At 41.7% G+C, this 216,195-nt stretch overlaps 1 protein-coding gene across 1 annotated transcript; it reads right to left on the reverse strand.

The window, feature by feature from the left end:
- Window positions 1-63,903: 63,903 nt before the first annotated feature.
- LOC149447572 (proprotein convertase subtilisin/kexin type 5-like) lies at window positions 63,904-214,203 on the reverse strand. Its single transcript, XM_089652432.1, has 16 exons — window positions 214,005-214,203; window positions 200,879-201,082; window positions 184,419-184,487; window positions 177,581-177,623; window positions 175,038-175,183; window positions 165,170-165,364; window positions 160,637-160,723; window positions 158,001-158,199; window positions 155,507-155,730; window positions 152,038-152,280; window positions 111,441-111,686; window positions 105,372-105,567; window positions 100,203-100,408; window positions 88,226-88,326; window positions 76,653-76,824; window positions 63,904-66,401 (listed from the first exon to the last, which is right to left on the reverse strand). Exons 1-16 carry the CDS (start codon window positions 214,183-214,185, stop codon window positions 65,986-65,988), a joined length of 2,928 nt encoding a protein of 975 aa, XP_089508558.1. The 5' UTR covers window positions 214,186-214,203; the 3' UTR covers window positions 63,904-65,985.
- Window positions 214,204-216,195: the final 1,992 nt, after the last annotated feature.

Here is a 216,195-nt window from a genome sequence, read left to right on the forward strand (position 1 = left end):
TGAGCTCCATGTTTTATATCTGCTATCCTGGGAAATATATCACAAATATATATTTAGCTTTCAAACATGCTGTTTATTGCAACAGTTCAGTCTGGCCCCCTGTTCAGCGGAATCCGAAAATCATATATAAAAGCAATATTTCTAAGGCTTTATTTTTTGACAGCTTCCAACTGGTGCTTCCAACTTCCAACTTGGTGCTTGCGCTCATGACATCCCTAGAAACCACTGATGTCACTGTGAGTTCCTGCTACTTAAGCAAAGAGGCGGGAACAGCAGTGACATCACTGCCCAAATATGCCCACTGGCCATGTTTCAACAAAGACATTGACCAAATGTGGCCCTTCCTGCCCCTTCCCTTATATAGCTGATGACAGCTTGGGTAGCTGTAATTGGGCTTGAGCACCATCAGAATTGATTATGTGTGCTAGGTCATCAGATTTTTTTTTTTCAGAGGGTGGCAGGCATTGTGATTGACAATGAATTTTCAATTGGGGGCATTTTTTGGGATTTCTATTTTTGCTAATAAAGTATGATAAACACCCCCAACCCTGCTTGCAGATCCCCACAACCACCAGCCAGTGTTGTGAAGTAGGGGCCCCCTTCCTCACCAACATGGGGACAAGAAGCTTTGTCAGAGTCAGTCCCCCCTGGCAAGGCACCTCCACATGTGGCTGGATATGATTCAAGGGGGGGGGGGTGCAGGGGGCAAGTGTGTAGCCAGTCATAGTGCATGCTCAGATTTAAGGTCTGGGATGTATTTTTAAGGGGTACCTCACACATTTTTATTTTTTGTTTATTTTTGCTTGGAGTGCCACATAAAATCTGTACCAAATTGGATGGATTTCCAGGGAACCTCACTCATTATTTGTGTGTGTGTTGTACCCCCTATAATTCCATACCAGACTTATACGCAACATTTTTTTTTTTCATTTTTGATGTAGGATAGGCTACCAGCATAGTGAAATCTACAAAAAAACACACAAACAAAAAAGGTACAGTTTAAATTGCGGGCAAATGACATTAAAAAAAGACAGCACACAGAGCCCTCCAGAGGTTCTCCAAAATATATAGCTGATCCTTGGAGGGGTCTGTGTACTTTTTCTTTAAAAAACAAAGAAGCTGACATTGACGTGTCATTTGACAACATTTTTTCCTTTGTAAATGTTAGTGCTGCTGCAACACTTTGCGGGTTATTTACTAAAACTGGAGCATGCAAAATCTGGTGCAGCTCTACAGATAAACCAATGAGCTTCCAAAGTTTAAATTAGAAGATGATTGGCTACCATGCATAGCTGCACCAGATTCTCAGTGCTTCAGTTTTAGTAAATCTACGCCTTTCTGTACATCACAGAGATGGGTCCCTTGATAGTCAGGATTAAGGTAACCCCAGGCATGTTATTTAAAGGAAATTGACATTTTTAATGTTTTACTTTAAGCATCACTAGTCTTAGCCAAATGGAATTTTAATTTTTTTTTGCATTGATACATGTTCCCCAAAAGGCAGTACCTAACTCCCCATGCTATTTTAGAAATCCCTTTATCCAATTAACCCTGAAAAATTGGCATTTTCAATTTGTCAGATTTGGCTCCCATTGATTTCATTAGGGTTCAGGTTCAGCCTCTGAACTTCTTTGAAGTTCACCTAACCCTGCTCGAACCAAACCCAGAGCTGCTTGGCTCATCCCTAATTGCAACACTGTATATGGCAATGTGTCATGCTCATACCTGACATCCAGTCTCACTCAGGCATCATTTTAAAAATTTTACATAGTCTGGCTGAAAAAAGACAAAAGTCCATCCAGTTCAACCATTAAAAAAAAAAGTTATAATACTATGCCCTCAGTTGATCCAGAGATAAACAAAAAAAACCCAGCAAAGCATGATCCAGTTTGCTCCTGTAGGGAAAAAAATTTCTTTCTGATCCCCTGAGAGGCAATCGGATATTCCGTTGATCAACTTTACCTATAAATGTTAGTATCCAGTTATATTCTTTGTATCTAAGAAACAATCCAATTTCTGCGGATTTATCTTATTAGTTCCGCATAGCATAGTTCCTGATAAATTTGTACAGACATGCCAAATAGTGATGTATTGCTGTGTACGTACAACCTTTGCTACCAATTGTTTGTTTGAGCATGATTGTTACTCCTGCTTTATATGCATCCTGTATTTCCACATACACTTAATCTCCTAGATTGTAAGCTCGAAAGAGCAGGGACCTCAATCCCCTCATGTTTTGCATTGTATTGGTATTGTTCTGTCACATGTTCTGTCCCCCTCTGTAATGTACAGCGCTGAGCGAACTATTGGCGCTTTATAAATACTGTATAATAATAATAATACACTTAATATACTCCCTGAAAAACACACCCTCCAAATAAAAAAAAAATTGTGTAGGTTGTTTTCTTTTCAAACAACTTTTATCTGAACAACTAATGACTAAAAATTTAAGTTTTCTGCCAACTGTGAAACTGGTAATTTTTTGATTAAATTAATATTGCAGCAAAACCAGCTTCACCTAAATCAATTCACCCATCCCAAATAAAAGGTGATTGCAGGACACAGGCATACACAAGGTCTGACTGGCCCACCAGTGGATAATATTCCTGTGTGCTCTGTCTCTCGTGAGTTCTGGACCTTGTCTAATAGGCATTCAGATCCAAACCTATTAAAACCTTCCTAGAATCCTTATCTGGGCTGCACCACCTAATCAGTACATCAAAAGGAGTAATCCCCTAAGCCCTGTCTACCTCCTACATTAGGACAAATGTTCCAATGAGTATGTGCAATCTGGAAGCAGAAGAGTGACTGGTTCTGTCTACCAGTGGTAGCCCAGGAGGCGTTTCCTGCTCATCAAAAGAGGTGTTAGGGTTCAGGAGGGGAGGGTGAAAGGTATACAGGAAAGAAATCAAAATTTCCAAAAGAAAATATGAGTGTCTAGTGGCTGGCAGATTCAGGGAAATCCATCTACTCAACAATCTAGTTAACAATAGAAGAAATGTGTAGGGTGTTCTGGGATGGAGGACCTTCTAAATTCAGGATAATATATGTCAATTAAACTGGAACATCCGTACAGCAATTTGAACAAGCCGGTATCCATCATGCACTCTCAGCAGCACTCCATATGACGGAAGCAGACTCTGATCAAGATACAGGAAAAGAGAAGGCACTTCTAAGTGCAATATGCATTTATATTTATTAGACACAAGGAATAAAAGCACTTACTAGAAAGCAATACAAATCATCTTGTCAGTCCCAGTGATGACTGCCACTTATTCCTCCTGTGAGGGTTAAAATCCTCTGACAGCGCACTAACCAGTGGTGCAGAATGGTAGATGGTGACTAGGAACTTCTGGAACCATCTTCAGACCTCTGAAGAAGGAGCAACCGTGCATGCTCCGAAACACGTCAATGCCCCTTCGACATCATTTCGGTTGCACTCCAGTGTGGTTCCAAAAGTTCCTAGTGGCCATCTACCGCTCTGCACTGCTGGTCCGTGCACTGCCAGGGGAATATATCCCTCAGAGGAGGTATGAGTGACGTTCACCGCTGGGACTGCCAAGATGATTTTTATTGCTTTCTGGTAAGTGTTTTTATTCCTTTTGCCTAATAAATTTTCATAAATATTGCAAATTTTGTTTTATGCCTGTAGACTGTATGATACATTCCCAAGATGCTGAGAAAAGAATTGGATGCCAGGGACAATGTAATTACTGTGGCATGTGCAGAATGTCATGAATGACCATCCATTGACTGGAGAGGAATGTCAGATTGAGAGGTCTTGAGAGGACTTATCATTGCTGGAAGAGGAGTAAAGTATGCTATGATAAGTTGCACAATATGGCAGGAGCCCACTCCGCACTCTGCAGAAATGAGTTCCACTTTAATGTTTGGTTCTATGTATTATAAAGCTGAATGAACTGCAGGAGTGACAATATCTTCTGGTTATCATTTCCTTTTGATTGACAGACTACAACAGAAACAGTGTAATAGCTGAGTTGCTGCAACCTAAATTATCACAAAAGACCTTTTGGGGATCACAAAAAAAAATAAGCCTCTTCTAGCTCCAGCTGAACTTCTCATCAGCACAAAGAATCCTGCTGTGTGTCTGCATGCTTCTAGCTTCCACCCCCAAGAAACATAAAATAGCAATACTAGTAGCTCTCTGCTGCATCCTGCACGTATTCAAGTTCTAATCTTCACTGCAGTCCTTTCTGTATATCTGAAAACTAGAGCATAAGAAATTTTTATGATTCCTATTTCTACAGGACCATCTATGCAAACTGAAGAGCCTCTTTCCTGCCAGTACTCTGATGCCTAAAAAATTACCTGTAAACTAACTAATGTAAAAACATTACCTCAACTCCGAAGCATTTAGGAGGAGCAGGTGATGTTGCCCCACCTCAACACTGCCTTCTGGAAATTCCAAAACTTATGAGAAGTCACTTATACAATGGGCTGAAAAGCATTCTTGTGGGATGTTATGTGCCCAGCAATCCCAGGAGGCAGTGGTGACATCACCCACACTTCACAGAAGTGGCAGATTGTGAAATCTTCACTTTTCAAGGTGTTTTGGCATCTAATTAAGTTTGGGTGGCAGGGGGCTGGCAGGAAAGTGGGCCTTGCACTTTTCAGGGAAGGCCTGCTTTAGGTGTGGAATATTATTATTAGATAGGATTTATATTGCACCAACAGTTTGCACGGCACCTTACAAAACGAAGGCAAACAGTCCAGTTACAATACAATTCAATACAAGGGGAATCAAAGGACCCTGCTCGTTAGACGGTCAAGTGACACAAAAGGTAATAACTGTGGGGAATGAGCTGATGGAGAAAGTAAAAAGAGAGTTTATTAGTTAGAATCAGGATAGGCTACTCTAAAGATATCGCCTAAAGGTGGAAAGATTAGGAGAAAGTCACACAGATTGGGGTAAGGCGTTCCAGAGGATGGTATAGCCTTGGAGAAGACCTGGAGGTGACCATGGGAGGTGGTGACAAGGGGGTTAGAGAACAGGAGGTCTTGTGGGGATTGAAGAGAATGGTTTGGTTGGTATTTTGAGACAAGGTTGGTGATGCAGCTGGGAGCAGATTTGCGGATGGCTTTATATGTTGTTGCTAGTATTTTGAGTTTTATTTGTTGGGTGAGTGGAAGCCAATGAAGGGATCAGCAGAGAAGGGAAGCAGTCATTGAACGTTTGGCAAGTTGGATGAGTCTGGCAGGAGCATTCATGATGGACTAAAAGTCTATGTAAAATTGAAAAATAAGCATGAAAGAAAGGGCAAGAGAAAAAATGGTTGTAAGGGTAGACATAGAGCTGGGAGAGGAACCACAGCAAAATATGTAAGTAAAAATATACAGTGTGAGCTTGTATTATTCTGAGAAAAGATTGTTAACTTTAAATTTGAACATTTGTTCTATTACAATACAGGTGCAGTACATTATATACTGTAAGGCTTCCTTTCAAATTACATAGTATGTATTTACTGTGCAAAGCTGGGAGAGAGTGTATTACTGGATTTTAAACAGTATATGCACTTGTTTTTAATGTTTTACATAGCTATACCCTCAAAAGGGGCCGGCCTGAAGTGATCTAGCGGGACTTAATTTTCTGACTAAAGTTCCACTTTAAGTGGGGGTATAAGTATATTTTCCTAAGAACGTGTACCCCTTTGAGGCAGTTGTATAGTACCTGGTGCCTAACTGGTTATCTTCAGCCAGCTAACAGTGGGGCCCAGTCTGTATGGTGGTGCACCTGTTATCGTCTCTTTGATGCTGCATGCAATGAACAACTACATTATGGAGCTGGTAAGCAAATAGGGCAGTCTCGTGAGGTGCTGAACTGCTAACAGTGATGGAATAAGCACAGTTTAGTCACTATTCCAGGTACACAGCAAAGTGTCCTGGGCACTTGTCAATCTGCTGTCCTCAGGAACTCAGACCCCAGTAACTCAGTCATTCAGAAGAACTCCTCTCAGGCCTAGCTCCAGCTTTCTGGTCCTCAATGGCTCTGTCTGGCGTAGGCACAGAAGCCAACACAGGCAGCAGGTCTGTAGCACTCCAGTCCCCAGCAGCAGAAGACTATCTGTGGCTCACTCGTCAGTCTTTGCACACAGAGCACACAGGTCTCTCCAGTTCCTCATGCTTTGAGTCTCGATCTCTAGCTCCAAGCCAGGGAAACCTCTGCTCTCTCCTCCCCTATCAAAATGTCTCTCTGGATCTTGTAGTTTGTAGCCCCATAGCATCCACAGTGCAACTGCATGTCCCAGTGTTCTAGGTGGCTGCATCGTCCAGGAGGGAGGAGAAAAAGATTAGGCAGGCAGACCACACACAGCCCTTTTCTGCTTCTCGATCATCTCCACTATTTGCCAGGAGGGAGGGGGAAGGAGCAGAGAAACACACACAGCTCACAGTTGTGCTGCTCTGTCACCAATCAAAATGACAGCTGAGGGAGAATGAGTGAGCAGAGGATCAAACAGCACCTGGCTACAATTTCTACAGAATCCACCAGCCTGCACATTATGGGACAGACTTCATTACAGGTAAATAATGTGACTAAAACTGTACAGGAAAAAATTTTTTTAACTAAACTTCATCTTCAGGTGTAAATGGTAAGTATGTGCCCTTTATTCAACCTGAGCTAAAGTGATACTACTACTTTGCTCTCAGTGGGCAAAGTACAGATTCACTTTAAATCTGAATCATACATAAACCCTGGAGCAGTTATGGCCCCCCTTCCCCTCCCAGTAGCAAATACCTACCCCATTTTCAGGAACCCACAAATATGTTTTCCTGCCTTAACCCTGGTTCACACTGGATCCGACTTTGAAAATGTGCAACTTCACTTGAAGTTGACCAATTTCAAAGCCGCATGTCAGTGCAACTTCAGGTGCGACTTGGCAGACATATGTGTGACTTCATGTACAGATGTCTATGCAAGCCACAACAGAAAAAACAAAAAATAGCGTGGGAACCTTTTTTTCCTACAATGCGGTGCAAAGTTAGAGTCGTGCCGATTTTAACTGTTCCATTGCCGACAATAGGGTGCGACTTTGTTTAAAATCGCATGCCAAGTTGCACCGGTGTGAACCTGGGTTTAAAGTGCAACTAAAGGCAAAACTTCAGTTTTTGCTAGAACGGCGAGGAATTAGAACACCTATCATTTTTTATTGCTGTCATTGCCCCCTCTCTTTTTTTCCTGCTTCTTGTTATCATTGAAAGTGAAAGTAAAAGAAAATCCCAAATTTTGGGATGACACCAGAACAGTACTGTAATAGAGGGGGAATTTTTCCAATGAGGGCATAATTCTGTTGACTCTGGAGACACCCTAGGTTTCCCTCACTTGGGAGTGATTTCCTCTCACTTCCTGTTTTGACTATGGCAGGAAGTGGAGGAAGATCTCACCAATAGGACAAAAAAATGGACAAGGAATGTAACCCTCCCTTACTTTATCCAAAATGAAGCAAAAAAGTTTTGCCTTTAATTACAATTTAAGGCAGGAAAACATATTTGTGGGTTTCTGAAAATGGGATAGGTATTTGCTACTTGGGGAAGTCCAATTTAGGGTATAGCCAGAGAGAAAAATAAAATAGATTATTTGAGACAGTATCCTCCAGTCTGTCCATGGATACAAATCTGTGGTTCATTGAGGGAACTAGGAACATGAAGGAAAGACATTTGGATGTTATTTCTCCATTTCTTGGAAATGTTTAGGAAATCCATATGTTATGTTATGTTTAGGAAATCCATATGTTATTTTAAAAGAGAGAAACAAGCCAAGGAGATAAGCCACGGGAACCCCTAATGAAGTTATGTGATCAACGTAGCAACATATTGGGCGGAGCTGAGTGAGATTATATGAGAAAATCGGATGTGTAGCGCAAGAGCGGGGTTTGTAGGTTTCTTTTAACACTGAAATATTGTGCCGATCCTTCTGTAGTACACCAGTATATGTGCACCCATACATGTGAGTGTTATTTTTATCTAATAAACTACATTACCTATTTAGATTACTACACTATGAAGGCTATTATTATTTGTTTTGAGCACACTCCAGATAGAGGTCGAATAAGTGGACAAAGGGAGCCATCAGGCCTCTTAAAAGGAACACATACATCCAGGGGCGGACTGACCATTCGGGTGCTCGGGCACTGCCCGAGGGCCCAGGGTCAGTAGGGGGCCCCATGAGATGCCCCCGGAACCTTTCATGGGCTTTTTTGGGTGTGGTTTGAGTGTGGACGTGCAAACAGGGGCCATAAGGTCCCCTATTGCCCGGGGGCCCCATGAGTTGTCAGTCCACCCCTGCATACATCGCAAGATTGGTGGATATTAGAATAATATCTGTTGATATGACCTCAAGCTAATCTTTTCTCCATAAAGAGAATATGCTTAGCAGAAATATATTTCCATATGGGTCCAAGTGTAGTACCCTCTAGTGGGCTACCAGAATAGTGTATGACTCATGGTAACTGTGTGAATCTGTGATTGAGGTTGGGTTATTGCAGGTCAGCTGAATGACGTCACAGATTTTGGCTCTATTACCTCCTCCTGACTCTGGAGGACCATACAACCTTCCAGAAGTCAGTAAGCAGGAAGGAAGGGGTGGAGACCTAATCTGCATGTTTATGGGAGTCAGGTCAATCCCAGATTTGGAGGCCCTGGTAGAGTGGTGGACTGGCCTATAAATATGGGAGAGTCAGACTGACAGCGGAGATTTGGAGGCCCTGGTAGAGTGGTGGACTGGCTTATAAATATGGGAGAGTCAGGCTGACAGAGGAGTCAAGAAGCCTTTCCCCCTTCTTGATGTAGCAAGCTTTCTAAGGACAACGCTTGGCTCAATCCTTTTTCCTTGTCCCAAGAGATCTTCCGAGAAGCCATGAGGGCTGGTGGTGTTTGCAGGTCTTGGAGGGGGAGAGAAGATATCCCTGCATGTAGTTACGAGAAGTTAAACTGATTTTTGAGGGGCTGCTAGTTCCTCGCCCATAAAGGGCTGTTGCTACTGATTTGCAATGACTGACGGCTGTCAAGAAAAGAACAGTCCAGATCAGTCATTGATTCAAGCCAAACTGGGCATCCCATAATCCCTATTTCCCTATCCAAGTTGATTTCCCCTAATAATAAAAACGTAGTGCAGATGTCACGTACCTGATGGGAGACTGAATTGACGAGGTTGGCCTCACTTGTGTCACTAGCCCTGACCCCGCTGACGTTGGAACAGGGGGAGTCTAGGGACCAGGGGGACAAGAGCGCCAGTGGTTGTTGCTTGCGGCTCTTGCAGGTGATGACCTTGGTAGGCAGAGTATCTTCTGATTTGGGCACCGTAGAAATAGACCAGGTAGGTTCTGTGGATTGCCAGATGTGCAGCAGAGCAAGATAGGTAGCCAGGACACAGGACTGGAGCAGAGTCAAGAATAGCTGGGGTCATAAATAGTCGGGCACAGAATCAGAAGGAGATGCCAAAGTCAGGAGCAGAGCCAAAGTCAGGAACCAGGAGCAGGAGAGTAATCGGAGTCGGGTCAGGAACAAGCCGGGTCAGCAACAAAGGAATCATACGGAACTAGCAGGACACGGGGGAGCTAAAGACTAGTCAGCACTGAACCTGAGCAGAGGCACTCCTTAAATGGGCCATCTGGCGCCAATCTTCGCCGTGCGTGTGCACGTGCGCGTTCATGTGCGCGATCGCGCATTCCTGCGCGCATGCACGCAACCGGCAATTTTCCTGCAGGAATGCCTGTGCGCATGCACATTCCCGATCATGATTCTCCTTGCCGGAAATCCCTTACAGCAGAGCTAAAAATGATAATTGACATAAACGTATACAATTGCTACTATAAACGCATATATGTAAAAAATGGAGTGCTAAAAACCAATAAAACTACAAAAACGTTTATCATAAGCAATATTACAACATAGTGAACCACGTAGTGCAGTGCTACATAGGATAGCGGCAATGCGGCTATAATCAATTCACCATAAAGATACTTAAATCTGCATATAGAAAGATGTCCAAGTAAAATGTCAAGATAGTATAATCTCCCAAAAGGGACTGCACACAATCTTAAAATGATGAGTAATGATAAATAGTTCAATGTTGGTGTAGATAATCAAGATAGGGTGACTTTAACTATCCCAGTATGAACATGTAATCCGGTGACGTGCGGGGAATAGTAAAATTGCACACAAAACAAGTGCTGCATGAAATTAAATCTCTTAATTGGAACCCTGGACTTTTACCCTTTTTAGTTACCGCCGATGTGGCCTCTCTATACAGCAGCATTAACCATGGTGATGGTATGATGGCGGTAGACTATTATTTAGATTCAGCAGATAACATCTCTGCAGCTCACAAAGCATTCATCTTGGAATTATTACATTTCGCAATGCGAAAAAACTATTTCTGGTTTAATACAACTTACTACCTTCAAACCAGGGGTGTCGTGATGGGAGCAAAATTTGCTCCCAGTCTGGCTAATCTATTTATGGCCAGGTGGGAGGAGGACATAATCTACTCTAGGGAGTGGCCGGAACTTTTATTTTATAAACGATATATAGATGACATCCTCCTCTTATGGCAAAGCGATGAAGAGGCCCTGGTGAATTTTTTTGGAACAGTGAACAATAACAATCTAAATATCCAGCTTACCTTTTCATATAGTACCGTTGAAGTAAATTTCCTGGATATAACATTATTAAATAAAGGGGGATATCTAACATATGACAACTGCATTTAAAGGGACATTGGCTACCCTGGTCAAAGAGCTCTTTTATATCAGATTTCAGCCTTGCCATCAGATTTCGAGGGCCCAGAGTGAGCTAGTTTGATTGCTAGTTTTTATTGCTCTATGGGGTTGACAACACCTCAGGTTGAAGGTATTGGGTTAACTTCTGAAAAGCAGGCCTGCTAATACCAATTGAAATTCTACTGTATGTGTTGTTTCTTTGCTTAGAGTTGCTAAGAATAAGGATTGTCATTCCAAGTATCAATAACATTTTGTACTGTTTAACCAAGCTTACACGGAAGTTTAATATAAACCTCATATCAGTTTAATTTGTGTGTGAGTCTACTTTCTGGTGGTAATTTACTCTGGTCAAAAGAATCCTATGGTGTCATCAGGGGTTGGGCTTTCAGAAAGGGGTTCAGAATGACAGGGAGCCTGAAAATAACTCAGTGACACCTAAGGGGGTAGTGCTACATGTGTAGATACATTTTGAGCTTTTAAAATATGCTTTTTTCTTAGTTTTTTTTATCAGTTTTTGGGCTAAATAAAATTTGATTTACCCAAGCAAGGGATAAAGCAAAAAAGGTTAACATATATAGACAGTGAAACAAAGATAGGGATGCAGCAATCCAAAGTTGGCTACACAGAGCAGTCACCTTAGAGTCATAAATACGAGGGGTCTTCAAGGCAAATCAGGACTTTTGAGTTTATATAATAAAATAAAAAATTTCAAGGAGTGGAAATTGTATTTATTTTTTGACATTTATACACTTATCCCAGCATTTACTAATGCCTGGAAAGCTTCGGCATAGAAAGATTTGTCAGTACACCTGAACCATCCTAGGACAGCCTGCTTCAGTTTGTTATCATTGTGTTCACCCTTCTCATGGAAAGATTAATCTCTTGTCCAATTTCACGACAGGTTATCGAATATCCAGGATCAGACGTTTCATGTTCACAGGAATAACTGCTGTGGGCTGGGAAACACCACGGTCAGGATCATTACTGACAATGGTATGGCCATTTTTTGCAACGTTTACACCATTAAGATGTCTTACTGTGGCTGAGCATCTCATCACCATACTGTGCTTGAAGTCTTCTGTAGATATCCGCGGGTTCTAAGGATCTGTTTAGGAGAGCTCACTGAAGAGTACCTTGTGAAAGTTGGAAGGTGTGTAGTTGCCCTGGGACACTGAGCTCAATTCGAAATTTGCTGTATTTATCTTACTAAACCATTCAGCATTTTATCCCATGCTATATCCATTAGATGTGCATATCCCTGCAAATTAAAGGAATCCCCTGGGGTCCCCCAGGTCACCAGAACCAGGGTCCGCATTGGAAAATTTCCCCTCTATTTTTTTGGGGGGGACCACCCTAAATTTGGGATTTTCTTTTACTTTTAATTTTAATTATAATGGTAAACAGCACAAATAGAGAGGGTGAATCTCCCTAATGGGAGCACAAACAGCAATAAAAGCCTGAAAGGTGTTCTAATCCATCTCCACTCTGTTCAAAACTTTAAAAAAAAGTTTTGCCTATCATCTTCTTTAAGAAAATCAATCAAAAATCTGGGAGTCTGGATTGGTGCTGAGCGACCAGCCCTGAAGTCTTCAGAGGAGAGACTGTCGAAGATGAAGCAAAACTTTGGACTTTGGAGCCTCATAGAACTTACCATCGAAGGGAAGACACTGGTATTCCACAGCAAGATTCTCCCTGTGTTGCAGTACCTCGCCCAGGCCTGGCCCCCATGGGTCAACACCTGCAAGGCCAGCACCTGCAAGGCGGTGCTCTACTTCATCTGGGGCTCCAAGATGGACAGAGTGAAGAAAGCAGTCATGTTCAAGGAGCCCCTCAAGGGCGGTAAGGGCGTGCCTGACATCGCCACTCAACTGAGGGTGTTCTTTGCCTGCAACTGCATCCACAGGACTTTGCTGAACCGGACTATGGACTCTGGCGGAGACTCCATGTCACGTTTTTTCCTTTTGCCCTTCTGAGGTCCCTCGGATAGGGACAAATGGAACAGTGCCATCCCCTACAACTGGAACACTCCTTGTTATTACTTGGACACTTTTAAATTTATCAAGGAGCAGGGGCTACATGGAGTCAAGCCCAACTTGTGGAAACCAAAGACTATCTACAAGCTGACTAGAGCCAAGGATATTTTGGAGTCAGTTCCAGGCCTGCCTTCAGCCTCTTGCAAGGTGATCTGGAGGAATGTTTCTTCAAAGAGACTTACCAGCAGGCACAAGAATCTGGCATGGATGACAATCCAAGGGGAGTTGCCACTTGGGGCATTTATGTATGCCAGGAACCTGAGCAGATACAGGCACTGCCCTTTTTGCATCATCCAGGAGGAAACTGCTCAGCATGTTTTCTGGGAGTGCTCTTTTGCTCAGGATCTGTTGAGGGCCTTGGAACCGGAACTCAAGGACTTTGTGTCACAGGCAGCCATCACACACTTTGGTGTGTTGAACGGACTTTTCTAGCGTGTGCTGTTTTGTTTCAAGGACACCTTATGATGTGCCAGGAAGCGCCTCATCCACCAGCAGGAGAGGATGTCCATTGAGGACTGCCACAGACTGGATCACAGTCTGCTCAGAGACTATAACTTGATGGACTTTAAGGAGGAAGAGGACATCTGAAGATCTTGTCTTTATCCTTTCAATAAAGCTTCAGGCCTGTGAACCCTGTTTCCCCTCCCTCTGCCCTCCTTCCTAACCCCCATCACACCCGATGCTTATTTAAATTGTTTGTGTTCAGTTAGTAATGTTTTGCATGCTACGGTTCATGTTCCGGTGCCATTTAGGATGTGTGGGACAGGGGTTTAACCCAGGCACTGCACATGTGACATCGCTCCGCCAGGTTACTCTGGAGGTACCTTAGGAGGCCACAATCAGTCTCAGGGTAAGTGGCGTCATGCTTGACGTGATGGTTCGGGTAACTTTTTGCCCCACACACCACGTTAGGCATCATACCGCTGAGTGAATGTATTTATTGTATGATTGGAACGGTATTGTTAAGAGGTGAATTTTTGCGCTGCGTCACAGTACAGGGTGGAATGTACCCCGACTAAGTATCTTGTTTTTTATACTTATGTAAAAATAAAGTATATTTTTCAACAACAAAAAAACACCAATGATTCTGTGTTTTTCTATACTTAGGTTTCTATGCATTACTGTTGAAAGAACTGATCCAAAAAGGTAGAGACTACTCCAAATTAGCTAATATATTTTTACATGCATTAAATACTGTATGCCTGGCCACTACTTATTTAACAAATGCATTTAATTATTTATTTCCTTTAGTGAATTGACTTTTTATGCCATTTATGAGGTATTTACAGAACGTTTTTGCTTTTTGAGGTAAATACCACATAATGGTGATAGTGAGTTGACATTTTCAGCATCGCAAACCATGTTTAGGGAAAATGCGTCAGTGACCTAAGTACCGCATGCGACCAGCTTTAGTGAACTAAGCCCAACATGAGTACGGACTTGAATTCCGGATAGTGACTGTGTGCTGTTCTACTATTGGGCTGCCAGCAGTAGCTCTCTCTCCAAAATTACTCTCCCGGGGTCTCAGACACTGGCCACTCCCCTATCTTCAACAGAATTCTAGTATGTGAGATTTGTGAAGAGTGCATTCCTGCACTGTTCCTGAAGTTGCACTAGTTAGTTACAGCTATGCAATTGTGAATGGAAACCAGTTGACTAAGAGATTTGCCTCATGGTCCTCAGCTGTTAGGTTTTAAGGCTGTTCAGAAAGATACCTCATGGTCCCCAGCTGTGAGGATTTAGACTGTCCTGTCATTGATGTTGCTAGCCGCTTTGGAGTATCCCATACCACCACAATCCCTCTCCTGCTACAAATCCTACATGTAATAAATCTTAAAGGGACATCCCCTAGACTGAGGGTGTCAAACTCAATTTCACTGTAGGCCGCATCAGCATTATGGTTGCTCTCAAAGAGCCGACTGTATCTGTAAGATTGTATAAATGTATCCACTCTTTATCATATCAAACAATTGCCTCTGCATTTGATTTGAGCACCCCACCTCCCCTTACCTCAGATGTCAAGAGTTGCCTCACCATCAGAAGTCAACAGTTCCCACCATCTCTTACATCACAGTGCACTTGCAAGAAGCTGGGGACGGAGCTGGGAAGCAGAAAGTGCAGGGTCTGGAGGAGGACCAGAGGAGGGCTGGAGTCAGCTGCCAGAGTCTACCGAATGAGAACATGGAAGACGAGGGGGTGCTGCAGCTTCACAGAGAAGTACAGAATCTGTAGGAGGAGTTCTATCCTCCTCTCTGCTGCTGACTGCACGGGGAGAAGAGATGAGCCTCTCAATGGCTGCATGTAGAAGCTCAGGATCTGGCAGAGAGCTTCTGTCTTCTATTCTGCTACCGACTGCTGAGACAATGTGGGGGCAGAGATGAGGAGGGTGCTGCAGCTGCGTGAGAGATGTGAGGGTCACATGGAATTGCCTGGTGGCCCACCGGCCCTTTGTCCCCTAGATTGTTTCATGGAGCCAGAGTGAATGGACTGTTGCCTGTTTGATCAGTAGCCTCTACACTGTTTGGGGAAGAACTGGCCAAAATCGGCGGTTCCTATGGGGGTAGCACTACACAGGTTAGATATAATGGCAGTGAGAGCAGGATTATTGATGTTAAGAATTTGACTTGAATTCTATTTTAAGGTGAAAGCTAATTTTCACTAGTACCAGAGCAGATTTACGTCAACAGAAGGTGTTTTCACTTTTCTTGAGCTACACAGTATATAGATATGTATACATACAGTATATTTTATTATTTATTACAGGTACTTATAGAGTTCTGTCAATTTACGCAGCGCTTTACATATATATATAGTATATTCACATCAATCCCTAACCCTCAAAGGCCAATTTAGACAGGATCCAATTAACCTAGCAGCATGTCTTTGGAGTGTGGGAGAAAACACATGCAGGCACAGGGAGAACATACAAACTCCAGGCAGGTGGTGCCGTGGTTGGGATTCGAACCAATGACCCTAGTACTGCCAGGTAAATGTGCTAACCATTTAGCCACTGTGCTGCCCATATATAAATATATACAGTATATATTTACTCACAGAGAATTTTTAAAAAATGTTTCTTTGCATTATTATTATTATTATACAGGATTTATATAGCGCCAACAGTTTGCTCAGAGCTTTACAATATAACGGGAGACAATACAGTAACAATACAGTTCAATACAAGAGGGATTTGAGGGCCCTGCTCCTTGGAGCTTACAATCTAGTAGGGAGGGGCTAGTGGTACAAAAGTTAGTAACTGTGGGAGATGGACTGGTTGGAGGAGTAGAAGATTCCAGTATTAGCTGAGGGCAGGATAGGCTTCCCCGAAGAGACAGGTTTTCAGAGATCGCCTAAAAGTGAGCAGAGTAGGTGATAGTCTGATAAATTGGGGTAGAGAGTTCCAGAGGATGGGGGAAGCTTTGGAGAAGTCCTACAGATGAGCATGGGAGGAGGAGACAAGGGAGCTAGAGAGTAGGAGGTCTTGCGAGGAGCGGAGAGTACGGTTTGGGTGATATTTGGAGACAAGATCGTTGATGTAATTTGGGGCAGAGTTATAAATGGCTTTATACGTTATTGTTAATGTTTTGAATTTTATCCGTTGGGCAATGGGAAGCCAGTGGAGGGATTGGCAGAGAGGGGTGGCAGATACGGAAAGGTTAGTAAGGTGGATGAGTCTGGCAGCAGCATTCATGATAGACTGAAGAGGGGATAGCCTGCGATGAGGTAGGCCAATGAGGAGAGAGTTACAATAGTCAAGGCGAGATATAACAAGGGAGCGAATAAGTTGCTTAGTGGTTTCCGAAGTTAGGAACGGGCGTATCTTGGAGATGTTGCGGAGGTGAAGTCTACAAGATTTGGACAGTGATTGGATTTGGGGCTGAAAGGACAGATTGAAGTCTAGGATTACACCTAGTGTCAGGGCTCCCGGGTATGACCAGAGGTGTGTGACTGACGCAGGGAAACGCAGTGTCAGGGAATGGGAAGATCGCCTCGGCGATCGAATCTGCACATGCGTAGAATCCTGACAAGACATACAGGCAGGCAGGCACTAGGACCCAGGCGCGCCTGTCATTGATGACGGCGCCGGGCAGGCACTAGGACCCAGGAGCGCCTGTCAGGAGTTGGGCGGCCTATTTAAACCCAGCTCTTGCAATGCTCAAGTGCCGTATGGTCTTACCTGTTACCTGTGTTCCTGTTTGATCCAGTGTTTCTGAATACCTTGTTGCCGACCCAGCCTGTTCCTGATACTGCTGTCTTCTCCTGCTCTGATCCCTGGCTTGTCTGACCATTCTCCTGCTTAACCCTGCACGTTCTGATCTCCTGTTAACGAACCCAGCTTGTGACCTGTTTATTCCTCTGCCTGCTTATTTTGTACCACGCTGCCACCACTGTTACCGACCCAGCCTGCCTGACGCTGCTCTTGTGACCTCCTCACATCAGACTCTCACCTGCTATACACCTCCAACGGTGCTTCTACCACAGCTGGGTGAACTCAAGGGCCGCGACCTGGTCTCGGCCTGCTCCAAGTCCATCCCCACCATCAGGGGCCCTGGTGAACAAGCAGGTAGGGACTTAGATTCCGCGCCTTGGGGGAATCCGGTCTGTGGAGTGCTAGAGGCTACCGCTGTAGGATCCCTGACAGAACCATACGGCCATGACAGAGTCTGGAGGAGGACCTTCACCCTGGGAAGAGATGTGCCAACATCTGGCAGCACTCACACGAGCGGTGAAGACCCTGGAAGAGGGATACAAGCACCTGGAGGGACAGGTTCAGAGCCTGGCCGCACCAACACCCACAACATTGGGCTCAGTGGGAACACCTCCCGCCACGGGTTCAGCAGGGCCTTCCACTGGAGCAGCATTTACAATTCCTCCGCCAGAACCAAGAGTACCGACCCCAGAGCGGTTCAGTGGGGATCGAGGGAAGTTCAGGGCCTTCCAAAACTCCTGCCAGCTATACTTTGACCTGCAACCCCGGACCTTCTCTTCAGAATCGGTGAAGGTGGGATTTGTTATATCCCTGTTGCAGGGCGAACCTCAGGGATGGGCCCATCGCCTGATGGAGGCCCACCACCCACATTTGAACACTGTGGCCACCTTCTTTAAGGCAATGGCACAGCTGTACGATGACCCGCATCGAGCTGCCTCGGCTGAGGCAGCCCTCTATTCTCTACAACAGGGACGCCGGGCTGCAGAGGATTATGCTGCGGAGTTTAGGCGCTGGAGTGGAGATACACAATGGAACGACGCAGCCTTGCGCCACCAGTTCCGGTTGGGACTGTCGGAACCACTGAAGGACGAGTTGGCAAGAATAGGGGTTCCAGACTCCTTGGAAGGTCTAATAGATCGTGCGATCCAAATCGATCACAGACTGCGGGAAAGGAGACAGGAGAGGTCCAGCCAGGGGCAAAGAACCTCATGGATGCTGCCAAGAGTACCAGTCATGCCAAGGGTCAGTGTCGGCAATCGGGGCCCAGAGCCGTCAGAGGGAGCCGAACCTATGCAACTCGGCTTGATGCGGCCTTCCCTTTCTACTGAGGAACGACAGAGGCGTCGGGCAAACAACCTGTGTCTGTACTGCGGAGCAGCGGGTCATATGGTGCGCTCCTGTCCGGAGAAATACTGTAAGTCCTCTATTTTCTCTAATATATCTACTGTGTGCACAGGCAACCCCACTCACTTGGCTGTACCTGTGTCTTTTTAGCTCCCAGGAGGAAGCATACAGGTGACGGCTATTATTGACTCCGGGGCATGTAGCTGCTTTGTTGATCTCAGTTTTGCTACCCAGCATCAGATACCGTTACTCACCAAAGAACATGGGTTGAATATTTTCTTGGCAGATGGGTCTCAAATAAAATCGGGACGGTAGATCGGGAGACTCCTCCCATACACACCACAGTGGCGGGACATCACCAGGAGTTCCTCCGTTTGGACGCCATCGCGTCCCCCCTATTTCCAGTCATTCTGGGGCTCCCCTGGCTACGAGCTCACGACCCCCAGATTGACTGGAAGACCGGGTCAGTCCAGTTTCCCTCACAATACTGTCAGGAACATTGTTTATCTAAGTTATCATTAAATACACAGGCCCTACTGGCTGTAAACTCTGATGCCGAGTTAGCCCAAATTGTGCCTGCGGCCTACCACCAATTCTTGGATGTATTTAGTCCACGGGGGGCAGAAGTTCTTCCCCCACATCGAGCATATGATTGCCCCATTGATCTGCTCCCAGGTTCAGAAATCCCTTTTGGCCGCATTTTTCCACTATCTGAGCGAGAACTAGGGGCACTAAAAGAATACATTGATGAGAGCCTCCGTAAGGGATTTATCCGCCCTTCCACATCACCGGCCGGGGCAGGGATTTTCTTTGTCGAGAAAAAGGACGGATCCCTGAGACCTTGTGTTGACTACAGGGACCTCAACAAGATTACGGTCAAAAACCGCTACCCCCTTCCTTTGGTTCCAGAGTTGTTTCAGAGGTTAAAATCAGCATCCATTTTTTCTAAACTGGATCTCAGGGGTGCCTATAACTTGGTAAGGATACGTGAGGGGGATGAGTGGAAAACGGCGTTTCGCACTCGGTTCGGGCATTTTGAGTGTCTAGTCATGCCTTTCGGGTTATGTAATGCACCAGCCACCTTCCAGCACTTTGTCAACGACATTCTCAGGGACTTCCTTGACATTTTTGTAATCGTCTACTTGGACGATATCTTGATATTCTCCTCGTCTTTGGAAGCACATCGGGGACATGTTAGGAGTGTGCTAGAACGTCTCCGTCAGCATGGACTCTACGCTAAAGCTGAGAAATGCTGTTTTGAACAGAAAAGCATCTCATTTCTTGGTCTAATTATCTCCACCACGGGGATCGCTATGGACCCTCAAAAGATCTCGGCCATCCTGGAATGGCCTGCCCCCACGGATAAGAAGGGCGTCCAGAGGTTTATTGGGTTTGCCAATTTTTATAGAAAATTTATAAAGAACTTTTCAGGCCTGGTAGCACCCATTACTCAGCTCACCAAAGTGGGAGTACGTTTCCAATGGACCCCAGCAGCACAGGCAGCTTTTGAGGCATTGAAAAAGCTATTCACAACGGCTCCCATTCTGAACCATCCTGATGCATCATTGCCCTACATACTAGAGGTAGATGCATCGGAAGTGGCTGTAGGAGCAGTGTTATCACAGAGGGTAGGGGCCAAGGAGCTGATGCACCCAGTGGCTTTCTTTTCTAGGAAGCTCTCCCCTTCGGAAAGGAATTATGATATTGGGGATCGGGAATTACTGGCCATTAAGACCGCTCTGGAGGAATGGCGATATCTGCTAGAGGGGGCCCCACATCCCATTCTGGTCTATACCGACCACAAAAACCTCGAGTACTTGAAAACCGCTAAACGCCTCCGTCCACGCCAGGCCAGATGGGCATTGTTTTTTGCAAGGTTTAACCTCCACATAACGTATCGTCCTGGGTCAAAAAACACTAAGCCAGATGCTCTTTCCCGGATGTTTGAGGACCCTGGAGAGAACCCCCAGCCGGACACCATCCTGCCAGCAGGTAGCTTCCTACTGCTTCAATCTGAGCTGTTGTCTAAATTGCAGGCTGCTTCCACCCGGGTCTCTGACCTGCCTGGAGTCTCCCTACTGAATAAGGAGGGACTCTTCTGGAAGGGGGAACAAATCATGGTACCCAAGGAGGTCCAGTCCCTAGTGTTAGGTTACTGCCATGACCATCCCCTAGCGGGGCACTTTGGGATACATAAGACTATAGATCTGGCACGACGCACATTTTGGTGGCCAAACATGGCCAAGGATTGTGAAGCGTACGTGAGATCTTGCCCCATCTGCAACCGGAATAAACCTACCAGAGACAAGGCCTGGGGCCTATTGAGACCTTTACCAATACCTGACCGTCCCTGGAGTATGATCTCCTTAGATTTTATTGTAGAATTGCCACCCTCGCAAGATCACAGCGTGATCTTTGTGGTAGTGGATCGCCTTTCTAAAATGGCCCATTTCCTTCCACTAGCCAAGACACCATCTGCCTCCGAAACAGCCCAAGTGTTCATTAGAGAGATTGTGAGGCTTCACGGAGTACCAAGAGAGATTGTCTCAGACCGGGGGGTGCAATTTACGTCCAAATTCTGGAAAGCGCTATGTGAGGGGCTGGAGATTAAGTTATCTTTTTCGTCAGCATATCACCCCCAGACAAACGGACAGACAGAACGAACCAATCAGACTCTCGAGCAATATCTGAGATGCTACACATCATTCCTGCAGAATGACTGGCTGACACTTCTACCAATGGCAGAATTTGCATATAATAATGCGAATCATTCCGCCACCAACCAATCCCCATTCTTTGCCAATTATGGGTTCCATCCTACCTTCCTGCCAGACTTGGTTCCTGAGAACTCAGTCCCGGCAGCCCAGGACACCTTAGAGTTCTTTACTACCAATAACAAGGTATTACAGGAAACAATGGCTAAGGCCCAAGAAGACAGTAAGAGGTTCTGTGACAGGAGGAGGAAGGGAGAATTGGTCATACACCCTGGGGATCGGGTTTGGTTGTCAACAGCCAACCTAAAACTGACATGCCCATCCAGAAAATTGGCACCCAAATTTGTGGGACCTTTCCCAGTAGAACGCAAGGTTAATGAAGTGGCATTTAAACTGACTCTCCCCGAGTCCCTCAAAATACATCCAGTCTTCCACGTATCATTATTAAAACCTGCAGTTCCAGACCCCTTTTTAGACCGCAGGTCTAGACCTCCAGAAGCTATAGATATCAACGGGGAGGAGGAATTTGAGGTGGAGGCAATTTTGGATTGTAGGAAGAGGGGTGGTCAGGTACAATACCTGATCAAGTGGAAAGGCTTTGGGCCGGAGGAGAATTCGTGGGAACCAGCCCAGAATGTCCATGCCCCCAGATTAGTATGAGAATTCCGTCATAGCCAGCCACAAAGGAGGAATCGGGTGGGCATCCGGAGGCTGCCCGTAAGGGGGGGGCAATGTCAGGGAATGGGAAGATCGCCTCGGCGATCGAATCTGCACATGCGTAGAATCCTGACAAGACATACAGGCAGGCAGGCACTAGGACCCAGGCGCGCCTGTCACCGATGACGGCGCCGGGCAGGCACTAGGACCCAGGAGCGCCTGTCAGGAGTTGGGCGGCCTATTTAAACCCAGCTCTTGCAATGCTCAAGTGCCGTATGGTCTTACCTGTTACCTGTGTTCCTGTTTGATCCAGTGTTTCTGAATACCTTGTTGCCGACCCAGCCTGTTCCTGATACTGCTGTCTTCTCCTGCTCTGATCCCTGGCTTGTCTGACCATTCTCCTGCTTAACCCTGCACGTTCTGATCTCCTGTTAACGAACCCGGCTTGTGACCTGTTTATTCCTCTGCCTGCTTATTTTGTACCACGCTGCCACCACTGTTACCGACCCAGCCTGCCTGACGCTGCTCTTGTGACCTCCTCACATCAGACTCTCACCTGCTATACACCTCCAACGGTGCTTCTACCACAGCTGGGTGAACTCAAGGGCCGCGACCTGGTCTCGGCCTGCTCCAAGTCCATCCCCACCATCAGGGGCCCTGGTGAACAAGCAGGTAGGGACTTAGATTCCGCACCTTGGGGGAATCCGGTCTGTGGAGTGCTAGAGGCTACCGCTGTAGGATCCCTGACACGCAGACTTCAGATATATTATAAACAATGTAATTTATTAACACTAACAATACAAACATAAACGCAGTGCAATACTAAAACATAACACAGTGCAAACAAACCAACCAACCACCCACAGATAACAGTACAAACAATGCAAGCGTCGTCAGGCAGGCCGGGTCAATATCAATTGGGCAGGTAGGTACAGGGGGAGCAAGCGGAGAATGGTCGGGGTCACAGGCCAGGTTCAGCAGGTAGCGGGCAGCGTGGTACAGAGGGTCAGGCAGAGGAGAATGGTCAGACTGAAAGGAATTGGCTCCTCTCGTTCCTTCCTGTAGCTACCGACTCCCGTCAGTCCCCTGGCCCTGATCAATGTCTGTCTACAGGCCTGGAGTCCCCTTTGAGATACAGGAAATTGCACACAGACACAAGGTGGTATCTCAGAAGGAACTGAATTTATTCTTCCGTGTTCAAACTTATATATGAAACTTAAAACAATACATGGAAATATAAGAACCAATCAATTGACAGGTATGCATTGACCAATCAGAATATTATATACGTCAGTAATGCCCAATCATTTAGCATTTATGTTAATTATTATTATATGCGTCAAACATTAATATAGAAAGTAGACAACTTCCCTTTTAGCGCTGGCTATAGTTTATTAATACTCTTGCAACAGGAAAAAGCCCACCGCAGACTTTCAGTCTTGTGCTCGGTAGAAGAAAAAAGGAAGTTACATCTGAAGGGAAAAGAGGAACCTCAGACTCTTATCGAAAGTAAGAAACAGTCTTAAAACACAAATTCATCTTTAAGTACTGACATAAATCTCAAAATGGATTCTTATCTTAAAATGGCAGATCTCAGGTCAAGAGACAATATGGCGGTATGGTAATGCTGAAAGGCTAATTCCTTCAAACCCCCTCTTAGGTCACGCACGTGACCTTACACCTTTTTTACAGGTTGGTACCTGGGGCCCTTAGTAGGTCCTTTATCAAGACACTGATTCCACATGGTTCTAGTAATGGTGGCGTCAATAAGTTTCTGCATTAAACCTCGGATGCAGGGGATACAACAGCAACCACACAGAGTTAATACTGCAGCAGCCATTACTATAGAAATCAGCATAGTTTTCATCAGAGTTCCCCATCTACCAAACCAATTTTCAAAAAAACCAGCTAGTGGATTTTCTACTCCTGAGTTTTCAGCCAATTCTTCAGACAACATTTGGAGGCCTTGAAGGGCTCTAGTAATGCTTCCATCAGGAGCGGTGTTATTGGGGATAAAAGTACAGCAGTAGGAACCAAACATTTTACATACTCCTCCTTTCTCAGCTAATAACATATCAAGAGCAATGCGGTTTTGCCAAGCAGTAAGGGATGTTGCATCAAGTTGGGCAGAGACCCCCTTTAGAGCATCTCTAGTATAGTTAACAAACCTTTGTTGATTATAATAAATGTAATTAATCCAATCCACATTTTTGTTAGGCTGTACCCATATAGCAATAGAGGCAAACCCTGCAGCAATCTGGTCCTGAGCTTTAAACTCATCAGGGACTCCTCTTGGTACACCTATAGCATCTATGTAAACTCTATTATCAAAGGAACCACGGGGTGCATTTCTTTTATACCTTCTAGATCTGGATTTTTCCAAGATGGGCAAGCTTCTTATCCCATCTTCTACCTTGATCATAAAGAAAGGCATGAGAAGATGGGTCAGAGCGCAGCTTCCCTTCCATCTGCTGGGGAGTCTGGCTCTGAGTCTCATATCTCCACACAGCCACCACACATCTGACAGTTGCTGCCGGTGGTCCTGAAACCATTCCTTCCGGTAGCCTTCTGCGGAGGTGCGGATGGTCTTAACACAGTAATTAGGTGGGAATGTACCTAAATCTTTACCCTTAGCATCATCATGTTCAAAGCAGGTAAAATTTCCTGGTACCGGTTTAGAGGCCAAAGGTAAATTTCGTAATCCGGTAACAGGGAACTTCTTAACAAAATCAGAACATTCCTTCTCAGTGATGTTATCTTTATACATTCTAATTAGGCAGGACATATTAGTTTCTTCTTCTAACAAAGGAACTGTGGCAAGTAGGGGGCGGGGATTGGCACATGAAACACAGTCTCCCTGTCCCTTACTTTTAGTGGTCCATCTCACCCATTCAATCCATTCATTTTTGTCAGAGTAACCAGTTTCAATGCTTAATCTGTCTTCTGATTGCATCACTACTCCTGTCACCTCATTATCCAGTCGATTCCTAACTTTGGGGAATGAATTGTCTATGGTATTGACATGGACTCTTGGGGAGGGTTTTACCTGTAATATGAGGTTGGCCCAGGGGTCTGTTCCTGACACAGTTATTCCCAACCTATATTCCCCACTATCTCTGACCTGTGGGTTCCTTATTGTGAAAATGATATTCCCTTGGCCTTTTGCTATAGAGATTCTTTGATAGGTGCCTATGTCCTCTAGGGGAATTCTAGCTGATTGGGTCTCCCATTTATGAGGGTCTGTTGTCCACCATATATTCTCCCAGTAACCACAGGGCTTATTCCTCCCACACATGTACACATTATAAGGTCCAATATCATAAGTAACTTTAGTCGGGTCAAACACCTGGTTTTTAGTCAGAGTAAACACTATGGTCTGATTTACATCCTCAGTAGTCAAGACTGGTGTTTCCTGTAACCCCCATCCCTTATCTTGTACAAAGGACATTCTTCTCATCCTTCTCTTAGTGCGGGTTAGACTTCGTTTCTTTCTGACACTAGAATGTTGTGTACTATGGTTTTGTGTGTGCACTGGTTCTGCATTATCTGGGTCACTAGCTTGTATGGAGGTATTACATATACTCTTAATCACTCCATAATCATCTGGGTGATAAATACAGTTAGTTATTGTCCATACTGGGAGGAACACAGTCAGGGCTGCTAGTATGAGGAAGCAAAATGTCTGCCCAGAGTTCTGTGAGAGCATCAGAAAGGTCATCTTCTTCAAAGACTTTTACACCGGCTTCACTTCCTTTTTCTTCTTCTGTATCTGTGTCTTTGCCTTTGTCTTGCTTCTTAGGGGCTTGGTTCACCCTTTTTACACGGCTGGCATGGATCCAGGCCTTGGAATCCTCAGTCAGGACAGCGGTCCTGGTGACAGCGATCACAGAAGTGGGGGGCCCAAAGGGATACTCTTGCTTCCGATTCCTATGGAGGGCTTGTATCACCACACGGTCCCCGACTTGGAAAGAGTGAGTTGGTTCCTGTGAAGAAAGAGGAAAGGTGCGAGCAACATTTCTTTCAACCTTGTCCAAAGTTTCAATAAGTTTTCTCACATATTCCTCCTGAATCAATTCCAAATCCCCTCTTTCTACCATGAGTGGCTGTCTAGCCCAGGGAGTGGGAAAGGGCCTACCCATTAGAACCTCAAAGGGGGAGTAACCTGTCTTTTTAGAAGGAGTCATCCTTACCTCTGCCAAGACTGCAGGCAGTATTTTCTTCCAGTTTGCAAAGGTACCTCCAGTAGCCTTCCTAATTTTATCCTTGAGGGTCCTATTCATCCTTTCCACTATACCTGAGCTCTGAGGGTGGTAAGGAATGTGAAACTTCCACTCAATTTTGAGTGTTTTCACCAAATCCTGACATACCTTGGCCACAAATGCTGGACCGTTGTCAGAATTAATCTGGAGTGGACATCCCCACCTGGGAATAATTTCCCGTGTAAGGATCCTCACTACAGTTTGGGCATCTTCTTTTGTGGTTACAAAGCTTTCTACCCAGCGGCTAAACATGTCCACAATTACCAAAAGATATTCTTGTCTTTTTCCTTCCTTTGGCATGTGTGTAAAGTCTACCTGTAGGTGAGTAAAAGGTGTTGATGGGTATGTCAGGTGTTCATGTCTTGCCTTGTGAGGATTGTTTGGGTTATTCCTTATGCATGTAATGCATCTAGACACATATGATTTTACCAAAGAGGGAAGGCCAGGAATGAAAAAATCATTATCCAGCAGTTCACATGTAACCTGCCATCCCCTGTGACCTACTCCATGATACTGTGAGATGAACAGAGGTGCACTGGCCTTTGGAATGCATGGTCTCCCCTCTGTGACACAAAGTCCAGTTTGTGGACTCTTTGTCACACCAGCTGCATTCCACTGCTTAATATCTTCTGAGGTAGCATATGTCTGTAAATCCTGCAATGTTTGATCCAACAGTGGCATTTCAGGGGTGAGCATTGGCATTTGGATCATGGCAGGCTGGGTAAGGGCCGCCTCTTTTGCTACTTTGTCAGCTAAAGCATTTCCCTTTGCAATATCAGTTTGTTCATTTGTGTGTGCCCTACAGTGTAGGATAGCAAGGGATCTTGGCAGTTGTATGGCTTTGAGTAAAGCCTTCACCAGAGATGAATGTGAGATGGATTTTCCATCTGCTGCAATAAATCCTCTCTTTTCCCAAATTATTCCAAAATCGTGGCACACGCCAAACGCATATCTGGAATCTGTGTAAATATTTACATCCTGACCCTCAAAAAGCTGACATGCTCTTGTAAGGGCTATCAGTTCAGCGGCCTGAGCTGACTGGTATGGGATGGGTTTTGCTTCAAGTACTTTATCTGGCAACTGCACCACCGCATATCCTGCATGGTAAACAGTGTCAGTGGGTCTCGAGCAAGAGCCATCTACAAAAACATTCTGTGCCTCTGGAAGAGCCACAGAAGACATATCCTGTCTTGGGGAGGTGTCCTGATGAATCAATTCCAGGCAATCATGCTGTGGAACAACTTCATCCTGCTCTCCCTTTAAGCCTAATAAGGCATTTAAAATTGGAGCTGGACCTGAAGTGGGAGAGGTATATTTTATTCTCAACTTAGGGTTTGACAACAGTATAACCTCATATCCACTAAGTCTCTGGGCTGACATGTGTTGGGTATGTATATTCTTGAGTAGAATAGACACATTGTGGGTGGTATGTAAGGTGGTCTCATGTCCCAGAGTGAGTGACGTAGCCATTTGGACCACCATAGCGCTTGATGCTAGTGCTCTGAGACACGCAGGCATGCCTTGGACCTGTACTGGAACCATTTTTGAGAAAAAAGCAACAGGGCGGAGTTTTCCTCCATGCTCCTGGGCCAGGACCCCTGCCATAGTTTTACAATTTTCCCTAGCATACAGATGAAACATTTGATTATATGCGGGCAGACCAAGACCAGGGGCTATTACCATAGCATTTTTCAGATACACAAAAGCATTGCACATATCATCTGACCATTTCACAAGATCTGACATTTCTGAACCTGTGGCTTGTCTCAAAATGTTGTCATAGTAGGAACAATCAGGTATCCATTGGCGGCAGTAACCAATCATACCAAGAAAGGTGAGCATGTCTTTCTTGGTCAATGGGCGGGGCAGACCCATAAGAGCCGCAGCTCTTTTGTGGCTGACTTTCCTTTCACCTTTTGTGAGAACAAAACCAAGGTATTCAACAGTTTTCTGACACCATTGTAGCTTTTTCTTAGACACTTTATGACCACATTCACATAACCAGTTCATGAGATCTACACTATCCCCTTGGCTGGCTGCCCGATTAACACTACAGAGAAGCAAATCATCTGCGTATTGAACCAATACTGAACCATGGCAAGGAGTCCATGGCTTTAAGGTAGCCTGGAGGACAACAGAGTAGACCACAGGCGAATCTACATACCCTTGCGGTAATTTACACCAAGTAAGGGTCTTTCTCCTGTAATGAAACGCAAAAATTGGGCGTGTCTCCTTGGCAACAGGGATTGAAAAAAATGCATTTGTCAGATCAATCACTGTGAAAAACTCAGCATCAGCTGGGATGGAGGAAATGAGTGTTGGTACATCAGGCACTATTGGGGCAATGGGAATCACAAGATCATTAATGGCCCTCAGGTCCTGCACAAATCTGTAAGAGCCGTCCGGCTTCTTAACTGGATTTATTGGGCTGTTGTATGGTGAAATCACCTCTTCAAGGACTCCTTCCTTGAGAAAGTGTTCCACCATGGGCGCTATTCCTTCCTCCTTTTCTTTTGACAAAGGGTATTGTTTGTGAAACACAGGTTGAGCCCATGGCTTCAGTGTGGCCTTATATGGAGTGCAGGAAATGAATCCCACATCCAAGGCACTTTTTGCCCAAACTTTGTCATTAATTGTTCCAGCAGGAAATGAGGGGTCTTCTTTAGTAATCATTGTCATGGCAGGGATGATTGGCATTTTGGCAGAATGAGCCACTATACCACCTCTCCTTGTGGATTTCAAGTTGATGTTCAACTCTCCCATGAGGTCTCTCCCTAACAAATTAACTGGACAATTGGGTATGATTCTGAATGAGTGATCTAGCAGAGTGATTCCCTGTATGGGGTCAAAAATTGGAAGAGGCGGTGTTTTATAAGTCTTGGTCAGTATCCCATTTATTCCCATGGAAGGTTCAGCATTCATTACCTCTCCCTTATAATAATCCTCACTCAGACTCGAACGAGTCGCGCCTGAGTCCAACAAGAATGGGGTTAATTTGCCCTGTATATGCAAGGATACAAGGGGTTGTTCCTTATAAGAGTGAGAGACAAGCGGGAATGCTGGGATACCACCTTCTGGGCACCTTCATTTATTTTGTGATTGTGTCTGCCAAGAGATAGGAAACCTCACATTCTGCTGTGGGAGGTCCCTTTGTGGTTGGCCTGGGGAGGGGCTATGCTGGGCGTGGTCCTGAGTTTCATATGGACATTGATTTCTCCAATGATCCTCAGCCCCACAGTTAAAACAACCCGTGTCCCATCCCCTATTATTCCTCCCTCTTCCCCTAAACCGGCCTCTGCCTCGGTTATTGAAACCCCCCCTTCTCTTGTACGGTGGGTTTGTGTGGGGAAAGGGATCTTCCTGAAAATGAGTGGCCACCGCCTTGGGTATCTCTAGACATCCGGCAGCATCTTTCTCAGTCAATTTCAATTGAAATTGTTCTCTGGTACAAGTGGGCCATTCAGAAATCATCTGTTTTACAGTTAACATGACACTGGGTTTTAGATTGGACAGGAAAGTCTGAATCAGTAGACTATGCATGGTGTCTTGCAATGTCAGTCCTGCCTCTTGTGTCCATGTCTCATTAAATCTTTTCCAAAAATCTAACACAGTTTCTCCTGACTTTTGCTTGCAGGCTACTGCGGTAGGAAGGGAGGATCTAGATTGGAAAGCTCGTTCCATTTCTTCTGAGACCTCTCTCCACATATTGTCCCTACCATCTTCTGTGTTTAATTTATAATTTGTGGCAGTAATGTTGCCTGCTTCTAGGATGGATATGGTCCCAACATTACCCCAATTCCAGGGGGAAGTTTGTCCCAATATTCCATCGAGGATAAGGCGCATATCCTCTTGTGTGTAATTTCTACCTTTACATGCTTTCTTCAAATAGCTCACAGTAGCCGTTGAAGAAACAGTGGGTCTTGGACAATGTTTGACAATCCTATTTATGTCTTCTATCTCAATGGGTTTCTTTAATAGATTGTCTCCTATTGTCATGAAGGGCATCTGTTGTGTATTGGAATCAATACCATATTGGGTATTATGGCGTGTGTGTGATGGACTTAGCATGTCCACTATACCTAGACTATTAGCTGCTCTGAACAGCAGAGAGCCTGAACTAGCGGATTCATCAACAAGTGAGTCATCTGCTTCAGTAGTTGAAGAAACAGCTATTCCCCCTGTCGCTCCCTGTGTGGTAGGACTTTGAACCACACCCTGGGAGGGCGCGGGTGTTTGAACTGTACTAGGCTGTGTGGTAGAAATGTGAACAGCACTAGGTATTTGAGGGGTCTGTGGAAGTGTTGGTGCTGGAGGTGCAGTGGGGTGTTGGACTGCATAATGTCCGGCTAAAAAATCAATATCTTCTTCAGTAAGAGATGGATAAAGTTTTGTGGGCTGTGGGACAGATGGGACATATGGGGGAGGGAATGGCATGAGAGGGTGTGTGGGTCTGTCTATTTCTGACTCTAATGCATGTATTTTAGTGGCATCTACATTTCTAGCTTTGGCTTTATTTTGTTTCCCAGTTTGTCTATGAAACCAGAGAGGGGCAAATTCTAACCAATTTTGTCCACCTTTGGTCATGTATTTCTGATCCCACACAGGATCTCCCTTATACCATGGGAAAGCCTGTTTATCCCCCAGACAGAGACCCCTAATCATATCCATATGAAAAATATCATTGCTCCCATCACGGGGGAACGGGTCAACACTTCCCATGAATTCACTCCAGTCTGCTAATTTATCCACCCAGGGGTTAACTAGATAGTAATCTGTCCCACAGATACGGGCTACATAATCTTTACATGTCTCACCAACATTTGGGGGAGGGAGTTTATCCTTACTTTGACCACTTCCCATTTTTACACTTACAAAGGTCTGTGTTACAAATCTGTCCTATAGGCTGTCCCAAAAAACAGGGGTCAACTTCCAAATGACAATTTACTTTATAAAAATGTCTGGACTTAAGATATTTATTGGGTCTTTCTCTAGTGGTTGACCAAAAGTGGAGATTATAACCTGGATATACAATACTTCTAATAATATCCTGACTCTGACTAACTCCCACTTTTCTAACAATAAGCCTACAACACAATTTGAACAAGACATTTACATAGGCACCCAACTCCGTGTCACCATGCTATCACCTTCTCTAGGTCATCAGCCAATAAGGCCTAGCTAAAGGGGTGGTGCGTCTTACAACGGAAGTTGACAATACCTTCAGTGACCTCTGGCCCATACACTTACCAACTGGGCACTTGTGTCACACAAACAAATTATCTTATACTTCTATGCGATAGGAAGAAAAGCAAAGAGTTGCAGGACAGAATTGATCAGCCCCGGACTTTTCCTGGTTTCTTCTCAGAGAAACTCTTTTCAGCCCCTTCTCATAAGAGACTGTGCAGTTCCCAAAACTGCTCCTGGTCTTTTCCAAAAGACCTTGTGCTTCCCACAGCACTTTGCGCCTGGCCACTAGCGTCTTTAGACGCGAAGCCCGGTGCTACCTAAGGGCATGAGATTTTAATCAGAGCCCTTCCGGCAAGACAGACTAATTGACAGAATGACAAAAAATCTTACCTACCGAAAAGGATGATTATCTCATCCCGGACACGAGCCCCCAATTGAAAGGAATTGGCTCCTCTCGTTCCTTCCTGTAGCTACCGACTCCCGTCAGTCCCCTGGCCCTGATCAATGTCTGTCTACAGGCCTGGAGTCCCCTTTGAGATACAGGAAATTGCACACAGACACAAGGTGGTATCTCAGAAGGAACTGAATTTATTCTTCCGTGTTCAAACTTATATATGAAACTTAAAACAATACATGGAAATATAAGAACCAATCAATTGACAGGTATGCATTGACCAATCAGAATATTATATACGTCAGTAATGCCCAATCATTTAGCATTTATGTTAATTATTATTATATGCGTCAAACATTAATATAGAAAGTAGACAACTTCCCTTTTAGCGCTGGCTATAGTTTATTAATACTCTTGCAACAGGAAAAAGCCCACCGCAGACTTTCAGTCTTGTGCTCGGTAGAAGAAAAAAGGAAGTTACATCTGAAGGGAAAAGAGGAACCTCAGACTCTTATCGAAAGTAAGAAACAGTCTTAAAACACAAATTCATCTTTAAGTACTGACATAAATCTCAAAATGGATTCTTATCTTAAAATGGCAGATCTCAGGTCAAGAGACAATATGGCGGTATGGTAATGCTGAAAGGCTAATTCCTTCACAGACAAGCCAGGGATCAGAGCAGGGTCAGCAGAGAATCAGACAGGAACAGGGAACAGGGAGCAGGAACAGGATACAGGGCCCAGGAGAAACACAACACCAAGGCAGAGTCTGCAGGTCTGAATGTCCCTTAAATACACCAGTATAATTAGTTCCAGGTGTTTGACTGGCTGCAAGGTTGAGTCTCTGATTGCTGGGAGCACCCGCTGGCCAGCCCTGGTACTGCAGCTCATAAGGCAGCTGAGTCCCACTATTGCTGGCCAGTCCATTCCTGACAGTACCCCCCCTCAAAGAGCGGCCTCAGGACGCTCCAAACAGTCCTAGCTGGGCAAAATGTTCCACCGCCCGGGTCTGGTAACAGGTGGGTTATCAAAGACTGGCACACCGGGCAGGACTCCGGGCAGCGGCACACCGGGCAGAGGCACATCGGGCAGGACTCCGGGCAGAGGCACATCGGGCTGGACTCCGGGCAGAGGCACATCGGGCTGGACTCCGGGCAGAGGTACATCGGGCTGGATTCCGGGCAGAGGCACATCGGGCTGGACTCTGGGCAGAGGCACCCCGGTAGCGGCACACCGGGCAGAGGCACTCCGGGCAGAGGCACATCGGGCTGGACTCCGGGCAGAGGCACATCGGGCTGGACTCCGGGCAGAGGCACATCGGGCTGGACTCCGGGCAGAGGCACATCGGGCTGGACTCCGGGCAGAGGCACATCGGGCTGGACTCCGGGCAGAGGCACATCGGGCTGGACTCCGAGCAGAGGCACATCGGGCTGGACTGCGGGCAGAGGCACATCGGGCCGGACTCTGGGTAGAGGCACATCGGATTACCAGGCGAAGCAGCAGGCACCGGGCTACCGGGTGGAGCAACAGGCACCGGGCCACCAGGTGGAGAAGCAGGCAGCGGGCCACCAGGCGGAGCAGCAGGCAGCGGGCCACCGGGCGGAGCAGCAGGCACCGGGTCCCCAAGCGGAGCGCCGGGCGCTGGGCCCCCAGGAGGGGCGACAGGCATCGGGCCCCCAGGCGGGGCGACAGGCATCGGGCCCCCAAGCGGAGCGGCGGGCGCCGGGCCCCCAGGAGGGGCGACAGGCATCGGGCCCCCAAGCGGAGCGGTGGGCACCGGGCCCCCAGGAGGGGCGACAGGCATCGGCCCCCCAGGCGGGGCGACAGGCATCGGGCCCCCAGGCGGGGCGACAGGCATCGGGCCCCTCGGCGGGGCGACAGGCATCGGGCCCCCAAGCGGAGCGGCGGGCGCCGGGCCCCCAGGCGGGGTGACAGGCATCGGACCCCCAGGTGGGGCGACAGGCATCGGGCCCCCAGGCGGGGCGACAGGCATCGGGTCCCCAGGCGGGGCGACAGGCATCGGGCCCCCAGGAGAGGCGACAGGCATCGGGCCCTCAGGAGGGGCGACAGGCATCGGGCCCCCAGGCGGGGCGACAGGCCTCAGGCCCCCAGGCGGAGGGACAGGCACCGGACCCCCAAGCAGAGCGACAGGTCTCGGGCCCCCAGGCGGAGCGGCGGGCGCCGGACCCCCAGGCGGAGCGACAGGTCTCAGGCCCCCAGGCGGAGCGACAGGTCTCAGGCCCCCAGGCGGAGCGACAGGTCTCAGGCCCCCAGGCGGAGCAACAGGTCTCAGGCCCCCAGGCGGAGCGACAGGTCTCAGGCCCCCAGGCGGAGCGACAGGCGCCGGACCCCCAGGCGGAGCGACAGGCGCCGGACCCCTAGGCGGAGCGGCGGGCGCCGGACCCCCAGGCGGAGCGACAGGTCTCGGGCCCCCAGGCGGAGCGGCGGGCACCGAGTCACCAGGCATGACAGTGGGCTCCGAGTCAACTGGCAAGACTGCGGGCACCGAGCCAACTGGTGGAACAGCGGGCTTCGAGTCGTCTGGCAAGACTGCGGGCACCGAGTCGTCTGGCAAGACTGCGGGCACCGAGTCGTCTGGCAAGACTGCGGGCACCGAGTCAACTGGCGGAACAGCGGGCATCGAGTCAACTGGCGGAACAGCGGGCTTCGAGTCGTCTGGCAAGACTGCGGTCACCGAGTCGTCTGGCAAGACTGCGGGCACCGAGTCGTCTGGCAAGACTGTGGGCACCGAGTCGTCTGGCAAGACTGTGGGCACCAAGTCGTCTGGCGGAACAGCGGGCATCGAGTCAACTGGCGGAACAGCGGGCACCGAGTCGTCTGGCAAGACTGCGGGCACCGAGTCGTCTGGCAAGACTGCGGGCACCGAGTCGTCTGGCAAGACTGCGGGCACCGAGTCACCTGGCGGAACAGCGGGCATCGAGTCAACTGGCGGAACAGCGGGCACCGAGTCGTCTGGCAAGACTGCGGGCACCGAATCACCAGGCACGACAGTGGGCTCTGACTCAATTGGCACGACAGCAGGCACCGGGTCATCAGGTACCGGATTGTCTGGCTCGACAGCGGGCATCGGGTCACCAGGTATGACAGCGGGCACTGGGTCACCAGGCATCAGGTCATTTGGCTCGCCAGCGGGCACCGCGTCATCTGGCAAGGCAGTGGGCACCGAGTCACCAGGTACGACAGCGGGCTCTGAGTCAATTGGCACGACAGCGGGCACCGGATCAGGTACCGGATCATCTGGATCAACAGCAGGCTTCGAGTCAACTGGCCTAATAGGATCGTCAGGCTGGATCAGTTCATCATGCTGAGTAGCGGCATCAGGCTGAATGCAGGCATCCGGCTGAGTAAAGGCATCAGGCTGAGTAGAGGCATCAGGCTGAGTAGAGGCTTCAGGCTGAGTAGAGGCTTCAGGCTGAGTAGAGGCATCAGGCTGAAGAGAGGCATTAGGCTGAAGAGAGGCATCAGGCTGCGTACAGGCATCAGGCTGAGTAGAGGATTCAGGCTGAGTAGAGGCTTCAGGCCGAGTAGAGGCTTCAGGCCGAGTGGAGGCTTCAGGCCGAGTGGAGGCTTCAGGCCGAGTGGAGGCTTCAGGCCGAGTGGAGGCATCAGGCCGAGTAGAGGCATCAGGCCGAGTAGAGGCATCAGGCTGCGTACAGGCATCAGGCTGCGTACAGGCATCAGGCTGCGTACAGGCATCAGGCTGAGTAGAGGTTTCAGGCTGAGTAGAGGATTCAGGCTGAGTAGAGGATTCAGGCTGAGTAGAGGCTTCAGGCTGAACCACGGAAGGCAGGTTCACCGGTTTGGATACTGGCAGGATGGTATTGGTTGGAAAGAATTTTCGCTTTTTTCTGGTTTTAACTACTGGAGCACTGCAAGTAAACGCAGGTCTGCAAACGAATGGAGCAGCTGGAGACAGAGAAGAACTGGAGGATGGAACAGGAGAGGGAGCAGTTGCTACAGAGGGCTTCTTTACAGGATTAAAGGCAGGATAGGTGCAGCGAGTGGGAACAGGGTACTGACATGCGGTAGATAGCAGGGCAGGAGGAGCTGTTGGGAATGCAGGAATAGAGTTTTGAGGAAATAGATTAGAAGCAGGACTGGGTTTTTGTAGGCTGACTGAGGCTGGGTGCAACAAATCTGTCCATGTCTGCAGTATGGGTTGAACAAAGCTGAGCTTACACAAAGCCTGTCTGACCAAAGACTGCACTGCGTTTATACAATCTCTGAGTACCTGTGGTGAACATGCAGCATAATGCTCCAAGAAGCAATCCACATCATCCTCTAATAATCATACCAGGGACTCTACCTGGTCTGCACTAAATGGTGGCAAAAATTCATCCCTGCATTCGGGGGTACCAGATGAAGCCAACTCAGCACAAACCTCAATCAATGGCTGCACCTCAGAGAACTCTATGCCCTGATCTACTAGAACATGAGCGAGCCGTATACATTCTAGCAGTTCATCCCGGGTATACTCCTTCAGAGTTTGATAAGCATACTCCCTGTCATCAAACACTAGCAGATATAAATACGCAACCTCATCCAGATCCATCCTTCCCATCAACAAACCAAGATGGATGGTGTGAACCTCCTGCGCTCCCAAGTGTTTATTTAAAACTAAAAATAATAAATCAAATAAATATGTGTATAAATCCCAATGGGAGCTGCTAGCATTAAATCACATACCAGTGATTAAGTAAAATAAGAAAAATAAGGAATGCAGCGCTACATTCAAATCATAAAGGTATGTGAATGTGGGATCCCAAAATATAAATAAATAAAATGTGACAATGTTAACAATACAGATCAATACGTGCTCACTGATAATATCATGAATCAAATAAATAGCTCAAAACATGTGGAAACACAAAAACCATATCCATATATATGTGCATGAACCAAAATTACACATATATATGATGTAATCACACGTGCCTGTTGTGAGGTGAAATAACCATAATAATGGTACAAACAAACATATATCTCAAACTCCAAAAAATATATATTGTTGGTGACAAAAACAGTAAACGGTGCTTCCAAATAATACTGTTAGTGACCACAGGTGAAAAAACTCGTGCAGATTTCTGGGTGTGTACAAATCTGAGAATCCAACCACCATCTGGATTAGCCTCTCACCTCATCCCTTCGACCCTTGCAGATCAAAGAGCAGTAGTGGATCCCTCTCACAGATCCTCCAAGCACCAAAACACTCCAAAGGCAGTTTTCTCAGAGTATAATATTCCCACTATGGCTCTTCTCCAGGAAAAGTTGTAGTATCAATCTCTCAAATGAGACAAAGGAATCCTCCCATAGTGTAGTATATTTAATTATACCATAGGAACATATAGCATATTTACATTGTAACTTACGTAGCAGCCAGTCCAAGAAAAAAACCTCATGCTTTCAGATGAGGATATATCTGTTGGGTGTACAGCTGAATGCACAGGTGTACCAAGATGGCCGCCACGCCGGAAATACGTCACCGCGTTAAGCCGACGCGTTGCGTCACAGTGTCATGTGACTTCATCAGGGCTGTCAATCACAGTGACGATCATTCTTTAAATACCCAGCTTGTTAGGAGGAACCACCCTCATAGGAGGGGTTTTCCTCAGCATAATTCCACCACTACTTCCTGCGGCCATAACACTGAAGACCACTGGGGACTCCTATGTAAATACTGCATGCTAGTGACTACAGCGGGCACATCTATACAGGGATCAACCGAGCACTGTATAATAATGCACCTACTACAATCAATGTACCTAATCCTTATAAAAAACAACAAAATGCCCTTATATCAAATTCCCATTTTAATTAAATTTTATTAAAAGCAAAAAATGTATATTATTTATTAAATTTAAAATTAAAATATAAATTAAAATAAAATTAAAATAAAATAGAATAGACCATCTCTCACATAATTACACATGCTATTATCAATCCTTGTTATAGTAAATATCAGCATATGATCTCTGATTATATATACCAAACCTACAACCAATTATTTTATATAATTATCTGGAAGTATATATATACATGTGCACATAAAGACGCACACATATACACACATTCCAACCCTCAATCTAATCAAAAATTATGTATATTATTAGAGATGAGCGAATCGAACTTGGCGAAGTGGAATTCGTTTCGAAGATTAGGAAAAATTCGATTCCGAATCCGAAAATTAGCAGACTTCGGATGCGCGAATCGAAATTTTCCAAAAATGGCGGCGACATGTGTGGCGACGGAGAGGGGATCTCTGGGAAGGCGCGCAGACAAGGCGCGCTGACCCATAATGCATTCATTCATGACATGTGATCGCATTAGCCAATCAGCAGCCAGCCAGCCAGCACTGTGTAATGGTGGAGCTATAAATCGCGGCCATCTTACAATTCTCCATTAGCCTCCGGTCATTCAAGAGAGACAGACCTCTCTGTATTAGGGACAGAGTTAGGGCCACAGAGACTTTAGGGACACAGAATCGTTACTTAGGGACACAGAATTGTTACTCAGGGACACAGAACTGTTACTCAGGGACACAGAATTGTTACTCAGGGACAGACACAGAATTGTTACTGAGGGACACAGAATTGTTACTGAGGGACACAGAATTGTTACTCAGGGACACAGAACTGTTACTCAGGGACACAGAATTGTTACTCAGGGACACAGAACTGTTACTCAGGGACACAGAATTGTTACTCAGGGACAGACACAGAATTGTTACTGAGGGACACAGAATTGTTACTGAGGGACACAGAATTGTTACTCAGGGACAGACACAGAATTGTTACTGAGGGACACAGAATTGTTACTGAGGGACACAGAATTGTTACTCAGGGACACAGAACTGTTACTCAGGGACACAGAATTGTTACTCAGCGACAGACACAGAATTGTTACTGAGGGACACAGAATTGTTACTGAGGGACACAGAATTGTTACTGAGGGACACAGAATTGTTACTCAGGGACAGACACAGAATTGTTACTGAGGGACACAGAATTGTTACTGAGGGACACAGAATTGTTACTGAGGGACACAGAATTGTTACTCAAGGACACAGAATTGTTACTCAGGGACACAGAATTGTTACTCAGGGACACAGAACTGTTACTCAGGGACACAGAATTGTTACTCAGGGACACAGAACTGTTACTCAGGGACACAGAATTGTTACTCAGGGACAGACACAGAATTGTTACTGAGGGACACAGAATTGTTACTGAGGGACACAGAATTGTTACTGAGGGACACAGAATTGTTACTCAGGGACACAGAATTGTTACTCAGGGACACAGAATTGTTACTCAGGGACAGACACAGAATTGTTACTCAGGGACACAGAATTGTTACTCAGGGACACAGAATTGTTACTCAGGGACAGACACAGAATTGTTACTCAGGGACAGACACAGAATTGTTACTCAGGGACACAGAATTGTTACTCAGGGACAGACACAGAATTGTTACTCAGGGACACAGAATTGTTACTCAGGGACACAGAATTGTTACTGAGGGACACAGAATCGTTACTCAGGGACACAGAATCGTTACTCAGGGACACAGAATTGTTACTCAGGGACACAGAATCGTTACGTTATTTTTGGGGTGCTTATAGAATTAAAGAGTATGTCAGACAACACGCAGAGGAGTGGCAGAGGAGGCAATGTTTCAGGAGCGAGCAGACGTGGCAGCAGAGGAAGGGGTCGAGGCAGCACTAGTCGCAGCCAGAGGCCAGTGCTCCCGGAGTCATCCAGCGGTCGTGTCTCCACCGACAACCCTGCCGTCATCGATTGGTTGGCTCGGTCGTCTTCCTCTTCCCAGGTCACCTCTGACACCTACAGCCAACGGTCGGTGGGTACGTCAGACACAACCGTTAGTTGGCATGGCCCGGGAGCAAGCCCACTGAAATCACGTGTCCTCTACCTGCCCCTGTCCTTTGGTGTTCCCTCACCAAGCGAAGTATCGCATGCTGTGGGCTCAGCCCCACTGTACAGTGAGGAAGAGCTAACAGAGGGCGGTCAGGGACCGGGGGATACATCCGCCTCTTCAGCAGCCAGGCGAAGAAGTACTGGCGAGGAGAGTGGCTCGGTAGCCGGTCTAGAGACAGGTCTGTCTCCTGACCCACACGCAGCCAAGGGGGCTAGTAGTGAGGCGGAGACCCTAATTGATGATGATGAGGCTGATCGCACTTGGCAGTCTCGTCGTCATCAGGCTATTGCTTCCGCATCATCAGAAGAAGAGGGTGCCAGCTTGGCAGCGAGCAAAACAGTCGGTGGGTTGCCCAGGAGGCAGCAGGGTCGCAGCAGTGTCAGTGGAGGCAAACGGCCACGGAGTAGAGCACCAGCTCCACTGCAGCCTACCACCACGGCCAGTAGTGGTGCCGGTGTGCACGGAGGAAGTAGCAGTCAGCCAGTGAGGAGTAGCGGGGGCAAAGTTTCCTACTCGGCGGTGTGGCAATTTTTCGTCAAGCCGCCCGAGGAAGTAAACGTAGCTGTATGTCGACTATGTGGCCAGAAAGTCAAGCGTGGCCAGGGGGCCCATGTTGGGACTACAGCGTTGCGTCAGCATATGCAGCGTCGCCATTCGGTGGCCTGGGAAAACCGTGATAAAGATACGGCGGTTCTGCCTGCCCCAGCCCTCCTCATGCTGCTGCCAGGCACGTAATCTGTCATGGGCCCCTGTACCGCCTCCTCATGCTGCTGCCAGGTCCAGAGTGTCTCATGGGTCCCTGTACGGCCTCCCATTGCTGCTGTCTCCATCGCCACACTCTGCCATGTGCCACTTTCAGGTCTCCTCACACTGCTGGTGGGTTCCATTTTGTCATAGGGTGCTGGCAGATTACGGGCCTCCCATTGCTGCTGCCAGGCCCGTAATCTGCCATGGGCCCCCGTACCGACTCCTCATGCTGCTGCCAGGCCCGTAATCTGTCATGGGCCCCTGTACCGCCTCCTCATGCTGCTGCCAGGTCCAGAGTGTCTCATGGGTCCCTGTACGGCCTCCCATTGCTGCTGTCTCCATCGCCACACTCTGCCATGTGCCACTTTCAGGTCTCCTCACACTTCTGGTGGGTTCCATTTTGTCATACGGTGCTGGCAGATTACGGGCCTCCCATTGCTGCTGCCAGGCCCGTAATCTGCCATGGGCCCCCGTACCGACTCCTCATGCTGCTGCCAGGCCCGTAATCTGTCATGGGCCCCTGTACCGCCTCCTCATGCTGCTGCCAGGTCCAGAGTGCCTCATGGGTCCCTGTACGGCCTCCCATTGCTGCTGTCTCCATCGCCACACTCTGCCATGTGCCACTTTCAGGTCTCCTCACACTGCTGGTGGGTTCCATTTTGTCATAGGGTGCTGGCAGATTACGGGCCTCCCATTGCTGCTGCCAGGCCCGTAATCTGCCATGGGCCCCCGTACCGACTCCTCATGCTGCTGCCAGGCCCATAATCTGTCATGGGCCCCTGTACCGCCTCCTCATGCTGCTGCCAGGTCCAGAGTGTCTCATGGGTCCCTGTACGGCCTCCCATTGCTGCTGTCTCCATCGCCACACTCTGCCATGTGCCACTTTCAAGTCTCCTCACACTGCTGGTGGGTTCCATTTTGTCATAGGGTGTAGAGATGAGCGAATTATTCAAAAATTCGATTCGGCTGATTCGCCGAATTTCAGGAAGAAATTCGATTAGATGCGAATTTATTCGCTACGAAGTTAACTTATAAAAAGGGTTTCTAGGCTTCAGAGAGCCTTTAAATTAGTGCAGAACACTGTACCTTTAATTTAAATGCCCTTGGAGATGAGGAAGGAGAAGGAGAAGGATGAGAAGAAGGAGAAGGAGAAGGATGAGAAGAAGGAGAAGGAGAAGGATGAGAAGAAGGAGAAGGAGAAGGATGAGAAGAAGGAGAAGGATGAGGAGAAGGAGAAGGAGAAGGATGAGAAGATGGAGAAGGAGAAGGATGAGAAGAAGGAGAAGGATGAGAAGAAGGAGAAGGATGAGAAGAAGGAGAAGGAGAAGGATGAGAAGAAGGAGAAGGATGAGAAGAAGGAGAAGGAGAAGGAGAAGGATGAGAAGAAGGAGAAGGATGAGAAGAAGGAGAAGGAGAAGGATGAGAAGAAGGAGAAGGATGAGAAGAAGGAGAAGGATGAGAAGAAGGATGAGAAGAAGGAGAAGGATGAGAAGAAGGATGAGAAGAAGGAGAAGGATGAGAAGAAGGATGAGAAGAAGAAGAAGGATGAGAAGAAGGAGAAGGATGAGAAGAAGGAGAAGGATGAGAAGAAGGAGAAGGATGAGAAGAAGGATGAGAAGAAGGAGAAGGATGAGAAGAAGGATGAGAAGAAGGAGAAGGATGAGAAGAAGGAGAAGGAGAAGGATGAGAAGAAGGAGAAGGAGAAGGATGAGAAGATGGAGAAGGAGAAGGATGAGAAGAAGGAGAAGGATGAGAAGAAGGAGAAGGAGAAGGATGAGAAGAAGGAGAAGGAGAAGGATGAGAAGAAGGAGAAGGATGAGAAGAAGGAGAAGGAGAAGGATGAGAAGAAGGAGAAGGATGAGAAGAAGGAGAAGGAGAAGGATGAGAAGAAGGAGAAGGAGAAGGATGAGAAGAAGGAGAAGGATGAGAAGAAGGATGAGAAGAAGGAGAAGGATGAGAAGAAGGAGAAGGATGAGAATAAGGAGAAGGATGAGAAGAAGGATGAGAAGAAGGAGAAGGATGAGAAGAAGGAGAAGGAGAAGGATGAGAAGAAGGAGAAGGAGAAGGATGAGAAGATGGAGAAGGAGAAGGATGAGAAGAAGGAGAAGGAGAAGGATGAGAAGAAGGAGAAGGATGAGAAGAAGGAGAAGGATGAGAAGAAGGAGAAGGAAAAGGATGAGAAGAAGGAGAAGGATGAGAAGAAGGAGAAGGAGAAGGATGAGAAGAAGGAGAAGGAGAAGGATGAGAAGAAGGAGAAGGATGAGAAGAAGGAGAAGGATGAGAAGAAGGAGAAGGATGAGAAGAAGGATGAGAAGAAGGATGAGAAGAAGGAGAAGGATGAGAAGAAGGATGAGAAGAAGGAGAAGGATGAGAAGAAGGATGAGAAGAAGGAGAAGGATGAGAAGAAGGAGAAGGATGAGAAGAAGGATGAGAAGAAGGAGAAGGATGAGAAGAAGGAGAAGGAGAAGGATGAGAAGAAGGAGAAGGAGAAGGATGAGAAGATGGAGAAGGAGAAGGATGAGAAGAAGGAGAAGGAGAAGGATGAGAAGAAGGAGAAGGAGAAGGATGAGAAGAAGGAGAAGGATGAGAAGAAGGAGAAGGAGAAGGATGAGAAGAAGGAGAAGGATGAGAAGAAGGAGAAGGAGAAGGATGAGAAGAAGGAGAAGGAGAAGGATGAGAAGAAGGATGAGAAGAAGGATGAGAAGAAGGAGAAGGATGAGAAGAAGGATGAGAAGAAGGAGAAGGATGAGAAGAAGGAGAAGGATGAGAATAAGGAGAAGGATGAGAAGAAGGATGAGAAGAAGGAGAAGGATGAGAAGAAGGAGAAGGAGAAGGATGAGAAGAAGGAGAAGGAGAAGGATGAGAAGATGGAGAAGGAGAAGGATGAGAAGAAGGAGAAGGAGAAGGATGAGAAGAAGGAGAAGGATGAGAAGAAGGAGAAGGATGAGAAGAAGGAGAAGGAAAAGGATGAGAAGAAGGAGAAGGATGATAAGAAGGAGAAGGAGAAGGATGATAAGAAGGAGAAGGAGAAGGATGAGAAGAAGGAGAAGGATGAGAAGAAGGAGAAGGATGAGAAGAAGGAGAAGGATGAGAAGAAGGATGAGAAGAAGGATGAGAAGAAGGAGAAGGATGAGAAGAAGGATGAGAAGAAGGAGAAGGATGAGAAGAAGAAGGATGAGAAGAAGGAGAAGGATGAGAAGAAGAAGAAGGATGAGAAGAAGGAGAAGGATGAGAAGAAGGAGAAGGATGAGAAGAAGGAGAAGGATGAGAAGAAGAAGAAGGATGAGAAGAAGAAGAAGGCTGAGAAGAAGGAGAATTCCAAGCCGGCAAAAAGTGTATCTGCAGAGCTCCGCTATTTCTTAGCGGAGCTCTGCAGATACACTTAGCGGAGCTCTGCAGATACACTTTTTGCCGGCTTGGAATTCTTCTTATTTTCATCCTACTTCTTCTTCATCCTCATCCTCTTCTTCTTCTTCTGAGGATGAGGATGAGGATGAAGAAGAAGAAGTAGGATGAAAATAAGAAGAATTCCAAGCCAGCAAAAAGTGTATCTGCAGAGCTCCGCTAAGTGTATCTGCAGAGCTCCGCTATTTCTGACAGTTCTGTGACATTCCCTCCATACAGGGGTTGAAACATTGTATCTATTTGTTTTCATAAATGGAAACAAATAGATACAATGTTTCAACCGCTGTATGGAGGGAATGTCACAGAACTGTCAGAAATAGCGGAGCTCTGCAGATACACTTAGCGGAGCTCTGCAGATAGATACAGCGGTTGAAACATAGGCTATGTTTCAACCGCTGTATGGAGTGAATGTCACAGAACTGTCAGAAATAGCCTATTTCTGACAGTTCTCTGACATTCACTCCATACAGCAGTTGAAACATAGCCTATGTTTCAACCGCTGTATCTATCTGCAGAGCTCCGCTAAGTGTATCTGCAGAGCTCCGCTATTTCTGACAGTTCTCTGTCACAGAACTGTCAGAAATAGGCTATTTCTGACAGTTCTGTGACATTCACTCCATACAGCGGTTGAAACATTGTATCTATTTGTTTCCATAAATGGAAACAAATAGATACAATGTTTCAACCGCTGTATGGAGGGAATGTCACAGAACTGTCAGAAATAGCCTATTTCTGACAGTTCTGTGACATTCACTCCATACAGCGGTTTCAACCGCTGTATGGAGGGAATGCCACAGAACTGTCAGAAATAGCCTATTTCTGAAACCGCTGTATGGAGTGAATGTCACAGAACTGTCAGAAATAGGCTATTTCTGACAGTTCTGTGACATTCCCTCCATACAGCGGTTGAAACATTGTATCTATTTGTTTCCATTTATGGAAACAAATAGATACAATGTTTCAACCGCTGTATGGAGTGAATGTCACAGAACTGTCAGAAATAGCCTATTTCTGACAGTTCTGTGACATTCACTCCATACAGCGGTTGAAACATTGTATCTATTTGTTTCCATAAATGGAAACAAATAGATACAATGTTTCAACCGCTGTATGGAGGGAATGTCACAGAACTGTCAGAAATAGCATATTTCTGACAGTTCTGTGACATTCACTCCATACAGCGGTTTCAACCGCTGTATGGAGGGAATGTCACAGAACTGGAAACAAATAGATACAATGTTTCAACCGCTGTATGGAGGGAATGTCACAGAACTGTCAGAAATAGGCTATTTCTGACAGTTCTGTGACATTCCCTCCATACAGCGGTTGAAACATTGTATCTATTTGTTTCCATAAATGGAAACAAATAGATACAATGTTTCAACCGCTGTATGGAGGGAATGTCACAGAACTGTCAGAAATAGCGGAGCTCTGCAGATACACTTTTTGCCGGCTTGGAATTCTTCTTATTTTCATCCTACTTCTTCTTCTTCTTCATCCTCATCCTCATCCTCTTCTTCTTCTTCTGAGGATGAGGATGAGGATGAAGAAGAAGAAGTAGGATGAAAATAAGAAGAATTCCAAGCCGGCAAAAAGTGTATCTGCAGAGCTCCTCTATTCTGCAGATACACTTAGAGGAGCTCTGCAGATACACTTTTTGCCGGCTTGGAATTCTTCTTATTTTCATCCTACTTCTTCTTCTTCTTCTTCATCCTCATCCTCAGAAGAAGAAGAAGAGGATGAGGATGAGGATGAAGAGGAAGTAGAAGAAGAAGAAGAAGTAGGATGAAAATAAGAAGAATTCCAAGCCGGTAAAAAGTGTATCTGCAGAGCTCCTCTATTCTGCAGATACACTTAGAGGAGCTCTGCAGATACACTTTTTGCTGGCTTGGAATTCTTCTTATTTTCATCCTACTTCTTCTTCTTCTTCTTCATCCTCATCCTCTTCTTCTTCTTCTGAGGATGAGGATGAAGAAGAAGAAGAAGTAGGATGAAAATAAGAAGAATTCCAAACCGGCAAAAAGTGTATCTGCAGAGCTCCGCTAAGTGTATCTGCAGAGCTCCTCTATTTCTGACAGTTCTCTGACTTTCACATTTACAGCGGTTGAAACATTGTATCTGATTCCGAATAAAAACATCTGTATCCTAAATGGAAACAAATAGATACAATGTTTCAACTGCTGTACATGTGAAGGAACTGTCAGAGAACTGTCAGAAATATCGGAGCTCTCTGCAGGGACACTTTTGCCGGCTGATCGGGAAAAATCCGATTCGCGCACCCAAAGTAGGCAAATATTCGGATTCGACGCAAATCAAATTTTTCCTGAAATTCGAATCGAATTCCACTTCGCCTGGTTCGATTCGCTCATCTATAATAGGGTGCTGTATGGCCTCCCATTGCTGCTGCCTCCACCGCCACACTGTGGCTCCACACTCTGGTTTTGGCCTCGTGACTGCCCAAATGAGTGAAGTGTGCGGTGATTCTAAGATCGACGGCACTCATCTGCATGTCATACTGACTGACAGTATTATTTCTCTTCCCCAGCAGACTCCAAAGGGCATTTAAATTAAAGGTACAGTGTTCTGCACTAATATAAAGGCTCTCTGAAGCCTAGAAACACCCTTTTTATAAGTTAAATTCGCAGCGAATATATTCGCATCGAATCGAGCGGGAGATGAAAGTAATATTTATAACAGTGATGGTGTGAACCTCCTGCGCTCCCAAGTGTTTATTTAAAACTAAAAATAATAAATCAAATAAATATGTGTATAAATCCCAATGGGAGCTGCTAGCATTAAATCATATACCAGTGATTAAGTAAAATAAGAAAAATAAGGAATGCAGCGCTACATTCAAATCATAAAGGTATGTGAATGTGGGATCCCAAAATATCAATAAATAAAATGTGACAATGTTAACAATACAGATCAATACGTGCTCACTGATAATATCATGAATCAAATAAATAGCTCAAAACATGTGGAAACACAAAAACCATATCCATATATATGTGCATGAACCAAAATTACACATATATATGATGTAATCACACGTGCCTGTTGTGAGGTGAAATAACCATATTTTTGGCATAATAATGTTTTTTATAATCAAATTAAGGGTGTAGCCATGGGAGCTCGGTTTGCTCCCAGTGTGGCAAACATGTTCATGGCGCACTGGGAAGAGAAGGCAGTTTATTTGAGACCCCCGAAAGAACTTATACTGTTTAAAAGATATATAGATGATATTATAGTATTATGGAAGGGAAGAGAAGAGGATTTATTATATTTTTGTGAAAATCTAAATAGGAATAGTAACAACATTGTTTTATCTTGGGAACATAGTCGAGAGCAGATTAGCTTCCTAGACTTAGATAATAATATCATACAAGATAAAATTATCACGAAGACATTCTTCAAAAGGTCAAATGATTAGACTTAGAAGAAATTGCACTACGCAGGAGGATTTTTTTAGCCAAGCAAAAAATATAGGCCAGAGGTTTGAAGCCAAAGGTTATCAGCAAAATTTAATTAGTAAAGCGATCCAGGAAGTTGGGAATACAAAAAGAGATTTATTTTTGGTAGATCGAGAGAAAAATGAGGAACAAAAAGGAACAACTTGCGATGTGCCTAGATTTCAATGTCCATTATAAGAAAGTGGAGACTATTTTTAGAAGATACTGGCCACTATTGAAAGCTGATCCGGCCCTAAAAGAGATAATATCAGAATTTCCCATTTTTAGATATAGAAAAGCCCCATCATTAAGAGATAAAATTGTTAAGAATGTTCTTGATCCACCTACTAAAACGAATAATGTCACGTTTTTGGATATAAATGGGTTCTTTCCGTGCAGGGCATGTTATGCGTGCAAATCCACAAAAGGAAGGAACAAGAAATTGATGTGTTTTACTTCATCTGTAAGTAAAAAAGAATTCAAGATCGAAGAATTTATTACTTGTAGGACAGAGGGAGTTGTGTACGCACTGCAATGCAGTTGCGGAATGCAATATATAGGGAGAACAAAACGACCTCTTTGGGTCAGGCTCCGGGAACATGTGCAAAACATAAAGAAGGGGTTCCCGAAGCATAGCGTTTCAAAGCATTTCGCCAAATTTCATAACAAAGACCCTAGTGAATTGAAATTTTGGGGTATCACTAAATATAAGAGACATTGGCGAGGCAGCCATAAGGTGCGTACTTTGAGCCAAATAGAGTCAAAGTGGATTTATAATATGCACACGTATTTCCCCAATGGTTTGAATATTGAGTTTGATTTAAACTGTTTTATTTCTGATTTTTGAGGGTAATTGAGATGGTGCTATAGATATATATATATTTATACTATCTTACTATGTAATAATTTTATGCATTATGCATATGTAAACTCATGCTTTCGGATAGAATATGTGTGTGTGAGTTTTTTCGGAGTAAGTCCTTTGTTAGCTGGTGAAGGGTTGGGATGTTATAAATATTCTAAGTAAAATAATATTTTAATAAAATAATAATCTCCAATAATAAATAATAATTTTTAGATTATTTTATTGGTTTTAATTTATTTTTAAAGATAATATATAGAGATGAGCGAAGTATTCAAAAATTCGATTCGGCTGATTCGGCGAATTCGAGGAATTGGTTTTAATTTATTTTTAAAGATAATATACATAATTTTTGATTAGATTGAGGGTTGGAATGTGTGTATATGTGTGCGTCTTTATGTGCACATGTATATATATACTTCCAGATAATTATATAAAATAATTGGTTGTAGGTTTGGTATATATAATCAGAGATCATATGCTGATATTTACTATAACAAGGATTGATAATAGCATGTGTAATTATGTGAGAGATGGTCTATTCTATTTTATTTTATTTTAATTTTATTTTAATTTATATTTTAATTTTAAATTTAATAAATAATATACATTTTTTGCTTTTAATAAAATTTAATTAAAATGGGAATTTGATATAAGGGCTGCCTCGCCAATGTCTCTTATATTTAGTGATACCCCAAAATTTCAATTCACTAGGGTCTTTGTTATGAAATTTGGCGAAATGCTTTGAAACGCTATGCTTCGGGAACCCCTTCTTTATGTTTTGCACATGTTCCCGGAGCCTGACCCAAAGAGGTCGTTTTGTTCTCCCTATATATTGCATTCCGCAACTGCATTGCAGTGCGTACACAACTCCCTCTGTCCTACAAGTAATAAATTCTTCGATCTTGAATTCTTTTTTACTTACAGATGAAGTAAAACACATCAATTTCTTGTTCCTTCCTTTTGTGGATTTGCACGCATAACATGCCCTGCACGGAAAGAACCCATTTATATCCAAAAACGTGACATTATTCGTTTTAGTAGGTGGATCAAGAACATTCTTAACAATTTTATCTCTTAATGATGGGGCTTTTCTATATCTAAAAATGGGAAATTCTGATATTATCTCTTTTAGGGCCGGATCAGCTTTCAATAGTGGCCAGTATCTTCTAAAAATAGTCTCCACTTTCTTATAATGGACATTGAAATCTAGGCACATCGCAAGTTGTTCCTTTTTGTTCCTCATTTTTCTCTCGATCTACCAAAAATAAATCTCTTTTTGTATTCCCAACTTCCTGGATCGCTTTACTAATTAAATTTTGCTGATAACCTTTGGCTTCAAACCTCTGGCCTATATTTTTTGCTTGGCTAAAAAAATCCTCCTGCGTAGTGCAATTTCTTCTAAGTCTAATCATTTGACCTTTTGAAGAATGTCTTCGTGATAATTTTATCTTGTATGATATTATTATCTAAGTCTAGGAAGCTAATCTGCTCTCGACTATGTTCCCAAGATAAAACAATGTTGTTACTATTCCTATTTAGATTTTCACAAAAATATAATAAATCCTCTTCTCTTCCCTTCCATAATACTATAATATCATCTATATATCTTTTAAACAGTATAAGTTCTTTCGGGGGTCTCAAATAAACTGCCTTCTCTTCCCAGTGCGCCATGAACATGTTTGCCACACTGGGAGCAAACCGAGCTCCCATGGCTACACCCTTAATTTGATTATAAAAAACATTATTATGCCAAAAATATGGTTATTTCACCTCACAACAGGCACGTGTGATTACATCATATATATGTGTAATTTTGGTTCATGCACATATATATGGATATGGTTTTTGTGTTTCCACATGTTTTGAGCTATTTATTTGATTCATGATATTATCAGTGAGCACGTATTGATCTGTATTGTTAACATTGTCACATTTTATTTATTGATATTTTGGGATCCCACATTCACATACCTTTATGATTTGAATGTAGCGCTGCATTCCTTATTTTTCTTATTTTTCTTATCTTAACAATCCAAGATGGCTTCCCTGTGCAGCCACTTCTGGTCAGGATTGGCCTTGGTGTAATGTCAGGGCTCCCGGGTATGACCAGAGGTGTGTGACTGACGCAGGGAAACGCAGACTTCAGATATATTATAAACAATGTAATTTATTAACACTAACAATACAAACATAAACGCAGTGCAATACTAAAACATAACACAGTGCAAACAAACCAACCAACCACCCACAGATAACAGTACAAACAATGCAAGCGTCGTCAGGCAGGCCGGGTCAATATCAATTGGGCAGGTAGGTACAGGGGGAGCAAGTGGAGAATGGTCGGGGTCACAGGCCAGATTCAGCAGGTAGCGGGCAGCGTGGTACAGAGGGTCAGGCAGAGGAGAATGGTCAGACAAGCCAGGGATCAGAGCAGGGTCAGCAGAGAATCAGACAGGAACAGGGAACAGGGAGCAGGAACAGGATACAGGGCCCAGGAGAAACACAACACCAAGGCAGAGTCTGCAGGTCTGAATGTCCCTTAAATACACCAGTATAATTAGTTCCAGGTGTTTGACTGGCTGCAAGGTTGAGTCTCTGATTGCTGGGAGCACCCGCTGGCCAGCCCTGGTACTGCAGCTCATAAGGCAGCTGAGTCCCACTATTGCTGGCCAGTCCATTCCTGACACCTAGTACCCTGGCATGAGGGGAGGGACTGATGATTGTGTTATTGATCTTGATGGAGAAGTCAGGGGAGGGGAAATGGGCTGGACGGAATACTAAGAGCTCAGTTTTGGAAAGATTGAGTTTGAGGAAGTGGAGTGACATCCATTCCGATATGTAACTTATTAGGTTAGTAATGCGAGTGGAGACTGAAGGGGTGAGGAGAGGGGTAGAAAGATAGATTTGTGTGTCATCAGCATAGAGATGGTAAAGCCGTGGGAGTTTATGAAGTGACCAAGGGAGGAGGTGTAGATGGAGAAGAGAAGGGTAGATCATTAATGAGTTTTAGTAGGGCAGTATCAGTGGAGTGTAGAGAGGGAAAGCCAGACTGTAAAGTATCAAGAAGGTTGTTGTCGGTGAGGTGGGAGCTCAGGCGATTGTAGACTAAGCGTCCTAGGAGTTTAAAGGTATATGGCAGCAGGGAGATAGGTCTTAAGTTGTTCAGGTTGGTGAGGTCCAGAGAGGGCTTTTTAAGTATGGGAGTGATGTGCGCATGCTTTTTAAGTATGGGAGGGGAAGGCACCAGTAGAGAGGGAAAGATTGAAGATGGGAGTGAGGGAGCATAGGATGGAAGAAGAGGGTGACCGTAGTAGTTGTGAGGGGACAGGATCCAAGGGGCAGGTAGTGAGACGGGCTTCTGAGAAAACCTTAGTGACCTCTTCAGTAGTAGCAAGGTCAAAAGAGGAAAGTGTTGAGGGAGGTTTAGTATAAGGTATGCTAAGTGAAATGGATGTCTGTGCAGTGGAGATGCCCCTATGAATTGCGTTAATCTTGTTTTTGAAATGATTTGCAATCTCGTCAGCAATGAGTGAGGTACTGGGTGGAGGTGGAGGTGGAGAAAGTAGAGAGTTAAAAGTAGAGAAGAGACGACGAGGACTGGATGAGAAGGTATTAATAAGAATGACAAAATAGGCTTGTTTGGCAGCATGAAGAAGGAATTGTATGTTAAGACAGCAGATTTATATCAGGTGAATGCTTGGTGGGATTTGGTTTTACGCCACAATCGCTCCAACGACTATGTCGTTTAAGATTTCTGGTGTGGTCAGTCTGCCAAGGTTGTAACAGTCGGGGCCTGATGCTTCGTGTTGTTAGAGGAGCAAGCGAGTCTAATGTGGATGAAAGCGAACTGTTATAGACAGCAGTGGCCAGGTCAGGGCAGAACAGGGGAGAGATTTTGTCATAGAGTTGGTCAGTTGCAGAGTGGAAAGGAACAGGGTTCAAGTTGTGAAGGTTTCTGCAGGTAATTGTTTGCTGCTTGGAGGGTAGGTGCTTTAAGACGAGGAGACTGTAAAGGTGATGAGATTGTGATCAGAGAGAGGAAAGGGGGTGTTTGTGAGGTTGTGGGGATTGCAAAGATGGGAGAAAACAAGGTCTAATGTATTCCCATCAGAGTGAGTGGAGGACTGTATACACTGTGCTAATGCAAAAGATGAGGTTATGTTGAAGAATTGGGATGTAGCTGGGTTGTTGACATTAATAGGGATGTTAAAATCTCTGAGAATGATAGTGGGTAGTTCAGAGGAGAGAAAGTAGGGTAGCCAGGTGGAGAAATCATCAAGATGAAGATGCATGATTGTATGTTTGAAGTGTAATCACTTTATTGATATTAAATCACTTCCTCCTCTGAGGTCCATGGCCAGATCTGGGAAGTGCTGGATCTGCGCCTCCCCCCCAGATTTCATTTATACCCCCCTAAAGCCCACCCCACTGTTGCTGTTTGTAAAATCACTGTAATTCTGGATGAGAAGGGTGTCGACCAATACTTTGTTCATCTGAGTAGGAGGAAAGGACTGCTGATAAGTTGCTCTGCCTCCTGTCCCCTCCTTAACCAATCAGCACAGCACTGTGACCCGCCCCTTTCCCAGCCCACCACATTTGACTCAGAAGAGACGATGGATGGGGGCAGAAGGGAGCTCCCTAGAAGGTATGATAACATTCACAACAAACAAATCACACAGGGCACTACATTAGTAGATCTATATAAACACCATTAACAATGTGTCACAGACTGACATGTCGGCTGCAGCATCTTCAAGAAGTCTAGTTATCAGTTTGTTCAACTGTCCAGCATGCAGTATGCAATTTAGGCAATGATCACCCTGATTAGGGAACAATTCCCTTCGCTCTCGACTTGCTTGGTTACCTTTCTATTTATTTACACTAGCAAGCTGCACACTGCACACCGGACTGGTGTGCACACTGATCATGAGACTGCTTGAAGACACTGGGGCTGGCGTTACATGAGAGTGTGTTACACATTGCTAGTAATGACTTTCACCTGTTTTTGATAGGGTTCTGTGTAAGCCCTCCATGATTTATTTGATGGTTTTCTTTTATGTTGCCTTTGCAGGATTTAGCCTGGTCAGGCTGGCATCTTCACAGACTTGTATACCATTTACTGCCCTTCTAATTGTGCCTGAGCAATTGACTGTTCATAAGACAGAATTTGGAATTGCCATTAGGACACACTTGTAGTATGTCTGCAGTATCTGATCATCTTCTGTAGTATGCCTGCGGCCTCTGATCATCTCCTGTACTACGTCTGCAGTCTCTGGTCATCTCCTGTACAACGTCTGCAGTCTCTGGTCATCTCCTGTACTATGTCTGCAGTCTCTGATCATCTCCTATAGTATATCTGCGGTCTCTGATCATCTTCTGTAGTATTCCTGCGACCTCTGTACATCTCCTGTAGTATGTCCGCAGCCTCTGATCATCTCCTGTGCTATGTCTGCAGTCTCTGATCATCTCCTGTACTATGTCTGCAGTCTCTGATCATCTTCTGTACTATGTCTGCAGTCTCTGGTCATCTCCTGTACTATGTCTGCAGTATCTGATCATTTCCTGTACTATGTCTGCAGTCTCTGATCATCTCCTGTAGTATATCTGCAGTCTCTGATCATCTTCTGTAGTATTCCTGCGGCCTCTGTACATCTCCTGTAGTATGTCTGCAGTCTCTGATCATCTCCTGTGCTATGTCCGCAGTCTCTGATCATCTTCTGTACTATGTCTGCAGTCTCTGATCATCTCCTCTAGTATATCTACGGTCTTTGATCATCTTCTGTAGTATACCTGCAGTCTCTGATCATTTCCTGTACTATGTCTGCAGTCTATGATCATCTTCTGTACTATGTCTGCAGTCTTTGATCATCTTCTGTACTATGTCTGCAGTCTCTGATCATCTCCTGTACTATGTCTGCAGTCTATGATCATCTTCTGTACTATGTCTGCAGTCTCTGATCATTTCCTGTACTATGTCTGCAGTCTATGATCATCTTCTGTACTATGTCTGCAGTCTATGATCATCTTCTGTACTATGTCTGCAGTCTTTGATCATCTTCTGTACTATGTCTGCAGTCTCTGATCATCTCCTGTACTATGTCTGCAGTCTCTGATCATTTCCTGTACTATGTCTGCAGTCTATGATCATCTTCTGTACTATGTCTGCAGTCTCTGATCATCTTCTGTACTATGTCTGCAGTCTCTGATCATCTCCTGTACTATGTCTGCAGTCTCTGATCATCTCCTGTAGTACAGTCAGGTCCATAAATATTGGGACAAAGACACAATTCTAACATTTTTGGCTCTATACACCACCACAATGGATTTGAAATGAAACGAACAAGATGTGCTTTAACTGCAGACTGTCAGCTTTAATTTGAGGGTATTTACATCCAAATCAGGTGAACGGTGTAGGAATTACAACAGTTTGCATATGTGCCTCCCACTTGGTAAGGGACCAAAAGTAATGGGACAATTGGCTTCTCAGCTGTTCTATGGCCAGGTGTATGTTATTCCCTCATTATCCCAATTACAATGAGCAGATAAAAGGTCCAGAGTTCATTTCAAGTGTGCTATATGCATTTGGAATCTGTTGCTGTCAACTCTCAAGATGAGATCCAAAGAGCTATCACTATCAGTGAAGCAAGCCATCATTATGCTGAAAAAACAAAACAAACCCATCAGAGAGATAGCAAAAACATTAGGTGTGGCCAAAACAACTGTTTGGAACATTCCTAAAAAGAAGGAACGCACCGGTGAGCTCAGCAACACCAAAAGATCTGGAAGACCACAGAAAACAACTGTGGTGGATGACCGAAGAATTCTTTCCCTGGTGAAGAAAACACCCTTCACAACAGTTGGCCAGATCAAGAACACTCTCCAGGAGGTAGGTGTATGTGTGTCAAAGTCAACAATCAAGAGAAGACTTCACCAGACTGAATACAGAGGGTTCACCACAAGATGTAAACCATTGGTGAGCCTCAAGAACAGGAAGGCCAGATTAGAGTTTGCCAAACGACATCTAAAAAAGCCTTCACAGTTCTGGAACAACATCCTATGGACAGATGAGACCAAGATCAACTTGTACCAGAGTGATGGGAAGAGAACAGTATGGAGAAGGAAAGGAACTGCTCATGATCCTAAGCATACCACCTCATCAGTGAAGCATGGTGGTGGTAGTGTCATGGCGTGGGCATGTATGGCTGCCAGTGGAACTGGTTCTCTTGTATTTATTGATGATGTGACTGCTGACAAAAGCAGCAGGATGAATTCTGAAGTGTTTCGGACAATATTATCTGCTCATATTCAGCCAAATGCTTCAGAACTCATTGGACGCCGCTTCACAGTGCAGATGGACAATGACCCAAAGCATACTGCAAAAGCAACCAAAGAGTTTTTTAAGGGAAAGAAGTGGAATGTTATGCAATGGCCAAGTCAATCACCTGACCTGAATTCGATTGAGCATGCATTTCACTTGCTGAAGACAAAACTGAAGGGAAAATGCCCCAAGAACAAGCAGGAACTGAAGACAGTTGCAGTAGAGGCCTGGCAGAGCATCACCAGGGATGAAACCCAGTGTCTGGTGATGTCTATGCGTTCCAGACTTCAGGCTGTAATTGACTGCAAAGGATTTGCAACCAAGTATTAAAAAGTGAAATTTTGATTTATGATTATTATTCTGTCCCATTACTTTTGGTCCCTTACCAAGTGGGAGGCACATATGCAAACTGTTGTAATTCCTACACCGTTCACCTGATTTGGATGTAAATACCCTCAAATTAAAGCTGACAGTCTGCAGTTAAAGCACATCTTGTTCGTTTCATTTCAAATCCATTGTGGTGGTGTATAGAGCCAAAAATGTTAGAATTGTGTCGATGTCCCAATATTTATGGACCTGACTGTATATCTTCTGTAGTATGTCTACCACTAAATAATATGCACATCACTTTGGTGTGTCAGGGGTTGCAGTTGAGGCCTGCAAAACTTCATCAGTTACCCATCACTGAGAGGCAGAATCAAACCAAGCTATATGTCCACAAAATAAATGGAAGTAAACATGTAAATAAGTGTATGAGAGTCAGAATAAGCCCTTTTTGGCTTTCACACTTGCTGCAGTCCCTACCGCTGCTTTATAAAGCGTTCCACAGTGGATCGCTTTGCAGTGGCAACTTGCAGGCATTCAGGAGGCGATGCTGGCTCCTGAATATCATTTTTTTTCCAGCCAAAAGGGAATTTTACATTGGAGTACTGCATTACAACTGCAAGCCAATCCTTTGCTTGTGAATGCAGCGAAGTCCTATTGACATCAATGGGCAAGTTTGAAAGGCGGTGCCACCTCTGAAACTTGACAAGTCAAGTTAAAATTGCCGCAACATGAAGCTAAGCATCAAGGTCACAGCAGTATGTACTCATGTTCATTTAGGTCCGTTTACATTAGACAATTTGGAATCGCAGACAGAATCACAACAATTCTGCCAATGATTTCAAAGGGCCGAAAAATGCGTTTGGGTGCTAATATTCTTTTCTGTTATTTTTTTCAGGTTGTCAGTAAAAAATGTTCTCTGTCAGTACATTTTTTATATCTTGTCAACAAAAAAGATGACAAGGGCTAGCAGCTCTGTCCACCCCAGATGCTGTGCCAGGAGGCTGAACTCCTTCTCCTATCCCTGCACTGCACACAGCCTTGGCACAGGCAGCAGAGCTCTTCCTCCCCACACGGCACATAGCTGAAATCAGAGTCCCTTTCACTTCCATGATCTGCACTGTATGTAGCTGGCTTGTATTTTACAGTTCTGACACGTGAAACAACCAAGTCGGACTGCAGTAGCCAGCTACACACCATGCAGAATGTGTTTGTGTGTAGGGAATCCAATTTCAGCTACAGTATGTGTTGTGTGCCCATTATCTGCCTTGTGAGCAGTGACCCTTGTCCTCTGCCCTACTGACCCCTGTACACTGCCCTACTGATTCCTATACACTGTTCTGCTGACCTCCCATCTTTTGCCCTGCTGACCCCCTGTACAATACCCTGCAAGCTGCTGACCTCCCATCCTTTGCCCTCCTGACCCCCTATATACTGCACTGCAAAATGCTGACCGCCCATCCTTTGCCCTCCTTGCAAACTGCTGACCTTCCATCCTTTGCTCTGCTGATCCCCTGTACACTGCCCTACAAACTGCTAACCTCCCATCCTCTGCCCTGCCGGCCTTCTGTCCTCTGCCCCCCTGACATTTTTTGCTGCACACCCACATCAGACTGGTTAGATCTGTGGAGGTCCACATAACTCTTACAGTAATTTAATGATAAATATTTCAAACATCTAGCATGTCACATTCTAGAAATGCTGCCATTCACATAACTTCCTCTCTTCCACTGCTGAGGCAGAAGCCTATACTCTGGCAATTATTTACACTGGCTGTCAGGGGGCCCTCCTGACAGCCAGTGTAATTAATTGCCAGAGTATAAGTATAGGCTTCTGCATGTCATATAAATGGGACTTTTTTGCTGAATCTTAAGTCGTTGTGTAAGCAGAAAGCATAGTCTTCAAAACAGAAAATATAACTACTTAACATACATAGATAAATAAAAACAGTAAACATAAAGAAGTGTATTTTAACCACTTGCCCACCTGAGAATTTACCCCCCTTCCTGACCAGGACTTTTTGCTATTCGGCGCTGCACTATTTCCACTGGTAATTGCGCGGTCATGCAATACTATACCCAAACGAAATTTAAGTCTTTTTTTTCAGAAAAATAGAGCTTTCTTTCAAAAAAATTCCAAACGTTTTAAGAAAAATTATATTTTTTACTTTCGGCCATAAAAATATATAGTAAACCCAAAGTTAGTTAGAAATTTAGGCCAAAATGTATTCTGTTACATTTTTTTGATTAAAAAAATCCCAATAAGTGTATATTAATTGCTTTGTGTGAAAATTATAGCGCCTACAAACTATGGTATAGAAAATGGATTTACACAGCTTTTACTTTCTGACTGCCTATCAAATTTCTTAAAGCGTTAAATACCAAAACAGTACAAACACCCCCAAATGACCCCTTTTTGGAAAGTAGACACCCTAAGCTATCTGCTGAGAGGCATATTGAGTCCATGGAAGAGTCATTTTTTTTCCACAAGTTTTTGGAAAATAACAAAAATATATATATTTTTTTTTTACACAAAGTTGTCACTTAAATGATATATTGCTCACACAAGCCATGGGTATATGTGGAAATTACACCCCAAAATACATTCTGCTATTTCTACCGAGTATGGGGACACTACATGTGTGACTTTTTGGGAGCCTAGCCACATACAGGAGTCTGAAATCCAATGACCACCTTTAAAGCCTGAAGGTGCATAACTTCCTCATTTCACTTCCTCACTACCTATCAGTTTCGGAGGCCCTAAAATGCCAGCATAGCACAAACCCCCCCCAAATTACCCCTTTTTGGAAAGTAGACACCCCAAGGAATTTAAAAAGAGGCATGGTGAGTATTTTGCAGATCTAAATTTTTCTCGCAAGGTTTTGAAATATAAAAAAAAAGAAATAATATGTTTTTGTTTTCTTTCTTCAATTTCTAAAAACTTGTGGCAACAAAGGAGATCTGCAAAATACTCACCATGCTTTCTTGGGGTGTCTACTTTCCAAAAAGGGGTCAATTGGTGCTATCCTGGCATTTCAGGGTCTCCGAAACTGTAATAGGTAGTCAAGAAGTGTAACGAGGAAATAAAGCCCTTTAAAAGCCTGAAGGTGCTTATTGGATTTTGGGGTCCTGTACTTGGCTAGACTGCCAAAACATCTTTCACATGTGGCTCCCCTATACTTGGAAGAAGCAGCAGAATGTATTTTGGGTAGTAATTCCACACATACCCATGGCATATGTGAGCAATAAATCATTTAACCTCCCTGGCGGTCTAACTAATCAATACTTTGGAATGTCAAAGTGGTGCATTGTTTTGCATGGAAATTTGTTGTTTTATATTGTAGGCCTGTAATTCTTAGGAATAACTCACTTAAATCTGTCCAAACAAGAGTCTAGTAAACATCCCGGGTATGATAAAGTTTGAAACACAAAATCATAAATTATAACATAATAAATAATTATAAAAAAATCATAATATAATAATAATACATTTAATTCAATAATGTAATCAAACCAAAAACACTGAAATTTGAAATAGAGCACCAAGTTCACACATCACTGAGCTCAGTTGCAGAATCGTTTTCAGTGTCTGATGACGAATTTCCACACAAATCACTATCATTCAATTCTGCAAGTGATTCTAATTCACTATCACTGTTTTCAAGCTGGTCTAAAACCGCTATTGACCTAAAGGGACGCTTTTTGGATTCAATGAACACTCTCAGATTTCCAGGCAGAAAGAACGGTAACAGTGCAGGCAGGGCACTGGAAAAAGCACTAGGGACAACATTTTGGTGAATGGTTTGATACAGTAATGTAATACTAACAGATTACAATGTATTGTGTATATCATATTTTTTTAATCTCCCCAGCATTCTGCTCCCCTGCATACTGACACTCACAGGGAACGGAACCCGGAAGATGGATGTCGGCATCGGCCGGAGGACACATCGGGAAGACATCGCGGGATCGCTGGACAAGGTAAGGTTTAGGAGATCGCAGGAGAAGCACTATAGAGTAATCCTGAGCGTGGCTCGGGGGTTACCGCATTTGGTACTGTAAATTAACCCTGAGCGACACACGGGATTACCGCTAGGAAGGTTAAGTGACAATTTTGTGTAAAAAAAAATATATATATTTTTTTTTTTTGTCATTTTCCAAAAACTTGTGGTATAAAAATAAATTCTTCTATTGACTCAACATGCCTCTCAGCAAATAGTGTGGGGTATCTACTTTCCAAAAAGGGGTCGTTTTGGGGGGTGGGGGCATTTTATGCCCAGCATTAGAAGTTTATGCCACACATCACTCACTCTTCTAACCACCTGAAGACCAAGCCTTTTCTGACACTTTTTGTTCACATGAAAAAAAATCTGTATTTTTTGCTAGGAAACCCCCAAACATTATATATTTTTTGTATGCTGAGTAAATAGATACCAAACATTTTTAATATTCATAAGCAGCAATTTAAAAGCCTTTACAAGCTACCATTTTATATTTACTGAGGAGGTCTAGTGCTAGAATTACTGTCCTTGATCAGACATTTGCAGCGATACCTCACATGCATAGTGCAACCGCTGTTTACATACTGGCACGGGGCCAACACTCATGCGCGCGCGATCCTGTGAAACTGAAGGGATGAAATGCTCGTAGCTTCTGATTTTTTAGACTATAGAGATGATTGGCACCATTCCGGTCTCCATTCAGCTCTATGGTCAGCTGGCAGAAACACCAGCTAGATTCTCAGGTTCCTACAATGGCACGGGACTGCCCGAGAAGGCCGTGGAAGGCAGCGGGGGAGGGAGGCATCTTCTCCCGCTGCTTGTAAAAGCAATCCTGCAGTTAATTAGCCACTAGGATTGCTTTTACATGAAAGCCGGCTGAGAAAAACAATATCAGGATGATGCCTGCAGCTGCAGGCATCATTCTGGTATAACCACTGAAAGTCTAGTGGTGTACCAGTACGTCACTGGTCCTTGTTGGGTGTATATGCTATGTTCTTTTTTTTTTTTTAATGCAGCCTGTGGGCTGAATGAAAAAAAGAGAAGAAATCTCTGCCAGAAAAAGTGTGTGGTATACCCACCATTAGAATATACCGCCCTGCATCAACCCACTTCTAATGGTGGGCACACATGAAATGTGCCAAAAAATATTATAAAATATACTGTATATGCCGAAGCATAGGGGCCATCCACCCACTGGCCACCCCAGGCTCCCATGCTTCGGCATATATGCTCTTTTTTTAACTGCGGATGAAAAATCTCATCCAACAGCACTGCACATACCTACTTATGTATATTCTGAGAGCAAGACCCTGTTGCTGTCAGAATAAACAAGTCAGTGCTGCAGCTGAATGACATCCTCTTTTCTCAAGCAGGCTTTTTCCCCCTTTCTGAGATGGGTATTTACAAGCCGTCGGGGGAAGCCGGTGATTAGATCACACGGTGCAACATGCGCCAATTGCAAGATTGTACAAATGTCTAAATAATGACATGCCTGAATAAAAATTGTCCACGTATAAGTGGTACCCCATATGGAAAAAGGATGACACCAAGTCCCAAACTTTCTTGCCACTGTTCCCCATGTAGTCTTGGCATCCAGGGGACTCCACGTGACTATCTTTTCACTCGTAAATCCAAAACTTATATGTATAGCCTGTTGCTCTCTCACAGGTCTTATACATCTTGACCCATATCTGGAACACTTGCTGGGGAGAAATTGTTTGAATACAAGGCAGCCAGAAAAATTAATGAGGGACTCATCAACGCAGATGTGTTGCTGGGGAGTATAGGCATCTACAAATTTTTGGTTAAGGTGATTTACGAGGGGACGAATTTTGCTGAGTCGGTCAAATTCAGGGTCACCCCGTGGATGACAAAGTGTGTTGTCACTGAAATGCATAAAACACATTATACTCTCATATCAATGCCTGGCCATTGCAGCAGAGAACACGGGCATATGATGAATCTGGTCTGTGCACCAATACAACCACAAATATTTTTTCTTAGTAATGCCCATGTTGAGGCTAACCCCAAAAAAACTTTAAATTTGGAAACAGTAATGGGTTTTCATGCGAATGGTCTGTCAAGGTTTGAATTTGGGTTGGTGGCAATAAACTATTGTGCATATAAATTGCTTTGATCTACAATCAATGCATACAAATCTGTGAAAAACAGCTCCAAAGAATCAAGGGGAGTATTTAAATTTGCAGTTTCCACCTGAATTCTGGATTGAGCAGTGAATGGGGGAAGTACGGGTGCTGCAGAATTTGTTGGCTGCCAATTGGGATTTGCAAGCACATCTCTACGGGCCTGTGTGCAAATTCTTGTTGGCTGCAGGACACTATTTGTGCTCACCACCGCACCAGCTTGTACTGCACTTATGGGGCTCGCCACATCACCAAGTGATACTGCAGCGCTGGTATGTGTAAGACCAGGATGTACTAGGCCACTGGTGCTCACCAGTTCCCCAATAAGTAGAGTGGCACTAGTACTGGCACTGTGCTGCATATGAGAGTAATCAAAATTTACCAGCAAGTGATAGCAGAGATCAGAGATCAAGGGGCTAAACGCAGGTGCTGACAGGTGTTGGGGCTGATCCCTCTAGCGCTGCATTTTTGGGGATACTTTACTAATGTGAACGCTGGTATAGTGCTGATCTAATCAAAGATATTGATCTGTTCAGACACTATACTAGCAATGGAGGTTTATTGTGTATATAAGCATGTCCCTGGCAATCAAGCGGTTACATGTGATTACTGCTGCACTGATGGGCAATATGACACTATCTGGAAGGGGTGTGAAAACTGCGGAAGCACGAAATACGTATATACTACTACTACTATAGGGCAGCACGGCAGAGGTTAAACATGTCCAGTAAAAAAAAAATTTAAAAATCAAATTTCGGCATAAATTTAGGCCAAAATGTATTCTGCTACATGTCTTTGCTAAACTGACTTTGTGTCACTGACATCCCCAATGACGCCAATACAGTGATCAGTGCTAAAAAAAAGCACTGACACTGTACTAATGGCACTGGGCAAGAAGGGGTTAACATGTGGGGGATCAAAGGGTTAACTGTGTGCTGGGAGTGTTTTACTAGGGGGCGGGGGCGTGTGCTTCACTGTAAGCACACTGCTCTGGATGGCTGTGCACAGCCATCCAGAGCAGTGTGCCCGCACTGACAGGGAGAAGGACTGTTGGTAAACAAAACAGCCCTCCTCCTCATCGGTGATTCTTGGTAATCACAAGGCATTGGCGGGTAAGCACCGGACAGGACCTGGTGACTGACAGCCATGGCCGTGAATGGCGGCGCAGGAAGGGGGCTCGGCTAACGCGCGCCCCCTACCTGGCAATGCAAAATCACATATCTATACAAGATCGCCCCCTATAACAGTATTTCTGTTATAGGGCGGTCAGGAACTGGTTAAATATTACCATACAGTACATTGGAAATAATTTTTATATGGAGCTGACCACAGTCTTGCAGTATATAAAAATAGAAAGTAGATTCCCTTTAGGCCACGTTCACACCATGGTGCAGAGACGCACGTTTTTCTGCAAGCATTCTGCAAGGGCACAAAGAAAACAATTATTCTATATGTGCCCTGTTTACACCACACAACACTAGTATCACCTGCAGATTTTTTCTGCACAGGAATCTGCAACGTGTATAAAACTCATTGAAACACGCATGAAAACTGGTGTTAGCGTATGTCTCTGCAAGTGAAATATGTGCATCAGTTTCCATCAGTTTTTCTGAATGTATGGTGTGAACGAGACCTCAAAATGTTAATGACAAACATATCTATTTTTAGATCCATAACTAAGGGACAGATTTAAAAATGAGAAAGTGAATCTAAACGCATTAATCTTCTTAGGTTTACCAAGCATCTGCTGGCCTTTCACCCGGAACATTTGAGGAAGGTGCACACTTTCCTAGTGGTGAGTAGAAAATCTGAAGGCCGGTTAATGATACTGCACATTTTTTGACTACCCCGCTCCAACAACAGCAGTGGTAACCTGGATTTGAAATCCAGATGTGCAGAGAATAGAATGTACAGGTGACAATTTAGCTTCACAACTAGGTCAAAATTATTCGAAGCTTAATAAATATGCACCTAAAATATGAAAGGGAAAGTTATGAAATATACATTAAAACCATTAAATTGATATACAGTAACTTGTACACATAGAATAGCATGCATTTTAGAGAAAATGAAATAAGTCGTCAGTATGCAGCAATCAAGATAAGACAGATACAGTACCCAAGGAGTCGATTTATATAATCTGAAAACAAAAGAAGAAATGGAGGTGAGCAGTCAGTCAGTTTAATTTTTCCAGCAAATTAAAGATAAATCCTGATTGGTTACATTGGGAAAGCTCCCCTCTTTTGTTCCAGCTTTCAAAAACTCGCCCCTCTTTAGATAATACCCAGTTTAACATGTGTGCCTGTGATGATTATTGATACATTCAGTTTATGACAACTTGTTTGCTCTTTGCAGACAGTCCAATTGCACTTGAAATTTTACCAGAGCAGGGTAAAGGTGACTCAGCTTCAAGAAAAAGTTATTTAGACATGCAGAAGTTTGTTAAATTCTAGCAGCATATTTCTCCCATGTCACTCAGTGTCCATAATAATGCAGCCATATAAGATTCATTTTTGCAATGACTAGAGGCAAAGTGCTGTACAAAGCTCCTCACTCCATGCAGCTTTCGAATACAGAGTTAAATTTAAGGTGCTAGAATGGCTGAGTATGATAGCTGAATACTTAGCCATGACTGTAAGAATGTAAGAAATACAGGTGCAAGCAATAACTTCATGGTTCCTATCATCTCTACAAAGCTAGTAGGTTCACATACGTGCGATGCGGTATATCGCATGTGATTCGCACAGAAACCGCACCTCATTCCAGTGCGAATCACATGTGATTTGTGTGCGGTGCGATCGGAGCCATACATTTTGTATGCCTCTAATCGTACTGCACCCACACCAAAAACATGCAAGACCCTTTTTTGGATCCGCACTAGAATTGGATCGCATAGGTATTCACACCTATGTGATCTGATTCTGCACATCGCATCGTGTTTTGTGGATCGTTTTCGGGGTGTTGTTAACTTAACATACACACCCGCAGCAGTGTGCATGAACGGGGTGCGATTGTGATGCGGTATGGAATTCGCACTGAAAGTGCTGTGAATTCCGTACCGCATAAGTGTGAGCCAGGGCTCCTAAATCAGATTTTCTATAAAATCTAATATGAAGCCATTGATAGTTATGAGCATTATCTTTTTTTTTAATTCTGTGTCTGTTGTTATCCTTTTTTATAAGAATGGCATGTTTAATGATTTGCTTAAATATGTTTTCCAATAAGATGCAACACTCACATAAAAGTATCAGAACTCTTGCTAATTAGTGTGACAGCAAGGTTCTTACTAACAATAAGGCAGCTTTAATCCAATACAGAGTTTGGAATATTTATATATTATATATATGCATACACACTAAATATGTAGCAGAGAAGTGGGGACCATGAGCTGGGAATAGGGTTGCTGCCTTTTCTGGGAAAATACACTGGTCTTAAAGTCTTTTGCCTCTAAATCCCATTGCAAACAATTTCCTTTGTTACCACCCAAGCTGGTAAAATAGCGGCCAGGTGGCAACCCTAGCTGGGAGCGATGCGCTGTGTCCAGGAACAGTTGCAGGGTAAGCAAAGGGTGAGATGGGAGACAAACACTATAGGAGGAGTGAGATGTGTCTCAGGAAGCCATTGTGGACAGCTGGGTTAAAGGGGCAATTTGGGTAAGAGGGGTTTGGGACCTTGGAGGTAAGGTGAGAGACAGAGAAGCATGGGGGGGGGGGCATATTTGACAAGGAGAGTGAGGTGCTGTGCTGTGCCTGGAGGGATGAAGGGAATGGTAAGGAGTCAGTGTAAGGAAGGATGGTGAAAGGTGAGTTGAAGGCACTGACAAGAGATGGAGGTGTTGTTAGTGGTGGAGAGAAGGTAAGATGAGGTGAGAAGGGAGGGAGTTGCTGTGAATGAGGATGTTAATCTATACAAATACTCAGAAAATAAGATTTAGCACATCTACATCCAATGGCGCTAACACATCTACAGTACATCCAATGATCATATAAACCTTTGTCTTAATTACAAGACAAACACATCATTATTGTTTTTGAGCTTTTTTTAAAAAAAAGTGTCCTATTAGTCCGTTTATCAGATACTAATTTTCTTCCTGCGTCTTGATTTAAGAAATCCAGCAGTAAACTAACAGCAAGCTAATCTGGCTTCCCCATGTGTTTAATACTGAGCTATGCATATATGTTGCTCAGATATATGTTGGTAGGAACCAATGCATACAAATATAACAGAGACATATCATGACATCATACTTTGTTTATACATGCCAATTCCTGCAACACCCTACTATCAGCTGGTCTTAACTTAAAGCTATACTTTTTGTACACCGTTCCATCCCTAGTGCTGTATACTATGTCGCATTCATCCATACTGTCCTCCTCTTCAGCATCAGAGGCATTCTTATGAACAATGGTGTCCTCATCGTGGTATGTCATAGCCCTGGAATTGCCGTTCAGTCTTTCATAGCTTGGCTTCCAACACAGGATCTTTTTGGACTTGGCTTGTTTCATAACAAACACTGCCACTGCCATGATCAATAGCACCAGAAGCAAAATGGGGGTGACAGCAGAATAAGAGACTTTGGGAGGCAATCTGTTGGCCAGCTTTAGGTTCTTCAAGGCAACCTGTTCAGCTTCAACTTGTAAGTGTTTTATGCAAAGTACTGCAAAGGAATGGGCAGAATAGGAATTAGTATTTCATAGGAATTGGTCAATTCAGTAATGCAGTGTGGAGTGAAAACTGTAAAGTAAAACATTCACTGCAACCGGCCAGTACCCATCTTATATCGGGATATTCTGACTGCTAGTTTCAGTGGGTTACTGCACTTTGCTTTGTGCATTCGTTTTCTAAAAAAAAAACACTGCTTTTTTTTTTTTTGTATGATGGTTTTTGACAAACTGACAAATGGAACTAAGCAGGACAGAATTACCTAACTGCAATAAATGTCCACATTAACAATGTTTATCTATTACATAATCTAAAGTTTTCCAAATGCTAACCAATTCCTTTATCACCCAAACAATAAATAAAAACACATCACCCTGTACCCCTAGAATTATTAAAAAACTGCCATTTTCAGGAATGTTCGCCGTTTCCACTGACCAGCCATTGTCTGGGGGAATAATCAAATGGAAATGGTGGAATCACTATTGTTCTTAGCAAAGTAAACAGAGCTGGCGGCATACGCCAGCTTTGCTCCTCTGCTTACCACCCTTTGGTGGATGAATAGGTGGAAAGCAGAAAAGAAGATATCTATAAATTGGTTGTAAACCCCTGAAATGAAAAATGAACAGAGCATATCCCTCTATAACAGGCATCACTTAATGGAGGACCACGGTCTGGATCTGGACCAAGTTGCAGTCCCATCTGGACCACCACAGTAACATCATTCAGGAGCCAGTTCTTTCCCGCACAGTCTCCACCTTCGCTGTCATCTTCACAGCAGAATGCAGAGCGGGAAGAAGAACAGTTCTGGATGGAGGGTGGGAGCAGGAGCTGCCAGTGTTAACTACCAGTAGGTGATTGATTGCTAGGACACAGGCATTCCTAGCAACCATTCACCAGCTTGTTAATATGAATAGTTAACTCCGGCAGCTCCTACTCTGCTGCTCTGTCCATAACTGTTCTGCCTCCCTCTCTCCACTCTGCTGTTATGTAAGGTAGGAGAGTGAAGGGGGCTAAGACACTACACTGTGTGTGTGGGGGGTGGGAGGGGGAAAAGGACACTACTGTGGGGGGGGGGGTAAAGGACACTACTGTGGGGGGCAGAAGACACTACTGGGGCAGTATACACTCTGGGTGGATGTGGGGTGTGGGGAGCAGTTAACACTACTGTGAGGTGGGGGGGCAGAAGACACTACTGTGGGGTGGGAGGGGGCAAAAGACACTACTGTGGGGTGGGGGTGGGCAGAGGACACTACTGTGGGGGAGGGAGGAGGCAGAGGACAGTACTGACACTACTGTGGGGGTGAAGGGTGTGAAGAAGGGGCTGTGGCGTGAATGGGGGTACTGTGATATGCAGGGGGACTGAGGACATTGATGTAAAAACTGGATTGTGACATAGGAGGAAAGGGCTGTGATGTGAAAGATCTGAGTCATTGCACAAATATACAGTTCGGACTTCTGCTAGAAGAAAAATTTTCTGGCCTCAATCCACAGCACCGAATGTAATTTCTGTCTTCTCTCTTCCCTTTGCTATCTGTATGAGTCACTTCTGACAGGTTATTACAACACCACAAAATTTTCGGAGACAGCCCGGTCCCCCACAGATTAACAACCTCAACTGTGCATGTGTATTTGTCTATAAGACTGTGTAGAGGGGGTTTAGGAATTCTCTTCTCTCAGGTCTCAGATTACACTCAGCTCCATATTCTATGCTGTGCAGTGTGTGATGTCGGACCCACCCATTGCCTGCTGGAACTGAGAAATAGCCTTTGATCTATATGTTTTAGAAGGCTGCAGAGGAGAAAGGGCTACAGATAACCAGGTACAGCGTATGTAGGAGGATTTCTATCATCTCTGTGTATCAACTGGGGCTAGTCACTTTAGTGAGTAAAGGTTTACAACCACTTTAAATAATAATAGTGAGGCTTGTGGTGACCTGATAAAATTTATATTAAGAAAATGTGTACATTTAAAGCTATTATTGTCTCAAAATATCACATCCATAATTGTCTTCTTTCAAAAAGCTCTCACTTTTCCACAATTATTTTGTATTCAATTTAAAATCACAAAATAGTCACTATATTTTCTTTGGCAGAAGATTTCTAACCAGTAAGCCATGTGACAAATGTAAATCAATATATTACCATATAAATTATGTCTTGTTAATGTAAAGCTGTAAAAGAGAAAATAATAATTATACTGTGTCCTTGTGTAAGGAAAACATCAAAAATGTTTTGGATGTGATATTATTGCCTAAATATATACAGCTCTACAAAAATTATTTTAGTTTCTTTACATTCTAAGGAAATGCATTTTAGCATTGAAAAAAAAGTTTTGTTTCCAGGTTTGCTAATGATAGTTTTAAAATAACTAGTGCTTTTGCAGGTAAAAATTACACATTTTATTCTGTATTTGAACCATTTGTTTAAAAAAATGTAAATGTTTGTGGGTATCCTTAAGCCTCTCTTTGCACAGCCAGACAACAGGTATTTCTCGCACCAACTTGCATCCAAAGACAATGACCAGACCATGGGCTTGGTTTTGTTATTTTATTAGGAGAAATCAACTTGGACGGGGAATAAGGATTATGGGATGCCAAGTTTGGCTTGACGCAATGGAAGGGGGACACTTCACTCCAATGTACAAAGGCAGATCCTGGACTGTTCTTTTCCTGAAAGCCGACAGTCGTTGCGGATCAGTAGCAGCTGCCCTTTTTACAAGGAACTAGCAGCCTCTCAAAAATCGTTTTACTTCTTGCAGCTACATCTCTCCCCTTATAGAGCTGCTCCCAGCTCCACAGCCTGCAAGCAATAACAGCCCTCCTGGCTTCTCAGAAGATCTCCCAGGACAAAGATAAAGGATTGAGCCCAGCATTGTCCTTACAAAGCTTGCTACGTTTGGAAGTCTTTTCCCTTGTAGATCCCAGAGTGTACTGCTGTACTCACACTGTCTTCCTTGCTCCCTGCTGTCCAGGCCTTGATTCCATCCATTCCTTTTCGCAGAATGTATCCTAGGGGACCCCTCTTAGACAAACAGTCTTCTCAGCATTCCATCTTCCACCCATCTCACCCGTCAGCCTGACTCTACCATATTTATATGCCAGCCCACTACTCTACCAGGCCTCCAAACCTGGGATTGGCTGGACCCCACATGAATATGCAGATTAGGCATCCACCCCTTCCTGCTTACCGACTTCCAGAAGGTTCTATGGTACCCTAGAGTCAGGAGGAGGTTATAGAGCCACAACCTGTTGAGTCATCCAGCTGACCTACAATAACCTGACCTTAATCACATGACGCACACAACTACCATGAGTCACACACAAGGAAAGGAGTTAACCTCTTCCCGTTGATAGGACATACACATAAGTCCTTGGTTGGGAAGGGTGATATGTCGGTCATCTCTGCACCTGCAGCAATGATTGAGATATAATTCTTTAGAGATGGTGATTCTGCATCTTGTAAAAGTAGTCCGAGTGGCTAAAGAGCCACTGGATTATTTTTACAGGCAGCGGAAGGGGGTCCCCGCCGCTTCTTTTACCGGGCTCTCCCAAGTGATCAGGGAGCCTGGTAAGTGAGAGGAGAGGATGTCATTCATCCCACTGTGTGATGTCAGAAACCAGAAGTGACAAAGATTTCGTCATTTCTGGTTTCGGTCTCATGTAAACAAGCCATTACTGGCTTGCAAAAATATTGGATCATCCCTTGTAATAGCAATAGAAGTGATCAAAAAAATTAAAGTTACAGTGTAAAAATAAAACATTTTAAATAAAATAAATAATTATTTTTTTAAAAAATGTAAAGTGCCCCTGTTCCTGAGAATGCACACATCGGTCCCACATGCATATATCAACGGCAATTGTGAGAGCAGTAATTCTAGCACCAGACCTCCTGTTTAGCTCTAAACTGGTAACCTGTAAAGGCTTTTAAAGTGTCACCTATGGAGATTTTAGGAACTGAAGTTTGACGCTGTTCCAAACTGTTTAGTATTATACTCTATTGTGTTTTTGTGCATTACATTTCATTAAAGTGTATATTTTGCAAACAAATTTGAAAAACCTCTGCACAAATACCATATGGCATAAAAATATGAAACACTCACCATTTTACTCTCTATGGACTCTGCTTAAAAATATATGTAATATTTGAGGGTTCTAAGTGGTTTTCTAGCACAAGAACAATGTGCCATCATGTAGGAGAGGAATGTCAGAATTGGTCTGGAAGTGGTTAATTAAAACTAAAGAGGGTTAACTAAAGTTGGTCATAGATGGATCAAAATTCAGTCAGTTCAGCAGGGACCAGCTGAATATTGATCCATCTATGACTGTTCCCGTTCAGGAGGAGTCAATCTAATGATCGACTCCACTCGAAGGGGACTGTTGGAAAATTTGTATTCGATCAGCACAAGCAGCACTGATCAGTGTATTATGCCAGTCCAGCTGTCAGAATGTATTACCATAGCTGGGAGGATTCCTTCATGCACCTCAAATGTGTGGATGTGTTGGTCCCATATGGATGGTTTAAGGCCAGGTTTGCATCTACTGTATATTTCTCTCCCCATGGCCTACTGTTTTGTACTACCTTCCTAGCCTGATCAAATGCTTAGCTCTAGGGCCTACTGTACATTACTGTGAATAGTAAATGGAACCCCAACACACTAAGCAGAAGGACATGCATTACAGTGCATTTCAGTGTGTTGCGTGACCAAAAATTGTATTTGCCTTTTTTGGTGTATTAGGCAGCCAATGGAAATGCATTAGTTGTGGGTACATGTGTGCAGATCATCAAGATGGTCACTTAACACTAGGGCTCTGTACTGCATCCACCTATATTTGTTGACCCCTGGATAAATAAGGGGTGTGAGAGATCTGCCCAAGACAAAAAACTGACAATGCTGACTTAAAGTAGTTGTAAACCCTTCCATATACCCAATGAAGTGACTGGTCTCAGGTGATACACAGAGATGAAACAAATTCTCCTAGATTAGTTGTACCTAGTTTTCTGCAGTCATCTCTTCCCTACATCCATTCAAAGTCCAAAATTTTTAAAGCTTGTCTGAAACTTCAGAAAATGGGGCAGACAACTAACATTACACACTGCAGAGCTCAGTGAGGAGAGCTCTGGGAGCTGATTGGAGGAAAGGGACACACCCCCAACTTCACACAGCATACAGGAACAGAGCTGAGGCTGTCCATCACAGGCTGTGTACTGGAGCTCCCTCCCCATGAGAAATGACTCATGCAGATAGCATGAATGGAATGAGGCAGAAGACAGAAATTACACTTAGTGCTCTGGACAGAGACCTGTACATATTATAGAGGGATATGCTTTGTTCAAATTTCATGTGTGAGGTTCACAACCACATTAAATTCCTACACATTAAATACAGATATATCCCTGGAGGTAGGAGATTACAGTACTTACCAAAATGTACAAACGAATGACATTACTGACCTAGAGCTAAATGAACATTCACTGTACAAAATGAAAATTCAACCCCAAGGAGTTTGATCTTGGAAATATAGATGATGACATCTGTCAGCCTGTGTTTCAAAGTTCCATTTCATAGTTTATATGTAATAAAAAAAACTTGTAAAAAAAAGAAAGCTCCTTATTTTGGAAAACCATTATATTCAGTTCTTAGGTACTTTTTGCAGCTACTATGACCTCAATCCACCAAATACCTAACTAGTTCAAACATAGTTCAATACATTTACAAACAAAACACACATGATATAAAGTCCAAGCACAAGACAAGGAAGTGGTTCTCAGAGGTCATGGTTGAATTAATTTTCTTTTTTTTTCATATTTTTACCTGTATTTTTACCTGTGTAACACACTTTGGGGGAGAAACCAATCATCTTTCAGGTTTTAGGCCCTTTCACACAGGGCAGAATACTCTTTGCTGAGCAGGGAATTTGTTTGTTGTTCTCCTGCTGAGCAGAGCGGGCAAATGACAGGACACTGACACGGCCCGCTGTACTCTATGGGGGGTCAGATGTAAATGGACTGGCTGCCCGTTTATACCCAACTGCCCTCCAATCTGATCCACTGAGACGGATCGCATTGGAGATAGGCAGCTGTAAAAGGACACAAGCCTGTTTACATCAGCTGCTCCACAGAGGAGAATGGGGGGGGGGGGGTCTGCCTGAAAAACTGACGGGCAGACTCAATCAGACCGATCATGTGAAATGGGCCTTTATTGTCAAAGCTTAATTGAACAAGCTGAAGTTAGCAACTGATTGGCTACTATGCACAACTGCATCGGATTCTGAGTGCTCTGTTTTAGTAAATCCCCCCCTTTGTGTACTGTATTTAGAAGAGAAGTAGGACAGGACTACAGATTCCTCTCCTTTGACAAGATAAGGTATATATTGAACTTATTGAACAGACAAGTTCTTTGTCAGGGTTTACATACACATTAACTTTTAATGGCTTCGTTCACATTAGGGGTACTACTTACCACCCTCTGAAAAGCGATCTATGGCACTACTGCTGCCTCCTGAAGACCTGCTTTTTTTCACATTTATTTTTACTTATTTGTAGATCAGTCCTGCAACTGTGAGCCACTGCAGTACAGCCCCATTGAACTCAATGGACGCGTTTGACAGGCAGTGCCACCTGTCAAACTCTGCACTCCAAGTTAAAAATGCTGTGACCACAAAGCCAAGCATTACGGCCATAGCATGTGTACAGCCCTGTCCAGCTGTATTGTTAGAATTTGGGTGGGCAGCCGGGGGTGGGGACCACAGCTCAGCTGCCTATTTTTACCACCCACTGCCTGCCTGTCTTAAAGAGCTAAAATGGTTTTAAATGGCTGTAGGATATTTCACACTCACTACATTCTCCCTCTAATTGTACCTCCAATTTCACGAGATGTTCATGCTTAGTACAGGGTAAGGTAGTGTTTGTGAGATTAATAGCTTACAGTCATTTAAACACATTTACATTTTTACAACAACTGAGATCATTTTGACCCAAGGGCTAAATCTAAATCCACTTAAAACAGATAATGCGGTCTTTTGATATTTATTAAATCTCTGGAACTCCAGGCCAAATGTTCAAATTTAAAGTGCTAAGCTGGAATTGCCCATAAACCCCTTTTTCTTTTGGAAATGATTCTTTCCATGCAGTTCTCAGGGAGAGGTGCATTTATATAAAAGAAATTTATCTGGATTTTTTGTAATTTTTAATACCAAGTCCTTATTGTGATGTTTACTATTGTCTGCTTCCTTGTCCTATTTAGTTTCAACTGGTTAATTGTTTAATTATGTATATTGTTGTATTATCTTGAGCCACCCCTTGTTTTGGGTAAGCAATTGTGCATATATGTCCTGTCTTTTGTATTAAGCATTATGCTGTGAACAAGGCTATTTGCTGAAATGCATCAGCCTGCTTTTTATGTCACTCCAAAGTAATAAATAAAGTCTTCATATGGATTTTGGAGTTGCTGGCTCTGTCCATTACTTTATACAGCTTTGCCTGAAAGTTTCCCGTTGTACTCCATTAAAGTTATTCTTGCAGTACCAGTCCAATGCAGCTGAGACTCTAAATTAAAAAAGAGAATACAGCCACCACATCTAACGATTGGTAAACTGCAATGTGTTATATTTCTGGTTTTGGGTTTAAAACTGTTTTAACATATTGCAGTTTACCAATCACTAGATGTGGTGGCTGCATTAGTTTTCTTTTTTAGGCTTTTTTTCCCCTCTGTTTTAACCTGGTGATCTGGCCAGTAACACACCTCCTGTGTTATAGTGCCTCAACTATGATGAAGAAGCACAGAGAAACCTCTAGACAGAAGCACTGTCAGTCTGAAGGGAGGGGAGTGTTAGATGCATTAGCAGATTTTGATACACTAAGAAATTGAAGCCAATCTCCAGCTAACATGTTTTAATAAATTACAGCAACAGTTATTTTCTTGAGGGATAAAGGATTTATATACATAAATAAAAGCTGATAATTGTAAGCATCCCTATCAGTGGTAAATGGTTTGTCTCACCCCTCTAACTGCTAAATCTGCAGGACAGCTTGTTTTGTCGAAAAACAGACTTACTGGCAGGATCACCAGGTGAAAATAAACAGAAATCCTAAAACCGCTTTCCAAACGCCTGTCTAACGCCTGTTAAAGATCTCCATCTCACTGGTAGCACTGTGAAAGGATTCCAAATATAACAACTTCGCATAAATGACATCAAGTGCAAAGTACTTTTCTTTTAACCTGCAAACAAAATGTGCAAACTAATGTGACATAAGTCCATAAGTGTTCATACAAACAACTATAAATAAGTGATATTTTTCATTTCTGGAGCGCCCAAAACACACCACAGGGGTCCAACCCCTATGAAGAAGTCAAAAGTGCCTGATTGGTCCAAAGGTGGTGAGAACATTGAGCCAATATGCACACCTTATTATGACACCATGAGATGAGCTGTTTTTATCTTATATACGTAGCTTATTAATAAATAAATATTGATTGTATGGGTTACTATACCACTGAAGGCTATCTTTTTCTTTTCCATTTGCAATGAGATGGAGAGAGAAGTGATTTAATGATATGATGCCTGGAAGTTATGGTGAAGCTCTTTCAGTGCCTCTCCCTTTGGATTCAAACTCACCAGGTGAATATGCCAACCATTCTCATGACCGGTATATCTCGCTTAAAGACCTCTGGACCATAACCTTAAAGACCTCTGGACCATAACCTTAAAGACCTCTGGACCAAAACCTTAAAGACCTCTGGACCAAAACCTTAAAGACCTCTGGACCATAACCTCTGGACAATAACTTAAATTAGAGCAAAAGCCTGGAAGCAACTCATATACTTCTATAATCATATACATTATCTTGGTGTTTTCACTGAGAATTACAGTAATTAGTGATAGGCTGAACACCCCCCGTGTTCGGTTCGCGGTTGAACATTCAAACTTATTGAATGTTCAACTGTGAACATCGAACATAATGCAAGTCTATGGGACTCGAACTTGTAAGTTCAAAAGTGAAATAAGGGAAAAACAATGTTTAAAAAAGTACCGTTTTTAAAGGGGCAATCTTTTTTCATTACTTAAAGTAAAAATAAAAATGAAAAATTCCTTTAAATATCATGCCTTGGAGGTCCCATTTAGCTACCTGCAAAGTTGCCCATCTGTACAATGTATAGAACTTGCTCCAGCAGAAATGACATTTAAAAAAAACAAACACAAAAAAAGAACGTGGGGTACCTCCCCTAATCAATGCCAGACCCTTTAGGTCTGGTAGGAAGGTTAGGAGGGAGCCCACAGTAAAATATATTTTTTTAAAGTGCATGGGGTTCCCCCTAAAAGCCATACCAGGTTCTTTAGGCCTGGTAGGAATTTTAAGGGGAACTTTTGGGGAATTTTTTGGCGGAAAAAGTGTGGGGTATATAATGTTTGGGGGTCCAAGCAGAGGACTGGCAGGCCAGGAAAGGGGGGGGACGAGCGAGCATCCCCCCTCCTGAACCATACCCGGCCAAATGCCCTCAACATGGGGGGGGTGATTTTGGGTAGGGGGGCTCCACCCCAAAGCACCTTGTCTCCATGTTGATGGGGACAAGGGCCTCTTCCCCGCATCCCGGGCTGTGGTTATGGGGGTCTGCGGTGCGTGACTTATTGGAATCTGGATGCCTCCTTTAACAAGGGGGCCCCCAGATCCCAGCCACCCCTCTTTGTGAGTGAGTATGGGGGGGTAGTATCATTACTCATTCATCAAAAAAGTGTAAAATGTGAATAAAAACACAACAGTTTTTTGACAAGTCTGTTATTACAAACAAAGCTCCAAAAATAGTTCCATAGTTGTAGTCCATTGGCAGTCATGGCATCCAGCGTTGTCATGACGACGACTTGCCAAATTAAAAAAAAAATTATGCCCACCGACTGCACTCTCCGCTATCTGTTTGGTCAGATGTAGACAATTGGGCGGAGCTAGCAGTGATGTCACCGCTAGCTCCACCTAATTGTGCTGTGGTCAGGTGCATTGCTTTGGCCAATTACAATGCACTCAGAGCGCAGTGCATTGTGGGGTGCGGCGGGCGAATAGCCTGCCGAACTCCCTTACCGTTCATGTGTTCGCAGAACAAACAAATGGCCGATGCTCAAGTCAATCAACAGTAAGTGAATGCAAACATGCTTGGTAGAAACACAGATCTATACTCAGAAAAAAAGTTTTCAAAAAAGGGTCAGACTGGATGAACCATTAGGCTGCCATCAGTCTTCTATGTTTTATTTACATACCAGAATTCAGGTCACAAAAGCAGCAATCGTTCTGATCAGTATGCGAATCACAACAGTTGATGCATCTCATTTCTTCAGGTGACCAAGCAGTATTTGTTTTGCATGTTATACAAAGATTTGGCCCCCCACCAGAACAATGCCTGCATGATGAATCACAAGGCTGGCACACACCCTGCAAAATAAAGGATTAAGTCAATGGAAGTAAACCACAATACAGTGACACTAAAAAACATAAAGTACTTAATGCCCCTGTAATCTATTTCTCATGAAATTGTTTTTTACTGTGGTTTTCTGTCTCTTTGTAATGTTCTCTGTGAGCTTCCAACCAAAATTGCAATTAGTGTCTGTGTATAAATAGTCAATGAGTTTGTTAGCTCTTATGTGGATGCACTGTGCAGGCTAGATACTGTGCAATGGGGAGCAGAAAAGAACTGTCAAAAAGACCTGCGTAACAAAGTAATAGAACTGTATAAAGATGAAAAATGATATAAAAAGATATCCACAGCCTTGAATATGCCAGTCAGTACTGTTCAATCACTTATTAAGAAGTAGAAAGTTCTGGGATTGATGGCAAGATGAATGCAGCATGGATATTAAAAATGTATGTACTTTGTCGCTGTTGCATTGGGCATGCGCAGTTTTAAAGCATGTCATGTTTGTTATCGATTTACTCGGCATAGCAACATCTTTTATATTGTACCAAACAATTGGCCAATATATTGTGTTTTTGTGCATTAAAATTCAAAAAAGTGGGGTTTTTTTATTTGTTTGAAAAATCGCCGCTCAAGTACTGTGTGACATTAAAAATTTAACCCACCATTTTATACTCTAGGGCCTCTGCTTTAAAAAATATATAATGTTTGGGGGTTCAAAAAAATTTTTTTTCAAAAAGTGTCAGAAAAGGCCTGGTCTTCCAAGTGGTTAGAAGAGTGGGTGATATGTGGCATAAGCTTCTACTGTTGGAAAAAAATGCCAGGATAACAACACCCCCCCCCCAAATGACCCCTTTTTGGAAAGTAGACACCCAAATCTATTTGCTGAGATGCATGTTGAGTCAATAGGAGAATTTATTTTTTACCACAAGTTTTTGGAAAATGACAAAACAAAAAATTTTACACAAACTTGTCACTTAAATTATATATTGCTCACACCACACATGTCATGGGTATATGTGGAATTACACCCCAAAATACATTCTGCTACTTCTCCCGAGTATGGGGGTACCACATGTGAGAGACTTTTGGCAGTCTAGCCGTGTACAGGACCCCAAAATCCAATAGGCATAGGCTTTTAAAGGGCTTTATTTCCTCCTTATACTGCCTGACTACCTATCACAGTTTCAGAGGCCCTGAAATGCCAAAATAGTACAACACCCCCCCCCCCCCCAAAATTACCCCTTTTTGGAAAGTAGACGCTCCAAGGTATTTGAAAAGAGGCATGGCAAGTATTTTGTAGATTTAGTTTGTTGCCACAATTCTTTTGGAAAATGCAGAAAGGAAATAAAACGTATTTTCCTTTCTTTTTCTTTTTTTTTCAAAGCCTTGTGACAAAAAATGAGATCTGCAAAATACTCAGCATGTCTCTTACTAAATTTCTTGGAGTGTCTACTTTCCAAAAAGGGGTCATTTTGGGGGGGGGGTGTTGTGTTATCCTGGCATTTCAGGGCCTTGAAAACTGTGATGGGTAGTGAAATGAAAAAATTATGCACATTTAGGCTTTCAAAGGGGTCATTGGATTTTGAGCTCCTAAAAAGTCTCGCCCATGTGGTATCCCCATACTTGGGAGAAGTAGTAGAATATATTTTTGGGTGTAATTCCACATATACCCATGGCATGTGTGAGCAATATATCATTTGAGTGACAACTTTGTGCAAAAAAAAAAATTTTTTTTTTGCAATTTTCCAAAAACTTGTGGTAAAAAATACAATTTTCCATTGACTCAACATGCCTTTCAGCAAATAGTTTGGGGTGTCCACTTTCCAAAAAGGGGGCATTGCGGGGTTGTGTTATCCTGGCATTTTTTAGAGCCTTTGAAATTGTGATAGAAGGTACGGAAGTGAAATGGGGAATTTAGGCTTTCAAAGGGGTCATTGGATTTCGGGCTCCTGTATGCAGTTAGGCTCCCAAAAGGTTTCACACATGTGGTATCCCCATACTCGGAAGAATTAGCAGAATATATTTTGGGATGTAATTCCACATATACACATGGCATGTGTGAGCAATATATCATTTAAATGACAATTTTGTGTAAAAAACCAAAAACTTTTTTTTTCCATTTTCAAAAAATTTGTGATAATAAAAAATATTCCGTTGACTCAACACGCCTCTCAGCAAATAGTTTGGGGTGTCTACTTTCCAAACAGGGGCCATTTGGGAAGGGGGGTGCTATCCTGGAATTTCAGATCCTCTGAAACTGTGATAGGTAGTGATGAAGTAAAATGAGGAATTTACGTACCATCAGGCTTTCAAAGGAGTCATTGGATTTCAGGCTGCTGTGTGCAGCTAGGCTCCCAAAAAGTCTTGCACTTGTGGTATCCCCATACTCGGGAGAAGTAGCAGAATATATATTGAAGTGTAATTCCACATATACCCATGGCATGTGTAAGCAATATACAATTTAAATGACAATGTTGTATAAAAAAAAAAAAATTGTCATTTTTCCAAAAACTGGTGGAATATAAAAAAAATTTCTATGGAGTCAACATGGCTCTCAGCAAATAGCTCAGGGTGTCTACTTTCTAAAAAACGGTAATTTGGGGGATGTTTTTTGACTCAATATGCCTCTCGGCAAATAGTTTGGGGTGTCTACTTTCCAAAAAGGGGCCATTTTGGGGGGGGGGGTTGCTATCCTGGAATTTCAGAAACTGAAATTCCTCTGAAACTGTGATAGGTAGTGAGGAAGTGAAATGAGGAATTTGCATCAGGCTTTCAAAGGGGTCACTGCACTTGTCTTGCACTTGTGGTATCCGCATACTCGGGAGAAGTAGCAGAATATATTTTTGAAGTGTAATTCTACATATACCCATGGCATGTGTGAGCAATATACTATTTAAATGACCACTTTGTGTAAAAAACAAATTGTAATTTTCCAAAAACTTGTGGAAAAAAAAAATCTTCCATGGACTCAACGTGGCTCTCAGCAAATAGCTCAGGGTGTCTGCTTTCCGAAAAAGGGTCATTGGGGGGATGTTTGTACTGGCATTTTAGCATCTCAAGAAATTCCAGTATCTATACCATAGTTTGTAGACCCTATATCTTTCCCACAAATCAATGAATATACACTTATTGGTATTTTTTCTTACCAAGGACATGTAACAGAATACATACCGAACACATATTAATTACACAGATGCTGTGACTGATTAAAGTGGTAATTAAATTCAACTAGAACCTTATCTGCAATAGATTAGCCTCAGAACCTGTGTAATTATTATGTGTTTCGGTTTTAAAGGGATGAGGTGGCAACCTTAGTGTACAGACTGATTTTACTGTTGTTGGTTTAGTAAAACTTTAAAGAGGCTTCAATGGTTTCTGAGCTTCCAGCCCACAACTAGTATGTACGTCAGGACATCTGACTTCACTGTCTGAATGAAGATTTCAGGTCCATAAAGAAGTATTGAAGCCAGAAACTGCCAAGCAGCCTATATATTTGTCTCAGTACATCAATACAGCTGAAGAAGAATCGTATTTTAAATAAGAGTCAATAAACGTGAAGGAAAATAATGCAAGAATTATGCAATAATTATTACAGGCTTTTCATAGACAGGAATTAGGATATAATAGGTATCACAGGTCAATAACTAGGGTGTGCCAAGAACCATTCAACTGACAGTCTATTAAAGCTTATCAGTCTTTAATATATTTCCGGGTTGTCACACAAATAAATGTCATGCAAGATCACACTTGATGAGTGTCAGCTTCCATAGCCAAGAGACTTTTAAGAGCATTTTTCTCTCTTTGTCAGGCATGTTTTTGTTTAGGTGAATGTTAAGCAGGCAGAGAGGACTGGATCTTAGGCAAGAAAACACAGGAAAAACATGTATTGCACGCGTGTTTAAGGTACTTCCGTTGAAGTCTATAGAGCCAAAAATGATTCTGTCCTAAATAAGCTCTGTACTTCTATAGTGCAACAATTGACAGCACATAATAATAATAGATTTTATTTATAGGTGCCTTTCAGAACACCTAAGGTCACTTTACAAAGATAGCAACAGAGCAACAAGAAAAGTAAAAAAAAAAATTAAATTACATAAAACATTAATTACAAAACAAGTCAGACAGAGTATGCTAGTTTAAAAAGATGAGTTTTGAGACATGATTTGAAGGTGGGTAGGAAGTCAATGTTACAGATGTCAGGTGGCAGGGTGTTCAGAAGTCGGGGGGCAGAGCAGCTAAAGGCTCGCAGTCCCATAGGTGGATGGAAGAAGAAGATCTGAGCGTGTGGGGGGTCTGTTAATATGCAGGGGTTCAGAGAGGTATGGAGGAGCAAGATTGTGGATGACTTTAAAGGTAAGTAATAGAATATTGAAATCGATACAGTATTTGACCGGAAGCCAGTGGAAGAACTGCAGAACAGGAGTGGTGTGATTAACCACTTGCCCTCCAGAGGATTTATCCTCCTTCCTGGCCAGGCCATTTTGTACAATACAGCACTGAGTTTCTTTAACTGACAATTGCGCGGTCATGCAACACTGTTCATAAATAAAATTTATGTAATTTTTTTTCTCACAAATAGTGCTTTCTTTTGGTGGTATTTGATCACTTTTGCCTTTTTTCCGCTATAAACAAAAAAAGGCCAACAATTTTGAAAAGAAAACAACATTTTTTACTTTTTGCTATAAAATATATCCAATAAAAAATAAAAAAAATCAAATTTCATAAATGTAGGCCAAAATGTATTCTGCTACATGTCTTTGCTAAAAAAATCCCAATACGTGTAAATTAATTGGTTTACGTGAAAGTTATAGAGTCTACAAATGGCGGTATAGATACTGGAAATGTTATTTGTATTTTTTTTAATGCTAGTAATGTATACTGACATCCCCAGTGACACTAATACAGTGATCAGTGCTAATAAAAAGCACTGACACTGTACTAATGACACTGGGCAGGAAGGAGTTAATATCTGGGGCGATCAAATGGGTACATGTGTGCTGTGTGTGTTTTACTGTGTGCTGTGTTTTACTAGGGAGACATGCTGTGCAGAGAGATACAAAACAGCACGTCCATGTTGACAGGAGAGAGACCTGTGTTGTTTACACATAGGTCTCTCCCCTGTCAGCTTTACTCGATGAGCACTGAGTGCCGGCCAGGAATCGCTGGCCAGGACCCAGTGATTGACATCCTTAGCATGCACCCCCAACCTGGAAATGCAAATCACATACATATATATATATATGTGATTTGCGCAGCCCTGCCGCCCTGTAGCAGTACTTCAACTATAGGAAGGTAGGAAAGTGGTTAAAGGAGGGGGTTCTAGTGATGATGCAAGCAGCAGAGTTCTGAACCAGTTGCAGTTTATGGAGGGACTTGAAAGACAGACCAAAAAGAAGGGAATTGCAGTAATCTATGCGGAAAGTGACCAAATTGTGAACAAGAACAGCAGTGCTGTTGGGTTTAAAGAATGGACAGATGCGATTACTCTTACTTAGATGGAAATATGCTGACTGAGTGACATTATTGATATGAGCTGGCTGGCGAGTTGATTTTTGAACCATTTTTCCTTTATTACTGACATGCGTTGCCCGGTTCACGTAGTCCTTGCTTCATAAGCCAGTTATAGACCGGGGCAGGTGCCATGTTTTATTACACTGTTGTTTTTAAGGTGAGTGCACTGGGCGCCCTGGCTGCCATTGTGCTACATGCTGGGTGTTCTTTGCACTCCTGTACCTTTAAGAGGGGTGGGCTCCCTTCATGTGCACCTGCCCCTGGTCTATCCTTTAAATGCATGTGCCTCTACTATGGGGACTCTCAAATTTGTAGAGTTAGGACCACAGAATATCAGGGTGCCATGATGTGGCTCTGTGGCTTATGTATGTATTTGCAAATGTGTGCTAACTAAACCCCTGTTTTTAATGCATACTGTTAGACAGGTCAATTTGGTTGTTGGCAAGCTGGCTGGCGAGTTGATTTTCGAACCATTTTTCCTTTATTACTGACATGCATTGCCAGGTTCACGTAGTCCTTGCTTCATAAGCCAGTTATAGACCGGGGCAGGTGCCATGTTTTATTAAACTGAACCAGTTGCAGTTTATGGAGGGAAAGAGAGACCAAAAAGAAGGGAGTTGCAGTAATCTATGCGGAAAGTGACCAAATTGTGAATGAGAACAGCAGTGCTGTTGGGTGTAAGGAATGGACAGATGCGATTACTCTTATGTAGATGGAAATATGCTGACTGAGTGACATTATTGATATGAGTTTGGAAAGACAGTGTGCTGTCAAGGATGACACCCAGACTCTTTACCTGAGGGGAGGGAAAGATTGTGGAGTTATCCACATAAACTGAAAAACTGTTAAGCCTGGTCAGGATGGATTTCGTGCCAAAGAAGAGAACCTCAGTTTTACCAAGTGTTTATTTTGAGAAAGTTGTAAAGAACCAGGATTCGATTTCCTGTACACAGTCAGTGAAGGATTTGGGTGGAAGTGTGGTAGTAGGTTTAGTAGACAAGTAGAGCTGGGTGTCATCCACGTAGCAATGGAAGTGGATGGTAAATTTATAAAATATAGAACCAAGAAGAAGAAGATTGATAAACAGAAGGAACTCCTGGACAAATGGAGATGGTTGGGATTTAAAAGATTTGAGTTGGATGAATTGAGTACAGCCAGACAGACAAGGTTTAAACTAGTTCAGGGGTGAGTCAGTGAATCCAATAGAGGCTAATCTGTCAAGGAGGATGTTATGAGAAATGGTATCAAAGGGAGCATTCACATTGAGGAGGATAGTTATGAGACCAGAGTCAGCTGTCATGAGGAGATCAATTGTGATTTTTATCAAGGCAGTTTCAGTGCTATGTCGGGAGCGGAAACCAGACTGAAACTGAATGAACAGGTCAAAGTCAGAGAGGTAAGTATAGACCTGAGAAGCAACAGTTTTTTCAAGGATTTTGGATAGAAAAGGAAAGTTGGAGATGGGCTGAAGGTTACTGAAGTCACTGGGGTCTGCACCAGGTTTCTTAAGTATGAGGATTATTACAACTGTTTTGAAAGATAAGGGAACAATACCAAAGGCGAGAGAGGAATGTATAATATCAGTTATTAAGATGGACAGAAAGTATAGGCAGGCTTTAACCAGGACAGTAGGGAGAGGATCTAACTGAAAGGTAGAGGGCTTGGCTTACTAACCTACTGGTTGGTTATTTCAGTGTCAGAGGGAAGTTTGAAATTTGAGAAAGAACAAGCAGAGAGAACTGGACAGTGACAGTGAAAACAGACAGTGGAAGGGGCTCAGAGTAAGTTGTTTGTGAATCTTTTCAACTTTGGCGTTGAAAACTGTCATTAGAGTTACAAAAAGAAGTTGTAGAGGGATAAGGCAAAAAGAGTCTGGTGGCTTAAATATGCTATTAACTACAGAAAACAAGGCCTTAGAGCCAACTTCACCTGAAATGAATAATTCTGTAAGGTAGGTGGATTTTGCTGCAGACAGAGTGTTTTTATAGTGAAGAATATGGTTAATATACAGTTCTTTGTGAATAGTGAGTCCAGATTTCTTATAGAGGCGTTTCAACTGACGGCCTTTGCTTTTAGTTGAAGTAGTGCTGGTGTGAACCATGGTGCTGTGTGGGTGAAAGACACATCCCGGCATTTTAGGGTGCCAGGGTATTTAGGAGACTGCAGAGGCCATCGTTGTAATGGGAAACCAGTTCATCAGAAATGGATAAAGAGTTTATTCTGGGGAGACAATTGATACCACTGGGCAGAGCAATAGAATCAATGTCTTTAATATTCTGAAATGCAATCACCCGTGGCAAGAGTGTTTTTGGTAATGAAAGGTAACCCTTAAATTATAGTAACTTGTGATTTGAGATTGGTAGATCATCGTCAGTAATATCAGATGGAGCAACATGTCTCAGATGTGAATGGGCCCCATAGAATAAAACAGAAATCTTTTTGTCAAGGGTGGTGAAGACTATTAAAACATGTTGACACACACACACACATTGCACAGGCACAACCCACTGTTGTCACTATTAAAGTGCTGAGCGAACTGTTGGCGCTATATAAATCCTGTATAATAATAATAATAATAATAACTATTAGGAAGCTGTTCCAGAACAATGATGTACAGCTGAATACCCTCACCATCGCAGTCACTAATTATTATATCAACTGGATTGCTGCCCATCAGATTGCCCTGGATTTTATTATTTTGTAATCCTGACATTACCCACTTGCCCTCCTGAGGATTTACCCCCCTTCCTGACCAGGCCATTTTTGCGTTACAGTGCTGTGTTAATTTAACTGACAATTGCACGGTCATGCAACACTGCACCCAAATGACATTTACCTCCTTTTTTCCCCACAAATTGAGCTTTCTTTTGGTGGTATTTGATCACCTGTGCGTTTTTTTATATTTTGAGCTATAAGCAAAAAATGATTGACAAGTTTGAGAAAAAAACAATATTTTGTCCTGTTTCACCAACATAAGATCCTCCCTACTCCCTTTGTGAGTGTTGTTCCCCCCCCCCCCAGTCTTTGCGCTTTTGCTGTGTCTTATCTGTAGTCTTTTTTTTTTTCATCCCCCACATCTCTTCTAATATTCTGCTAAAACTTTGTGAAGTAGTACTGCCTGGACCTTGAAGAAGGGGCCATTCCCCGAAAGCTTGTCCTCAAAATTGTATGTTAGTGCAAATAAAAAAAGTATCACGTCAGTACTCAATTGTTTCTGTTGCAAATGCACTAATACGGCTACAATCACCTCAAGCTAAATACATGGGCAAACTGTAAAATAAAACGTGCAGCCCATATATAGAATCTTACTTGCCAAAACATTTATAAAGTAGTGCATAAAACATGTGCACTGGTTCCAGGGGTTCCTGAGTCTGCTGGGCAGTGGAGTGCAATTCATTCAAACCTATTAAAGCCTTCTATTCAATGCTGATGTTGATGATGGTCTTAGTCAAAGATATATGACTTTTGTATTAGGTTAGTTCACCATCTAGTGGTGAAATAACACATACAGATGTTGGTTTGTGTTTTAAAATAATTTCTTTCTCTATCGCTTAATGTCTATCTATATATTTTTATTTAAGTATGTTTTGACCCAGAAATCAGAAATTACAAACGCACTTTAAGCTTTCTTAAAAGGGAAACATTTTAAGGAAGAATTTTTCTAATGTTTGAAAAACTTAGTCCAGGTGATTTAGTTGGCTAGACATGAAGGCGAAGAACAATTTTTTATTGATATTAATGAAAATGTACTTTTAATTTTTCATAATGTCACTTGCTGACGTGGCAACAACTATTTCAGTACAGAATTCATTTTAATGACAGGTTGGCCTCCAAATATAAATAATCTCTAATAAAGTTCTAAATGAACTGTAATTGTATATTTGTTATTCTTAAAGAGGAAGTAAACTCACTTATTTAACTATTTCGCAAAACAGTTAAATTCAGGGCATGAACAACTGTAACAGCTGCCCGTTTTGTCAATTCTGTAAAAAAATTTCTGTGTGTAGCAGCCCCACCCCTCCTTCCGACACTTACCTGAGCCCCTTCTTGATCCACTGATGTCCACAAGAGCCTTGGTTCACTCCTGATTGACTGAGGCAGTCAATCACAATCAGAAAGCCAATCGGGAGAGGGAGGGGGTGGAGCCAAGTCGTAGCTCGACAGCGCACCTGCTTGGGTGCCCCCATAGCAAGCTGTTTGCTATGTGGGGACCCAACAGGAGGGAGGAGCCAATAACGCTGGCAGGGACCCGAGAAGAGGAGCATCCATGCTGCTGTGTGCAAAACCATTACACAGAGCAGGCAAGTATAGACATGTTTGTTATTTTTAAGAAGAAAAAAACAAGACTTTAGTATCACTTTAAAACCCAGAGGCTGCATTCACATGGGCAGCCAGGGGCTGCCACCAGCTAGAATCAATTAATTCTTGCTGGCTGAGCAAAACACTGCATGCGCAAAGTGTGTGTGCACAATTATTTTATATACAGTATTCATAGATAAGGCAGCAATAGGCAGCATGGATTCATGAAAGACCCTAGTTAAACAAAAAAAATCTGTTTCTTATGAGGAGGTAATCAAAAACTTAGGCAAAGGGGTGGATAAGGATATAGTATAAAGCATTTGGCACAGTTCCTCACACATGGCTAATGTGCAAGTTGACGTCTATATGCTTAGAGAATTTAGGTTGTGAATGGGTAGAAAACTGGCTAAAAGGCCACATTCAGAAAGTAGTGATAAATGATTCATACTCTAAATGGTCTAAAGTTATTAGTGGTGTACACTCAAGGTTCAGTGTGTGGGTCCCTACCTTTTTAACCTATTTATAAATGATAGAGAGTTTGGGATTAAAAGTTCAAATTTCAGTGTTTGCAGATGACACCAAGCTATGTTGTGAAATAATGTCTTTGTAAGATGTCTCCAACTTCCAACCTGACCTCAATGCACTATTTAATTTGACATCTATGTGTAAAATTAGGTTTATTATTGATAAATATAAAGTTATGCACTTGGGGGCTAAAAACACACACATCATACATTCTGTAAGGAGAACTGGAAGAGACAATGGTAAAGAAAATCCTGTGTGTTCTGGTAGGTCATAATAATAGCATGCAATGCCAAGCTGAAATTTCTGACGTAAGTAAAATTCTTTTACTAAAAGGGGTAAAGACTCCAGACAGAGAGAGATATCATTTTACCCCTGTACAAATCATTAGTAAGACCTCATCTAGAGTATGATGTTCAGTTTTGGGCACCACTTCGCAAAACAGATATGGAAGAACTGGAGAAAGTGCAGAGAAGGGCAACCAAATTGATAAGAGGCATGGAGGAGCTCAGCTATGAAGAAAGATTAGAGGAACTGAATTTATTCTCTTTTGAAAAGAGGCAATTAAGAGGAATATGATCACTATGTATAAATACATAGGTGGTCCATATAGTGAACATGACCTCCACATATGGAAATGCTTCCTCACAGTAAAAGCTGTGAACATCTGGAATAGGTTCATCATGAAATAGTTCTGGTCAGCTCAGTAGGTTCATTTAAAAAAAAAAGAGCAGGAGCAGGATTCCTAAATGCACAAAATATAACTGAATATTAACATTTATAAGCAGTAACAGCAGAGATTGTTGACCAGGGATAATCTGATTGCCTCCAGTGGGATCAGGAAGGAATTTGTTTCCTTTGTTGAAACAAACTAGACCATGCATTTGGGGGGGGGGGGGTGTTGTCTTTCGCTGGATTGTGGGTATGAAATTGCATATATGGAGGTTTTATATTTATTTCCTTTTCTTATTGGTTGAACAACAGTAGATGGATTTGTGTTTTTTCTCAACCTATGTAAATACACATATATATATAAATTTAAAACAGTATAATTATGTGGCATGCACTGTATGTGTACTTCCTTACATCATCATCTAGGTAGCGATGCTCCTCACACTGTGGATAACAGACCCCTCCTTTATGGCTGCTGCCTCTGTCACAAGCTGTACATGCTTGAACTGATGAATCTGTACAGAGTGTAATAGTACATGTTAGATACAGGGCATACTAACCTCCAAATCAAAGGTGTAAAAATCATAATTTTTGTCAATAATATTACTTAAACCCCAGAACATAATACATTTTCTGAAAGCAGAGGCCCTGTAGAATAAAAAGGTGATAGTTTCAAATTTTTAAGTACGTGATGTTTATTAAACCCAGATTTTCAGGAAAAATATAATTAAATGAATTTTAGTGCAAAACACACACAATATAATAGCTATATATATCAATATTGTACCGCGCTCGAATATATTCAACTATGAGTGATATTATAAATTTTAAGTGATATTATAAATTGCTAAGTGTATCACCAATAATTCAATAATTATCTGAATCAATTATACTTAAATCCATAATTAATATAAATATATAAATAAATTATAATAATAAATGTAAAAGAATCAATTAATATTTTTAAATAAATTATTGGAGTGAAAAAAATTGTTAAAAAAAAAATTAAAAAAATAAAAAAAAATTTAAAAATTGGAGTGAAAAAAAATATTGTTAAAAAAAAAATTAAAATGTATAAGTAAAAAATAAAAATGGGAATAACAGTTCAGTTCATAAGAGTTGAGATGGTATTGTAGTTCAATCTAATCTGTGTGATGAGTCAGTGTTCACGGCGTGAACCTCTCTCTCCTTTCTCCTCTCCTCTCTCCTCAACACAGCCTTCTCAATAGGACTTTCTCCACTGGCTGCTTGGCTTATTCCTCCATATACGATACATACAGAGAAGGGAAAAGAAACATAGTGTCTTATCCGGGATAACGATTGTTTATTAAGCTTTGATCTCCCACTCACATGGTATAAATGAAAGTAGCGCTTTGTATAAAATGTGTCCAGATCCTACTACAAACAACCTTGCAGGTGTGTTTGTCTTCATTGAATATACTCGCCGTTCCTTCTGTGGATGCGTGATGCGCCCCTCCCCTAAGCGTTACGCTACAGGGACTCGTAGCTTCCTCTGGGGAATGTAGTTTTACATGTCATCATGCACTGAGACTATTTATATCCTACCGGCGCCATTTTTGCTGTGATTTATACGCTCTTCGTTCCTCCTCCATATTTTTGGAGTCCAAACTATGTCTTAATGTTATCTATTGTGTATATACAAAGTGCGCCTCAGCATCCTTCGGCTGCATATTCAATGCTTACACACACACCCTTCACAATTTGGATTGCAATCTCATACTTTTTATACTTTTTCATTGCCATTAAGATTATCATAATCATATCTATATTATCCACAATTTTCATACTTAATCTTTAAACATTTTAATTCATTTGTATACATTTTTAATTAAAACTTTAAAATAAAAATATTAGTTTAGAAATGACTGATTTATTAAGAAGTTACTTAAAATAACACTAAAAATAAATATAAATACAAATAAAAATAAAAATAAATAAAAATAAATAAAAATAAAATTAAAATAAAAATAAAATAAATATAAAAATAAAAATGAAAAAATAAAAAATAAAATTAAAAAATAAAAAATAAATAAAAATAAAAATTAAAAATAAATATAAAAAAAAGGAAAAAAAAAAAAAAGAGATAAAAAATAAATATAAAATTAAAATAAAAGTGAAAATAAAACTATTGTTTATAAATAAAATAAAGCATATTTGAATTTGATTTTATGAGTGCTTAAAAGCGTTAATAATACTAGTAATGCCTTAAAGTTGTTTTTGTACATACTAATCTTTAATTAACGTGTTTATCATTAATTCATCTATATCTCCCTCCTAATATTATACTCTGTGTTTAAAATATATTCTTATGCTCCTTATTCTTTATAATAATATCAATAATCACTTAGGAAACAAGCTAGATCAAATTCCTTATTTAATCCCAATGGATGCAAAGAATTCATTTGATAAATCCACTGGGATTCTTTCTTACTAATTTCTCTAATAAGATTATCCCCTAATAATATTATTAGATCCCCCTAAACAAAACTCATTTTCGTTCTTTCAGGGAATTGGATTTTATAAATGTGGAAGATGCTATGGTTGTACTAGAACAAAAAATAATCCCAGAAATAGAATGTATTTTACTAATTTAACAAGTGGAAAAACATTCAAGATAAATCAATTTATATCATGTGACACCAAGGGGGTAATATATGCAGTGAAATGTCCGTGCAATAAGATCTACATAGGAAGAACAAAACGCATGCTAAAGGAAAGAATAAAAGAGCATGTTCGAAATATTTCAAAAGGATATAAATATCATAATGTATCATTACACTTCAAACTATATCATGGACAGAAAACAGAAGGACTAGAATTTTGGGGAATAGAAAAGCATAAGGCACACTGGAGAGGGGATAATCTTATTAGAGAAATTAGTAAGAAAGAATCCCAGTGGATTTATCAAATGAATTCTTTGCATCCATTGGGATTAAATAAGGAATTTGATCTAGCTTGTTTCCTAAGTGATTATTGATATTATTATAAAGAATAAGGAGCATAAGAATATATTTTAAACACAGAGTATAATATTAGGAGGGAGATATAGATGAATTAATGATAAACACGTTAATTAAAGATTAGTATGTACAAAAACAACTTTAAGGCATTACTAGTATTATTAACGCTTTTAAGCACTCATAAAATCAAATTCAAATATGCTTTATTTTATTTATAAACAATAGTTTTATTTTCACTTTTATTTTAATTTTATATTTATTTTTATTTTTATTTTTTATTTTTTATCTCTTTTTTTTCCTTTTTTTTACATTTATTTTTATTTTTTAATTTTTATTTTTATTTATTTTTTATTTTTTAATTTTATTTTTTATTTTTTCATTTTTATTTTTATATTTATTTTATTTTTATTTGTATTCATATTTATTTTTAGTGTTATTTTAAGTAACTTCTTAATAAATCAGTCATTTCTAAACTAATATTTTTATTTTAAAGTTTTAATTAAAAATGTATACAAATGAATTAAAATGTTTAAAGATTAAGTATGAAAATTGTGGATAATATAGATATGATTATGATAATCTTAATGGCAATGAAAAAGTATAAAAAGTATGAGATTGCAATCCAAATTGTGAAGGGTGTGTGTGTAAGCATTGAATATGCAGCCGAAGGATGCTGAGGCGCACTTTGTATATACACAATAGATAACATTAAGACATAGTTTGGACTCCAAAAATATGGAGGAGGAACGAAGAGCGTATAAATCACAGCAAAAATGGCGCCGGTAGGATATAAATAGTCTCAGTGCATGATGACATGTAAAACTACATCCCCCAGAGGAAGCTACGAGTCCCTGTAGCGTAACGCGTAGGGGAGGGGCGGTGACGTCATCACGCATCCACAGAAGGAACAGCGAGTATATTCAATGAAGACAAACACACCTGCAAGGTTGTTTGTAGTAGGATCTGGACACATTTTATACAAAGCGCTACTTTCATTTATACCATGTGAGTGGGAGATCAAAGCTTAATAAACAATCGTTATCCCGGATAAGACACTATGTTTCTTTTCCCTTCTCTGTATGTATCGTATATGGAGGAATAAACCAAGCAGCCAGTGGAGAAAGTCCTATTGAGAAGGCTGTGTTGAGGAGAGAGGAGAGGAGAAAAGAGAGAGAGGTTCACGCCGTGAACACTGACTCATCACACAGATTAGATTGAACTACAATACCATCTCAACTCTTATGAACTGAACTGTTATTCCCATTTTTATTTTTTACTTATACATTTTAATTTTTTTTTTAACAATATTTTTTTTCACTCCAATAATTTATTTAAAATTTTTTTTTATTTATTTTTTTTTTTTTAACAATTTTTTTCACTCCAATAATTTATTTAAAAATATTAATTGATTCTTTTACATTTATTATTATAATTTATTTATATATTTATATTAATTATGGATTTAAGTATAATTGATTCAGATAATTATTGAATTATTGGTGATACACTTAGCAATTTATAATATCACTTAAAATTTATAATATCACTCATAGTTGAATATATTGGGGCGCGGTACAATATTGATATATATAGCTAACATCCATACACCTGGAGAGGGTGTAACAAGTACCTGGCGATCTAATATTTTATATAATTTATTTAAGCACGTAATGAATTAATTAGTAATACTTTAGTAGCTCACATATATATTATTCACATTACTTTTTATGCACGCAATTAATTGCTTTAAGAGTAAGAAAACTTCTAGTGGCTCACAAGTATTTATTTAATTTGAATTTTAACACACAATATAATACCCATTTGTGATTAAAATATGAGGTTTTATTAAGTAAATGGATACTAAAAATTCCATGTCTTACAATTGCGTGCGCCCACGATATTGCCAAAAACTATGGTGTCCAAAAATCACCATAGGTGATGCTTTAAAAGCCTTTACAGCTCATCAAGTTAGAGATGGCCTCCCTAGCGGTCTGATTATGTCCATATTTCTGTGCTCAAAACAGTACTTTTTTGCATGGAAATATGTATTTTTTTTATTGTAGGCTGTAATTTTTAGGAATAACTCACTGAAATCTGTCTGAACAAGAGTCTAGTAAACATCCCAGGTATGTTAAAATTTGAAACACGAAATCATAAATTATAATTTATTAAATAATCATAAAACATAATAATATAATAATAATACATTTAATTAAATAATATATTCAAACCAAAAACACTGAAATTTGAAATGTAGCGCCAAGCTCGCACATCACTGAGCTTAGTCGCAAAATCGTTTTTAGTGTCTGATGACGAATTTCCCCACGAATCATTATCACTCAATTCTGCAAGTGGTTCTAATTTACTATCACTGTTCTCTAGCTGGTCTAAAACCGCTTTTGACCTAAAGGGACGCTTTTTGGACACCATGGACATTTCTCATTTTCCAGGCAGAAAAAACAGTTAAAAATGCAGGCAGGGTACAGGACAAAGCACTCGGGACAAAATGTATGTGAAATGGTTTGATACAGTAATGTTTTACTATGTGATTTTAGTGAATTTAGTGAATGTCACTTTTGCAACTTTCAAATCTCCCACCAGTTTCATCCCCCGTATGTCCCGACGTCGCAGGAACGGAACCCAGAAGACAGATTCCGGCATCAGCCGGAGGACATTTCCGGGGACACTGCAGGGGGGACATCACGGGAGTGCAGGACAAGGTAAGTGAAGAAGAGATCCCGGAGCAGCACTGCAGGGTATTCCCAAGTGTAGCTCGGGTTTACCACATGTGGTGCTGAAACTTTACCCCGAGCTATACTCGGGAATACTGCCAGGGAGGTTAACTAAGAGCTCTTGTGCTAGAATTATTGTTCTCACTCTTACGTTCGCGACGATATGTCACATGCGTGGTGCCACCGCTGTTCACATACGTGCACACTCTGGCCTTGCGTTTGCGCAGGTGTGCGGGGCAACAGGGGTTACAGCAATTTTTAAAAAACTATATTTTATTATAATTAAAGTTTTTTTATTTTCTTTAATTTTTTTTTTTTACTTGACTGCTGTCACAAGGGGTTAATACATTTCTGTGAGATAGGTTTGGCCAGGTTACTTTATGGAGACATTAGGGGTCTAATAGACCCCAATGTCTCCCCTGCCCTTCACACCATCTAGCCAAGTACATATTGGCTTGTTTAGATGTGTCTCCTGGCAGTACTGGCTAGGAAATAACATGTCTGAAACCTGAAGTGATATCACTTTCGGTTTCTTTATTTGCATGTGAGATCAAGGCAGGGTTTTGCCTCGGTCTCACAGCTAGCTGATGGTAGTGTTCCCAGTTTCCATTAGGAGTAGGAGAGCCTGGAAACCATGGGAGGAGGGAGGAGCCGGCAGGAGGGGGATGGAGACACATGCGTTGCCGGCTCTGTGAAAGTGATCGGCAGCTATAGACCTACCACATCACTTTCAATTTCAAGCCAGGAGCTGGCTGAACATAAAGCACAAAAGCTGATGGCTGCTACTGCAGCCATCAGCTTGTGATTAAAGGTTCACTGTTTGGACATACATAGTACATTCAGAGAGCAGAACCCTTTCTAGGATTTCTAGGATTACGAATTGGTGACCATTGTGACCTCAAGTCTTCATTTTGGTACAATGACTGTATCTAATAGAGATATTTTATAGCAATTAGAGGGTGGGATTCTGGGAGATTGGCAGCTTTCAATTCCCTTGCATTCATTCAACAGTAAACATGAATTTTACAGTGTTTTCTAAATGAATGAATTCCGTAATAATTATTAGAGCATAGAAATAAAAGAGTTTTGTACATCAGCACTTTAGTTCATCTCTGCTGAATCCCAACTTTAAGCCCAAGGAGCAAGATATGAGGTAGTTAATACAGGATGGGGGAGATAAGAGAATCTCTTCAATTTTCTTCTTATTTTTAGCAAAGTGAAGAATGATTTAGAAATGTAGTTTCTTATTTTATTTCAAGCTTTTTGAAAAGCAAAAGTGTGTTCTTTTTTCTAGCTTTAAATTTTGTATTGGGTGACAAGTTAGGCCATCCACAGACACTGAGCAGCTTCATTGAAGCCTTTATGTATCCCCTCACCCCTTCCTAGTTTTTCCCTTGCAAGATTTATTTTATATCACCTTTATTCAATGCAAGTAGCTGTTCCAATGTCTAACTGCAAAAAAAGTATTGAACCAGAAGGAGTTTGTCTCATTCCATATGCAGAATGAAGTTAGAGGTTTTAAGACACTTTGATATATCTTACACTCAAACTTCTTAACATAGCTATTGGCATTCAGGCATGAGATAGTGTTAAAGAATATAAAACTCTCTCATAACTCTGCGTTATTCTGCATAGAGATGTAGATGATTTAATATTTTCTTTCTCCAAACACAATACAGATCTTATTGGCAGATACTTTTCAGTACATCTTTTCTGCTGTGATTTATAGTATATAGAGTTATAATGGTCAACATCTGCATTCATTTATGAGTCATTAAATTATTCCTTACCACAATCTGTGCAGGTTACCTAAACAAGAATCTCATCTATGTGTTTGTTTTTTAGACATTGGAACAAAAGCAGAAAACAATGTGCAGAGCAATAAAACACTACTATGAGAAAAGGTTTGAAAATAATATTTTTCCATGAATGATTCCTATAAATTGATATTGATAGAATATTGGGTAAGTCTTTATCTAAGTCGCAAGAATACTTTAAGACAACAAACACACAACACATTCAAGATTATCAAATTGTTGTTGTAGAAAAGGTTGAAAAAGTAAAGATCATTAATAGAAAAAGTCACAGATCCTAATGTATGACAAGTAGTGGAATCTTCTTTATTGGCAGTAACCAAAACTAAAGCCAAGTAGTTTCTGTAGGTGCTGATCTCTATTAACAGTTGTACGAAGTGAAGCTCTACTGACTTCCATCATCCAATAATGTTCAACCAGAAATACATTTTTTAAAATTTTCTTTATAATTAGGTGTTCTTTGCAAAGCGCATTTTCACCAAATTTACTAAGCTTAGGGAAAGTTAAATTCCCTTGCAAAATGAATAGCCTATTTATGTTTAATAAATCAACCATTATGTCGTTGTTTTACTCCCAAGTGTTGGATCATTTCCATGTATATCACCCAAACTATTTTAAGTTTAAAATTACCAACAGCCACCCTGATATTCTGCTTTAGAATCTGCTGATACATCTTTTAATTCATTACTTCCACAATAATTGCAAGCTGCTCAGGCCTCGAGGTAGCAAAGAACTAAGTTTCATAGTTGGAATGAACTCTTAGTATTGGTATGCAGTCTTGAAAGCAATATTTTCTTATAAATTGTTATTTTATCTCACAAAGTATTATTTTTTCATTACTTTGAATGGCTCTTTTCCTTCTGTACTCCATAGACAGCTATTAACACTTACAAGCTATTGCCAGACTGCAGCTGATGTTATTTTAAAAGGTTGTAACTTGTATGGTAATCTTTCTAAATTTACTTTTACATTGATTTGATTATAGGGGCTGATGAAATAAAACAAATGGGGGGATTCATAAGGAATGTTGTAGGCACCCTTGAGAATTCTGTTGGGCCGCAGCTAGAGACGTAAAATTTCCAGAAATATTTGAAGCCATGGGAAAAAACATTTTTTCCTGGAAACAAATATAAATTTTTGGGAAAATTTAAAAAAAATCAGTGTGGAACAGTTTTACGAATTGAAAGTAATTTTGTTACTACTCTTCATTTGATCACTGATTGGCCAATCAGTGATCACATGATCAGGACCTCACATAGAGGTCCCGTGAAATGATCTGTGTTCCACTGTGTCCAGAGGACACAGCAGGCACCGCATCGCTCCCAGGGAGCGCACACAGGGAGCGCGCACGAGCAGGGGGCAGGGAGGCCATTTATAAATGGCCACCCGCCCCTGCACTGCTCCCGACCAGCCGTTTATATACATGGGCTGAACAGGAAGTGGTTAACTGAAATGGGACCGAAGATAGATCTCTTTGCAGGAACATGTCACATTCATGATAGCTTCCCGGCACAGACAATCCCCACTCTGAGCACTGGCATATCTCTGTGTAGCACTACCCCCTTAGGGATTGCTGTTGAATTTGGGTCCCCCTGTGGTCCTGCACAGCCAGTCATACAGCATTTTCCACACAAGATTTCATCCAGAGACAGAAACCAGTCCTTGGTTTTGGTATTTATTGAGGGGATTATGCCTTGGATAGGGTAAGGGGAGGGGGGTATAGGATGCCCAAGGGAACCAATAACTGAGGACAACTCTGATGGAGTGCTAGCCAGCATCTCCTATTGTTACCACGCTGGACCCCAGATAAACTCCTCTTCACCCAGCAATCTGGAGACTTTTCCTAAGCAGGGATCTGGCTCCTGTTGCTTTAAATGATATGAGCAGTCACTAGCAGGGGGCTAATCTGGTTTCAAACCAGAGTGTTCTTTCCCCTATCTGCCCGGGGGGTGCAGGTGTTCTCACTAAGATCCCTACCTTTACTGTTGGTGGGTTGTTGCTACCAGGCCTATCAGCTGGGCTGCTCCTTTCCTGTCGTACAGGTGGTCCTCACTCAGGGGGACAGTGAGTACTGAATTTTCCAACTTTCCATCTCCAGACTTGGAGGCAGGCCTCATCCCACTAGGCCTCCTGGCAGCCTCCTTCCTCCAGCCTCACATCTTTCACCCAACTCTCCACACTCCACTCCTCTCTCTACTGATCAGGCTTCCACACTTTTAAGGGAGTCCCATCCCTTTCCAAGCCTTCTGTTAGGGATTGGCTGAAGTCCCTTAAAAGTGCAGTCAGCCACTCCTCAGATCCACCCACTGCCTCCAAGGCCCTCCTCCAAAAGCCCCAGAGCAGGGGGAACTTCCAGAGGGATTGGCCTGTAGAGTCTCTCAGCCCTGACCACAATTTGACTCCTCTGGCTATCACACCTGAGCTGCTAACCAGCTCCTGACAGATTATTAGGGTCTAGCTCCCCTAGCTGAACTAGGAGGGTGCTACATCTGTATGCTAACATAGAGTTGGTCTTTATTACTGCCAGTTTCCTAACCTGTAAAAAGCCTGTATTTTGAAACAATCTATCACTGCTACAGCAACAGTTTCTTAAAATGGCAGTAGTTAGAACTACCTGAATACGTCATCTGTGCCCTTATTGTTACCAAAATTGGTGCAAATGCTTGCCAGCATTTGGCAGGATCTAAAGGGACCTACCAACAAAAAAGTGTTGTTATGCATATATATTGAATTCCCCAAACAGAACTTTGCCATTACTAGTGCTATTATAACATTACTACATAAAGAACAGTCTAAATAAAATTTGTCAGAGATCTTTGTAAATTGAGGTTTAGGAGATATCAGGTAGATAAGATGTGTTATTGAGGAAATACCATTCAAATATAAGAGGAACAGCTTTGTAAATTCAGCCCAATGTTTTTTCTCCTATATTTTTAAATGGTTTCTTTGCATTAGAATCACACACTGGTTGTATTAGAATCCATTGATTCTGCTTAAAAGTACTGCCCATAGCGATCCTTGCACCATGATAGAGATTTAATTGTCTTCTGCAGTATTGTTTTGCCATGTTGGCATACCATCTAAAGCTGCCCATATACGGCTTGAAAAAGCAAGTGATTCTCTCAAGTATAGTTTCCAATTATCTGACTCTTCATGTGCTATAGCAGGCATGTCAAACTCAGATGAAACAATGGACTGAATTGAGAGGATAGAATCTTCAAAGGAGCCACATTATGTCTACTAAAGACCGTGTCTACGTAATTACAGAAAAAGACTGTGGCACTTTAGAACTTAACATTATAGTAAAAATGCAATTTACAAGAGAGAAAGGGGCAATAAAACATTTTAATGCCAGATAAAAGGAGCAATAAAACATTAAACAATAAAACATTTCCTGAAGTATTTTATGTAAGGAAATGGGGTGTCCTACTTATCAAAAGACTCTGTTAACAGTAAGGAGTTAGTATGCATGTGACCTTAAGCAAGTAAGCAACTGAAAATAAGATATATAATACAGCTGTGCTCAAAAGTTTGTATACCCTGGCAGAAATTGTGACATTCTGGCATTGATATTGAAAATACGACTGATCATGCCAAAAAATGCTCTTTTATTGAAGGATGATGATTATATGAAGCCATTTATTATCAAATAGTTGTTTGGCTCCTTTTTAAATCATAATGATAACAGAAATCACCCAAATGGCCATGATCAAAAGTTTACATACCCTGGAATGTTTGGCCTTGGTACAGACACACAAGGTGACACACACGGGTTAAAATGCCAATTAGAGGTTATTGTCCCACATCTGTGGATTTTTAAATTGCAGTTAGTGTCAGTGTATAAATAGTCAATGAGTTTATCATCTCTTACGTGGAAGCACTGACTAGGCTAGATACTGAGCCATGGGGATCAGAAAAGGACTGTCAAAAGTCCTGCGTAACAAGGTAATGGAACTTTATAAAGATGGAAAAGGACATATAAAGGTGTCCAAAGCCTTGAATATGCCAATGCGTACTGTTAATTCACCTATTAAGAAGTGGAAAGTTCGGGGATCTCTTGATACCAAGCCAAGGTCAGGTAGACCAAGAAAGATTGCAGCCATAACTGACAGAATTGTCTGAGATTCAAAGAAAAACCCACAGGCAACCTCAAAAGAAATACAGGCTGCTCTCTTTTTCTTCTTCTGGCAGTTGTGGCTGCAATCTTTCTTGGTTTACCTGACCTTGGCTTGGTATCAAGAGATCCCCAAACTTTCCACTTCTTAATAGTGATTTAACAGTACTGATTGGCATAGTCAAGGCTTTGGACATCTTTATATGTCCTTTTCCATCTTTATAAAGTTCCATTACCTTGTTACGCAGTTCTTTTCTGATCCCCATGGCTCAGTATCTAGCCCAGTCAGTGCTTCCAAGAGCTAACAAACTCATTGACTATTTATACACTGACACTAATTGCAATTTAAAAATTCACAGATGTAGGACATTAACCTCTAATTGGCATTTTAACCCGTGTGTGTCATCTTGTGTGTCTGTACCAAGGCCAAACATTCCAGGGTATGTAAAATTTTGATCTGTGCCATTTGGGTGATTTCTGTTATTATGATTTAAAAACAACTATTTGATAATAAATGGCTTCATATGACCATCATCCTTCAATAAAAGAGCAGTTTTTGGCATGATCAGTCATATTTTCAATATCAATGACAAAATTTCACAATTTCTGCAAGGGTATGTAAACTTTTGAGCACAACTGTATATTATTGTAGTAGTAATTCAAGACAGACTGTATTTGTATATCAAAATGTAATTAAGAGATGTCAATGTTAGGCTGGAGTTAGAAGTCTAAAGGTCTAGGATGTCTTACCATTACACGTTCTACAGCTTGGGTGACACTTCCTGCACTTCTTTCCATACAGGTAAAACCTCTCAGGACAGTGACTGACACAATGAGTGGTTCCCTCCACCTGCAAAGTGTTTGAAGGGCATTCTAGACAGGAATCCAGGCCAGGTCCAGCACACAATTCACAACGAGGATCACACTTCTCACATTGACTTTTGCTTTTGTAATATCTTATATAAAAAATAAAAGCATTAACATTTTTTTACCATTAAATTTGAATGATATCCTAGATTATTTTATTGCACATAGCATGCTAGCAGACTGTACAGAAATGTATCTCATGCCCTTGATTGGTATCAATTGATTTCATGCTAACATCTGATGCCTTTAGTATTCACCCTTCCATTGTACCTGCTCTCAGCTGTTTTTCTTCAGACTTCTTTAAAGTGCACCTGTGCGCAGAAAATTGACATTAAACTTTAGCCTTTAGGTTTTATTGCCTCCATGACCAGGCCGTTTTTTGCTATACCACACTGCGTTAATGTAGCTGGTAATTGTGCGGTCATACAATGCTGTACCCAAACAATTTATACAATTTTTTTCACACAAATAGAGCTTTCTTTTGGTGGTATTTGATCAGCACTGGTTTTTTTTTTTGCAATATAAATGAAAAAATGCCGATCATTTTGAAAAAAAAACTATATTTTTTACTCTCTGCTATAAAACTTATTCAATAAAAAATGTAAAATCAAATTTCTTCATAAATTTTGACCAAAATATTTTGCAACATATCTTTGTTAAAAAAAATCATAATTGGTTTGTGTGACTATAGTGCCTACAAACTATGATATACATACTGAATTTTTTTTTTATACTTCTAATGGTGGTGATCAGCATCTTATAATAGAACTGTGGGTGTGTTGAAGGGAATCTAACACTAAATAACAACCAATGACATCACCAGTGACATTGATACAGTAATGATGATACTATACAATGTCACTGCACTAATGACACTGGCTGGGAAGGGGTTAACTTGGGTGATTAAGGGGTTAAATGTGTGCCTAACTATGTATAATGTATGTAAAGTGTGCTGCTTTTAATAAACGATCTCTAAGTTTCACATCCCTGTAAAGTTTCCCTGTAAGAAATGTACATATCAATCCCGCTGTACAGGTAAACAATACAAGGCTCTGGACTGTTTTTGTACACAGTACACAGCCGATCAATAGGTCCACACCATGAATCATTGGCTGGGACTTACTGACAGGCTCCCACTGTGTACAATCAAAGTGAGTACTTTGGGGAAATAGTTAACACTTTTTTCAAATACAAATAGAGCTTTCCTTTGGTGGTATTTGATCAACACTGGGTTTTTTTTATTTTTTATTACATAAATGAATAAAGACAGATTTTAAAAAAATAAATAAATACAGTTGTTTACTTTCTGCTATAAAACATATCCAATAAAAAAATATTTCTCCATAAATATATGCCAAAATGTATTCTGCTATATGGCTTTGGTAAAAAAAAAAAAAAGTATTTGGGTTTCCATGAAAGTTATAGAGTATACAAACTATGGTATATATACTGGAATTTTTATTATTTTTTTTCTACTAGTTATGGCGGTGATCAACGTCTTATAGTGGGGCTGTAATAGTGCTGTAAGCAATCTGACATTGACACTGGGTGGGAACTGATTAACTGACACTGACATCACCAGTGACACTAATACATTGATCAGTGATAATACTATACACTGTCACTGTACTAATGACACTGGCTGGGAAGGGGTTAACATCTTGGCTAATCAAGGGGTTAAGTGTGTGCCTAACACGTGTCAATGTGTGTAGTGTGTGCTGCTTTTTACTAAAAAAAGCTTTACAGGGAAAAGAAACAGAGATTGTTCCCTCTGTACAGAGCCCTGTGTTGATTGTCAAAACAGGGCTGTGGGATGTGATTGGACACAGCCGATCAGCAGGTCCCAGCCATGGATTATTGGCTAGGACCTGCTGACAAACTCCTTCTGTGTATAATCGCAGTGTGAGTCAGAGGGCAGGGGAGCGCATGTGCACACCCTGTACCTGGAAGAGGCAAGCAACACCGTTGTGCCTGTACAGACCACCTTCCGCAGTACATTGCGGGCAGGCATTCCGCAAGTGGTTATACAAACAAAAAGGCAGGCACCTAGCAATCTTGCCATTGATGATTTTGACAATATGTCAGTGTCATGATCACTAACAACAGAGTCATCCGTGTGTCATCAGCCAAAAAGGGATAGCTAACATTTCAGTGCTTCTGTTAATAACATTGAGGATGAATTTCTCCACATTGGCTGTAGCTGTATAGGTGAATGAGGGTTTATTTTAAAGTGCTTTTATATGCAAATACTTACATAGTTACATAGTTAGTCTGGCTGAAAAAAGACAAAAGTCCATCTAGTTCAACCATAAAAAAAGTTATAATCCTACACCCACAGTTGATCCATAAGAAGGCAAACGTGGACATAGCCCAGGCACAGGTTCACTTTAAACTACTCTAGAAATTATTATTATTATAAGAATAAGAAATAAGTACAATATTCTATTTATAAAATATCAGTTCAGCATGAAACATTCTCTGCATTCTCTGCTGAAGTGAAACGCTCACATTTTAATTTTATATCATAACAAATCCATGGCTCAAAATGTACAAATTTCTACATTAGACACCTGAGGTAGAGAATGTTGAAAAGCTTCATAGCAAAAAGAGATTTTCTTTATCCAAGAGTTGTATTTTATTACAGTCTGATATCATTATGTATGCTGTAATGAGATCATTTTGAGGAGGAAATAGTTATGAGGAAGAGAGATGTGAGCTTCTCATATTCTGTATGGATTAGTTGAAAATATACTGCAGCCTATAAATGAGATGCTGAAAACTTTACAGTTTTCCTCAATGCTTTGATGTTTTTTCATTTCTCTTTTTTTTCCTTGCTGTCACTCGAGGGGAAGTTGAATGTATTTCAGAACGTAGGCTGTAACCTGTGAAATATTAGAACAGTAACCCTGTAGTTTCTTATGCAAGTTCACTGATTGCGCCTGAAATTTAAAATGACTCAGTATTATGCTGACGCATCAACTAGTACAGTAGCTGGAACTCTGTTATCTAGCTTTTTTCAGCCACAAAAATGATTCTATTAAATGTGATTGTGTCTAGTTCTCAGATCATGCCTACTTCCTAGCCCAGGGGTCTGCAACCTTTAAGACATAAAGAGCCGCTTGGACCCGTTTCCGAGAGGGAAAAAAAGACTGGGAGCCGCAAAACCATTGCAACATTTAAAACAAATCCGACACTGCATATATTGCAAAAAGCGCTCTGGTCATGAAGGGGGTTTAAGGGCCCAGTAAGCAAAGGGTTAATCAGGGCCACAGTGTATCGTCATAATCACAATCATAGCCTTAGGTCAGTGGTGGGCAACCTTTTTTTTCAACTGAGCCAAATCTCGCCAAAACCACGATTGAAATTTATTTTGAGAGCCACATTTTTAAAACTGAAAATACATCCCCCATATAGTAATTCATCCCCCATAGTAATTCATCCCCCATATAGTAATTCATCCCCCATAGTAATTCATCCCCCCTATAGTAATTCATCCCCCATATAGTAATTCATCCCCCATATAGTAATTCATCCCCCATAGTAATTCATCCCCCCTATAGTAATTCATCCCCCATATAGTAATTCATCCCCCATATAGTAATTCATCCCCCATATAGTAATTCATCCCCCATAGTAATTCATCCCCCACATAGTAATTCATCCCCCATAGTAATTAATCCCCCATATAGTAATTCATCCCCCATAGTAATTCATCCCCCATATAGTAATTCATCCCCCCTATAGTAATTCATCCCCCATATAGTAATTCATCCCCCATATAGTAATTCATCCCCCACATAGTAATTCATCCCCCATAGTAATTAATCCCCCATATAGTAATTCATCCCCCATAGTAATTCATCCCCCATATAGTAATTCATCCCCCATAGTAATTCATCCCCCATATAGTAATTCATCCCCCATAGTAATTCATCCCCCATATACTAATTCATCCCCCCTATAGTAATTCATTCCCCATATTGTGTCAATTCACTTACCTTTGCTCCGCGCGTTCCTCTCGCCGTGTTCCCGCGCCGTTCCGGTCTTCAGGGCGGACTGTGAGAGGAGAGGAGTTCGTCACGCTGCCCCGCCTACATCCTGCCAATGTTTGCCTGCGGGCGCCCGGCACACAGAAGAGCTGCATGTGTAAAGAGCCGCGGCTTGCCGACCACTGAGCTACGGCAACCCTATTGCCTGTCACCTGGTGGGCAGTGTGCTCCGGAGCTGCAGCAAAGGTGAAAAAGAGCCGCATGCGGCTCTGGAGCCGCGGGTTGCCGACACCCGTGCTAGCCAGAAATACAGATAGATAGATAGATAGATAGATAGATAGATAGATAGACAGAGATGACCAGACGTCCCCGGGGACGGACCCCGATTCTCCCCGGGAGAAAAATGTCCCTGATTTCATCCCCAGTTAAAGTAATGTGTCCCCAATTTCTTCCAACTTTTATAATAGCGCCTTGGCCTGATGGCTGCAGGCTAATGCATTTTAACAAAATTTCTGTGATTAGCAGGAGGAGGGAGTGGAGAGGTGTCTGCTTCCAGCTGTGTCTGGGGTTATTGATGTCACATACTGATATTACATGGTCTTCCCAGTCCTTTCCCTTCCGGTTCATGTAGATTGTGTTGCAGGAGATAAGAATGGGGATTATTTACCACCTTGCCCTTGATTGTGATGGTGACTTGCAGAGCAAATCTGGACCAGCACTCTGGACCCAGAGAAAAACACCACTTTAAGCCTCTCTAACTGTTAGCACAATCTTTTGGTATGGTGCGTTTCACATGCCCCTATTATCCCCATCCCCAATTAAAATTGGGCATGGTCAGTAGGGAATCCCCAGATTTCATTTTGAAAATTTGGTTACCTTAAGTAGATAGGCTTACAGACAGTGATATGCATATACAAAGAAAATACAGGTGGTTCTCTGATAAGGAAGATACAACAATATAATTACAGTTCTGTGCTATTGGGGTAAAGACCATTATAGGTATTTAAGAACAATAAACCAGAAGCACAATAATACAAAAAAGGCATCCGAATAATATATTTACCCAGGGGGGCAATGTAGAATACACAGGTGAAGAAGTTTATAGTATCCAGCTGCACACATGTCACAGTCTTTAGCTGAACCTCCATTGCATGTTGTACATACTTGGTGGCAGTCTGAGCAGAATCCAAGTGTCATCCCATCTGCTACCTCACTAGTGTTGTATGTTCCACTAGGACACTGCTTTACACATGTTCTTTCTGTAAAGTCATAGAAAGGTGTGAGCTACAGGCAGATTTCTATAGTAAAGCCATAGGCAAAATATGTAAAGCCAAAACCATTTTCATTTTGGGTAGAGTAGGGAATACTTAACCCCCCTGTCAGCTTTCTTTTTTGCAATCTGCTTCATTCTATCAAGTTCTTTTCACTTCTTCCCCTGTGGACTCAACATAATGAGAGATAATATCTTTCCAATGTGAGGGAAATCCCCTCTTATACAACTACCAAGGAAGCTTGTCACCATTGGTAGATTTCCCCTCTGTTCCTGTCCTGGTGCCAACAAGTTTTCGATGTACCCTAACTTTAATTTCCACTGACAAAAGTAGTCTGGACAATTAGAGAAAGTGGATTTCCCTAATGGGGACAAAGAAAAAGAAAAAAAAAACTGACAGAGATCCTGATTAATCACTACTTTACCCAAGTCTTAAAATTGTTTTACCTTTAGTTATACCTTAAATATACATTTAATGTAAATTAGATTGTATATTTTTTATTACATCCTTTATTTATCTGCTGATTATAATATGACAAACAAATGTAACAGTTGTGCAAAAAAGGAAGAAAAAAGACCTAAGTACAGTATATTCAGACACCATTTTGAATGCCAACATTGTTTATTAAGTACACCTTGCAGAATTAGCTAAAAGCAAATAATTAGTCAGTAATCTGACTAACTAGTTAGTCTCATTTGCTACGGTATATGCCATTTCAAAATCAATCACTTAGTACTTTTTCTAACAAGCTCTTAGTTGTCATTCAACTACCAAATATATTTCAAATCTTAATTTCATTATTTTGGAATATTCTAAAAAATAAATAGTAAAACTTGCTTTAATAAATGGCAGTTTAGATAAAGTCAATATACTTTTGTGGTTTTGCCCTAGGCTTGACAAATTTTCTTAAAAGTAAAAGTCCAAGAAAGAAAGAAGAAGATCAGTGCTCTGCTGTTTCTCCTCCCCTAGCTCTTTGAGCTCCTTATGCAGCTGAGAACAGAGGGTATGTGACAACGTACGAAAAAAAGTAGGGAAAAGATTTTTATAATGTATAAACAAATGTTTTACCTTTTATTTCTAAAAAGGGCTGTTTTACAAGGTGAGTGTTTACATATACTTTAACTGTCCACTGTTCAAGGTAATGCATTTTATGAACTGAACTTTTCAGTTACTTACCATGTTGAATAGATTTTGTCCTGTAAAAAAGTAGCATATGTGATAATAATATCAGTTGTAATAGTCTGCAATTTAACTTACAAGTTAATACAGCGGGGTCATGAGGAAAGAGTCCAGTAAAAGAGAAAAAATTTGTATTAAACAGTTAAAAAAAAACATTTTAGCATTTATTTCAAACCTAAACTGGGCCCATAATATATAGATGATTAGCTCACAGACCAGTGACTATTAAAGTATAAACAGAGCAGTCATTGCCAGTACCAGTATATATGTGGGTATGTTGTGCACCAATTAGCACCATTTTAACCCAGATCGCTTTTGTACTTTCAAAATTGCTGATTTGCTGGCAAATGGGAAACTGATCTGACTAATTTGTAATGTTGGTCAAAAGTATCTATAACTGATACATAAAACTGCTCCGACTACAAAATAACATTTAGACATCGTTATTAAAATATGTGAAATAAAAGCTGTCTGTGTTGAACCTAAGCAAAAACTCAAATACTCTTTTCACGAATCCAGTGGGAGTGATAAAATGGAAATGTGACTACATTTGGATGGGTTATTTCAGAAAGGAGGAACAGTTTTATTATTGTGCTAATATAGGATTTGTTCATTAACAATCTATACAAGTATCATATGTTTATCTGATGGCAATTGGTTATACATTTTATAAAAAACATAAATTGTAGAATGCATCCCTATACAATACAATATAGAACAATTCACAAAAAAACAGAGGGAATTGTTTTTTATTAGAGTTTAGAAAATTTCCTGAGTTTTCTTGTTTTGTTTTTTTTCTACAATGTACATACGTATATTTACCATCAGTTGTATTGCATTAACATAAACAGCCAGTAGGCTACACTGTTGAATGTGCATATGCTTGATAAAGGAATTGAATAATATGGATAAGAGTCACTAATAATAAACAATGCAAAGAATACTGGGGTTTATTTACTAAAGCTGGTTCACTCAGAATCTGGTGCAACTGTACATGGTAGCCAATCAGCTTCTAACCTCAGTTTGTTCAATTAAGCTTTAGCAATAAAACTTGGAAGCTGATTGGTTTCTATGCAGAAGTACACAAGATTCTGAGTGAGCCAACTTTAGTAAATAAACCCCACTGTGTTACATATACACAATGCTTAACATGTATGCATTTAATATTGCAAATTACACTCACCAGCCACTTTATTAGGTACACCTGTTCAATTGCTTCCTAACACAAAATGCTAATCAGCCAATTACATGGCAGCAACTCAATGCACTTAGGCATCTAAAACGTGGTGAAGAGGACTTGCTGAAGTTCAAACTGAGCATCAGAATGGGGAGAAAGGGGAATTTCAAAAACTGCTGATCTACTGGGATTTTCATGCACAACCATCTCTTAGGTTTACAAAGAATGGTCTGAAAAGGAGAACATATCCAGTGAGCGGCAGTTGTGTGGACGAAAATGCTTTGTTGATGTCAGAGGTCAGATGAGAATGGGCAGACTGGTTGCTCTGACATTCAGATGGTAAGGTAAGAATTTGGCGTAAACAACATGAAAGCATGGATCCATCCTGCCTTGGATCAACGGTTCAGGCTGGTGGTGGTGGTGTAATGGTGTAGGAGGTATTTTCTTGGCAATAGCAAGGTATACCTAATAAAGTGGCTAGTGAGTGCACATCTGATACTGGAAAAGGTTTAAGAAAAGTTTGTACAGGGTGGATATAAAAGAACAAATAACAGTGTGTACTTTCCAGCGCTCCAGGAAATAAATTGCCAAAGGGAGACTAAGGAAACCAGGACAGGAGTGGCCTATGGATAATGCTTCATGGATGCAGCCTTCCTCAGGCGGGGATATAATAGAAACCTATTTAATCATACAATAACAGGGGCACCTCCCATGATAATAGGAAACACGTTATAATAAAATGATTGCACTTTTTAGGAGCCCCAAAGAATTACACAAAAAACTATTAAAAATAAGTATTTTTATTAACAAAATCAGAATAAAACAATACATAAAACTAGGAGTCAGGTAATATTTGTTATGCCCCCTATAAATACAGTTGTGCTCAAAAGTTTACATACTCTGGCAGAAATTCTGAAGTTATGGCATTGATATTGAAAATATGACTGATCATGCCAAAAAATGCTCTTTTATTGAAGGATGATGATCATATGAAGCCATTTATTATCAAATAGTTGTTTGGCTCCTTTTTAAATCATAATGATAACAGAAATCACCCAAATGGCCATGATCAAAAGTTTACATACCCTGGAATGTTTGGCCTTGGTACAGACACACAAGGTGACACACACGGGTTAAAATGCCAATTAGAGGTTAATGTCCCACATCTGTGGCTTTTTAAATTGCAATTAGCGTCAGTGTATAAATAGTCAATGAGTTTGTTACATGGAAGCACTGACTGGGCTAGATACTGAGCCATGGGGATCAGAAAAGAACTGTCAAAAGCTCTGCATAACAAGGTAATGGAACTTTATAAAGATGGAAAAGGGCATATAAAGATGTCCAAAGCCTTGAATATGCCAATCAGTACTGTTAAATCACCTATTAAGAAGTGGAAAGTTCAGGGAACTCTGGATACCAAGTGTCATGTTTCACATTACTGTCATATTGACTGTCATATGCCTTTAAATGTAAAGGAAGGAGCCAAACAACTATTTGATAATAAATGGCTTCATATAATCATCATCTTTCAATAAAAGAGCATTTTTTGGCATGATCAGTCATATTTCAATAATATATGCCAATATTTCACAATTTCTGCCAGGGTATGTAAACTTTTGAGCACAACTGTATAATAGAAAGAACTCTTCTTATATTAAGTTGCATATACCAAGAGACCTCCCAAAAGGTCAGTTGTATATGAGGGGGGTGTGCAAATCTCCTCTTTCTCGACATGTTTTGCAGTACACTGATTCCTCAAGAGGGTAAGGAGACCATAACAGTAGTTTCTAAAGCTATACAAACATACGTATTAGCCATATTAATAACATACAAAAAATGTAATTATTAATATCTGACTTACTAAAATCTTGTCAACCATAGATGTGGCAATTCAGAAGGCATCCTAAAGGTGTGTCAGCTTCCCTGGGTGAGCGTGGAAGAGCACACTATACACGTATGTGGACCATTGGTCAGGTCACAGAACAGAGACATATTATCAGTAGGACCACTAGATGGCAATGTCCTTCACTATACATATAAAAGCCTATTGGATATGCACCATGAAAAAACCCTCCTGTGTACAATCTATTCCTCCATAAGATGTTTTGAAGATTATTCCAATAGAATGACTATATGAAACAAAAAATGTCCTAAATATATAAGGACAAAAAGATGTATATATTTTAATCCAAAGCCCCAAAGAAAAGAAATATATAGTATACTCATAGCCAAAGGTAAAGCTCAGCAACCTGTAGCATAGATAGGATACCATGCATGTCACAAAATACTTTCAAGATGAGCCGCATACATAGTACCCAAAAGTTTGCATGACAGGGATTAGACATTAAATCTATAGGAAAAAAATATAAATTTCCTCCTATATGACTAAGGTTACACTAGAGTACAGGGGCAATAAAGGTCCAGATTTTACTAAGTCAGACATTAATAATTACATTTTTTATATTTTATTTTGTGTATCATTTTTGGCTAATATAAATGTGGCTAATAGTTACGTTGTATATATTTAGTAACTACTGTTATGATCTCCTCACCCTCCTGAGGAAGCAGTGTTCCATGAAACATGCCGAGGAAGAGAAAATCTGGACCCCCCCACATAGTGCAATCGACCTTTTGGGAGGTCTTTTGGTATATGTGACTCCATCAAATATAAGGCGAGTACTTTCTATTGTATTTATTAGGGCATAACAATTATTATCTGGATGCTACAACAGTTGTATGTGTTGTTTTTCTGATTTTGTTAATAAAATACTTGTTATTAATATTTTGTAATTTGAGTAATTCCTTGGGGTGCCTAAAAAGTCCAATCATTTCTTTATAATGTGTTTTTGTATATACAGTATCTGATGTTAGAATGGGCTGAAACAATCCCAGCAATACCAAGAAAGAGGTGTAATAAGGCAATAAAAGGGGAGATTTACTAAAACTGGAGAATGCAAAATCTGACTGCTGCAGCTCTGCATAGAAACAGCTTGAACAATTGAACAAGCTGAAGTTAGAAGCTGATTGGTTACCATGCACAGCTCCACATTCTAAGTGCTCCAGTTTTAGTAAATCTCCCCCTAAGTGCTTAAAAAGATACACAAACCTTGCAATATAAAAAAAATATCAATTGTGACATACAAAAGACACAAGTTTTTTTGTAAAAACAAATTTCAAGGTGCAGTAAATAGTAGCACAAATCGACCAGCAGATCCAAGAGCTAGTAAAAACAAAGACACTATTGGGGATATATGATGCAACCCATTATAGTAAATAAAACCCTGCGTTTTACAATAGCAAAAGATATAAACCAAAAAAAAAGAGTTCATATTAAGACGAAAAAGACACCAAAATTAAAGAGAGGGCGTCCACGCATATTGTGCCAGTTATTGGACAGTTATTTATATATTGGGTTTGTAGTACTCTCTTATTTTCAATATTAAATCAATTACAAAGAACTGAAAAATAATGAAATGTATTGCTATAACAATAAACTGGTACTCACTGTATAGGTAGAAGGGTACAGAACATGTTAGACAATCCCTGGGGGAGGGGTCATCACATGAGTCACATGTCTTATCGCATAAGCTGCAGGTGAACGCATCATCTTCAAGAAACGTTCTGGGAGGGCAATTTCCTTCTCCTTTTACTCCACACATGTGGCTTTGCTGGTCAAACATGAGACGATCTTGGCACTGGATGCAATCTGTTGGTTCTGGGCCTGAACACTGGGCACATGTCATATGGCACTCTAACAAAAAAACATAAACACATAAAATAAATACACAAACCACTATGTTAACTTGTTCTAAGACTTCTAAGAGTTTGAAATTGAAAATGTGTGAACTATTTACTATCTTTATCCTGAACAATATAATTGTTTTATACAAGACAAAAATATTCTTAATCAAATTCAAATTCCCAAGACATTTTGCTTTTAACACAAACTGAAGCCCTAAGACCGTAGTCTCCAAACTGTGAGCTAAATGCGGCCCTTTGCTTGCCATTATCCGGCCCTTGAGGCACTACTCCAGCCACTGATACAGGGAAGTACTCCCCCTTTTGACACCAAAAACTGGGCACTGTTCCTCCCACTGATGCCAATGATAGAGCACTGTTCCTCCAACTGATGCCAATTATGGGGCACTATTCTTCCTACTGATACCAATGATGGGACACTATTCCTCCCACTGATACCAATGATGGGGCACTATTCTTCCCACTGATACCAATGATGGGGCACTATTCCTCCAACTGATACCAATGATGGGGCACTATTCTTCCCACTGATACCAAGAATGGGGCACTATTCCTCCCATTGATACCAATGATGGGGCACTATTCCTCCAACTGATGCCAATAATGGGGCACTATTCCTCCCACTGATACCAATGATGGGGCACTATTCTTCCTACTGATACCAATGATGGGGCACTATTCCTCCCACTGATACCAATGATGGGGCACTATTCCTCCCATTGATACCAATGATGGGGCACTATTCCTCCCATTGATACCAATGATGGGGCACTATTCCTCCAACTGATACCAACAATGGGGCACTATTCCTCCCACTGATGCCAATAATGGGGCACTTTTCCTCTTAATGACACCAATGATGAAGCAGTATTCCTTCCACTGACATTAATAATGGGGCACTATTTCTCCCACTGATACCAATGCTGAGGCACTATTCCTCTTAATGACACAAATGATGGAGCACTATTTCTTACACTGACACCAAAAATGGGGCATTGTTTACTCTCAGGGCATCTTCTACTCCCAATGTCCACAGTCTGGCCCCCTCAGTGTCTAAAGGACAGTAAACTTGCCCTTTGTTTGGAAGGTTTGGAGATCCCTGCTCTAAGATAACCTAAGTTCTAACTGTCCCCTAGGAATTTCTATAGTTAAGAGGTGACAGATGCAATGCTCAGTCTGTCGGACAGGTTGACATCTCATTGTAGAGTGCTGTACGGCATACACAGAATTTTCTATTTTATGCCACACAAGCTGTCTGCCAAAAAAACACATTAGTCATCTGAACATAAAGGTGACAAGAACATTGTGACTGGTTGCGGCTGATAAAAAAAAACTACAGGAAAAATTACACAGATTTACAGACAATATTTTGATACATTGCAATTTTTGAATTAGAGGCCTTTCTCATTTGTACGCTGCATTCTTGCTTTTCCATATGTTTGAATTGTTTTAAATATTTAGATTGAAATATCAGTCAGTCACTAGATCTGTATTTAAATACAATCATTCAGCTTTGTTGTTAATATATGTCATCAGCCACCAGTCACGTGTCCCAGAAGACTACGGGGGAAGGAGGGAGAGAGGACAACTTCTGCTTCCGATTGCCTAGGCAATTGCAGCGGAAGTGGGAGCTGTCAAATTCGCTCTCCCCACTCATTAAAGGTGCCAATCCTTAATGGGTAGTGGGGGACAATGGCTTAAAGCGGAACTTCCCCTTTTGGGTGGAGCTCCTATTTAATAGGTGTCATAATGTCTATTCAGCTCCATCTAGTGGTAATATTGCATTATTTTCCTGATTGAAGAATTTCAGGATACTGCCTCATGGCCACTAGATGGAGCTGGGAATCATATCAAATAAACATATTATTTAGGACAGTTATGCAAATGCTTAAGACATTCACACAATGACATTTTTGTAAATAAACCCCTTAGAGTTAGGGAGTAGAATAACATTTGAAGTCATAATTGGGTGAGTTAGGAATTTCAAGACTGGTGTGCTGCTTGCTTTGTGTGTGGTACAATAATCACATGAATAATCTAAAAGTCAAATACAGTATATACCAAAAGTGATCAGTTGTGTAGCTTTTTTTGGTCATGCATCTAATGTCTTGTCTCAAGCAATCAGAAAGTCAATCTCCTATTCTCACTGTAGACTAAATAATAAATATATTATTCTATACATGTAGCACCCTCCTAGATAGGTGCTAGTATAAGTAGTTGTTTCCTCTGCTTAACAGGAGAAATGATAGGAAAATCTACTTAGCACTTCTGCTTAACAAAGAGCTGCAATTGTTAGTAGTGCTTGCTCGGTTTGTTCAAGTGCTGCTAGTTCTGCCCCTGACCTCCTCTGTATCCAAATAACCTTGGAAGGTCTTGGATGTATAGGTGGACCTCATGCAGAACACAATATGAATATTAATGCCACTCACAGGGAGTGCAGTCCTGAGGAATGCTAAGAAAACGTAATTCTTTGGGCATACTGAACGCTGGGTCTTTCTTGGAGAGGATTGCACCAGCCTGGGGGGAGGCCACATTGTCTCCCCAGGCACCTGCTGTCATGTGACCACAGGTGGGTGACCTGAGGGTCTGAAGTAAGAGAGAGAGTGACCCTAATTTTTCAGAAAGCTGACTGAGGAGGGCTGTCTGCCAAAGATCTGTCTGGTATCCCTGGAGGGCATCACTTGGAAGATTGGAAGGAGGCTACCATCTTGTGGATCTTGGGGGCTCTGTGTGCTCTGCTACCCATCTGGTGCTTTATAGTCAGAGTGGATCTGTAAGAGGGGACACCAGCTGGCATCCTGAAGAGCACTGTCTGTTTAACTCCTTCCTGACATTAGGACTTTGCTCAAGGCTGCTACATAGCCTCCCTGGCAGTATTACCGAGTGTAGCTCAGGGTAAAGTTTCAGTACCAAAAGCGGTAACCCTGAGCTACACTCGGGTTTACCATGCGGCACTGCTCCGGGATCTGTTCTGCACTTACCTTGCCCTGCACTCCCACGATGTCCCCCCTGCAGTGTCCCCTATAATGTCCTCCGGCGGATGCCGGCATCTGTCTTCTGGGTTCCGTCCCCTGCGACGTCAGGACGTACGAGGGACGGAACTGGCGGGAAATTTGAGTATCTGACTATATTTATGGCTGGCAGTGGCAGTGTGACAGTTGCAGTGAGTGGAGGATGATGGATCCACACTCTGACAGATCCCAGGCTGGAATTCCCCGGTCAATGGGGGGAGATAAAACACTGTGACAGCAGGCAGCTAGACTGAGTGATCCAAAACAGTGACAGATCTGACACAAAACACCACCACCAACACTGACACACATCAGCAGGCCCAGCAGGTACTAGAAGAGCAGGCTATAGGATCGTGATGATGTCAGACATCACCTTCCTCCGCAGGTGCAGCTCCGCCTACGCTGATGAATGGGAAGAGAAGGGCTGAACTCCACAGTGATCAGCAGCTGCCAGCCAGCTTACAGTAAGGGACTGAATCTGACTGCTGCTACACTGGCCCCAGACACCTGGCATCCTCCTCTGTCTTTTCTTTCTCCCCTCTGCCGCCCCTCCTCTCAGCTGAGGGATCATTCATGACTTGGCAGTGTCCCACACAGAGAGAGTGCCAGCCTGTGCTGCGTCCAGGCGCCCCTAGGTGGCAATGCATCCTAGGCAGCCACCTAGTTTGCCTAGTGGAATCTCAGGCTCTGAACATGCTGCAGTTTCTGTCACCTAGATGTAGAAGATGAGCTCAAACAAAAATAATAGAAAATATTTCAGGATATTTTAATCTTATTGTATTATGGAATTCTGTCTGCCTCTGTTTTTATTACAAGGCTCTACTTGTTCTTTACAACACTGAAAAAATAATTGTATGAATAGAGGTGATGTACCTTACCCACTTGGGCCTAAAAATGGCTTTTATTGTAAAACGTAACTAAAAAAGTATCAAGAGTTTCTCACATGGCTTAATACTACCAGGATGAGCAAAAATCATATCTAAAGGAAACCATTCTTCCTAATTTCTTTAACAGCAGAAAAGGAGGGCGCCAGGTCAGGAGGAGTAAATTCAGTGAAAAGCTGTAAAACAGAAGACTTACATCTGGGACTCCCTGCATGGTCCCACTGCTGTCAATGATCCATCCACCTGATTGCACCACCATCCCACTCCTCTGCTGGTCCTTCCACTCCACATGCCGACTGAAGGAATCCTAGATGTAAGTCTTTTGTTTTACAGTTTTTCACTGAATTTACTCCTCCTGACCTGACGCTCTCCTTTTCTTCTGCTTATCTTCGAGGGATTCCCCACATCCTTGACGAGGAGCTGCCAGTCCCTTCCCAGGTGTTTGCCTTCTGGTCCATCCCTTCCTACACTATCAGCCTCAGGACACACCAACTGTGTTTACAATGCCGCCACTTCGGTCACATAGGATCTTCACCATCTCTGACGAGGCTTGCTGGCTCCTATCCAGGTGCCCTGGTTCCTTGGTCTGCCTTCACCTCCTATTGCCTATCCTATGGACCACTCCACCCAGTGACTCTTCTACATTATATTCTGTGTTTAGTCAGTTCCCATTTTTCCTACCACTATGCCCTATGTCACCATCCCATTCTATATCGTGTGAGCGCTGAGTTTTTGTTCATTACTTAATGATCATTGCATGTACCACTTTGCAATTTATTTAATGTACTATACTATGGGCAGCACAGTGGCTAAATGGTTAGCACTTCCGCCTGGCAGTACAAGGGTCGCTGGTTCGAATCCCAACCCCGACACCACCTGCCTGGAGTTTGCATATTCTCCCTGTGAGTGTGTGGGTTTCCTCCAGGTACTCCGGTTTCCTCCCACACTACAAAGACATGCTGGTAGTTTAATTGGCTCCTGTCTAAATTGTCCTAGTATGTGTATGTATGAATGTGAGTTAGGGACTTTAGATTGTATGCTCCTTGAGGGTTAGGGACTGATGTGAATGTACAATATGTATGTAAAGCGCTGTGTAAATTGATGGCGCTATATAAGTACCTGAAATAAAAAATAAATATTTACTATATTCACTATACCTAAGTCTCTGTAACCTGCAAAGTTTGCAAACTCATTAAACCTTTATCATCTATGCCTGCCCCCCAAAAAATTGTATCAAAATAAAGTGCTCAAAAGTTTCTCAAATAAACTCAACATGTTTTGCCTCGAAAGAGGCTTCATTAGGGGTGAATAGTGTATAAAAAGTGACCAAGTCACATTGACTTGTTTTATTGTGCAATTCTAGCCACCTTTATTTCGCCTACAAAGCTCTATCTGTTCTTTATAACACTGAAAAATAATTAAAATGATTATATTTCACATTAAACTACAAATCTTTATTGAAATGTCAAAAAATTCATAGTGCCAACCCCTATATAGCACAAGCACCAATACCAACAAACATAAAAATAAAATGTCCTTTAAAAACTGCAGTGTTGTATATTATCCCAAAATTTGCCAAATTGCAATCATTACTGTAACTCCAGAGTCAATTCATGTACCTAACATAAATATAGCATTCCATTTGAAATTATCCACAAATTCATTGATCAGGTGATATTATGGTAAAAGTGCCAGAAACTTCAAAAGATATTCAAGTCTCAGAGTTGAAGCAATTGTCAAAAGGCTGACACTTTCAGTTGTGAATTTGCATTCCAGATAAATGTTGGTTCATTCCTTTTTGAATTACCTATGCCCTGAAATATAAATAGTAGCTCACAATGTATCTGTTCTTTTCACTTATTTAAAGCTTTCTCCTTACACCTCTTGCTGTGCACACAACAATCTAATGCAGTAGAAAAGCTCCTTTGAGGAAGAGTACACATCTTTCACTGATTAAATCACCTTGTTAAAAAGCTATTTTGGGCAGCCTGCAAAAGCAATCAATTAGTTAGTAATGTTATCCAATAAATGCTGAAACTGGTAAAGAGTTAAAAATCATTTACGTTTATTGTAATTACAGTTATCTGTTATCCATTGCAATAGAATGCCCCTAGTCTCTCTACTTGGTGCATCACTAATCACATTCGATTTCCAAAGCAGGTCTGAGTGAATTCTGCACGGGTCAGATCCGTTCAGAAAAGCATAGATTTTCATATAATGTCAAAAATCATTTTTTCCAATGAGGCCTGTTCACATAAATGCCGTGCAAATTTGATGCGGTTGAAAAAAGGGTCCTGTGCTAGTTTAGTGCGGGCGTGGTGCAAATTTCATCTCCTGCTATGCCCAATCCCCTCAGAAATTGCATTAACACCCAAGTCACGTTGGGTGCGACTTGGCATGCGATTTGCATGCCATGCGACTTGCATATCATATGCCAAGTCGCAGCCTATTGTCCGCAATTACAGCGGTCAAATCAGTGCAATTCTGACTTGGTCTACTACTTTTGGTGCGATTTGCCTGTGTCAGATGTCTTGCAAATTGCACCTGAAATCAGCATCTCGCCCAACTTTGAAATCGTGCAACTTCACTGTATGTCGCACAATTTCAAAATCAGGCTTGATGTGACCGGGGGGTTAATTGGTACCTGTCACAGCAGAAATCGCACTATGATACCGCACTGTGAAACCGCATCAGAATCACACCACATCAGAGTGAACTGGCAGTCAATCTGATTGAAGGATGGGAGAAACTTCTTAGGGCTTGATTATGAAGAAATGCTCATTAATGTGCCTATAGCATTTGTGATGTGTTTTTGACTTGTGTTTGTGTTTTTGAAGCATTGAAAAAACATCAAAAAAATGCTTGATAAATGCCCATGAAAGTGTTTTTTTTTCTAGTGGGAAGAGCTTAAACGGGATGTAGAGGAAATTATCTACTTTGAAGTATGGTTAGGTTGTGAAGTTATAGCGGACATTTTTGTGAATTCTCTGCAACATGGAGTTGTTTTGTTTTTTTTCTCTTTTTTTAGTTTTAGACAAGACCTACTTTTAATCATCAATCAAAATCTACAAATCTTTACATATTTGTATATCTTTGTATATCTTTGACACTTGGCTTGGTCCAGGAAGATCATAAAAAGAATGACCAAGTGAAAAAAAAAATGTTGAGCTGGCATTTGGTGCAGTTAGTGGCTGGAGCTGCTCTGTCCTAGTTTTCTATTATTTCCCAGTGCATTCTGGGATACAGGATCCTCCACTCCTTCTCCCCCAGCTCCCAGTTAACACTCTATAAATGCTTCACTAACATGCTGTAAAAGCTATAAGTGCCGTTAAGATGAGGTTCCGGCATATTACTATTGAAATTAATAGAGGAGGCTGCTAAGCAGCAATGCCTCTTGAAAGCAACATGCTGCTTAACTTTTAACACAACATTACCGATCTTGTGTGTACTGCACTTTTTGGTGCCATTTTAATATTCCTAAAAACAATATGTTGCGCTCCTTCTTTGAATATTAAATCAATACAAATTTTCAATAAATATATACAAAAAATCAATATGAATAAACTTGTGAAAAACAGAAAATCATGTGAAATCAAAATGTCATCCCGTGCTCATCATACAAAAAAGATATAATATAAAAAACATAATATATATAAAAATTAACCAGTCTTCAATAAAAAAAATATATGTGACTTTCCCAGTGAATCAAATCAATAATTATCACATGATTTTCTGTTTTTCAAAAGTTTATTAATATTGATTTTTTTGATATATTTATTGGAAATTTGTATTGATTTAATATTCAAAGAAGCAGCGCAACATATTGTTTTTATGTTTTTTAATTATTTGCACATTTAAAGAGGATGTGTTTTATGTTTGCGATCCTGTAATAGCAGTGAGTGGCTCACAAGTTACATCTTTGTTTTTATTTTAATATTCATGGCAGGCATTTAAGGGCAGTTAAGAGGCTTTAGATATGCTGCCTAAATGTTCCTTAAACACAGGGTATTGACGCATGTGTGAATGAGCCCTTACTGCTGACTTTTTCTTTCTACACAACTCTGTGGGCCTGTTTGGGAATCCCTATCATGCAGCACAAGCAGGGATTTCAGGTCTCTAGATTACCAACAAAAGAGATTGGGTGGAATGTACAACCACAATGCCTGAATCGGAAAGTGAAGTACTGAGCAGGGAGGTTCTCCTCCGTGCATGCATCTACAACATTAATTTTCATTCAAAGACTAAGTTAAATTAAAAAATAAACACAATAAAATAGTCAGCAGACTCTGCTGAACACACCGATAGCTCTGATCAGCAAATGACAATCCGCTGATCAGAGCTGTTCACCTAAAATGTGCTCTCCACCCGCCCCTCCCCACCACCACTGCCGCTTCACTGATATTGCTGACACTGCTTCCCCTGCAGAGCTGTCAGCTAAACTGCAGTCCCCCGCCATGCCTATTTCCCTTTCACCCCCACTTTTCAACCCTCATGCACCAATTCCGCCTGCCCGATTGCAACACTAATTATCTGGCTTCTCTGCAGCTGCCTTCCTCCCTCCTATGGCCTCCCCCGTCTTTAGGAGCTGCAGGGGAGGGAGCCACAGAGGATAAACAAATACTCCCCCTGCAACCCCCTCCCCGTAGAGCTCCCATCTCACCGATCCCCCTCCTTGCAGTGCTGCTGGCCAGCTTTCCCTTCCCCCCTCCCACTGGCTGCAGCTGTTACTCAGGAGGAAAATAGCTGTTAGGATGAGGAGCGTGGGGGGGGGGTGTTGTTAAAAATATGTTTACCAGCCCCTTTCTTTTTCTGAATGAACATTCATCACTGGAGCATCGTAAGCTGTATTTACTATGCTTCCGTTTATGAATGAATAGGAGTCTCTATGCAGAGACACAGAGACTTCTATTCATTCATATTTAGTGCAACTGATGCTGCAGAAAAAGGAAATGAGAACTATGTCTTTGGACCCTTTCTCTGTCTCAAAAAACAAAAAAAGAGACATCAGGGCTCTCTTTGGACCCCAGATATCTCTCCAAAGCCCCCCCCCCAAAAAACAAATTATGAAATATTAACAATATAATTGTAAATACAAATACAATTAAAAAAACATAGTACGGATTTGCTAACACAGGGTATACTACAGCGTACGCCCCTGAGAGGGTGTGTTTACCCACACGGGCATGCACTAGTGTTCCTCCATCCTTGAGCAGACAGTCTCACTGATGTCAATTGGGATGTAGCAACTGTATGGGCTCAGCCGCTGCTCCGAATTTGACATCCATGTGGTTCCAGGTGCATGTCCCTAAGCTCACACTGTCTGCATTTGGGGCCATGCACCCCACACGTACACCAACACAGATGTCAGATTAGGAGCAGCAGTTGTTCACATGTAGCCACTGCATCCCAATTTACATGAACAGGACTGCCTGCACAGGGATGCATGGAACACCAGGGCATCCCTGTGCAGGTGAAAACGACTCTCCACGGACATGCACTTTAGTATGCCTCATGTTAACGAGGCTATAGTAGCAATTTAGCAGGAAGTTTGTTATGTTGTGTTTGTGTCCGTTAATAATGATTTTAGTGTATTTTTAGTGAAAATAGCAATCTGATAAAAATTTGCGCAACTATCGCAAGGCCTAAAAAATCAGTAGCAATTTTTTTTCTTCTACAAATCATCTATCATTTTGGGGAGTCTTTTCAAACTCTGAAAGCTGTAAATGAAATATGATAAAGGCAGATTTTTAGAGTAAATTGTTTTTATTTACAGTTATGTTCACCATCAGTTACCTCCATTTCACAAAAAAGTGCAATTTAAAGTTTACAAATATTTGTTATTTATTAGCTCAATACAGTTTTAGCTTTTATATTTAGTAGGAATTTAGCAGGAATTTTGTAAGTTTTCCTGTGTTTGTGTCCGTGAATAAGGATTTTTGTGTATTTTTAGCAAAATTATTGTTCTAATAAACATTTGCACAAATATCACAGGTATATCTATCAGTAACACCTTCTTTTTATTCTACTGGTCCTATGTTTTCAGAAAATGTGTGGTTTTGGGGGGTCGTTTACAGACTCTTAAAGCTGTAAGGGAGAAATTTTAAAAAAATGGAAAAATTGCAAACATGGTCTGGCTATCTGAGTTTAAAAGTGGAGTGCAGGGCCTGGCAGCGATTAAAGGAGGGTCCTTCTGGCTGGGCCGTATAGGGCCCCATGATTTCTCATGGCAGTCATGTCCAATTCTTCTGCTTCTGCCAGTAAAAGGCAAAAACCAGCAACAGTAGGTGTCACTCCACCTTACTGAACATAATGTCAGTTTTCCAGTGGAGAAGTCTCATTTAGGCACAGACACTAGCCATAAGCAATTTCTGGGAAATATTGTAACATAATCAGAGTAACCTACATGGGCTACATTATGACCCTATAAATTACCAGGTGTGCAAACTGGCCCAATGTCCTGAATTGGCTCTCCTTGCCATTCACATGTTCAATTTACTGCCATAAAATATCATTGTGTCTGAAAGACACATAAAGAAAGCTAGCACCAAAGTCACCCCTACATGTATAAAATTATTCAGTATAGAGGAAATAATTTTTCATGAAAATGAACGAATCCTTGATAACACAATTTATTAGCCAACTTTCAATAATGGAGATATCAACCATTAACCTTTCTGCTGAAGGCTCCATATACATTTATATACTGAATAGCAAACATTAAGGACATAGTTATCTGTTGGTGACACGCTTCTTACCATAATTACAATTTCTATAATGCATACCTTATCTGTTATTATCATCTAAAACAGGGGTCTCCAAACTTTCTAAACAAAGGGCAAGTTTACCATCCTTTAGACTTTAGGTGGGCCAGACTGTATCCAGTGGGAGTGAACAATGTCCCATCTTATGTTCCCCATCGTTAGTGTCAGTTGGAGGAATAGTGCCTCCTCATTGGTGTCAGTAGAAGAAAAAGTGCCTGAATGTTTCTGTTAATAGGAATGATAGTGTCCTATGGTTGATGTCAGTGGCAGGAATTATGCCCCATCGTTGATGTCAGTGGAAGGAAAAATGTCTTATGATGGGCCAGATATAGGCAAGCAAAGGGCCCCAGGCCGCAGTTTGGAGACCACTGCTCTAAAACATTAATCTGAAAGTGTTACTAAACCCACAACAGTAAAATCAGTCTGTATATGCTCGTTATACTCACTGTGGAACCTAAAGGATTAATACTCTGCATTGTGTAAAAAGACGGTTTGATCTTGACTTCTCTGATACTCCCCTTTTTCCAGTGTCCCCCTCTTACCTCGTTATAAGACATAACACAGAGGCTAAATGGTCACCACTTCTACCTGGCAGTACAAGGGTCGTTGGTTCGTATCCCAACCGTGGCACCACCTGCCTGGAGTTTGCATGTTCTGCCTGAGTGGGTTTCCTCCCACACTCCAAAGACATGCTGGTAGGTTAATTGGATCCTGTCTAAATTGGCCTTAGAGTGTGTAAGTATGAATGTGGTTTAGGAACTTTAGGTTGTACACCCCTTGAGGGTTAGGGACTGATGTGAATGTATAATATATATGTAAAGCGCTGCGTAAATTGACAGCGCTATATAAGTACCTGAAATATATAGATAATATTGTGTGGAGACACTCTGTACATGTTCAGTTTGGTGTATATTGCTAGAGAGGTATTTTTTTGTTCTTGGGAGAGTGCATGTGATCAGCACAGGGTCAATCAGCACTGTCCAGACAGAGGTCAGAGGTTCTGCATCCTCCTAGAGCAAAATGAAAACTCTCCTACAAGCTTTATCGTGTGCTCTGCTGAACACTGATAGAAGTCACAAGACTTCTCTAACTGCTGATGAGAAACGGTACTTAGCAGTTTATATTTACTAAAATAATTGCATTTCCATGTTCTGTATACTGTGGGAGACCAGATGTAGTGAATGCAGGGTCCTGGGTTTAGTAACACTTTAATACAGTATTTTTTCACAACAATATAGGGCCCTGTGATAATAAAATTATAGAATATGACAGAATAAAATAGCAATATGATCAGCTCTACAAAAGCAGGATCCATAATCCATTTACTAGAAACAAATTTAAAATCACACTCATTAATACCAGCATACTAATGACAGGTGGGTTAGTTACTTTTCTGAATACACACGGAATTAGAATGTATGCTGACACTTTCAAAAGCCTCAGTGGAGCATTGATAATTGGAATTCTCTAAATGAAGGATCCTTTGAACAGCTGCATATGAATCTCAAATCATGTTATCCATGTTTGTACAAACTGGATTAATTCCTTAAAAAATCCAATACTCTGGTGTCAAGTATAAAGGATATGGGGCATATGTATAAAGCAATGAATGTGACATTTGCAAAACATTCACTGCAGGTGAATGTGTTCAATATACAGGGAATGACTTACTACTGATGAATATATGGTGAACGTCACATTTACTGCTTTGAAGTGTTCAGAAAAAAATGATCCATGTGTGATGAGCTGTTAGTGCACACACAGCTGGTGTAACGGACTGCGTATTTGAAATCCCTGCACTTCTGAATTGATTTCTGGATGGATTAGAGCACAGGTGCCAAACACAAGGCCCCTGGGCTGAATCAAGCCCTCCAGGCCATTTCATGTAGCCTTCGCACCTCTCCTGCAGGTACCCCCTTGTCTCCGCCCTCACCTTGTCTCAGCAGTTGGCAGCAGAGAGGAGAATAGAACTCCTCTGCCAAATCCTGCACCTCTCAGTGCAGCTGCAGCACCCCCTCATCTCTGTCTCCCCTGGTCTCAGCATTCAGCAGACTCTGGTAACTGACTCCACTCCTCCTCTGGTCCTCCTCCAGACCCTGCACTTTCTGCTTACCAGCTCTGCCCCCAAAGGGGGTGCACGGTGATGTTAGGGAGGGTGTGGGATTCTTGACATCTGATGCAATGGGGATGGGGATGCTCTGGACATCTAGTCTTACAGATACAACCAGTCCTTTGAGGGCAACCATAATGCTGACATGGTCCGCGGTGAAATGGAGTTTGACACCTCTGGATTAGAGAGATTGACATTGGTCAAAATGGCCTTGTGCATTGGAGTTGATTTACTAAAGGAGATTTTCACATTGCAAGGGGATTTTCCCTCAGCTTAGTGACTGTGGCGAATGCTCACTTTGCTAAGAATACCCAATCACAAGCAAGGGAAAAAACTGAATTTTGCATGCACATGATTTGATGATGGACATGAGCAGAGCTTCATTTCATTCACCAAGCTAAGAAAAAATTTCCTTGCAAAGTGAATGTCCTATTTGCCTTTAGAAAAAGAACCCAATTGTTTCTGTTTATCAGCTCTGCAATATATATATATGTACACAACGCTTTTTTTCAGCAGGAACACAGGGCAATGCAATTCTGGCACCTCCAGCCCTGAATGTATGTAGTGACAAGGGGGGCTGTGGTGTACTGCAGGGTCCATTGATGCTAGCTGCTGAAGGATCTATGGTCACTGGAGGGGATCTAACTTTGCGGGGAGTCTATTGATGCTGGGGGAGGTCTGTTGTTGCTGCAGGGGGATCTGTTCTTGCAGGGGGTGGGTCTTATGTTGCTGGAGAGTCAATTTTTGCCGAGAAGGATCTTCTGTTGAGGGAGGGATCTTTTGTTGATGGCTGCTGGGGGGATCCATTGTTGCTGGCTGCAGGGGATATATTTTACTGCTTTTCTTTTTATCATTAATAAATTTCATACAAATTGATACTTGGTACTGTATTCTCTAAAGGAGCGGTAGGGGGTAGAGAAGGTAACTCGGAAAGGGAGAGTTCCTGCACCTAAAAAAAGCCCTGTGCATATATACAGTATATACATATATATATATATATATATATATATATATATATATATATATATATATATATGCAGTATATATATATATATATATATATATATATATAATTTTTTTATTATTATTTATATTTATTGATTGATTGATTTTTTCACAGGATTATGCTGCTGAATATTTTTTATATAAGTATGGTCTGTATTCTGTTATTTATCCTGCCTGTGTATGACCTCCTAGTGACTTTTGAGTAAGGATATAGTGACCTAAACTTTACTTGAAAAACACAAGCATCTATGAAGCTCATGCTAATGACAAAATTCATGTATTAACTTGCTTGGTAATAATTTGCTTTTCTGCTGTAGCCAGGTGCCTCTTGTGAGAAGGTGACATTTGATGTACTACAGTAGAACCTGTTATTATTTCCCTCTTACTGTCCACTCTTGCTAGTTCCTCTTCAGCCAAGCTCATAAAAGAGCCATTCATCGAGGGTCAATGAATGACTGCACCGTTTTCCTTGCAACTTGCTTTTCTGGCCAGCGATCTATGGCTGTACTGTGTGCCAGACAAGTGGTGCAAGGAAGTGTGAATTTCCTTCCGAGATCCCATTATTATTCTTTCCGTCAAAAGACTTTTTGACCTTCTTAATTATGTATTTTCGATGTTCTTTGCCACTTTCTCACCATGTTCTTATACCCTGAAAATGTAATGCATTTGTCGGATAAACATTGACGATTTCCACTACGCCTTATTAGTATATTGCAATTTGCATATAAAATTGTTCCATTAAAAAACTGAGATTTCATGTTTAACTTTACTTTTATGGTCATGCCAAGCTTTTACCTAGCATACACATGTGCAGGCATCTTAGCTCATCATGTATGTGACACTTACCCGTGACTTACCCGTGACTTACCCGGTGTGACCCGTTCACACCGATGCAATGGAACCATTCTAATCAGCACGACTTCAGCTTTGTTGGAAAAGTAGTTTCTGAACTACTTTTGCCGATTTTGGGTGCGACTTGCATAGACATCTGTGCATGAAGTCACACAGATGTCTTACAAGTCGTACCTGAAGTTGCACTGACATCAAGTAAAGTCACACGATTTCAAAGTCGTATTCAGAATGAACCCGGGCTTATTCTCCTTAGTATGATATAGCTGAGCAGGTGTACATTAGAGAAAACACTGAGCTTTAGTTATGCTTCTCCTCTTTCTGTTCTGCTCAGATGTACACTCAATCAACGTGCTTCAGAGGATCAAGTATGCACAAACACATCTTTAAGAGCATCAGGTCTTCAGCTGTTTATATGCAGAATTCTCATTACAAGAAAAGGAGACACATGAAATTTGTAATCTTGCTTTTTTTGATTGGACTTCCTCATTCCTTCATTAAAGTGACACTAAACTCTGGTAAAAAAAAATCAATTAGAATATACACTCACAGGCCACTTTATTAGGTACACCTTGCTAGTGCCAAAACATTATCCCCCACACCATTACACCACCACCAGCCTGAACAAGGCAGGATGGATCCAAGCTTTCATGTTGTTTACGCCAAATTCTGACCCTACCATCTGAATGTCGCCGCAACCAGTCTGCCCATTCTCCTCTGCATAGTTGCCAACATTTTCCAAACATTTTTAGTGACACTTTTTTTTCTGTATGTCCAGAAAGGCGGTATGGGCAGAGTAACATTTTAATTATGGGTGGGACATTCAATTGTAGGTGTGGCTCAACATTAATCAGAAAAAAAACTGGCGTGGTTTCAATTACCCTAAATATTTGGAGTCGCTTAAAGCGGTGTGGTTAAATGGAGTCTGAGATTACTTACATAGTGGAGAATGTGGTAATGTTAAATAGGAAATATACTGTAGATAGGCCAGGGTACAGGGAGGGATCAGTAGTATATAGGGCAGTGTACAGACGTCAGTAGTATGTAGGGCAGTGTACCAGTGGTTTATTTTGGTTTTGTTCTACCCTAGGCAAGACTTAAATTGGGAACCCCTCCCCCATCTAAATTTGTCACACCCCTTCTTGTTTAGGATCAACCCCTTCATGTTCCACCTCTGCACCCCATTCTGAGCACCTGGTCCACCTCCGCACCCCCTTCTGAGCACCTGTTACACAACTGAACCCCCTCCCATACTACATACACACATACTACATTCACACATACTATACTCACATATACTGCATACACACATACTACGTAAACATACACATGTACTACATACACACATGCTACATATACATACACTACATATGTCCCACCACCACAGCACTTGCCTTCATTGCTCACGCTGCCCTAGGTAAAAGAAGGAGGGGCCGGGTGCAATTATCTGTGAGGCTGGCCGCACCCACTCCTACCCGCGCATGCTGCAAAGCCCTCAATCAGAGCGCCTGGAAAGAGCTGCTGGTGGAGGAGGATGGAGGAGTGATCTGTCGTCACAACTCTCTGTTAAGAAGCACAACAATGTGTTCACCTGTGTGCTAGCACCCACCCAAGCGGCAATGTGAAAAGTACACAGAGTAGAATTGTAGCGTCGGCCTCCCGGCACAGGGGCCACACTGTCTGGGAAAATGTTCAATTTTCGAGACGGAGCCCAGGACGAAGACCGGCCATGACAGGGCTTCAAAATCCGGGACCATCCTGGACAATCCATGACAGTTGGCAACTATGCCTCTGACATCAACAAGGCATTTTCGTCCACACAACTGCCACTCACTACTCTAGATATATTCTCTTTTTTGGACCATTTTCTGTAAACCGTAGAGACGGTTGTGCCTGAAAATCCCAGTAGATCAGCAGTTTTTGAAATACTCAGACCAGCCCATGTGGCACCAACAACCATCCCATGTTCAAAGTCACTTAAATCCCCTCTCTTTCTCATTCTGATGCTCAGTTTGACCTTCAGCAAGTCATCTTCACCATGTCTAGATGCCTAAATGCATTGAGTTGCTGCCATGTAATTGGCCGATTAGCAATTTGTGTTACCAAGTAACTGAACAGGTGTACCTAATAAACAGGTCAGTGAGTGTATATTATTAACTTTACAAAATCCATTCTTTTGCTCTCAGCCTTTTCAAAATGTTCAGTTTCTTTTTTTTCTGCTGTGATCTGGCCTCCTGTTAGAGCAATGGTTTTCAACCTTTTTTCAACCAAGTCACACTTTAAAATCTGGTAGAATCTCTGGGCACCCCCAATCAAAAATTTAAAAAAAAAATCATAGAGAAGAGAGACATCAGTGCCAATCTAAATGTAGATTGTTAAAAGGCACACATGTTTATTAGTTAAAATGCACTCACAAGAATAGAAGATTAAAAGCATGTTGTGGTTTAACAGAAGGGTCCAGTGTACTGGTGGTCCTATGCGGTGCTCCTGGTTAGTACCCATCACTCCAGTGGTTTCCAGGGCTTGGGGGGTAGCAGAGAGGCGCAGGGAGGCTCAGACAGATCGTGTCACAGCACAAACCGGATTTCCAAAATGGCACGCGTTCGGAGCATGCTCACTCCTTCCTCAGGCCGGCCTGAGTGTTGCCACTGTCTCTCTTCTCTATTTTGTGCACAGGAATACCTACAAGCTCTTACAGCTGGCTGCCTCCTCCCACAAGACTGTATAATCACACATACTCCATTTAAGATTCACCTGAAGGACATTCTCTTCATGGACCTTTTATATATATCATACGTCCATTGGATTTCCAGACAGAGAAGCGTGATTCTTCACTTCAGGGAACACGTGTCCACTGATCTAGAGTCCAATGGTGGCGTGTTACACCACTGCATCCGACGCTTTGCATTGCACTTGGTAAAATATGAAAGTGCAGCGCTAACTTAAACAATGATTACACATAAGATAGATCCCATATGAATGTGGATCGGCAAAAAAGACGGCGTCAGTTCATCAGATGTGCTAAATACGTATACAGTCTCCAACACTTGAAGAGCCAGGGATAGTAGATATCAGAAATGATAAAGAAAAGCCAAGTAATGCACTGACCAGATAGCGCAAGTTAAAGCGCATGGGACATTTAAGACCTGTCCCTGGTACTCAGCCACTGTATCACTGGAGCAAGGCGGTGTCATCTATAGGGTGACCACTAGATGTCATCTGTCCGGATGGAAGCTGTGTCCAGCCACTGTGTTGATGGATCAGGTGGGTGTTGTCTGTAGGGTGACCACTAGATGTCATCGGTTCCAGGAGAAGCTGTATCACGGATCCAGGGATGTCACTGCAGATGTGTTCTTGTTAGGCACAATCCCAGGACCTACTGGATTTACAGGCTCCCCAGAAATAAAGAGCCCGTGGAAAAAGGCCTCAAATAGTGTGATAACGTTTATTTAAAATTGAACAATCAGAAAAGAACTTACTTAGCAAAGGTACAGCTGCTTATAAACGGCCAGACCGGAGGTACATGTACATAAGATAAACATAGCATTGCACTTGGTGATGTAAGGCTTGGATGCAGCAGCTCAGCTGTGGAAACCCATTCCATGAGGCTCTCTACGCACTGTTGTGCTAATCTGAAGGCCACATGACGTTTGGAGGTCTTTAGCTTATGACTCTGCAGACAGTTGGCAACTTCTGCGCACTGTGCGCTTCAGCATGTGCTGACCCCGCTCTGTCATTTCACTTCGTGGCTGAGTTGCTGTTGCCCCCAGTTGCTTTCACTTTGTTATAATACCAGTAACAGTTGACTGTGGAATATTTCGTAGCTAGGAAATTTCATGAATGGACTTAATTTCGCAGGTGGCAACGGTACCACGCTTGGATTCACTGAGCTCCTGAGAGTGACCCATTCTTTCACAAATGTTAATAGAAGCGATCTGCATTCCTAGGTGCTTGATTTTATACACCTGTGGAGGTGATTGGAACACCTGAATCCAATGACTTGGAGTGGTGTCCCAATACTTTTGGCAATATAATGTGTGTGTGTGTGTATATATATATATAAAATCACATGAAACAACAAGTACTGAACACAGCATATCTGCTGTGTGTATATATCTACAGTATATATATATATATATTACATGAAATAATACCAATCATCATACTTGCAATTAAATCTATCATGCTAGGAATCACTACAATCATAACAATTGCTGTACCTCACAGAGCTCAGAGGAGCTCACATGCAGACTGTTGCCAGCCTCCTCCGTCTGTTTTTCTACCTCTCCTCACATACCTGCATGAGCCTCCACAGCTTCTCCACCAAAGTGTACCGCCCCACATCTCCGAGGAACCGCTAGAGCGCATCCCAGAAAGCTGTATGTGCGTCCGACCGGTCCTTAGCAACATATGACATCATTGGTTGGCAGGATGAGGTGGGAGGCCCACACAGCCTTCCGCGTGCACATGGCAGCAAGATACAAGCTGGAGACAGCGGACCGACACCGCTGTAATTAAAAAAAGCTTAAACAAGTGGGGAGAAGAATGTCTCACTAGAGATGCCTTCCTAAGTCACTTTATGTTGTTATTATTGATGTTTCCTAATCTATAATAAATACTCTGAGTATTTTGGAGCAACTTGGAGTATTTTGGAGTACTGGGAGTAATTTGGAGTAAGTGAAATAATTTAGGTAACTTGGTGTATGGGAGCAAATTGGAGTTCTGAGAGTGACTTGGAGTACCAGGAGTATTGGAAGTTACCTGGAGTATTGGGAGTAATCTGGAAATCAGGAACTTGGGAGTGTTGGGAATAACTTGGGAGTATTGGAAGTAACTTGGGAATATATTGAGTAATTTGGAGTACTGGGAGTAATTTGGAGTGCTGGGTGTGACTTGGAGTGTTGCGAATAACTTGTAGTACTTTAAGTATCCAAAATAGAAAAAACAAAATAGATACTACTCATATTAGGATTAACTAAGGAGGTTTAACAGTAAAGTATATATAAATAGGGTAAAAAAAACAAATCTTTCTGGAATAATCTCATTAGAGTAGCGGATAAAATGTCCAACAGGATTGGTGACATGACCCAGTGCACATCTTACAGAGGGAGCAATAGCCAGTAGTATGCGTAGGTCAGAGGGTGCTACAATCATAATATGTGATAAGCTGGTACACAGTCATATGGCTAAAACATCTCAATCACGGTATATTCATACTTGGCTACTATATATAAATCTATGGGTAGCCATAAATGTGGGCACTGTAAAGCCTGTACCTATATCCCTATGGTCAAAGAATTTACTAATCCAAAAAATGGTGAAATTATTACCATCAAGGAATTTTTTTAACTGCAGCACGGAAGGTGTAATCTATATAACCAAATGCCCATATCCTTATTTCTTTGTTGGAAAAACGAGGAATCAATTAAGACGCCCTGTATTGGAACATGTTAATGACATCACTCTGAAAAAAGACTAATAGCCAGACATGTTTTGGAAAAACATAAAGGAAAACAAGCATGCTTGGCTATTTGGGTAGTACAACAAACAAAACTTGGCCCAAAGAAAGGAGATCTGGATAAGATTTTACTTAAATTGGAAGCAAAATGGATATTCTTTAGATATGGCAAAAATGTGTGGGCAAAGAAGTATTTTATAGGTGAATATACAGTACACTTGTGTTATATACTTAAGTAATAGGATTCTTGCGTACATACCATTATTATAACTGAATGTAGTAAACTGTGAACAGAGTGCCTATATTGGGATTGCATTCAGTGCTGTAATATCTCTCTGCTGCCACAAGATTGTTCTGTGAAGCGATACTGCGCATGCGCACCGTCAGCGTGTGATGATGTCATGACGTACGGACGTGACCATGCAATCGCATCATTGGACACAGCGGCCATCTTGGTCCTTGGGTATTATAAATAGAAGGCCCACATATATAAGCCAACTTTTGTTCCATGTGCTTTTGTAAAACACACGGTGGAGTGCACTATTGAATCATGGTGCATTACTCCTGACGAATCTCCATTATAGGAGCAAAACATGTTGAGTTCGATTTCATTTTTGTCTTTTTGATTTGGGAGCACCTTTTTTGAGCACTTTTATTTATATATTTTTTAGGATGGAGATCAAACAGCTCTATCTACCTCCTTGGTGCCCATAAGGAATGTGTATTTACTGGGATTCAGTGTGCATTTTGCAAAAAAGCAACACTAGTTATGAAGTTGTGGTAGCTCATGAGATATAGCAATTAGAGCTAAAAGTCCACTTCCCCCCCTCCCCTTTAGAGTCAGCTTGCCAGAAATAGCTTCCAGTTAGTGACCTATGTAATTATTGCATCTTTCAATAATGGGTGGATTCAGATGTATCAATTAGAGATGAGCGAATCGAACCAGGCGAACCGGAATTCGATATGAATTTCAGGAAAAATTCGATTCGCGTCGAATCCGAATATTTGCCTACTTCGGGTGCGCGAATTGGATTTTTCCCGATCAGCCGGCAAAAGTGTCCCTGCAGAGAGCTCCGCTATTTCTGACATTTCTCTGACAGTTCCTTCACATGTACAGCGGTTGAAACATTGTATCTATTAGTTTCCATTTAGGATACAGATGTTTCAACCGCTGTACATGTGAAGAAGCTGTCAGAGAACTGTCAGAAATAGAGGAACTCTGCACATACACTTTTTGCCGGTTTGGAATTCTTATTTTCATCCTACTTCTTCTTCTTCTTCTTCTTCATCCTCATCCTCAGAAGAAGAAGAAGAGGATGAGGATGAAGAAGAAGAAGAAGAAGAAGAAGTAGGATGAAAATAAGAAGAATTCCAAGCCGGCAAAAAGTGTATCTGCAGAGCTCCTCTATTCTGCAGATACACTTAGAGGAGCTCTGCAGATACACTTAGAGGAGCTCTGCAGATACACTTTTTGCCGGCTTGGAATTAATCTTATTTTCATCCTACTTCTTCTTCTTCTTCTTCTTCATCCTCATCCTCATCCTCAGAAGAAGAAGAAGAGGATGAGGATGAGGATGAAGAAGAAGAAGAAGAAGTATGATGAAAATAAGAATAATTCCAAGCCGGCAAAAAGTGTATCTGCAGAGCTCCTCTAAGTGTATCTGCAGAATAGAGGAGCTCTGCAGATACACTTTTTGCTGGCTTGGAATTATTCTTATTTTCATCCTACTTCTTCTTCTTCTTCCTCTTCATCCTCATCCTCATCCTCTTCTTCTTCTTCTGAGGATGAGGATGAAGAAGAAGAAGAAGAAGTAGGATGAAAATAAGAATAATTCCAAGCCGGCAAAAAGTGTATCTGCAGAGCTCCTCTATTCTGCAGATACACTTAGAGGAGCTCTGCAGATACACTTAGAGGAGCTCTGCAGATACACTTTTTGCCGGCTTGGAATTAATCTTATTTTCATCCTACTTCTTCTTCTTCATCCTCATCCTCAGAAGAAGAAGAAGAGGATGAGGATGAAGAAGAAGAAGAAGAAGTAGGATGAAAATAAGAATAATTCCAAGCCAGCAAAAAGTGTATCTGCAGAGCTCCTCTATTCTGCAGATACACTTAGAGGAGCTCTGCAGATACACTTAGAGGAGCTCTGCAGATACACTTTTTGCCGGCTTGGAATTAATCTTATTTTCATCCTACTTCTTCTTCTTCTTCTTCATCCTCATCCTCATCCTCAGAAGAAGAAGAAGAGGATGAGGATGAGGATGAAGAAGAAGAAGAAGAAGTAGGATGAAAATAAGAATAATTCCAAGCCGGCAAAAAGTGTATCTGCAGAGCTCCTCTATTCTGCAGATACACTTAGAGGAGCTCTGCAGATACACTTTTTGCCGGCTTGGAATTAATCTTATTTTCATCCTACTTCTTCTTCTTCTTCTTCTTCTTCATCCTCATCCTCAGAAGAAGAAGAAGAGGATGAGGATGAGGATGAAGAAGAAGAAGAAGAAGTAGGATGAAAATAAGAATAATTCCAAGCTGGCAAAAAGTGTATCTGCAGAGCTCCTCTATTCTGCAGATACACTTAGAGGAGCTCTGCAGATACACTTAGAGGAGCTCTGCAGATACACTTTTTGCCGGCTTGGAATTAATCTTATTTTCATCCTACTTCTTCTTCTTCTTCATCCTCATCCTCATCCTCAGAAGAAGAAGAGGATGAGGATGAAGAAGAAGAAGAAGTAGGATGAAAATAAGAATAATTCCAAGCCGGCAAAAAGTGTATCTGCAGAGCTCCTCTAAGTGTATCTGCAGAGCTCCGCTATTTCTGACAGTTCTGTGACATTCACTCCATACAGCGGTTGAAACATTGTATCTATTTGTTTCCATAAATGGATCCATTTATGGAAACAAATAGATACAATGTTTCAACCACTGTATGGAGTGAATGTCCCAGAACTGTCAGAAATAGCCTATTTCTGACAGTTCTGTGACATTCACTCCATACAGCGGTTGAAACCGCTGTATGGAGTGAATGTCACAGAACTGTCAGAAATAGACAGAAACTGTCACAGAACTGTCCTTCTTCTCATCCTTCTCCTTCTTCTCATCCTTCTTCTCATCCTTCTCCTTCTTCTCATCCTTCTCCTTCTTCTCATCTTTCTCCTTCTTCTCATCCTTCTTCTTCTCATCCTTCTCCTTCTTCTCATCCTTCTTCTCATCCTTCTCCTTCTCCTTCTCTTTCTTCTCATCCTTCTCCTTCTTCTCATCCTTCTCCTTCTTCTCATCCTTCTCCTTCTTCTCATCCTTCTCCTCCTTCTCATCCTTCTCCTTCTCCTTCTTCTCATCCTTCTCCTCATCCTTCTCCTTCTTCTCATCCTTCTCCTTCTCCTTCTTCTCATCCTTCTCCTTCTTCTCATCCTTCTTCTCATCCTTCTCCTTCTTCTCATCCTTCTCCTTCTTCTCATCCTTCTCCTTCTTCTCATCCTTCTTCTCATCCTTCTCCTTCTTCTCATCCTTCTTCTCATCCTTCTCCTGCTTCTCATCCTTCTCCTTCTTCTCATCCTTCTCCTTCTCCTTCTTCTCATCCTTCTCCTTCTTCTCATCCTTCTCCTTCTTCTCATCCTTCTCCTTCTCCATCTTCTCATCCTTCTCCTTCTTCTCATCCTTCTCCTTCTCCTTCTTCTCATCCTTCTCCTTCTTCTCATCCTTCTCCTTCTTCTCATCCTTCTCCTTCTTCTCATCCTTCTCCTTCTTCTCATCCTTCTCCTTCTTCTCATCCTTCTCCTTCTCCTTCCTCATCTCCAGGGGCATTTAAATTAAAGGTACAGTGTTCTGCACTAATTTAAAGGCTCTCTGAAGCCTAGAAACCCTTTTTATAAGTTAACTTCGTAGCGAATTAATTCACATTGAATCGAATTTCTTCCTGAAATTCGGCGAATCAGCCGAATCGAATTTTTGAATAATTCGCTCATCTCTAGTATCAATCATGTCTTACCATTTCTGACAAGATCTGGTGAGTAATGTTTCCACTCTTTAAAAGTGTTGATAGTCACCATTCTGGAGGTACTGACATATATTCCTCCTATTATGGTGTTTTTTTTATGTTAAGCGAAGGTGATCAATTTTTCCCTGATGCATTTGGGAGGAAAATTTTGTATTGCTGGTTTGATCTCTAGCCTTAGATACAGTTGTGTCCAAAATTATTCAACCCCCAATGCTGTAAAGGGGTTTAGGGACTATAGTGTACATTTGGAATTGTATTCAGAATCAAATCCTACAAGGACGTTGTAACTACCCAAATGCAACTAAAATGACATCAATTGTTTATGTAATACAGTAGTAAATGGTTCTTATGTGGTTTCTTCATTGCCACAATTATTCAACCCCTTAAAGACTACCACTCTGAAGAACAGAGGTTCATACAGGTGCTTTCCATCAGGTATTGAAAACACCTGTGGATGTCACCGAGCAGCAATCAAGCATAATAAGCACCAATTAGGCAGCTTTAAAATGACTGTGATACTCAGCTCCTTCTAGACATTTACTGGTGTGGTTACAAACATGGTGAAGGCAAGAGAATGGTCCAGGAAGACAAGAGAAGAGGTGATTTCTCTTCACAGGAAGGGCAATGGCTATAAGAAGATTGCAAAGATGTTAAACATACCAAGAGACACCTTAGGAAGCATCATTCGCAAATTCAAGGCAAAGGGCACTGTTGAAACGCTACCTGGTCGTGGCAGAAAGAAGATGCTGACTTCGACTGCTGTGCGCTACCTGAAGCGTAGAGTGGAGAGAAGTCCCCGTGTGACTGCTGAGGAACTGAGAAAAGATTTGTCAGATGTGGGTACAGAAGTTTCAGCCCAGACAATAAGACGCACACTGCGTAATGAAGGCCTCCGTGCCAGAACTCCCAGGCGTACCCCCTTGCTGTCTCCAAAGAATAAGAAGAGTCGACTGCAGTATGCCAAAAGCCATGTGGACAAACCACAAAAGTTGTGGGATAGTGTTCTGTGGACTGATGAAACAAAATTAGAACTGTTTGGGCCCATGGATCAAAGCTATGTTTGGAGGAGGAAGAACAAGGCCTATGATGAAAAGAACACCTTGCCTACTGTGAAGCATGGTGGAGGGTCAATCATGCTTTGGGGCTGTTTTGCTTCTGCAGGTACAGGGAAGCTTCAGCGTGTGCAAGGTACCATGAATTCTCTTCAGTACCAGGAGATATTGGATGGAAACGTGATGCAGTCCGTCACACACCTGAGGCTTGGGAGACGTTGGACCTTTCAACAGGACAATGATCCCAAGCATACCTCCAAGTCCACTAGAGCATGGTTGCAGAGGAAAGGCTGGAACATTTTGGAGTGGCCATCGCAGTCACCAGACTTAAATCCGATTGAGAACCTCTGGTGGGACTTAAAGAAAGCAGTTGCAGTGCGCAAGCCTAAGAATGTGACTGAACTGGAGGCCTTTGCCCATGAAGAATGGGCGAAGATACCCGTAGATCGCTGCAAGACACTTGTGTCAAGCTATGCTTCACGTTTAAAAGCTGTTATAACTGTAAAAGGATGCTGTACTAAGTACTAAGATTGAATGTCACTTGGGGGTTGAATAAAACTGATAATGCTGTGAGCACAGAAAAGACATTTGTGGTTATTTCATTATAACTGTTATGTTATATTTGTCTGACCTACAAGTGCCTCTTTAATGTAAATGTAAGCAAGATGACTGAATGATCAAAAGCAATGTCAAACTGGCCAAAACACTCAATTTCAGTGGGGGTTGAATAATTTTGGACACAACTGTATATTGAAATATATAAGACCCCTATTTTTGTATACATAGAAAATCCTAACTATATGATTAGGTAATTTGGCTTTCCATTGGTTTTTGGTGCGTGGGTATGCACACCCTCATTCTTAGCATATGCACAGGCCAGATGTGGAACCTTTTGTATGAGATGAATTAAGCAGGCAATTGTGATTGCAATACACCTTAATACCTAAACCTTGGGTAAGTGGGTTGGCAAAAGAAAAAATACAGCCACAGAAAAACTAAGGAGGAAATAATATGCACCCGTACAAAACTTTGAGGCATGTACACATATCCTAGGGGACTAGCTAACAAAATGGAAGAACTGGAGCTACTGATACAGGAGGAAGATTTTGACTCTGTGGGAATATAAGAGACTTGGTTTGACAGCTCACATGACTAACTAGCAACTATCCAGGGGTATTCCTTGTATCGTGGGAACAAGGAGGGTAGAAGGGTAGGAGGGGTGTGCCTGTACATCAAGAATGGTTTGCTAGTGAATGCGAGGGACGACATTGCAAATGGGGCAAGGGGGAGGTGGAGTCCCTATGGGTGGAACTTCAAAGAGAAGAGAAGTGAGAAATTAATAGTGGGGTTATGCTAGAGGTCCCCTAATCTGAAGGATGAGGAGAAGTTGGATCTCTTATCACAGTTAGAAATGGCAGTGAGGCAGGACATTGTCATCATTATGGGGGACTTCAACTATCCAAATATTGACTGGGCAGAAGGAATAGCTCACTCATGTAACGCTCGTCATTTCTTAAATGTCTTACAGGACAACTTCATGTGCCAATTGATGGATTCCCCGAATAGATATAATACGCTGCTAGATCTATTAATTACAACTAGCACAGATCTAGTTGCAGATGTGGAAATAGGAGACACCTTGGGAACCAGCAATCACAGGATAATTACATTCAGCATAAATCATAGGAAAAGGAGACACATGGGTAGTGCATGATCGCTTAATTTAAAACGAGCCAACTTTTCTAAACTGCACACAATACAGTACAATGAGGAAAAATGGGAGCACTTAAGGAAAATATTAAATAGAGGTATTAGTCAGTGTATTCCAATAGGCAACGAATATAAAAGAGCAAAGGTTAAACCTGGATGGCTAAACTTTAATGTAAAAAGACATATTAAAGAGAAAAGAATGATGAAGGGAAGTTGGCAAAATGGTAGAGAAAGCAACTGCACTAAATGCAATCTTCTCAGTTTTTACTAAGGAAAAGGAGGAGTATAGTAATCAAGACTGTATTATTAGTAATGCATCACGAAGTGTACCCTTGTGACTAAGAGAAGCCAGTGTCTGAAAAAGACTTGAAATGCTTAATGCAAATAAATCACCAGGACCAGATGGCTTACACCCAAGAGTCCTCAAAGAACTGATTTTTATGGACAGCATACTGATATGAAAGGTACCAGTGGATTGGCGAAGGGCCAACGTGGTAGCAATATTTAGAAATGGGCAGAGATACATACCTGGAAGCTACAAACATTAAATGTATTTTCCCTGGAGAAGAGACGCCAGAAAGGAGATATGATAGCAATATACAAATACCTCAATGGTGATTCTAGCATAAAGAATAAACTAGTCAGTCTCAGGGAGTTTAAGAAGACACAGGGCTACTTAATGAAATTGGAGGAGAAGCGGTTTAACCATAAACTGCGTAGGTGGTGTTGCACTGTTAGGGCGGTAAGGATATGGAACTCCCACAATCGGTGGTGTCAGTGGGAAGTACTGATAGTTTAAAAAAACCTCTGAGATGGGCATCTTAGTGACCACAATATACAGGGATATAGGATATGATTTTTGACATGAGCACACACACCTATACCCACATAGGTTGAACTGGATGGACTGGTGTCTTAATTCAACCTTACCATCTATGTAACTAAATATTTTTCTTGTTAAATTGGTGAGTACTAAAACCATTAAAGTGTTACTAAACCCACGACCCTGCATTCACTATATTTGGTCTCCCACAGTACACACAACATGGGAATGCAATTATTTTAGTAAATATAAACTGCTAAATACCTTTTCTCATCAGCAGTATATAGCAGTCTTGTTACTTCTATCAGTGTTCAACTGATCACTAGTTAATATTGTAGGAGGAGTTTTCACTCTCCTCTAACAGTCCTATGAGGCTACATGACCCCTGACCCTCTGTCTGGACAGTGCTGATTGGCTCCGAGCTGATCAGAGGCATTCTCCCAAAGAAAGAAAGACCTTTCTAGCAATACACACTAAACTGAGTGACTCATAAAGCTCCGTACTATCAGCAGATGGAGTGGGGACAGTAGATATATATATATATATATATATATATATATATATATATATATATAGACACATACACAGTCATGGCCAAAATACTGGCACCCCTGCATTTCTGTCAGATTACGTACCATTTCAACCAGAAAATTATTTCTTTTGTTTGTATTGGTATGACACAAAAAACTGGAGAAATGAAAAGCCAAATCTGACACGCAAAATCCCAAAAATGAACTGGACAAAATTATTGGCACCATCTTAAAATTTTAAGAAATAATTGCATTCCACATATGTGAAGCTCCTGTTATTTTTAATCAAACTCACCTGTATTAATTAACAGATCCTAATGTTCCTGTCTCCACTGTGTGCAACATTGCCCATGGCACTGTAGCTAATCTACCTGGACGTCGACAAAAGAGAAAAAATTGATCAAAGATTGCGATGAAGGATTGTTCGAATGGTGGATAAAGAACCTCGATCAGCTTCCAGACAAATTCAAGCTGACCTTCAGGCACAAGGTACAACTGTGTCAGCTCGCACTATACACCTTCATCTGAATGAAAAGGGAAGCTATGGTAGGAGTCCAAAGGAGAACCCCATTGCTGACACAGAAACATAAAAAAGCCAGATTGGAGTTTGCCAAAACTTACCTGGGGAAGCCATAATCCTTCTGGGAAAATGTGCTGTGAACAGACGAAATAAAATTACAGATTTTTGGTAAAGCCCATCATTCTACTATTTTCAGAAAAACAAATGAGGCCTTTAATGAAAAGAATACAGCCCCTACAGTCAAACATGATGTTTTGGGGTTGCTTTGCTGCTTCAGGCACTGGATGTCTTGACCATGTGTATAGCATTATGAATCCAAAGACTACTAAAGAATTCTGAGGTGCAAAGCAGGGCCCAGTGTCAGAAAGTTGGGTCTCCGTCAGAGGTCATGGGTCTTACAGCAGAACAATGAACCAAAACACACATCAAAAAGTACCCAGAAATGAATTCAGACAAAGAGCTGGAGAGCACTTAACTGGTCAGCAATGAGTCCAGATCTCAATCCCATAGAGCACCTGTGGAGAGATCTCAAAACAGCAGTTCTGAGAGACCTAGAGCAGTTGGCCAAAGAAATTCCAGCAGAGAGATGTAAGAAACTCCTTGATCGATACAGGAAGCAATTGATTTCAGTTATTTCTTCCAAGGGGTATGCTACCAAATATTAAATTGAGGGTGCCAATAATTTTGTCTAGTCCATTTTTGGGGTTTTGCATGGAATGTGTCAGATTTAGCTTTTTATTTCTCTATTTTCTTGTGTCATACCAATACAAACAAAAGAAATAAACATGAGAATGCCTAAACATTTGTAACTGCAACAATTTTCTGAGCAAAGTGGTGCATTATCTCACAGAAATGGAGGGGTGCCAATATTTTTGTCCATGACTGTACATATATATATATATATATATATATATCTTGTGTACCTACAAGAATACAGAAACTATGTAGAACAAGTAAGAGTCCTGCCCCATGCCATCCTGGTGGTCATGCTTTGGAGATGTCAGGACTGAGGCTTATCCGCCTTGCTTACTGTCATGCAGAATGCAACAGTTAAAGGTGTTGCAATCAAATTGAAGTCGAACAGGATAATTGGCACTCTAGTGTTTTGCACTCTTGTGATGCAGGAGACCTGCAACTGCACAGAAGAATCTAGGTCAAAACAAAGGACTCAATATGTTTATTAACCACTTGCCCTCCAGAGGATTTAACCCCCTTCCTGACCAGGCCATTTTTTGCGATACGGCCCTACGATAATTTAACTGACAATTGTGCAGTCATGCAACACTATACATAAATGAAATTAATGTAATTTTTTTCCACAAATAGAGCTTTCGTTCAGTGGTATTTGATCACTCTGCGTTTTTTATTTTTTGCGCTATAAACAATAAAAGACCAACAATTTTGAGAAAAAAAACAATATTTTTGACTTTTGCTGTAAAACATATCCAATAAAAAAATTTACAAAATCAAATTTCTTTATAAACTTAGGCCAAAATGTATTTTGTCTTTGCTTAAAAAAATTCCAATAATGGTATATTAATTGGTTTACGTGAAAGTTATAGCATCTACAAATGGCAATATATATAATGGAATTTTTATTTATTTATTTTTTTATACTAGTAATGGTGACAATCAGCAACTTTTAGCGGGACTGAGGAACTGTGGCGGGCATTCTAGTCAGCGGGAACTGACTAACTGCTACGGACATCCCCAGTGACACTAATACAGTGATCAGTGCTAATAAAAAGCACTGACACTGTACTAATGACACTGGGCACAAAGGGGTTAACATCTGGGGCGATCATAGGGTTAACTGTGTGCCGCGTTTGTGTTTTACATTGTGTGCTGTGTTTTACTTGGGAGGCAAGCTGCATTGTATCTCTCTGCTGTGCACAGAAATACAAAGCAGCATGTCCATGCTGACAGGAGAGAGACCTGTGTTGTTTACACACAGGTCTATCCCCTGTCAGCTTTGCCGACAATCACCAAGTGCTGGCTGGGAATTGCTGGCTGGGACCCGGTGATTGACATCCCCAGCCTCCAATAGCAGCACAAGTAGGGCGTCACGTGCACTTGTGCCCCCTACCCTAAATAGAAATCACGTATACATACGTGATTTTGCACAGCTGTGAGGTACTTCTGCTATAGAGCGGTTGGCAAGTGGTTAACAAAATTTCCATCTAGTTCTAATTAATATGCTGCTTGATAAAAACAAAAAAATGGGCTCTAGGCAGAAATAATAGTAGAGCTCCATAAACCATGAATCTTTGACCAGCGCTACAGTTCTGATTTCATGAATTCATACCTTATAATTAATATATTGCACGGTACCTGTCCCTTATTCAAATATCACATATAGAATAACTATATAGTATATGTGACAGGTGCACCTTCACTGCGCCCTCTGTGAGAAGAACATGAGTATTACTGTTAGAACTGGCCAACACTGAACTGTTTGAAGTGAGAGTTCAATTGGGGGGACCCAAAAAATAGGGGTAGATCTGTGCACTCACACCCCTTATCTGCCACCATATTAGATGGTATAAAAACATGATACATTAAAAATAAAGACAGAGAGATAAACATCCTGAGATTTACTTGCTGAACTTAAAAAATAGGAAAATCTTGTAGACCAATAGAAGTGCTTTACATTTCAATGCCATTTAATTGAGCCTTGGTCCTAGAAGCATTGACCTTACATATTAACACAGTAGAACGTCTTATGTCTCACTGAAATAAGTGGCATGAGTACATTTAAGCTGATCTTACCTCCTAAATGTCTGTGATCATAGGTAATCAGAGGAAAAGCAGAGCACTTTAACTCTCCTAGTAGAGAACTGGTGATTACAGAGTAAGGGTTTGGACTCACCTTAGGTCTCTGAAAGTTGTTTTGAAATACTTTTAGGTATATGTAAATGTACCGCATAGATGTAAATCCAGTACTACTTTTTGCTTAGTAGAAAATGGCAGAAAAAATGTTTCTTTATACAAATGTAATTTCTTTAATAAATATTACATGTAATTGTGCATATTTATTAACATGTATGCTACTCACTGGTCACTTATCTCAAATCATGCTATAATGAAATGCATAATAGTGTGCAAAGTGAAAAACTCAACTTGATATAGCCACGGGTGGATTTAAACTTTGTAATTACATGATTATTAGATATACTCAAACGAATTCCAATTCTATAAAGGAGCATATTCCTTTGAAAAGATGTCTAGTGACTTCAGAGAGTTGTTATAAAGAACCACATGGTCGATGTCTTGAGTTTTATGTATCCACAGTTAAAATGTAATAAAACGCAATGCCACAATTATGTGCATCTCATTACAAATGGGGAATTAATTAACTTCTTTGTAAATCTCTAATAGTACCACCTAAATATCATTGCAGGAGCATGGGAATAGAAGGCTAGTGAGTTGTTTTGTTACGCACTCACTAATTGTCATTATCATAATTAAAAAGACCCTTTGGCTTCCCTAGGTATTCTTTTTATAGCATAAATTGCATTTCTTAAAGCATGGTCCCCAGTAAGCACTTTATATGGAAAATATCGTTTTAGAATGGAAAATATACACTTGTGGTAAGTTTCCTTCAAAAAACATCAGATGATGTACAATTTCATTTCAGTAGAGCTTAGAGCTTTGTTTGGGGGATTTACTTACACAATTGCTGCTTTTTGCACCGTCTTGAAGAATAAGTCTAATAAGCTTAGTACTAATAGGTGTAAGACCCCCTACTCTAGAAAGTGTTCCTAAGAGAGTTTTATATATTGTTTAGATGTGAGTTTCAGCCAATTTAAAGAGGAGCTATAGTCTGCCAAAAAAAAACCTAACAAAATACATGTTTGTGATTATTAATGATCATTCTCCTAACTTTAGATATTGCTCATGATGTTACTAGTGTGTATATTATTTAAATCCCTACCCAAAATGTTGCTGCAAAATGGTTGGCGGCAGCCATGTCATCTGCTGGCATATGAAGCCGCCCACCATTCTCTTCTGGTATTTTGTGCAGCCTGCTACCCAACATGCACGTCGTGATCTTGTGCCTGTGCAGTAATTTGTGCAGTAAACACACTAACTCCGCCTGTAATCTCGTCTTTTCCGGTTTGGAAATAACGCAATGACAGAATTGGAGGATGCTTGTTGACTCCTGGGATTGGTGACATAGATATTCCAGGAGTCAATAGGAAGTTCTGGATTAAGTCAATCCCCGCAGCGGACTGGCACTGCAAACATTTAAAGTCAAGGTACTAGCAATTGAATGGAACATTGCTAATAAAGAGGGTGAAGCTCCACTTTAGGTACATTCTGGGTGTTTCCCTAAGCTCTAAAAATAAATTATTTTAACCAGACTCCACTATTGTGTTGCAGCCAGTGATACTTAGAGCCAGGGGCAGACTGACCATTTGGAAACTCGGGCACTGCCCGAGGGCCCGGGGTCAGTAGGGGGACCCATGAGATGCCCCTGGTACCTTTTTCATAGGCTTTTTTGAGTTTTGGCAAGGACACAGGGGCCCCATGATCCCCTATTGCCCTGGGGCCCCATGAGTTGTCAGTCCGCCCCTGCTTAGAGCATTACAGTGTTTGTAAAGCCAAATTTGCTTTGGTTTTAAATATAATGGTGAAGGGATTTTTGTTGTTGCCTGCATCCCACTGGGGAGATTAACTTTTATATCCTATCTTGGGGACACAACAGAAAATCAGAGAAATTGAATCCCACCTTAGAGTTTTTATCTCCATATAAATGTTATATATCTAAAATGTTGTGTTTTACATTACTTTCTGTGTTAGTGAGGATGGTCACCAGCACAAACAGTGGAATAAATCCCTCCAGCAGGGACACAAACTGCAATAAAAATCCTTCACCACTCTATCACCAAAAATGAAAAAAAGTTGTCTTTACATATAATTTAATATTTAGAGATATTAATATTTCTATAGCTAATCTGCTGTGCTCCAGAGGATTATTATTAGAAGGTAATAAATATTTGTATGCGTTCTTAGACTCCAACAGTGTTCAAGAGTCCATGCCCCCATGGGCTCTTGACTGGCCTAAGGGAAAACAGCAAAGTATACACAAAACCCTTACTGCCAGTGAAATCCTGGATCTGATTTTTGTGGGTGAGCAAGGTAGTTACCAAGGGTGGCTGTGGTAGAGGGATCTTCATCTGCCAGGAAACAACTAACCTCATTCATCCTAAACCTCCTCCTTGCCTATTCTTCATTAATAAAATCTTCATAAGATACTTACTGACTGGTGCCCTGGTGACCAATAACCTGTGCTTTTGTCATGTATTTAAATAAATTAATTGTTGAAGAATATGTTACCCCAACAATTCATATTTATTTATTATAGGTACTTATTTAGCACTGTCAATTTACACAGTGCTTTACGTATTTATTGTACATTCACATTAGTCCCTGCCCTCAAGGAGCTTACAATCAAGGGTCCCTAACTCACATACTAGAGCCAATTTAGACAGGAGCCAATTAATCTACCAGCTTGTCTTTGGAGTGTGGGAGAAAACCAATGCAGTCATAGGGCGAAAACACAAACACCATACCGGCAGTGCAGTGGCTGTGATTTGAACTGATGACCCTAATACTTAGCCACTGGGATGCATTTGCTTACAGTTCTAATATGTGGCTGTTGTGCTATCCTGCTGACATGCCCCCTCCCCCCCCCCCAATCCGCAGTCTCCAACCCCAGCTTTCTGTCCCAGTCCCTTATGTTATGAGAACAGAGGAAGGAAGTGAAAAATGCAAAACATGTCAAGCGTTATGTGAATGGATGGTGGCAACCCTTGGGCAATTATATCTACGCTATCACTTGGATATTGTGTACTTCTTCTTTTAGAGTATAGAGTCACCATCCTAATTGACATAAGGGTGTAGGATTCTACTATGTTCTATTTTTAATTGATTTTAATTTATTTTAATTGTGAATTAATAAAGATTGTATATTTTTATGATAATTTGGTGTGGTGCCTATAAAGTCCATGTACTGCAGTCCAAATTTTGCTTTTTCATTGAACTGATTTAGGAACGGGGCACCTTTGCATCTGCTAGGGTAACAACCTCTTATTTTTCTCCACCCTCTGTGATCTTGTTCCCACCAATTTAAATATTTGTCAAGGGTTCACATATACTTTAACATTAGAGAAACAGGCACTATAACACTTTTCAGTGATGCAAATTAAACATAAAACTAATAGTACATTTTTAGAAGATGAGGATAATGTGTTATTGAAAATCATTTATTGTTATTATTATTATTATGAATAATAATAATAACAAAAATAATAATAATGATCAATGGTTCTATGTTGTATAACCTTGCCAAAGCCTAGACTGTCAGTGTGATTGAGATTAGTGCCAGAATCTTGGTCAGTTTTGTGACGAAGATTTGTGTGCGGATAAATTCAGTGCTGTAACAATCTCTGTATCCAGATTCCTAACCTCTGCTGTGTGAATTGTGTCAGTTGAGTCATTCAAACAAAGCTTTTCACTGCTGAGCAAGAACTTGTTATTCTTAGATTTGACGCCAATGCCAGTAGCAGACTTTTTGCGGGCACTGCTTATGTTCCTTCTTGAATAACATTCCATTCCACCCATTCAATCTCTCTAGACCAAAGGAACCAGACCTACACTGCTAATGCCAGGAGCTGGCAGAACTTGCGGCTTTGTCCGTTTGTGGCAGAAGAAAGATATTAAGGCATGGATCCAGAACATGCTGGCAATTTTGTACTTGTCATAATATTTTAATAAAGGGCAAGAGTAAGTAAAATCAAAAATGTCCCCTGCTCCATCCCAATTAGCTACAAGTCTTTACTCATACACAACAACTTGCCTAGCTTCAAAGTGACCCGTATATTACTGACATTATCATTCAATCCAAACAAGGACCCTCCTATATTTCATTTCAATCTTTACCGATGTATGCAAATTATCAAAATATTCTCATAGTTTCATAAGAAATTGGCAGAACAAGATTAGAGGTAAAATCTAGTTCCGGTGACCATGATGATAACCAGGGATTCCCTCACTTTGGAGATAATTTCCTCTCACTTCCAATGGGACAAGAAGTGAAGAAAAATCTTCCATGGTACACAGATGGCGAAAAACTGACAGAGGTTACATCCATCTATCCAAAATAGAAAAAAACTTTTTCTTTAGTTCTACTTTAAGATGTTAGAAACCAACTGAAACACAACTCTACAGTCATTGTGATCTTTGAGAATGAGTTACTTCACAGTACAAGTAGCTAAAGAGATCAAAGATAGCATGTTTTAAAGATTTTACTGTATGTTAAGAATATGTATATACCTTCACTTTCACTGTCTGGGCACATGTGCTCTCTTATACATTGCTTCTGATGAGAAGCAGTTGCATACCATTCATGTGTGCAGTGTGAGCGCGGGCACAAAGTCCCTGAGGGATTGCACACATAGAGTAAATAAAAAAGTTTATAAGATGTCACTGAGCCCCATCATTTCATCAGAGAGTATTAAGATGAGGTAGCAGCTATCGCACTTTTATTTTTCTATTTTCAGCTGCATTAGTTGCAGACAATTGCCAACAGTATGATTGTAGTTCCGGCCGCACACAGCCAATGGCAGTCTGGCAGAGTGATATGCTAATACAGCTGCTTGCTTCACCTCAGCTCCCTCAGTAAGTCCAGTACAGTTCAGTAAGACCCAGGTTACAGGCAGTATTTGCACTGTATATTATTACTACTCCTGACCTCCTTAATTGTATACAGTGCAAACAGTCTGTAAGTACAGTCTGCAAGTATGCATATATACTGTGCATGTGGTTGGCCTTATATGCTCATGGTATATGCAGTCTTCTTATATCATTGATCTTCATACTGTGTAGCACCACAAGTATACCATACAGATTCTATCTGACTGAAGAACAGCCTGGTAGGGGGCATAATTGGTGAGTGAGCCTTCTGCACACAGAACAATTCTCCTCTCTGCCCCCATCCTCTTTTGCTCTGCCCCATCTTCTCATCTTCCTTTCCTTTCATTTCTCCCCCTCCCTCCCTTCCCTTCTCTCCCCCCTCACACTCTCTCCCCTCTTCCCCTTTCCCCCCCCTCCCACCCTACTCTATTCCTCCCCCCTCTTTTGCTCCCTCCCAATCTCTATCTCTTATCTCTCCTCTTCTCCCTCTCTTTCTTTCGCCTCCTCTGCCTCTTTTTCTCCCCTCTTTATCTATCTTTGTCCTCCTCCCCCCACTCCCTCTTATCCTTCCCTCTTCCGCCTCACACTCTCGCATTTCTCTCTCTTTTACCCCTCTCTATTTCTCCCACCTCTCTCTTCTCTATTCCTTTCTCCCCTATCTCCCCTTTCTCTCTCTCTTCTCTCACCCTTTTCTCTATCTTCCCCTTTCCCTCTCTCTCCCTCCCCTCTTGTTGGAAAATTTTGCTTAGATTAGCGCATGCCACCAATCAGCTGCAGCGCTGATCAATGTATTCTGACAGCAAGGGAGTCCCGTTGGGTGGATGAATTGGTTCCATTTTTTGTTTGTTCATTCAGCTAGCTGAACAAAAAAAAATGAAGCATTTACGGACAGCTTCAGACAACGCGCTATCATTCTGTGTGCAGAATAGCAAATATAATTGATCATCAACTAAGATTATCAACTAAGGCACAGTAGTTGGGAGCATGTTGTGAATGAAAGGACTGTGGCAGAGGTGTGCAGTGTATACAGTGACTAGGCTCAGATTCTGACCATAGAAAATGCTTGCCACAATGTGTTACATGCACCTCAGCATGTGTTTTTCTTCCCCATTTAAATTTCCCCAGGTCTTTCAAATTCTTAGTCATGCTCGCTTTTTTGTCACACTGACTAAAGCCAGGCAAATTATTTTTAAGAATATTGTTAATGTTTACATATTGTTTAAATGTCAGTTGTCTTGTGACTTGTTAATACATTTTCTAGGTTTTATCAGTAAAAGTCATGAAGGTTGACAACCCTTCTCACCACCTCCCCACCGCAGCATTCTAATCTGTCTGATGTTGGCTGGTCTTGGAATTTGGTGGGACATGACGGCATATCTCATGATTTCTACACTAGGTAAGCTAGCTCAGACTCTATGTAACTACACCCCTTGCCATGCACAATATTTAGCTCAATGTAAATCATGGTTACTGTTCGCCATGTCCCACTATATACGTGGCATTTTCTTTTCCTCTAGGTCTAGGGCCCGATTTGTGATCCTGCACACAGGCCTACTGATTTCATATAACATCCATGATGGGTAGTCTTTGTTGGCTTTAAGATAATATAATCTCTGACTACTTGCAGATAGTTCCCTCTTAAGGCTAGAGGCTCACAGGAGATTTTTAGTATTGATGAACAAATAGATAGGACAAATGGCTGACTATGGAGTAAGCTACACGTAGTCAACAATCTTGCATAGTCGCACAATTGTGTGAGTGATAGCTTCAAGATGCTACTGCATGCTACTTGTATGGCTAAGTCTATCAGCAATTAGTTACCACTCCTAGGGATTACATTTGCCATTATAGCAATTTTATTTACTGTGCTCTGCTCATATTTTATTTATTTATTATAGGTACTTATCAGCTTCCATACAGGGCACTTTTACCCCCTTCCTGCCCAGGCCATTTTTCAGGTTTCAGCGCTCTCACACTTTGAATGACAATTGCGCAGTCATATAACATTGTACCCAAACTAAAATTTTATCATTTTCTTCCCACAACTAGAGCTTTCTTTTGGTGGTATTTAAGCAACACTGTGATTTTTATTTTTTGCTAAATTAACAAAAAAAGACCGAAAATTTTGAAAAAAAAAATTTTTTTTCTTAGTTTCTGTTATAAAAGTTTGCAAATAAATAATTGTTCTTCATAAATTTAGGCCAAGATGTGTTCTACTACATGTCTTTGGTGAAAATAACCCAAATTAGGATGTATTATTTAGTTTGTAGGAAAGTTATAGAGTTCACAAACTATGGGATATATCTGAAAATTGATCAATCCTGAATTACTGACGGCCAGTCTAATTTCGTGAGGTCCAAGAATGTCAGAACAGTACAGATATCCCCCAAATAATCCTTTTTTGCAAAGTAGACAGTCCGACGTACTTCATAAGAGGCATGGCAAGTTTTTTAAAGTTGTAATTTTTTTGTCATAATTTTTCAGAAAACGAAAATATTAAAAAAATTATTTTCACTATTTTTTTTTACATACTGTCACCAGTGCAGTACAGCTTCATCATATAACTGTCATGGCGGTGATCAGGGACACTGACTGGTGACAGTACGAAAATAAATATATAATTTTAAATTTTTTTTTTTTTTTTATTAGTTTTAATTTTTTATTACATTTTTTTCTATTTTTTTAAGATTTTTTTTCATATTTCACTATGACCAAAGTAGTATAATGTTACCATAGTAACATTGTACTATTTTGGGGAAGTGATCAGTATTTTTTTTTTTACACAATTTGCTTATAGCAAAGAATTACTTTGCTATAAGCAAGCATTTACCTGAATGACATCGATTCATTCAAGGTTTTTTTTTGTGCTTAGTTGTGATTTGGCCACGGCTAATCACATGACACAGCTGGGCTGTGATTAGCCCAGCTTGTGCATGTGATCGCTGTGACCATTCACAGCTAGACACACTAGTATACAATGGATGGCATGAAAGGAAGCCATCCATTGTATACAACTGTCATGTGACCTGCTGTGATTGGTCACAGCAGGTCACATGGTACTGGAAATGGAGGCGGTACACAGATCTGTCATCGGCTGCATCCGAGGTACACGGCCGGTGACAGATCGCGCCACAGAGCGGCCCTGAGGGCAGGCGCAATGCGCATGTCTGAAAGGACACCATATGGCGACCACCCGGAGGGGACAAGCTGCTCGCCCGGCTGCCCTTGTGCTATTGGCCGGGCGGGAACCGGTTAAACAGCGCTGTCAATTTCTGCAGTGTTTTATGTATATATTGAGTACTGTCCGTGATACTTTTTTTATTTGCACTAACATACAATTTTGAGGACAAGCTTTCGGGGTATGTTCCCTTCTTCAAAGTCCAAACAGTACGTCAATACGGCTACAATCACCTCAAGCATGCATATATTGTACATCCAAATCAGTCCCTCACCCTCAAGGGGTGCACAATGTAAGGTCCCTAACTTCCATTCATACATACACATACTAGACAGGAGTGAATTCACCAGCATGTCTTTTGGAGTGTTGGAGGAAACTTGAATACCCAGAGGAAACCCACGCAGGCACAGGGAGAGCATGCAAACTCCAGGGATTTGGTGCAGTGGTTGGGATTTGAACCAACAACCCTAGTACTGCGAGGCAGAAGTGCTAACCATGTAGCCACTGTGCTGCCCTACTTTGAACATATACAATACATATACTGCATGTATGTACTATATTTATACAGTGTCATATATATATATATATATATATATATACACACACTCTGTATAACTACAGTACATACATGCAGTATATATATAACGTAAATGTAAAAAGTAGCATATAATAACCTAATTTAACAGAAAATCCTAGTATGGCACTTATAGCGTCATATACAAATATTAACATGAAAATCAACAAAAATATGATCTCTCATACCTTGACATTCCCTGACTTCGCTGTTATAGAAAGTTCCACTGGGACAGCTGGTCAGACACCTGCCTTGGTACAGCTTGGAGCTGGCAGGAGGACATGTCTCGCAGTCATCGTCTGCTGGCCCTGAGCATGTTTCACAGCTGATGTGGCAGGAAAAACATCTTCCGGCATCAAGATCTTCATAGTAACCATCAGGGCATGTAGCCTTACAGGTGCCATTGATGAGAAGATATAAGTAACTGCATTCTTTCAAGAGGAAACAGAAAACATTTAGAGCTGTGCCAGCATGACAGTTCTTCATAAATAATTTCAACTCCTGTGGGTTTTCCTTTCATTATGTGCTTTGCACTTTGCTGGCTGTAAGCTGATCTCACCATTCGTTAGGAAGTGTTTGTGCTAGAAGGATTTCTTATACACTCTCTTAACACTGGACACATACCCTTGTGTTATATAAAATATTTGTTATAAGGGCTGCAGAAATAAAACCACAGATAACATCACAATCGTATGTATTATGGTATTAATTAAGCCCTGCAACTGTTTATGCGCTTTGGTGACATCGCCTTAACCCACATATTCAGTTTGCCTTCTGTCTGTCTGATTGCTTGAAAACACAATTATTAAAGAAAAAAACATTTTTACATGCTCTGGGAACTCTTCGAATACAGGCATGAGCTGTATGCTAATGTTAAATTCTAAGAAAAGCATCCTTTCCTTGAGCTATCCTATAATTCTATGATCAGCAGACAGAGACTGCTCCAGCAGTGCACACATGCATTTCGCCAGTACTCTTAGAGCTTAGGGATATGTCTTAGCAGTTCAGCAAACTGAAAAGGCTCTTTGAAAAGCAGCATCAACTTATCTGTTATATGGAACAGTGAACTGTGGGAAGGAAAGTGGCCTAGAATACCCAAAAGGTGGGTAAGCCTGATGTAAAATGTGGAGGTACTATTAGAAGGGTACAGACAACAGGTTTTCCTGACACTAAGGAGTTGATTTACTAAAGGTAATTAGGCTGTTCACTTTGCAAGGGAAGTTGCACTTTAAATTTCCCCAGAGCTTAGTGAATGTGATGAAATTTCACCTTGCAAAGGATATCAAATCATCTGCAAGGACATTAAAAAAACTGTATTTTTGCTTGCACAAAATTGTATAATGGAATCAGTGGAGCTTCACCTCATTCACTAAGCATGGGGGAAATTCCCTTGCAAAAAGAACAGTCTATTTGCCTTCAATAAATCAAACCCTGTGGGTTGAAATATGCAGGTGGTTGTGCAGTTCTCAGCCCAGTAACATATATTGTGGGATTTACAAATCTGAAAATGGCAATGTGGTTTAAGATACCAATATTAATATTATTTAACACTCAAAAAATGATTGTGCTTTGAGGGATAGACACGAGAAGTTGCTACAAGGACCGTGACTGCTCCTATAGTCTCAGATTAGCTGACTGCTGTCCCCTCTACCTATTGTCTTGCCTGCCACCTGTACCTCTTCATTCCAGCCAACCCCCTTGGTAGAGCGATCCTGATCCTGGCCTGGTTCTAAAGGTTCAGTGGTTCTAAAGGCTTAAGGTTTTTGCACCTTATTGCATTATTTGCATTAGGGTACAAAAAAAACCTTCTAGAATCAGTTTCCCCCAGCCCCCCTAAATACTTAGGGCTCTTTCGATCCAGATCTGTGCCCAAGAGCAGCATCGGTGCTCTCTCTTGCTGTCCTTACAGGCACAGAAGCAGCAGCAGGAGCCATTGGCTCCTGCTGCTGTCAATCAAATCCTTCCAGGAGAGAGCAGGGAGCAGTGCCAAGCCACACTGTGTGTATATATGAACACACAGAGCCCAGATTGGGATCAAGCTCACACGTCTGACCCCATAGCAAGCACAGCAGACACAGAATCGGATAAGTCAAGAGTGCCTGAAGAGGAGGTTTGGGGCTGCTCTGTGCAAAACCATTGCGAAGAGCAGGTTAGCATACCATGTTTGTTATTTTAATTTAAAAAAATGCCTTTAACAACGCTTTAAGGCTGCTGCTGAAGGACTTTGCTTGAGAATCTGTCCTCTGATACCTGCTTGTGTTTTTAGGAAGATCCTGCATCCTCACCTCTTTCTGCATGTATACAAGTAGTGCACAAAATCTTTAAAAAGACACCCCTAGATTGAACCTGAAATGTGTTGGTGTGTTGTGGAGCTGGTGCCTGGGCTTGCAGCCTCTGAACAAGTAAGGGAGACCTAGAATATTTCCAATGGGGGGGAATGTGCTACATGTCTATGAATTGTTTTAGTCCAGATACATCTGGGAACCTATAGAAGAGGTGATTTATCCGTATTACTGTAAAGGAAGTAAGACGTTGATACAGGATTTCTTGCGCAATTAAAAAAATAATGGACAGGCTAATTCAAGCACAAAATGGTCGTTGCTGGTAACTAGCATCTCATTTCTATAAACTGCTTTAGTCCTGATACAACTGGGAACCTGCAGCAGAGGTCGTCTATCAGTGTTACTGTATTAGAAGTAAGAGTAAGAAATAGGATTTCTTCATTAATTTTAAACATCTTTAAGTTACATGAAGCTGATGTGCATTGTTTCCTGTAGTACTCAAATGTATTTAAAGCAAACTTGGCAACCACTTTAAACATTAAGGCTCCGTTCACACCTATGCGTTTTTTTAGTGCTTTTTTGCAGAAACGCACTACAGTCCATTTAACATGGTTTCCTTTGGAACATGTTCCCATCTATGCTTTTTTGAGCTGCTGTATTTTTGGAAAGGGTCAGGTACTTTTTTAAAAACAAAAAACAGCATTTTTGCTACAATGGAGAAGCTGCTGAAATGCATGGTAATGTGTTTCACGCTTTGAATTTTTATTCTGCCCAGCAACAAAAAAAAAATTCCACTTTAACTTTAAAAAAAAGCTGAACAAACCGCAAAACGCGGTAAAAACGCATCAAAAACACATGTAGAAAAATGCAAAACAAACTACAAAAAGCACTGGACAAAGCATCAAATGCAAAATGCATATGTGTGAACCAAGCCTTAGAAGTGATCTTGGCAGGTGCTGTACACTGCTTTAGCTAGCCAGAAACGCCAATTTTTGTGACCCTCTAAAACTAATTTCACTTTTTCTTTCAGGACTCCCTAACAGCTTTGCTCATTTGCCCTGCCCTGACATATGGCAGTGTTTTAATGAGACATAATTGGACAAAGGATCATTTATAGATGGAAGTACTTTGACCTCAAGTCAAGAAAAATCAACTCTTTAATAACAAACTGAAAACATTTTTAGAGGGGTGCAGAAAGTATAAAATGGCTGATAGGTGCTCAAAGATTAAATAAAATAAAAATAGACATTGGCATCATGACACAGATTCAAGATAACTAAAACTAATTGTGTTTATGTTGGAGGAATACATGACACACAAGGCATGCATAAAACATTCTGAAAACCACAAACAGTGTAGTAAAGATCATTTATACCAAGGCATGTTCTTTCATCAGCACAGGCAGTACAGTGGGCTGAACAGTGTTTGCAGACACCATCTTCATCTGGGTAATACTTCAGAGAACAATTTGGAAGGCACTTGCTGTTCTCCAAGTACAGACCATCCACACAAGACAAACATTTTGTTTTACTTTCATCACATGTCCAGCAGGATCCCTCGCAGGTTTCACATGAGCCTTCAGCATTCGCAAAGTAGCCACTGCACAAATAAAGAATTTTGTTACCAGACAGCTTTTTGGTTAATCTTCTACAGCATATACCACTAAACTTTGCCAACTTAATAGACATATTCCAAAGTAACTTGTACATTTAAAAATACTGTGAAAATACTGTAATAATGCAATGGCCATTGTACTTTAAAAATGGATGTTGTCTGCATGTCTATGTGATTCAACGGGAATTCAAGTTTGCAAAATGTTGTTTCCAAGAAGGTTTTAAAACTCATATTTTTGTTTAGTTAATTTATTCTATACAACGATATGAAATGAACTGCAAACCAGGGTCCAATTTGCATTACCAAATGTAGCTTTGAAACAGATTCTAGTTACAACTAGTCTACCACACCTTACCAAATTTAGTTACAGCATGAAGGGTCAACTCCCAAGTCCCAACACATACTGGGTCTGAAAATTTTGAGGGAGATCACATAAAAGTTGCAGCTTGATTCACATAATGTGCAAGCCTTAAGCTATCCACACATCAGAAACATCTATTCTCTGCCGGGAGGCTGATTATCATATGTTGATTTTTTGGTGCCCCCTGGCAGTGGGCTCACCTATTACACGAAGTCTAAGTGGCAGTTGGACATCACCAGAGATCCTGATGGTGAAGATGGGGAGAGAACCCTAGTGACCCCAGTTTTCTTTGCAAACTGGCACCAGGTCATGGCCCTCAGGATCGCTCTACCAAGGGGGTTGGCTGGAATGAAGAGGTACAGGTCACAGGCGAGACAGTAGTCAGGTCAAGGTAGGGGTCAAATGTAGAAACAGTAATAAATACTCCTGCTCTTAGGTGTGGTGATAAAAGTGTGTTCTGTCTGTCTGTCTGGTAGGCATGGTGTCAAAAGTCTTGCTGACCTCTCAGGACTGTGAGTGTCCTCGTATAACTGAAATCAACAAAAAAAAAAAATGGCGCATCAAGCAGGTGCATTATTAAAAAAACAATTTATTTAAAATGTAAAAAAGAGGTCATCTTAAGGCATATAATAGGATGCAGGTGAGACCTCTCCTAGGTCCACGGTACCCAGGCAGTGGTGAATGAAGTCTCCTTAGCGTCCTAAGGGTTACGCATTTTGATAAAGATTTTATTTGGCTTGGAAGAAGGCACGTAAACCTTGAGGCGCCCTCTTTTTTTACAGTTTAAATAAATAGTTTTTTTGGTAAAGCACCAGGTTGGTGCACCCTGTTTCTTTTGTTTTTGATTGAAGGTCAAGTCAGACAGCACATGAGTAAGTAGTCAAGGCAGCAAAACAACTATTATAGCACTTAAATTCCATGTAGCTGGCGATAAGGCAAAACACCAACCATTTCAAAGTCTGGTGATTTAATGCTCTTCTGGTCAGAGGATGTGCCCAGTGTCATGTCAAGGGAACTTTGGAAGTCCTGGAGGTAATGGAGGTCCAAAGAATTCTGGAAACCCTGTAGGGCCTGTCAGGGATCCTGTGAATATTGGAGGTCCTTGAAATTCTGGAAGACCTGGCAAGGAATCTGTGAATATTGGAGATCTGGAAACCCTGGAAAACCATGCAGGGATCTTGTGAATATAGGAAGTCCAGGAATCCTGGAACACCTGGCAGGGATCCTTAAGAGTACTGTACCAGCTGTACTGATCGGTAGCATGAAAACCTGGAAGCTAACTGTGTCTGTGACAGTAGGGAAATCTGGTGTGTGCCTTCATGTCAACAGATTATAAACTGTTACCAGGCATTATAGCACCATGTGATATTTTATTGTTTTTAACATTTTATGTTTTTTTTTATTTTATTTATTTTTGGTTTTTAGATACTCTGCTTTGTATTTTTTACACAGCTTATGGGTCTGTAGAAAAAATGAAAAGTCTAAAGGGAACTCACCTACTTGGAACTGTCTGACACACAGTAGGTAAAAACTACTGAGAGTACATTTACTGCTTATAGTATACATTTTCTGTGAATTTTTATTTTGCCTGTTACACACTTGTAAGGACACGCAACAGATTCACTTTAATGCTGTCCTCCCCTGCAGTCTTCACTCCATTCAGACTGCTTGGAGCAAAGGAAAAAAACTGAACAAATTAGTACCTTTGTTGAACAAATATGGTAACCAACTGGGAAGTTTTTCCATTAATATTTTCAGCTTTGTATCTGTTTATGTTTTGGCAGTGCAATAGATGAGAGTAGGTCTGTACATGCAGGGTCTTCTTGATAGTTAACTGGCAGAACTAAACAAGGGTGTCTTGCATTAAAACTAGTTATTTTATACCATTACTTACTCTGGACAGCCAGAAAGGCAGCTTCCTTCATGAAGAAACAAATGATGATCTTTGGAATTACATTTTAGGCAGTGTTCACTGCTACCTGCACAACTTTCACAGGTTACTGAGCACTTTTCACAGGTTTGGCTGAATGGATCTCCAAAGAATCCTTGTGGACAGCTGGGGACACACTGGTTTTCCTCGTCCAGAAAATTACCTGAAATACAGTCAGGAAATGCAGAGAGTTCCTCATTGTACACTCTCACCTTGTTCAAGGTCACTGTAATAGAGCAATCATCTTCAATTATCTCATTCAGAACTAATCAGACACTGTGCAATCATTTTTGACTAGAAAATGTTTCTGTCTCCTCTTAAAACCTATCATCGAGTAGGAAATATCAATAGTTTTGACATAAACCTAAAATATGCAAACAGATGAATATTAATGCTTTAATTTGACATCAGTCTGCTAATTAAATCATAAATTATATGTAGATATATGAAAAAATGCAATGCCTGTTCAGTAATGTGCAACACCATCTCATAGAAAAGACAATGCTACATTTGCCTTTGTAATATGTATACATCATCTTACATGCAAAAATCTGAGGTTGAAACACAACCTTTATAAGCAATGACTGTCATAGTGAAAATTGCTGAAAGACAGCAGAAGAGCTATTGTTGGCAAGAAAAAAGTGTGGGAGGTGCTGGAAAAACAAGTCTGATCTACTGAGGACCCACCTCACATCTTACAACACTTAAAGGATCTGCTTCTCACGGCTTGTTACTAGATACCACAACATACCTTCAGCATGCCTCGATGGGTCAGGGCTGTTTTTGCACCAAAAGGGTCTCTTTGGTGGCAAAAAGGGACCTACTCAATAATAGGTATTGGCCATAATGTTATTGCTGATTGGTGTATATAATATACACTCACCGGCATTTTTATTAGGTTGACCTGTTCAATTGCTTGGTAACACAAATTCCTAATCAGGAAATCACATGGCAGCAACTCAATGCATTTAGGCATCTTGATGTGGTGAAGACAACTTGCTGAAGTTCAAACTGAGCATCAGAAAGGGGATTTAAGTGACTTTAAATGTGGCATGGTTGTTGGTGTCAGACAGGCAGTTCGAGTATTTCAAAAACTGCTGATCTACTAGGATATTCAATGCACAAAAATCTCTAGGGTTTAGAGAGAATGGTCCAAAAAAAAAAAAAAATATCCAGTGAGCGTCAGTTGTGTGGACGAAAATGCCATGTTGATGTCAGAGGTCTGAGGAGAAATGGCAGAGATGGAGAGTAGATAGAAAGGCAACAGTAACTCAAATAATCACTTGTTACAACCAAGGTATGCAGAATACCATCTATGAACGCACAACACATCAAACCTTGAGGCAAATAGCCTACAGCAGCAGAAGACCACACTGGGTGCCACTACTGTCAGCTAAGAACAGGAAACAGAGGCTATAATTCACACAGACTCACCAAAATTGGACAATAGAAGATTGGAAAAACACTGCCTGGTCTAATGAGTCTCGTATTCAGCAGCATCATTCAGATGGTAGGGTCAGAAATTGGCGTAAATAACAATAAAGCATGGATCCATCCTGCCTTGTATCAACGGTTCAAGCTGGTGGTGGTGGTGTAATGGTGTGTTGGATATTTTCATGGCACACTTTGGGCCCCTTAGTACCAAATGATCATTGTTTAAACGGTCTACCTGAGTATTGTTGCTGACCATGTCCACCCCTTTATGACCACAGTGTACCCATCTTCTGATGGCTACTTCCAGCAGGATAATGCACCATGTCACAAAGCTCAAATAATCTCAAACTGGTTTCTTGAAAATGACAATGAGTTCACTGTACTCCAATGGCTTCCACAATCACCAGATCTCAATCCAATATAACACCTTTGGGATGCGAAGGAACGGGAGATTCGCATCATGGATGTGCAGCCAACAAATCTGCAGCAACTGCATGATACTATCATGTCAATATGGACCAAAATCTCTGAGGAATGTTTCCAACACCTTGTTGAATCTATGCCATGAAGAATTGAGGCAGTTCTGAAGGCAAATGGGGGTCCAACCCGGTACTAGCCAGGTGTACATAATAAAGTGAGTGGATAGATAGATAGATAGATAGATAGATAGATAGATAGATAGATAGATAGATAGATAGATATTTACTGCATGTATATATTATATAATTGTTTTCCAAAGGCTCAACTTACTGATTTGAGAGAAGCTGCAGCACATTTGTCTCATCATGTGAAGAAGATTGACTCTTTTATGAGACATTCCACCATGGTTCCACTAATATAACATTGTTCCGCATGACTGCCATGGAACTTTAATTTCTAGTTAAAGGATGGTTTGGTTATAAACACATATAACAGTTCTGGATCTGATCCGAAAACAACCCTGTTTCTCATGGTCCACGAGATCTATGATGGCAAATCTCACCTAATCTTGTCACCTACTGGGATAGTCTCTTCATTCATTTAATAAAAAACAACAGCATGCTGAAAGTAACTGCAATACAATGAGCTGCTAGGATAGAATGCAAAGAATCCCATAAAATATAAATGTATTTATTATGGAATGTAAATAGTACAACCATAGAATACAAACATTGACTATACTTTACCGGAATGGCAGGAAAAACAGTCCAGTGCTTGTGGTCCAAAACAACTCTGACAAGATGGATCACAGGCATAACACTTGCCATCTGCCACTGGGGAGGAGAATACAATAGCAAGAAAAAATGTTATATGTTGCTAAATACAACTTTATATGACTATGGGTATTTTTAGCAGTTTCCCCATACATGTGTAATTTAATAAAATATTTGGCTGTACTAGGTCTAGTATATTGTATATATGCTTCGATAACCTCACATAAATCAATTTACAGAACCGTAATGTTTATGCTGCAGTAGGGGAGGGGCACATTGCAGTCATATTTGCATCAACAAGCCCTAGTGAAGAAATACCTATAATCATATTCACGATGCATTTAAGGGATTTTAATAGGCAGGATATATGCACTGGAGCGCTTTGATATATGTGAAATAGCTCCAACATTTGGAGGGGCTGTAACCAACCTCTCTCTCTTCCTTTTTGTGTTGTAAAAAGACCAAATCTCAGGATATCAGATAACACACACACACAGGATAAGACTTGGATGGTGGCATTTTCTTCCTGAGCCAGTACTAATAAGATATGTTTGATCTTATTGTGGGGTCATTGAGAAGTGGAGCAGTTTTCTAGTTGAAAACTTGAACAAGGGATCTACAGTCAGTTCGATCAGGTTTTGTTCTTTTTTTGGCAAGTGTTTTTTTTTTACTATGACCTTTTACCACACCCATCAATCACCATGCAACTTTGCACAAACCTCATTGCAGAACTAAAACTAATGTTAAATGTGACTATAAATGTTGCATTTCTAGATGTAATTATATTATATCAATTAATTGCAAACATTTGTTTAATATATATTGCACAAGAAAGTAAAGTATAAAAATGTAAAACACGTAAAATGCTATTAAAAGCCATAGTCCAAAGTCCACATTCCATTTTCATTGTCTGAGAATAATAGTAGGAGAAACCGCAAGTTAATTGCATTTGGGAAGAAACTCGTATGCACATCAAACTTAAACAGAAAGGAAAGACATCAAACATATTCACTTTTCCAGGATTAACCTTTGCCTTCTATCTTCTTATGTCACCTGCACTTGTCTCAACAGTAGATTTCCTACCGTCTCTAAAGACCATTTCTGCGTCACAGTTCTCGAAGAAATACTGTGCATTCAACCTCTAAAACAGTCTAATTCTCTTTTCCCATTCTGTCTACCACATCTCCATCCCACTCTGGCTGCTCCATCTTCCACCCACTCCGTATACTCAATTTTCTCTCCACACCAACCTCTATCCACCGTCTGCGCTGGTCTGACACCATCTTCAGCTTCACACTATGCACTCCGAACTGGAAAAAAAAGGCACTGTGGAAAATGCTCTCAGACAAGCACCTTAGTGAAGGTGCATCTTTATTGGGTGAGACAAAGTAGCAAATATAATAAAATTGACCAGCCTGAAGTGGACAGTGTGACTCCAATGGACGGCCCGTCCGCTCTGAGGGGAGCTGAGATCAGAGAATGCTCCTGTCGGCTTCAAATCACGTGGTGTCAGCGTACCAGCGTCCTGGGTGGTGTCACCATGGCAAACGAAGGCAGTGTCCGGCGTTGGCTTCAGCTGGGAGCATATGTAGGGTTACCAAGACGACATGTTTCGCGCAGTTGCGCTTTGTTAAAAAACAAGTATTAAAAGAAGACAATACTGTATGTAATAAAAAAAAACACACACTGGAGGATCCCAGTTCCGGGGACTAGTCCCCGGAACTGGGATCCTCCAGTGTTTTTTTTTTTTTATAACATACAGTATTGTCTTCTTTTAATACTTGTTTTTTAATCTGCACTGTTACCATGTATATATTCTGTTTACTCAATTACGAATACATGTTATTACGCATCTATTACGTTTATTTAATTACGAACATATGAGCTACCTAATTTGATACCTGTACTGATTTTATTATATTCCTTTTAGCCATACCTTTTATACAGTCATTTTCATATGCTAAGCTTTCACTTCTTCCTACTCCCTTCTTTGTCCATATACCCATAATTACCTCACTATAAACGCAATTTTTGACATAGCTTCCATGAACCAGCGATGTCATTTTTAACTTATAGTTGTTGTTTTTTTTGTTATTTTGTTTTTTCTTTTTTTTATTATTGTATTACCTTTATTCTGCTAAAGATAAAAGTATATCATGCTTTCCAATATTGTTTTTATGCATATCACTTTTTATAATTTGCAATTTGTACCTTTAATTTTGTATTCAGCATTGCTTCAGGACGAGCCGTCCGCTCTGATTGACACCCCATCCCCTGCTAATTACACTCAGCCAGCCTTCCCTTTAATGGTCTTCTATATAATGGCCACCGGCCAGGGTTACCAGAGACTTGACAAAGCGCAACTGCGCAAAACATGTCTTCTTGGTAACCCTACATATGCTCCCAGCTGAAGCCAACGCCAGACACTGCCTTCGCTTGCCATGGTGACACCACCCAGGATGCCGGTACGCTGACACCACGTGATTTGAAGCCGACAGGAGCATTCTCTGATCTCAGCTCCCCTCAAAGCGGACGGGCCGTCCATTGGAGTCACACTGTCCACTTCAGGCTGGTCAATTTTATTATATTTGCTACTTTGTCTCACCCAATAAAGATGCACCTTCACTAAGGTGCTTGTCTGAGAGCATTTCCCACAGTGCCTTTTTTTCCAGTTCTCTTCATCATGCATATGATTAACAAGGCAGCAGTGGTGAGCTCATGATTAACTGTTCACATGTTTCCACCTGGAGTGGCTTCTCTGCGCTCATTCGTATGAGTTTCCCTACACTATGCACTCCAACTGCTGCTTCAACCAACTGTGAATCATGTATAATTGCCAAGCCTTGAAGACCAAACCAAATGGGAACAGTCAACCTTCTCCCTCATACCTCACTCTGTGGAAGCTGCCAGCCTTTGTTTCAAACTCCAGAGTGCTGCATAGATGTGGATCAACAACAATGCGGACAACCAAAAGTGCCACCTATACCAGAACTAATGGCTGCATTTGCCAACAGAAGCCAGGCTTTCCTTTATTGAGGATACCTACGTTATGGTTGTACAATCAGGAAAGCTATGACAGCAGGTAGTATTCAACTGGGAGTGACCCGATTTAGAACACCTTTGTGCTCTTCACAAGGAGAAGAAACACAGCTCCGTAATCATGGAGGAATATTTGCAATGCACTTTCTTTCATTCTGGCTTAAATACTATGTATTATTGATACTTTGTTTCTTGTCTTTGTCTTGAGCTCTGTGTGGCAGTTTATCTCAATGGTTAATATGTATAAAACGATCTTTAAATAAAATCTGATAAAAAAAAGAATACACTCATGCATGCCTCCCATTATGGAAACAGTTGAATTAAGGTATACACAGATAACAGGCAGAAGCCAGCCTTAAAAAAGGAAGTTCCAGTTATGATAATACAAATTTGTCTTGCAACTGACCTAATCATGTATACTAATATCCAGCTGGAACCCATGGGTCAGAAAAGAGAACAACAAACAATTGGATGAAAATGTTAAATATGAACAATCAAACTTTTACAATCTAATGATCGACTTCTATTGAACAGGCTCATTGGAAAATTGTTTGTGTTTAGCAGCTGTAAGCAGCGGGCCAATGAGTTCAAGGCACTGATCAGTGTATTCTGACAGCAAAAAGGCTGTCAGAGCACAATGTCTCAGCTGAGAGGATTCCCCTTTCCTCCCCAATTGTGTGGATGAAGTAATCCATTCTATAGCCAGCCTTATAGACTTGCATTGCAAAAGAAGCTGTAAAACACCACCATCTTGTATCACTGCAAACAGTCTTAAAATGTGATAAGCAAACACTGATGTGCTCATTTATTAGATAATTTTCTTTTTTTAAATAACACACATTGACAAGATTATTATTTTAAACAAATACCAGTTACATGAATATCCATAATATTATTGCATAAGCTATGTGTTCCCTTTAAGGAAAATAATTACATTAATAAAGTTCAACACCCTGTATATATGACTTGTTTATGACCATCCCATGGAATATATTGAATATACTAATTTATCTGCAAAGAATCTTATATATCTTAATAGGTAACAACTATGAATACACCCAAGCAGAAATAAAAAAATATAAAGATACACATACAAGATTTTATTCTACCTAGGATTAGTACTAAACCTTAGAAGGTAATTATGTGTAGAATTGTCAAAAGCGCTTATCTAGCACTCCTGGGGCACACATAACGCTTAGAACATTTGACTAGATCAGCAGATCCTAAATTTCCAGAATCAGGGCCATAGCATGGGATTAATCATAATACACAAAGCTATCTTACCTCACCATGCAATGCTGGTCCTCTATATGTGTATTTAGCAAGAGCTACAGTGCATGGGCCTTGGAATAGAGTCATTAGACAATTTGGTACTTATTTGAATGTAATAAGGGTACGTTGTTCTTTATATAATACTAATTATATCAGTTACACAAGAATACACTAGATATTTTTTTAATAGCATACCATTAAAATATTGTCCATCAGAGCAGGTCACAAGATGGCACATGCCATAGGATGGCTCTTTCCCATCTGGACAAAGGTCACACTCTCGTGGTGATGGTCCATGGCAGGTCTGGCAGGATTTATGACAGCTTTCACATTGCCAGTTCTTTGTATTCTGGAACATACCATAAGGGCACTTGAGTATACAATCCGCATCTGTAAAACACGTTCTGTTTAGAATTACTGACATAGTAAAGTGGTTGGATATACAGTATGTATAGAACTTTGAAAGTCATGATTAGAGATGAGCGAATCGAACTAGGCGAACCGGAATTCGAGTCGAATTTCAGGAAATATTCGATTCGTGTCGAAACCGAAATTTTGCCTACTTCGGGTGCGCGAATCGAACATTTCCCGATCAGCCGGCAAAAGTGTCCCTGCAGTGAGCTCCGCTATTTCTGACAGTTCTCTGACAGAAGGAACACATGTTTAGCGGTTGAAACATTGTATCTATTAGTTTACATTTAGGATACAGATGTTTCAACCACTGTACATGTGAAGAAGTTGTGAGAGAACTGTCAGAAATAGAGGAACTCTGCACATACACTTTTTGCCGGCTTGGAATTATTCTTCTTTTCATCCTACTTCTTCTTCTTCTTCATCCTCAGAAGAAGAGGATGAGGATGAGGATGAAGAAGAAGAAGAAGAAGAAGAAGAAGAAGAAGAAGTAGGATGAAAAGAAGAATAATTCCAAGCCGGCAAAAAGTGTATGTGCAGAGTTCCTCTATTTCTGACAGTTCTCTCACAGCTTCTTCACATGTACAGCGGTTGAAACATCTGTATCCTAAATGGAAACTAATAGATACAATTTGTATCTATTAGTTTCCATTTAGGATACAGATATTTCAACCGCTGTACATGTGAAGAAGCTGTGAGAGAACTGTCAGAAATAGAGGAACTCTGCACATACACTTTTTGCCGGCTTGGAATTATTCTTCTTTTCATTCTTCTTCTTCTTCCTCATCCTCATCCTCATCCTCATCCTCTTCTTCTGAGGATGAGGATGAAGAAGAAGAAGAAGAAGAAGTAGGATGAAAAGAAGAATAATTCCAAGCCGGCAAAAAGTGTATGTGCAGAGTTCCTCTATTCTGCAGATACACTTAGAGGAGCTCTGCAGATACACTTAGAGGAGCTCTGCACATACACTTTTTGCCGGCTTGGAATTAATCTTATTTTCATCCTACTTCTTCTTCTTCTTCTTCTTCTTCTTCTTCATCCTCATCCTCAGAAGAAGAAGAGGATGAGGATGAGGATGAAGAAGAAGAAGAAGAAGTAGGATGAAAATAAGAATAATTCCAAACCGGAAAAAAGTGTATGTGCAGAGCTCCTCTAAGTGTATCTGCAGAGCTCCTCTAAGTGTATCTGCAGAATAGAGGAACTCTGCACATACACTTTTTGCCGGAAACCGCTGTATGGAGTGAATGTCCCAGAACTGTCAGAAATAGACTATTTATGACAGTTCTGGGACATTCACTGCATACAGCTGTTTTAACCGCTGTATGGAGGGAATGTCATGGAACTGTCAGAAATAGACTATTAATGACAGTTCTGGGACTGTCCTTCAATGCAGCGGTTGAAACATTGTATGTATTTGTTTCCATAAATGGATCCATTTATGGAAACAAATACATACAATGTTTCAACCGCTGCATGGAAGGACAGTCCCAGAACTGTCATTAATAGTCTATTTCTGACAGTTCCATGACATTCCCTCCATACAGCGGTTAAAACAGCTGTATGGAGTGAATGTCCCAGATCTATCAGAAATAGACTATTTATGACAGTTCTGGGACATTCACTGCATACAGCTGTTTTAACCGCTGTATGGAGGGAATGTCATGGAACTGTCAGAAATAGACTATTAATGACAGTTCTGGGACTGTCCTTCCATGCAGCGGTTGAAACATTGTATGTATTTGTTTCCATAAATGGATCCATTTATGGAAACAAATACATACAATGTTTCAACCGCTGTATGGAAGGACAGTCCCACAACTGTCATTAATAGTCTATTTCTGACAGTTCCATGACATTCCCTCCATACAGCGGTTAAAACAGCTGTATGGAGTGAATGTCCCAGATCTATCAGAAATAGACTATTTATGACAGTTCTGGGACATTCACTGCATACAGCTGTTTTAACCGCTGTATGGAGGGAATGTCATGGAACTGTCAGAAATAGACTATTAATGACAGTTCTGGGACTGTCCTTCAATGCAGCGGTTGAAACATTGTATGTATTTGTTTCCATAAATGGATCCATTTATGGAAACAAATACATACAATGTTTCAACCGCTGCATGGAAGGACAGTCCCAGAACTGTCATTAATAGTCTATTTCTGACAGTTCCATGACATTCCCTCCATACAGCGGTTAAAACAGCTGTATGGAGTGAATGTCCCAGATCTATCAGAAATAGACTATTTATGACAGTTCTGGGACATTCACTGCATACAGCTGTTTTAACCGCTGTATGGAGGGAATGTCATGGAACTGTCAGAAATAGACTATTAATGACAGTTGTGGGACTGTCCTTCAATGCAGCGGTTGAAACATTGTATGTATTTGTTTCCATAAATGGATCCATTTATGGAAACAAATACATACAATGTTTCAACCGCTGCATGGAAGGACAGTCCCAGAACTGTCATTAATAGTCTATTTCTGACAGTTCCATGACATTCCCTCCATACAGCGGTTAAAACAGCTGTATGCAGTGAATGTCCCAGATCTATCAGAAATAGACTATTTATGACAGTTCTGGGACATTCACTGCATACAGCTGTTTTAACCGCTGTATGGAGGGAATGTCATGGAACTGTCAGAAATAGACTATTAATGACAGTTCTGGGACTGTCCTTCAATGCAGCGGTTGAAACATTGTATGTATTTGTTTCCATAAATGGATCCATTTATGGAAACAAATACATACAATGTTTCAACCGCTGTATGGAAGGACAGTCCCACAACTGTCATTAATAGTCTATTTCTGACAGTTCCATGACATTCCCTCCATACAGCGGTTAAAACAGCTGTATGGAGTGAATGTCCCAGATCTATCAGAAATAGACTATTTATGACAGTTCTGGGACATTCACTGCATACAGCTGTTTTAACCGCTGTATGGAGGGAATGTCATGGAACTGTCAGAAATAGACTATTAATGACAGTTCTGGGACTGTCCTTCAATGCAGCGGTTGAAACATTGTATGTATTTGTTTCCATAAATGGATCCATTTATGGAAACAAATACATACAATGTTTCAACCGCTGCATGGAAGGACAGTCCCAGAACTGTCATTAATAGTCTATTTCTGACAGTTCCATGACATTCCCTCCATACAGCGGTTAAAACAGCTGTATGGAGTGAATGTCCCAGATCTATCAGAAATAGACTATTTATGACAGTTCTGGGACATTCACTGCATACAGCTGTTTTAACCGCTGTATGGAGGGAATGTCATGGAACTGTCAGAAATAGACTATTAATGACAGTTCTGGGACTGTCCTTCCATGCAGCGGTTGAAACATTGTATGTATTTGTTTCCATAAATGGATCCATTTATGGAAACAAATACATACAATGTTTCAACCGCTGCATGGAAGGACAGTCGCAGAACTGTCATTAATAGTCTATTTCTGACAGTTCCATGACATTCCCTCCATACAGCGGTTAAAACAGCTGTATGGAGTGAATGTCCCAGATCTATCAGAAATAGACTATTTATGACAGTTCTGGGACATTCACTGCATACAGCTGTTTTAACCGCTGTATGGAGGGAATGTCATGGAACTGTCAGAAATAGACTATTAATGACAGTTCTGGGACTGTCCTTCCATGCAGCGGTTGAAACATTGTATGTATTTGTTTCCATAAATGGATCCATTTATGGAAACAAATACATACAATGTTTCAACCGCTGCATGGAAGGACAGTCCCAGAACTGTCATTAATAGTCTATTTCTGACAGTTCTATGACATTCCCTCCATACAGCGGTTGAAACCGCTGTATGGAGTGAATGTCCCAGAACTGTCAGAAATAGACAGAAACTGTCACAGAACTGTCCTTCTTCTCATCCTTCTCCTTCTTCTCATCCTTCTTCTCATCCTTCTTCTCATCCTTCTCCTTCTTCTCATCCTTCTCCTTCTTCTCATCCTTCTCCTTCTGCTCATCCTTCTTCTCATCCTTCTCCTTCTTCTCATCCTTCTCCTTCTCCTTCTTCTCATCCTTCTCCTTCTCCTTCTTCTCATCCTTCTCCTTCTCATCCTTCTCCTTCTCCTTCTCATCCTTCTCCTTCTTCTCATCCTTCTCCTTCTTCTCATCCTTCTCCTTCTCCTTCTTCTCATCCTTCTCCTTCTCCTTCTCATCCTTCTCCTTCTTCTCATCCTTCTCCTTCTCCTCATCCTTTTTCTTCTCATCCTTCTCCTTCTCCTTCTTCTCATCCTTCTCCTTCTTCTCATCCTTCTCCTTCTTCTCATCCTTCTCCTTCTTCTCATCCTTCTCCTTCTTCTCCTTCTTCTCATCATTCTCCTTCTTCTCATCCTTCTCCTTCTTCTCATCCTTCTCATCCTTCTTCTCATCCTTCTTCTTCTCATCCTTCTCCTTCTTCTCATCCTTCTCCTTCTCCTTCTTCTCATCCTTCTCCTTCTTCTCATCCTTCTCCTTCTTCTCATCCTTCTCCTTCTCATCCTTCTCCTTCTCCTTCTTCTCTTCCTTCTCCTTCTTCTCATCCTTCTCCTTCTTCTCATCCTTCTTCTTCTCATCCTTCTCCTCCTTCTTCTCATCCTTCTTCTCATCCTTCTTCTTCTCATCCTTCTCCTTCTTCTCATCCTTCTCCTTCTCCTTCTTCTCATCCTTCTCCTTCTTCTCATCCTTCTCCTTCTTCTCATCCTTCTCCTTCTTCTCATCCTTCTCCTTCTTCTCATCCTTCTCCTTCTCCTTCTTCTCTTCCTTCTCCTTCTTATCATCCTTCTCCTTCTTCTCATCATTCTCCTTCTTCTCATCCTTCTCCTTCTTCTCATCCTTCTTCTTCTCATCCTTTTCCTTCTTCTCATCCTTCTTCTTCTCATCCTTCTTCTTCTCATCCTTCTCCTTCTCATCCTTCTCTTTCTTCTCATCCTTCTCCTTCTCCTTCTTCTCATCCTTCTCCTTCTTCTCATCCTTCTCCTTCTCCTTCTTCTCATCCTTCTCCTTATTCTCAGCCTTCTTCTTCTCATCCTTCTCCTTCTCATCCTTCTCCTTCTCATCCTTCTCCTTCTTCTCATCCTTCTCCTTCTTCTCATCCTTCTCCTTCTCCTTCTTCTCATCCTTCTCCTTCTCCTTCTTCTCATCCTTCTCCTTCTCCTTCTTCTCATCCTTCTCCTTCTTCTCATCCTTCTCCTTCTTCTCATCCTTCTCCTTCTCCTTCTTCTCATCCTTCTCCTTCTCCTCATCCTTTTTCTTCTCATCCTTCTCCTTCTCCTTCTTCTCATCCTTCTCCTTCTTCTCATCCTTCTCCTTCTTCTCATCCTTCTCCTTCTTCTCATCCTTCTCCTTCTCCTTCTTCTCTTCCTTCTCCTTCTTATCATCCTTCTCCTTCTTCTCATCATTCTCCTTCTTCTCATCCTTCTTCTTCTTCTCATCCTTCTTCTTCTCATCCTTTTCCTTCTTCTCATCCTTCTTCTTCTCATCCTTCTTCTTCTCATCCTTCTCCTTCTCATCCTTCTCTTTCTTCTCATCCTTCTCCTTCTCCTTCTTCTCATCCTTCTCCTTCTTCTCATCCTTCTCCTTCTTCTCATCCTTCTCCTTATTCTCAGCCTTCTTCTTCTCATCCTTCTCCTTCTCATCCTTCTCCTTCTCATCCTTCTCCTTCTTCTCATCCTTCTCCTTCTTCTCATCCTTCTCCTTCTCCTTCTTCTCATCCTTCTCCTTCTCCTTCTTCTCATCCTTCTCCTTCTCCTTCTTCTCATCCTTCTCCTTCTTCTCATCCTTCTCCTTCTCCTTCTTCTCATCCTTCTCCTTCTCCTCATCCTTTTTCTTCTCATCCTTCTCCTTCTCCTTCTTCTCATCCTTCTCCTTCTTCTCATCCTTCTCCTTCTTCTCATCCTTCTCCTTCTTCTCATCCTTCTCCTTCTTCTCCTTCTTCTCATCATTCTCCTTCTTCTCATCCTTCTCCTTCTTCTCATCCTTCTCATCCTTCTTCTCATCCTTCTTCTTCTCATCCTTCTCCTTCTTCTCATCCTTCTCCTTCTCCTTCTTCTCATCCTTCTCCTTCTTCTCATCCTTCTCCTTCTCATCCTTCTCCTTCTCCTTCTTCTCTTCCTTCTCCTTCTTCTCATCCTTCTCCTTCTTCTCATCCTTCTTCTTCTCATCCTTCTCCTCCTTCTTCTCATCCTTCTTCTCATCCTTCTTCTTCTCATCCTTCTCCTTCTTCTCATCCTTCTCCTTCTCCTTCTTCTCATCCTTCTCCTTCTTCTCATCCTTCTCCTTCTTCTCATCCTTCTCCTTCTTCTCATCCTTCTCCTTCTTCTCATCCTTCTCCTTCTTCTCATCCTTCTCCTTCTCCTTCTTCTCTTCCTTGTCCTTCTTATCATCCTTCTCCTTCTTCTCATCATTCTCCTTCTTCTCATCCTTCTCCTTCTTCTCATCCTTCTTCTTCTCATCCTTTTCCTTCTTCTCATCCTTCTTCTTCTCATCCTTCTTCTTCTCATCCTTCTCCTTCTCATCCTTCTCTTTCTTCTCATCCTTCTCCTTCTCCTTCTTCTCATCCTTCTCCTTCTTCTCATCCTTCTCCTTCTCCTTCTTCTCATCCTTCTCCTTATTCTCAGCCTTCTTCTTATCATCCTTCTCCTTCTTCTCATCATTCTCCTTCTTCTCATCCTTCTCCTTCTTCTCATCCTTCTCCTTCTTCTCATCCTTCTCCTTCTCCTTCTTCTCATCCTTCTCCTTCTCCTTCTTCTCATCCTTCTCCTTCTCCTTCTTCTCATCCTTCTCCTTCTTCTCATCCTTCTCCTTCTTCTCACCCTTCTCCTTCTCCTTCTTCTCATCCTTCTCCTTCTCCTTCTTCTCATCCTTCTCCTTCTCCTTCTCCTTCCTCATCTCCAAGGGCATTTAAATTAAAGGTACAGTGTTCTGCACTAATTTAAAGGCTCTCTGAAGCCTAGAAACCCTTTAAATAAGTCATCTTCGTAGCGGAGAAATTCGCATCGAATCGAATTTCACACTGGAATTCGCCGAATCAGCCGAATCGAATTTTTCATTTCTTCGCTCATCTCTAGTCATGATGGTATAATTGACACATCAATATTTAGCTTTATTGTATATCAAGTGTCTGTCTTTCTATACCTAACATCATGCACAGAAAACATATACAGTTGCAAGAAAAAGTATGTGAACCCCTTGGGATTACGTGGAGTTTTGCATGAATTGGGCATAAAATATGCTCTGAACGTCATCTAAGTCACAACAATAGAAGAACACAGTGTGCTGAACATAATACTACACAAACATTAGATGTTGCCATGGTTTAATTGCACATAACATGTAAACATTCACAGTGCAGGGAGGAAAAAGTATGTGAGGCCCTAGCTTAATGACTTCTCCCAGAGCTAATTGGAGCCAGGAGTGAGCCAACCTTGACTCCAATCAGTGTGATGATATTGGATGTGTTGCTGACAGCTGTCCTGCCCTTAAAAAACACACACCTGTTTTGGGTTTACTGGTTTCATGAAGCACTGTCTGATGTGAACCATGCCTCGCAGAAAAGAGCTCTCAGAAGACCTACGATCAAGAATTGTTGACTTGCATGAAGCTGGAAAGGTTTACAAAAGTATCTCCAAAAGCCTTGATGTTCATGTGTCCACGGTAAGACAGACTGTCTACAAATGGAGAAAGTTTAGCACTGTTGCTACTCTCCCTAGGCGTGGTCGTCCTGTAAAAATGACTGCAAGAGCACAGCGCAGAATGCTGCATGAGGTAAAGAAGAATCCCAGAGTGTCAGCTAAAGACCTACAGAAATCTCTGGCACATGCTAACATTTTTGTTGACACATCTACAATAAGGAAAACATTAAACAAGAATGGAGTACATGGGAGGACACCACGGAGGAAGCCATTGCTGTCCAAAAAGAATATTGCAGCACGTTTGAAGTTTGCAAAAGAGCACCTGGATGTTCCACAGCACTACTGGCAAAATATACTGTGGACAGATGAAACCAAGATTGAGTTGTTTGGGAAGAACACACAACACTATGTGTGGAGAAAAAAAGGCACAGCACACCAACATCAAAACCTCATCCCCACTGTAAAACATGGCGGAGGGAGCATCATGGTTTGGGGCTGCTTTGCTGCCTCAGGGCCTGGACGGATTGTTGTCATTGATGGGAAAATGAATTCCAGAGTTCATCAAGACATTTTGCAGGAAAACGTACGACCATCTGTCCGCCAACTGAAGCTCCGCAGAGGATGGGGGATGCAACAGGACAATGACCCAAAGCATACAAGTAAATCAACAAAACAATGGCTGCAACAGCACAGAATACGCTTTCTAGAGTGGCCCAGTCAGAGTCCTGACCTCAACCCAATTGAAATGCTGTGGCATGACCTTAAGAGAGCGATTCACACCAGACATCCTAAGAATATTGCTACACTGAAACAGTTTTGTGAAGAGGAGTGGTCCAAAATTACTCCAGATCGTTGTGCAGGTCTGATCTGCAACTACAGGAAACGTTTGGTTGAGGTTATTGCTGCCAAAGGAGGGTCAACCAGTTATTAAGTCCAAAGGTTCACATACTTTTTCCTCCCTGCACTGTGAATGTTTACATGTTATGTGCAATTAAACCATGGCAACATCTAATGTTTGTGTAGTATTATGTTCAGCAGACTGTGTTCTTCTATTGTTGTGACTTAGATGACGTTCAGAGCACATTTTATGCCCAATTTATGCAAAACTCCACGTAATCCCAAGGGGTTCACATACTTTTTCTTGCAACTGTATACCACAAGCTGTCTGACCACAATATTTTATACTGTTTAAATGTATTCTTTAAAATAATTAAACAATATAATGTACAGTATAGTGATCTAGCATATCAATGAAATTATCTTCCATTTAATAAATTCAAATGCTATAATTAATTAAAAAAAAGGAGTTGGCACACAGTCACTGCTTTTCTGTATTTCTGTTAATAGATCTACAGCTCGTGTTCATATAAAACAGAGACACTCACGCGTTTCGACCAGTGTGGCTACTTTTGCCAAAACGTGTGAATATCTCTGTATTACCTGAATGTGAGATGAAGATTTAATAAAAGAAGTACATAAGATCAGTGGTTGTGTACCGGCTCCCTTTTTTCCATTGCCAGATTGCTTAGCTTACAGGAGCCTGAATGAGAACCAGATCCTGGTTGTTTGAGTAAGGATGCAGTAGGTTGAGTGCTCTCATTTTCTGATTATTTGATCTTAATAATCAGCCAATAAGCAAATAGTTATGATTGTTGTGTATGTGAATTCAGTATATTCACAGAAATTCTTCATAAAGTATAGCTCGATTAATCCTTATCACTGAAATTTATTCACATTGATTATTATAATTGAAGGGAAGTGTGAGCTGATCTTCATGACGTTGCTTAGAAAATTCATACTAATGGCCTGCTTTAGAGATTTAATGAGAATAACTAATATAAATACACAAATTTAGTGTACATGTATGTTGGGTGTATACTGTGCTTTTATCTCTGTGCTTTTCTATCTCTGAGTGAGTGTGTGTGTTTAGCTATTCAGAGCTGAACAAATACATGACAGGTATGCAACAAATTGGCTGATAAGGGTTTATAGCTGCCCTTTCTTACCATGCAGATAATATCCACTTTGGCAGGAAGAGCAATGTGTTTCATTGTGGCATTCACGACACCATAATGGACAGGTCATACACATTTTCCTGCCATTGTCCTCGTAGGTTTTCAGGGGGCAGTGTTTTCTGCACTGAAGACGATATCTAAAATTGAGTGCAACATTAAAAACATGAAAACATCTTGTAAGAAAAATCACAATAAAATATTTAACAGCTATAGTTAGCCATATGGCACAAGAGCTTGTTCTAGGTCTGAATGTCAAAAACCTGAATCAGGTAGATCACCCACAAAATATTTGAATATCCAAAACATCCAAAAACCACGAATGTTTCATACACATTTACAGGTCTGTTTCTAATGTGGGCAGTAAAGAAAGAGTTACCAATGTGTTCATCAGTGTCATCTTATTCAGAGCTTCTTACATAAGAGATTTTGTGCTGGGGGCATTCTCATTAACAGTATGTTTTGTGCCATTTTATTTTTTAAAATAAAAGTTTTTTAAATTCAGAATTAATTATTTGCTTTTAAGATGGATGTGTACCTTTAAAATGATGTCAGTTCTACTCTGCAGCTGCCTGTTGCATACAGAGATCCATTGCCAAGCTGAACAAGTGGACATATGATTAAAAATTACATTGATAAACAGGAAAACATAGAACCAGATTCGCCATCCTGAGGTAACAGGCTTGTTGTCAATAAACCTTCAGCAGTCAATATGAAAATTAGTCCCTGTTAGGAGGGATCAATCTATGGATCACTGGATGCGATTGTGACCCAGCCCTATGCTCCAGGGGCCCATGCAGCTCCCCATCACGTTTGGTTCTACACCTGGATAGGAGGTGTGGCTGGGACAGCAGAAATGATCCGATGCCCTCATTTTCCTCCTGTTGCCACTGAATGTCAGCAGAAAGGAGAGGAGAAGAAGCTGGCTTTCAGTGGCTGGAGGAAAATGTAGGGCATAGTTTTTTCTGTATGATGCCCCCATTGCCTCTCTGATCCAGACTGCTTGTTTCCTGCTGCCCTGGGTCTCTGTGTGTTCTCCTGGACCCCAGTGTTCTCCCCTGGCCCCGCCCTCCTCCCCCTGCAGTGCTTTCTGCTTCCCCCCACCCACAAGCTGCTACGGGGGATGTTTCAGGATGGAGAGTGGGGTAAAGGGCCGGTAAATATGTAATTTTGCTAGCCCCTTCCTTTTCTGAATGAAGAGTTAATGATCGGTATTGATTGCTCCTGTGTTCATTCATAACTGAAGCATTGTAAACTGTGTTGACTATGCTTCAGTTTGTGAATAAACAGGAAGCTCTGTACAGAGCTATTCCTGTCCATTCATTCTGTGCAGCTGAGGCTAAAGAGATGGAGATTGAGTTCTGTGCCCTCAATCTGCCTTTTCTGTCTCAAAGGAGTAACATCAGAGGTCTGTTTAGACCCCAAATATCTCACCAAAGCCCCCAAACAGGGCTCCTATAAACAATGTAAAAAATAATAAAAAATAAAACTGTAAAAAAATGATGATAATAATAATAATCAAATGGTAAGAAATAATAAAAAATAAAATATCAAAAATGAAAAAACTGCTGACACTGTCCACTGCCCAACTAACCCTGTCCACTGCTCTACTGACCCTGTCTTCTACCCTACTGACAAAGTCCACTGCCATACTGGCACCATCTATTGCCATACTGACATTTTGTTTTATTATATGTTTCTATGTTTTCCTTACTATTTAAGGCCCTGAATCCCAGTGATCTTCATCTCTTTTATGTTGTTCAGATAGATCTCTACCTCTCAAATGTTCCCTACCCCTGTTCCAAAGTATTCATAAGAATTGGAGAGGTATGTCACAATGTGGACAATTTCTCCAAAATCCTTTGAATTATCCTATCAATATGTAAATAAATATCTGAAATAACTATTTAGGCTCTTGGAGTATCTGTGCACACGGTGGAAGTACAATAGCACACGGTGGAAGCGTTAAGTGGTAGTGGGGGGGGGGGGGCATTTCAAGTTTGCTATGGACAAGCCTTTACCATAATCTAAAAAAACTGCCCTGATTAGTAAATACTGGGGGAAGCAATATTTATGTGCCGAATATGAATCATATTCCTTTGGTCATTATTCTAGAGTAGCTCATTGTGCTACTTTTCCTGGTAAATAACTTCCTCTGACAATAATATACTAGTCTGCTGTAAGTGGTGTGTGGCTAAGTCACATAAACCTGTACATAGCTGCAAATACATTGAGGTTGATTTACTAAAGGCAAATAGGCTGTTTGCTTTGCAACTGAATGTTCACTTTGCAAGGGAAATATAAAAAAACACTAGTTTTTCCTTGTACATAATTAGATGATGGAAGTCTGCACAGTTTTACCTCATTCACTAAGCTAAGGAAAAATTAATGTGCAAAGTGCAAACTCCCTTGCAAAATGAATGGCCTGTTTGCCTTTAGTAAATCATCCTCATTGTGTTATTGCTTGGTATATGTTGTATTAGTTGCTGCAGAGAATTATCCATGCTCACTAATAAATTAAGGTACAATTCACTCACAGAAAATAGCCTTGGAGGCAGCTGAGGCAGATTTCAGGATCATCTGTATAAAGACAAAATATGAACAATAACTCACACTTTTTATTGTGACATGTTTTAGGATACATTTACACATTTAGTAACTTATACCCACTAGGATACCCAGTTCTGCCCAAATTCTGCAGTCATTGCCATTTGGATTTGGAGAATTCAAGTATAACTATGACAAAAGATGCAGCAAACACAAATGCTCCTGCGCTTGGGGATGGACTCGATGCAGGCTACAACCACATTAAGAATGTCCTGGAACATGCACACCTTGCTGCCCTCAAATGGACCGGGGAAATCCAAATATACTGAATGAGGAAAGAACAAAGAGAGGGCGCACAGGCCTAGTGCATTACCATAAAAAATGTTTAATAAAAAATAAAGTAGGTGTTGTACTCACAAACGACAATATAGTCAAGGCACATCATAAAGAACAGCTGGGTCAACACCGCGCTGAGTAACAGTCCGCAATAGGGAGTTTAGACATCCAAAAGGCTGACGCGTTTCGAGGACTTGCCTCTTCCTCAGAGCCACTGTGGTAAGTCCTCGAAAACGCGTCAGCCTTTTGGATGTCTAAACTCCCTATTGCAGACTGTTACTCAGCACAGTGTTGACCCAGCTGTTCTTTATGATGTGCCTTGACTATATTGTCGTTTGTGAGTACAACACCTACTTTATTTTTTATTAAACATTTTTTATGACAAAAGATGGCCTGAAGAAGGAGCATGCATGCTCCGAACGCATGCCGCCCCCTCCGCTTGCTGACCCAGAATTACGTCATTGCTCAACCAGTGGCGTCTCCAAGCCAGGGATGGACTGACAACTCATGGGGCCTCAGGCAATAGGGGATCATGGGGCCCCTGTGTCCTTGCCCAAACTCAAAAAAGCCTATGAAAAAGGTACCAGGGGCATCTCATGGGGCCCCCTACTGACCCCAGGCCCTCGGGCAGTGCCCGAGTTTCCAAATGATCAGTCCACCCCTGCTACAAGCCTCAGAGATTGCCACAGGGAGTGCCTGAATCCACCAGCGCCACCACCGGCTCACTACCTTGGCTGCAGAGACAACCAGTGAGTCCACCTGGGACTGCACAGCACAACTTACATGTAAGCACAATTTCTACAAACTCTTGTGAGTTGCTTAATATTAAACCATTAAAGTACCTTTTAGATTTTACACCTAGTTGCACTGTTCCATTCAGATCCTATTCCCACAGAGCTCCTTCTAGTTCATCTGGAACTGGCTGTTCTATAGTGTTGGCAATTTGACCTTTTAACTCTTTCCTCATGGATGATTCACATGTGCATTATGGACTTTTTCATAAGGACAACTTCATGTGATGAATAGGGTCTCTATCTTGTGCTCCAAATATTTTCCTATGTTAGTTCAGTTCAATGTGACTAGCTACTACTAGATTTACTTATAGGTTCACTTTACTTATAGGTTCACTTTAATAAAAAAAGACTGGGTCAAAGTGAAATAAATATGGCACAACAAGCATGTAAAAATTGTACACATTGTAAAAATAACTTTAAAAACAGAAGTATGGCAAAAGCTTTTTTGGTCATACTTCTCTTCTAGGTCACAGGAGCATACTTACTTGTGCTCTCTTGTGACCCAGAATCTGTTGACAGCAGGCTAAAGTGGTTTTGGTTATAGGGATTCCCCCACTTTGGAAGTATTCCCTCTCTTCCTGTTTTGGCTGTTGGGCAGGAATCAAAATGAAAACTCCCTAATAGGACACATCAATAAATAAATAAATAAATAACAGGGGTAATAAATCTATCCAAATGAAAAAAAATTGCCTGTCGTTCTACTTTAAAATTCACTAGAGGTTCCTTTAAACTATATTGATTCCATTGAGGTACCTGATGACAAACAGACTTCTCTTATCATCAAGCATATCAAATGATTTATGACCTCACTAACCTGAAAATTGGAGATAGTACATTAAATAAGACTGTCATACTGTCCTCAGGCCTCACCTCACTGTATGCAGGGTTGCTCTCCAGTAGGATCATTCCTGCATATTTTCTGGAGCTGTGAGAAGGTGTCCTCGGTTTGGGCTGAACTTTTTGACCTTGCTTCTAAGTTGGTTGGTAAACAGATTACTTTAACTCAATCCCAGTGTTTATTATTTCCTACCATCCTTGATCTCAGTCACCCTCTGGAGAAGATGATACATACCTTGTGTGTTGCTATGCATTGAGTAACAGCTTACCAATGGAAGTCACTATCTGTACCATTTGCACAAATTATTTCCAGGATGGATGCTATTATGTTAATGGAACAAAAATTGCATGCGATTCGCAAATCAAAGCGCTATTTTGATGCTACGTGGGACCCATGGTTCATGTATCGTCTTCCGTCTTCAGACTGATAGAATTTTTTCTTTTGTAGTTTCTCTTTCTGTTACCAAATTTGATCTATGAAATGGTAACTTTATGTACATTTATATACAAAAGTTTATATTTCTCGGATGGCTGCACTCTGTTCTAAGCTATTCTTCTAATATGATTTGAAAGTGCCTTCTGTTATGCTTAGAGATGAGAAGGCCTAAGAAAAAAATGGAAAAATTGTGGAAAAAAAAGGTTTTTTTCCAGAGCCATTTCTGTTTTTTTTTCCCGGAAAAATTGGAAAAAAAAAGGTGTGGAATATGTTCTTTTAAAATGAGAAATAATATATATATGACATGGTATATAACATGAAGACCTTAATGAAAGATTCTGAAACTTTATGTAAAGTTCTCTCAGTGGAAGACAAGCAAATCCTACAATACAATTCAAGTAGCACTGTACTTCTCAATGCAGTTCTCAGACAAGAGAAATTTCTGCTACTAGGGGGGTACCTCAGAGAAAACGCTCCAATTTAGTTTTGCTTGAGGGCTCCATTTTGTACCTCCTACAGCTGGTCGATTGTTGGGATACAGTAGATGATAGTTTCTGTCCTCCTCTCAGGCTTTAATTGACAGGTAAGAGGGTCAATTTGACAAATTAGCTTATCTTTATAAATTTTAAAACATCCTATTAGTGTTCTTCACCATCACAGCATAATGTTTACCTATAGTCTGGTCACTAAATTGGTTTTTCTTTTCCTCCTCTCAGTGGGACCAACGTCTAGAGCAGTGTTTCTCAACTGGGGCTCCACAAGAGGTCCCCAGGGTTTCCACAACAATCTGCCCATCTATCACAAGCAGAGGACCAGTAGATCGCATCCCCACATAGCTGACAGTCAAGCTGCAGAGCCGAAGAGGAAAACAACTTGCATCACTGTCCTGCGCCAACCCCAACCAGCCCTCTTCTCTTGTCTGTTCCAGATGCCTGTGTGTGACATCACTCGGAAGGAATGAGAGAGGAGGGCAGGTGGGGGACAGTGCACCAGATATGATCCAGAAGATTTCCTGAGCTACTCTGCATGAGGAAAATCCCTACAGACCCCGATATTGTGCCGTCCACTACTGTTTACTCCTGGCCTGTACTGTGATGAGCTCTATTAACACCCCTATACTGTTCCTTCCTGACCCCCTATACTGTTCCCTCCTGCCCCCCTATACTGTTCTTTCCTGGTCCATCTATACTTTTACCCCCTGCTCCCCCCATACTATTCTCACCTGACTCCTCTGTATTGTTCCCCAACCGCACGCAGCATTAGACCCCAACTGCTTCAACCCTGGCAGAACGATCACACTAAAAATCTTAAACGACGCAGTCGCGCGCTGGAGCGCTTATGGTGCAAAACCAGATCCCCTCGAGCGTTCTGCCTCTACAAATCCGCCTTCCTCACCTACACCTCCTCTGTCCACACCACCAAAAAAGCCTACTTCGTAACCCTCATCAACACCCTCTCCACCTGTCCTCGCAGGCTCTTCTCCACTTTCAACTCCCTACTCTCTCCCCCCACCTCCACCCAGTACCTCACTCACCGCCCACAAGATTGCCAATCACTTCCAAAACAAAATCAACGCAATCCGTAAGGACATCGCCAATGCTTAATATACCTCCCCACCTAGCCCCCCTCCCACTATAACCCCATCAACTCTCCCCTCCTCTGACCTCCCAACCCCCCTGCCCCCCACCACACCTAACATCCCGCACACTATAACCTCCCCAACACTCCGCTCCTTCAGCCTTGCTACCACTGAGGAGGTCACTAAGGTCTTCTCCGAAGCCCGCCTCACCACTTGCCCCTTTGACCCTGTCCCCACACAACTCCTCCGGTCATCCTCCTCCTCCATCTTATGCTCTCTCACCCACATCTTCAATCTCTCCCTCTCTATTGGCGCATTCCCCTCTCCCATAAAGCACGCGCACATCACCCCCATACTCAAAAAACCCTCCCTGGACCCCACCGACCTCAACAACCTTAGACCCATCTCCCTGCTGCTATTTACATCCAAGCTCCTTGAACGCTTAGCCTACAATCGCCTAAGCTCCCACCTCACTGACAACAACCTCCTCGATCCACTACAGTCTGGCTTCCGTCCCCTACACTCCACCGAAACCGCCCTACTCAAAATCACTAATGACCTGCTAACCGCCAAAGCTAATGGCCACCACTCAGTCCTCCTAGTCCTCGACCTCTCCGCGGCCTTCAACACAGATGACCACCCCCTCCCCCTTAATAAACTATACTCCTTTGGCATCAGAGACTCCGCTCTCTCCTGGCTCTCCTCCTATTTATCCCAACGCTCCTTCAGCGTTACCTATAACGCTACCACCTCCCCCTCTCTCCCCCTCTCTGTTGGGGTCCCCCAAGGCTCTGTCCTTGGGCCCCTTCTCTTCTCCATCTACACCTCCTCCCTCGGCAAACTGATACACTCACACGGCTTCAACTATTACCTCTACGCCGATGACACGCAAATTTACCTCTCCACCCCTCACTTCACCCCTTTAGTCTCCGCCCATATCACCCACCTACTGAACGACATATCAGACTGGAAGTCGCTCCATTTCCTCAAATTGAACCTTTCCAGAACTGAGCTCCTAATTTTCCCCCCAGCCTGCGCCCCCCCCCCCCCATCCTCTCCATCACGACCAACAACCCCACCATCAGTCCCGCCCCGCAAGCCAAAGTCTTAGGTGTCACTCTAGACTCAAACCTGTCCTTCCAACCCCATGTCCAATCGCTGGCAAACTCATGCAGGCTCCACCTCCGCAACATCTCCAAAATATGTACGTTCCTATCCCCAGACACTACTAAACAACTAGTTCACTCCCTTATTATCTCACGTCTGGACTACTGCACTCCCTTCTTACCGGCCTACCCCAACACAGGCTATCCCCGCTTCACTCTATCCTGAACTCAGCGGCCAGACTCATCCACCTTACCAACCACTGCCCATCTGCCACCCCCCTCTGTCATTCCCTCCACTGGCTTCCGATTGCCCAATGCATTAAATTCAAACTACTAACATTGACATACAAAGCTATTCATAACGCTGCCCCAAACTACCTCACCGACCTGATACCCAAATACCACCCAACCCGTACTCTTCGCTCCTCACAAGACCTCCTACTTTCTATCTCCCTGGTCTCCTCCTCTCACGCCCGACTGCAGGACTTCTTCAGGACTTCCCCCATCCTCTGGAACTCACTACCTCAATCCATCAGACTGTCACCTACCCTCCTCACCTTTAGGCGCACCCTGAAAACCCATCTCTTCAGGGAAGCCTACCCCACATTCACCTAACAGCCGATCTCCTCCATTCCTACTACCACTCCATCCCCCACAGCCACTTCCTCCTGTACCACTATCCCCTCCCTCCTAGATTGTAAGCTTGAAAGAGCAGGGCCCTCGAACCCCTCGTGTATTGTTTTGTTACTGTATTGTCTCATGTACTGTCCCCCACTATAATGTACAGTGCTGAGCAAACCTTTTGGTGCTATATAAATAATGTATAATATAATAATAATAATAAGGCCTCCCCTGTACTGTGCTGTGCTCTTCTCGTCCCCCTATACTGTTTACTGTTCCCTCCTGACCCCCCTGTACTCTTCCTCCTGCCCTCACTGTACAGTTCTCTCCTGGCCTCCCTGTACAGTTCTCCCTTGGCCCCCCTATACTATTCTCCCCTGACTATTCCTCCTGGATCCTGTGTGCTCTGTGCTCCTGACCTCCTGTACACTGCTTATCTCACATTGGACCCAGAATTGACCATCTGGACTAAAAAAAAAAGCAAGCACAAGTTTTACATTAAGGAGGTGAGTTTTAATATTTATCCTATTGTTTAATGCTTTTTTTAAGAATAATTGTTATTGCTACAGCTTGCTGATCACATATAAGTTCCCTTGAGCTGTACATACAAAAATCATTTTAGAAGGTCCCTGATATCTCAGACTTTTTGCCAGGGGTTCCTCAAAGGTAAAAAGGGTAAACAACCATGATCTAGAGTTTGGAAATATTTCCACATTGCAATTTTTTGCTGAGAGCAAAGATGCAATTTGCAGTGTAATAAAATGAGTTTCAGTTTGTAAGACTACTCCATAGAGAATTTCAATTTTTCCAAAAATTTCTATTTTTTGTGGAAAAAAAACAGAAAAAAACATTTTCTTTCCCATGGCTTCAAAATTTCTGAACATTTTACATTTCTAGTTATGCTCCCTTTTTAGGGAGGTATTTTTGTTTATTTTCTTTATTTTCTTTTTGTTTTGTTTTCTGATATCATGTATCTTGGGATATGATAGAAATGAATTGTTTGATATTATTTCTACATAATCTTCTTCCCAGTATCCAATGTACTTTTGTACATGTTTTTGTACCATTTACAATAAGAGTTTGTAAACAAAAAAAATTAGACTGTCATAGATAGCTCACCTATTGTACATGCTTTGCATCCAGTTCCACAGTCAATACACTCCCCATTCTCAGGGTCTTGCACTTGGCCTGGTTGTGAGTTTACAGGGAAGAGACAAGATAAAACATCACAAAGCCACAAATAACAGTTACATAACTCTTGAGAAAAATATATTCATACTTTTATTAACTTTCCCAAAGCCCATAAAGCTAGTTACAGGTATGAAAACCTTATGATGAAGAACCCATCATCCTGTGAGCAATGTGCAGTCCCAGGCAGCTCCTAAATATTTCCCTCCATCTTTGATACCTCACCCAGCGCAACGCAAGACCTCACCCAAGCTGTTTCTAGCCTTGCACCCACTAGTGATATTTGCTAATAAATAATGTTTTACAGGAAAAATGTTTCTGAAGCCAAAGTACACAAGAGTCTTTGACTGTATATTGAGGGTTAAAAGATGAGCCTGTAGGCAGGCGCAGTTTGTTTTCTCCTCTGCAGGTGGCCTTCTGGTCAATGGAGCAGTGTTCAAGTTGGCTACAATGCAGCCATCTGACCCTTGGCGACCATCTTGGGTCAGCAGGGTTTATATGAGTCCCTGTTCCCAGGTTTTGGCATGCTTTCTGTGAGTGATTAGTGTAGGGAGAGCTACCGCACTTGCCAGGGAAAGTACTTATCAGTAGAGAAAGGTTCCAGGCGAGAAGGGACAGGTTAAGAACCTGCTGCCCTGGAGGGAAACCTCCATACTTGGAACCATACCAGCCATGCTGCTCTCCTACCTCTGAGACAGACGCTGTCAGCATCTCTCCTCGGCCTCATTTTGAACTGCGCTGTGAGTGATTCCCTAAACGGCGTTCTCCTGCTAGGGTGTTTGTAACTTTGGCATTATGCTCAATACAAGTTTCAAGTTTATTGCAATTGGACTCTGTGTGATTACTGCCACCGCACCACGCTGCACATCCCAACAAGCCCACCACAGGCTGTGAAGTGCAGAAACAAACAATATGGAAATATGGAAAATACGGTGGTACAAATGTCTCCCATAAAACAATAGATCGTGAGACATCTTCTTGTCCTTTAAACAGCCCAAACTCGGCAAAATAAGAAGTACCATCGTCTGTTTGCTTTCCACCACCAACAATATTTTTGTGAGACATAATGAGAGTTTTTGACATTGAATGTATGTTGACACGTTGAAGTGCTCCAAGGTTGGTTCTAAATGCTGCAATGGGCAACTGAATCAGGGGAGGGCTTAGACTGCTTATGGTCAAGCTAAAAAAATGTAAACAACCTAATATACCAAAGGCCTTGCTCACAAAATTCTCTGTGATTCTTTCTTTATATATATTTTAACTTTAAATTATTTTTCAAGAATCATTTGTATGGTATGACAATTTGACGTTGGTTAAAGTCCTAACACATACATCATCTTACAATTATCAATAAAATGAACAGGTCTTTATGCCCTCACTGGTGATAGTTAGCGCTGACAATGTCTCAATTACTTATATTGTTCATTGTTCCTAAACAGGCATAAGGGAGACCCCAGGTGATTAAACCTCCATTTTACTAACATTATTTATACCTTTGCTATGCAGTCTGCTGTGTCTCCATGGCTTGTGAAGCAGCATTTCATATGATGGAAAGTGCAGAGTCAACATGTTTCTGCTGTATTCAGGATCCCTGCTGCATGTATTCCTCAGATAACAAGCAGAAGTGATGAATAACTTTTATTATACGATCACCACCACCTGTTCTATCTTATCTGAACAGTACAGCAAACTGAAAAAGGTTGCACCTTTGTGTGCTAAAATGTATTTATTCTGAATCTGTTTTTTACTGGTGTACTGCTTCACTCAGTGTATTTGGAAGGCTAACCTCACTTTAATTAATAATGTTCTATACATGTATAGGCTACTCACTGTAATGTCATAATTCAGTTATTGGTCTAATGACAAAGTAAGGAGACGTGGAATACAGAGTAAGTCTGAAATATAAGGGACCATTCATGCTGAGTGCAAAACCAGAGTGATATAGTGTGCTGGCAACTGTCCACTTTGACTGCAGTAAGCTGCCAGTAGAGGGCGGTGTGATGTGTGCTTCAGAGCTTCACACAGTTCACTTTTTTCTTTTTTTCTTTTGGCCAACTTTATTTAAAGTTCACAAAGTGACACCTCATTCATGTACTACGCAGCAGCATGTTGTGTTGACATGTGGTGCCTTCCTGTGCACTGTGATAAAATGAAGCATGTCTGCATTTAATTGCAGCTCACAGCACCGAACCACTGGATTGCACTGCAGTGCATACAGGGCACATAGAAACAATTGTTTTCTAGATGATCTAGTGGTGACTGGTATTCTTCCAGTGCAGGGAAAATGCCAGTGACATGTGTGAACAGGGCCCCATTCTTATGGTAGTAGTGTTTAACTGGAAAAAAACAGTAGCAGAATTGGAAAAGAGATGAAAAAGTCTTCTATAAAAATATATTTTGACTTTATATACATAAATGCCAGCCCTGCAAGTTTTTCACATTTTATCATCCAGGCTGGTTAAATGTTGGTTAGGTGGGAATCCTATGTACATGAGTGGGCTGACAGTGTCTTTGTATTACCTAAAGTGGGTTCTTTTCACCACCAAGTTAATATGGCTGGAGTTGCTCAGAGGATTCACTGCATACCACAGAACAACCATGCCAAACTCAAACAAAAGGTAGCCATTCACAGCTCAGTTGTCTCTCATTCAGCTCGCAAGCCAGGTGGTGCTTGCAAGGCTACCTATGGCTCCAATTTTGGCTGATTCAGAAAGTTTGAGCCACCTATGGCCAGCTTAAGCAATGGCGCAATTGCATGCTGTCTGCATTTAAGTGCATGTAAACCCTAACTAAGAACTTCTCTAATTGTATCCTTTTTTTGTCTGTATAACAGTGAAAGTGTTAGGTTATATCTGTTCAATAAGTGCAAAAAAATAACTGTTGATTTTGCCAGAAATCCTGTGAGCAGATGTCATGTACTCTCTGCTAAGCTGCACTCTTATCATTAGCATAGTTTCCTGTTCTCCCTGTGGACTATAAAACACCTCCCAACATATGTTATGGAATAAAGGAAATGAAGAGGTGTACTGTGGTCAGGGGCGGACTGACCATTTGGAAACTCGGTCACTCCCCGAGGTCAGTAGGGGGCCCCATGAGATGCCCCTGATACCTTTTTCATAGGCTTTTTTGAGTTGTGGCAAGGACACAGGGGCCCCATGATCCCCTATTGCCCAGGGGCCCCATGAGTTGTCAGTCCGCCCCTGACTGTGGTCTTTTCCTCTGGTGACAACATTGCTCCTCCATAGATACAGTACTGTGAGCAAGCATTGTCAGGATAGGAAAGTAAGTGTGTTGCTGGCAGGAGATCATCAGATGAAAATAAAACAAGATGAGTCTGAAAAAGGAAACTAATGCAGTCCCCACATCTAAGGACAGGTAAGATGCAATGTATTACAGTACTTCTTTATTCTTAGACTTAGACTAAGATAGACTTTAAAAAGAAACAGGTACTGAGAAATATTGAGATTGCTATTGCTGACCTTTCCTTCTGTAAAAGATAGTCATTTGGCTGCTATATTGATTCAATGGCTTTTAATAATTACACGTGTGTAGATGTGGCATTTTGACTTTTTCTCTGGTTCAGTGATTCAAAGTATTGAAGCCACAGACAATCAGGCATCTAATATTTTTAGAAGTAGATCAGTAATGACAGCCCCCATATTTTTCTCACTACCAGTTTCCTGTAATCCCATCAAGGATCATATTTTGCATTATTAAAAAATGCAGATGCTGCTTATACAAACACTGCTAAAAAAAAATTAAAGGAACACTTTTTAATCAGAGTATAGCATCAAGTCATTTAAACTCTTGGGATATTGATCTGGTCAGTTAAGTAGCAGAGGGGGTTGTTGATCAGTTTCAGCTGCTTTGGTGTTAATGAAATAAACAACAGGCTCACTAGATGGGCAACAGTGAGACAATTCCCCAAACAGGAATGACTTTACAGGTGGAGGCCACTTACATTTTTTTCCTTACTCATCTTTTCTGACTGTTTTTCACAAATTTTGCATTTGGCTGGGGTCAGTGTCACTACTGGTAGTATGAGGCTATACCTGGACCCTGGACAGGCAGTCCAACTTCTCCAGGAGGGCACATCGATACATGGCATTGCCAGAAGGTTTGCTGTGCCTCCCAGCACAGTCTCAAGAGCATGGAGGATATTCCAGGAGACAGGCAGTAAGTGTTTTCAAAGTGTTTCTTTAATTTTTTTGAGCAGTATATATTGAAAAATAATATTTTTCTGTCTACTAGATTATTTGAGCTTTCTCAATACCTAAATCTATATCCTATATTATAGAAAAGTGCAAGGCCAGGTTGCCTCACAAAAAACTGGGTGTAACTCTCTGGTTAAATAAAATCTCTTTGTCACTCTGCTTGGCCTCTATGGAGTCAGCCAGATGTAGCCAGGTATCAGATAAGTCATGGTAGCACTACCCCCTTAGGGATTGCTGATGAATTGAGCCCCCCTTTAGTCCTGCACAGCCAGTCATTTAGTATTTTTCTAAATGTTTTGTTATTTTATTGAGGGGATTAGAACTTGGATACGGTGAGGGGGGGGGTATAGGATGCTTAAGGGAACCGATATCTGAGGACAACATCCTGAACTATTCACAAGCTTCACTTCTCTGTTGCAGTCTCTGTTGGAATGCTAACCAGCAGCTCCTAGTTGTACCACCCCAGACATTAGATGGCCTCCTTTTCACCCAGCAATCTAGAGACATTTTCTTGAGCAGTGGATCTGGCTCCTGTCCCTTTATTTGAGGTGAACAGTCACTAGAAGAGGGCTAATCTGGTTTCCCACCAAAGTGCTCCTTCCCCTATCCACGCAGGGGGTGCAGGTGTACTCACTTAGATTCTCTCTTGTACCGCTTGCAGGTAGGCTGTTGCTCCCAGTCCTATCAGCTGGAGCTCCATCCCTGCCATACAGGTGGGTCCTCTCTCAGGGGGCCAGTGAGTCCCAAGTTTTCTTTCTTTCTAGCTTCAGGCTCACAGGCAGGCCCTATCTCACCAGGACTCCTGGCAGCCCTCCTCCTTTAGCCTCACATCTTCCTTCTGCTCTCTTGTTCTCCAACCACCACACTCCTGCTACTGAACAAATGTACATATTTACGCAAATTACATATATACATATTCTGTCTAATGCTAACTCACTGGCAGCAGGAACAATTAATGCAGATTTACCATGATTAAAAGGGTAAACCAACAAACCCAGACCAGCATATCTGGGGAAAAAAAACCTAAAACCTGGCTTAGTCCACACGAAATAACAACCCACTGGATCAGAGTCTCAATAGTATTTCCATGGGCTAGGCTGTCTACCTATGGATCCATCAGGTCTCTGGGTGGCCACTGAATAGCTTCAGCTTAGCTGATCTTCTTTTACAACCACCACCCGATCTTTGTGAATGGCCTGGCCCTTACTCCACTATCTTTTGATGTCCTAAAAGTGGGCCCAAATGAGGCCCTTCCAAATGAGGCCCTCTCAGGTGTTAGGGATGTGCATGTAGTCCCAGATCAAATCCTCCCAGACTTAGTGGTGTTACTTCGACTTTCTGTCTCTCCGATCTCTCACGACATAGCTATGAGATGCCAGGTCGCTGGGTAGAATATGGTTCAGAAACTCTTCACAATGTCCGCACCTGGCCCAAGCTCCAACCAGTGCAGTTGGCCTCCTGCACTCAGGACAAACCAGAAATATTTTTTCTGTGCCCTCGATCATTCCCAAAGCAAAGCAGCTGAGATGCTCGAGGCGGACTCCCGTGTCCAACAGGATCAGCTCAGGGCAATAGATTCTGGTTTAAACCAGCAAAATGCCCTTCATCTTTCTCCACTTACGCTCTCTTTGCATGTAGTGGATGTAGTTGGCGGTTTTAAGGACAGGCATTTTGGTGTGAACTTGGGCATGCTGGTGGGCATGGCCACTCCTCTCCTCATGATCTTTTGGCGCCAGCCATACAGCTGTGCTGGGACTTTCCCAACAAAGAATGAATCCCTGGTGTGCCTACTTAAACCAAGCTGCAAACGCAGTAATGGCTGTGTCCTGCTAGCAAGGCACTAACAGTTTGCTATCAGAGTTACCAAATTCAGTTCTCACAAGACAGTAAAGTATTTGTAATCCATTGGTCATAGCAAACAGGCAGATCAGTGATAAAGCAGTCACTTGTCTCCACCTGTACAGCAGTGCACAGACTGATTTGCAGCAATGAGCTGTACTGGTTGTTCCGGACAATGGCAAGCACATAAACGGTGAACACTTTACTGTCCCTTACAGTCACATAGCCTTTGGTGGTGTCCACCTGTAGAGCAGCCGAAGGATGTTTGTGTACTGATGAGCTGCCCTGGTTACTCCGGGCAACGGTGGGCAGGACAGCAAGTATATCGGACATTTCACTTGCGTTCAGCAGCACATACAAGGCACAGCCTTCCATTTGGGATTGGCTGAGGTACCTCAAGAGTGCAGCCAACCACTCCTCAGATCCACCCACTGCCTCCAAGGCCCTCCTTCAAACACCGCAGAGCAGGGGGAAATTCCAGAGAGGCCGGCCTGCAGAGTCTCTCAGCCCTGACCACAATTTGACCCCTCTGGCTATAACACCTGAGCTGCTAACAAGCTCCTGACTAACCACTGGAGTCTAGCTCCCCCTAGCTGTAGTAATAGGGTGCTACATCATTATGCAATTCAGGGACACTTACAGATGAGAGTATGAGTAATCCTTTTCTCCCTAGTGCCCAGTACTGGGACAGCGACATGACTTCCAGTTAGCAGAATGGATCCAATTCTACTGATAGTAGAGGATCTTGGGACCTGTAGTTCAATAGCCAATACATATATTCCTGCGTGCTGAAAAAACACATACCAGAGAGCTGGTGAATGAGAATGATTCTGGGAAAGCAGATATATTCCACAGCAAGGGAAAGGCTCACTCTTGTGTGCGGGATTCAGAGCTGGATTGCCATTTTACAGAGACAGATTGCAGGCCTACTGTTGCGGATCTCTGCACAGCAGCAACACCGATTGCCATGCAGGGGTCGCATCTGTCTTCTCTGCATTGAGATAGTCATTGTCTAGTCCTCACACAGGCATCACTGCTCGCCACGCTGACAGGCTGTCAGGCTATAACGCTACACATCTCTGCAAAACAGTCAACAGCAAGTGCACAAACTAATTTATCAGGAGACTTTTGCTTAGAGCAGTACCACCGCCCTGTTTAACTTCATTGAATTACCGGTATTTACTAGTGCTTATGGGTCCCACCATTGCTAGCAGAAGACAGTGGACACCACCATATCAGAAACTTTTTAACATCACAGTACTCAAGCTTCAATCTCTAGTTAAGGGACCTTTTCCTTTCTAAGACCATTGTTACTCAAAATAGGGTAACTACTGTACATATACAGTATTTATGCCGGAATATACATTTACATAACTCTCTGCATACCACTTGTAGCGCCGCTGGACCAGAGGGAGTTGATAAGTCAACAAGTCTTATCTCCCCCCTCTTACTGCCAGCGTTGCAATTGAATAGCCAAAACGTACTTCTCATTAAACATTGCTGATGGATTGTTTTGTATTGGACCATTGTTCTGCTTTTCTGCATTAATTGGGGTTGTGGACCCTAAACCCACTATTCTGTTGGTCTACTCTTTTCAACAAGTCTAATATAGAGGTGTTACTAAAGAATGTGTCTCTTGCATTATTATTCTCTAATATTGAAATATGTTTGATCCCAGAGTGTCAGATGTGTCGGGAGGCTTGCGAGGTCAGTGCAACCACTGGGGGCAAGCATCATCGAGCGGCCCCTAAGGAGGTAGCGCTACACATATTTATGTTCAAGTAGAACTACTACTTTTTTGGGATAGTAAGGGAGGGTTATAACCACTGTCAGTTTTTGTGCTATCTGTGCCCCATTGGGGAGATTCCCTTCACTTCCTATCCTATAGCCAAATAGGACATGAGATATAATCCCTCCAATGTGAGAGAACCTTTGGCTGTTACCAAAACAGAAACCTTTGCTTTTCCCAGCGGAAGATTTCCCCCCTGCTCTGTTGAAAACCCCAAATTTGGAATTTCCTTTCACCTTTACTCTCAGTGATAAATAGGATGAATAGAAAGGGAGCACAGACATGAATAAAAACCTGACAAGTGTTCTAATCCCTCTCCAGTTTATGTAAAAAAAGTTTACTTTTGTACTATGCAAAAAAAAAAAAAAAAAGATTTGCCTTTACTTGTACATCTATGAGGAGCAAAAGGCACATAATAACTACAGAAACAAGGTTTGTAAAAGGATGACCCTGTGTAGGTGGTTATACCTGTTGTTTATATCTGAAAAAGACACTGAAACAGCCTTCTATGGTTTTAAAATGAGAAGGAGGAATTCTGCTCAACAAAGGTACATTTACAGCATGCACTATATGGGCGACAGTCCCGCCCTGCTCTATAAAAACTATATATATATTCTTTATACAGATATGTGCAAACATGTGCTAAATGACTTACTTGCTTGTAAGAAAATAGAACATAGTCAATTTACAATTTTATATATAGGCAAAAGAAATTATTTTTATCTTGCTGCTACTAATATTTCAGATTTTATTGGATCAAATAGATTCCCACTGATGTTTAAGAACCCCCCAGGCCCTTTATAGATAACTTCATGAGGCTGACCACATGTGTCAAACACAAGCCTGCCAGGCCATTTCATGTGGCCCTTGAACCTCTCCTGCAGTTGTGGCACCTCCTTGTCTTCGCCCCACCTTGTCTCAGCAGTTGGCAGCAGAGAGGAAGACAGATCTCCTCCACCAGATCCTCCGCTTCTTTCTCTGTGCAGTAGTGGACAGGCTCATCTGTGCCCATGCCCCCCCCCCCAATCTAAGCTGTTAGCAGCAAAGAGGAGGACAGAACTCCAATTACAGATTCTGCACCTCTCTGTGCAGTCGCTGCACCCCTTTGTCTCCGCCTCCCCCCCCTGGTCTCAGCATTCAGCAAATTCTAACCCTGCTGTTGTCCTCCTCCAGGCCATGCACTTTCTGCTTCCCAGTTTCTCCCCCAGCCTGTTCCCAGCAGCAGCATAAGGTAAGGGGGGTGCACTGTGATGTAAGGATGGGTGGGGAACTCTTGACTTCTGATGATGTGGGAACTCTTGACATCTGATGTAAGGTGGTGGTGGGAACATCTTATAATTTTAATAAGAGTAATAAAACTCTATACCAATTGAAAAAGAAGGTCGCACACTGATGGTATCATCCACAAGAAACTTTATTGGAGATTGCTCAGACAGAACACTTTGGCAGAACCATGTTCCGCTTCAGCAGTATCTAATAAAGTTTCTTGTGGATAATGCCAGTGGTGTGCGACCCTTCATTTCAGAATTGTATAATCTCCTAAAGGAGTGTGAGTGGGCTCCATGCTGATCTACACTTGCCCATCACAGGTTAAGTCCTAAGTTATTACTAAAACCAGTAATAACCAAATGCAGAGGCAATTATTTCATAGGATAAAGAGTAAATACATTTATACAGTCTTACAGTTACAACCAAACCTTTGAGGTCTACCAGAATGCTGATGTGGCCCGCAATGAAATTGAGTTTGATACCCCGACCTAAAACATAAACAAGTACAGAGACAAGAATTCTGGGATTCAGAGGGGATTTAACTATTCAGGACATGAGATCACTTGATGATCTCATGGAATTATGAGAGGAAGGCAATAATGAAATCAATGAGGGTGAAAGTGATGTCCTACACCGGAGCCGGCATCATGACGTCATTGGCGTTGCAACGTCATTGGTGTTGTGGCGTCATTGACATTGGGCACGGCGGGAGGAACTCATATTTAAAGGAACTAATCTGGTATAGTTGTTGTTAGATGGGGTGGTGGTGTTGCGGCGTTGGAGCACGCTGTGGTGAGACCTTAAGAACACTATTCCAAGCTGGTGGTTGGTATTGTATTTTAGGTTTCCCACTATTATTCAAAGTAATGCTTTTGGTGTTTTTGTTTCTTAGCATGTGTCTATCCTTTGAGGATTGGGCTCTTATGTGGCCTTGGTTTACTGCTGCCACCTCCCCCTTTGGGTGTTTCCAATTACATGATTGAGGCAAATTCAGTATTGTCCCTATTATTAATATTTATTGGTAGGCTGATTGGTTTCACCAGTTTTTTGCTCAGATTTATTACATATATTTTGTTCTAGTGTTCTACTTGTACCGGTATTTCTGGCTCTTTCTTTTCCCTGATGTAATGCTATTAGTATGGCAGTGATAATCAGCCTTCCACGAGCAGTTATTTTTTGATACATCTCCATCTTTAAAAGGTATAATTTTCTTGCCTCAAACTTGGAATATTTTGGGTGGCAGTTGATATCCTATTCTTGTATATTTTTGCAGTAAACCTATGGGCTCCTTCACCAACCATTTGAGCTGTCTTTATGTCCAGGCTGATTTAAGGACTCCCTGTTCCTTTAAACTACCTACTAATTGGCTTGCATATAATGTGTATAATTGAGCCAGTCATGCTATTGCTGGTAAGTTGCCCTTCAGTGATTTTTGAGACATGCCTATGATATACACAACATCTAGTTTATTTATGTTCTAGTATTGATTCACATATTTTGGATATTCAATCTGTTCAATATATTTATTGACATATTTTGTAATTAGCATGATTTGTTGTTGTAGGTGCTATATCTAATATTTCCTGAAGAAGCTTTAAAATAGGCGAAATATGTTGAGAAATAATGCACCGGATTTGTATTACAGAATGAGTAACATCACCAAGGTTTTGATACTCAAATATATATTTTTATATTGTGACCGAAATAAATGTTGTATTTTTAGTTACAACTTTCTCATTATTGATGGCACCCGTAAAGTCCTGCCCACTTTCTTTTCATTAGTGAGGAGTTTATTCTCCTCCTCTTTATCTTTCTTTGTGTCCCCTCCTCCCTTTTCCTGCATTTATAAACAAGTATGCTTACCTACCTCCGTGCTCTCTCTCCTTCTTCTATTGTCCACTTCATGGTGCCTGTCTGCTTCATGTGCCATTGTTCCAACACAGCCATTTTGAAATTATTTCTCAGGGTCCATTAACAATACAGTCCTATTGTTCATGTGCAAGATGAAGCCCATGACGTCATGCAGCTCACCTTGCTCTTGTGCTACACGTAACATATGTCTATTGTCTATGTCTATTTTGTACGCGATCTCCCTGAAGGCACTGATGACATTGCCTTCCCAGAGGGCATCAGTGCAACTGGGGTTGTATCATCAGTGCCTTCAGAGAAACCAGGAAGTGCACAAGGTAAGTATTTATTACAGGTAATTACAGTGAGGAACAGAAGTATTTGAACACCCTGCGATTTTGCAAGTTCTCCCACTTAGAAATCATGGAGGGGTCTGAAATTCACATTGTAGGTGCATTCCCACTCTGAGAGACAGAATTAAAAAAAAAATCAGGAAATCACATTGTATGATTTTTAAAGAATTTATTTGTCTTGCACTGCTGAACATAAGTATTTTAACACCTAAGAAACAGCAAGAATTCTGGCTCTCAAAGACCTGTTTCTGTGCCTTTAAAAAGTCCACCTCTACTCCACTCATTAATCTAACTTAGTAGCACCTGTCTGAGCTCTTTAAAGACACCTGTCCACCCCACAGTCAGTCAAACGCCAACTACTACCATGGGCAAGACCAAAGAGCTGTCAAAAGACACCAGAGACAAAATTGTGGACCTCCACAAGGCTGGAAAGGGCTACGGGGCAATTGCCAAGCAGCTTGGTGAAAATAGATCAACTGCTGGAGCAATTGTTAGAAAATGGAAGAGGCTAAAGACGACTGTCAGTCTCCCTTGGACTGGGGCTCCTTGCAAGATCTCACCTCGTGGGGTATCACTGATGATAAGAAAGGTGAGGAATCAGCCCAGAACTACAAGGGAGGAGCTGGTCAATGACATGAAGAGAGCTGGGACCACAGTTTCAAAGGTCACTGTCGGTAGAACACTACGCCATCATGGTTTAAAATCATGCATTGCACGGAAGGTTCCCCTGCTCAAGTCATCACATGTCCAGGCCTGTCTGAAGTTTGCCAATGACCATCTGGATGATCCAGAGGAGGCATGGGAGAAAGTCATGTGGTCAGATGAGACCAAAGTAGAACGCTTTGGTCTAAACTTCACTCGTCGTGTTTGGAGGAAAAAGAAGGATGAGTTGCGTCCCAAGAACACCATCCCTACTGTGAAGCATGGGGGTGGTAACATCATGCTTTGGGGGTGCTTTTCTGCGAAGGGGACAGGACGACTGCATTGTATTAAGGAGAGGATGAATGGGGCCATTTATTGTGAGATTTTGAGCAACAACCTCCTTCCCTCAGTCAGAGCATTGAATGGGTTGTGGCTGGGTCTTCCAACATGACAACGACCTGAAGCACACAGCCAGGATAACCAAGGAGTGGCTCCGTAACAAGCATATCAAGGTTCTGGAGTGGCCTAGCCAGTTTCCAGACCTAAATCCATTAGAACATCTTTGGAGGGAGCTGAATCTCCATGTTGCTCAGCGACAGCCCCGAAACCTGACAGATCTAGGGGAGATTTATGTGCAGGAGTGAGCCAAATTCCCTGTTGCAGTGTGTGCAAACCTGGTCAAGAACTACAGGAAAAGTTTGACCTTTGTAATTGCAAACAAAGGCTTCTGCACCAAATATTAACACTGATTTTCTCAGGTGTTCAAATACTTATGTTCAGCAGTGCAAGACAAATAAATTCTTTAAAAATCATACAATGGGATTTCCTGAATTTTTTTTTTAATTCTGTCTCTCAGAGTGGGAATGCACCTACAATGTGAATTTCAGACCCCCCCATGATTTCTAAGTGGGAGAACTTGCAAAATTGCAGGGTGTTCAAATACTTCTGTTCCTCACTGTACATAGCACCATCGACTTACACAGTATTTTACATATATATTGTACATTCACATCAGCCCCTAATCCTCAAAGCGCATACAATCTAAGGTCCCAAACCCACATTCATACATACACATACTGTATTAAGGCCAATTTAGACAGGAGCCAATAAACCTACCATCATGTCTTGGGTGTGTGGGAGGAATCCCACACAGAACACGCAAACTCCAGAGTGCTGCTAGGCAGAAGTGCTAACCACTTAGCCACTCTGCTGCCCAAATAAATAAAACACTTAAAGTGTCAGATGATTTCACATCAGCATGCAGAGATGTATGTTGATGTGAGTTTTAGCAAAATAGGGTAAAGGTCCACCTTAAAGAAAAAGGGTGTTACGATGAACAGTTGGGTGTCTTACATAAGTGATGACAGAGCTCCCTGCAGATTTTGCTGAAACTACTTGGCATTTAGGTGTTAATTTCTGTCTGTAGGCCTAATTAATTTTTTGGAACATATACTACTTTTGGCATCTGTACTACACTATATTGCCAAAAGTATTGGGACGCCTGCCTTTACACACACATGAACTTTAATGGCATCCCAGTCTTAGCCCATAGGGTTCAATATTGAGTTGGACCTCCCTTTGCAGCTATAACAGCTTTAACTCATCTGGGAAGGCTGACCACAAGGTTTAGGAGGGTGTCTATGGGAATGTTTGATCATTCTTCCAGAAACTCATTCGTGATGCCTTAAAAGTTCCCTTCACTGGAACTAAGGGGCCAAGCCCAACCCCTGAAAAATAGCCCCACACCATAATCCCCCCTCCATCAAACTTTACACTTGGCACAATGCAGTCAGGCAAGTACTGTTCTCCTGGCAACAGCCAAACCCAGACACATCCATTAGATTGTCAGACAGAGAAACGTGATTCATCACTCCAGAGAATATGTCTACACTGCTCTAGAGTACAGTGGCAGCGTGCTTTACACCACTGCATCTGACGCTTTGCAGTGCACTTAGTGATGTAAGGCTTGGATGCTGCTTCTCAGCCATGGAAATCCATTCCATTGAAGCTCTCTACGCACTATTGTTGTGCTAATCTGAAGTCCACATGAAATTTGGAGGTCTTTAGCTATTGACTCTGCGGACAGTTGGCGACTTTTGTGCACTGTGCGCTTCAGCATGAGCTGACCCCGCTCTGTCATTTTACATCGCCTACCACTTTGTGGCTGAGTTTCAGTTGTCCTCAGTTGCATCCACTTTGTTACAATACCACTAACAGTTGTAATATTTATATTTAGTAATATTTAGTAGCAAGGAAATGTTATGGATGTACTTATTTCACAGATGGCCGCCTATCACGGTAAAACGCTTGAATTCACTGAGCTCTTGAGAATGACCCATTCTTTCACAAATGTTTGTAGAAGCAGTCTGCATGCCTAGGTGCTTGATTTTATACACCTGTGGCCATGTAGGTGGTTGGAACACCTGAATCCAATGATCTCGAGGGGTGTCCCAATACTTTTGGCAATATAGTGTATCACCCCATTCAATGTTTTCATTACAAAGACAAACACACTTACTATATCCAGGGCCAGTGCTAGATTATTTTGCTCCCTAGGCAAGACCAACTAATTGCACCCCCCCCCCCCCCAAAAAAAAGTGACTATATCACATGCATCAGGCCTAAGCAAAAGTAATGTAAATAGGACAGGCAGTATCTCAGCTCTAGAGATTTCAGGTTACTATAGTCAAATCAGTGAGTTGTCATTCCTGTTTGCTAATGGCAGCTGCACTTTAATGCTGCAAGTGCAATTTCTTCTGCTCTGTACCCCAGACCTCCAGGTTTGTGTATGTCATTGTATCACCTGGGCTCAACAAAATATCTATTAGGCTTCGTTATCATTTATGCAGTTTGCTTTTTGTCCATTTTGCAGTGCTTTTTCGCAGTTCATTTTGCATTTTTCTACATGCTTTTTTGACGTGTTTTTGGTGCGTTTTAACCCCCTTTATACATTTTGGTCAGCTCTTTTTTTTTGTTAAAGTGGATTTTTTTTTGTTGCTGGGCAGAATAAAAATGCAAAATGCAAAGAGCAGCAAAAATGCAACACAAACGCACTACCATGCATTTCAGCAGCTTCTCCATTGAACTCTATTGTAGCAAAAATGCTGCTTTTTGCTATTAAAGTCCCTGACCCTTTCCAAGAATGCAGCAGCTCAAAAAAGCATAGATGTGAACATGTTCAATAGAAAACCATGTTAATGGACTGTAGTGTGTTCCTGCAAAAAGCAAAACATTAAAAAACACATTGGTGTAAACGAAGCCTAATGCAGGCCATAGATGGGTCAAAAATCAGCCGAGGAAAAAATCATCCGCACCGTTAATGGGTTAATTAGTTGGCCGTTTTTCTGGATTTTGTCAGATTTTTTTCATCGGTAAAGTTGGAAAAAAATTGGCCGATTTTGCCGATCAGCCGTTTTTCGCGGCAATGATGGGCAAATCGGCCGATCTTTTTACCGATAAAAAATCTGCGCATGAGCCGTGACCTGCAAGAAAAAGGAGAAGGGGCTCTCAGCAGGGACAGAAGTAAATAAATGCTGGCCGTAGACAAGAAGAAAGTCGGCCAATTTTTTTTACTGTTGGTGGTAACGTCGGCCTATTGAACGACCGATTTTTCATTTTTTTGTTAAAAAACGGATGGTTTTCTGCCCGTCTATGGTCTGCATAAGAGGGTCCTGGGAAAAAGCATCAACCTTTGGTAACAATTTCCACCTGTTCTAAGTTTGACAATTACTACTATATGTCCAAGAGTCAAAAGTCCTACTGCTAGTAGACAGCACCAATTTTTCACTGAAGTTTTACACATCTTAGCAGTTTGGTCAAGTCCTGAAATTCAGATTTGTGGTTATCTTATTAACACTATTATATCGAATGTTCAGGATTAGCAACAGGTAAGAATTGGATCGCATAGGTATTCACACCTATGAAATCCTATTCTGTACATCGCACCACGTTTTGCGGACCGCTTTTGGGGTGTTGTTAACATACACTTCTGCAGCGGTTCGCATGAACGAGGTGTGATTCTGATGTGATGCGGAACACTGAAAAGGCTGTGAATTCCACACCACATCAGTGAGAACCAGGGCTTAAAGTAGTAAAATTGCTTCAAAATCGCACACCATGTATCATTTCATGTGCCACTGATCACTAATGTGCAAGGTACAGTTGCAAGAAAAAGTATGTGAACCCCTTGGGATTACGTGGAGTTTTGCATGAATTGGGCATAAAATGTTTACATGTTATGTGCAATTAAACCATGGCAACATCTAATGTTTGTGTAGTATTATGTTCAGCAGACTGTGTTCTTCTATTGTTGTGACTTAGATGACGTTCAGAGCACATTTTATGCCCAATTCATGCAAAACTCCACGTAATCCCAAGGGGTTCACATACTTTTTCTTGCAACTGTATATCCAAAAAATTACATGTTTAGCTTAGTACCTTGTAGGCAGTGTACTAAATAGCATTCTCCACTTTGAAGCTTGTAGTTGCTTTTGCATTTCTGACAGCTATTGGCGTTAGAGCAGAGATCACAGTTCAGTGGGCACGATTCGCAAGTGTAGGTGTTCCGCTCTGGGTAAAAGCCACGAGGACAGTGCAGCTTGCAGCGGCCTCGGTGAAGAAAGCGTTCCGTCCCATCTTCATCTATTGAATCAAAATAAAATATTTCATAAGCTTTTCATTTATTAAAGTATGTCTAAAAGCAAAACATTTATTTTATTTTTTAAATAATAGAGGAGAGTTAAATACATACAGTAATGAAGATTTCCCTTCCTATCCTGTCCTATGGACTTAGGGCTCATGTACACTGCAGCTGATAAACTCACGTTTCGGAGCTGTTCAGCATTTTTTTCAGAAGCCCCTGAACTCTCCCTAATGTTTTTCTATGTGTCCATGTACACTATGTCGTTTGCAGTCGTTTACAGGCAGTTGAGTGTACAGTAGTTTTTTTGAACAAACCAAACTTCCGCTCAGGAGTAGATTTTACCGGAGTTTCAAACACCAAACGCTTGTAAACGCAGTTAACCGCGTTTATAAGCATTTGCATTTAGAAGCGTTTTTTTAACTGTTCCATGTCCAGATGCTGTCCAGAGCCTTTTTTCATCATCATAAATGCACGAAAAGCGTTTTCCATGTATTCAAATTGACCTAGTACACCAGCGCAGTCAGTTCCAGGTTTCACGTGAAGCAAAAAATGGTAGAACGCGCCGCATTATGCTCATGATGGGATCCATAGTGAATATAACCAGAAAAGACAGCTCATCTCAACACATACTGCTCTCCCTGCTTCTGCTCTCTCTATTCCTCTCAAAATGTCTGAAATAGTTAATTATTTACTATTTTTCAGTGTATTCTGGGCATTTGGGAAGGTCTCCCGAGGTTATCTTTTAAAAATGCTTCTAAATGCAAATGCACATAAACGCGGTATGCAAACGCAACTAAACTGATGTTTTTTAACCTATGTTTTCCAGCGGTCAGTTTCCATCATTCAGAAGGGTTTTTCAAACGGCCCATGTACATCATCCTTAGGGCTCATGTACACTGCAGTTCCTAAACTGACATTCAGGAGCTGTTTAGTGTTTTTTTCAGCAGGCCCTGAACTCTCCCTAATGTTTTCCTATGTGTCCATGTACATATACAGTAGTTGTTTACAGGCAGTTGAGTTTACAGTCGTTTTTTTTTTAACGCACCAAACTTGCGTTCAGTAGATTTTACTGGCTTCTCAAACGCAAAAGCTTGTAAACGCGTGTAAACTCAGTTAACCGCGTTTATAAGCGTTTGCATTTAGAAGCGTTTTTTTTAACTGTTCCAATTCCAGATGCTGTCCAGAGCCTTTTTTCATCATCAGAAATGCATGCAAAGCATTTTCCAGGTATTCAAATGGACCTAGCACACCAGCGCAGTCAGTTCCAGGTTTCACGTGAAGGAAAATGGTAGAACGTGCCGCATTATGCTCATGATGGGATCCATAGTGAACACAACCAGAAAAGACAGGTCATCTCAACACATACTGCTCTCCTTGCTTCTGCTCTTTCTATTCCTCTCAAAATGTCTGAAATAGTTAATTATTTACTGTTTTTCAGTTCATTCTGGGCATTTGGAAATGTCTCCTGAGGTTATCTTTTAAAAATGCTTCTAAATGCAAATGCACATAAACGCGCTTAAACGCAGGATGCAAACGCGGCTAAACTGACGTTTTTTAACCTATGTTTTCCAGCAGTCAGTTTCCATTATTCAGAAGCGTTTTTCAAATGCCCCGTGTACATGAGCCCTTACCAGGAAGTTAAAGGATATCTTTCCAATATGAGAGAAACCCTTCCTAGACAGTTGTCATGGGAACAAGTGTGTCCACTGGAAGATATCTGCTCTATTCCTGTTCTAGTGATCAGTAAACATTTTTAGATTTACCCTCACTTTCATTCCTGGTGACATTGGTGATCAGGACAATTTGGTTAAATCTCCTTAGCAGAGACACAGAAATAAAGCCTGGCAGGGGTTCTAGCCTCCTACCACTCTTTGCCAATCCAAAAAAAGATTTGCCTTTAGTTATATTTTAATTTGCTGTTTAGAGTGTTACTAAACCCACAACAGTAAAATCTGTCTGTATATGCAGTAAAGCATGCTTTATATATTCCCTGTTGAACCTAAAGGGTTAATCCTCTTCATTTTGTAAAAATGCTGCTTGATCCTGACTTCTATGATCCTCCCCTTCTTCCATAGCCCCCCTTTTATCTCCTGATAAGACATATCATGTGGAGACACTCTGCACATGCTCGGTGTGGTATGTATCGCTAGAGAGTTTTTTATTTTCTTGGGAGAGTGCATGTGATCAGCACAGGACCAATCAACACTGTCCAGACAGAGGGTCAGGGGTCCTGCAGGCTCATAGGGGAGAATGAAAACTCCTCCTACAAGCTTTAACCAGGGCTCTGCTGGACACTGATAGAAGTCACAAGACTGATATAATTGCTGATGAGGAAAGGTATTTAGCAGTTTATATTTACTAAAATAGTTGCATTTCCATGTTCTGTGTACTGCGGGAGACCAGATATAGTGAATGCAGGGTTCTGGGTTTAAGTTCAACTGCAGTCAAAACATTTTTCACTTCCTAGGAGGACTGAAAGTGATGTTAAATCTCTCCAATGGGAACAAAAATAAAAACAAGGACACCTATTTAGCAGAGTGGGAAAGGGTTAGATTATTTGAATATTCTCTTCAATGATTCAATATGTGAAAAGCGAAATCCTGTTTGCTCCTTTATCTGCACATGTCTGCATAATTGAATATTCACACAATATATTTGGTTTGATTTACTAAAGGAGTTGAAAATCTTACGCAATATATTGTGTGAACATTCACTTTAATTATCTAATCATGTCTAGAAGGAAATAAAAAGGAATATTTTTTCACATGGTTGGATAATTGAAGTGATTATCCACATTTATGTGTGAAGATTCTCAAATCCTTTAATAAATCAGCCCAAATGTTTTCAGTGTCCTCTGTACTTTTCTGTTCCCTTTGTCCCTGCTCTCTTGTTTTTTGTCATCAAAGGGACAGGAAGTGAGGGAAATCTTCCCAATAGGGTTACAGTCTGAAATAACAAAACAGATATGCTTAAAGTGATTCTAAAGGGTAAAATAAAAAAAAAAACATTTCATACTTACCTGCTCTGTGTAGTGGTGTTGCAGAGAGCAGTCCAGTTCCTCTAGTTTTAGGGACCCCCACTGGCAGTCCTGGCTCCTCACTCCTGCCAAATGCCCCCAATAGCAAGCCTCTTGCTATGGGGGAATTCAAATAGGCTCGCTCCAGATCCACGTTCCTATGAACGGACATTGTCCATTCACACATAGAGCGCATCTAGACCCCACCCCCACTCTCTCCTCATTGGCTCACTGGCTGTGATTGACAGCAGCAGGATTCAATGACTTCTGCTGCTGTGGGAGCCAATGAAGTGAGAGAGTCCCAGGGCAGCTGAGGCTCCTGTGCATATTGCTGGATCCAGAGGGGAGGGCTCAGGTTAGTATAAAGGGGGGGCTGAGGGAGGAGATTCACCCAGAAGGTTTTTTTACCTTCATGCATAGAATGCATGAAGGCAAAAAAAAACCCTGTATTTAGAACCACTGTAGCCTCCCTAGCAGTCTGATTATGTTATTATTTCTGTACTCAAAGCGGTAAATTTTTTTGCGTGGAAATATGTATTTTTTTTATTGGAGGCCTGTAATTTTTAGGAATAACTCATTGAAATCCGTCCGAACAAGGGTCTAGTAAACATCATGGGTATGTTAAAATTTGAAACATAATATAATAATAAATTTAATTCAATAATATAATCAAACCAAAAACACTGAAATTTGAAATATAGCGCCAAGTTCGCACATCACTGAGCAAAGTCGCATAATTGTTTTCAGTGTCTGATGACGAATTTCCCCACGAATCATTATCACTCAATTCTGCAAGTGGTTCTGATTTACTATCGCTGTTCTCTAGCTGGTCTAAAACCGCTTTTGACCTAAAGGGACGCTTTTTGGACACCATGGACATTTCTCAGTTTCCAGGCAGAAAGAACAGTAAAAATGCAGGCAGGGCACAGGACAAAGCACTCGGGACAAAATGTATGTGAAATGGTTTGATACAGTAATGTTTTACTCTGTGATTTTAGTGTATTTAGTGAATGTCACTTTTTCACATTTTTTAATTTCCCGCAATTCTGTCCCCGTACGTACTGACGGTGCGGGGAACAGAATCCAGAAGGCAGATGCTGGCATCGGCCAGAGGACATTGCCGGGGACACTGCAGGAGGGACATCATGGGAGCGAAGGACATGGTAAGTGAAGAAGAGATCCCGGAGCAGCGCTACAGGGTATTCACGAGTGTAACTCAGGGTTACCGCTTGTGGTGCTGAAACTTTACCCCGAGCTACACTCGAGAATACCTCCAGGGAGGTTAAAGTAAAAATCCTCTCTTGCAGTAGGGTTATCCCTGGACTGCAATGCTTCCATACACGTGTACATCTACTTGTTTCTCCACTTCCGCAGGCTCCTTCTATGCTGCTATATTTGGTCCCCACAATTACCTCTTTCCTATGCTCCAGAAGTTGCAGGTCGTCTGACATCATCATGTATAAAGCAGAGCCCCTAGCCCTGCCCTGAATGTGAGGACCTCAAGGGGCAATCCACTGTTGGGCTGAAGGGGAGAAGAGGAGAGCACCAGCTGCCAGGGAAGCAGGAATAGGATAACCAAAACAGCTAGACCTAAATCAGCACTTAACCTTTGCAGTGCAGGGGCAGTCCCATTGCAAGAGAGGATTATTCCTTTCTCTGGAGATGAGCTTTAATATTTCCTGGTCTATACAAAAATTAAAAAAATCTATATGGAGTATAATACCATTGTACTATGCTCAAAAATATTAAAGCAACACTTTGAAAACACATCAGATCTCAATAGGGAAAAATATCATGCTGGATATGTATACTGATATGGACTGGGAATTGTGTTAGGAACATAAGGATGCCCTATTGTTTGACGGAAATGAAAATTATCAACCTACAGAAGACTGAATTCAAAGACACCCTGAAAATGATGCAGCAGACTAGTCCATTTTGCTGAAATTTCATTGCAGCAACTCATAATGGTACTCAGTAGTTTGTATGGCCCCCACATGGTTGTATGTATGCCTGACAATGTTGTGGCATGCTCCTAATGAGATGAGGGATGGTGTCCTGGGGTATTTCCTCCCAGATCTGGACCAGGGCATCACTGAGCTCCTGGAAAGTCTGAGGTGCAACCTGGCGGTGTCAGATGGATCGAAACATGATATCCTAGAGGTGTTCTATTGGATTTAGGTCATGCGAGCAAGGGGGCCAATGGTATCAATTTATTCATCCTCCAGGAACTGCCTGCATACTCTCACCACATGAGGCCGGGCATTTTTGTACACCAGGAGGAACCGAGAACCCACTGCACCAGCGTAGAGTCTGACAATGGGTCCAAGAATTTCATCCTGATACCTAATGGCAGTCAGGGTGCCATTGTCTAGCATGTAGAGGTCTGTGCGTCCCTCCATGGATATGCCTTCCCAGACCATCACTGACCCACCACCAATATGGTCATGTTGAGCGATATTATAGGCAGCATAACGTTCTCCAGACCCTTTCACATCTGTCACATGTGCTCAGGGTGAACCTGCTCTCATCTGTGAAAAGCACAGGACGCCAGTGGCGGACCTGCCAATTCTGGTGTTCAATGGCAAATGCCAATCTAGCTCCATGGTGCCAGGAGTGAGAAAAGGGCTCAATAGAGGTTGTTGGGTCCTCAGGCTACCCTCATGAAGTCTGTTGCTGATTGTTCGGTCAGAGATATTCACAACAGTGACCTGCTGGTGGTCATTTTGTAGGGCTCTGGCAGTGCTGATCCTGTTCCTCCTTGCACAAAGGAGCAGAAAGCTCTCCTAGAGTAACCATCTGTCTCCTGGAATCTACTCCATACTTTTGAGACTGTGCTGGGGGACACAGCAAACCTTCTGGCAATGGCACATATTGATGTGCCATCCTGGAGGAGCCTGTGCAACCTCTGTACGGTCCAGGTATTGCCTCATACTACCAGTAGTGACACTGACCCTAGCCAAAGGCAAAACTAGTGACGAACAGTCAAAAAAGATGAGTAGGGAAAAAAATGTAAGTGGCCTCCACCTGTAAAACCATTCCTGTTTGGGGGGTTCGTCTCACTGTTGCCCATCTAGTGAACCTGTTGTTAATTTAATTAACACCAAAGCAGCTGAAACTGATTAACAACCCCCTCTGCTACTTAACTGACCAGATCAATATCCCAGGAGCTTAATTGACTTGATGTTATACTCTAATTAAAAAGTGTTCCTTTAATTTTTTTGAATGAGAGACAACTGAGCTGTGTATGGCTACCTTTTGTTTGAGTTTGGCATGGTTGTTCTGTGGGATGCAGTGAATATTCTGAGCACTTCAGCCATATTAACTCGGTGGTGAAAAGAACCCACTTTAGGTAATACAAAGACACTGTCAGCCCACTCATGTACATAGGATTCCCACCTAACCAACATTTAACCAGCCTGGATGATAAAATGTGAAAAACTTGCAGGGCTGGCATTTATGTATATACAGTCAAAATATATTTTTATAGAAGACTTTTTAATCTCTTTTCCAATTCTGCTTCTGTTTTTTTCCAGTTAAACACTACTACCATAAGAATGGGGCCCTGTTCACACGTGACACTGACCCTAGCCAAATGCAAAACTAGTGAAAAACAGTCAGAAAAGATGAGTAAGGAAAAAAATGTAAGTGGCCTCCACCTGTAAAACCATTCCTGTTTTGGTGGTCATCTCACTGTTGCCCATCTAGTGCACCTGTTGTTACTTTCACTAACACCAAAGCAGCTGAAACTGATTAACAACCCCCTCTGCTACTTAACTGACCAGATCAATATCCCAGGAGTTTAACTGACTTGATGCTATACTCTGATTAAAAAGTGTCCCTTTAATTTTTTTGAGCAGTAACCAATTACAATACATATTCAGATATCATTGTTCCGGATTCCAAAGCTTCAAATAATTTGCTGAAAATTGTTCATTTGTCTGTAGTGCAAACATTCCATACCTTAATTATGACCAAAAAGGCTGTAACCCAAAAAGTAAAAAAAAAAAACAAATGATATACAAGGGAAACCAGGTAAAAAGAACTAACATAAATGAAGAAAACATTATCATCATCAATCCCCCTTACCACCAGTAATTTTTTATTATAGGCTATCCTTAGTGAAATATGAGCTTTCAGTCCTAAACAATTTGTATAGACATGATAACAAAATGTACCCAAATCTCCTTCTCCATTTCCCTAAAGCATGTACCAGCATTAATTGTTTTGCTTTTGTCTTGTTCTTGATCAAGAAACAGTTTTATTAGGCCCCATTCACACAGGGGGATTAGCTGGATGCCCCATGCAGGGTCATATTTTACAGACATGGGGATGCACAGATGTTGTGTGCATCCCCTTACCGGCATCCTATTGTTGTCTATTGGGACATGCGGCAGCACAAATACAGTGTCCCAATTTGACATTAAGGTCCTTAAAGGTGTGGGTCCCCCAGCTCACCCTGTGTGTGGGGCCTTACTCCTGATGTCATCACCAGGCTTTTAAAATTGTAAACTTCTTACAGAGAAAGCTGCAGGGACATCAGTTCTAGTTGATGTAGGCACAGCCCACAGAATTAAATCTTCAAAGAATTCTTTATCTACAGACAATGGAAGGCAGCAGCATGGTTTAGCTGGGCAAAAAATCAATGCTTGCAAGTGTAGTGGGACAGAGAGAAGGAGGGGAAGGGGATTGGCAGAGTTCTGTAGTTCAACAAAAAGGGCTGACAAAGTTGCTTGGGAAATCAATGCTGAAAAGGCACTGTGTTGTCAACCTGAGCAGGAAGCTGGAAGTGCACTGGATTCTGTCAGATGAATGAGTATTTGTCTGTGCCAACAGCCAGGAGGGTCGCTAAGGGGGGAGATTTGGGGTCAAATCGCCACCAGAGTGTCCATGTTACCAGTGTAGTTGCGAGCCACATTCATTGTGCGCTACACAAGTAACTCCCAACCACCAGACTACAGTTGCCTTCATGCTAAGCTTTGAAATTCACGGTCTGCTGAGCCCCCAAGCACCATTCAGCCATATTATTTCTGGACATCACTGCCCTTCCTGCAACTTTCCAGTCTGGACCTACAGGCTGTGGATGGCTATGGATAATAGCCACATCATTTAGCTTTACCTTAGCTCTGTCCACAGCCTGTTACCTCCTCCAGTTGGAGCAGCAGTTCTACCTTACGTCACTTACAGCTGAGGTAAACTGTAAGCCATCAGGGAAGAAGGCTGCAGTCTGCAAAGGTTGCAGGGGAAATCAGTGTTAGAAGAGAATTGTGGGGTGAAGAGTTTCGGAAAAGGGTGGCAGGAGAGGCAGAAGTGAGCAGTGTTAGTAGAGGATGGCAAAGAGAACAGAAGTGAAGAGGGTGGCAGGAGATGCAGGAGTGAGCAGTGTTAGTAGAGGGTGGCATAGAGTGTAGAAGTGAAGAGGGTAGCAGGGATGCAGGAGTGAGCAGTGTTAGTAGACGGTGGCAAAGAGTGCAGAAATGAAGAGGGTGGCAGGAGATGCAGGAGTGAGCAGTGTTAGTAGAAGGTGACAAAGAGTGCAGAAGTGAAGAGGGTGGCAGGAGATGCAGGAGTGAGCAGTGTTAGTAGAAGGTGACAAAGAGTGCAGAAGTGAAGAGGGTAGCAGGGATGCAGGAGTGAGCAGTGTTAGTAGACGGTGGCAAAGAGTGCAGAAATGAAGAGGGTGGCAGGAGATGCAGGAGTGAGCAGTGTTAGTAGAAGGTGACAAAGAGTGCAGAAGTGAAGAGGGTGGCAGAAGATGCAGGAGTGAGCAGTGTTAGTAGAAGGTGGCAAAGAGTGCACGAGTGAGAAGGGTAGCAGGGATGCAGGAGTGAGCAGTGTTAGTAGAGGGTGGCAAAGAGTGTAGAAGTGAAGAGGGTGGCAGGAGATGCAGGAGTGAACAGTGTTAGTAGAGGGTGACAAAGAGTACAGAAGTGAAGAGGGTAGCAGGGATGCAGGAGTGAGCAGTGTTAGTAGAGGGCGGCAAAGAGTACAGAAGTGAAGAGGGTAGCAGGGATGCAGGAGTGAGCAATGTTAGTAGAGGGCGGAAAAGAGTGCAGAAGTGAAGAGGGTAGCAGGGATGCAGAAGTGAGCAGTGTTAGTAGAGGGTGGCATAGAGTGTAGAAGTGAAGAGGGTAGCAGGGATGCAGAAGTGAGCAGTGTTGGTAGAGGGCGGCAAAGAGTGCAGAAATGAAGAGGGTGGCAGGGATGCAAGAGTGAGCAGTGTTAGTAGAAGGTGGCAAAGACTGCAGGAGTGAGAAGGGTAGCAGGGATGCAGGAGTGAGCAGTGTTAGTAGAGGGTGGCAAAGAGTGTAGAAGTGAAGAGGGTGGCAGGAGATGCAGGAGTGAACAGTGTTAGTAGAGGGTGGCAAAGAGTGCAGAAGTGAAGAGGGTAGCAGGGATGCAGGAGTGAGCAGTGTTAGTAGAGGGTGGCAAAGAGTGCAGAAGTGAAGAGGGTGGCAGGGATACAGGAGTGAGCAGCGTTAGTAGAATGTGGCAAAGAGTGTAGAAGTGAAGAGGATTGCAGGCGATGCAGGAGTGAGCAGTGTTAGTAGAGGGCGGAAAAGAGTGCAGAAGTGAAGAGGGTGGCAGAGATACAGAAGTGAGCAGTGTTAGTAGAAGGTGGCAAAGAGTGTAGAAGTGAAGAGGGTAGCAGGGATGCAGGAGTGAGCAGTGTTGGTAGAGGATGGCAAAGAGTGTAGAAGTGAAGAGGGTAGCAGGGATGCAGAAGTAAGCAGTATTAGTAGAGGGCAGCAAAGTGCGCAGAAGTGAAGAGGGTGGCAGGGATGCAGAAGTGAGCAGTGTTAATAGAAGGTGGCAAAGAGTGCAGAAGTGAAGAGGGTAGCAGGGATGCAGAAGTGAGCAGTGTTAGTAGAGGGCAGCAAAGAGTGCAGAAGTGAAGAGGGTGGCAGGAGATTCAGGAGTGAGGAGTGTTAGTAGAGGGTGGTAAATAGTGCAGAAGTGAAGAGGGTAGAAGGGATGCAGGAGTGAACAGTGTTGGAAGTGGATGACAGGAGATGATGAGTTTTTATGAGAAAAAGGGTGGCAAAGAGTGCAGAAGTAAGCAGTGTTGGAAGAGAGTAGTAAGGAAGATACAGCAGAGGTGAGTTGTGTTGGAAGAGGGATGCAGGGGCGCATTTTGATAAAAGAATGTATAAAAGAGTGCAGAAGTGGGCAGTGTTGGAAAAGAGTAGTAGGGGTGGCAGAGGTGAGCTGTGTTGGAAGATGGATTCAGGGGTGAACACTGGTGCTGGAGGTACATGCTCTTGGTGTCTTAGAAGCTGGGTCTTGGACTTTTGGGAGGCTCCAGTGTACCCTCTCCACCTGTGTCAATGGCATTATTGCACAGATCGCAAAAGAAATAATTACAACTCTGCTTGCAGTATTTTAAAGGCATAAAACATGGGGAGATGTGCATGTATTGCAGAGATATACTAAATATGCTTTTTACTTATGCTCAGTGACATCAGTAGGAAAATTACACAACTACAGCCTAGCACACACACTGGGCTGAACAAAAAAAGTTTGGCTTCTGTCAAAGACCCATACACACGGGCTAAATATCAGCTGGTATCTACTGTACTAGCTGATTTTGGCCGATATTCGGCCTGTGTGTATGGGGCTTATCTCTGCACTGAAGCAGGAGTCAGTATTGTGGAACTTTCAAAGTGTCAGTCTGGGATTAAGATACAGTTAGGTCCATATATATTTGGACACAGGCACAATTTAATTTTTTTCAGGTTTTTACCAAAACATATTCAAGCTATAGTTATATAATGGATATGGGCTGAAAGTGCACACGCTCAGGTTTAATTTGAGGGTATGTACATCCAAACTGGAGGAAGGATTTAGGAATTACATCTCTTAAGAGTAGCCCTCCACCCTTTTTCAAGGGGTCAGAAGTGTTCAGACAATTGAATCAAAAGCTGTTTCATGGCCAGGTGTGGGTTACTTATTCATTATTTCTTCATCAATTAAGCAGGCAAAAGGTCTGGAGTTTATTCTAAGTGTGGAATTTTCATTTGGAATCTAATACTGTGAACCTACATCATGCGTTCAAAGGAGCTGTCCATGGAAGTAAAACAGGCCATTGTAAGGCTCCAAAAACAAAACAAATCCATCATAGAGATAGCAGCAACATTAGGAGTGGCCAAATCAACAGTCTTGTACATTCTGAAGAAAGAAGAATGCACTGGTGAGCTCAGCAACATAAAGGCATGAACGTACATAGAAGACAACAGTGGTGGAAGATCGCAGGATCCTCTCTATGGTAAAGAAAAACCCATTCACAACATCCAGACAAGTGAAGGACACTCTCCAGGAGGTGGGCGTATCATTGTCAAAGTCTACAATCAAGAGAAGACTTCACAAGAGTAAATACAGAGGGTTCACCACAAGGCGCAAACCAATCATAAGCCTGAAGAATAGAAAAGCCAGATTAGACTTTGCCAAAAAAAATCTAAAAAAGCCAGACCAGTTCTGGAAAATCATTCTTTGGACGGATGACAGTAAGATTAATCTGTACCAGAATGGCAGGAAGAAAAAAGTGTGGAGAAGGCTTGAAATAGCTCATGATCCAAAGCACACAAAGGAATCTGTAAAACATGGTGGAGGCAGTGTGATGGCATGGGCATGCATTGCTTCCAGTGGCACTGGGTCATTGGTGTTGACTGATGATGTGACAGAAGCAGTCGGATGAATTCTGCAGTGTTTAGAGATATACTCTCAGCCCAGGTTCAACCAAATGCAGTTGATTGGACAACGCTTCACAGTACAGATGGACAATGATCGAAAACATTCTGCAAAAGCAACCCAGGAGCTTTTGAAGGAAAAGAAGTGGAATATTCTGCAATGGCTGAGTCAATCACCTGATCTCAACCCAATTGAGCATGCATTTCACTTGCTGAAGGCAAAACTAAAAACAGAAAGACCAACAAACAAAGAACAACTGAAGACAGCTGCAGTTAGAGCCTGGCAAAGCATCAGAAAGGAGGAAACCCAGTCTTGGGTAATGTCCATGGGTTCCAGACTTCAGGCAGTCATTGCCAGTAAAGGATTCTCAACAAAATATTCAAAATGAACAGTTTATTTATGATTATATTCATTTGTCCAATTACTTTTGGTCCCTTGCAAAAGGGGGGATGGCTGCTCTGAAGAGCTGAACCCTTCCTCCAATTTGGATGTACATACCCTCAAATTAAACCTGAGAGTGTGCACTTTCAGCCTATATCTATTATATAACTATAGCTTGAATATGTTTTGGTAAATACCTGAAAAAATCTAAAATTGTGCCTGTGTCCAAATATATATGGACCCAACTGTAAGTGCTATCTTGGTTAGGTAAGTACTGCCTATTCAAGAACATAAACTCTTAACTACTCTGTCAAAAATTACACAAAAAGGAGAAGGTTAATCTTTAGGCTAGATTTACATTTAATTCTTAATGGCACTCCAATGCACCTTGCTATAATGTGAGTGCTTTGCACGCGCCAAAGTTCGTGGTAACAAAGTAGCATGCATTCTGGTGTGGCACATTTCTATAAAAGGGTCATGCACCTCTTTTGTGTGATTTTCATGCAAAATTGCACAAAAAAGCACGCGCACATACATAGTCCAATAAATATATTACATATATTTATTTTATTTAATAGATGTTTACAAAACAATCTACTACAAGAACCTAGTTTTGTTTAATGAATCAGTTTTCTGTTTTAGTTATCGATAAAACAAAGAACATGTTACAATGAATGAAAGTATTTTCACGTTGAATAGCTATTGGCTGCAGTACACAACTGTATGAAGGCATAAGACAACTTATATCTTCATAGCAATACATGTGGCTGTGGTTATAGCAAATGCATTATGAACTCTCAGCAAAGACTAAGACAAAGACTAAGACAGTCACTTACCTATCCCGCACTCTGTACACTCGTAGGGCTCCTGTCCATTACATTCCTCACAGCTTGGGTGGCAGTTCACACACTGAGCATTAAGAACAAACTGTCCATTGGGACACAACATGGCTGCCGAATAGCCAGATAGGTGCAGGAGAAGAAGAGCAAAGAAACATACTTTTGTTGTTGACTTCATTTTCCCTCACAAAGTTCCTTTGCCAGTCTCCCTCTGACTAACAGGTGTGTTCTGACAATGGACAGGGAGTGAGGTTTTCCTCTCAAAGAAATCAGTTACCAGTATGAAACAGGAGCTCCAGACTGGTCAAACCGGTTTGTCTTTCAATGTTAGATCAAATTCCAGAATTATTCATGGAAAAAAAACTTGCCTGGAAAGGGTATTTTAGCTGCTAATCTCATCTTCTTGTTCAGTAGCAGACTTGTAGATGCTCCAGATTAAAGTCTCTCTGAGAAACTAGGACTCCTCTGTTCAGCTATATCATGAGTTGTTATATTAAAGTGGAGTTCCAGTTGATTTAAAAAAAAATAAAAGTCAGCAGCTACAAAAACTGTAGCTGCTCACTTTTAAAATACAGACACTTACCTGTCCCACGATCCAGTGGTGCCCTCACCATGGTTGGTTTCACCAGCCATCTTCTCTCCCTGGTGCTGGCATCTTCAGTGTGGGCACCCAGCTGTGACAGCTTGCGGCATCACAGCCGGGTGCCCACTGCACATGCGCAAGTAGCACTGTGCTTTGTGAATGGTCCCGTAGTCTTCTGGGTCCTGTCACGTGTCTCAGAAGATTACAGGGAGGGAGGACAACTTCTGCTTCCAATTGCCTTAGGCGATCACAGCGGAAGTGGGTGCGTGTACCTGTCAAATTCGGGTACCCACTCCCTAAAGGTGCTAATCCTTAATGGGGAGTGGGGGACTGTGCATTAAAAAGTGGAATTTCCCCTTTTGGGTGGAGCTCCGCTTTAATATCTACAAACTAATTAACGTTTTTCTACATATTTTCTATTCAAGATAGGTAAATTTTCATTAGATTCTATTTAGAACTGTCTTGTTATTCTATCATTTAATGTCTAATACAGCAAAAATAAATTACAAAATGTATTCTTAAAAATTCCAGCACAAACCTGTGCCAATATAACTGAGGTAGGGATTACATTACAATGTTGCCCTTTGAAGTCTGTGCTGAACCCTAGGTCAGGATTCTGTAGGGATCTGCTACCCTCTACTGTGAATAGCTTTTGCTTATTAGCACAGAGTTATTTTGTTACAGTCAGGTACTTCCTGTCCCTGCCAACTGGGTCAGAAACTCCAATTGGAGCACTGTGATGTTATATAAAGAGGAGTTACCAGGAAGTAGACACAGAGCTGAGCCATATGATAGTACATGTGCTGCTGTATATTCACACAGACCAGAAGCAGAGACTGTTAGGTAAGTATTTATATATTTTAATAGTTTAACTGCAGCTGCCCATAGCTTTTTGAGTGTGTATCTAAATCATTGTAACAGACTTATCCCTGTCCTATTGTTATTATCTCAAATGCAAAGTGCCAGATAGCTAGGTCTGTGCTGCTGTGTAGTGGTCATGTTGCTGTATATTCGTAGGTGAACCTTTTTATTGCTCTAGAGTTTTTATGTCGCTCCTGTTATTTTAGTTAATCCTGCCCCCTCTGTCTGGGATTCTATAACTATTTTTAGCTCGGGGCTCAATAACCACTATAGGCTAGAGCTACTTCTGGTAGTTAGAGGTCTGATTGCATGGCAGATTAGATACCACTAGGGACAAAGCGTAGAGTAGATAGGCTGACTCTGAGTTCAAGTGCCACAATATGGTTTCTGCTGGTTTGACAATGGCTGGAGGGTCACCCCTTCACCACAGAGCTTGTCTTTAGGTCTCCTGCACCATGCTGAATGTCACATTGTGATCAACCTCAGGGGCCCCTGCAGCTTGACTTGGCTGCAACATTCCAGTGGTATCATTATTAATAAGTATATAGCTGGGTATATGTGCACAGGCACTGGGTCAGTGGCAACTTTTTTTTTTGTCAAACCCACTCTTTCACTGAGCTGTTACAGCAATATCATGTTTGGGGAGCCATTTGATATACCCCCCCCCCCCCAAAAAAAAAAAAGAAAAGAAGCCTACAGTTGTCAGTACTGCACTGTACAGCAGACAAGGGAGGCAGGGGAAAA

The sequence above is a fragment of the Staurois parvus genome, unplaced genomic scaffold (assembly GCF_062004578.1).
Source record: "Staurois parvus isolate SC_StPar_1 unplaced genomic scaffold, SC_StPar_1.0 ptg000682l, whole genome shotgun sequence".
Classification (NCBI taxonomy): Eukaryota; Metazoa; Chordata; class Amphibia; order Anura; family Ranidae; genus Staurois; species Staurois parvus.

Excerpts from the sequence above, each read along its gene's own strand:
- LOC149447572 (XM_089652432.1), bottom strand. The coding sequence starts at position 214,185 with ATGAAGTCAACAACAAAAGTATGTTTCTTTGCTCTTCTTCTCCTGCAC. Across the intron at positions 160,724-165,169 it reads TGATGGACAATATTTTAATG|TGGCAGATGGCAAGTGTTAT; the intron begins GTATGCTATTAA and ends TCTCCTCCCCAG. Across the intron at positions 155,731-158,000 it reads TGCCTTTCTGGCTGTCCAGA|TGGCTACTTTGCGAATGCTG; the intron begins GTAAGTAATGGT and ends TTATTTGTGCAG.